The sequence below is a fragment of the Coffea arabica genome, chromosome 11e (genome assembly GCF_036785885.1).
Source record: "Coffea arabica cultivar ET-39 chromosome 11e, Coffea Arabica ET-39 HiFi, whole genome shotgun sequence".
Taxonomy (NCBI): Eukaryota; Viridiplantae; Streptophyta; class Magnoliopsida; order Gentianales; family Rubiaceae; genus Coffea; species Coffea arabica.
Window position 1 is genome coordinate 61,214,393 of NC_092331.1, and position 216,472 is coordinate 61,430,864.

General features: G+C 37.7%; 30 protein-coding genes, 1 long non-coding RNA gene, 2 other non-coding genes and 1 pseudogene across 49 annotated transcripts; 15 read left to right on the forward strand and 19 right to left on the reverse strand.

Annotated features, from left to right (window-relative positions):
* Positions 1-1,655: 1,655 nt before the first annotated feature.
* Positions 1,656-4,886, forward strand: LOC113719091 (glycosyl hydrolase 5 family protein-like). The gene is made up of 4 exons (XM_027244116.2): positions 1,656-2,230; positions 3,002-3,249; positions 3,624-4,144; positions 4,222-4,886. The coding sequence occupies exons 1-4, from the start codon at positions 1,793-1,795 to the stop codon at positions 4,731-4,733; spliced, it is 1,719 nt and encodes a 572-aa protein (XP_027099917.1). The 5' UTR covers positions 1,656-1,792; the 3' UTR covers positions 4,734-4,886.
* Positions 4,887-5,854: 968 nt separating this feature from the next.
* On the reverse strand, positions 5,855-9,082 carry LOC113719092 (proteasome subunit beta type-7-B). Its single transcript, XM_027244117.2, has 9 exons — positions 8,942-9,082; positions 8,600-8,769; positions 7,313-7,454; positions 6,879-6,975; positions 6,723-6,792; positions 6,532-6,636; positions 6,349-6,447; positions 6,158-6,245; positions 5,855-6,032 (listed from the first exon to the last, which is right to left on the reverse strand). The coding sequence occupies exons 2-9, from the start codon at positions 8,741-8,743 to the stop codon at positions 5,956-5,958; spliced, it is 822 nt and encodes a 273-aa protein (XP_027099918.1). The 5' UTR covers positions 8,744-8,769; positions 8,942-9,082; the 3' UTR covers positions 5,855-5,955.
* Positions 9,083-12,526: 3,444 nt separating this feature from the next.
* On the forward strand, positions 12,527-15,981 carry LOC113719090 (protein SIEVE ELEMENT OCCLUSION C). 4 transcript variants are annotated; one of them, XR_011825086.1, is made up of 7 exons: positions 12,527-12,824; positions 13,336-13,428; positions 13,516-13,959; positions 14,129-14,241; positions 14,326-14,453; positions 14,654-15,142; positions 15,249-15,981. XR_011825086.1 is itself a non-coding variant. In XM_072071863.1 (5 exons), exons 2-5 carry the CDS (start codon positions 14,163-14,165, stop codon positions 15,861-15,863), a joined length of 1,314 nt encoding a protein of 437 aa, XP_071927964.1. In that variant the 5' UTR covers positions 13,838-13,959; positions 14,129-14,162; the 3' UTR covers positions 15,864-15,919. The 4 variants fall into 4 exon arrangements, 3 of the variants coding, with proteins under 3 accessions (XP_071927964.1, XP_071927963.1, XP_027099916.2); XM_072071863.1 differs by lacking the exons at positions 12,527-12,824; positions 13,336-13,428 and having other exon boundaries at positions 13,838-13,959; positions 15,246-15,919; XM_072071862.1 differs by lacking the exons at positions 12,527-12,824; positions 13,336-13,428; positions 13,516-13,959 and having other exon boundaries at positions 14,023-14,241; positions 15,246-15,919.
* A 2,770-nt stretch (positions 15,982-18,751) lies between these two features.
* Positions 18,752-22,636, forward strand: LOC113719044 (protein SIEVE ELEMENT OCCLUSION B). The gene is made up of 7 exons (XM_027244033.2): positions 18,752-19,360; positions 19,497-19,607; positions 19,863-20,311; positions 20,608-20,717; positions 20,845-20,987; positions 21,083-21,574; positions 21,732-22,636. Exons 1-7 carry the CDS (start codon positions 18,821-18,823, stop codon positions 22,350-22,352), a joined length of 2,466 nt encoding a protein of 821 aa, XP_027099834.1. The 5' UTR covers positions 18,752-18,820; the 3' UTR covers positions 22,353-22,636.
* Positions 22,637-23,396: 760 nt separating this feature from the next.
* Positions 23,397-23,539, reverse strand: LOC113719772 (small nucleolar RNA snoR137). Its single transcript, XR_003455025.1, has one exon. It is a non-coding gene; the product is annotated as a small nucleolar RNA snoR137 (small nucleolar RNA).
* Positions 23,540-25,067: 1,528 nt separating this feature from the next.
* Positions 25,068-29,257, forward strand: LOC113718011 (uncharacterized). Its single transcript, XR_003454582.2, has 2 exons — positions 25,068-25,739; positions 28,986-29,257. It is a non-coding gene; the product is annotated as an uncharacterized lncRNA (long non-coding RNA).
* TRNAT-UGU (transfer RNA threonine (anticodon UGU)) lies at positions 25,144-25,215 on the forward strand. The gene has a single exon. It is a non-coding gene; the product is annotated as a tRNA-Thr (tRNA).
* A 3,134-nt stretch (positions 29,258-32,391) lies between the features above and the next one.
* Positions 32,392-34,085, reverse strand: LOC113717896 (protein JINGUBANG-like). Its single transcript, XM_027242739.2, has one exon. The coding sequence runs from the start codon at positions 33,860-33,862 to the stop codon at positions 32,498-32,500; it is 1,365 nt and encodes a 454-aa protein (XP_027098540.1). The 5' UTR covers positions 33,863-34,085; the 3' UTR covers positions 32,392-32,497.
* A 2,903-nt stretch (positions 34,086-36,988) lies between these two features.
* LOC113718649 (putative multidrug resistance protein) lies at positions 36,989-42,890 on the reverse strand. The gene is made up of 7 exons (XM_027243538.2): positions 41,930-42,890; positions 41,714-41,768; positions 41,220-41,404; positions 40,622-41,079; positions 39,775-40,315; positions 37,737-39,694; positions 36,989-37,636 (listed from the first exon to the last, which is right to left on the reverse strand). The coding sequence occupies exons 1-7, from the start codon at positions 42,122-42,124 to the stop codon at positions 37,258-37,260; spliced, it is 3,771 nt and encodes a 1,256-aa protein (XP_027099339.2). The 5' UTR covers positions 42,125-42,890; the 3' UTR covers positions 36,989-37,257.
* A 358-nt stretch (positions 42,891-43,248) lies between these two features.
* On the forward strand, positions 43,249-44,543 carry LOC113717808 (uncharacterized). Its single transcript, XM_027242620.2, has 2 exons — positions 43,249-43,476; positions 44,138-44,543. The coding sequence occupies exons 1-2, from the start codon at positions 43,372-43,374 to the stop codon at positions 44,225-44,227; spliced, it is 195 nt and encodes a 64-aa protein (XP_027098421.2). The 5' UTR covers positions 43,249-43,371; the 3' UTR covers positions 44,228-44,543.
* A 1,912-nt stretch (positions 44,544-46,455) lies between these two features.
* On the forward strand, positions 46,456-48,403 carry LOC113718920 (vignain). The gene is made up of 4 exons (XM_027243850.2): positions 46,456-47,144; positions 47,275-47,507; positions 47,627-47,767; positions 47,976-48,403. Exons 1-4 carry the CDS (start codon positions 46,703-46,705, stop codon positions 48,237-48,239), a joined length of 1,080 nt encoding a protein of 359 aa, XP_027099651.1. The 5' UTR covers positions 46,456-46,702; the 3' UTR covers positions 48,240-48,403.
* An 8,239-nt stretch (positions 48,404-56,642) lies between these two features.
* On the reverse strand, positions 56,643-60,224 carry LOC113718650 (protein terminal ear1 homolog). The gene is made up of 5 exons (XM_027243540.2): positions 59,033-60,224; positions 57,926-58,688; positions 57,638-57,757; positions 57,381-57,522; positions 56,643-57,201 (listed from the first exon to the last, which is right to left on the reverse strand). Exons 1-5 carry the CDS (start codon positions 59,745-59,747, stop codon positions 56,764-56,766), a joined length of 2,178 nt encoding a protein of 725 aa, XP_027099341.1. The 5' UTR covers positions 59,748-60,224; the 3' UTR covers positions 56,643-56,763.
* Positions 60,225-68,075: 7,851 nt separating this feature from the next.
* LOC113718899 (D-cysteine desulfhydrase 2, mitochondrial) lies at positions 68,076-71,122 on the reverse strand. Of its 3 annotated transcripts, XR_011825037.1 has the most exons (8): positions 70,984-71,122; positions 70,395-70,718; positions 69,904-69,946; positions 69,425-69,766; positions 69,110-69,239; positions 68,764-68,940; positions 68,547-68,671; positions 68,199-68,414 (listed from the first exon to the last, which is right to left on the reverse strand). XR_011825037.1 is itself a non-coding variant. In XM_027243825.2 (7 exons), exons 1-7 carry the CDS (start codon positions 71,068-71,070, stop codon positions 68,183-68,185), a joined length of 1,335 nt encoding a protein of 444 aa, XP_027099626.2. In that variant the 5' UTR covers positions 71,071-71,122; the 3' UTR covers positions 68,076-68,182. The 3 variants fall into 3 exon arrangements, 2 of the variants coding, with proteins under 2 accessions (XP_027099626.2, XP_071927898.1); XM_027243825.2 differs by lacking the exon at positions 68,547-68,671 and having other exon boundaries at positions 68,076-68,414; XM_072071797.1 differs by lacking the exons at positions 68,547-68,671; positions 68,764-68,940 and having other exon boundaries at positions 68,076-68,414.
* Positions 71,123-71,345: 223 nt separating this feature from the next.
* On the forward strand, positions 71,346-77,521 carry LOC113718897 (uncharacterized). 3 transcript variants are annotated; one of them, XM_027243821.2, is made up of 15 exons: positions 71,346-71,765; positions 72,821-72,997; positions 73,086-73,210; positions 73,290-73,428; positions 73,859-74,008; positions 74,091-74,144; positions 74,248-74,343; positions 74,429-74,488; positions 74,583-74,657; positions 74,762-74,815; positions 74,999-75,100; positions 75,220-75,873; positions 76,051-76,149; positions 76,503-76,610; positions 77,030-77,521. In XM_027243821.2, the coding sequence occupies exons 1-15, from the start codon at positions 71,346-71,348 to the stop codon at positions 77,177-77,179; spliced, it is 2,463 nt and encodes an 820-aa protein (XP_027099622.2). In that variant the 3' UTR covers positions 77,180-77,521. The 3 variants fall into 3 exon arrangements, with proteins under 3 accessions (XP_027099622.2, XP_027099623.2, XP_071927897.1); XM_027243822.2 differs by having other exon boundaries at positions 71,625-71,765; positions 72,783-72,997; XM_072071796.1 differs by having other exon boundaries at positions 71,626-71,765; positions 72,788-72,997.
* A 549-nt stretch (positions 77,522-78,070) lies between these two features.
* LOC113718898 (oxysterol-binding protein-related protein 1D) lies at positions 78,071-84,016 on the reverse strand. Its single transcript, XM_027243823.2, has 8 exons — positions 83,056-84,016; positions 82,048-82,404; positions 81,558-81,642; positions 80,864-81,339; positions 80,392-80,547; positions 79,898-80,206; positions 79,106-79,450; positions 78,071-78,410 (listed from the first exon to the last, which is right to left on the reverse strand). The coding sequence occupies exons 1-8, from the start codon at positions 83,614-83,616 to the stop codon at positions 78,240-78,242; spliced, it is 2,460 nt and encodes an 819-aa protein (XP_027099624.1). The 5' UTR covers positions 83,617-84,016; the 3' UTR covers positions 78,071-78,239.
* Positions 84,017-87,886: 3,870 nt separating this feature from the next.
* Positions 87,887-93,752, forward strand: LOC113718971 (actin-related protein 3). Its single transcript, XM_027243916.2, has 9 exons — positions 87,887-88,287; positions 88,419-88,884; positions 90,066-90,212; positions 90,468-90,560; positions 90,682-90,801; positions 91,325-91,435; positions 92,057-92,182; positions 92,281-92,379; positions 93,095-93,752. The coding sequence occupies exons 1-9, from the start codon at positions 88,238-88,240 to the stop codon at positions 93,173-93,175; spliced, it is 1,293 nt and encodes a 430-aa protein (XP_027099717.1). The 5' UTR covers positions 87,887-88,237; the 3' UTR covers positions 93,176-93,752.
* Positions 93,753-94,903: 1,151 nt separating this feature from the next.
* On the forward strand, positions 94,904-100,507 carry LOC113718987 (uncharacterized). Of its 5 annotated transcripts, XR_003454694.2 has the most exons (3): positions 94,904-95,251; positions 96,134-98,291; positions 99,615-100,507. XR_003454694.2 is itself a non-coding variant. In XM_027243942.2 (2 exons), the coding sequence occupies exon 2, from the start codon at positions 96,172-96,174 to the stop codon at positions 98,137-98,139; it is 1,968 nt and encodes a 655-aa protein (XP_027099743.1). In that variant the 5' UTR covers positions 94,904-95,169; positions 96,134-96,171; the 3' UTR covers positions 98,140-98,602. The 5 variants fall into 5 exon arrangements, 4 of the variants coding, with proteins under 4 accessions (XP_027099743.1, XP_071927802.1, XP_071927803.1 ...); XM_027243942.2 differs by lacking the exon at positions 99,615-100,507 and having other exon boundaries at positions 94,904-95,169; positions 96,134-98,602; XM_072071701.1 differs by lacking the exon at positions 99,615-100,507 and having other exon boundaries at positions 94,908-95,069; positions 96,134-98,602.
* Positions 100,508-104,379: 3,872 nt separating this feature from the next.
* On the forward strand, positions 104,380-109,609 carry LOC113719013 (T-complex protein 1 subunit epsilon). Its single transcript, XM_027243988.2, has 9 exons — positions 104,380-104,734; positions 105,665-105,983; positions 106,553-106,901; positions 107,314-107,446; positions 107,548-107,600; positions 108,364-108,466; positions 108,655-108,821; positions 108,894-109,007; positions 109,109-109,609. The coding sequence occupies exons 1-9, from the start codon at positions 104,536-104,538 to the stop codon at positions 109,277-109,279; spliced, it is 1,608 nt and encodes a 535-aa protein (XP_027099789.1). The 5' UTR covers positions 104,380-104,535; the 3' UTR covers positions 109,280-109,609.
* Positions 109,610-111,959: 2,350 nt separating this feature from the next.
* Positions 111,960-114,224, reverse strand: LOC113719330 (probable pectate lyase 5). Its single transcript, XM_027244541.2, has 4 exons — positions 113,923-114,224; positions 112,988-113,725; positions 112,743-112,881; positions 111,960-112,480 (listed from the first exon to the last, which is right to left on the reverse strand). Exons 1-4 carry the CDS (start codon positions 114,024-114,026, stop codon positions 112,259-112,261), a joined length of 1,203 nt encoding a protein of 400 aa, XP_027100342.1. The 5' UTR covers positions 114,027-114,224; the 3' UTR covers positions 111,960-112,258.
* A 5,805-nt stretch (positions 114,225-120,029) lies between these two features.
* On the reverse strand, positions 120,030-124,816 carry LOC113717731 (ultraviolet-B receptor UVR8). Its single transcript, XM_027242528.2, has 7 exons — positions 124,434-124,816; positions 123,582-123,621; positions 123,182-123,491; positions 122,734-123,083; positions 122,228-122,629; positions 121,189-121,576; positions 120,030-120,581 (listed from the first exon to the last, which is right to left on the reverse strand). Exons 3-7 carry the CDS (start codon positions 123,449-123,451, stop codon positions 120,339-120,341), a joined length of 1,653 nt encoding a protein of 550 aa, XP_027098329.1. The 5' UTR covers positions 123,452-123,491; positions 123,582-123,621; positions 124,434-124,816; the 3' UTR covers positions 120,030-120,338.
* Positions 124,817-127,658: 2,842 nt separating this feature from the next.
* Positions 127,659-133,612, reverse strand: LOC113719361 (ALBINO3-like protein 1, chloroplastic). Its single transcript, XM_027244576.2, has 11 exons — positions 132,898-133,612; positions 132,682-132,792; positions 132,447-132,521; positions 132,018-132,078; positions 131,712-131,785; positions 131,516-131,620; positions 130,273-130,380; positions 129,498-129,601; positions 129,131-129,334; positions 128,741-129,044; positions 127,659-128,185 (listed from the first exon to the last, which is right to left on the reverse strand). Exons 1-11 carry the CDS (start codon positions 133,258-133,260, stop codon positions 128,108-128,110), a joined length of 1,587 nt encoding a protein of 528 aa, XP_027100377.1. The 5' UTR covers positions 133,261-133,612; the 3' UTR covers positions 127,659-128,107.
* Positions 133,613-135,889: 2,277 nt separating this feature from the next.
* On the forward strand, positions 135,890-136,668 carry LOC113719243 (photosystem II reaction center proteins PsbY, chloroplastic). The gene has a single exon (XM_027244404.2). The coding sequence runs from the start codon at positions 135,990-135,992 to the stop codon at positions 136,587-136,589; it is 600 nt and encodes a 199-aa protein (XP_027100205.1). The 5' UTR covers positions 135,890-135,989; the 3' UTR covers positions 136,590-136,668.
* A 4,356-nt stretch (positions 136,669-141,024) lies between these two features.
* LOC113717917 (uncharacterized) lies at positions 141,025-142,754 on the forward strand. Its single transcript, XM_027242762.2, has one exon. The coding sequence runs from the start codon at positions 141,888-141,890 to the stop codon at positions 142,626-142,628; it is 741 nt and encodes a 246-aa protein (XP_027098563.1). The 5' UTR covers positions 141,025-141,887; the 3' UTR covers positions 142,629-142,754.
* Positions 142,755-144,404: 1,650 nt separating this feature from the next.
* On the reverse strand, positions 144,405-150,797 carry LOC113719688 (uncharacterized). 2 transcript variants are annotated; one of them, XM_027244963.2, is made up of 6 exons: positions 150,515-150,797; positions 149,777-149,844; positions 148,792-149,695; positions 146,112-148,652; positions 145,423-145,459; positions 144,405-144,667 (listed from the first exon to the last, which is right to left on the reverse strand). In XM_027244963.2, exons 1-6 carry the CDS (start codon positions 150,654-150,656, stop codon positions 144,517-144,519), a joined length of 3,843 nt encoding a protein of 1,280 aa, XP_027100764.1. In that variant the 5' UTR covers positions 150,657-150,797; the 3' UTR covers positions 144,405-144,516. The 2 variants fall into 2 exon arrangements, with proteins under 2 accessions (XP_027100764.1, XP_027100763.1); XM_027244962.2 differs by having other exon boundaries at positions 145,423-145,477; positions 150,515-150,796.
* Positions 150,798-152,369: 1,572 nt separating this feature from the next.
* Positions 152,370-153,945, reverse strand: LOC113719714 (very-long-chain 3-oxoacyl-CoA reductase 1). Its single transcript, XM_027245003.2, has 3 exons — positions 153,068-153,945; positions 152,903-152,972; positions 152,370-152,791 (listed from the first exon to the last, which is right to left on the reverse strand). Exons 1-3 carry the CDS (start codon positions 153,703-153,705, stop codon positions 152,537-152,539), a joined length of 963 nt encoding a protein of 320 aa, XP_027100804.1. The 5' UTR covers positions 153,706-153,945; the 3' UTR covers positions 152,370-152,536.
* A 1,705-nt stretch (positions 153,946-155,650) lies between these two features.
* LOC113717679 (very-long-chain 3-oxoacyl-CoA reductase-like protein At1g24470) lies at positions 155,651-159,459 on the reverse strand. Its single transcript, XM_027242461.2, has 3 exons — positions 158,779-159,459; positions 156,206-156,275; positions 155,651-156,064 (listed from the first exon to the last, which is right to left on the reverse strand). The coding sequence occupies exons 1-3, from the start codon at positions 159,447-159,449 to the stop codon at positions 155,816-155,818; spliced, it is 990 nt and encodes a 329-aa protein (XP_027098262.1). The 5' UTR covers positions 159,450-159,459; the 3' UTR covers positions 155,651-155,815.
* A 773-nt stretch (positions 159,460-160,232) lies between these two features.
* Positions 160,233-166,949, reverse strand: LOC113719059 (regulator of G-protein signaling 1-like; annotated as a pseudogene).
* Positions 166,950-167,097: 148 nt separating this feature from the next.
* Positions 167,098-170,654, reverse strand: LOC113719060 (uncharacterized). Of its 5 annotated transcripts, none has more exons than XM_072072554.1 (9): positions 170,466-170,654; positions 170,258-170,392; positions 169,858-169,916; positions 169,455-169,754; positions 168,945-169,005; positions 168,063-168,187; positions 167,872-167,934; positions 167,631-167,795; positions 167,098-167,395 (listed from the first exon to the last, which is right to left on the reverse strand). In XM_072072554.1, exons 2-9 carry the CDS (start codon positions 170,331-170,333, stop codon positions 167,180-167,182), a joined length of 1,065 nt encoding a protein of 354 aa, XP_071928655.1. In that variant the 5' UTR covers positions 170,334-170,392; positions 170,466-170,654; the 3' UTR covers positions 167,098-167,179. The 5 variants fall into 5 exon arrangements, with proteins under 5 accessions (XP_071928655.1, XP_071928654.1, XP_071928653.1 ...); XM_072072553.1 differs by having other exon boundaries at positions 170,460-170,654; XM_072072552.1 differs by having other exon boundaries at positions 170,495-170,653.
* A 749-nt stretch (positions 170,655-171,403) lies between these two features.
* Positions 171,404-179,639, reverse strand: LOC113719106 (trans-Golgi network-localized SYP41-interacting protein 1-like). Its single transcript, XM_027244146.2, has 9 exons — positions 179,467-179,639; positions 179,202-179,379; positions 178,264-178,536; positions 174,975-178,142; positions 173,694-174,546; positions 172,937-173,580; positions 172,260-172,407; positions 172,079-172,160; positions 171,404-171,796 (listed from the first exon to the last, which is right to left on the reverse strand). The coding sequence occupies exons 2-9, from the start codon at positions 179,316-179,318 to the stop codon at positions 171,694-171,696; spliced, it is 5,388 nt and encodes a 1,795-aa protein (XP_027099947.1). The 5' UTR covers positions 179,319-179,379; positions 179,467-179,639; the 3' UTR covers positions 171,404-171,693.
* A 1,434-nt stretch (positions 179,640-181,073) lies between these two features.
* Positions 181,074-183,975, reverse strand: LOC113717845 (E3 ubiquitin-protein ligase AIRP2). The gene is made up of 5 exons (XM_027242661.2): positions 183,419-183,975; positions 182,315-182,477; positions 181,964-182,030; positions 181,631-181,865; positions 181,074-181,502 (listed from the first exon to the last, which is right to left on the reverse strand). The coding sequence occupies exons 1-5, from the start codon at positions 183,505-183,507 to the stop codon at positions 181,292-181,294; spliced, it is 765 nt and encodes a 254-aa protein (XP_027098462.1). The 5' UTR covers positions 183,508-183,975; the 3' UTR covers positions 181,074-181,291.
* A 2,971-nt stretch (positions 183,976-186,946) lies between these two features.
* Positions 186,947-193,805, reverse strand: LOC113719177 (probable LRR receptor-like serine/threonine-protein kinase At1g67720). The gene is made up of 15 exons (XM_027244286.2): positions 193,403-193,805; positions 192,656-193,193; positions 192,006-192,514; positions 191,761-191,893; positions 191,247-191,318; positions 191,103-191,171; positions 190,932-191,003; positions 190,683-190,751; positions 190,376-190,548; positions 190,034-190,287; positions 189,372-189,498; positions 189,214-189,279; positions 188,955-189,141; positions 188,731-188,863; positions 186,947-187,611 (listed from the first exon to the last, which is right to left on the reverse strand). The coding sequence occupies exons 1-15, from the start codon at positions 193,470-193,472 to the stop codon at positions 187,294-187,296; spliced, it is 2,790 nt and encodes a 929-aa protein (XP_027100087.1). The 5' UTR covers positions 193,473-193,805; the 3' UTR covers positions 186,947-187,293.
* A 2,152-nt stretch (positions 193,806-195,957) lies between these two features.
* LOC113718754 (E3 ubiquitin-protein ligase AIRP2) lies at positions 195,958-198,838 on the forward strand. Its single transcript, XM_027243666.2, has 5 exons — positions 195,958-196,330; positions 197,157-197,304; positions 197,454-197,520; positions 197,617-197,835; positions 197,904-198,838. The coding sequence occupies exons 1-5, from the start codon at positions 196,248-196,250 to the stop codon at positions 198,116-198,118; spliced, it is 732 nt and encodes a 243-aa protein (XP_027099467.1). The 5' UTR covers positions 195,958-196,247; the 3' UTR covers positions 198,119-198,838.
* Positions 198,839-205,510: 6,672 nt separating this feature from the next.
* Positions 205,511-210,475, forward strand: LOC113719248 (two-component response regulator ARR11). The gene is made up of 5 exons (XM_027244411.2): positions 205,511-205,895; positions 208,190-208,342; positions 208,437-208,820; positions 208,944-209,020; positions 209,324-210,475. Exons 1-5 carry the CDS (start codon positions 205,757-205,759, stop codon positions 210,347-210,349), a joined length of 1,779 nt encoding a protein of 592 aa, XP_027100212.2. The 5' UTR covers positions 205,511-205,756; the 3' UTR covers positions 210,350-210,475.
* Positions 210,476-211,230: 755 nt separating this feature from the next.
* On the reverse strand, positions 211,231-215,496 carry LOC140021758 (uncharacterized). Its single transcript, XM_072073051.1, has 9 exons — positions 215,287-215,496; positions 213,887-214,441; positions 213,447-213,803; positions 213,289-213,347; positions 213,103-213,177; positions 212,389-212,491; positions 212,206-212,277; positions 211,859-211,969; positions 211,231-211,706 (listed from the first exon to the last, which is right to left on the reverse strand). Exons 1-9 carry the CDS (start codon positions 215,356-215,358, stop codon positions 211,494-211,496), a joined length of 1,617 nt encoding a protein of 538 aa, XP_071929152.1. The 5' UTR covers positions 215,359-215,496; the 3' UTR covers positions 211,231-211,493.
* Positions 215,497-216,472: the final 976 nt, after the last annotated feature.

A 216,472-nucleotide genomic window follows, 5' to 3' on the forward strand; every position in this document is an offset into this window, starting at 1 on the left:
TTTAAACATTCCATGTTTAGCTGAACGCCATGAAATGAAAGCAAAACCAGTTGTAAGCAAGAGAACTTGCATGGATTGGCTTGAAAGAAACCACCGGGCCAATGGCTTAGTGGTCACCAGGGAGGGGTTTAAGTCCCTCCTTGGCCCGTAGGAGCACTCTGTTAGTCTAGTTGGATCTGTATATCCACTAACCCCCTATCACAGCCTCCTTAAGCTCCTCCTTCCCCTAAATTAGATTAGAATAGAATATGTTATACAAATGTATCGTTGTTGCTGACAAAAAAAAAGAAAAAAGGATTGGCTTGTAAGAATTCCAAATCTAAAAGCTTGTCCCGAAAGCATTAACAAATTATTATTGTGTTTATTAATTTTCTGGACCTCACTTTCACCGGCTATGGCGGCTAGCGATGCGTGACCTTCGACACCTCTCCATTTCTTAATGCTTAAAGACTGCTAATTCCAACACCAATTCTTAGACACAAAACTTTTCCTCCCATCCCCAGTTTAGCATGGTATATAGTTTCTTGCATTGAAGTTCTGGCTTGCCATAATTAGCATTATATGGATAAGAACGCTGCATGAAGGCTTGTTTCCCGGCATAATGATTTCTAGTTTTTACTACATGGTCGGGAAAAAGTACTTTAACGTCCAAACAAATTCTATTTTATCTTGACAAGCGACCATAAGCATTTCGGTATGGATCCTTCTTACACTAAATCTTTTACATGTAGAGGTAAGCCTTTAATTATAGGGTTTTTTTTAGAGGATGTCGAGATCATCCGTTGCCACACCTAAATAACATATAATCATGTAAATGTATATACGAATAATTATTATTTTCTATTATATTTATATTTTTTTAATTAATTTTACTTTTTTTTAAAAAAAATATAACATCTAAATTACATTTTAACGAGCTGGCACTTGTTAAATGGATTCTTAATAAAATTACATCCAAAATTCAGTTAACTTAAACCCCAAAAGATCTAACAGCCATTTCGAATAACATTTTTGACCAGTTGCTCGTTGCAAACGTACTTAAATCAAGATAATACTGCTCGTGGTGATGGTGTGATTAAAAAATTTAATTAAATCAATTACAAAAGTTTTTTACTGTGTCTTATATGATGCACAAGTTTATTGTTCACACTACTCTTTGAAGTGACAAGAATATATCTCGGACTCCTTTATTAAATGATCGATCTTTAAACTTTTAACACATGGTAGAGAAAAAGTTTCAAAACTATGCAGTTGTAGTTTTCCAAACGCTTTTAACAGGCCAGATTTACTTGAGGATGAATAATTTGAAAATAAGTAATCCACTTTCATCCAATCTAAGCATTAATTCGTGCTTGCTCACAACATTAAAATCATATATATATATATATATATATATATATATATATATAGAAATATTATTATTTGTCCTTTTTTATTTTCTATTCCTTTTTGTAATCTAGCTAATTGAGACTTAAAAGGCTGGAGTCTTTGACCTTTGGAGATAGAAGAGCCAACGCCAAGTTTGCCTTATTCTAAACTCCACGTTAAACTGCTGTTCTCACAGATTTTACTTCCACGAAACAGAAACGTGAACAAAGAAGAAACATAAATCGCAATCATCATATATAGAAACAAATCTAATAAGTATTCAATCTCCACATCGCTTCTTGACCAAACCATCTTTGTAACTTGCCCTTGTTGTTTCTGGACCATAGCATATAAACCACAGATCATTCTATTCCTTTTCATGTATGCTTTGCCATAATAAACCACAGATCAAGTCCTGAAAAGGATGAAAACCATGAAAGGGTTCAGTTTTTGGCAACATGCTCTTTCTTTCACCTTTTTAGTTTTTCTTTTCTTCCCTAGTCTGGGTATCTTTTCGCAGAAAGCTGTGATGGGGCAACCGCTTTACACCAATTCCCGGTGGATTGTTAACGGATCAGGGCAACGAGTCAAACTGGCTTGTGTGAACTGGGTAACACACCTTGAAGTTGTTGTGGCTGAAGGCCTGAGCAAGCAGCCGGTGGATGTAATTTCCAGGAGTATTGTAGATATGGGATTCAACTGTGTCAGGCTAACTTGGCCACTTTTCTTGTTCACCAATGATACCTTGGCTTCCCTCTCCGTCAGGCAGTCTTTTCAGAAGCTTGGACTGACCGAGTCCATTGCTGGATTTCAAGCCAACAACCCCTCCATAATTGATCTTAGCCTCATCAATGCTTATCAGGTATATAAATGATTTAAAAATTCTTAGTTTGACTGAGGACTTCATATGTCCAACTATCAAAAACGAAGGCCGGAGTTAAGGGTGCAGGTTTTACTAATGAAGTTTGTAATTATGCATGAGAAACAAGAATTTGGGAGATGAAGATATCAATATTACAGGTCCTATTAGCTTATGGAGACTGATCAAGGCACTTGTGTCGATCGGTTAGAAAAGTTGGAAAGAAATATTTGCCACACAAATACACAGTGACGTGTGTATGCTAAATAGTAGGAGTACAAGATAATATAAAGTTTTACCGGCCGAAGAATTGCCCCAAGAAGCCTAACGTTGTATCCAAATATATACGATGATCTCATGCAATTTGTAGCGTAGGTAATGAATATGTTATAGTGACACAACAACATTCAAGTCAAATTGTTAGCTACAATTTATTTGCACCATCCAAAACCTTATCTGCAAGACTTTTCCTTTCTGATAAGCGCGCACACACACATACGTACCGTTGTATTGACTTCAAAAACAACAGTTGAGAGTGACTTGGATGACAATGAAACAGAAGTTATCATCTGTTGTCGGCTTTTTTCTTATTGGCATGGTATAATGATAATTAATAATCGAACTTCACACATGATGCCACAACATGTACCAACTATCACACATATATATATATCTGCGACTTAATTATAAACCCACGTCTTTGATTTGCTGAGGAAAGAATAAAATCAAAATCCTCTTTCTTACGAGATGATGATGAAATTTGCGTAATTACAGGCAGTGGTGGCTAGTCTTGCAAGCAACAATGTGATGATCATCCTGGATAACCATATAAGCAAACCAGGCTGGTGCTGTAGCAACTTTGACGGCAATGGCTTCTTTGGAGATCGGTACTTCAACCCTGACCTGTGGATCAAAGGCCTGACTGAGGTTGCCGCCATGTTCTGTGGAATCAACAACGTGGTTGGCATCAGCTTAAGAAATGAACTCCGAGGACCCAAACAAAATGTAAACGATTGGTACAGGTACAAAACGTAACATAACATCATGGTCAATACTAATAATTAGGCACTAGAAATTAATCAGTTGACAAAACCTCTAATAACTCGCGCTAATTAAGTTTTAATAAAAATAACTTAATTTTTTTCGTTATTTGCATGCTCATAGGATGTGCTTTTCCCACTAATAGTTACAATTCCAACTCAAAAGCCATTGATTGCAATTGAATTAACATAATTTCTTGTAGCGGAACAATAAAATTACAATAGCAACAATAATCCATCTCTTATACTATTCCTTTTTTTTAAAAAATAAAAATTTAATTTCATGGAATTAATTGAGGTTGATCTCATATGAAAGGTCTCATGATCCACCAACAAATGCTTGTGAAATGGAACAGGTACATGCAGAAAGGAGCAGAAGCAGTGCACGCAGCAAACCCAGATGTTCTGATAATTCTTTCTGGTCTGAACTACGATAAAGATTTCTCTTTCCTCCTCCAAAAGCCGGTCAACTTAACGTTCTCCGGCAAGCTGGTGTACGAGGTGCACTGGTATGGTTTCTCAGATGGAAAGGCTTGGGAAACGGGCAACCCGAACCAAGTTTGTGGACGATTGGTGAACGACATGATGCGGAAATCGGGTTTCTTGTTGGATCAAGGGTACCCGCTGTTCGTGAGCGAATTTGGTGTGGATCTAAGGGGAACTAATGTGAATGATAACAGGTTCTTGAATTGCTTCTTGGGCTGGGCCGCTGAACTGGACTTGGACTGGGCGCTTTGGACACTCGTTGGAAGCTATTACTTGCGAGAAGGGGTGGCTGGAAAGGATGAGAGTTATGGGATTTACAATTGGAATTGGTGCGAGACCAGGAATTCAAGCTTCATTCAAAGGATTTCTGCCCTTCAATCCCCTTTCCGAGGTATTCCTATCTCTCTTCGTATCTCGAAACTTCGAAACGAATGATCTGGAAAATAAAGGGTTTTTTATGCAATGCAGGACCGGGTGTCTCGGAAAGCCGTCCACACAAAATAATATTCCATCCGGCAACGGGGCTTTGTGTGCAAAGAAAATCATTGTTAAAACCATTGGAACTAGGACCCTGCTCTGAGGCGGAGGCATGGGGCTATAGCCCTCAGAAAACACTAACTATAAAAGGAACGTACTATTGCCTGCAGGCAGATGCACTCGGGCAGCCAGCAAAACTTGGTATAATTTGCACTGATAAAAGTTCAAAATGGGAAGCCATCTCAGACTCCAAGATGCACTTATCTTCCAAGCTTTGCGATGGAAGTGAAGTTTGCTTGGACGTAGACTCCAACAACGTTGTTGTCACGAACAACTGCAAGTGTTTGAGTAGAGACAGTTCCTGTGACCCTGGGAGCCAGTGGTTCAAACTGGTTGACAGTAGCAGGCATGGAACCAGCTCCACAAAATCCTTTTCCCAGATGGATGACTCAATCCTCTTTAATCTTGCAAAGACGCTGGCTGAAAGCTTGAGAAGTTGGTAATGTGGACGACAAAAAGGGAGGGGGACCGGCCTTTTGAGCCTCTGCTTATGCCATTGCAAATTTACACAAAATTGTGAACAAACTTACATGAACACTATAACGTAATGCAAATATACATGCTTCCATGTACAAAGCACGCCAATTTCCGCTTGATTGGATTTCTAATTTTCTGTTCTGAATTTTCCCATCATTGATCACAAGAAAGGCAAATTGTGTAATAGGTCATCTGATGAATCGCCAGAAGCTAGATAAAAATAAAAATAAAAATAAAAAGATAAAGCGAGATGGTGGTAGAGAGTGAATGCTATTAGTTGGGGAAAGAGCTAGGATTGGCAGATTGATGTTTTTGTGAGGCTCCTAAACAAGAAGCATCATATGCCGAACTATTTTTAGCATTCAAGTTTTTTGAAAACTGATTCTTTTTTTTTTTTTACCTTAATAGTTTTTGTGGAAAAATAATTTTTCCACAGTATCAGCCGAAAAAACCACCTCCCATTGTTTATTATTTTTTTTGGATAAATAAAAAATTTTAAATCTAAAATCTCTCACTTAAACTTCCTATTCGTTCCTACGAGTGGTTGAGAGTCGAGACTTGTGGGTGGGGGTTCAGTCCAGGCGCTGTTGCACGCACTGGACCGTGAGATGGTTTTGTTGAAGTTGAACAATGACGACTTGGTTTGCGATGAGGGCCCAAAATGGTCACCCAGATTTGATGGACGGTCCACAGGTTGGTTTAGGGTAGATGGCTATAGCGGTCGTAGATTGCGCGATTTAGTTAGGCTTAAATAGCAAAGAGTAACAGGCGCATAGTGACACTACAGGTGCGAGGGCTAAAATGGCAGTTGACAAGAAGCAAGTTAAGCACTGAGCAGTAAGAGAACATAACGATGTAAAAAGGTAGCCTGGAAGGTTAGGAGTACTACTAAGATGTGTTCGTTGACGACAAGGCAGAAAATATGGAGCCCGTCCAGCTCTCAGGAATGATAAAATATTTTTTTGTGGTGTGGGTGTTGGAGGAGGAGGAGGAGGAAGAGGGGGAGGGAGGGTGAGAGAACATTATGTAAGAAGGCATTAGAAGAGTAGTACTTTAGTCCCAAAAAATTTCATGTTAATACGCAATATGAAAAGCAGTCGACTTTTCTATTAAGAAAATGCAGCAAATCCTTTTAAAGAAATTCCAATTCAAGCTTAAAATTCAGCTATCAGACAAATCCGAAAAGGCCTACTCCTCCATTTCATCTCCTCCTTCAATAATGTGTACGGAGTCTCTTAATGGCGTGATCTTTGTCAGCAGAACTTCTGCAAGTGGAATGAATACACGAATAAACAAGGGGACACTCCAAAATGAAGCAAAAGCATTCAGAATAAAACATACTTGTGGTTCTAGCCATCTCCAAATAAGAAAATTCTATGCAACTACTTACCAGTCTTCTTCGAGAAGGAGTAACCCTTCTCACTGATATAGGTCCGAGGATTAGGCTGAAGATGGTTTCTCAGGTACTCCTTGTGGCCCTGCAAAGTTTCCACCAGACACCAGAGTTATCAAGCCATTCAATAGCTTACAATTCATTTCTTAATATTGGTTTGATAAATGACAAAAAGATTAAATATGCACCTTTGTCAAAACACAGATATCAACATTGCTACCACTCCCCAAGTCGTTGAAAATGCCAGAGCTGATGGCTTCTGCAACTAGTTGAACCCCTTCATCTCTCTATAATACACCAATATTAACCAATTCCTAGTCTCCAAGCAATTAACAAATTCAATGCTCAAACAAAACAGCATACAAACTTACAGTTAGACCTTCACGGTATTTAGACTCGAAGACAGCCATGGCAGCAAGGGAACCAGAACCCATGGTTGCAAAGGGAAGTGTGTCCGTTGATCCATGTGGATAAATCTGTGGCACAATATAAATATAATAACTGTTACATTCAAATATAGCGGCGGAATTTGAATTGAATTTAACAAGCCAAATTAACACACCGTGTGGAGGTGTGGGCCTGTAAAATCTACCCCGCCAAGGACTAATGCCGCTGACACATAACCTTGGTAGCTGCAATATCACAAGAAAAATTAAATCTGCTTAGAAAGAGAAATTACAAATCATGCTTATAGCAGCTACCATAAAATGAAACTCACCTAAAAAGATGAGACTTCAAAAGTGTAAGAGCTGTGACAACCCTGGACTCGCGACCAGTATGATGGCGGTGTAGTGTTAGCTGTGAACTCACCATGTCTAGACAACAAAAGCAGAAATTTAAATATCAGAAATAAATAGATTTTCAGAATTTTATAGCAACACAGATAAGCAGAAGTAAACACTGACATTAAGTCATGAAAAGATAATGCCAGCCTATCCCAAAAAGAGAAAAAAAGAAAAGGGGGGGAAGGGTGGGGGAGGGTTGGGGGAAGGGTGGAGACCAGATGATCTTACAATATAAGTTAGCCACAACAGATTCTCTAACATCCTAAAAGTTGGCTGCCACAGAATTGAAGACAAACCTATTTCTACCTCATCAATATCATAATGACTGCTTTGTCCACTTTTTTGCAGAAGAATGATCTTAAATTACCTGTCACTGCCTCTGTATCAGCAGCAGTACCAGCTCCACAACAGTAAATATTAGGGGCAATATAATGGATTTTCTCACAGTTCTTATCAGCAACAATGGGTCCCTCTGTTGCTCTAGTATCTGCCCCAAGAATAACACCATCCTGAAGAAACAAAATAACAGTTAAAAGTACCAGAAAGTAAAGCATTTCTTGCGTAATCCAGCAATTTTTAATGGAACAGGAAGCATCTATCAATAGTCATGAAAGACAACAACTAAACCAACTACGAGCACAAAGCTATCAACATTTAAAAGGCTCAAACTGCACTTATCTCTACATCTCATCATGAAACATTTTTCTCCCATAGGTTCTCCGGTTTCTCACACCAAACAATGAGATTTCATGACCAAGAAGATGTCGCAAAATAGTCCCAAAATATTAGTGCAAATAAGCATAGCACATCGACCAATGCCTTTTGCCTAAGTTATCTGTATCTAACTGTTTCTCAATGATACAAGATTCTAGATTCCAAATAAAAGGTAGAAAGAAGAACAGCAAGTTATTGAACTGGCTCATCTACCAAAAGTACCAAAAATCAGTCTTTTGACACTTAAGAAGTCTGGTTCACCGTATTAAACACCACTTAGGTATAGACCAACACCAAGCAAGAAATTTTTTTTTTAAAAGGTTTGGAAGCAGGGGTGGGAGGGGAAAATTATAGGTCATTATGGCACACATGCACAACATATCCATCAATCCACTGACTAACATTATATTACATATAGCTATAGAAACAGTTTTCAGGCCGAACCCACTTAAAACATCAACTAGGCGATTCATCAAATTGGAAGGCAGTGACCAGACAGAAAATAGTGTCTAATGACTATAATCACAAAAGGCAGTTCTCTTAGCTATCTTCCTATTTCGAAACTCCTCTAAGCCAACATACAGTTGCCTTAATCTGCCAAGAAGTTGGAATCGATTAACAATATACTCTAGTATCAACATTTTTGAGCATTAAAACAACTTATAACAGACAATGCTTTATTATTTCGTTACTAATTCAAAAACCGAGTACATCCAGGCATTCATTTGTAAGTAGATACATAATCACATATAAAAACAAGGAGCTTTCTTCAATCATCCACAATCAAACAATAACACTCATCCTATAGCCAAAACTAAAAAATTACAAGTGTTCGGTGATAGGTGTTCATATGAAACCCACGAAAATCTAATTAGCCCAAAAAAAAAAAACTATAAAGAACATAGAAAGATGAATTCATTAAAAAAAATTGCACAGAAACCTGAAAAACTAAGCCCACAATTGTTGTTCCAGTCTTGAGAAAAGAAGGGGCATTTAGACCCTTTTTCACCAGCATCTCATTCCTTCTGCACAAATCGAAGCTGAACCCGCCTTTTGGAGGGACCTCAATTGCTGCCTTCGACATCTTTGACTGCTAAGCTTCAAATTAACCTAATTCAAGTATAAAAATAGAGGAAGTTTACCAGACCCGAAGTTTAATCCCGTGAACCAAGCTGATTTACTATCATAAAACGTCAATTTAGGGTTTATATTATGGTAATATGTATTTTGATATCATCCTACACACATATACTTATTTAACGTAACTGAGTTCTATACTTACCAGAATTGAAACTGAAAATTCCGGCTATGACAGAAAGATCTATGGAGATCTCTAAACGAATGATTTTAGAGAGAGAGAGAGAGAGCAACAGACCAGTGTGTTTGGAAGGAGTTAATAAGTATATTTTTTCTTCGGGAAAGCTTGGGGAATAAGAAAAGGAAAAGATGACGGGCCTTTTCATAATTATGTTAATTGTTGGGGCCTAGAGAAAGGTAAAATAGTTCAGAGGGGAATTGTATAGAAAAGTCTAGTCTTGGGTGGCACAGAAGAAAAAAGTACAAATGAAAGCTTTGATTAAAGGCCTCTCACTTATATTTTAAAAAAAAAAAAAAAAAATCTTTCATGAGGAGGAGAAGGGGACAAAAATGAGAGAGTATCCCAATTTGCAAATAAAAAAATGAGAGACTATCCCAATTCCTAAATATAAGCTCAAATAGTATGCCAAACATCCTGTTTGGATAGAGCTTTGTTTGCAAAATTTTTTTTGATTACGACGTTCATTTTTTTTGATCTTTTCAATCATTTCTTTATCTTAAATATATTACATTGCAAAAATACTACTATAGAGTTTTATTAAAATATTATCACAAATAATCTCCTATTCAAATACAAACACACAAGATCTTTGAAAAAATAGAGCTACGTGGTTCTTTTTCCACTTGGGATCCTCGGTGACATGTTTTCTATGCCAACCCAATGCCACCAATAGTGTTGCGCCAAGTGTCATGTTATTATTTACACTTGTGTTAAATCAAGTCAAGTTGAATTATTAGAAAATTAAAGTGTAAATAATAACATGACACTTGGTGCAACACTATTGGTGGCATTGAGTTGGCATAAAAAACATGTCACCGAGCATCCCAAGTGTCTTTTTTCCGACTTCCCTCTCATGATCCCTTGACTTCGAGACAGGTATCTTTTAACTCTCCAAATCGTGAGTGGATGTCTTACATCAAATTCTCAACTTCAAAAGAACTCGACCTCAAGTAAACATCCACCGAAACATTCCTGCAGGATTCTTGGAAAATTTTCAAAACGTGCACTCAATTTGGTTAGCATTTTAATTCAATGCGTTAGGCAGGCATACTCCTTTAGTTTCTACGATGATTACATTGGTGTTGCTTAACGGATTCTTTAGAGATTGCCACCTTTTACCTTTTCCATTATTTTTCAACAGCTGCTGGTGCACCAAGTCTTCCACAGTCTGCCTCGAGTATGCAACGAAGTGACCAGAATGCAGCTCTGAAATTGCTGCTCTCCTTTGTTGCTTCCACATATCATCATCAGCATTGAAAATTCCTTCACCAAGCAAGTCAGAAGTCTTTCTCTGTAGTAGCTTCCTCTTGGGAAGTTCTTTTGATTTCAGCATGTATTCGATCTTAGAAGGATCAGCTGTTATGATACCTAACGGTCCTCTCCACATTCCTCTGAAGTGAAATGTGCAACCAGATTTGATCAAAGCTTCTGTAATCCAGTCATAGACGTCATTGGTACGGAGAATAAGAGATGGTACTATCCCCATTACCGGCCATAGCATGGGACCCTTGTTGGTGAGTCTCTCAGGCAGTGAAGTAATGAGAAATGGCCCAACAAGTGTCATGGCCATGTCAGAAAACCAAAAATATGCACGTAACTATTCCATTAAAGAAGAAAGCCTCCCACGAACATATCCATATAGTAGTAATCATCTTTCTGTGATCCTAAGAGTCCTACACTTCAGTTAAATAGGGTGAGCTTTATCACAGGCAAATCAAACTGGGATGCTTATTAGTTGCACTTTAGGAATCATTGTTAATCCCCAGAAGGGAAATGGAGTTTCTTTGAGATTCTATTTTCATTTAGTCTGCACATCTCAAGCAGGGGACCTGCATCGAATATTAGAGTAGTGTTTTGTCCGCCAATGCACAGTTATACACGAAGTTATTGCGTTCAAGATTGAAGCGAAGCGACGGAGCTTTGGAATTCATTGGGAGATGAGTTTGAATACTTGCAGAGTGGTTTTTTCAACTGAAAATGGAAAATATTGGACCAATTCAATTCGAGGTAATCACACATGCAGATGCAGGTCATATTCCCCATGGCTCGTGACTTACAGTTCATTAGGAAGTAAGTGCACGAAATTACCACCGGCATTTTCTAGACAACAATCAAGATCCTTACGAGGCAACAACCACCAGCATTGTCAAAGCGATTGATGCAATCAAGCTTCCAGCTCTCTCAAAAGTCAAGGGTCATTGACTCATTGGATAATGATGAATAGGACGGGAATAAGTTGCTACAGCACTAAATACTTGTAACAAGAATTCGAAGGTTGGATGCCAGATTGCAATGACCTTGTTAGGTTTACCTACAAATTAGTAAATGGATTTTCTTTATTTAGTAAATAGATTTACTAATTCTAGTCTAGGAAACCGGAATTACTCGGAGATCAACTCTTAATAAGTGATTCTTTAATACATTGTCAAATTACAAACTATGTTTCTGCTATGCTCAGCTTGCTGAAATGATGTATGAACCAGTGAACCGATGCAACGGTTCTGATTTTCATTTTAAAACTAGTTTCTTTGCTAAATCAAAGTTTTCTTCTCTATTTCGTTTTTCGCTTTTCTTTTCTTTTTTTTTTTTTGGGTTATTTGTTACAGGGCACTAATTTTTCGAAGGGGAAAAGAAAATATTTGAACGCAATTTTTTGGCCAAAACTCGCATCTTTACTTCTGAAAGTAAATCCCATTGCGCTTTTCATGTCAGTGAACCAGATTTTCGCTGCTCTTTCAAATTTTAATTACATACTGATACAAGTAGTTGGAGCGTTAACCATGATAAAAAAAAAAAAAAAAACCTTCTTTGATTCTTTTTCTCCTCCAGAAGCTTTGCAGTACTTTTAAGGAACTTGGCCACATTAAGCATAGTCATCAACAGGGACATTTCCGTGCTTTTCATATGGTATGTGAATCTTGAATTTCTTGCCAATCGAGTTTAGCTTTACTCACCCGTCTCTTCACCGGTAGTTTATAAGCCGTTTCTGTCAATACTCTGTTATCTTTAGTGTTTTATCTTCTTCGACGCTAACGCTTAGAAGGTGGTGGACTCTGCATACTCAGCTTCTCTTTTGCTTTTCCTTACTTTTTTTCCCAATAAGTCGAAAAGTAGAAGGTGCGAAGGGCCAGAAGAATGAGAAGGAATATTTAAAGCTTTATTAGTGAAGATTTGCTAGCTTTAGTGTTTCAGTGCTTTACACTGACCTTGAAAAGCATTAAATTGATGCGCTTTTCTTGATCACCGACTTATTAGTGCAAAATTGTTTGTAGTGAAACATCTAATGGTAAACAATCTTTTCTTTATTGATACGGAAAAAAGGTACCTAAAGGGATGTCTCAGCAATGGTGCATCAAAAATTACCGTATGGCTATCAGTACGCAACCTAAGACTATTTTATGTATTTCTCACCTCTGTTGGAAAAGTTTCGATATTTCAATTTCTCAACTCTCACTAAGAACTTTGCTCACACACTTGCACTAAAGCACATTAGTATACCAGAAGGAGCAAGTAATGCTGTTTGTCTTACTTTTCTTGTCTGCTCACAAGTATAAAAGAGCAGTCGTTTCAGGGATCATCAGCATTTCGAATACATCGTCTTCAGATGCCAATTTTCTTTTGTTTCTCAATTCAGAAAGGCACCTGATCAGGCTCCCCCTTCACTTTTGCCATGAGCTTAACCGGGTTTGAAAAGCGCTATATACATTTACCAGTGTCTACCGAAGAAGATTTTCTAATAAGAAAGATCCTTATGACCCATGACCCTGATGGTCGTCAGCTGGATGCTCAGCAATTGCTTCGTGCTGTGAAGAATATTATCCATCGTGCTAGTCCTGTATCAGAAGCTGTATGTATACATTCCCCCATAAATCTTGTCCTTTCTTCACATATATTGTGTCTGTTTCAGTGGCCCTCTAGAATTTGATGTCGTATGTTAGAATTTCTTAATCATGGACTGTAATTCGAAAATCTCGGAGTTAAAAAAGATGAAGCGAATCCCCGTAACAATGATTTTATCGTCGTGGCCTTCTCTTGAAGTCTAGCATATCAGACGTGTTGGGAGTTTTGACTAATTTGGAGGCATGGAAATTTCGTTTTTGGTAAATTTTGACAATGAAATTCAGTGTTCTAGTTCAAATACGCTCCAATTGCCAGCAAACTGTCATGCTTTGCAGTGGGAGTCAATTGATCTTGATACCTTAATGATGGTCTGAAAAATTAATTGCCAAGAGATCCATCAGAATTCATGGAATAACATTCCGTATTTGCTACGTCGACATCAGCAGATAAAGATTATTATATCTTGATTCATATATACGAGATACTGCATTGCTAGAATTTGAAAGTTCTTGATTCAGGATTGTCATCAAGAAAATGTGGCCGTATGGGATGCTGATGCAATTGGATTACATGATTCGCTGGGATACACCATCTTTAAAATCTCACATGAGGTCATAACTATATGTTTCTTGATTCAACTTCCAGTCTTGCTATCCTTTTATAAGAGTCTACCTAACATATAATAGCTCTACTTACAGGTACTGAGCAGATGCTTTGAAGGAGGGGATATACACACAAAGACAATGTCCTTATTTGACATGTTAGGGAAATTTAGATGGGATGCAAAAGTAGTTCTAGTTGTTGCAGCATTCTTCACAAATTATGGTGTATGGCAGCTCCAAGTGCAGCTTCAATCCCGTAATCCCTTGGCAGCGCTAGTTGCGTTACTTAGACAAGTGCCATCAGACTTGAGTGGGTTCAGGGCGCAATTTAAGGCATTTACCCTGTTAGTAAAGACCGTCATGGAGTTGACAGAAGTTATCATTGAATTTGAAAGCCTGCCTTTGCAACAAGAACTTTTGGAGTACAAGGTCATATCTGCTGTGAAGTCAAAAATCTACTTGGGCAGCTACTGGATTTTTAGGAGTTCATTGGCATGTTTTTCTCTCATTGCAGACTTGAGAACCAGAAAGCAGGACCAAGTGCATGTTCTTTCCCTTCATTTACCTCTTTTTTATTGTTCTTTTCCCCATGTTAATGATTATATGGTAATAGTATACACTTCGCATGTTACTTGCGTCATGTATAACCATTGCCAGCATCTCTAAGTCTCTTACAAGTATGCAAGTAAGTTGCGGATTCTTTCTTCAGGAATTCAAATTCTATAGCAATTGCAGCATGGACTATGCGCAATTTAGTCTACAAATTGAGCGCATTGTGCTGCGACTTGAGAGAGCAGGTCAAACTGTGCCATCAGCAAATAGGTTGGTCTCTTTGTCAAGCTTTAATTGAAGCTTTCACTGTGCAAAGTCACTTTTTATTAAGTTGTCTCCTCGCACGATTTGCAGATTCAAGGTTGTATGAGAAACTACCAAATCTATTCAATCAGATTCATGTCGATAACCAAGAAAAGCTGAAGATGCTAATTGCTTCTGGGGATAACTTCCCATTGATGGATTGTTTATCAAAAGAAAAGGTATTTTCTTTTGCCAATTCGTTATCTGGGGATATACACATGGGGATAAATATTGCTGATCAGATTATTTGTAGTAAATTTTACTTGATTGATTTTCTCTTCCTGCTGGCATATTGATCTCTGGACTTCTGAGAAGTTTATCTAACCATGGCATTCTTGAAACCTGCGAGACTCCTCACTACTGATCTCATGTTCCACAGCATAGCCTCTCTGAACTGAAAAATAAGGTGGTCATCCTTCTAATATCAAAGCCTGAGCTCCTCCCTATTGAGAAAATCTTCCTGCTGGTGCATCAGACATACGATCATCCCCACCAGGAGAAAATTGGAGGGAGCTATGTTGTTTTATGGGTTCCACTCTCATCTTCACATGGTTGGAGTCACGCAGATAAAATCAGTTTTCAATTTCTATCAGGTTCCTTGCCATTTTGGTCATTAAAGCAGCCAGGGTTACTAAATTCAGCAGTTGTCAACTTCATCATACAAGAATGGAACTTCAAAGAGGAGGCCATGATGGTTGTATTGGATACTAATGGCATGATCACAAATTCAAATGCAATGGACATGATATGGATCTGGGGTGCCAAAGCATTTCCATTTTCAATTTCTAGAGAGAAAGAGCTCTGGGAAGTGGAGAAGTGGACACTACAGCTCATGATTGATGGTATTGATCCTTTATTGACCAATTGGGTAAGAATTCCTACTCATAGATAGCTCAAAATTTTGAAGATATTTATGTTCCCAAGAAAAAAAAAAGACCTCTATGCTTCAGCTCACAATTTCTTTCTAATAGCAGATCGAGGAAGGTAAAAATTTCTGCATTTTTGGAAGTGGGAACGCAGATTGGATCAGAAATTTCAGTTCCAAAATCAAGGAAGTTAGTAACACAGAACTTCAGCTGGAGGTGATTTATGTTGGCTGGAGGAGTCCAACTGAAAAATTACAAAGCATTTTACGTATAATCGAACAAGAAAACTTGTGTACATATCTCACATTCACAAAGATTCGTTTCTTTTGGCTGCGATTGGAGAGTATGAAAAGTTTGACTAGTCGCCAAGAAAACAATGATGATGATATGTCGAAAGAGATACTGGGATTGTTGGAAGTTGACGACAGTGACGATGGATGGGTGCTCATTGGGACAGGATCTTTGCCAGGCCTGATAAAGCTTCAAGGACAGAAAGTTACAGAATTCTTTGATCTTTTCCCCGTCTGGGCTGAAAATTTAGGGACTATGGGAATAGTGGGTGCTATTAAAAGTGCCCTTGAGCCTACCCTTTCCACAGGACCTTGCGATCATGCTGAAATTCTTGCATTCAATGAGGGATTGTTAAAGGGGCCTGTGTTCTGTGCAGTATGTAAACGCCTGAAGGAGAAGTATGTACTCTACAAATGTGATGCAACTGAATAGAAAGTTGCAAAATTTCCAGTCATTTAACCATATAAAATAGGATGATCAGCATGTCAGGGGGATAAGCAAGTAGCAACCAAAGAAAATGAACTGTCCATGCTAATATTACTACTAATAACTTATCCTTGTTATGGTCTATATCCTTGCTTTTCTGGTAAAACACATTCAGATTTTTGGGAAGACTGCTTCTGCTGCGCAGACAGAGACACGCTAACAGACAACAATAAAAAGGGAAAAAAAATTGGAAGAATAAGAAGGAAGTAAACCTATTTTCTTACCTGTACCATATTGTATTCGGATGTTTCAGGCTGTTAACAATCATCCATCCAATCTTCCTATAGCATTACCTGAAAAAGGAATTTACTCAAGTGAATAGACAGACAGGAGTACAAATTTATTCTTGGTAGTTCCAATTTTATCGCGTGTCCCTGAAGGGAAAAAAAAAATTTTACAAAAATTTTTTAAAATGTTTCTCACATTTTGCTAAATGAATTTTTCGTCTTTCACTCTTAGAAGGTTAATTTTATGTTCTTTACAAATTCAAAGTCAGCAAAATTTGATCATAACCTAAGTTGCTAGCCATTTTTTAGTCTAAAATCATTAAGCAACTCACATGTGATCATTTTTTAGGTATAAAAAAGTTTAGATTCCACTTGTTTAGGGATAAAAATGAATATGAATCGGGTTATATCTCACTTTTTTTGGAAGAAAAAATGAATATAATTCAATTCAGATTATATTTTTTTTAGAGGCAAACATAAAAATGTATCGGGTTATTTGTTTAACTACAAATTGTATCTAATTTTTACTCCTAATAAATGATCACGTGTGAGTCACATAATGTATTTAGATAAAAGGTGGACAAAAATTTAAATTAGATATTAACTTGAATTTATAAAAGACGTGAAAAACAAAAAAGTTCATTTATCGAAATGTGCTTCTAAGCAACACAGGAAGACATCATCATTGTCTTTCAGACTTATGGTCTCTTTTCAACAGAGAGGGAAAAAAAAAAAAACAATCCAACGCTAGAATACCGTCTGCAAGACATTGGGTTGTAACCATGGTTCGAAGACTCGACTCGGCCTAGTCCGAGACGAGATCGCAACGAAACGATACCGAGATACGTGACTCGTCGAGACGACACCGTGAAGGGTTGAAACAGCCGAGTCATCCCGAGTCAACTCGAATTTTTATTATTTTTACTAATTTTTTAATTATTTTTGTTTATCATTTTTTTTATAATTTTTAAAATATTAAATATTTCAAAAATTCGCGTCTCGTCGAGACCGCGACCAATATGTTGAGATCGATGTGGAACGGTCCAGGCCGCGACCGCGACTTTGAACCATGGTTGTAACGAAGCCTCCATTGGCAAGAAAGAACACATTCACTGCCTACACCAGCAATTCCATTTTTTACAAGAAATAGTACTTACAGTTTCGAATAAATCGTATTGAGCTTGGACCAGTTCGATAACAGCAATGTTCTCCTATACGTAGAAATCAGACATGTTATGATCACCAAATCACAAGGGGATTTTCATGTTAATATCTTCCCGAGTAAATATTTACCTTCTCTTTCACCTTTCTCTCGACAAAACTTTTCTCAATTGATTACTTCCAACTGCGTTATGGTATGAAATTCCATAAGTAGGCGGCAATCAAATGCAAGGATGAAAGCTCAACATTATAAAAATGAAAAGCAAAAAAAAAAAAAAAAAAAAAAAAACAAGAAATAGGCTAAAGGACAGAACAGAGCTTGGAAAAGGTTGGACTTGATTCTGTCTGCTAGCATTCTCAAGACATTCCATTATTCATAGCTTTTTCTTATTCCTTCTCAAACTTTGCTTTATTCAGTTACTTATGCTTGTGATTGGCTACTTGGAATTCCTTAAGGGCAAGGCCTCGTCTGTTGGGTCCCCAAAATCAAGATTCCAATATTTTCAGAGAGATTTAGAGTCCCCTTTGACACTTTTCTTTACGCGATAGATTTATAACTTAACCTGCATTTGGCTAGCATGATAGAATCTACATTTACCAACTAATTACGTTAATTACATAACTTATTCCAGCAAAAGGGTCCTCTTTATTGATGACGCTGCAGTGCATAATGCGATAGGTGTTTTTGTCCTCCATTCTCGCAATGCAAATTTTTACGCAAATATAAGATCCTGTATCAAAGTGAGCAAGCTTTACGGTGAAAGAAAGAATTAGAGAAACTTAAAAGTCACACCGTCTATGGTGGGTTTGCAGTGCGTGGAAATGTGCTTTCCTGGACTTCTTTCCTTTTAGGCTTCTTGTACTATAATAGACCCAAGTATCAAGCAAAGAAAAAGAGAAGTATCCCTCCATTGCTAAAGTAGCCAAGTCATCTGCTGCAACTAATTCACCTCTGCTCACGCCAAGAATGGTACATGACGACCATGGATGGCTCCACCATCCTTGGAACAGGAGCAACAGAAGAAATTTTTGGTTAACATGTTGTCATTAATCAGGTAGGAATTGATAATTGAGTTGCCTAACTTATTCAGACCATTTACATGATTCAACCAGATTCAGACCATATGTAGAGAGATTTAACGAGATATGCAAACCTAATAAAAGCATTACAATTTAGCTGCTTGTGCAAGCCTGATCAGCTCAGGTACAGATCACTTTTGAAATATCGTACATAACTCAGTCCGAGAACTCTCGACATTTGACAGTACCGACAGGCGTCGTGAAAATACACTGAAGGCGAAATCCTTAGATTATTACTTCATCAGGCGATGGGAATTTCCGACCTCTCACAAACTTCATTGGTTAAAACCATAGTCGAAGCAAGGAACATGATTCATTCTGCCTTTATTCCATGACAAGAAGCTATATAAGGCCCCTTGAGAAAGCAGAACAAACCAAGCTAAGCCATTCTTCCGCCACCACATCTCTCATCAAAGACCTCAACCTATTCCCGCAATGGCTAGTGAAATGGTGCCAACTACAAGGGGCCAGCAATTGCAGCCCATACAGCCAATTCAGCAATTGCAGCCTGTGTCTCGCCCAATGATTGAAAATGTACCCACCACTAGGGGCCACCCAATGACTCAAGCAACCCACGAAATAGCTCCCAGTACCAGGGGTCAGCCATCGACTACAGCTCGCCCTTACCTCGGTGAATCACGCCCCCACTTTGGTGAAGGGCAGGCTCACCTTGGAGAAGGGCAGGCTCACCTTGGCGAAGCGCAGGCTCACCTTGGTGAAGTGCCTGCTGCTGTTAGGGGTCATCCCCCCACAAATGTGCCTGGTATTTTGAAGACTCAACCAAAAACTGCAATTGCACCTGCCGGCAGGAGCGGCCATTTGACGAGGGAACGTCATCTGTTCTCAAGTTCAGATGATAATGCCATGATGAAGCAAATTCTAGCCGCACATGCTCCAGATGGCCGTGAATTTGATGTAAAAGCTCTCGTCTTCATCGTTGAGGATATCATGCGCCGTGCTACATTTCTTGGCGAAGTATGTTATTGTCTCTTATTTATCGCCCTCGTTTCAGGATATGTACATAATGGAGTATATGTCCTCGTCCATGAATTTATTATTTAGTCGTATCACATATTCTAACATAAAATTGTATCTCTTTTGATCATTTTAGGGAGCACAAAGTCAAGCTCCTGCTGATACGTGGGAGGATAGGGCTATTCACAGCGGTTACACTGACATGCTAGAACTTTTAGCATATCCTATCAACAAAACAAATTCTGAGGTATGCATTCCGTATATATGCCTATCAAAGCTCCAGTGGACATAGGGCATTCATGAAGCACTGTCACTATATACAATTTCAGTGAATTCAACCATGTTTGAAATAATTTAAAAAAAAAAAAAAAAAAAGATGTTGCACCTAAGACGCACACACGCACAAAAAGAGGACATTGCAGAGACAGATCTCTACCCGAAGGAATATATTATGCTATACTGACATTGTTACTAAAAATGTTGTAAACGCGATATATGGCAGCTAATCTGCAAGTGCAGTTCGGGAGGAGATGCACATTCAATAACTATGGCACTCTTCCAGACACTGTCAAGCTATACTTGGGAGGCCAAGGTGGCAATAGCCTTTGCGGCTTTTGCTGTGAGTTATGGTGAGTTCTGGCTGGTTGCTCAGCTTTACACCACAAATCCACTAGCCAAGTCAGTTGCAGTTCTTAAGGAACTTCCAGAAATAATGGCGCATACTGAAGCCTTGAAGCAAAAGTTTGAGGCAGTTAATAACCTCATTAACGCAATGCTGAATGTGACTCATTGCATTGTTAAGTTCAAGGAGCTCCCTACACAGTACATTAACCCTGAATCACCTGAAATGATGTCTGCTGCTGCCCATATCCCCACAGCAGTTTACTGGACCGTTCGTAGCATTGTTGCTTGTTCGTTTATACTGCTGAACCTTATAGCCCTTGGACACGAGTATGTTTCCAATTTTCACTTCTTGTCAAGCCATATTCTTGGTTTCTCTGACTACTTGGTTTAATGATAGAAAATGTCCTACACTCCTAGTAGCTAAACATGCTAGCATGTGCAACAAGAAGATACCATCTGCACTATTTCTTACAATGTTTTTAGCAGTACTCAACCAGAAGGTTACGCTTGCCTAGCTATTTGCAATTTTAATCACTGTAATGAGGGTATGACTAAGCACTTAGACCGACAGTTGCAAACTTATTATTGTGATTGCTGAATTATAATTTTTGTCTTTTTAACAGATATGTCGCCTCAGCTGCAGAGGCGTGGGAATTGAATAGCTTGGCTCATAAGCTTGCCAGCATAAAAGAGCACCTGGAAAGGCAAATGGATATTATAAACCGGAGAATAGGTAATTACCTGCATATTGAACTTGTTCAGAACAGTTATGTAATATACATACTACTTCAGAAAATAGGTAAATCAGAATTACGCATCCTACTTCACCATTTAATGACACAAGTCTTCCCATGTTGCAGAGGAGAGGAGAGAAAATGACGCATTTCTAGCACTTGTTCGACTCTTTGAGACAACCCACATTGACAACATGAAGATTCTTAAGGCTTTGATATATGCCAAGGAGGACCAGCTGCCCCTCTTTGATGGAACTCACAAGAGAAGAGTTTGTTCTCAGATCTTCACCACAACCTAGCTTGCCTCCTTTTGCATGTCGACTATCATGTACGTGACGTCTTTTTGTCTTTTGAATGATGGCAGGCTAGCCTTGATGTATTGAGGAGGAAACATGTATTGCTACTCATTTCAGACCTTGACATGTCCCATGAAGAGCTCTCAGTCCTCCATCAGATGTACTCTGAATCAAGGCAACAGCCAACTAGGCCAGAGAGTCAGTACGAGGTTGTTTGGCTTCCAGTTATTGACAGATTATTACCGTGGCATGATGCAACTGATAAGCAGTTTCAGCTTGTCCAAAACTCAATGCCATGGTACTCAGTGGCTCACCCAATGATGCTTGACCCTGCTGTCATCAGATTCATCAAGGAGATCTGGGGCTTTAACAAGAAACCTCAGCTTGTTGTCCTGGATCCACAGGGAAAAGACTCAAATCGCAATGCTTTGCACATGATGTGGATTTGGGGTAGTTTAGCTTTCCCTTTCACTAAAGCAAAAGAAGAAGCACTGTGGAGGGAAGAAACCTGGAGGATTGAATTGTTGGCTGACTCCATTGATCCAAACCTTTTCCTTTGGGTATCGACATCTTTTCTCATCTCAGGAATCAATTACTTGCTAATTTGGGTCAAGAAATAGTAAAAAAGCCAAACTTGAAATTATGCGGAGTGGTTTCATATTGCATCTTGATACCAAGTATATAAACTAGTACTGAACATGTTTCATGTTAACACAGGTAAATGAAAACAGATACATATGCTTGTATGGTGGAGAGGACATCGAATGGATCAGGAAATTCACAAATACTGTGCGGGGTGCTGCAAATGCTGCAGGTATCCGACTGGAGATGCTCTATGTAGGGAAAAGCAACCCCAAGGAAAGGGTGAGGAGAAACAATTCCATCATCCAGTCTGAGAACCTGAGCCACATTCTGCCTGACCTGACTCTGATCTGGTTTTTCTGGGTGAGGCTGGAGAGCATGTGGCACTCCAAGAATCAACATGGGATGACAGTGGAGAATGATCCGATAATGCAAGAGATTGTGACCATGCTTAGCTTTGACGGAAGTGACCAGGGATGGGCTGTCTTCAGCAGAGGTTCGCATGAGATGGCTAAAGGAAAAGCCGAAACAATTTATGAATGCATGAGCCAGTTTGATCGGTGGAAGGACAAAGTTGTTTACCCCGATGGCTTTGTGATTGCGATGAATGACCATCTTCGTGAGCTCCACACCCCCCATCATTGCAACCGCCTGATATTGCCCGGAACTACTGGGCAAATTCCTGAGAGGGTGGTTTGTGCTGAATGCGGCCGTCCCATGGAGAGGTTCATCATGTACCGTTGCTGCATCGATTAAATTCAGCATTTGAGCTGAACCCAGGTCACGTTAGCTTTGGAGAACCAACATTGAATAATAATAACAATAATAAGCAAGCAGCTCTGCTTCTCCAAAGTCCAAACTAAACTACTACTACCATATATTCAAAGAGTTTGCTATTATGCCGTGGTACTCCTAAGAATAAAGCTGCTGTACTTTTTGCTTCCATGGCTTTTCTGCCTCCTACGATGACACTAATAGTGCTGTGTGCTGTAAAAATATGAAATATTCCCAGTCGTGAATAAACGAAACTTTTCGCTTAACCTTCTCATTGTCTCATCTTCCTTTCATTATTTTTTTTGGGTTTGTTTTTCTGCCTCCGCATCTTCAGAATGCAGAACTAGTACTAGTACGTGATGATTGATTACCAATATATGCAACTTTTTTACTCTTTATGATTACTTGATGTTTCCCTCTGCATTCTACTACCAAGTTCAATCAATGACGTCTAAGGGATGCGAAGTTGGGCTTTTCTGGGCATGATCCATGCAAGTATGGTTGAGAAGAAGACAGTTAACTGTTTTCATTAGAACTCATTCGTTTTTGGAGTAATTCATTCTTCATCTTTAACTTCCTCTTCTTTTACCATATATAAAAAGAAGATTGTTCTTTGGTATTTTCCTGGATTCTTCTTACTCATGAATTCCACTCCTGGCCTGGGAGGACCAATAAAATACTTAATCCATACACCTTTTTACTCGAAACAACACTCTGATAATGGGGTTTCAACCTCGACAAATAAGAGGTCATTGCTCCAGATCTCCTTTCCTTCCTCTGCACTTTCTTTAAATCCCATCTCTCTCCTACTTGTACATATATACTATATTAGAAAAAAAAAAAAAAAAAAAGACTGTTAGAATCTAAATTCACCGATTTAAGTTTTGAAATGAAAATCTTACCAACATTGCTTGACCATGCAGAGAAAATCAATACTGATTATCACGGTTGTAGATACAGTAATAGGGAAAATCATTATTTCATACGGGTGTAAATCAACCATTGCAAATTGGGAAAAGAAAAAAACACTGTAGCAGGAGACAGGTAGCACGATGCAACAGAGATTTACACCGCGCTGTTTAATACTGACGAAATTGATTTATGCTTCGGGAAACTTGAACTCCCTCACTTGGAACTTTTCCAGAGAGAGTTCACCATTGAGAAGCAACTTTCGTTTATTTACCAAAAAAAATTCAAGGAAATAAACCATACCAAGCAAAAGCATATGCAAGTAGTAATTACTGATAATAAGACTAATATGTAACAATCCGACTTAATTGAACAACTACATCAACGTGAGAACTAGTGGCTTTCAAGGTATATAATGGTCGGATTGCATTTTTGAGTATTGATTTATGCTTCCGTTGACGCGTCCGTTGTGAGCCAACGAACGCAACGCCTCACTGAAGCAAAACCCCTAAAAGTGAACATGATCCCAATGATTTTGAGGGTGAGAGATGTATGTAGAAGTAATTATCCAGGGAATAAAAATCAAACATACAAACTTTACAGAAATTTTTGTTTAAAACAAAAAAAAAATAAAAAAGGAAGTTGTCGTTCTGCAGTTTCCGATTATGCCGGAGCAAGAATCAGGCGGCCATCATAAATCCCAGGGGCTGTCGGCTGTCGAGCGGCGGAAGGGTTCAGCTAGGCCCTAGTGCGCAGTGGAGGGTTTCAACTTTCAATTTATAAACGACGGGGCCTCCAATATATTTGCCACGGAGAGGATAATAAGATGCTTAAATTACACTTTCTTCCCCTGTATTTTGAGATCCTGCTTTTTGTTCTTAAAGTTGTAATATTATTTTTGTTTATTATTCTTTGCTTATCCTTTATTCATTTTTTATTTTTGAATACATATGAGAGAAAATCTCCTCACTAAGTAGTATAAATTAGAGCATGGTATCTAAAAAGCAAACCAACTAGTACATCTAATAGCACTAATGGCTTACACGATATGTTTCCCTTTAATATGAAAGCATGATGTATTGATATTTTTTTTCTCTATAAAATAATAAATGAGTATTTTCATTTAAGATTCTTATGGTGATTGTACGCATTCCTTATAAATGCAATATTATTGTAGCCTATTTATTCTTGTTTCATTTTCTAACACTTGGTAGAATTTTAGAGATCCAAACCTCAAGTTTAACATTTTAAAATTTCATACAATTTGTTGTACCAAAAATAATTGAGCATAGACTCTCAATTCATAAATTATAGATTTCTCTTTGAGATACGTATTGTATGTTTAGCATGTCACTCGCAATTTACCATACAAACCTTACAGTGAATGAAGATCTCAAATAAAGTTGATTTAAATCTTAATATCTTTGACATATAGTAGTACACCACTCATGATTTGCCACATAAATTCTTAGTTTCTAATCATCTTTACTCTTGTTCTACTTCATGTCTTATACCTGCTAAATATCATATAATATGATGATTACTATAGAAATATTGTACTAATAGATTAATCGTTATACAAGCACAATCTCCATTGTAATGTTACACTATATATTTGACATGACACTACATAAAATTGCCCCTCGCTCATAAGTAATAGGGTGCACATAAAAATCTCCATTGTAATGCTATACAAATATATTTGAAGTTCCAAATTTCTTATGAATCCTACCAAAGGAAGAGGTTAATAAGTTAAAACTAAAGGGAAACTGATGGGATATACTCAATGTCATGTTAAACTCAGAGAAATGTATGGTTCTATATTTGTCATAATTAAATTGTAGTTAGCCCTAAGGGCAAACATGCCCCTATAGCTCAGTGGTAGAGCGTCAGTCTTGTAAACTGAAGGTCCGTAGTTCGATCCTGCGTGGGGGCACTCATCAGTTTTGCCGCCTTCATTCTTTTATTTCAGTTCCCTTTCGGTAGCCCTCGAGTTTATCAGTTCACAAATCAACCTCTTTTGCCCCGCAGACCGCAATTTTTCATTATGGCCGGAGTCGTGAAGAAGCTGCTTCAGAAGCTACCAGATCAAAGAATCATCACATGTCTCAACCATCAAAAGCCGTTAACTCCTTTGTTTCCAACAACTATCCAGCAAACCTTACTCGACCCTCATTCTTTCGTACAAAATCCCAGTTCAAATTGTTCAGCCGTGGAGAAATTTGCCCACAAAAATGACTTTCACATTTATCCCAGTTTTTCATTTGGGTATTTTTTGTATCCAATCTTCTCATCTGGGCTAAAGTTAGATCAGTCTCAATCACTTGAAGCAAAAAATTTGGACTTGGATGAGTCAAGACTCATGTGGGCTGACAGTGTCAAGAAGAAGAGAAAGAGGAAGATGAACAAGCATAAGTTGAGGAAACTTCGCAAACGCCTTCGAGGCTATTCATGAACAAGGTCCACTCGATAAAGATTCAATCTTTTTGTTTCCCCATTTTTATGATACAATTTCTCTACGTTTTTTTTAAAAAAAATTGAGGACATTATAGTCTAGGTATTACTGAATTTTGATCTTGGAATATGGTGTATTTTCTCTTAATAATATCGGTGGATTATAATTCTTGAAAGTTCTCTGGCTTCATTAGTTTTAGCAAAAATGTATACGTTTTAGGTGGTAGCATTTAATACCGGTGTTAGGCTTGTGTTGATCTGCCCTAGTAAGCACAACTTAATGATTTATGCTTGTAGTAAGCTCTTAAAAGAGAATATAGAACTAATTTAAACAGATAAACGTGAAAAAATATGCTTGCTTTGCTATAGTTGAACTTGAATAAGTACCGAGAGCAGAATTAGGAACCTTTCTAGGTGAAGCTGTACTTAGATCAATTCCAGCAATGGTGGCAAATTATCATCTCCTACTGCTGTGCATTTTGTCTGGAATTATTTTTCCTTCCTTGCTTTTAGCTTTGTTGCTAGACTTCAGATAACAACACTAGTATCTCTTAACCATTAATTTTGGTCGTATTTGTTTCACAGCCTAGTTGGAGCATTTAAGCCCTTAAGCTACTAAATGGCCTCTTAGGTCTGTTATCCCGTGAGGTATTAAGGTGGAATATCAGATTCTATTATTGGTTACAGGCAAATAGTTGTTTAAAATAACTCAGAATTCCCTTATGAGTAGGAAATCGAATATGAGCTCATTAGTTTGAGGTTTGGTGTTTGGAAAATTGTTGAAATTCTTTATCTAGAAATCTTATGGTCATAAATGCTCAACTTCCTTTTTTGCAATAAGGTAAAACGATTGAATTTGAAAAACATCGGATACCAAATTTTATACCTAAGACCTGTTTATGACACGGTATCTACGAACTATTGTTGCTTTCTCATGGATAAACTGTAAATCAGATTGACAAGATTCAGGTTAAATATATGTGGTGTTTAGTAATTTCTCTTTGGAGTCTCATCAGCGTCGTAATACTTTGAGGCTTTGGAGTTAATGTATTCCAAAGAGATGTGAAGGTTCTTATCAACTATGTATCATTGACTGCTACTGTCACTACTAACTCCATGTCTTATCTGCTAGACCATGGTCAGATGTAGTTTAGCAAGTTTTAAAACCTTGTCTGCTCAGAACCAATACCCTGTAATCTTAATCTTGTAATGCCACGAGTGAAGAAAGTTAGTAGTTCAATCTAAATAAAATTGAATTTCTTGCTAAGATAAGAGGAAAAATGAAAAAGTTATGAGCATCGTTACAGCTCATGACTACTTACTGAAAAGAGGGTTACATGATTGATGAAATTTGACTTGTAAGTTTTGCACTCAGTGTTTGATTATCTTCTTTTGAACATTGGACTTCATTATTTAAATGTCTATGATTGAGTACAGAGAGAATTTTAATTCTAATTGCAGAAGTAAGATATATCAGATTAATAATAGGAAGAAGATTTAGAATTTTCAGATGTTTCATAATTTTTGTGAGAATAGATTGAAGTCAAAACAATCCAGAAGTTATAAGCGTATAACTCTTTTAGTCATTCTTTTCTTTTGGAAGTATGGGGATTTACTTGGTCGACTGGAATCAATGACAAATGAAGTTATAACATACCGTGCAGCACTCAAAAACTAATGGGTTTGCCTGCATATTAGTGGAATCCATCAGGTTTAACATGTTTCTCTTCTTGTCTCTGCATTTAGTTGTAGATTATAGTTTTGATCTAATTGTCTTAGGTGATTTCTGACACCATGTAGAGGATATGCTTTTTTTTGCATTTGCATCATCCACGGCGGTAATCATAAAGTGCCATTTCATGATGCTAGTTGACTACAATTACAAAGAAACAATGTTCAACACAATGAACTTGATAATAGGAAGCACACAAATGAAGAAGCATGTTATACATATCACATGGGGAAGACTTTCTTTTCACTTCTTTCTTTTTTTTTTAAAAAAAAAAAAAAATCTTCAAACAAATAGTGGCAAAAATGTATATGCAGAACCGAGAGCAAGACAGTTTGAAAGAAAAGATTAGAAGTTTCGTTGAGGGAAAGGAAATTTTTACAGGGATACTTACATGAATCCCATGTTTGATTTTTACTACAATTTTCTCTTGTACATTGCGGACATGCACTTTAAGTGTGGACTTACAAACAAGTTCATGTTTATCACACACGCTTCAAGTGAAAATATTTTGCTGGAAAAAATTGACAAGGGCGTGCAAGAAACTAAAAAGGGTGTGAACATCATTTCTCTTTAGAACGGGCCGTGGCTTTGCACTATCTAGTAGTGTTGGCCCAATAGAATCTCAATAACATTAGAAGGTGAATATGTGATGTCGTATCGAGCAAATTATGCAGAATCTTTACCCCAAAATAAATTAAATTGAAATGCTTTTTTTTTTTGGTTGGGGGGGGGGGGGGGGTCTACACTAGATTTGCACTTTAATTTTTTTACCTCTGTTTTTATTCTGGTAGACAATAATGTGTGGTTTTGATTCAGTCCCAGTTTTTGGCACAGTCTAGAGAATACTACAGTGAGCGAAAATAGCTGAACAAGAGAATAGGAAGGAGAAGAATAAGAACATTCAAATGTTTCATGATTTTGTCAAGGTTGTTTGAAGTCAAGACAATCAATAATTAATTGAACTTTGACCAGTATTTTCTGTCTGTTGAGTTGAAGAAATATTTAGATCACTTGATTTTTTTTTGTTCCCGCTAGGCAGCCTCTCTATTTCAAGAACTTGGGAAGGATACATTAAACTCGTATATGAAGGTACTTAGCCTGAGTTCCTTTTTAATGGCCTTAGTTAACAAAGACTCCAAGCGACAGATAATAGGTTCAGATTCTTGTTGAGCAAGATTATTCAACAGACAAGAACAAATATTCTGCCGTTATTGAGATGGGTAAGAATGAATGGTGTACCATTTGATTATGTCGCGTCTGATTGACTCGAACTTCCACCCCTCCCGGTTCAGGATGACACAGCACCCTTACTGGTTCTTGTTTTTTCTCATTTTAGTCCAGTTTCTAGATCAATTAGCTGAACAGTCATAGCAACTTAAAAGGATCCTGGGACCAAAATAAGATTACGAGTATAAAATAAAAAGCATTCTCTTCTTTCTTTCATATTTCTCTCTCTCTCTCTCTGGTGAATGCTTTTTCTTCATAAATATCTTCTGGTCTAACCGTGCTTCCTTATCCAGGTTGCTTTCAGAATTGGGATGAGGAGCCTCAGACGAGTAGTGAAGTGCTTCTCCCCTCCCCTTCCCCCTCCCCCACAAGAATATATACTCTTAGCAATTAGAAACTTTTAAAAGGCTTGTGCACTTTGTGGCTGTTATGATTGTCCTCTTGTTCCCAGGCAAGAAAACAATTCTAGGCAGCAAGTTGTGCAAGAGCAAGTTGGCAACTTGGAAGCGTGCAGCTGCAAAACAAAGCAATTTTTTTAATCGTAAGGGGCTGAAACTTTTCTTTTTTTTTTTTTTTTTTTTTTTTGAATCTTGATTTGGCATGCATGGTCAATAATTACTTGTTACAACGACTTCCAAGTTTCGACCACCAATACATCCATTGGATGTACTATATTTTTATATATTACTATAATGTTACCATCATATCTTTTGGGCACTGCCCTGCCCATCACTCAAATTCAGTATTGCCACGTAAATTAGCGTATGAAATTATTGCAAAGCTCAGGGTCTGGTAATCATGCAGAATTTTCTACATCAACTTGCGACAGGGCATCAACTATTTTTCTTGATGATCCATTTTAAAACAAGAGTGAGGTGGATGTTTGAATTTTTCGACGCATCTTGCGAGTGTCCAACAACTCCCTCTGAAAATATTCAGAAATTCTTCTGCATCACCGTTCACGCTCCAAGCCACCTCGAGTAATTCACCATAACTATAATGGCTGCTTCGATTTCCCACATTTTGCAACTTGCCAAGTTGCATTATCCAAAACGGATGACTTTTCCACTCTCCCCCACCCACACAACAGAACGCCTTCTCCTTCTTTTATTCAAAAGAAAAAAATGGTTGTTTACTTTTCTTTTGCCGTCAGAAGAAGAGTACAAAGAGGCTAGAGCTTTATCTGAAGTGCTTGTTGTATAGCAAATCTGAAATCTTGACGTAGCATACCATACCTTCTTCCGTTGCAATGTGTAAGCAAGTTAACACAGACAAAGGGCCTGTTTGGAAGTGAGTTTTTTGGTCAAGTTTTTCAGCTATAAGTATTTTAACAACTTTAGCTATAGGAATCCAAAAAAATTTATCAAATTTTTTAACTTACACACTTCAAAATATATAATACACAAAAAACTTCTATCTTTCTTCTTCTTTCTCCCCCACCTCATCCACCGTACCTTCATCGCTGGCCACCACCTCCGCCGCCGTTTTCGGCGCCGGCCACCTATTCCGGCGCCGGCGTTCCCAAATTTTTTTTTTCCTTCCTTTCTCCCTCCCTCTCTCCTTCCCTCTCCTCTCCCCCTCCCCTCCCTAGCCAAACTCCCCCAACCTATGCGGCAGCAGCAGTTACTTTCCTCCTGCTCTGGTTTTTCTTTCTCCCTCCAATCATGCCAACGCTACGGCTGACGGGGGAACAGGGGAACAGGGAAGGGGAGTGGCGGGGCAGAGGGGGTGGCGTGCAGAGGGGAGGGGGAAGGGGCAGAGGAGGTGGCGGGGGGAGGGGGTTGCAGGGCAGCGGGGGAAGGGGAAGGGGGTGGCGGGGGAAATGCAGAGGAGAGGAGAAGGGGAAAGGGAGGGGTGGCGGGAGGGGGAAGGAAGAAGAAGAAGAAGAAGAAAGAGAGGAAAGAAAAGAAAAAGGAAAAAAAGAAAGGGAAAGAGAAAGAAAGAAAGAAAAAAAAAAATTCACCTTACAAAAACTTTTACAAAATTTTTTATCTTACAAAAAATTCTACAAAAAAGTTTTTCACCTTACAAAAACTTCTACAAAATTTTTTCAAAAACTCCTACAGTGCACTACAATAAAGTTTTAGATAAATTCCTAAAAAACTCAGGTTCCAAACAGGTCCAAAATTCAAATAATCATTTGATTGGCAAACAATACCCGAGTGACATTAGCCAAATAAAAAAAAAAGAAGCAGGCGAAGTTAGTTGTAAAGCAAATAAATGTTATCAAAATGCAATAAAGCAATCAGCTTTTCATTTCTTTACATACCAAATGGATGGATGTGGATCAAATCAAGTGTGTACTTCTCAATTGCCTCACATTCATTTTGTCCACCTCTTTTCTGGGCACCGCAAGATGTGATCATATGAGGCTCAAAAAGTTCAAAGCTCTCGTCGTTTCTCATCCAAGCATTTGGATTTTCTTTTTCACAAAAAAAAAAAAAAAAAAAGCATTTGGATTTTGGACCTGCAGTTTTCTTTGGTGATCTGTACGGCACTTTGCAAATCGCTGTACACCACAAACACACCCGAGAGATTTTTTTTGTTTTTTTGGGCAGGTTCATTGCTGCTTAAATGGGAAGGCGGCGTGGGAATAGGAGAAGGGGGGACTATACTCTCAACTCTCTACCCTGATCTCAATCAGTTGTTTCAAATCGGCTGGACTGGACACCTTTAGGCTTTAGATACACTACCAACAACATTCGTGCAGGTTTTTGGGAAAATTTTCTTCTCCGAATCCTTAATCGTCGCAAGTTACTAAAGTAGTTCGAAATTTTTTTTTTTACTTTAGTTCACCAACTTTGGTAAACAATGCTTAATTCATGCTAAAAAAAGAAAAAGAAAAAGAAAAAAAGAGGATGAAACAAACCTGCATTTTCCATGTTTTATGGCAGGCTGAACCGATTACTTATGAAAAAACCCAGATCAAAGCGCTATAAAATTTGCTATTATTAGGTGTCGCTGTCTCTCCCTTTCTGTGTATTCTCAAATCTCTCACTTTTTCAACCAAACCGCCATAATTAACAATTGTTGTCTGAGCAATGCAATAATAGTTACTATATAATTAACATTATCCTAAACCAAAGCGTTATGATGATGCACTGCTTTTCCAGCAATGCAATATTTTGTCAAAAATGTCATTGATCATCTTCTCGTACTTGTACAGCCGCCTTGCGATTCTTGACACAATGCTTGCTCAACGATAATGTGGATGTATCCTCCAAAAAAAAAAAAATATATAGCATATACATAGACATATATATATAAATCTTCTTATTACCGTTTTAAAGTTGGCATAAGCGATGAACAGACCGAGTTAATCACGTATTTTCACGTGATGACCGTAGATTTGGTTCTTGATTTTGGCATAATCATTAGCTAACTACTTAATCTAATACCGTTGATTAGTTGGAGCTGCACTTTGATCGGCCATGCATCCATCCATCCCAGGTTTTACTACAATTTGTCATCTTTCTCATTTAAGTACTCGGAACTAGTTTTTATCGCTTCAAGCTGTCTCATGCAACCGAACCGCAGGAGGCCAGCCAAGTTGCTCCACTTTCCAATTCAACATACATTATTGTTGTTTGAAAGTTTTATCATTATTATATATGAATGTGTGTGTGTGTGTGTGGTTTGAAAGTTTTTATCAACATTGTTGTTGTTTGTGAATTTCCATGACCGATACAATAGGGTGGGTCTGAGAAGTATTGAGATCAACCAAAAAATTAATATAAATGTTATTTTTTAAAAAAAAAAAAAACAAATTTTCCTAGCTAACTACTATATCGTGAATTTCAGTGTTTCAATCTTCATCCACATTGGAAGGAGGACATGGGATGGGAGTCTTAACACTACTTGAGGAAATCATAACCTTCCAAACCTTAATCTCACCATCAAAACTTCCACTAAACACCTTAACGGCACCACCAGAATCCTCCTCCGCCACCCCCACCAACGACCTCACCGGCTTAGCATGTCCGTCCAAGACCGTCAAGCAACAGTACCGTCCATCATGGCCCCGATGCCAAATCCTCACCGTCCTATCAGCCGACCCGCTCAACAACAAATCGCACACGTTAATCAAACACAATATAGCCTTCGAATGGCCCCTCAATGCTCCCGTCACCACCATATGATTAGCACTCTCCTCCCTCTCCCACACCAATATCGACCGGTCACAGGCTCCGGAAAACAAAACCGAGCCATCAAAGTTCAATGCCAATGCATTAACAGCTGACTTATGCTTCTCAAGAGTAGCCATTAAAACATGTTTCTTCTCACCAAATGCTCTTCCCCAGACTCTAATCCGCTTATCAGCCGAGCCCGTGTAAATGAGACCGCCTGGTGATGCTGCTACCGCGTTAATCGCATCATCATGGGCTTTGATTGATTCTGTGCATCGAAAATCCTTAGCCCGCCAAATCTTTAGATATTTATCCCACGAGACCGAGTGTAACAAATTTTCTGCCGCGGCTAGACTTGATACTGCATCATAATGTTCGACCCATAGTTTCTTCCTGTGACGTCGAACTTTGACGTAGTTTTTGGGTAATATGAAGTTTCTCAACCGATCCTCGACCGTGGGAAGCGTGGCGATGAGCTTATGTTGTCCAACCGAGGATGACGTTAATTTCCAAACTCGGATTCTGCAATCTTGGTGAGCCGTGAAAATCTTTCCGTCACAAAAGGCTAAGGATTTGATGGAGCCGGATGAGGAGGAATCATTATTGACGTGGAAGGAATCGAAAAGCGTGAAGTTAGTGGTGTTGAAAACGTTGACTTGGCTGCCTGAGACGGCGTAGAGGAGATTATTGTTTAGTGCGAGGAAGTTGACGTGGGCGGGTTGTTGGGGTTTAAGGGAGGTGATGCAAAGGGTTGTGATGGAGAGGTTTAAGGCTTCGGGGGAGAGTTTTTGGAGAGAGGGGACGGATGGGAGAGTTAAGATGGAGAGGTTGCTTTCGAGGCTGGTATGACTACGAGTAGTATAGGTGGAATCTTGAGAAGTTAAGGATGATGCACTACTACTTGCTTGAGCGTCGACTGAGCAGCTGCTTGAATCAGAAATGACAAGTTGGTTTGGCGTTGGTGGAGGGACGATGGCGTCTTTGGCGGTGGAGATGCAGGTTGAGGAGGAGCATGTTGACCTTAGCCATGATCTCACCTTCATTGTAGAGAGAGGCCTAGAGATGTTACAGGAAAAGGTTTGTTTTTAAAAAAAAATTTTCTTTTGGTTTTTGTTCAAATAGAGACTTCAAGTGTGCGGGAGGAACAAGGAGGAAGGTGGTGGTGGATTTTTTTTTATTTTTTATTTTTTGTGTTTTGGAGTGGGGGTGGATGGGGAGGGGAGAAAGGGAAGAGGAGGGTGTTTTCTTTGGATCCTCAATGGAATAGTTGGAGTATGCAGATGTCTATATATGCATATTTTGAGTTTAGGTAGCCAATGCAAGTATTATAATTTTATGATGGTCAAATAGACAAAGAAAAAGGAAAAAAAAAATAGGGCGGCACCAATCAATCAATTTGATTAGAGAGGAAAAGAAAACGGAGTGAGGTGATTCGTGATTGTGAAACGTTAACATTTCAATACTTTTTGTGTATAACAAAGAAAATGAGAATCTATTTCTATGTAAATTTGAGAAGAGTTTTTAGTATGAAGGTTTCATAGACCTCCAAATTCACCATATATTCTTTTTTGTAAATTTCTAATTTATTTAAATTCACAAAATCTATTTATTCCATTCAAATGCATTTGATTTCAAAATTTTTTAAAAACATTTCATTTCAAATTTTTAATTACTTCAAAAGCTTCCACAGTATAGCAAACCAAATTTTGCAGACCTCAACATTTTCAGCGGATTGGCATTGCATGTTTTGGTTTTACAATTTGAATAGGTTACAGGGCTAGATGGGAGAGAAAACTATTAGTCCATCAAGAACAAGAAACATAGGACCCGCGAGAAGGAAAGGGTTACCATAAGGAAGGTGGAGCTGCCGGACAAAGGGAGGATGGTGTGGGAGGCGATCGGAAGGAGTATCATAGGGTGGGGAAAGTGGTGAAAAGAGATGGTGATTATATATTTGTTTAGTATGCCTTTAACTTTGGGTAATTTTTAAGTTACTTTTGTACATTTTTTAGGATCCATTTTGAATTTTTAATATAAGATATTCTGATAGAAATTTATACAAATACGAAAGTCTTTTATTCATTTTAAAATTTTCTTTTCATATAAATTATTTTTATAAAATAATAATATTATTAGTTTACTTTCAATATGTGAATCTGTGCATAGCACGGACCAAAATGTTAGTAGAGAAGAATTTTGTAACTCGATTTTGATTTTATTGCTTTTCTAATTTTTTCTTGAGGATGAATGGTGACGGAGGAATATGAGTTGCAAGGCTTCTGGTAAATATCGCCCCCTGACAATAAACAAAGCCCAGTGGCGGCAACCAAGAAAGAATCAAGATTCATAAAATTGTGCTCATCCATCAATGATTTGGTATCAAAAGGCATCTCTTTCCTTTCGTAATTAATGTCAATTTGGTCTATAATATATTTACCAAAAAAAATTTTGGTCTATAGTACTATGCTATTTGCCTATATAAAAAAAAAAGTGTTTGGATTGTCGTCTTGGAAAACTGCGTCTTGCTCTAATTCTCTATTCATTTGATTGGGAAATTGGACAGAGTGCTGTTTCTTTCTTTTGATTCCTTGTCGTTTGGTTTATCTGGATTTAGTAAAGCCTTCAAAGTTTTTTCTTTTCTTTGCTTGTTTTTCTTGGAGCAAATTTTGACCGAGTGTCAGATGCGGCATGGATGGATGGCGTATTGCTTCCGGTTATTTATTTGACTCAAAAAAATGAAATACTTGCTAAGGTACCAAAGAAAATAAAAGCCAAACAAACCTAAAATAAAAAAGTTTTAAGATCACGATAAACTACAATGATGAATCAATACAAGCATATTAAATTTCAGCAATATAAGAACTAACATATAAACGGTGGGAGGCTGAATATTACAATAATTCATCAACGGTGGAACAGATACTGACACACAGTCACGTTCAATACACTCAACGAAATTTGAAATTAAACCATGCAATTTTGAAGAAAAATTCTATACTAAGTGACGAAAATAAACTAAGTTACTGGTTTGTTTGGATTGTAAATTATTTGAAATATTTTTACTGTAGCACTTTTTGTGATGTGATGTATGTGAGATAAAAAGATAATTGGGAAGATAAAAAAGTGTATTGGAAATTATAATGATGATGTAAGCAAATATATTTGTTGGACATTTTTTTTTATTAAGCATGGGTTTGGGGCTTGGGACGACCAAATCCAAATCCAAATCCTTCTTTGCTTTGCTTTAAATTGTCCACTTAAAGCATTTTAAATTAGTTCTTAGTGTGTGAAATGGAACTAACCTTGTCATTGGACTAATTAATTATGTGGCACTTTTCGTCTGTTTGAAAGTTTAACCTTGTTTTCAAGTGAAATGGGGCACATCAAAGCTGAGGAGGCCATCATCAATTCTTGGTCAAAATGCAAAGCAGAGTCCGTCCTTTTTTTTTAAATATATATATATATATATATATATATATATATATATATATATGATAAAAAAACACACAAATTAAAGCCAACGCCCTGGTGAATAAGTAAAAACAAAAAGTGGCATTTGCAAACATCAATCGTCCACGGCAAGAATAAGCATAATCTCACCATCACCAGATATTTAGCAGATCTTAACACAAATTGATTATGCAGGCATTGGTGTTCATATTTGTTGACAGGTGACTTCTAACTTACTTTAAAAAAAAAAGCAACTTGTTGTTTGTGTGTTCATTATTGACGATGATTGCATTTCACATAGTAATAAAATGCAAGAAATTAAGGAAAAACTGGAGAGAAAGGCTATTGTCTAGTTTTAACTGCTCGTGATTGCAACAGCTACGACATCAAATTGACACATTTGTTGGATAAATCCCCAAAAATGTCGAAGTCATTTTCTTTTTCTTTTTTTTCCTTTTGTTGGTGGAGACAGTGCAAGTTTTTTGTTTTTTTTTTTTTTTTTGGGTGGCTGTTGTTTAATATTAGCCTTGAATTAAAAAGAAAAAATAATCTTTTTGTTTTTTGTTCTTTTTTGGCTTTCTGAGAATTCGTTTGAGAACCCAGATTAAAATAAATACTAACAACAATCAGTGTAAAAGGCCTACACTCTCCACTCTAGTGTGGCGGCCCTGCTTGATGGCTGGATAATGACCAACACGAAAGTTTGCAAGTGGTAACGGTGAAAAAAAAGTAAGCAGCAGCAGTAGTAGTATTTCATAACCACAAGATGGCCTCCGGGTAAAACATTTGCACCTGTCTTGATGATCTGATGATACTAGAAATTTACTTGAGCGGATTTAGATTTATTTTAGTAGTACATAACATTGGTACTGTCTGAGATGTTTTGTTTTGAAACATAGTAGTAACTTTAACTCCAAGAGAAAATCTTGGACGATATTAATGTAAATTCCGAGACAGTAGCAGCTCTTGCGCATGACCTTCTCCAGGATCACTGCCTGTAAGGAGATTGGCCATGTTGTAACTTCATCAGGGAATGATAAGCCCCCCGGTGTCCAACAGCAAGTAAATCAAAATGTGATCCTTGCTCCACCACTTCTCCATTCTTTAACACAGCTATGAAATCTGACTTCTGTATTGTGGATAGCCGATGGGCTACGATTACACAGGTTCTACCAACCATCATTTTCTCCAATGCTTCTTGGACTAAATTCTCTGACACACTGTCCAGCGCACTGGTTGCCTCATCCAGGAGCAGGATTGCTGGATTTTTCAGAATTGCTCGAGCCAGTGCTATCCTCTGCTTTTGTCCTCCCGATAGCTGAACCCCTCTTTCTCCACAGTATGTCTCGTACCCATCTTTCATAGAGCTGCATTGCGAAAAAAGTCTTTCATTCAATGAATCGCTGTTGAAGATGTTTTAATTACTAATTTCCACCTTTATAAATAGTGGGGTGAGTTCTTTAGTACCTGACAAATTCATCAGCATTAGCCAGCATTGCAGCTCTCCTGATCTCAGCTTCCGTTGCATCCTCCTTGCCATAAACAATGTTTTCGCGGATGGTTGCAGCAAATAAGGTGGGTTCCTGACTCACTAGTGCAATGTGTGATCTCAGGCTTCTTAAGTGATAAGTTTTGATATCACGATCATCTATTAGCACCGATCCTTTTATTGGATCATAGAATCTTTCTATTAGCCCAATGATCGTGGATTTGCCTGTACCACTTTGTCCAACTAGTGCCACTGTCTTTCCAGGTTCAATTTTGAGGCTCAGGTTTTGAAAAATCATTTGCTCAGGTCTGGATGGGTAGGAGAAGGAAACATGTTTTAGCTCTATTTTGGCATTCAGTGTTCCTCCGGCCTTGACCCCTTGAGGATCTTCTGGCTCAATCTCACTTTTTCTGTCTAAAATTGCAAAGACACGTCTGATTGCATTGCCACCCCTTGCTATATCTGCAGTCATGCTTCCGGCATCTGCAATACTCTTACCTGTGCTCATTAAGATGAAGAATGCTTGAAATAGATGCTTTGAGGTGACCAAGCCTTGGTTCATAAGCCTGCCTCCATACCAATATGTCATGGCCATGGTAGCTACAGATAAAAATTGGGAGATGAATAAGGCTACAGCAGAAACCCAAGATTGTTTAATGCTCTCTTTTCTGGGGCCTTTTAGTGTGGCTATAAATAGGCTCAGAATTCTATCTTGAGAAGAGAAGGCTGTGATGGTCTTGTGGTTGACCACAGCCTCACTCGCAAGTTGGCTTCCTTCATTTTGTGCTTTCTGACCACTTTCAGACGTATTTTTCATCAAAACACTCCTTGAATAGAAGCTTGCAATAATTAAAGGCTGCATTGCTATCATCACTAATGCAACTCTCCAAGTGAGGATCAATCCAAGGGCAAAGGCAAGTGAAGCACCTGCAAAAACCTGAACCAGTAATGCTATCCGATCCCCAACAAGGGATCTAACCATGTTGGCCTCAGTGGCTAGCCGTGCACAAATTGCTGCACTAGTGTTCTCATCTTGATCAAACCAACCAATTTCAAATGTAAGCACAGCTCGGAGGATTTCCTCTCGCACCCTTTTTATTACGCGTTCTCCCATAATTGCAAAATTATAATGTTGAAGTAAATTCGCGAAGAAAGTGACAATGCCAAGGATCAGAAATATGATGCAGTAAAATCTGGTCTCCGACTTTAATCTTGACCTGTCGTCCAGAAAGTACACTGAAACAATTGACCCCAAGCAATAGGCATGAATAGGATGAACTGCACCAAATCCTGCAGCTCCTATGCAGCCAAGCAAAGCTCTTTTCCACTCTGGAGTATTCAGTTTAAACAATCGCCACTGCAGAGGACTAGGATAAGCAGGATAATCACCACCCTCATTATCACTTGCATTGTAGGAGTACATTTGAATTGAGGGCGTCGGACTCATTGGTAATGCTGGACTGAAAGGAGAAGCGGGGCTGTTTTGCCAGCTTGATCCTGCAGTGTAAGGAGATTTGGGAGTCAAGGCATAAGTAGCTCTTCTATTGTTCCATCTCTCTGTTGCACGATAAGGGCTGCTGATATTTTCATCTGATTTTATTGACTGCTGCATTTGCACCATTTTGAAGTAAACCCCACCTTCTTCGTGGTCATTTTGCATTAGTTCTTCATGTGAACCTGATTCAACAACTCTGCCTGATTGGAGAACCACTATCTTATCAGCTTTACGAATTGTGGCAAGTCGATGAGCAATAATGATTGTTGTCCTTCCTAATGAAGCTTCGTCAAGGGCCTCCTGAACTATTCTTTCAGACTCTGCATCTAAAGCACTGGTTGCTTCATCAAGCAACAGGATTTTCGGATCTTTCAGTAAAGCCCTTGCAATAGCGATTCTTTGCTTTTGCCCTCCAGAAAGCTGGACCCCAGACTGCCCAACCTGAAAAGTCATCCCCAACTAGAGCTCTTAACCAAAAACTAACAAGAGGTATTAATAAGAAGTACGAGAATATGGCTTACTTGAGTTTCATATCCATTTGGCAATTTGGAAATGAAGTCATGAGCATTTGCTGCCTTAGAAGCATTTATCACCATTTCCATTGCAGCTCCCTCCTTTCCAAACAGGATGTTTTCTTTAATTGATGTTGCAAACAGAATTGGCTCCTGATTCACTAATCCTATCTGAGATCTCAACCAATTTAGCTGAAGTCTCTTTATTTTGTATCCATCAAGTAAAATATCTCCTTTGATTGGGTCATAAAATCTTTCAAGCAAAGATATGATTGTGGATTTTCCAGAACCACTGCCTCCTACAAGGCCAACTGTTTTGCCTGCCTTTACTTTGAAGCTTAATCCCTGAAGAACAGGGGTGTTTGGCCTAGATGGATATCGAAAATCAACCTCTTTAAACTCAATATGTCCTTTTACATAAGCGACAACTTTGCCTCTAACATTTTGAGTGTCTATCTCAGGAATACGGTCAATCATATTGAAAATTCGTGCAGCTGCCGCAGTTCCTTCTGAGATGAATGATAGATTAGGAAGAGCACCCATACAGCCGCTGGAACCACGAGGTGGACTCCGTTACATATGTAAAACTAGTAGCATAGAATATAAGTACCCCTTTAGTTAGTTAGTTTTGCATTTCACACTTCTAATTCCCTTAAAAAGTGCCCTTACAAATGTTTATTTGCATTCTTATCTACGTGCCTTTCTCAAGTTTTGTTGGAGAACATCATAAAAAAGAAATACCTTTGTTACCAAAGAAAACCACTACATAGTTGATGAAAGGTTTTACAAATGCTCAGTTTTGGTTTCTTTACACGATAGATGAAATGAAATAATATTGTATGGGAATAGGACTTACAGGCCAGCGAGGGTAACACAGCAAATTGCCATGAAAACACGCGGACCGCTTTCTCCTTTGTTGATAACAAGAATACTCCCTACCCATGCAAGAAATGACCATGAAGCAAACATTGTTCCGATGCTTCCTATCATCAAACCCTTGATGATACCTAGCTTGATTCCGAGCTTCACACTTTCCTGAAGCGCTTGCCTGAACCCATCAAGTGTATGGTGTTCCCCCACATAGGAATAAACAGTTCGGATGGATGACATTGCCTGTTCTGCAATATTACCTGCAATCGCATAAGCATCCTTGATTTTCATCTGGAGGTCCATAAGTACCTTCCCAAATTCCACAGATGGAAGGACAAATCCAATAACAAACGGGATAGAAGCCAGTGTGAGTCGCCATGAAAGAAGGAAGCCAATTAAGGAGCCAGCTATGAACTCTGAAAAGCGAGCCAAGCAGTTTGGTATCTGCAGCAGAATAGGGGGAAAAAGGATTTCATTAGTATTGTTGATCAGGTGAGTAACATATGAATCAGAAAGCCTGGAGTTAATCAGAAAACAAACTGTGACTTGTTGGAACTGAGAAGTATTTTAAAGTTGAAACGCACCTTTTCAGCGATGACATCTTGTATTGAGAGGGCATCAGTAGATATGGATGAGATAACCTGAAAGGTGGTGGATGAAGCATCTTGGTTGTCAAAGAAACCAACTTCTTGCCTGAGGACTGATTTCAAGAATTCTGTGCGAATTGTAGATGTCTGTCTCTCTGCAGTTCTTGTCCAACAAAAACCTTCTGTAAAATGGAAGCCAAGGGCAAGTCAATGACAATAAAAAAAAAAAAACTATTACAACTACCAGTACTGACTACTGAAGTTACAAACTCCACTAAACTCCTTTACCAGTAAAGGTTTATGTCTCGTAGATCATTGAGTTGAAAGCTATTAATATTCTCTGATTTTCTCAGTGCACGAAGAACATCATGAGAAATTTGACATTACGCCTTTTTAAGTTTATTTCAAAAGAGAAACAGCAATCTGAAAAGCAGCCAAACCCTGCCCTCCCATACATGTGAAAGAGATCTTTAGGCAATTGTATGACGTACCAATAAAAGCTGCAATTCCAACTCCAATACCAACGTAGAGCAGCCTGAGCGAAAACTGTACATCACATAGTCACTCAGCTACTAGTTTGACTTTATGTAATAGTAGAAAAGTTGTTGTTGAAGTAATGATCCGGATTATTATTGAACAACCATGTTATACTGAGATTTTTCCCAATAAGCCATGTAAATTTACCAACATTTAGAAAAGATGGATACCTTGTCCACGACTTTATTGGAGAAGGAAACATCACCACCTCCATACTCATTGATCAGCCCGCTAAGAACCCACAAGACAAGTGGAGTCATTATCCCATCTCCTATGCTTCCAAGTGCACCAAAGAACATAAGTAACCTGTCCAGGCGATCAGCATACCGGAAAAGGCCACCACCACCTCCTCCTTTGCTTCCCATTTCACTAGAAGCATGCACATACACAGCGAAAGGCTGACGGAATGCTGTATTTACCTGCTAATGAGGACTTGGATTCTTGATATACATTTGTCGCACACCAAAATTAGAGCCCGTTGGTGGAGTCAGCATCATTTGCTTCGATCCTCATGTTAAATACTACTAGTATTAAAGCAACACTAGATGAGATTAGATGGCCGGCAACATTGTAATATGTTGGTTTGAATAGCTCCAAGCCTCCAACAATTGAGTCCGGCTTTCATCTTTTCTTTGTTTTATATGAGTGTTGGGAATGTTGGGAACGTATCATACTAACATATTCTATTCTCGTAGTTCTTTGTCCTCCTTTGAAAGAGGCTATAATTTCTGAAATGTGACCTTCTTTTATTTCGTGCGACTCTTGAATTACTATCCTTTTCTTTTCTTTTTTTTGAATTACAAAATGGTGTATAATTACAGGGAAAATGCTAAGATTAGTTATTTCCTGGTATGATTGGAAGCATTTTGGCGTAGCCTATTCTGAAGAAGTTAATAGATTGACAGTGACTGATTTTAGACTTGGTTCTCCTATTACTGATCAAGAAAATCCACTTGTGGATTTGACAATCCTTAAAATAATGTGTTGGCTTGCCTTGTTATTATTAGCTTATAAGCTCATTTTATTTTCTAGTCAAATTTCAAATACCTTTACCTATACAAAAGCACAATACTCCATAAAAAAAAAAAAAAAAAAAAAAAAACAGCAACAGCTTAATCGACTGTTCATCCTTCCGCTGAGAAAAAGTTTCATATAAACATGTAAAATGTGTCTTATGGGGAGGGGGAAAAAAAGTCAATAAAAAGAACTTGTAAATCATACCTTGCATAATTGCATCATTATGCTTCTTTTGCCGTAATAGAATTTCAGGCTATGTTCTGCCGAGATATTCTTTTATTTTTTTCAATTGCTGAAAAAAAAAAAGAGACATTCTTTTCTTTTTTTATTTATTTTTTTTTTTTGTCAAATTTTGTAACCTTATATTTGATCCGAGTAAATTAGTGACTTTGCTTCGGTTAGTTAATGGCACCTGTAACGACGTCGTGTCTCAGCCCACGCTCAGCATAAGGTAGTATACATGGCTCTGAAATTCACCTGGACCCTGAAACCATTTTTATTTGGGGGGCTGAAGAGTCAAGAAAATCCCCTATTTCCAGAAGAAATTCAGCAGAGTCTAAAATTGGAAGTCTTAATTATCTCGGGTAAGAAGAAGATGGTAAGAGTAGCGTCGTTCTTCGGGATGGCATTCGGGGCCTTCATCTTCTGGCAAACTATGGACAAAGTCCACGTCTGGATTGCCCTCCACCAAGACGAAAAGGTATTACTAATTTTGCTTGCTAATCTCCAATTTTTTTCACTTTTCAATGGTAAATTTCTGGGTTTTCTTGCTTCCTTTTGGGGTATTACTACCTCCCGGTTTTCCCATTCATAGCTGAAGAAAGAAAGAATCGTGAGTTTGAAATCCTTAAATATTTCTACTTTTTTCAGTACATTTGATCTCGGAATCCTCATTTCGTAGTCGATCTGCTATTATTCACAAAGTTTTTGGAGAACCGTTTGAATATTTTTTATCTCTAGTTTTTGAGATTTTAGCGGCTTAGTGTTTAAGTTGTTATCTATCTAATTGGGTTTATGTTGGGGGAAAAAATGCTTGCTGTAGCTAATGAGCACCTCCAGAATTGGGATTTCGTCGATAAATATTGGAATTATGGTGAAAAGTTGGTTATTAGTGTTATTGTGAATTAATTTTCAATTGGGTACAAGTTTTGGCCCTGAACATTACGATTCAAAGCTCCATTCAGATGGATTCTTGCTAGTAATTGTGCTTGTTAATGTTATGGTGCTGGTTCCTTAAGTTCTAGGAATGTTGAGTTTTGGAAACTGATCATTAACATGCATTTTCTGGTTGTTTTAGCATCACTTTGTAGTTTGCTATTCTTTGAAATTTCTCTTTCTGAAAAGTTGTCTGCTTCATGCAGCAAGAGAGGATGGCAAAGGAAGCTGAGATCAAGAAGATGAGAGAGGAGCTGTTGCGACAGAACAGAGAAAGGGGTGATACTCTTCTCTGATGTCCTCAGTAGTTTGATTTTGGAGGCATCAGATTAAATGCCAAATTGATTCCCTGCTGTACCTTTCCTTTTCCTGGTTCAGCTTCAGATCATCCAGTTTACCTATTGCAGATTGATCATAAACTGAGGACTTTTCTGTTAAATTGTTTACTAGAATCAGCCATGAAGCCTACTTTGCTTCTCTCTCAACAATTGGCTGTGTATGTTGTTTTTTTTGTTTTTCTGGAAGTTTGATTGCAGTTACTCTGAATCCTTGATGCTTTAGCATTTTCCATGTTGAATAAGTTGTTCGTAGTGGTATTCACTTGTTGAGCTCTATAGCCGGGTTCATCTCTTACTGCATGCATCGGTTTTTTCCTTTGTGTTCAGCTTTGTACAGCGATTTGGAAGTGATGTCATTTGAGTTACCGAAGAACTTGGTTTTGCATTGATGCTAATAGGTTATGAGAGTTGTTAATGATGATCATATCTAACTGCTCTAGTTTACAAGTGTAAACTTGAGAAGTTTGCCTCAAGAGACTAAAGAGTGAAAAAAGAAACTTGTGTATTAGATAAGCAGCCTACGGTTGCATTGTGATCAGTGTTAATGAGGCCCTTGAGACTAGGGCTTGTGTAACAAGATAGTTAGAAGTTTGAGTGTAGTTTCTAGTGAGTTGTTGTCTTTCTGCAATTCTTGTTGTTGTGCTTGGTCAGAGTCAGATGCTTCCTGTGCCTTCTTGGGATGTTTTTGTTAGCTTATTAAACAGGCGGATGTGCATGCTGGTGACTTTTCTCCATCAATGTAGAGAAAACCATGTAGCTGCATATGCATTGTCAACATTCAACTTTGTTCACATAAATCTTGTCGAACTAACCACCATGAATGATTTTGTGAGTGATTATTTTGGAAATGTTGCTGAACCTGCTGTATTGAAGATGAAGAAAAAAAAAGTTCATTGCATTTGAAAAAGTCAGCATAGTATAGGAGTACTCTAAGAATCGAGCATAGTAAGTTCATATGAAGTGCATCTAGCTTGAGAGCAATGTCAAAGTTTGTAGAACTGTAAATTTTTGGAGTTCCGGCGTAGCAAAAAGTGAAGCGGATTACCTTAACTTTAAGAGTGGCATTAAGGATTAAGATTTTATTTTGTATGGAGTCGTTTAAGTTTTAGAAGTTTCAATTTCATCTATTGAGCATGGTCAAATAAGAGGAGTAAGATTCCTACACCCCGCACCAATCCCCCCCAAGAGAGAGAGAGAGAGAGAGAGCAGTTAGATATTACAACTTGGGAAGCTGTCTCCATTGATGATTGAACTTGTCATGGCAAATGCTTTTCGTAGCTGCAAGTTTGTAGCCGGCCCTGGTATACTAGTTTGACTTCTCACTGGAAATTGTAGGATAGTGTTCTTCTCAATAGCATGTTAGCAGATGCTACTGGGTTCTGGTGTTCCTTCCTTTACCAAATAGAAGTTGAGCATATTTCACGCCAAGCATACCAGAAAAAGAAAAAAAAATGGTTAAAAGAGATGGATTAAGCTAAATATGGTCCCCTTGATACACTTTCCATTCTGACGCGTAGCAGTAACAGGGTTCAATTGCAGATGGAGGCTCAAAAAATATAAACATTTTTGAAAGTTCTAAATATGCAAAAATGAAGCATCAATTCCTTTCCGTTTGTCTCGAGAAATCTTGCTGTATAATCTAGTTTCGAGTTTTCTTCAAGACGCAGCACTTCCCTTACAGCCCATATCGGATAACTGGGATAATCAAAGGTATTCTGCAGAAATCCATGGCAATATGGATAAACGAAGGAAGATGCGGATTATTAGATTCAGCTGTTATATACTAGCTAACATACTCTAAATATTAACTGACTATACATCAAGAACACGCAAAATTTTCATCATTCATTTCCACATCCAATATGGTTGGACAGGTGTGAAAGGCGAAAAGTTGTTACCATCTGCAACAAAGGCCATTCTAACAACTAAAGACCTCCGACTCCGGCAATCGGTTTAAAAGTTTCAACACTTCGTACAAAAAGAGGAGGGAAAGAGTTCTGACTTATGATCACTTTATCCCATACCCGCAAAGAAATCGTGTCCTAGAGCCTCCTCTGATATGAGCTTCTTCGTCCCTTTCTGCTAACAAACTAGCTAGAAACGTGACTAGCACACATAAACGAAGTATACCACCCACTGTAAAGAGTACAAAACCCCCCATCTAATAATAGCAGAATAAGCTTTGAAAAGTAGCAGCCTTTCTCCTTAATTTCTGATAAAGATTACGTCAAGAAAGTCTCGGCCATGACACAGTTTTCGTGCTATGCAAAGAGAACCTAGAATTTAGAAAGCGGCTATATAAACCAAACATAGTTGCACACTAGCCAAAATCGAGCGGTCTCTTACATCTTAAATCCTGATTTTTATAGATTCGCCTTTCGTGAAGTTCAATCTTCGCAGTCGCTCACTACATTTGGTAGACATACTGCGATTATGAAAATGGGGAAGGCTTTCCTTTTTGCTGTTGTATTGGCTGTGATCTTAGTGGCGGCTATGAGCATGGAGATCACAGAAAGAGATTTGGCGTCTGAGGAAAGCTTGTGGGACTTGTACGAAAGATGGAGGAGCCATCATACTGTTTCTCGAGACCTTTCTGAGAAACGAAAGCGCTTTAATGTTTTCAAGGCAAATGTCCATCATATTCACAAGGTGAACCAGAAGGACAAGCCTTACAAGCTGAAACTCAACAGTTTCGCTGATATGACCAACCACGAGTTCAGGGAATTCTACAGTTCTAAGGTGAAACATTACCGGATGCTCCATGGCAGCCGTGCTAATACTGGATTTATGCATGGGAAGACTGAAAGTTTGCCAGCCTCCGTTGATTGGAGAAAGCAAGGAGCCGTGACTAGCGTCAAGAATCAAGGCAAATGTGGTAAGTATTCTTTTCTAGGTGCAATTAGGCCTTGGAAAAATATCATCTTGTCGTATGATGTTTGAATATGACTGGAACACTCTTTTTTTTTTTTTTTTTTGTGGTTGATTTATTCGTCACACTTGCACAGGTAGCTGTTGGGCATTTTCAACTGTGGTTGGAGTCGAGGGAATCAACAAAATCAAAACTGGCCAATTAGTTTCCCTGTCCGAGCAAGAACTTGTTGACTGTGAAACGGACAATGAAGGATGCAACGGAGGACTCATGGAGAATGCATACGAGTTTATTAAGAAAAGTGGGGGAATAACAACTGAGAGGCTATATCCCTACAAGGGAAGAGATGGCAGCTGTGATTCATCAAAGGTTGAATTTTTCGTGATACTTTTAGCGTCATGAAGAATAAACTTGTGATGCTATGTTGACTGTTATTAAATTAATACACTCATCTTTCCTGTGCCCTTTTGATGAATGAACTTTGACAGATGAATGCCCCTGTTGTGACTATTGATGGGCATGAAATGGTACCCGCAAACGATGAGAATGCCTTGATGAAAGCTGTTGCTAACCAGCCTGTATCAGTAGCTATAGATGCGTCTGGCTCTGACATGCAATTTTATTCAGAGGTACCGTTTATGCAAGGCAACAGCACAACATATACTTTTCCCTTATTTGGTTTCCTTAGAAGCTGTTAGTTAGTGGTGCTGCTATGAACAATAAAATAGTAACAGGAACAGTCAAAACATTGGCTTAAGCTACTAACTAACCAGGCCATTTCAGCTTGTAGCAGTTGAGAGCCTATTGATGAACAATGGGATCTGCAATTAATTGCAGGGTGTATACACTGGAGACTCGTGTGGCAATGAGCTTGATCATGGCGTGGCGGTCGTCGGCTATGGAACTGCTCTTGACGGTACTAAATACTGGATAGTGAAGAACTCATGGGGAACAGGATGGGGAGAACAGGGCTATATTAGGATGCAACGTGGTGTTGATGATGCTGAAGGCGGAGTTTGTGGGATAGCAATGGAGGCCTCCTATCCACTTAAATTGTCCTCCCACAATCCAAAACCATCCCCACCTAAGGACGAGCTCTAGATTGATCCTCTTATATATATACATATATATATATATATTTCAGTAGATTCATTGAATTTTAGTTACAGACTACGTGCTTCTGAAGACTTAGGTCATCTCTAGGCATAGATTTACGTAATCCTGCTCCTGTGATGGTTTGAATAAATAATAAGTAGTACTAATAATGGTGGTGTTTGCTGCTCTTGATTCCAATGATCAAGTCTTTGCAATTTATCACTCCAACTAGCAGGATTTTATGGGCTGCCGAGCGCATGGCGTCTGCTCACCACTGCCTTGTGATAGTTGGGCCTCAAAATTGAAATGAGAAAGGAGAACAAAGTACCGGCAGTTGAAACCCACAAAAAAATTTAAAAAAAAAAAATAGAAAATTGAAGAACGCATCTGTTGTCTTGTTCAAAGTTGAACCTTCAGGATGAAAGTGGGCTCAGTAATAGGAGGAGTTGGCTGAAGACAACATTACGAGCCTAGAAGTTTAATTTAGAGAACATTAAGATTCTTCGCCTTAGAAACCCAAAACCAAGGCCCAATCTGCTGCACGTTACAAAGCCCCGGAAGAACCCATCCAGCGGATAACATTAAAGGATGAAACAAGACAAGAAGCCATACAAAGCATGAGTGCACCAAGGCAAGCCTTTAATAAGATTATTATCTTTGTAGCACTTCCAATAAGCAAGCAAGCAAATAAAACGATAAGTATTTAGGATTAAATTTGTATTTTTAGTACTTCTAATAAACAAACATACAATACATATTTAAGATTAATTTTATATACACTGACAGTAACATATACATATACACGAGTCCAACGAGGTAAATGCGTTAAAAAAGGACAAATTTTAGTTGACGTAACTGCTATGGTTGGTGGCAACCTTATTTTGGGAAAAAAACATATGAGTAAATTTTATATACACTATCAGTGTATATACTACACTGTTATGATTGAATGGATGACACGAGTAAATTTTAAATTCAAAATTTACTCGTGTAACATATATCTAATGATGATGATAGTGTATATAAGATTAATTCAAAACATATTAATAGCTTGCATGCCATGAGAAGGTTACAAAGGATAAATATTTAATACTACAATGACTAACATTCTATATGCATATCTGCCATAGCGTGGTGTGTACACTACGAGTGTATACGGTATTAACTACTAGTAAAATGGTTATTACCACAAATTAATGAAAGATTACTTAGGTGTAGGGGTAGATGAGTCCGGATTAGGATTAGAAAGCGCTGAGGGCGGGGAACCGGTGGCCAACCGTGTGGTCTTGATCAACTCAAAAAGGGCGGGCACGCACGCCTTGGATTTAGGCAGCCAGAAAAAGGCCAGAGTTTTATTTGTGCAAGTACAACGCAAGTTTAATCTGGTAGCGGACAATCTGTTTTCTCTCTCCTCCTTTTGCCTCTACTAAAATCTCTTTGACCCATGCCGGTTTTTACCCTGTTCCGGTCAAAACCCCACTAGCCAGCAAAAAGCTTCTTACTGCATTACACAATGTGTACAATAACAAGACAAATTCCCCATAATCTCATAGTACATACGAGTAGTAAAAAAATCTAAAGACACATCAATTATTATTATTATTATTATTATTAGATTTTAAAAAGATTAAAAAAAAAAAAAACAACGTCCTCGAAGTTTTCAACGTCCCACTTGGGAAAAGACAAAAGAATCCAGTTAAACTATGAAAGGCTTGTAAAAGTTGACCATGATGGGCTTTACAGAAAAGGGTCGGGGTTTACACTTTTCAGGTGACTGTAATAAAGTAGGTGGGACTACACTAGTGTTTTTAATTGACTTGTAATCCCACTTATTTGTCGGGTTTGTTGGTGCTTTAACCCCCGATTTATGGTCCTTTTTTTGTTGCCTTTCTTCTATTTTTACAAGGGACAACATCTTTTTATTCTGTTTGTTTTGCGGCTCTGGCCCCAAAACAACCAGAATAATTATTTGTTTTTTCTTTCATTGATGGAGCTAAACTCATTTACCAACCTTTGCAGCAAGCACTTAAAAGCAATGTTTTCAGAATCGGACCGGACCGGCCGGTTCGACCGGTTGGATCGCGAACCGGCCATGTCACCGGTCCGGTTTAATGTTAAAGTCGGAAGTTCATGGAGAACCGTTGAAACCCGGACGAACCGTGCGAACCGTTAAGAACCGTGAACCGGCGGTTTTTTAAATCTTTCAACAAAATATCAAGAATGGTGTAGCTAAGATTCGAACCTGGGTCTCCAAGTTTAAATATGACAATCTTACCGCTAGACTGTACTTAAGTTTGTTGAGAATTCTACTTGACTAAAAAATATATTAAAACATCAAGTTCTTCTCTTATTTTTTTTTTCAATTTTTTCTTCTTAACCATTTTTAACCCAAATATCCACAACAAGATTTTCTCAAGTCTTCACCATTATTATCAGGATATTATCTTTAGCAGATTGTAAACAAGTTGAAAATTTCAACTTTTCTTGTTTTCCAACATTTTAGTAAGTTTAATTTTTTTCTTTTCAAGGTTTTTTTCTATATTATTATCTTTAGTTGATTTTTTGCATTTTCTTCTTTTTCCCCTCAATTTTCATATGTTTCCCTCATTTTTGTTTTATTTTTATTCGATTAATTAAGGATGAAATTTTTGCAAAAGTAGTGCACATCCGTGTAGGAATTGGGTAGGAATTACAAATAATAACATTGGGTTGGTCAAAAATATGGTAGTTGGCACATAATCGAAGCTATTGATAATTGAATTTAAAATAATTAATGGTACAGGATCATTGAATTTAATATAACATGTTAATTAGTAATGTTTAGTAGCAATTAATTTTTTATGAGTTTAACTGTATATTTGTTTTTAAAAAAATTTTAATTTTTTTTAGTTTGAGCAATTAGATTTATATTTTTATAATAAAATTTTAACTTTTTCAGCTTAAGTTGATGAAATTGTGAAGGTGGTGTGGTTGCTTATCATGCCACTGATAAAAGTTTGCTATTCAAATAGTTTGTTTTAACTTGAACTCTTTTATAGATTTTTTTAAGGGTTGTAAAAGAATTTCAATATTTAATTTATTTATTTTTTGTGTTTTTATTTGTGATAATTGGTGCACATTTGGATTGTATCTATTTATGTTTATAATGAATTTATGAAAACTTGTGGTGAATTATGATATTTTAATTATATTTATCATTCCATGTTTTGTGTATAACTTTTAGAAAATTTATTATTATCATAACTTAAATTAAGTTATGTTGGTAAAGTTCAAGTGTAGAATGAAACCTGCTTAGTACTTAACACTAAAAAAAAAAAAAAAAAAAAACAGTGAACCTTTGAACCGGCCGGTTGGACCGGTCGGACCGGTCGAACCGCGAACCGGCCACCTCTCCGGTTCACTGACCGGTCCGAGTTTAAAAACATTGCTTAAAAGAGTCTCCTTCCCGGATTCAAGATCTAACACTACTATAACCATAAGATCATTAGTGAATAATCGTCATATATAGTAATTAATGCCAACTCCTCCCAAGGGTTGGTTTATAGTAAGAAAACAGCAACCACCAGCGAAGTACTTCTCTAGACAATAATCAAATCAAATCATATAATATGATGCCTGCCACCACTCTCTTCATAATTCCTCGTTCGATCAGTGAAGAGTTTTGCGTTCAATAAAATGAACAGGAGGAGGATGTTCCAGCTGAAGTAGTTATGAGTACCGACGTAGCCTGCTGTTTCGAAACAGGAAATTAGGTGGATGCGTCTAGATAGGCGTTTACTTGCATTGCATGTCATTCATTATGAATAAGCTTTCTTCATTCCTGCAATGTTCAGTCAATAGTGATGAGCACTACCCTCACTTTCTCCAAGTAATAGTTGTAGTTCAGCAGCAGCCTTGTTTTAAGGAGGAGAAGTTGGTTGGGCGGCTTGGGGAAGAGAGAAAAATGACAGGAAATTAACGTAGGAAGCTGCATGGCGTGATCTTTTTCTTGTAGGATAAGAATACATTTGGTAGTAGTGGCTGCAGCAACCAAATGGGCATATCGCCGTCAAAGTGTCTAGTCGATAAATGGCAAAGAAGTGTTAACAGGGGAGGCCATGATGATGCTTCGTGACCCTCATTTTGTTCTGTGCGGCTGAGGCTCGCTGCTCAATCTCCAACTCCAAATCTACAAGCAAAGCCCAAATCTCATCATTATTGTAGCTACTCCAATTTCTGAATTCCCACTATGATAACACTAGTACTGTACCCCCTCCAAGTTTGGAAATCTGTCTTGTGCGCAAGAAATGAGCAGGCAATGTCGTCGTCTACGTATTCAAGCGCTAGTGTTTTGAGAATTCACGGATTACTTTTCTGAAAACCTTGACGTTGATGAGGCCAACCTATTTATCTCGGATATATCAAATTGCTATAGTATTTTTTTTTTAATAAAAAACTTCAAAAATAGTGTAGTAATCCAAACCGGCCTAAAGTGTTTTTGGCTTTTTTTTTTTTTTGGTCTTAATTTGAATAAGCTCAATTTATCCGGGTCCATTACGAGACGGATCAAAAGAAAAGCGCTGAATCTTGACGGACATCGGGGGTCCACGTGTCAAAGCCCCAGAACATCAGCAGATAAGTGAAAGGACAAAGGGTACAGGACGACAGGGAAAGAGGAGCTGCAGGCTAGAGAAGCAACGGGAGGAGCATTCAAAGTAAATTAAATTAAATTAAAATGGGTTTCACGATCGGGACCGGAAGTGCTTTGCTGTGCTGTTGGCATGCGACTGTTAAGGTCGTCAGTGAAAGCTGTTTCCTCGCTTGGGACGGTCTCGAGTGGGTTAATGTCGTAATTGTACATGAGCCTTCAATGACCGCTGTCGCCTAGCTGCCATCATCCATTTTGGTGTAAAAGCCTCAAAAAATGTTCAGCAAATCTCTCTCTGCAGGGACGGGTCCCAAACAAATTCCCATCTTCCCCCCCACCCCCCCCCCCCCCCACACAAAAATACCTTACGTTGAGCAATTATAAAATATGATTATGAGTAGCATATTAAGAACCCCCCCCCCCCCACCCCCCCAAAAACCAAAAAAAAAAAAAAAAAAAATCAGTGTGTGACGAGTTGTCTAAGTTAAAAGTGAGATCAAGCCGTACAGAATTTATAAGTTGAAATTATTTACAGAAAGGAAAATAAGAATGTTAAGTACGCTTTGAACGTTACAGAAAATTTTCAACTACTTTGTTTTTTTTTTTTTTGGAATCTATCATTGTATTATCTTTTCATTTTCATAGTTTAAGTATTTTTGCTTATATTTTTTAGATAATTTCGCGAATCTTTAAATTTTCAAGCATTGCAAACTAACAACTAATGAAATAAGGGATACACGCATCAATAGATTTGTTAATTAAGAACCCATTTGAATTGTTAATTTTTAGAATTTTTATAAATAATATGTTGTAATAATTTGATGTATATAAGATAAAAAAATATTTGAATTGCTATTTTTTGAAATTTTGATTAAAATATACGATAATAGTTTATTTTGATATATATAAAATAAAAAATAAATAACTATAAAATAAGTTCATAAAAAAGGTTTAAAAAAATTTTTTTTAAAAAAATGATAATCCAAACTTCGGGAGATATTACACGGTCAGCCACCTCAGCATTATCTAATCCTAGGCGAGTTTCACAACCGTGAATAACCGAGCCTTCCCAATGATTCACTTCTCCATATGCAGAACATCCATTGACCCATCGGACATTCATTTGCATTTATATTTGCATTTGCTTGCTTTTATACTATACTATAACCCTCCCTCTGAAGATGTCTGTCTGAACCCTAGCTACGCTGCTGCTGCTGGCTGGCTGGCCGGCCTGGGCTTCTCTCTTTTCTTTCTTGCTTTTCCTCTGCCCTTCTGAATATTTTCCAGGAAAGAACGCTACATGCTGCATAACTTTCAGGTGCTACGTTATAGGCCTTTCATTTTGGAAGAGTTTATCTGTCCCTCCCTTTTTTTTTTTTAAAAAAAAAAAATGCTTTATTTGATGAGACCATTCGACCATATGAAGAATATAACCAACTGGTACTTACGAGTCAAGTGTACTGCGATAAAATTCGCTGGACTTGTTGTTGGTATTGCCTGAAATAGTAGTGCACAACGAAGAATCAGACGTTCAGCACATCAACGGTAATATTCAGGACATGAATGGAAAATGGAATCTTAGTACAAGCGTATGAGAGGGGCACGACGAAGCTATCGTTGACAATAGTGAAAGATGCAAAGGAAAAAGAGAAGGATGCAAGAGATCGATCGCTTTAAACAAGAAGGAAAGATAAAGATAAAGAGTGGGAGGGATTAGATGGGATTACTGGTCCAATCCTTGCAAATGGAAGAAGAATTTGATGGGGTAAAAAACAAAGTACTTGAGTGGCGCTAGTATATTAGCAGTTTGTGAAATGAGAAAATTAGTAGCGCCCATGGAAAAGATTAAAAAGAAAAGTTTCTGTGCATTTATTAACTAACGAGCGTCTTAGAGCACCCGTTAGCTAAAACTCGTAGCGTGATGCTGTCGTTGCTGCGCATTTACAAGATGATTGAAAGATTGAGATTGAGAACACCTATTCTTTGACATATCTACTTCAATTTTCTAGTAGGTTATTTATGACTAATAGTTGACTGATTCTTACTTATTAAAGCTCAAAGTTATACTATTACAATAGAATGAAATCGACTACTTGGAAGCATTTCTTGGAGGTGGTTTTGGGAACGACCCTCTGGTCTTTAACTTTTGTTTTATTTTTTGTTTATAATATCGTTGCATTTAAATAAATAAAGCACGCTGTTGAGCAAACTTTATTTACTAATGAATTTTTTCTATACTGACAGTGTATATACACTATCAACGTTTGATGAATTATAACTATGTAACATTTGAATTTGAGTTGTCATTCATCTAACGTTGATAGTGTATGAAATTCAAATTTTACATAGTTATCATCCATCTGACAAACGTTGATAGTGTATACACTGTGCCACTGTATATAAGATTTACTCTTTACTAATTAGATAACATAATCAGAAGTGACCAAGAAGGTTTATCTGTCTTGAAATGGCAATTGAGTTAAATAAGTTTACCAAAGTTACTTGTCTGTCCTTGTAAGCATGCTGTGCATCCTTGAATACAAAATATTTTAGAATGATGCCATACATACATTTTACCACATTTACTGCATCTTGTCAAACTTCAACTACAAAAGTACATAAATGTCATATAGAATGAACTACTGTTTGTGTCTTTAATCTTGGTTAACAGGTCAACATTTTACAAAAACTTTGCTTCTTTTCGGAAAATTCCAAGTTTGTATAACAGTTCGTATCAGTATATTATTTTTAAAAAGGTCATAAAATTACATTTGTGAATATGATATTCTAAGGATAAAGTTCCGGTAACCAAGACCGACAGTATGAGACGGAGCTGTACCCCTATAACTTAAATCATCGGCGAGAACAGTTAACACAAGTAAAAGAAGATTAAGAAACAGGAAAAAAAAAAAAAGAGAGAGAGAAAACTCCTAAACCCTCTCCTCCCACGCTGCCCGATATCACTTAATTATAATTAGCACGGAGAGACGTTAAATTATTTCAAATAGTGGTAGTTTTGAGCTGGCCTAAACTTTCCTTCTCTCCCTCTTATTATGGCACTTTCTCTTCTCTTCTTTCAACTTCACTCTCACACGCACAATAAAGTCTGAACGTTTAAAGTGCCGGTTAACAAGAAGCCCTTCAGTGTTTCCAATGCAAATATTTTGCGCTCCTTGCTTGAAAGCACAAGAAATTTTATACTACATCTCCAAAAAATAAAAAAACCCATCATTCACATCCTCGAAAAAAGAAGAAACAAATCCAACATGTCATTTTAACGCCCATTCAATTCTATATATGTTTCCAATAAAAGCTACGACAAGTGACAACAAATGTTCCACCTCCTAGACAAAGTTCTTCTTTTCTTTTTTTGTTTGAGCCACCTAGCCAGAGATGCATGGAAATAGCACCTAATCATCATACTAACGGAGCCAAGTCCAGCAAAAAGCTAGCGTAACCTGGACAACAATAACTAGCAGGTATGAATGACACAATATTTAGGTATGGCATTTAACAAAAAAAAAAAAAAGGGGAATGAATGGCAGGAGTTTTGTGAACGTAAGAAACGTTAAAGTCTGGGGTTTCTGAGAGACTATGGGGGCTCGGAGCTCAACGACAACAATCACCCCACCGCCCCCATTGGCTGCTGCAACCTATTCTTGGCAGTCACTATAGCCAGTAATGGTAGTAGTAGCTGCCTTTCTAGTTCTACACAGATGAAATGGATAACTGATGAGATATCAACAAACAACGAAAATCAAGAAAAAATAAAAAATAAAAAAGAGGGCAAAGAGGCATTGGTAGTAGTGAATAGCCTGAGAGTTGAAGAAAATCTTCTCTACTGTTTATAACTAGTAACAATAAAAACTGCAAAATCCAAAGTTAACTCTATAGCCACCGCTTCTACTGTTTTTGTCTTCCACCGTAAACGTCATCGCTATCATCACACGGATCTCCACTATCGCCGCCGTTTGAGCTGCTGCTGCTGCTACACCCATTCCTACTAGTACTACTTTTGCCACCGCAGCTGTACATTTCTTGATCCTCATCATTCCCGTCAACATCATCATCATTAATAACATCGCCATTTACTCCATTGACCTGCGAATCTCCACCGTCTATCTCGTCGTAATCTTCCGAATGGTAGTCTTCCTTGGAACTTGCTGCTGGAGAAGAAGATAGAAGAAGAGGTGGGGTAGACGCGGTGGAATGGCCGGTTATCGGGACCGGCTCCGTCAATCTCCGCCCGTCTCGTGACGGTGAGAAGACTACTGGCATGTACTCGTCCACATCACATGGGAACTTTGAGTTCTTGAAATGCTCTTTCAATGCTTCCACTCCCTTTTCACAACATCAATTCTTAATTCGCGAGTACCAAAGTTCGGATATGTCGTACGCTACTTAATTAAACAACTACCAAATATCTCCTTTCAAACTTGTAGGCTAGCTGGAATTTATTAATAAAGTACCATCCAAGATAATACATGCATAAACGTGACAATCCATGCATTATTTTTTACCTGTAATCTGGCATAGGTAACTTCACAAATTTTGCGGGAGTTGAAGACTTCCCAGCTTTGACGGTGGAATGCCTTGTATAGTCTCAAGGTTGCCTCTGGGGAGGTCATGTTCACGAAGCCGTATCCCACATTGCACTTGTTTCTGCATTTTTCAAGTACGCTGTATATTTTAGGCCCAAAATCACTGCGTTCTATGCAATTAAGCCAAAAGAAATACAGGAGAAACAAAAATCTTCACGAAAATGAACAAAATTTACATGAAATCAATAGGAAGGTAGACAAAGTCGTAGGAAGACAAGGGCTGATCATCGCCGTCGTCAATCTGCTCGTTGCAGTGGATGCAGTGGTTGTCTAGCATGTTCAGCAGTAGCTTCTGACTGCACCATGCCCAAAAATTGAACCGAAGAAAAAAAGGAAGAGAAGAAGTCCAATATTCTCATCACAACTAACCAAAATCGGTTAAAGTGTCGAGTGTTCGGAATAAAAATGGTTCTAATCGCACAATTAATTAGATTTTGACCTTATAAACAAGGCATCAAACGAACCTGTACTTGTTGGGAATGTTTTTAATCATGACAGTGGTTCTGGAATCTGGGCAATTTGATTCTATAATCGCATCTTCGTTTATCAAGAAACGCGGATCGTATTCCTTTGACTGTCTAGATGAACCTTTCCAGGGTCGACTACCCTTGGTCTGTTGTTGTTGATGCTTGGAAGTACTACTACTAGTAGCCGTCCCACTACTACCACTTGCAATATTTGTACCATTTCCTCCTCTCTTCTTGCAATTCTTCTTTGAACTCGAAGGCCTAAAGTTCCATGATTCTTCCTGTACTCCTACATTTCGACTTCCATTTTGGCCAACAAGTCTCAGAGAAGCCATTGAATTTTGAACCGAGGCATTACTCGAACTAGAGCTCCGGTTATCACCATTTCCATTAGGGTTTCCCTTGGAATAAAAACTCGCCGCTTTCATGTCATGAGATTTACAAAGCGGCCGACCAGGTATTTTACGAGACATGGGAGGTGGTGGAGATGGTGGCAAGTTACGTGAAGGCCTTGCTTGATAATTTGTCAAAGAATATTCAAGTCCGCTGAAAGTGGCCATAGTATTGCCTCGGCTGGCTCTTGATGATGAACTTTTCTTGCTATGACCACCAGGCCTGCTAAATTCAATCACAACTTGCCTACCTTGAATTTCCTTCCCGTTCATTTCCGACAAGGCCTTGGCTGCATCTCTAGTATCGTGAAACTCCACAAACCTTTGATGCCTCTTCATTGGTGTCTCTCTCAATTCCTTAACAGGCCCTGCACAGGCAACATAATGCCTCAGATGGATGCGGTCCCAAGAGCATGACCACAATTATACATAATACCCCCACCCCCGCCGGGCCCGCCCCCGCCTCAAAAAAAAAAAAAAAAAGATTACCGAGGCTTTTTTTTTTTGTTGACATGGATAGATGCCTATTATCAAGAATACTTAATGCTAGGAAATAAAACAAAAATTTCCCCGTAAAAACATAAAATAAAAACATGCAACCACAATCCAATTAAAGACAAAAGGGGGAAAAATCAATCAAAATTCGAAGAAGGGAAAAAAATTCTGGTATTGAGCTCAGAAGATTTATCCTGAATACAAGATCGTTTCGTACCAAAGGCTTCAAAAATTTGCTTGAGGTAAGTTGGGGTGACCTCGGGCTCCAAATTGAATATCACAAGAGTCCCTTGGTTATTCCCATCCGGAAGCGTAGAAGCCACGGGGACTGTATATTGAGCCCAGACAGCCCTCCCGGCTATGAGCCCTCGTGCTGGCGGCGGCAACGGCGGCAGCAGAAGCTGTGAAGGAGGAGGCAGTAAATTAAGACCCACGGAATTCTGCGCAAAGACGGCATCGTAATGCCTCCTTAATCTGAACTGCTGCTGCATGTGCTGCTCTTGAATTGCCGCCAACGCCTCCTGCGCTTGCCTCAAGTCGTAGAAATGAACCGTGACGATCCCGTCTCGAACTCGCTCCATCTGAACTGCCCTGACGTCACCAAACACCTCCAGCTCTCTCCTCACCGTCGACTCGCTGACGTCAGCGGGGACCATGCTCAAGAGTAAGGCCCGTGACGGCATGTTACAAGAAGGTGGCAAAGAGGTACTGCCAGGAGGACTTAATAGAGAGGGGTGGTCACTGCTAACGAACGCCGGCGGTGGAGGAGCAGGAGGAGAGAACTGGTGGTAAGGCGGTGGAGAAGCGTAAGGAACGTAAAGATGCGGAAAGAGTAAAGGTGGTAAATGATGATGGGTGGTTGGAATGAATTCTTGAGCTCTTGGGTCGAGGTTTCCTGGGAAACGGGAAGCAAAACCAGTAGTGTCACCCATGATTTTTTTTGGTGTGGTTGGGGGGGGCGGGGGGGGGGGAATTGGTTGCCGGAAACAAGCGGAAGGGTGGTTTTCTGGCGGGTTGGCTAGCCTTTTTAGTTAGTAGAAATTTCCATCAGCAGTTTCTTGAACTACATATGTATCTGGTAATGCTAGCGATTTGGAACCCAACCATACCATACTCTGGCCCATGGGTTTGTTCTCTCTCTAGGCATCTTCTGCTCTACACTACATAGTATTGTAGTTGGAGAATTTGCTTCTATCTACATCTCTCTCTCTCTCTCTCTCTCCCCCAGACTACGTTAATCCGGCAGCAAAGATTAGTTTGTGTGTGTGTGTGTGTGAGAGAGAGAGAGAGAGAGAGAGAGGGGGATGAGTTTGAGTCTTTGAGAATGTTTGTTTGAAAAGAACAATAAACTAACGAGTCACCACGACCTCACATTACCTCGCAACGCTACTTTCTTTTCTTTTCGGACCGAAGCTTGCTGGAATTATAAATGCGCCTATGTATTGTACTGTTGCTAGTCTTAAGCTCAGGTTACGAAATTACCCTCAAGGACAGCCGACAGCCTTAGAATTACTATATTGTAGTACGTGTTTTGCGATGTGTAATTGTGATTATAGTTTGCCCTTTTTGGTTACTGAAACTAATTTTGAGTTTTTTGGATAAATTTGCAAGTGGCTCAATCGTAATCGGAGAAATGCAGTACTGTCGCTGTCATTTGCAATAATGGAAATTTCGATTCATCATTTATTAATTTTAAGTTACAAATCATTTGTTTGAACCAACGATTTTCTGTTTCCTACATGCATGTTAAACTATTTCACTACCTAATTAGTAGTTCATTTAGGAGTTGCCTCTTCAAGTCAACTATACCGGCTACAGTTATTTTTGTTTGAACTATAAATTATTTGAGATATTTTTACTGTAGCACTTGTTGTGATGTGATGTATATGAGATAAAAAGGTAATTGAGAAGATAAAAAGGTGTATTGAAAATTATAATGATGATGTAAGTAAATATATTTGGTCAAATAATCTGCTGTCGAAACAAACCTATATTGTTATCTTCCTCACCAGTCAACAACCTTCAAAATCTTGAAGCCAATCCAGCACACACATTCTGGCATTGCCATTGCTAAAATTAATGACCTAACCTATACATGTTTAATGTTTGACACACACAAATGTTTGTGTAGAATACGAAAAATGTACAAAAGGCCGGACGGGGGCAGAGGGTTAATTAATTGTCAAAAATAATTACTATAATAGAGTAATTGCGGGTGTTGCGTTGGTACTTCTTCATGTTGATGTTGTGGCTGCTTTGACTACTGGTGGTGCTGAGTGCTGGCATGGCTGGGTGGTGTGCAGTCTGCTTTATTTGGTCTGCATATTAACTCTTGTGAGGTGAGCAAGAGCCAAGAGGTCTGACTTCTCCTCATACTAGTACTCTATTTCTGTGTCTTTTGTATGCTTTTCTTCTTTTCTTTTTCTTTACTAGAACTCGGCATAATTTTCAAGCACTTGTCTCTACACGTATGTGATGCAAGAAACACTACTACGACTCTCTGTTGCTGCTGTTACCGCTATTATGTTCTTTGTCTTCTTCGGTTCAGGAGAAAAGCCAGAAGGCTGAGACCCCTCCTGAGAGTGAGAGAGAGAGAGAGAGAGACTCCATCCACTCTTCTGAGTTTTCAGAATTAGCACTACTTTTGCTTTCTATTCAAACTTCTATCTCACATTATACCCGTATGATTTTGGCTTTTCTTTTGTTTTTCTTCTGCCCGAAAAGGATGTTTGATACATGATCTTGGCCTTGGACAGGATTTAAAGTCTCTTGGTACTTTTTCATTAATGTCGTCATCTTGAGATTAAATCTATGTCCCTAGTTCCATCTTAAATTCACACCACCTACAAATTTCGTTGCTAATGATACGAGGCAATGCATTAATAAATGCATAGATAGGTTTTTATGAAGTATGAACAGAGTGGTGTAAATTTATTTCTCCTTCTTAAATGGAGTATCCAACATGGCATGCAAAGACTCCAATTTATTGGTAAAGTCCCATGAGTATTTGCATATAAATAATTGAACATGTTTTAGATGGAAAATGTACCCATTTTATTAGTAAAATGTAGTATATGAGGAAGCTTAAAGTATACACATGTTTATTTTACATTTTTAATCATCCCATATATCACATCATAAAAATGCCATAGTAATATCCCGAATAAATTTCAAATAATCTCTCTCCCAAACACACAATATATAGTTATCCATGAATGGTGGATTAAGTGGTTTAGACATTACCGTACAATTTTAATTCTTGCAGACTTTATTCTTTTATATTCTTTTATATGTAGAAAGAAGAGAAGGACATGTATGGAAAAATTGCTACGTTTTCCGTGAATGTATATTTTCAATCACTTTTTTTACCTCACATATATCAAATTGCTACAGTAAATTTTCTATAAAAAATCCAGAAAAATGGAATCCAAACATAACCTAACATATGTTTAATGAGTGACAATGACATGTAAATTCACTCCTCAGGAAAGAGCTCTAGATCTCTTATCTTTCCCATTTGGTCATCATTTACTAATTTATTTTGTTTGTTTGGGATAAAGATTGTGGCTATTGTTCTGCAGTAAAATTATACATGACGGGTTGTTTTAATCCTTGAATTTTATATTTGCTTATTATCGGAATGTATTACCATTATTCACCTCTTGTGCTCCAGAGTTCAATCCAGCATTCCAGTTACAGGAGGCGAAGCAAGAACCTGATGGGACTTTTGGGGCCAAGATAAGTAGGGCCAGGATCACCGTTTAGGATCTACTGGGGTCTCCTGGCAGCATTTATGACAGGACAACACATATGTAAAAATGATTGAATTTCCTTTTCGGCACTTAAGTTTGAACTTTGATATCATGATATGTCCTCACTCTCCTTTTAGCCTGGACCAGGACTGAGTTCCTCCAGGTTTTAGGGTTTCGTAGATGCGTGAACAATGGAACGAAAAGAGATCACTTTAAGAAAAGCTTTTACAATCACTTGTTGGGATCTTTCGGTTCCAACAAAAGAAGAAAACAAGAAGGCAGTCTGTAACATTTTTTTTTTATAATGTGATATATATAAGGTAAAAAAAATGTGATTAAAAAATATGTATGAAAATATTCATAAAAAATTGAATTGTAATTTTTTGAAGTTTTTGTAAAAAATATATTGTAACAATTTGATATATGTGAAATCAAAAGGTGATTTAAAAATGTGATGACGAAAAACGTAGAATTTTTTTAATAAAAAATTCCTTTTCATACAATTCTTCAAAAAAAAAAAAAAACAATTCAAATAGGGTAGAGTGCTCGATTTTTTTTCCCCTTTTTTTTCCTCAATTCATAAACGAAGGGAAGAAAACTTTTCTGCTCGGATTAGATCAAACAGCTCTACCTTACAAAAGATAAGCCAACGAAAAGATGGACAAGTGTAGGTACGTAGAATAATTAAAAATTACTTTCATACTTCATATAATAATAATTAAAACAAAACTCTATCTTACGCTCAAAAACCACCGAGTCCTAGAAAAAATAGAAATGTAGGATTAAGGTGGCATTATTGCTTATTGGATTTGGGTTAACGTGACAATTTGCAGCACCATCAGAAGAAAAAGAAAAATGGACAAATAAAATAGGCTGGGCTGCCCTGTCGGATAAACATGCACAATGAATGATTGAACAATAATTGGTTCATTCCGTCATTTTCGAGTCGATTTAGAGCACCCCAAAAAAAAAAAAAAAAAATTTGTTATGCCACTTTGATTAGATTACGATTTATAGTGTGATCCTGTTAAAAATAAATTAAAAAATCTACTGAAGAAAGAAAAAAAGAAAAAGAAAAGGGAAATTATGGGATTGTTCACTAAAGATAGAGCAGTCGTTTGCATAAGAAATCAAGAGCGGCACACGTGTACCATAGATTAATATTGACTCGAGCCCGACACGAGATTTCCGATGCCTACCTGAACCACTACAAAGGCAATTAGAAATTACCAAAATTATACAGATGTTTGGATTGTCATTTTCTCCTAAATTTTTTTTAGGAATTACCAAAATTGCATAGATGTTTGGATTGCCCTATTTTCCTAAATCGCTGTAATATATTTTCTATAAAAAATTTAAAATAATAATAATAATCCAAATGGAAAGCATGAATACCCGTTTCGATTGTTGTTTTCTATAAATTTTTTTAAAAAGAATTATTGTAACGATTCGATATATATAAGGTATAGGGAATTAGATGATTTAGAAGACGAAATATAGGTCAGAGATTTTGAATTCGAACCTTATCATTTACACTAAAAATGGATATATATATATATATATATATATATATATATATATATATATATATATATATATATAAGGTAAAAAGATGATTGAAAAATGAATTCACAAAAAACATAAAAATTTTGTAACAAAAATAGCAAAAGATATATATGCAAGGTAAAAAAGTGTTTGAAAAATAAATTCATAGAAAATATTTAAAAAATAGGAAAAAATGCAATCCAAACACTTGAGGTCTTTCAACTATATATTATATATATATATTGCTTGGCACCAATTGAAGTGGTAATGGTTCGTACGTTCTAAAAATTTTATCAAGATGGTCATAAGAATGGCAGCGGTGCTATATAAGTATCGTAAGGAACATCGTAGACTATTGTCTATTCGATGCGCTGTCTGCTTTTTAACACATTTCTGGGAGAGAGAGATGAAAAAAGACGAGTTCAATTAAGAGGAAAGAAAATAGACAAAAGAAACATAGGGCAGAGAGAATTAAATGCTCCTTTAATACAACTACTGTTTGTATGAGTTAGAATAAATAGGAAGAAAAGAATAGTAAGTTAGTGCAATTATATACTCTCTTTATCCCAAAAAAATGGACTCACTTTTTTTTTTGTGTTTGTTCTAAATCATAGATTCATTTATTCTTTAAAAGGGTACTTAGTTATCAATTTACTATATATGTCCATATTTAATATGCATGTTTATCAATAAGTATGCTATTTCATTAGTCAGACATTTTTGTCAGAAAAATAAATAAAACACTAAAACTGGTATTAATGGAGAGGTATATCAAAAAAAAAAAAAACAACAATGAATACTTTAACTACTTCAACTTGCATTTCTTAAGTTGTATGAAAATAAACATAGTCCTATATTTTGTGGGAATGATAAAGTTTTTTTTTTCTTACTGGCGGAGGAAATCAAATTTATATGTTTTCGTCTAAACAAGTTTTATAACATTAGAGTGACTTTGAGAGAGAGTGTGAGGATAGAAGAGAGTGGCATATCACATAAATTTATAGTATTAACATGCGCTTGGATAACAAATTATTTAAAAAATTTTAAATAATATTGCAATACTTTTTGTGATGTCATGCAGGTATAATAACAAAATGTGGTTGAAAAGATAAAATACAGATTTAAAAAATGTTTATGGTGCAATTAAATAAATTTTTTTACAAATAATTCATTATCCAAACATTTTTTATTCTTTAAAGTTTTTCTTTGCCTCAATGACGCCTTGCAGGTTCTACAAACAATTCTGTCTTGCCAAAAAAACAGACAGAATCGCTAGTGCTAGTGTTACTGACTAGCTTATTTTTCTCTCTTTTTATTGGTTTGAGGCCTTCCGCTGCACTTTTTTCATTGTTACATATAATTTTTAAAATGACAAGTGTTCCACGAAGAAGAAGAAGAAAGGGATTTCAAAGTTTAGATTGTTATTTATTATTGTATGAGACATATGTTATTCAAATAGATAGTAGTGTAACAAGAAAAGTTATATATTCCCTTTTGTTTTGTTTTTGGAATGAATCGTTAAGGTGAAAGCACAATAGTTTTTCACTTTGGTTCGCATGATTACTGTCCCACAGTTACCACCAAACTCAAATAGTTAAAAAAAAAAAAAAAAGAAAAAAAAAGAAACCCGAAACGAGTTGAAGATGCTTTACTGCTAGTAATGGTTAAAACCTACATCCTTACTTTGGGGAAGTAGTTGTCCTTTGTGTATGGCCAAAAGTTGCTTTTTACTTTGTTTGATCTTTTATAGGAGGACAAGGTTGATAATCTGTTCCATATCCAGCCATCCTTTTCTTTTTCTTTTTCTTTTTTTTAACCTTATATCTTGTGGCTTGCAAAGAAAAGGTGAACTTAATAAGCAGGACTATTATAATGCTCTGCCTAAGCACTCTCTGTCCTTCAATCTTCGTATGTGTCTCCTTCAACCCAAAAAAAAAAAACACCTTCGTATGTGTCTAGTCCAGATTAAACATTCTATTGCATAGGACACTAGCTTATGTTCCCCATCCCATCTGCACGCAGGGTGATGGGCCACAGCTATATTCTGTTCCTGAAGAAGCCTAATCTAATCTTGCTTCCTTTTTGTGACATCAAAAAAAAAAAGTATGCGACAGTGATGTCTCTCCCTCCATTTTCCTCCCGCCCGCGCCCTCCCCCCTCTCTCTCTCTCTCTCTTGCTCAGGACATCCATCCAGGTTCCTGTGTCAGTCAGGGTCCAACAACACACAACCACCAGCTCCTTGTCCCAGCAGTGGAGACTGGAGAGTGGTGGCTGATGAACTCACACTACCCTTTCCTACTACTACTATATGCTATGGATTATCCTCCCAGGCAATAATCATGCTATGGATTATACAGACATTCATCCACATCTTACTAGGAAATTGTTACATCAGCAAGTTTTTCACAATTATAGCTAAATATAAACTAGGATTCCTTTTTTCTTTTTTTTTTTTTCAACGCTCTGGTGTGTAATGCTAGATTCTTCACGCCAACTTTTTCATATTTCGAAAATTGATAATATAATAGTAACTTGTTTTACTTTTGTGTTAATGAAAAACTTTTAGAAATGTACCAAGAAGTGGAAGGTGATGTTATTAAGCTCCATGGATACGTGGGGGAAATATATAGAACACTCAAATGAGACAAGAATGGAGTGGGGTCCAGCTCCGACGGACCTTCCTGGTTTGCTGGCTTCCCCCCACCCTTGTTACCAGGAATTCTGTTGCCTGTTGCCTGTTGGCGGCGGCAGCTGCTGCTGCTTAAACAGACTAATACTTGGTGGTGGCAAGTTCAAAAGCTTACGAGAAGCTGCTGCCGCCAACCACCGCCACCGCCACCGCCACCGCCACCATATGCATGCTTAGTTGCTGCATTAAGCATTGGAGAAGTTTCCAATTCCCAAGTCCCTGGAAATGAAAGGCTTCTTCCAATGTTCCAAGTCCATTATTACTAGCTTATAGTTACATGTTCTAACAATAGACTACTACAGTAGCTTAGTTATGTTCACTTTGGGGATGGCGTTGATAATAGCACCATTTTCAAATTTTGGAAAGATCAATTATTGAATCGACTGCGTGGAGCAAGACAAAATCTAAACCCACCCACATATTTAGAGCATGTGTTGTTATGGACTACGCATATTATGTTTTCTAAACCCAGCCAAGTGATGAGATTTAGCTGTGGAAAGGAGGAAGAGGCTATGAACCCAAAACTTTTTTAAGTTTTGAGATCTCAATTTTAACTCCTAAATTAATCAAGGGTTTCTCAAGTAATTTATTATGATTCTTTGATTTTCGTTTTAAAGGTTTTAATGTGTTAGGATTGCCTATTTCTTAGGGAAAAAATGGTTATATCATAAACGCAATTTTGAATCTTTATTTTTTTATCTTATCAACTATTTTTATATCTGGCCTAAATTTTTTTTTTTTTTTTAACCAAACATACTCGTTTGTGTTTTGTGTGTGTGTGTGTGTTTCCCCTTCTCTTTTAACTTCATTTTGAACTCAAAAAGGGTTAGCAATTTTCCACAGCAAACCAGAACTTGAGATGGAAAAGGGATTGGGTTTTGGCAAGGAGGACTTTCTTCAGTTTCTTGTGCTTGCAAACACAAATTTTTTTTTATTTTTTTTGAAGTGAAATAATAATAATAATGTCCTCTACTACTATAAACCAGTATTCCACTAACTTCGGGCAAACGGAACGTGTTCCGTGGCCCAGATGACACATAGTTTAGAATGGGCCTCGACCTACAGATCCAAGACCCACGGATGGATCTCACGTCACGTTACCTAGAAGTTATGCGTCATGAAACTTTACCCACACATTCCAAATTTCACAATTTCTGTTTGCTGCTTTGGGCTTGAGCAATATATGAGAAAGAAAAAAAGGATCCGATCGAACAACTCCCTCCACCCTCCCAAATTATATGGAAAAAGAAAAAAAATCCTGAAGATATTAGAATGCCGTAATTCTACAATTTTTCCCAATAAAACCAAACAGCAGAGCATGTTACAGAAAAATATCCAGTCTAATCAGACCTACGAAAGAGTTACAAATCCATTGCCATCCTAATGAGCTTTCAGATTTTGGAAGTGAGGTTTATACCTCTGTGCCAGCCCAAATATTCCTAGCGTGCCTCCTGTGTGAAGCATCGCCACGCCTGCACTCGCTCCTTGCTCCTGACTCAGTTGGGCGGCTAGTTCCCAAGCAGCTAATGTGTAGATGGGATCAACTAAAATTCCAGTTTGTTGGGCAATTCTTTGGCATTCTTCAACTTCTCCTTTCAATACATTGCCAAATCTAAGAGCAAAAAATTTAGGGATTGCGAGTCAAATATCTCTAGTTTCTAAGGTCTCAGTCATAAGCAAGCAAAATATGTGTAGCTATCCCACAAAATTCACAGATTATCAAATCAAAACATTCTGGATGTACATGATTAGGTCTCTAATCAGCTGGCTAAGTACTCCATTAAAACATTTAAAATTGAATAAATGTGGACGTTCTAGTTCGAAAGAGACATGTAGCATGGTTGCCAACCCCATCCCGGAGAAGTATAACTGTGATAGAAAATGGCAATCAGAACAGAAGGACCAACGCCATAAAAAAAAAAAAAAAAAATTATATATATACAAGTATGAGATGAGATTACTTTCTTGGACGATTGCGTTCAACCCAATGCACGACTTCATACTTTGCTCCGTTCAATCTAAGGTCAATTTCTGGGGATTCACACATTTTACGAAATTCAGAAATCAAACTTTGCTCTTTTTTTCTGTATCCTTCAACACTATCCGCAAGCATCACGGCATGCACTTCCCATGGGAGCCTGACATAAAAGATCATGTGGTATATTTTAATGTACGATCCATGTGGGCTATAAATTGTGTGGAACCAAGTTCTTGACCATCTCAATGAATACAAGAGCTAATACAACCAAAGCCAAGGGAGATATGCTCATATGAGAAGTAGAAAGAATGAAAGAAGGTGGCCCATACCCTAAACACAAAGCTCCCAGTCCCAGGCCAACTGCAGTCGTCCCTGTTCCTGCATCTACAATAATCTTGACAGCCTGAACTTTTCCAAATAAATGACCCTGGGATAAATACTGCACGAGCCGTATGACACCTTACAAGGAACTATATGCGTTAATACCACTGCAACTAAATTAAACAGTTTGCATTTCACTCGACGTGAAAAGGACACGTCTAGAGGAAAAGGAATAGTAAGGCAACATTAACTCCATAAATTTATGAAGACAACTGTGTCTGAAAGTGCAGCATTAGCTGCAAAGAAATACACTGGACAAGTACCTAACAAGGCTACAGCATCGCCCGCACCTTCGTTGATGATGATAACCTTCTTATTCATGGTGTTGCTAGAGCCATCTAGTTGAGAAACGATCTGCTTCGGAGGCACATGATAGACGGAGGCAGGCTCCAGCAAATCACTAAGCCACTGGACAGATCCATTACTGCCAGCTATCATATTAGCGTGCCTTGAAAGAATTTCATCCCTTCTGGCATATAAAGATCTTTCAACGTAATTTATGTTTCCATGAAGTGTGGAAATCAGAGTATAACCGGTTAGAATTTCAGGCTGTTCCCCTCGAAGAAGCAGATGCGTCTTCAGTCCCCGTTCGGCACATGAAACAGCTGTATAATATGGATCAATTTATTACAGCATTAGGTTTTTATTCAAAACAAAAGACTAGACAAACATCTCCATATCAATCCATGGGATAATTAATATGACAAGGGAAATGTCCCATTTTAAATGTGACATTACATACCAACAGCTGCAGCATGCGCACTTTGACAGCCTCCACAAGTAACCTAGAACGGTCCATTGGATATCATTTGACATTTTAATTCTGCTTTCAATATACTGTATTACACGAGATAGCCAACGAGTTCCAAAGGCAAAAGGAGGTGACAAACATACGAGTACATTTCTCTTCCCCTCCACCCAATTGGATGTGCAAGGAAAACCAAAAGTGGTGGATCTCAGTAATATTCCCTCTTGCTTAAAAAATTGTAACGAGTCGTACAAGTGTAACAAGAATACAGAAGTTAATGTTACTGGGCAGGCAGTTTGCTGCCTCGATGGTACTCTGAAAAACCAATCGATATGCATCCTCTCCTCAGTATGAAACTAATGACCAAGAAAGGTCAAGAAATGTCGGATCAAAAACATTTAGGAAAATCAGTAGTAACCAAGGAGCTCAGATAGAGATCTTCAAAACACTACTAAATATGCCCTGAAAAAGGAAAAAGATCTTACCACATCAGTCACCGAGTTATCCTCCAGCAAAGGAAGCAAAGCATCCAACTTGCGAGCCTTGTTACCATTCACCAAAGGATGCAGCAAATCATCCCTCACAACATAAAATACTGGCTGCCTGAGGTTCCTCGCCGCCATACTATCCCCCAGAGACGGTCCTGAATTATTTCTAAACTCCAATACTTCACTGCCCTGCTGTTTAAATCTTCCACTCCCACATACCATAACTTGGTGAATTTGAGCGTCTGGGATCCTCAACGCCCATCTTCGGTCAAGCAACTTTGACACAAACTCGACAGTAGATAACTTCAATACGGAATTCTCCTAAAACAGAAGAACATTAACTAGTATAAACCAAGCTTAATTTCTCGTTGCAGGAAAGTTATATCAAAGTCACTCCGTAATTCGGTCTAAAAAACAACCAAATATATCATATTTCTAAAGAATCAATATTTAGGCGAAAACTATTACTGTTTAGGCGAAATCCACTAATTTGTCTACCACCCCCCAAAGCTTATTAAAGTTCTCAAGTCATATAAAAATATGCTGAAGCAGAATTCCATGGGAGGAATCAAGAAACATAGATTACCTTAGCATTAGCTGCCACCAAACAAGAATGAACATCCCTTTTCGCCGCGGAAACCACAGCACTTCTAGGCAGCAACTTCACTAGCATATTACTATAGAAGAGAATGAATCAAAATAACATGATAGTAAAATAAAATAAGGTAGTCTACCAGAACGGGCGGGCAGCCAGGGCCGTTTATCCCCGCGTGCTTTAACTACTTGTATTTTTAAGACCAAATTACCCCTACTCCCCCAAAACCCAACCTAGTAAACAGCACCTAACGTACAACTCTAATTATAAAAGGAAATCCTGCAGTAATGCGCTCTTTAGGGTTTTAGTTGGGTTTGGCTGAAGTCTCCATCTTTTCCGGACGATTATAGCATATGGCGTCAGCACCGGCTTCGTTGTTGCCGGACTTGAATCCGGAGGCTATAACAGCATCGGGAAAGGATGCAGAGAAGCTTAACTTGCCTGCTTTACAGTCCAAAATGAAGTCCGACCCAGAAGGCTACGAAATGGAGCTCCATTTGATCTACAATCAGTTCAAATCGTCCATGGAGCTTTTCCAGCAGCAGGCTGCTATGAGCTTTACCTCCGTAAGTGGTATCGCCGCCGACCCCACCGTCGCCAAGGATTTGGGCGACCGGGCATTGTTCTTGGCCCATGTCACACCCTTTTATCCAAAACACTCGGCCCAATTTCCCAGGGAGCTTGCGCAGTTTCTTCGGTCGTCGGCCCGGACTCTTCCGTCAGGTCTTCGAGTTCATGTCACCCAGGCCCTGATTCTCTTGATTAACAGAAAGGTTATTATTCTGGGATGGTTAGCTGCTCTTTTTTTTTTTTTTTTTTTTTTCGAATTAAGGTGTTTTTACCTTTTTAGTAGATATCAAAGGTTTTCATTAATTGGTTTTTCGTTTAACAGATTGAGGAAATATGTGGTCGGTTAAGAAAGGAATTGGGTTGTTAAAAGATTAACAACCCAATTAATTGGTTTTTCATTCGTTTTTGTATGTAGTTGTAAAGCTTTTGTTGTTAAAAGATTAAGCTTGCCTCTGCTGAGGATTTCTTTCCTGTTTTCTCTTTAGACGGGGTAATAAGAGAGGGGAGGGGGGGGGGGAGATTTCGAATAAATATTGCTCGCTTTGGTTGCCAAGGAATACATATATTTTAGTAATTTTGTCATGCTGACTAGCTTATGGAGATTATGGAGGGATTGAATTGATTATAAAGAATTACACTCCAAATGCTTTTCTTTGTTCAATTTCTCCTTTCTGGAGAGACTTATGGATCAGTCGTTTGATTGAGTGAAATGAAGAGTTGAAGCGTCTAACCATAATTCCTACTTGGTCATTTGCTGGTGATTTAGAAAAGCTGAAGTGGGGAGTGCCTTGTTTTAGCTTCTTACAGCCGGAGGGCTCAGTTAACTAATGGCGCCTATGGAAAAGATATTCCTGAGTGTCTAAAGTGTAATTTTTGGTTTTCTGGTGACACATGAAATTACATATTTACTTATCATACTCTTTTCTCTGCTTGGCTGTAGAGTTGCAGGTTTTTTCGGACATTGTGTAGTGCTTACCATTCTTTGTCCTGAGAAATGGAATAATTTTTTTATTTTTAAAATTTTAATCCTTCCCCTCCTGCAGCATTTTTTAATGGAAGGATTGAATCCGCTTCCTTATTTTCTTAGTACTTAGTGATCCGGCTTTCATGCATAATTGAAGTTGACACTTGAATAAAAAGAAAGAACTGTGCAAGGACGTCAACCTGTATTTACAACAAAAATATTTATATCCTGGTAATCTCTTCAATTTCCTCTGCAGTTCAGTTCGAGTATTAATGGGAATTTCATACTTGTTAGATGGTTGACATTGTGGACATACTGGAACTATTCATGGAGCTTCAGACTCTAGGCGACAGGACTCTGAGGACATTGGCATTTTCACACATTATTCATAACATTAGGCGTATGAATCAAAAGCACAAGAATGATCCAAAGAATCGTGGACTTCAGAATATTTTGTTTTCTATGCTTCAGGTTTGTTCATGTCTTTCTTCTTTACTGTCATTCTAGGTCTGTTTATTATGGTTATGTTCGGTATCTAAATTTTGGCTCAATGTGAAAGCAAGAGGATGAAACAAAAGCAAAGAGATCACTCATTACACTTTGTGATCTTCACCGGAGGAAGGTGTGGTTTGATGACAGGACTGCTAATGCTATTTGTACTGCATGCTTTCATACATCACCGAGGTGAGTGTTGATGATAGATACTAGACTGCTGATTCACCTAATTGCATTGAGGTACTTCTTCATGTATTTGATTATTCAGGATCATGATTGCTACCCTCTCATTCCTTCTTGATTATGAGAAGATTGAAGATGATGATAATAGTGATGATTCAGGCAGTGAAGATGAGCAGGCAACCCAACAGCCTCAGATAGTGCTTAGTAAAGAGGTCGTCTACAAGGTCGGTTGCTCTATTTAGGCTTTCTGATCTTTTCCTGGTCAATTTCCTTAAGAAACTCCCATCGTATACTGTTAGTTGCTGATGCTGCCTTTTCCATACCATAGGATTTACTAAACTTACAAATTCTGTTCCCTTGATCAAGATTGATATAACTTTGTATGCCATCTGGATTAGAGATGCAGAAAAATGGCTGTTGTTGCTTCTAGGAGAGGAAGTGTAGTTAATTATTAAAGTGGAGTACTACAAAAGTTCTTGCAGGGATCTTTAAAGCCTTCTGTAGGGAACACTTTTGGCTTCATGTTCTTGGTTTCCTGTGTTCTATCTAGTGAAGAAAGAATTGTGATACTGTTTCCTTGAGAGTTTCAGCAACTTGTGCTAATGAATTTCACCAAAATCAAGAGCATCTTTTTCTTCTACTTTGTTTGTTTAGGCAAAACATAAAGGTACCTCATCCAGCAAAAAGAAAAAGCAAGCAAAATTGCAGCGTGCCATCCGTAGCATGAAGAAGCAGCAACGCATGTCATCAGAGAAGAACAATTCAAGTTACTATTCACCACTAAACCACTTGAAAGATGCACAGGTTGGTAGGCTATTCTGTTTCTTCCCTAAACCACTCATTCCCATTATCGTATAAACTAAGGTATCTATAAAAATTATTACAGGGATTTGCTGAGAAGCTGTTCTCACGCCTTCAAACTACTAATGAAAGGTTTGAGGTTGTTTTCTTTGTCCCTAGTTCTCCAGATCATCTTCTTGTCAAAGCATATCATCATGCAGAACTCTACTATTTTTTACTTTTTGGGCTTTTCAATGCTACAGGTGAAAATGATGATGCTGAAAGTCATTGCACGAACTGTTGGTCTTCATCGCTTAATTCTGCTGAACCTATATCCTTACTTTCAAAAATATGTGCAGGTTTTTTGTCATTTTTTTCCTTCAGCTTTTAAGATTTCTTTTAGTTCTCTTTGAATGATCATGCATCTGCTCTTGCTGTTTTCAGTCCCATCAACGTGATGTAACAAGTTTACTTGCAGCAGCTGTTCAGGCTTGCCATGACATGGTATGTGATCTTATTTCTGTCCACTTGTTCATTACCATGCTCTATAGTTTTTATCAATTTAGTTTTGCCGCAGCTAATAGATTTTCTTGACTAGGTTCCACCTGATGCAGTTGAACCATTGTTCAAACAAATAGTGAATCAGTTTGTGCATGATCGATCTCGCTCTGAGGTGATTCCTGCTTTATAAAATCATCAGTTTTCTTTGATGACTTACCCCAAATGGATATGTTTGTTCTGTGTCAAGCTGATCTTACCTTTTGCCTCTCATGTTAGGCCATTTCTGTTGGACTGAATGTTGTACGGGAAATATGTCTGCGCATGCCTCTGGTACAATTTATTAATGATGTCAAAGAAATATTAGCATCATTCTGCGTTTTATGGTATTTAGTTTGACTCCAAAGTTGATGTCATGCCTCAACTTTTTTATGCCAAGCTAAGATAACGTCCTATCTCTTATTCAAGTTGATGCCCATTTTTCTGGAACTTTTATCCCTTTTATTTTATTTGTAGTTGATGACGGAAGATTTGCTGCAAGACCTTGTGTTATATAGGAAATCACATGAGAAAGCAGTTTCTTCGGCTGCTCGATCACTTCTTACTTTGTTTAGAGAGGTATTATTTCTCTCTCTCTCTCAAGCACATAGATACACGCACATGCATTTAAAATTGTATTCTTGTACTTCTCTTCCTGGTACTTATTTTCTATGGGAATGTTGACGGTATCACTGCAGGTTTGCCCATCACTTTTGGTCAAGAAGGATAGAGGGCGACCTGCTGATCCCAAGGCCAGGCCTAAAGCATATGGTGAAGTCAAGGTCGCTTCCAATGTCCCTGGATTTGAGCTATTGAAAGATGACAATACTGAATCTGAGGCTGATACTGATGATGGATATACTAGCTCTTCAGATATAGATGATGATGTTGGTCCCAGTGAAGTGGAGGTTGCTGGTCATAGTGGTTCTTCTGATGATGGTGATGACGACGACAATGATGATCAAGATATTGATGACCAGGGTACCACCAGTGAAGATGATAGTATGCAAGAAGAGAATAAAGATTCTGAAGATGATGATGCTAATTTTAGTTCTGATAATACTGATGTTATCAGTGATGGCGATGAAAGTGGCAAGGCTGATGGGCATGACCCTGCAGCATCTAGTGGTCCCTTGAGTATTGGTAGTGAAACTTTTAGGACTGATAGTGGTGGTGAAAGGGGATATAAGGCAGGTAAAAGGAAGTTTTCTGATTTCAATGAACAACTGAATGCTGCCAGTCAAAGTCTTCGAGCCTTAAAGAAACTGGCAGGAGCTAGAGAGGGCAGCACCTCAGAGACAAATGATGGTATTCTATCTAATGAGGACTTCCAGAGAATAAAAGAGCTACAGGTTTAGTGGTTCTCTTCATCCTTAAGCAAGCCTGTCTTAATACTCAAATTTTCATTATAGATTTTGATTTTGTACAGAAAGTAGCTATTCTCTAGTGTTTTTTTTAATTAATAGTTAGAAATGAATTGTCTCAATTAATTTTTGTAATTGCATATATGTATTTGTCTAAATCATCAGGCCAAAAAGGAGGCAAGTATTGCATTAGCTCAACATGGATTTAAGATTCCAAGCACAGACCAACTTAGTGCTAAAAGAGTTGATGCTGCCAAACTCGAGGTAAGTTTTGGATTTCTGTTTCTTCTCATTGGTAGTTTGTATAGGATGGTTTTGGCTCTAGTTGCTGTCTTTAGTTACCTGCAAGTTTCTCAAACCTCAGTTTTTATTCAGCTGTACTCGCTAAGCTGAACAAAGTGGAGGCAGTGCTAAGCCTGGTTGCCACTTGCAACTTCTGTAGTGAAGATCTGTTGAATGCTTAGTTTGTCACATATACTTCTGCATCTTCGTTTATCTGGCACCTAAAAACTGAGAAGTTATCAGCATGCTTGGGAAAAATAGTTTCCGATTTTCCTGTCTGTTAATTTTCCATGGTACTGACTACTTGTCTGATGCAATGTGGCTGACTATTTTAGGCTAATATCCGAAAAAAGATGACCAAGGAAGAAAGGCTAGCACTGATAAGGGCTGGGAGGGAGGAGAGGGGGAAGTACCAAGCTCGAACAGCTATCAAACAGAAAAAGGTACTTCTTGGTTTTTAGATTTCTTTCATCGTACTAGTTTTTATCTGGGCTAGTTTGTTTACTTAGTTAATTATGCCTGTGCTTATGTCACTGGAAATACATTGAATTTTGTCTGTGAGCATACCGCAGGTGCTCTATAAGTATACCATGAAACAAAGGGACAACATTGTGCCATTTTTTCTGAATGAAAATCATAGCCAGGAGATTTTTGCCTCTTTTTTTTTGCTCTCCCTAGAAAGTCAACCGGTGAATTAAGATGCCTTTTCTGCCTAGATTTATAAAGTTTTTTGGTACTAAAGTTATTAAAGCTTTCGCCAAAATTCCCTCGTATGCCTTCTGCTGTTTCGGTATTTGCTTATGGGGTGAGATTTTCGAGTTTTGCTTCTATATTCACATTTCATCTTTCATTTTTTGGATAGACTGGTGGTTTAAGCAATCGGCAAAAAGAACACAAAAAGGCCATGCCTCTTGCTGCCAAGAGAGCAAAGGTATCGAGATCAAGACAAGAGAAAAAGAGAAAACAGCAGCGTTCTGGTAAACAATTTCGTGGGAGGAAAGCTTGGAAGTGACCGACTTTATAGTTTTGCACTTTGTTGGGACAGTATCCTTGATTGTTATGTTTGCTAACAGAAGAAGAGCGAGCAGAAATCGAGGGTGGTTTTATAATTTATTTTGGAAGGTTTTTTCTTATCCAGCGCAGCGTTCTAGTTTGTTGATTCTTTGTAATAGGATAAAAAAATGCGAGTTCTGCATGCGCAGTCAGGTAGTAACTCATGCTAGTCAGTTTTGACTTTGAGAGTGTTAGCTATACAGTTCATTTAGGGTCAATTGGTTGATCTTGGGTATTGAACAATAATTGTTACAAATTGTACTTTTTTTTTTTAATTCAAAGTGAATTTATCGTTTTGATACTCAATTGTTTTAGATTTAACTAGTCAAAGGAATGAAGAGTGATGTACCTTATGGTAACTCATTATTAATTATACTAAGAGAAAATGAGGAGACCTTGATCTAGTGAGTAGGGTCGTGATTTTAAGAATTAATGTTGCTGAGTTTAAATTCTTCTTTACCCTTCTTGATTCTTGAATTTCATGTCTCTCCTGCTAAAAGAAAATAAAAAAGAAAAACTCTCATGGCAACTCTTTTGAATGTTGTTTCCAACACAGATATTAATGTAATCATGCGGACTTGGATCCTTTGAAATATTTAGTGCATTCTACTCTTGAATCTCTGTTTGTTCTCGTCTATAGCTACAGGGAGGGCTGATATCAAAAGCATTTAAGGCATCATATCAGAAAGAGGGAGCACCTAATGAGCCCAATTCACAAAATGTTTTTTTTGAAGGGAATTATTGTAACTGGGGCACAAGTGGGATACTGTAAATTTCAACTAGAGCAAAAAGGCCGATATCCCGTGCCTCCTAGCTTTTTTGAGAGAACATACCAAGATTCAGCACCCAATGATAGGAAACATGAGCTGAAACATTCATATGCATCATCTCGCCGTGAGAAGAGAGCACAACATTAGCGTTTCTGTCAGTTGATTGCAAAACTTGTGCTTCCAGTTTCAACAAGGCCACAGGGAAAATACAAATGTGGGAAGACATCGGATGTCCAACATTACAGCTGCTTACTCTATTACATGAGGGGACAAATCATTTCTCTGTCCAAATATATTGGGGATCCCTTCCCAATTTCGTTTCTCCCTTGCTTCCCAATATCCACCAACATAGTGGTAACAACCGTCCTCATCCTTCTGGAACCATCTTGGCTGCCAACCTCTCTCCTGCAGCTTTCTTGCCTGCAGAAATTTAACATAGGATTCAACCAACACTCTTTCCACTCATCGAAACACCATGTGTAGGTCTGGCATTAACTTAGTCACAAGAATAGGTAATAAAATACTGCCTATGAGTCTTAAGAGTATGAAACAAGTTGTCCAAGCCTAAAGCAACAAAAATGGAGCTCAAACATTTGATGATATTAAGTTCATTATTGTACAGAAATGGAGCTCTTATAGAAGGTCATCCTGAAAGTGGCTGACCAGAAAAGAAAATAAGGCAGTAGATATACTACTAGTTTAACGATGATAGTAGGATTTGATGTGCTGATCCAACACTTTTTTAGAGAAGGAAACAAGTGTGCTGACTTTCTTACAAACTTGGGAGTTAAATCCAACCAAGGTTTGATTGTTTGTAATCAGCTACCTGTTGCATAATCTCATCTTTTAGGTGGTAGTGTAGGTGTTAACTGGGAACGTCCAGGTCAATTTTTTGTTTTTATCGTAAATATTTTATTCCCTTTCTACCCAGGAAAAAAAAAAGAAAGAGATAATAGTAGGATAAGTGCATCATTGGAGATTTTTTAGGGGGCTGGGAATAATAAATAAGCAGTAAGGGGACTCAACAAATACTCGCTGATGGGGTTGAGATGAATATGGGAAGAATATAAACTTGTTTTGATGAGCGTGCAACTAGAACAACATTTTGAGCATACCTGTCTTTGTAGTTGTTCAAGTCTTAGCTTCTCAGAATTTGCCAGCTCATACTCTCCATTCTCTAAATGCCGTTGATCTGGCCTCAGCCTCGAATCAGTTGGAGGAAGCTTCTCTGGTAAGCCAGGTGTCAATTCATTTAAGGATATGGCAAAAGGTGTAAGATTGTATCTTGTCTTGGTAACAGATTTGTTCCTCTCCCACAGCAATATGGCTTCTGTCATGGGATCATATCCCTTAGGCTTTGTAGTGGGGTCTCCCAAGACATAGTACATCGCTTCATCCCACTTCCCCAATAACATTGCCACCTTCTCTCCTGTTTTGTTGTCTTGCACGAATCCATGAACCTAGAATTTGATGGCATTGAATACAACAAATTCTGTAATAAATTCAGTGGTTCTTTTGATTAAACAGGGAAGTTGGACAGAACAGCAGAGAGAAATTTGAACATATGATGAATACTTTCTTTTACATTTGTCTATCGAAATTTACAAGTATAGATTACTACATGTATACAAACAAAAAAGAAAAATAAGAAAAAGGGAGTCATATGTGATAGGATGAAAAGAAAGCAAAGTTTTTATTTACCAAGTCCCTTCAAATGATTGCATGACAGTTTACACTACTGTATCCATAGCCATCTTTTTTCTTTTCTGTATGCAGGTGGTGGTGGTGGTGGTGGGGGGGGGGGGACTAAAAGATAAACAACTAACTGACTTGGTAGGTAGAGGAATAGAATGGCATCCACTTCATCACACACACAGAGAGAGAGAGAGAGAGGGGGGGGGGCACACCTGATGTGGATTACGGTCTATGATAGACTGCTCCTTGAATTTGAGCTTGCAAGAATATTTACCGCTACCCCTGATGCGCATGGTACCATAGTGATCACAATAGATTGTACCAATTATGATATTGTATATGGAAGTGGTGATCTTGCTCCATTGAAATGTCTCGCCATCTTCAAACTGCAAGCTAAGAATCCCCACAGGATCAAGCTGAATCGAGCGTCCCCAAAACTTGCCTTTTAGATTGGAATCTGCCCAGAATTTCCATCCTCTGCCCTCACAGTGGCAAGCAACAACCATTGGATGATGACTAACCTGAGATGAGGCCCGTCCATGAGGACTCAATTGCAAATCTCATTGAGTGCCAAGACATTACAGTAATGGAAGTCCACTTTGCATGGAACAATCAAGATCCTCCATTGTAGAAGGCAGAGGAAAAGATACATTCCAGACGGTCAAAGATGATATTTATCAAATTCTTTGGGAGAGAAAAGCGCTACCTTTTCCGAGAAGAAACGTAGACCTTTATCTGGGTAGTCAGCCTCGTATGTCTCCCCGAGTAAAGGATTGAAAGGTTTGCATTGCCTACCCTCTGTTGAAGCATAGCCAGAAACAGCAAAAGCTGCTATATTCAATATTCTCATCAAATCATTCCCCTGTAGAAGTTAAAATTGTCATATGCAATTTAAACTAGCAATCAAATCAGTCATATTATGTGAACAAGGTTCAAGAAAATAAAAATGATGCAGCAAAACCATCTACTATTATATAGAGGAAGACCAGACCAAGGAAACAGCACTATCTATTTCTTCATAGATTTTGATGCTCAAGAATGGAATACAGTCAGGAGAGCTATGTAAAAGACAACATTTGAGTTTCAAGAAGCAAAGCCAGTAAGTTAACTACCGGATTTCTGCAATGCAAGAAACTAATTTTTCAGGGGAATAAAATACAAGTAAGCTGAAGAGTTACCTGCTTTCCCCATTGCAATGCACGGTCAACCAAGTATGAGTACTCCAAATCTTCAAAGCATTTTTGCAATGAAGATAGTGGCTCATTGAAGTAAACTGGAAGGCAGACTCCAGACAGATCCTTTCCAATATTATCCTTGATTATTGACCATAACCCAACTGGCTTTTCTCTCTCCTTAGGTTCTGGCAAATTATTCCGTCTTCTGACATATGGATATTCTATTGCCTTAATTTCTATCTCAACTCCCCTCAGACGATCAGAAAAGAATGAGCCTTTTTCATTTGTAAAAGAGCTACATGCATTTTCTGTATTCTCTCTACTTCGATAAGAAGCACTTCTCAAAGAATCAGCAGGCATAAAATCATTTGTGTCAAAATACATGCCTTCTTCATCTGTTTCAATATCTCCTCCACCTCGGCTTTCGTTATCGGCATCAGAATCACTTGCACTCCCCTCCGACAAGATGGAATAAAAATCTGCAAAATCTCCAAAGATGATGATACGTTTTTCAACACAGATAATTTTTAATTTTGAGACTCAAAAGAATGAGCTGCAAAGTGGTACAATTTTATCATTCAATGGAGACTTCCCACAAAAATTTCAATGATACAATTGTGAGTCGTAAAAAAAAAAAAAAAAAAAAGAAGCCTTCTTTCAAATTTGAATAAGATGGGTTGTACAAGTGTTAACTAACCACTGAATCTTCTGTTCCCTCCACAACATGAATCCCTCTCCTTGGTTTCATCAACCACAGTTGTTTCCAACTCAATCTTTTCAGTCTGCCAAAAATAGTTAGAGAAGAAGTTTCTCAATTCTCATGGTCTCCACATGAAGATGAGAATAGCTTGAAGTGAGTCTTGTAATGCAAAGACAGCAAGACCAGAAGCAGAACTACAAATTAGTAAGATGTAACAACTCAAGATTTAGAAAACAGTAGAGTTAACACAAGGAATGTTGCATTCACTTGGCTTAGCCCGGCTTACCAGATATCGGATGAGAAGCTTACAAAGGATAATGTCATGGAAAGCACGCAATAGACCGTACAATGCCATAATGAAAGAAAGATATAAAGTAAAGACTGGTCATTTTTGTTCAATATACATATTTAACAAGGGGGAGAGGACATGGAAAACTTTCCCAGTCTTGCAAATTAGGAACCCCTTAATGACGAAGTAGTAAAGTACCTCAAGCTGTCTCAACCTGTCCACCAGCAAAATATGTTTAAGTTGAAGAGCCTTCGACTGATTCTGCAGCTCACTAAATTCATGAAGCATAATAGACTCACAATCCTTAACAACTGCCTCACCAAGACCCTCTTGTAGTAATCGTGATCGTAGCTTCTCTGTTGAGACAACAAACTCTTCAGAAGTTTCCAAATCGCTACTTGACAACATTCTTGGGAATTGATCTTTAGCAACCAGAAGTGCCTCGATCCATGCAGTTCGGTCTTCTCTAGACTGGCAACGCAAGTGGAGAGTTTTTGTTCCAGTGAATATTGAAAGCCTTTTGTCATCTGACTTGCTTGCTCGAACAGAAGACACCTGTACACATGATATTTAGTTTCAATGGATGATGGCAATGCAGCCCATTTCAAAGTGCACATTGATTGCTGGTCAAGCTTCCTGAGTTATAATTGTAATCGGCATACAAAACTTGAAAAGGAGAAAGCTAAAACAAATACAAATAGGACAAATTTTCCGAGTCAAGCGAACTTTCCTTTCAAGTTTTTTAATTTATTACAATACACAAAACTTCTTTGATCCAGATTTTGCTTTAGTATGTGAGAAACCACGTACACCAAATTTTGTTAAGGAAGGACACGGCCAACAGTAATAATGTTCGCTCATATTTTGTTTTTAAAGCTGAACTCTACCAAAGGTTAAACTGCAAAGCCATCAGATGCGTACATCGAGGATACGACCTTGTTATAAGTCTGCAGCTGGTTCTCTTCAAACATTACGACAACCAAATTCTTTTCCAGTACATGGATCAAACAAAAATGCACAGTCATCAACGTAAAATCCTGAGTCCCAAACAGGGCTACATCCAGATAATTTTCGAAGGCTAGAATGTTATATTTGTAATGTACCATCTCATCCACACATATGAATCACCGTGAATGGGGAAACAAACACACTTCAGTAAGAATGCTAATGATACCCATTAAACAAATAAGCCAAAGAAAAGCAAACCTTCAAATGCACTTCACCAAAGGGTTTCCACTGTTTAACAGTCCCGTTAACTCGATGCTGATAACCCCCAATACAACTTGCTTTCCTCATATACCTCCAGGATTCCTCCCCAATAACCTTCGCGCCCTTCTCTCTCCCAGGATTGATCACGATCTTATCCGGCCCGTGAACTTTATAGTACGACAGCACGCCATCTTCCAGCACAAACCACCTAGCTCTCCACCCCTTCCCATAGTTCACCCACTTGTACAACACCCCAGCCACGTTCACATTCCCACTGTACACTGCCTTTGCCTCCTTTCCTTCGCCCACATTTTGATCAACAAGACCGTCGGAGTTATTATTACTGCTGACATTATTATTACAGTTTGCAGGTAAATCGGAATCCCCATTCACCGACGAAATCCGAGCAGTAGAAAAACTCTGCCTCGAGTTAAAACCCAGGGGTTTTGCAGCCACAGCATTCCCCACCCCTAACGAGTCGCTCTGCGACTTCACCACGGTCGGATTAGCCCGATCTCGATCGACTGAAACCGGAGCAATGCAGCACAGGGGATTCATATTCCTTTTCCCCGTTTCTCTCAACAAAGAATATCAGTGATCTGCTACCCTAATTGAAGCACATTTGTCCGGCCGAAGGGGAATAGTAGCTCCGATCTCTGAAACGGCAGCGTTTCGCGGAAAGAAGTAGTTCTTCTAGAAAGCGACACCCGATCGGAGATCGATTGGGCGATACTTCCGAAACGTTTGGGATATGACATAAGATCACAATATATGACGATGAGTAAGAGAGAGGGAAAAGGGGCGAGTAAAGCTTTACTTTTATGTTTATGGAATTGGATTGAGAGAGAGAGAGAGAGACGGAGGGATAGTGGTGAATGCTGATTAGGTGTTTGTCAGAATGCTGAGCTGAGCGAGAGAGTTTACAGATCCATCATCATCATTTATTTCAGTGGTCAGTGATAGAGTACTGCTGCTCCTACTACTATTACTACTGAAATTCGTGGTAGACTCAGGATGGGGGATGCGTAGATTAGCCGGAGCCAGGAAATAATAATGCGGTGAAAATTTTTACTATTTTATGATATTCTGTATGCAGTGCAAGAGGAAAGACTATCTGATAGAGTTTATATATGGTACAGTGTTAGAAGTCTTTATAGTCTACAGTGAATTATCTATTCTTTTTTTTTTTTTTTTGTGTATATGCTTATTTTGTAATTTTGAAGCAAAAATGAAAACAAAATCTTCAGAATAATAAACCTTAAAAGTGTAGTAATTGAGTTTCAATTATACTTTTTTACACGAGCTCAATCTATCTTTAACAGCTGAGTCAATTTTATGTTTGTCCAAATTTTCTAAGGTATCAATCAAGTTAAAGGCTGAGTATAAATTCTGCAAGAACACAGGAACACAGCACCACGCCTTGGTTAAATTTATTAGTTTTTGATCGGTCGATTAATGAACATTGGATTGGAGGACCCTCTTATCCGAGCAAACGCGGATTTCATGGTTGGACTAGGATGAGCAAATTTTGGCCTTTCTGGTTGGCTCCTGTGTTGGATTTTGGCTGCTGGTAAAGGTAATTGACCAAAAGCGGACAGCTAACGTGCGCAGTTGTGTGTGTCGAAACTAAAGAGGAAAAGAACTGCAGTGAAGTTATATGAGCGAAATTGACAGAGTTGGCCTTGCAGACAAGTCGTTTTGTGAAAGTTCACCTTTGATTTGGACTACTGGTTTTTTGGGAAATTAAAGTACTATCATTCAAGCTTGGCCCGAAATTCAAGTTCTCCATCTAGGATGTCAAAGGGGCGGGATGCCCTCTCTCCATGTCAAAGGGATATTGGAAGAGAGGATAATGTGGGATTGTAGTCTAAAGTAAACGCATTAAATGAAAGTATACTAGAAGGAAGATGCTTTTACTAAAGCTTGAAGGTAAATGAATTTCGACTAGTATTTTTTCATTGTAACAAGCTGACGGGGCTATCATTCGTTCATTCTTTTTTTTTTTTTTTTAAAGTATTGATTTTTCAATTGACAAATCACCCCCTAGATAATTGATAAAGCTCGTTCACAAATTAATGTGGTTGGGCAGGCAGACACAATCATTTTCTATCAGCATTATTGGTCCATCCACTTGTGTATTGTCCACATGGGCGCTTTTTTTTTTTTTTTTTCCCTACCGACTACACTTTCCCAAATCGATTTCTCTTGGCCCGTTGTTGTTGGATTCTTACTGTGCAATAACTCCGTCGAAGAAAGAAGGAAGAGAAACAGAATCAAATGATGAGAGGAAAAAAGGGCAAACAGAAATTACAAAATGTCGGGACACCACAGGCCAATTAGTACTTCTTTCACACAATGAATGTCATTGGTTTGGTGGTTGTGACTTGCATCAAGTGTTTGTTGTAATAGTAGCTTCTTTTTTTCTTTTCTTTTTTTTTTTTTTTTTTTGGGCTTAGGGTCTTTTTTCCAGCTTTTCGACAAGGACAAGCTTCTAAACATGCAGATGGAGATGTGTCTTCTTGACGTGTTCGTACTACAGCATATTGTACACAATTCGTTTGATGAAGTTTTTTTGGCTTACATATCTTTTTCTTGTTAAGTGAAATGTTTTAAATTCAAAATTTCTACTTTTAATCCCTCTCACCTTACCATCGAATTCAATTCTCTTCAATTCCCTCAAATTTGATCGAGTTTTACAATATATTAAACGATAAAAGTGATAAAATATCATGTCACGAGTATAATATCTAGTAAAGTTTACACGTGCCTATGAACATTTTCATTTTATGACGACGAATTCTTTCTCTATTTCCTTTGGAAATGCTGGCGACATAACCAAGTAAATAGTAATGCTAGCAGAATTTGATGCTGCATTGGTCTTGAATTGTCTTGGGATATCCGCTGAAGGCTCTCCTATTTTAGATTGAGCAATCGTTAAGAAAACGGCAGCACTTGGTCCTCATAATCTCTGTTTCTACTTCGCTTCACATGTTTGATCTATGCCTATTGCAGATGCAGATGGGAACCAATGTTTTGAAAATCGGATCGGGCCGGTCGGTTCAACCGGTTGAACCGCGAACCGGTCATGGTATCGGTCCGGTTCAATGTCATAGTTGACTTTGTCAGAAAATCGGTCAAAAACCGGTCGAAACCGTAAAAACCGCTATTGAACCGGTTTTCAACCTTTCTTTTTCTTCTTTTTTTTTTTTTTTTTGCAAAATGTAGCTATCAAGATTCGAACTCAAGACCTTTGTAATAGAAGACCAATGTTTGATCTATGCCTATTGCAGATGCAGATGGAGCCTGTCTGTCAAAAATCTGCAGAATTTCGCTTGGTTTTGTCAAAACTTGGGCCATTCACTTTGATATAAAGGCCACGCTCACTTAGATAAAAAGCTGCCCGTGGAACCTTATAAGTCGTTGTTGGTGACCCTGAGCCCATTCAGAGTTAGATTTGGATAGAAGTTGTATTGAAGTGACGCACACAAATTTGCTGGTTTCTTGTGGGCTGATAACTTTACTGTACAGCTTTCAACAGATTTTGGGCTTTAATGGTTACGGGTTTAACTCCGCGGCGAGCCCCCGATCTAAAGCGCGCCTTCATTCAGTCGGCCCAAATTAGATTGCACCATTTGTCTTATGCGCTGTATTGTGCCCTTTGACCTACTGCAAACTTGAAATTGTACAATTCCAAAGCTAGCACAAAAAATTAGAGCCGTTTGGATTGTTATTTTTTAAAAATTTTATAGAAAAATATATAGTATATTAATTTAATATACGTGAGATAAAAATATAATAAAAAAATACTTTCACAAAAAAATGAAAAAAATTTTCTGAGAAAAACTGGCAATCAAAGCAAGATACTAATTTGTTCTCTAATGCAAACTTCAACAACCTCGTTTGACCTTCAATTTGTATAATTGGACAACTATCTAAATTGGTTCTCGTCTTAGCGTCAAAGGTGGCGTATAACTGGCACCATAAATACATGCAAACTTTAATTTGACTCAACTAAGAGATTGATTTGACTTGGGTTCGAACTAATCTCGGCTTGAGACTTAACAATCTATTCAACAGCCCATGGAGGGTAGTTACTTCTTAGCAGTAATAGCCCATGGAGGCTTGGCCCTTGTCGGAGTTTCAATCCCACATCGGTACTGGGGGGTCTGGGTTTGGGTAGATAAGTCCTCTGGGCGCCTTCAAAAGTTGCTGGCTTTTGAAGGTTGCTCGGAGATCTAGATTTATTTGTCAAAATTCTTACTTTCGTAAGAAAATATCAGGGAGACTTGATAATCTATTCGTTGAACTGAACCTTACATTTTTTGGGTCTTTTAATTTCTTTCAGGGAAAAATGCATATATTTCTATGTATTACTACTACTTTCTGGTGGAGTGTAATACATAGAATAGAGAGTTGCGACTTGTATTTGTATTTGTATTTGTATTGTATGAGCTTGGAGAGGAATAGAACTCGAAGTCAAGCTTGTCAAGGAGGCACCAAAAAGTGAACCAGACAAGGCAGCCCCCCAAAGAGTTGACGTGGGTCATCATGCCAATAGCCGACACCGCCGACCAGGTCCCAAGGTCCCGACTTAGAATCCAACGCACTCATTCCCAAATCCAACGGTCCGCGACAAAAACAACAAAAATAGAACTCTTCCCCGCAGAAGGATGGTCGTTGCGTTGTTTGATTGCTAAGAAAAGTACCCTATCAAACATCATCCATCCCACTCTAAGAAAAGCAAAAGGAACCAAAAAAAGGAAAAAAAGAAAAAAGGCAAAAAACGGGGGGGAAAGAAAAAGAAACACGCACAAAACACACTAAAACGAAGGGAGGAGTCTGCGCTTGCTCACTGACTCCTGGTTCCGACTGAAATGATGATGATGAGGATGATCCACAATCCTAGCTGCCATTTTCGATGAAATGGAACAAAATGAATGCCACCACCATCGCCATTTTCAACTTCTCCAACAACCCACTCTTCTCCTCCTCCCCCTTCTTCTTGTTGAGTAATCACCACTCTTTCCTAAATCAAACGTTGTCGTTTGGTTTACCCACCGCACCCTTTCCTTTTCAACGACCATGATCAGCTCCCTTAAACCCCTCCTTGGATCTCAGCCGCAGATCCACCACCGTCTTAGCTCTCTCTCTCCTCCCGCTCTCTCTTCTTCTCTCTCTCATGGACCCTGCTACCTCTCGCCCTGCTGTCGTCATCGACAACGGCACCGGGTACTCCTTCCCTTCTTTAACCTTTATTCCGATTAAACAAACGACCCCTAACTATTTGATGAAATTTCTGAATGAAAATTTAGCTAATCTCTTCATTGTTTTTTTTTTTTGGGTTTTCTTTTTTTCCTTAGGTATACTAAAATGGGCTTTGCTGGAAATGTAGAGCCGTGTTTCATAGTGCCAACAGTAGTAGCAGTGAATGATTCGTTTGTGAACCAGTCTCGGGCGGCTTCCACAAAGAGCAATAATTGGTTAGCCCAGTATAGCGCTGGGGTGATGGCGGATCTGGATTTTTGTATAGGGGAAGAAGCGCTATCTAGATCTAAATCTAATACTACTTATAACCTTAGTTATCCAATTAAGCGCGGCCAAGTTGATAATTGGGATGCAATGGAAAGGTTTTGGCAACAGTGTATATTCAATTACCTAAGATGCGATCCTGAAGATCATTACTTTTTGTTGACTGAAAGTCCATTGACTGCGCCTGAGAGCCGGGAATATACTGGTGAGATTATGTTTGAAACGTTCAACGTTCCGGGGCTTTACATTGCGGTGCAGCCGGTGCTGGCTTTAGCTGCAGGGTACACCACATCCAAGGTTGGTTTTCAATCTTATTGAGTTTTTAAGTGTTGCAATTCTTGAGGAGAGTATACTTGTTCTCATTGAGATAAATAAGGGTGACTTGTGGTTCATCAAAGAATAAACGAAGGAGAATGATAGTTCCTATTTACCGCTTGTGATCATATGTTTGCTTGTGAACAATCTTAGATTTGTGAAAGCTATGACTTTGACGCATATTTGAGAAATAAGGTCTCTTTTGAAGTGTTACAAAATCTTGATACTCAATGGCATCTTTGGGGCATTTTGGAAAATGGATAACTGCTATGCTTTTACTGAAGCATAAATTATGTGATTCGGGTAACACTTTTAATTGAATTACATATGAATATGGCGTCATAATCTCAAAGTGTTATTTGGATTGGAAATAATGAAATTTTAATGCACTTGGAGGAATTTGTTCTTTGTCAGATGTTAAAATCTTTAACTTTGAAGATTAGCTTGAGCTTGGCTAAAGACTTGCAAAAATATCATTTGTAGCTTGACTGAATACGTCAGTTCCTTGTGTGTATGACTGACAATATTTGGACCTCATAAATTGTATTTAGCTGACGGCTGTTTCTTTTTGCTTTGTACTTGTTTACTCAAATTCCAAACAAGGCTTTCGCCATCCCAGCATCACTCATTAGTTACATGTCCAAGATTTTGTCAAAGAACAGCAGCTACTTGCTTATGCCTTGTACATTTAGTCATGGATTGAGTCTAATATCTTGGGTCAAGTATCCTAATTTTTCATCTATCTTGGAAACGGTGGAAAGGTATCACGCTTTTAAACATATCTTTTTGCCTTTTGCCATTTGAAGGTTCTTTTAAGCTGCTGTTTTTGAGAAAGTAATAGAGCTATTATACTGTCTGAGTTACATGGCCACTTACTTCACATGTGCACATTTTTACCATCAGTTTTTTATTTCTTTTCTTTTAGTTCAAAATCTGTAGCTTGTTGTATTGCATGGTGAGCTTGAGCTGGGTATATTTGTTGAGTTCAAATTTTGGAAGCATTCCGCAAGGTGTTTAGATAAACTACTCTGAAAATTTGATGTATTCTGGTTTTCATATTTAAGAAACATCCATGATATGCCCTATATAAGCATATGTTTGCGTATAACCATGTATATCTCGTACCAATCCTCTTATCATCTACGATTCTAAGCTTCCTTTAGTGTGAGATGACTGGTGTTGTAGTGGATGTTGGCGATGGGGCTACTCATGTTGTTCCTGTTGCTGAGGGTTATGTGATTGGGAGCAGCATTAAGTCAATTCCTGTCTCAGGGAGAGATGTCACTCTCTTCATTCAACAGCTCATGCGGGTATGTTGCCATTGATTGTCCTGCTATGTGTGTTTTCTCATCAGGATATAGATTTTTCATCTGTTAGACGTATGTTAGTCTCTTACTTCCTCAATTGACCCTTGTCACTTGTTTGCTGTTCTAACTTTGTGAACTCTGTAGTGCTTTGTGGCTAATTTCTACAGAGCACACATGACATAATGTATGTAATGTAAGATATGCGACCAAGGATTCATCCAATAGTTCAAGTTTCTGGTTCTTATGTGCCATGTGTAGGAAAGAGGAGAGCATGTTCCTCCAGAGGATTCCTTTGAAGTAGCGCGAAAAGTGAAGGAAGCATATTGTTATACTTGTTCAGATATTGTCAAGGTAGGATCTGTGCACTGAGCTAGTTTAAACAGGTCAACTTGAAACCCTTTTTTAGGTTATTACCAATTATACACATCCTTGGGAATTGGATTTGATAGTATTCATCTTTTAATGGCTTCAGGAGTATAATAAACATGACAAGGAGCCAGCAAAGTACATCAAACAGTGGAGAGGTATCAAACCAAAGACTGGGGCACCTTACTCATGCGACATTGGTTATGAAAGATTTCTTGGCCCTGAGGTTTGCTTTGTCCTGGCATCGATTTCTTGATTATTCGAAGTATTAGCATGATGTTGTAACATGCAAAATGATCAAATTGATATGCTGTTTGGCCATGTTTATGCATCATACTGCATTTCTATGTCCTATAAGTTCCTCCATTAACAGAAAATGTAAGTTGCATGCTGGAAATATGCTTTCCCTGGTCTCAGGGAGGATTCCTGTATGTATAAAAAGCAGTCACCGAATTGTCCCTTTATCACTTAAATGAATAAATATGGGATATTTCCTGCACCATCCCATTGTTATTGTTTTACACTTGCTAGTTCATATGCAAAAGTTTTCTAGCTGCTTTTTACACTCTTTGAGGTTACCTTGTCCTGAACTTCCAGATGCATTTTTGTTGTAAGATTTTACACACAATTAAACATCTCAAAGAAGCAAACCATCATGATGAGTCATGCCAATGGTTGAATTAGGACAAGCCATTTGTGATAAGGTTGACTGAAAACGTTGCTTATGACTGATTTGTTTTCTTACGCAGGTCTTCTTTAACCCTGAGATTTACAGCAGTGATTTTACAACCCCTTTGCCGGATGTCATTGACAAATGTATCCAGTCTGCTCCAATAGACACAAGGAGGGCTTTGTACAAGGTAAAATGAACTACAAGCCCATGAAAAAACTTCTTTCCTGGTTGATGTTTTAATAGGTTGGAAGATTACCTGTGTCTGGCACACAATAAGCAGTTTGAGTGCTAATGTCTAATATCAAGTGGTTTCCACTTTTTGACACCTTCCGGGAATGGACACCACTGTTTCACACCTTCCTGGAATTGATAGGACTCATGTTGTGGGTTGTTGAAAATGTGAAGCATGTTGCTTGCAACTGTTCAGATCCCCGACCATATTGAGATTGATATTCTGTTTTGCTTTGACCTATATTTCTTACATTTTGAATTGGAATTGTTTGAGCAAGTTTTATCCAGCCTGTCTCTGAGTTGTCTAGCCTTTGTTCACTATTGATATTAAATTAGAGATGGGAGCAAAAAAAAGAATTTATAACATACTTTGGCTAAACCAGGTGATAGATTTTTATTGCACGTGAAGATAACGAGACGGATCGAAATACCGTGACTTGTTTGAGATAATTGTGGAGTTCAAGAACCTGGTTGATGTTTTGATGCTGCTTTATGGTGCAAATGTTTTCCTCTTAGTTCATTTCATGCCCCTATGAACTTTGCTAATCATATGCATTTGTAAATTTTTACATGTCAGAACATTGTTTTGTCTGGAGGATCAACCATGTTCAAGGACTTCAATCGAAGGTTGCAACGAGATCTAAAGAAAATTGTTGATGCCCGTCTGCTCTCATCAGATGCTCGCCTAGGTGGAGAAGTCAGAGTGAGCAGTCATGCTTTGTGTTCTCATTGCGCTTCTGTACATATTACCTCCTTTTCATTTGTTTCGGAAGCTTGACTTTATTCACTTTTTCCTATCAGGCACAACCAGTGGAAGTCAATGTTGTCAGCCATCCAATCCAGAGATATGCCGTCTGGTTTGGAGGCTCTGTACTTGCCTCTACCCCTGAATTTTTTGCAGTATGTATTTGTTCTGGATGTCCTGTTGTCCTGGTGTCAGTTTTATACAAGTTTTAAGCTGCTTAGGATCTATATAGCCTCTGAGGACTAAGGTTTACAACTTCCGAAGCTGTGACCCCATCTTCTTAACTTAAAACGGAAAACTGAAACCTGTTTGGTACATAAGAAGCCCCACATTTGCTACTATTGGAAGTCATTAATTTGATTATCAAATGTACTTGAACTACCAAAAAGGCGCTTTAAATTCACATATAGTATATTCAAGAAAATCAAATTAGAAGATTCACGATGCCAAAAACTTTAAAATGAAGGTTCAATTTCAGATTTATACAATTTTTTTTTTGGTTGCCCTTTGTGAACCATGGCTTCCTATGCGTAGACTTTGAACCTCATTCATAACCCATTAAATTTTCTATCTTCTCCTTGTTGTGCAATGGTGTCAGTGTGTGGTGGGAGGCAATATTAGTTTATAGGGGGAGAGAGAGATAAAATGAAAGTTCTGGGGTGCCGGAAAGAGGGAATGGGGAGGCAATTATAAGTTTAAGCATATATGGATGCAGTCCATACGGAAATTACATGTATTAGGATTATCTTTCTTGCCTATTTCAAGATTTTTAGAGTTGGTCACTCCTGCCTCGTTTCTTTTTCCTTACCTATTATATGGTCCGAATCTTGTTTAACTATTTCGATATCAACCAATGTACTTCTGCCACAGGCTTGTCATACAAAGGCTGAGTATGAAGAGTGTGGGGCAAGCATATGCAGAACGAATCCTGTTTTCAAGGGGATGTATTGATATGAACACCATGGGTCCAATTATGTTGATGGCATTTCCTGGTCCAGGTATTTCAAGCAAAAGGCTTTTTGAAATTTGAACCTTGTGTATTTCTGGGTTTTCCCTCTGGAAATTCACAAGTCAAAGTGCCTTTTGACGTGTGCTTGACTGATCCGGTTGCCGGAGGCAGTGTACAATAGACTTTCGGTCAGAATTGTAACAAAAGTACGAGGTTCTTGTATTCTTTCAAACAGTTTCTGGGAGCCAGTAGAAAGCACTGGTTGTCTGTTATTGGTGGGCCTAAGCTGGCAATTATGCATTGGACTGGTTCCTGAATTGTTCGGACACCAATAACTGAGGTGGATTCTACTCTGAGAGTGCTGGTTAGCTGAGTTCTATAGGAAGTATATCATCTTGTTTTAGAAGGACAATAATTCATATGTTTTGGTGTAGGTTTTTTTTTTTTTTTTTTTTTTTTAAATTCATTTCAATTGTTTAGAACTCACTCTATAGGGTCACCGGTTGTATTAGAATTTTGGTTTGAAATTGTCTTCCATACTTGTAAATTCAGGGTTGAGATTTTAAAAGTTTTCCGTAACCTTGTACACTTTAATCACTGATGACATTTTAATACTACTGTACTACAAGGCCTGAGCAAAATATCTCTGTGTCCTGTAGAAGTAGTAGTGATTTTGGATTCGTACATTGTGAAGGTATTAAACAGCAGGATTATCATTATGGTGGGAGTTCAAGAATAAACCTGACAGGCGGTGTTACGGCAAACCCTTAGTTTGCTTTTGTTCGCTACGTTCGTGAGGGAGAGCTAAAGTTAATTAAAGCCCGCGCAACATGATGCTTTACGACAAGTTTTATATTGAATTTTTTTTTTTATAATTCCCATACTAACTATTAAGTATTTGTAATTAACACTTAGGGTGTGTCTGGATTGCAATTTTTTTTTTTTTGTTATATTTTTTATGGATATATTTTTAAATCATCTTTTGGTCTCACATATATCAAAATGTTACAGTAATTTTTCTACAAAAAATTCAGAAAAATGCAATTCAAACAAAGCCTTAGTATTTTTCTACAAAAAGACTTTGAAATCAACTCAAAAAATTTCCTTATGATAGCATAGCAGGAGGACAGTTGACATATAGGGTTTTGATTGGCTCTTTTAAGTTTTCTAATGGAGTATATTTCCAAATTCTTCATTTCCTCGTATTTTTGTGAATAAATAACCAAAAAGGGAAAAAAATCAATTCTTTTTTCCCTCCCAAATTGTGCGGTTACTGTTTTTATGCTACAAGTAGAACATTTTGAAAAAACCAAACAGACTGACGAATTGGTCCGAATATCGTGGTAGTGAGTAGTTCTACTAAAAAAAAAAAAGAGTAGTTCTACTAAATTCTTGACTTTTAACGACTTTTGTTATTACTGGGATGGGTCTTAAGGACTATAAATTACTGCACATAACATAACATACACAACTTTTAAACGTAGCATAAATATTCGAAGAAAGAAATAAAAATGGGGAAGGACTAAGGAGTAGCAGTTGTAGCGTAGGAGTTTCTTGCCAAGGAAAGCTAAAACAGTAGTATATTCACTTGAGGGGGGTCCAATGCAATTTACAGAACCCCAGTGGAATTTCCATAATTATGAGAAGTTTTCTTCTCTTCTTGAAAAAAAAAAAAATTTCATACCACACTATTAGGCCTAGCTTTTAAATTGGAATACTACTATACAGTATGGGACCATATGTGTACTAGCAGTAATTGGTCGAGGACTCCGTATCAAAGGGGAGGGAAGCCACAGGCAGATACAGAGAGAGAGAGAGAGAGAGAGGAAAAGGGATGGCTACCTGCACCATACATGACTGAGTGAGGGTTGGTAGCTAAGACAAAAAAAAGAAACAGTAAGAAAATCCTTTTACCCCAAATTCCCATCTGTCTCGAGTTTAAGCAAATCCCATCATCATCATCATCATCATCACCATCGTCGTCGTCGTCATTCTTGTAATTCGTGCTTACTAGTGACTGCTGAATGCTTTGCCCTTTTACTCCTTTCTTCTTCTAACTTTTTGGGTCTTTTGATTAGGTAACTATCATGCTACTTAAATCATCCATGAGCTTCTCTATTAGTTAATCATCCTAATTTGTTCATTTTTCCTTCTCATCTAAAATATTTTAATCACTCCCTACATATTTTTTGCTTTGACTTTCCTCCGTTTGCTTTGCCTAGCACGTGAACATATTTTGGAAAATTTTGGTTTAAGTTGTTTGTTATCACTTGTTGGTGATAATCAAGTGGGTCTTTGCGATTTTTGTTTTTGTTTTTTTTTCGGGTTGATTTTAGGATGTGGGTTTGTGATCCTTTTGGTTGCATATCAGAAGTATTACTACTGCTCTTATTATATAGGATTAATATTAGATGTTATTGTAGTTTGTCCTAAAAAAAAAAAGGTAAGAAGATGTTATCCTAGTTGGTGATACTCATGATCTAAGGGCCAATTCCCCCCCCCCCCCCCCCCCCCCCGGTTTTGGGGTGACTGACTTTAGTACACAGTTCTCAAATACTTACATAGGAGTAAGGTTTAACCGTAGTTGTAGATGCTTTGCTTAGATGGCTTGTGGAGGAGATCTACAACTTTGTTCTTACAATTTTGATTTTGTGGGTGTTGGATCTCTTGTATCATTGCTGCAACGATGCGGACTTGGCAAATCATTGCTCGTCTTTTGGGTATTGTGTTGAATTGAAGATATGCACGCATATGTCTAGTGTTCATTTATGTTAGTTATTAATGTAAGACTTTAGTTCTGAGATGCTCTGCGTATTTTAGATATGTGAATTTATTAATTCTATAGCTGTGCTTTCTCAACACTTGTCATATGCCTCAAATAAATGTGTTCCTCCAATTCCATCTACTGCAGTAATTTCAGTACAGGAAAATAGTAATCCGTGGACTTTTTTTTTTCCCAGTTAGGAGGAGTTAAATAGTGGGTTTCAGGTTAGATTTGATGGATCCAGGGGGTGATGAGCAATTAGACTTTGGAGATGAAGAATACGGAGGGAGTCAAAAGATGCAGTATCATAGAGGTGGAGCAATACCTGCACTTGCAGAGGACGAGATGATCAATGAGGATGATGAATATGATGATCTCTACAATGATGTTAACGTTGGGGAGGGATTCCTGCAGATGCAGCAGCAGCAGCGGTCTGAGACACCACGGGCTCCTCTTGGTGTGGGCAATGGGGGATTCCCAGCTCCTAGAGCAAGTGTTCAGGATCCGAGAGCAGAAACTGTGGTAACGCAAGGTGTAAACATCCCTCGATCTGCAACTGAAGGAAAGTATACCAACTCTGGTGTTCGATTTCCTGATCAGAAGAGTGGACTGGCATCTGATGTAGGTGCCCTCCCTGGCACTGATGCTTCTCAGAAAGGAAGAGCTCCAGAGATTATTCATAACTCTCAAGCAGGAAATTTGGGATATCAAGGGTCCATGGCTGTTGCTATGTCACAAAAAGTTGGAGTAGAGTCACTTGATATGTCAGGAAAAGTTACAGGGGAGCCTGGGCCATTGCTAAAACCAGTTGCGGGTGCCCCCAGAGTCATTCCGCAGGTGCCAGCTAATCATATGAGTTCAAGTTCGAATGTTAATAGTATTCGCCCAGTTGTTACTGAAAACCAGGTAAGACCAGCTGTAGAGAATGGGAATACAATGCTCTTTGTTGGAGAGCTGCATTGGTGGACTACTGACGCAGAGCTTGAGAGTGTTTTGACCCAGTATGGGAAGGTCAAGGAGATTAAATTCTTTGATGAGAGAGCTAGTGGAAAATCTAAAGGCTATTGCCAAGTTGAATTCTCTGATCCTGCTGCAGCGACTGCATGTAAAGAAGGCATGAATGGTCATGTCTTTAATGGGCGAGCGTGTGTGGTGGCGTTGGCTACTCCACAAACCATTAAACAGATGGCTGCTTCTTATATGAACAAGACACAAGTCCAGTCTCAGTCCCAGTCCCAGCCACAGGGTAGGAGACCAATGAACGATGGTGCAGGTAGGGGCAATGGAACTAATTATCCCAGTGGAGATGCTGGGAGAAACTTTGGGCGTGGAGGATGGGCTGGACGAGGAGGTCAGGGGATGCCCAATAAGGCTCCAGTAGGTGTACCTGGAAGAGGGAGAGGAACTGTTGGAGCGAAGAATATGATGGGGAATGCTCCAGGTGGTGGAAATGGTGTCACTGGAGGAGCTTATGGTCAGGGCCTTGCAGGTCCTGCTTTTGGTGGCCCTCCTACTGGCTTAATGCATCCTCAGGCAATGATGGGTCCCGGATTTGATCCGACATATATGGGTCGAGGAGCTGGGTATGGAGGCTTTTCGGGTCCTGCTTTCCCTGGGATGATCCCTCCATTTCCAGCTGTTAATCACATGGGTCTTGCTGGGGTGGCTCCTCATGTCAACCCTGCCTTTTTTGGGCGAGGAATGGCTGCTAACGGTATGGGTATGATGGGGACGGGAGGAATGGATGGACCTCACGCAGGAATGTGGACCGACGCAAGCATGGGATGGGGCGGAGAAGAACATGGTCGAAGGACAAGGGAGTCAAGTTATGGTGGTGAAGACAATGCCTCTGAGTATGGGTATGGAGAGGCAAGCCATGATAAGGGTGTGCGGTCAAGTGCTGCTTCGCGGGAGAAGGAACGAGGTTCTGAGCGTGACTGGTCAGGGAGTTCGGATAGAAGGCATCGTGATGAGAGAGAGCATGATAGGGACAGGTATGACAGGGATCACAGGTACAGGGAAGAAAAGGATAGTTATAGGGAATATCGTCACAAGGAGCGGGACCCAGGTTATGAAGATGATTATGACAGGGGACAACCTTCGAGATCCCGGAGCAGGTCACGAGCAGTTCCAGAAGAACATCACAGGTCTCGATCAAGGGATGCAGATTATGGGAAGCGGAGGCGCCTGCCATCAGAGTGATGTTATCAGGTGGTTTTTATTCTTATAATGGCCCTTTGTGCATGAAAGCACCAACCTTATCGGCTCTCAGTAGCATTTGCCAGACTGCAGCGAAGCACCGTCAATCTGATTTCTGTTTATGCTGCACACGAAGTGGCTTCTGGTCTAAAGAAGTAAGTCATTTCTGTGAGGATGCAGGCAGAACAGATTTCGTTTGCTTTATTCTTCACTGCAGAACATAACATGGTGCAAGACTTAATATTCGTACTACAAACTTTAAATTTTTTTTTTTACTAGGATATTTTTGTGGATTAGCTTTGTGGAGTGATACTGTGTTAACCCTGCTGTGAGCCACTATGTCTGCCCTGCTTATTTCGCTTTTTGGAGTGAATTGACATCTAGCGGGATAAGACTTAAGATACTCATATTTGGAGTCACTTGACGTCTTGGACCTATATATTTAAGTATATGTGTGACTTAACTATGCTTATGCTTTATTTGTAAGCACCATTCTGCATTTTTTTGGTCTGAAGTTGGAAGTTTGAGGTTAAAATTGAATCCTTGCTGATTTTGTGTGAGTTTGTTTTGCAAGTTTCATGTGTATCCTTAGATGACGTGCATTGCGGAGTGTTGGCAAATAGCTGAGCAGTTGATGTCTCTTTTATTGTTTCACATGTTTGGAAGAGATGCTTTATCCTCTAAAGGGTCTGTCTTGTCATAAGATGTATTGGCTATGTATGCATAGCATATATATCCTAAGATATCCTCTAAATGTTGTGGTACTGGATTTTCCTATGTAGAGCTACTTCATGCATACCTTGAATACATGTATCTTGCATACCTTGAGCATCCTTTAACTGCCTTTGCAAGTCAATGTTATAGGTAATGTGCTCAAATTGCTTTTATAGGGTAAGAATGATATGTAACATAATTATCAAGTTTCTTGATGAGCAAGAGACGTGCGTTTGCAAGTTGTTTCTAACTGTTGATTCTTTGCCCATTTATTGCATAAGAGCCTTCCTTATGAAACGTCATCTGGTGATTTTTTGGTCATGAGCTCTGATCAATCGGAGTACATCTATATGGATCATATATACCTGATATTTTATAAATCAGCCGAAATAGTGCTAGCAATATCTTTTAACCACAGGCTGCACTTTTAACATCTTCATCAGAGGCTACAAAGTTAACCTGAATAGCTAAATTTATGTACTTTGTGTAAATTTTTTTCAAAGTGCAAAATACTGTGCCTTTTGAGTGTTGCTCCAGCTACCTTTGTCCGTGTATAGCAAGTAATAATCATCTTATGACTGAGAATGGTTTGTGTTGTATGAAAGGAAATAAGAGAATGACTGCACACCCTTTTGTTTTGTTTGTTGGAGATTTTTTTTTTTTCTGTCCATATCATATGCAGTTAATATATATATATCATGATTTGGCTTTTTGATAGTCCCCTTTTAATAAGTATTGACATGGGCTCTAATAATCATATTCAGGGAGCAGAGAGACAACTCTTTGTTTTGTGACTAAATCAGCTGAATTGGTTACTTGAAGGAAGATAAGATAAATTGGTCGCTATTCTTGGATTTCTTTGAAAACATTAGTCATCTACCTAATGTGCCAAAGAAGCCTTAATCATACTGGCTGCATTTCGTTTTCCTCAAGAACTTAGTGAAATGTTCATAAGTGATGCCTCTGCAAGAAAATGTCTAAACAGTCAAATTCGCCAAACTGTAACATTCAGGGCCATTATAGTTAATTCTTCATGTAGCTACCATATTTACGTGTCCACTTTTGTTGTTTTTTTTTTTTTAAATCATAGATCCCATGTTCTAGGTTTCACGTGTAATAGTGCTTCAATGTCGCTGTCTAATTTGTGAGGTATGTAGCCAATTCTTTTGTACATGATGTATTGTATATGGTAGCACTGGTCCTGTTCATGTGAGGGTTTTTTTTGTTTCAAATTGTACTGTATCTTGGAGTTGGGTTGCTACAATATCTCAAGGGGATTTCATTTGGTTGATGGTGCTTGTACCGGTCTGAGCTTATGAAGCATGAGATGTATTCTCACGGTTCTTTGCAAATTGTAGATCTTGTTTGTCAGAATTGTACTCTTGTATATGGTGGAATTGGTGGCAAAAGTGTCTGATTTTGTAGTTGTATAGGATAGCATAAGTAGGGTGCCAACCATAGGAAGTTAACTGTAACATTCTCAAGGATTTGATCTGGCATATTTCTTCACGAGCTTGAAGGTCCCGCTTTCCAACCTTACAATGTAATCTAAAAATTTCTTTGATTTTTCTAGTTCTTGGAATGTAAATGTTTCGCACTAGATGGGGTTGGGACCGGTGGTCTCTCTTCTTATTGGAGTCGTACTCTTTTTGCTGTATCTGTTCCATGCTTTTCTAATCTCGTGCGTCTGTTCGTCTAGAGTTGATTTATGCATAGAAGCGTTTTTTTTTTTTTTTTTTTTTTTGGTTTAGGAAAATAAGAAGTGAGATATGGAGATAGTAACTGTGTTTGTTATTCTCCTGCCGGATAAACTTACAAGTTGCAGGACCATAATCTTTTCTCCCACTTCCATTTGTCATTGGAGACGTAGCTCTGTTGTTATAGCCTGCTAAGTTCTCTGCGGCAACTGGAGTATGTTACCTTAGTTTGCCATCAAATGTCACCCCTTCTATCCCCGCTTGTGTATGTATTTTTGCAGCCAGTAGTTCCATCCTAAATCCTTGATGCTCTAACTTGCAATCCTTGAAAACCAAGATGACAGAGATAAGACGAATGAGATTATTAGTAGTATTTGGCCATTACTTTCCTGGTGTTTGGTCCAGAACTCGTGGATGCTAGCTGGGAACACGATTGTCTCCGATTATATGAGAGGGAGATATACCCGTCATTTGTGGGGCGGGCGATTTATACCCTTGTGGACATGGTAATATGAAGTATGCGGTCGACGACTCCTGCATTTCGTTTGCTGCCTGCCTGCCTGCTCATGAAACGGTCCTATTAATTGAATAGGTGGCATCACCCTCGACGGTTAATTACGCATTCATACTTTGCGCGTATGTAAAAATTATTAGTGCCAATCATGGTGAGGACCGCTGTGATGTGCATCTTGCACTTACCTATTGATATTGTTGGTATCAATAGGTAAGTGTTTGGATTGCATGTTTCTAGATTTTTTGTAGAAAAATTACTGTAGTGATTTGATATATGTGAAGTAAAAAGGTGATTAATTAGAAAATGTGTTCACGGGAAACGTAGAGAAAATTGCTGTCCAAACAAGGCCTAATAATTAGCTAGGAAAACCTCCATTTTACTTGAGGTTTCTTTTTAATTGCCGTTCAAAATTCCTCTTTTCCCTCAGATTGCCCCCCCTAAGAAATCTACAATACAAAATTGTAACATAACGAAGTATGTGGGATTGGACAACATGGTCAAGCATTTGGGAATCGCTGGCTATGATATTTTTCACAATTAATTTTTTTTTTTTAAAAAAAAGTAAAGGAAATTTACTATTGCATCTTCATATATTAATATTATGCTTGATCATTGATGTGATGTTTGGCTTACCATTCATTCAAAAACACTAGCTCAGGGTCTTGGATCCATCACTCGCGAATAATTGGCATGGTCTAGTTTGATTACGGGCTAGGCGCTCTGTGTCCTCCTTTTAAGTATGATTATCGGCCAGGAGCTTGGTAAGGTGAAACGAGGTTTCAGCACCAATAGTACATCAATTTTACTGCAATCTCTACCTAAAAATTTTCATCATACATTGGTTTCTACAAAATTGGTGGACCGCAACAACTTAATGATAACTCATGGTTCCATAATAAAACCATTGCTGAAAATGTGCAGGGCCTTTCAGGGGCACCGTCAAATTCAAGGACTCGGGAAAACTTAGCCCCGAAATCCGCGTTACTGGAGACATCCATTCCCCCATTTCCCCATCCTGGCTGACATTATAAGTACCCCTCCATTCACCACAATCTGCTTCATTGCAGTGCTTCTCTGTTGCATCAAGAGAAATTGCTGCATACTTTAAAGAGTAAGAGAGAAAAAAAAAAAGAAAAAAGAAAAAAAACTACGAGAAGCTTTGTGCAACAATGGCTCGTCAAATTGTTGTCCTTGCTCTTATCTTCTTTGCCATTGTTGGCATGGCTTCTGCAACCGCCCAAGCTCCAGCTGCTAGTTCCGAGTCAGAAGCAGGTATGGGCCCGGCGCCCGATAACCACGACATTGGCCTCGTTGGTGGTTCTAGTGCTGACTACGGCGCTGCACCTATTGGTGGACCTGTGACACCAGGAACTTTCTCCCCTGGCAGCCCTGCTGAAGCACCAAATGGCAGCGGTGCAACCATTCTTGAAGCATCTGCCGTTGCCGGTCTCGTCGTCTCCGCCATCGCGGGTTCATTTTTCTTCTAAATCCTAGTCCACTCAGATGTGTGACAATTACTTGTATTACTCGTCCTTGTGATCATTGAGCCTGTATTTTCTGTAAAATTGAAGTACATTGAGGCACGCCAGAAAATGCAGAACAATTATTGGACGACAGAGTTTTACTGTTTTTCTGGTGTTTAAGGCTCCCTTTTGTTTGTTTCTTCTTTCTTTCCTTTTTCCCCCGGGTCCTCCTTCAATACTCGAAGATTTTCTACTTCCCAATTTTTGTGTATTAACCAACAATACTAGAAGAGTTAATAAAGAGCGTCTGTTTACCACAATTGTGAACCTGCCGCAATGCCACCATTGCTACTTTTGTTGTTGAGACATCCGGAAAATAATAATATTCAAATGAAATTTTATGAATGGTGGTGAGAGCGTAGAAAAATCAAGAACACAAATACTCTTTTCCCAGTGGATGATTTGATCACATTTCAGCGCTGGAGGGGGCAACGAACGAACTCCTATTTCATATCACTTGCGGCTTTTGCCCTTTTCGGGGTATAAACCATGGTGCGGGGGTTCGTAAGTAAGGGCCAATGTCTCTTTAAAAATCACACTATTCAGGTGAAGGCGTGACCCGAAGCACAGACAATAACCCACGCCTCTTCTTAAGACTTACAATGTGTTTGAAAATGTGTTTGAAAGACGTGATATTTCCAATACAATGGTCCAGCTATCTCCGCTTATCGTCTGATTTCCAAAGGACTGTGTACATCATTAATTGAAGCAGAAGAAAAAGCTTATAGAAAATTTTTGCAAATGACTTTTTTTTTCAGAAGTTGGATTAGCGTAGAAATAAAAATAAAATAAAAAGGTTGTGAAAGTTATGAGAAAATTCTGACATTCAAAAAAGTGTCGGCCCTGTAAGAATTAACCCGGACACCCCCTGTGTCTCGACAAAAAAAAAAAAAAAAAAAGTGTCCACACTCTTAATAGGACACCTCATAACTTAAATAAGTGGACAACCACCTTTTAAGCCTCGTTTGAAGTTGCGGTGGTTTATTATAAAAAAAAAAAAAACACTTCTAACATCATAAGTATTTTTAACAAGAGTGTTTTTAAATTATCAAAAGTTGGGCTATTTAAATTAGAAAAAATTAATTCCTAAACACCCTACAAGTACTTTTAATACTTAAAAACGCTGCCCTTTTTTTTTTGTGTGTAAACACACCGTAGCCCCCAAACAGGACCTTACTCTTAAGAACATCAAAGGAATGCGTTATATATAAATATAATTTGGGAACACGAAGAATTAAGTGAATAACCCTTTCCATAAGCATTTTTCATGTCAATTTATATGATACACTCCATATCCAAATTGAGTTCAACTTAGTAAAAGTTGATGCAAAATTGACTCATGAATCAATCAAATTAACACGAACAAATGTCAGTCTTTGTTATTATCTTCATAAGTTTGAATTGGATTTGATCACACAATAAAATAAATAAAAATTCATCTATGCAGTTTGATTAGTAAGTCAAACACTATACAAGAACCTTTTTTTTTTTTTTTTTAGTGTAACACTATACAAGAATTTGATAGCAGTTTGATTAGATAAAAATCATCTGTGCTTATTAGATTCAATGGAGCTTAAATAATGCTTAAACATAATTGTAAAATAATTATTAAAGTCAAATTAAAATCAGAATAAAAAAAGAGTCAAATTAAACCTGAACCCAACAAAAAGTTCGGTTCGATTCGGTTTGTTCTACGGTCATACCTTGATGTTAACCCGACCACCGGTTCGGTCCAAAGCGAAGGAAGAAAGAAAAGAAGCGGGAGCATAATATAAGGGAGGGTTTTAGCACAAATGGAAACGAGTTGCCGAGTTAGGGCAAAGCCAAACTTCTGAAAGCTTCCGGAGTGGGACTGCAAGCAGTACTCAATACTCATAGAACACTCATTTTCACTTGTATTCTCTCTCTTTTTCGGAATCTCTGGTGGTCTTTCAGATCGGATCCCCGATAAATGGCGTTGGCGTTCGATGAGTTTGGTCGGCCGTTCATTATAATTAAAGAGCAAGAGTCGAAGACTCGATTGCGAGGCCTTGATGCTCAGAAAGCTAACATTGCTGCCGGAAAGGCCGTCGCTCGTATTCTCCGCACCTCACTTGGCCCTAAAGGCATGGATAAGATGCTTCAGAGCCCCGACGGCGACATCACTATCAGTAATCTACTAATCTCTTCTTACTCTTCCCTTCCTCTACGTTATCAAATTGTAGAATTATGTTGGTTTTGTGAGGTTTATTAGTGAGTTGTGACTGTTAAAGTATCTGTGTGATAAAGCTCGGGTTTTTGGAGCTTCATTGCTGGATTTAAAAATTTTTTATTTAATTTTAATTAGTAATTGTAATTAGTAGATTTCTAGGTAAAGTCTGATAAAAGGTTGCTACTTGGACTTGTGTAGTGGTATTTGAGAGTGGAACGCACCTAATTTAGGTGAAAGTGGATGATGGTCTTTACTGAACGTTACAAAAAATAAATAAATCCTTGATTAGATTGGCAAATTGACAAGTGTAGGAAAATTTGCTGGAGATGTAAGATGATTAAAATTTGGATGACGAGCTTGCAGTTTTTTTTATAATTCCATCCCTACATTGTGCTGGTAGTTGATTTACTGCACTAAATAGGTGCTTGTTCTTTCCTTTTTTGTCCCCCCCTCTCTGTTATCTCATTTGTTGTGACTATGTAATCAAGTTTGGAAGTGTCTGTGATCCAGAAGAGTTTGATTAACATTTGAATCGCGGTGTTTGAACTTTTGGTGTTTAGCTGTTTGAAAGAAGATGTCATTAGGTTATCTGGAATTGAATATACTTGTTTTATGTTTGAAATTTAGGACTGATGGAGAATGCATGCTGCCTGTGGTGTCTGTGTCGACTTTTTCTTGTACCCTTTTTAGAATTGATATGCCACCTTTCCGGTTGTCATACTTGGATGCATGCCACATTTTTCATAGAGCATATGCTGTTCTCGGTGATGTGGATTAAAAAAAATAAGGAATGAACAAAAATTAAATGGAAGAAAAGGAAGAGTTGTCATCTATCTTAACTTTCTTTTCTGTTCTGAGGTTTTCTAATACTTGACACCATGATTTGCAGCAAATGATGGTGCAACAATCTTGGAGCAGATGGATGTCGACAATCAAATTGCAAAGCTGATGGTTGAATTATCTCGTAGTCAAGATTATGAAATTGGTGATGGAACAACTGGTGTTGTTGTCATGGCTGGTGCTCTCCTTGAACAAGCTGAGCGGTTACTTGAACGCGGTATTCATCCTATCCGGATAGCAGAAGGATATGAAATGGCTTCAAGGATAGCTTATGAACATTTGGAACGTATAGCACAGAAGTTTGAGTTCGATGCCACAAACACAGAGCCTTTGATTCAGACTTGTATGACTACTTTATCTTCCAAGATGTAAGTACCAGGTTACTTCAATCTTTGATGTATTTTTGCATGTCTTCAAATGGTTGTTCTGTATGGTAATTGGCATTATAGGATATTTGTAATGATTAGTTTTAATCCAATGAGAAAAGTAAGATAGGCTGTGTATCGTTATATTGCTCTGGTATGTCATTTTGTTAAAGGACTGACGTACTTCCTGCTGTTGTGGATGATAGTCAGTTTCCTGCATGGAAGTTAAGCTTTCTGGTGATTGGTTAAGATGACCTTGCTACACATTTTTGTCTGTTTGGCATCATAGGTAGATGTTGCTGTTATAAGTTACAGATACCAAACTTGGTTATATATTGCTGGATATCTTTATAATTTTGGATAAGAAATCATCGAAGTTCTCTCCTCTCTCTCTCTCTCTGTGTCTCTGTTAACAAATGAACTTGAGTAGAGAGAATGAAAGTGGTCAGATGCACAGTTCTTAATTGAAAAGTATGACCTGTTTGCTTGCTTTTAAGTCATTTTTAAAGTTCCATAAACCTCTTAAGTTGTTTCATCTTCTGAATTTTAGTGCCTTTAAAATTTTACTGCAGTGTGAATAGATGCAAACGCAGTTTGGCTGAGATTGCTGTCAAAGCAGTTCTGGCAGTTGCAGATCTAGAGAGGAGGGATGTGAACCTGGATCTGATCAAGGTAGAAGGAAAAGTAGGTGGAAAGCTGGAGGATACTGAGCTAATATATGGAATCATTGTTGACAAAGACATGAGTCACCCGCAGATGCCCAAGGAGATACAAGATGCAAAAATTGCTATTTTGACTTGCCCCTTTGAGCCACCTAAGCCAAAGACCAAGCATAAGGTTGATATTGACACTGTGGAAAAATTCCAAACATTGCGTCAACAAGAGCAGAAGTACTTTGACGACATGGTACAGAAGTGCAAGGTAAGATTGCATGAAGGGCTACAAGTGTGGAGAGGAATCATAGAAGTAACCTAGTCTGGCCCCTGTTTTAGTCCAAAATGCAAATTGGGAAAAAGAGATGGATACTTAATGTGTGTATCCAGTTTTGCTTTACTTTTATGAGCAAAAAGAGGAATGGAAACACCTAAGTTTTTCTTATGACTTTATGGTTCCCTTTCCTCCTCATATATTGAGAGATATTTTTGTACTAGTGAGGAATGCTGCAAACTTCTTCCCCTCCCGGTTGGTTTTAGAATTTCTAAACAATTGATACATGTAATTGAATTATAGAAATCATTATTCTAATTTCTAGAAGGCTCAGTTTTTTGGATGTTGAGTAGCGTCATAAATTTTTTTTTTTTTTAAACTAATCTCAACATAACCTGAGTTTCAGGATGTTGGTGCTACCTTGGTAATCTGTCAATGGGGTTTTGATGATGAAGCAAATCACTTGTTAATGCACAGAAACCTGCCTGCTGTACGTTGGGTTGGTGGTGTTGAGTTAGAGCTGATAGCGATTGCCACAGGTTTTTGTTTTAGTTGCCTCTCAGAGTATTACTTTTTTGCCTGCTGTTTCTGCATGGTCATGTTAAATCTATATGTTTATCTTGCTCTATTGGTTGCTTAGGTGGAAGAATTGTGCCAAGGTTTCAAGAGTTGACACCAGAAAAGCTAGGCAGAGTATTTCCCATTTCCTTCTAGTTGCTCTTCGTATATTATACAGATAAATGTTTCCATCCCTGCAATTATATTTGCAAATGATATTTCTTGTGGTCAGATTATGTAGGTTAGGGCACTACTTCTTTGACTGCTATAAGCAGTGATTCTGTTCGTGAGTCTGCCATAACATCATCAATATTTCTGCAAATGACAACTTTGTCATTATTAACAACAAAGAACTGGAGAGCCCTAATAAGATTTTTAAAGCTTGTATGTATTCAAATTTAGTCCTATTATTAATTGAGCAAACAAGTGTCTTGGACACTTTTAACCATACTGGGGCAGATTTTCCATTATTTTTAGGTAATTTCCGCGTAGATCTCAATAATGATGAGAATGTTGGTTAATTATGTTATATTTTAAAAGTCATTTGACTTTAGATGTGCATTGTTACCGAGTCTCTAATATCCTCCCCTTCTCTTCTTTAAGTTTTATTTTTATCTCTGCTGCAATTCAAATAAAGTTCATTGCTCGAATTTATTATAGGTTAAACTTAGAATCAAGCTATATTAAAGGTAATTAAAAACTTAGTTCTCCTTATGTTGAAATTGTGTGTACATAAAGTTCGTGAGATGGCAAGTTTGGTGCACCTCATGAGAAATAAGACATTGAGCTTATCTTTATTGCCCGGAGACATTGTTATGATCAAACTTTTATCGTTTATTTAGGGTTTTTGATTTCTTCTGCAAATGTGTTTGATTCAATGCTTGCTTTGCATATCCAGGCGGGTTTGGTTCGTGAAAAAGCATTTGGTACCACGAAAGATCGCATGATTTACATTGAGCATTGTGCAAATTCAAGAGCTGTTACAATTTTCATTCGTGGTGGTAGGTTGCTCCCTCCCTCCAGACTCCCGCTCTTGCTTATTTTATTGCAGCATGGTTCACATAAACAAATTAAATGTCAGTGTATGCTAAATAGAGTTCACAATTTTTAACTAAGTTTTCTGTTGAAAGTGCAAATCATCACAACCAAATTAACATGCATTTTTTGCTTTATTATTATATTGCTTTAGGTAACAAGATGATGATAGAGGAGACAAAGCGTAGCATCCATGATGCTTTATGTGTAGCTAGAAATCTTATCCGCAACAACTCTATAGTATATGGTGGTGGTGCTGCTGAGATTTCTTGCTCAATTGCTGTGGAGGCAGCTGCTGATAAGTATCCTGGAGTTGAGCAGGTAAGGTGCTTTTTGTGTTGTTTTGACTATTTAAGTGGCCAATATGATACTAAGGTTTTTCTACTTCTGCAGTATGCCATTCGGGCATTTGCTGATGCTCTGGATTCTGTCCCCATGGCACTTGCTGAGAACAGTGGGCTCCAACCCATCGAGACTCTATCTGCTGTAAAATCGCAGCAAATTAAGGTAAGCTGGAGTTGAGTTACACATAATTTCTTGCTCGAGTTTGGCTTCTTTGATTTAGTTCGAGTGAAATGATTTTGTTTTGTTGCCATATTTGTATGCAGGAGAATAACCCCTGGTGTGGGATAGACTGCAATGATGTTGGTACAAATGACATGCGTGAGCAAAATGTATTTGAAACTTTAATCGGGAAGCAGCAGCAGATGTTGCTTGCAACTCAAGTTGTTAAGATGATCCTTAAGATTGATGATGTCATCTCTCCATCTGATTATTGATTTTGAGTTACAAGAGACTGTTTGTTTGTCTGCAAGAGTGCTGACAACTTCAACGAGTGATCTCCTTTGGTTGGATGAATAGCATTTATGTTTTGACATATTTGCTTTATAATTGTTAGACTTTATGTGATTTATGGATTTGTAATCCTTCGGAAGGTGCATGATTCTCTTCATGATCGTTAGACTAGTATTGACACCAATACTTAGCTGAGAATATCCAAGACGGTTTTTGTTTGTAAACTAAAATGGTGCCTATTGTTTTCTGTGACTGGTTACATGATGCCCCTTGTAATCTGAAGTTGCAGAACCTATGCATCTTGCACTTAGATCCTTGGAATGTCTCCTCAAAAAAAAGAAAAAAAAAAACTTGGAATGTATGTGGGACTAGCGGGTCTGTAGTGCCAAAAAATAGCTAGCATGTTTGTGTAGACAACCCAGGGATTTCACCCTATATTGATCTTCTTGGCCATTGTCTGCTGCTTCATTCTATCTCAGGAAAGTCAATAGAAACGATGATTAGTCTTCCATATGGTGACATAATGGCACTAAAAGAGTTTATCATCTGATGTGGTAAGTTGTAATCGTTGGCTATCTCAAATTTCGTAGAGTTTAGGCAATCAAGGCCAGTTTGAACAGCGAATCAATTTAAGCTGCCACATTGAGTGTTTGATTTTTACGAGGCACAGCTTCAGACAACCGTAGTTGCACCTTGAAAAATTCTGTGGCTTGACAAAAAATAGCAGAGAATATACTGCTCTTGAGTTGCGGGGAACTTCGGGCAGGGAATGCAGCAGGTCCCAATAACGACTTTAAGGTAACGGGAAATGTTGTGTCATCCTCGAGACAACCCTTAGAAAGGGAGTTAGGATTAGTGTCTCGTAGGACTGAAATTTAGTGCTTTAGTACAACGTTGGGCAAAAACAAAAAATGTAAGATTCAAATCCTGTGGTGTATATCATGTTTTAACGCTGTGCATGAGAATAAAAAAAATGTACTAATATATTTGCATTGTATTGAAAATGATTTACATTCTGAACCAATGAATTTATATTCTGTTGAATTTAGCAAAACCGTTACTAGAGGGTTGCGCACTCGCACGGTAACCGTCCATGCCCGAGGTTTCAAAAAAGAAGAAAAAGAGGAGGGTTCTTGGTTCTGACAACCAAGGGATAGGTTGAAGTGTTATTGTAACTCTGCTTTCTGCAAACAACATCTGGGCATTCATATCGATGCAGCTTTTTTCATTTCAAAGGATAGGTTGAATTTATTGTTGTTGTCAATTCTGGCAACTGAACATGGTTAATCGATTTGTCGGCCTCAAGAGCAACCTATCCATTGAGTATTGAGTAGGCCTCCCATGTTTGGGAAGCTATCCTGAAGTATTAGATTAATATGTTTTATGTACTAACACTAAATTTTTTTTTACACGAACAATCTTGGATGTATGTCACATGTGCCTAATTTTAATTTTAAATTTAAATTTATGCTATATGGCATGATCTAAAACTATTTGTGTAAAAAAATCTTCCCAATGACAGTGTATGAAAAAAGTTATCCTAAAGTATTTAGGCCTAATTTGTGTACAAGTAACACTTTAGATTAAAACTTGGGTTAATTAAAAAAAACTCCTCTTAAGATATATCTATTAATGCACATTGCCTTTTAATGTTAATTTTTTCTCACTTTATCCCCTAAACCATTAGTTGGTTCTAATGTTGTGTAATGGTAGTGTCAAAAATATATTTATACCCTTAATAGTTAAATGCAACAATTTACCTAGCTTATTTTACACTTTATTCCCTAACATTATTTTTTCCCAATTTGTCTGTTTGTCATTGAAATAGTTAGTCAACTCAATAGTTTATAATGCTCAGGAGAAATAATGTCTAAAAAATAATATCCTTAGCATAGTAATGAAAAAATAATATATGTATATATATGGTCCTAATTAAATTTCATCCCCTAATTATAATTTTTTTAGATTGGGAGAAATATCTTGCTAATTTCACCAATAATGGCAAAAAATAACAGAAAATATTCTTGAAAAATTAATATGTAAAATTAATATTAAAAGTCTAAAAATGCTCGAATATTTTCAATTTCTCTTTGTGAACGTGCGTATGGTTGCACTTTTCCTTTAATAGCTAGATATTTTTTTTATATGGGAATATACATTTTTTTGTTGATAATACTTAAAAAAGAGAGAAATATGATTGATTTGGGTTTCACAGTTTTTGGGTCGATTTTTTTAATATAGCATGATTAGATGCTATTAAAAATTGTTTGGATTACTAAATTTTTCTAAAAAAAGATCTTTTTCTCACATCATAATTATATTTCTCAATGATCTTTTTAATTTTTTCTACCATTTTTTATTTCATAAACATCAAATCACAAAAAGTATTTTTTTAAAAAAAAATTCAAATAATCTTTAATCCAAACAAACCCAATCTATAGACTTTTAATATATTTTTATAGTTTATTTTTCACTAATAATATTTGTTTTTTCCCCGTATCATGTAACACGAGTGCGATAAAGTGCAAAATTGGTTGAACCTTGAGGATAGTTAAAAACTTTTGTAGGTTTGTAGAGCTTACATGAACACAAGATGTCAGTCATACTCTGAAATTCGATTTAGTCTACAAACGATTGACATTTGAAGGAGAAAAAGAAGAATGATTAGACCAAGTAAACCTATCAACTTTTAAAATATTCGTATTATGGGGACTAGTGACATGATACAATTGGCTTCACTGAATTATATACGCTACTCATCAGCCCCTCGAATTCTTTATCTGGGAGCGGAGCCGAGGCTGTGAGACCAAATGATGAAAAAGGTGATAATTATTACCATTAGTTTACATCCACCAAAATCACAAGTAAAAGACACTTGGCGTCCACTTATTGTCGCCTGATATATGATTAGAAGTAATTGCAGCAACGATCCTTGAGTTTTGGAAATTGGAAATGTCGTTGGATCAGCAGCGTGAGCCTTTCCTGCAGATTAATGAGCCAGCTCCAGAAGTGAGGGAGGCAACCAGGGAAGATGGTCTGGCGCCCAAGCTGTATGCCTTCGAGTAGCTAGAAGAGGCTCCCGCCCCGGACGTAGTGAAGAAGGCACCGTTCAGCATCAAGTCCCCTTCAGACCTCCAGTTCCAGCTCTTCCATTCACTCTCTGGTGCAACCTCGTGTTTCGTAACCTTTACCAATTCAGGCAACAATAGAACAATTAACATCCACTCAGGCTATAATTGGTTGTTGCAAACGTAAAAAGAATTTAATGCTACTTTTAATGCTTTAAATGTCAATCCCACTTCTTAAAGAGGTGTTTTGATTAATGTGGTCAATCCCACTTTTAATGCTACTTTTATGATGTGATCCAAAAGCGAGAAACAAATGAAGAACAGGGGGAAAAATAAATTCTAAAAAGAGTAAGAGTTAAGGATAGCAATGGATTATCACCTCTTTGTTGAAAATATCATTTGGTGCAAGAAATCGGTTGCCTTGGCTATTGATGGTGGGAGCAGCACTGCCACCAATTGCATACATTTCCCAATGGGTGTAGTCATTGTTCACCACATGGAAGTATCCGTGTCTACATCTGCAACAAAATATTGAGTTAGAGCACATCAAAGATCATCCTCGGAAGGATGACCCCTTCAAATTCAATTGATTATTGAGGTTCTGCATCTGGCTACTGTTTTTACCTAGGCATCCTCTGTACTAACCCTTCACCAAAATGGTTGAAAGCTATAGTGACTTGCATATTCTTGTCCTGTAAGTATGTGTCACTATGGCCTAAAAGCATAACCTTGTTGTGATGCGTCAGGTAGTTGTTAGAAATGGTGATGGCTGTAGATCCATGGATTGCATCAATCAGACCATCACGGCAGTTGGACAAAGAGCAATGATCCACCCAAACATGGCTTCCACCAAAGATGGAAACTCCATCGCCATCTGAGAGCGTTCTCCATCCGAAATGTTCAGGCGAGTCTCTCACATACGCATTTCCACCTTGCTTGCAATCATGGATGTTTAGGCCATGAACGATGATATTAGTTACATATTGTATAGTAATGCATGGCCCTCCTGCAATGTGGACGTTAGCACCTCTACCATCAATCGTCTTGAATGAGTTCATTATCAGCTCTTCCTTGAGCTGGATCACCATATCACGAGCAAATATAATCCATAAAGGTTCATCTTGTATGACACCATATCTAAGAGTTCCAGGCTTAGGATTCACAGGATGATCTCCATTGTCCGTAACCACGTAGATTTCACCATCTCTTCCACCAACAGCATGCTTACCAAATCCAATAGCGCAATCAGCTAAGCTTTGGCGGTTCTTCTCCCAATTGGGGTCGCACCTCCAGCAATCATCAATAGGGTTGCCAGTGCCACAAGAAAGGAAGGCCAGATTTCTTCTCGATGCATTTATTTTCCTGCAAAAATTATTCATCCAAGAAGTAATGACATGACTGGTACTTCTGCTTTGTGAGTTGTGATCAATTATGGATGCTACAATATGCAATTAGTACTTATACTTCATAGTGAAGGAACAAAGTAGTGAGCACGAAACGTTGGAATGATATTACCACAATTCAAGGATGAAGAACTGCTAAGTATGAAATGTACATACTCGTTTACTTCTTGCACTACTGATTCGGGGTCTGGCACTGGTGAAGACAATGTGTTAGTTGAGGCCAATAACAGAAGCAGGAAAAACAGAATGGAATGTGGCATTGCAGCTGTCTGCTCTTCGACCTGGCTGGAAATGTGAGGTCCGGGTAGAGGAGAGACAACGGAAAGGTAGAAAATGGTACGTGTGAAGCTGAAAAAGGTTCAGGTTTATATACAGTATGAGGGTTGGACATAAAATTGATTGAAGAAAACAATGAGGGCCTACATGCTCCAGTTCTTCTAATTCTGTACCTTCACAATGTGGTTCTGTTACCAAGTCCTTTACACTTATTAATAGAGCCAGTACTAGTATTAGTAGTATAAATTTCCCCCCACTCACACAAATTTAAAGTTAAGGTCCATGCATGTGACTTGATATTGCTCTCAACGTAAGAGCTAGGCCCCCTCAAGCTTTTTTGCTTATCAGTCTCACATGGAGTATATTAAAGTTTCTCACATTTAGTCGTGGGGTTTGCTGAGGAAGACTAGTACTACTGAGCAGTGAGTACTGACCAGAAAAGAAAGGCAAGCACATTTGATGCACTTTTTTGTTCTCTCAGTTTCTCCTGTTTTATAGTCAGGATAGTGCTATATGCTTTAAATATTTCAGTTGTACTCGGGCCTTGCGTGGCCATCGAAGTAGTTTAATTCTCTGCTTTTGTTCTCAATATAAACAGTGACAAGGCCGTGAGGCGCCAAGGGGTCATCATTCAATCATCATTTGTCGCTATACTATACTCATGCATGCATAATGGCATCGCAAGCAAATTCTACCGACAGTTTTAAAATTATGCGTCCATCATAGTAACTGTCGGTGGTGTGGTTGATCAAATTAGAACATCCAAATTCAACAATAATTGGAGTCCAGTCCTTCTCTGTTTCCACTTTCCACTAAATATCCATTGATGCTTAAGCTAGAGATTTCCTATTGGAAACTCCATTACATTCATTTTTACGATTTCATGAAACTCGGGATCCCTTTTTTTTTTTTTTTTTTTTGGGCCAACTCGGAATTTTACAGCAATATTTTTGTCATCAAAATGAGGTCTTGCACAAGAGGAACATTTGATTAGGACAAAAAAGTGCAGACTTTAGAAGATGCTGACACTTTTTGAATCTGATGATAAACTTCCAGCCTAATTCTGGCTCTGATTTTTTCCTCTGAAGTAGAAACAGAAACATTTTGATCATGGCTCTCAGAAAATGGATTAACTTTTCTTCATGGCCAGTTTCTTTGAGACCTATGGATCTGCTGTGATCTCATGGATCACATATTTTATTCGGTAGGATGATAAGCACGGGTGTGTGATTGTGTCCTCCAGACTAGAGTAATACCAAGACAAGATATCGAGTTACCCTGCAGGGATGTTCATGTTCTTCGAAATCCAATAAATTAATCTTCTGCTCATTCCCTTGAAAAAAAAAAAAAAGGCTTCCCCCCAGGATATTCAGGCTCGATTGAGTTAGATTGCCCACCCCTTTGTGCGGGTAAAGAAAGAAATCCAGCTTTTAATACTCCAACAATAAACCATGGAGCCCGCCGGAATTTCAAGAAAGCAGATTTCCGTTGTCCATCCTGAATAATGGTGGTGGCGACAATTGAAAGTCATTGGCTTCTTAGAGCTTCCACATGTCAGGTAGTTAATTGTACCCCACGTGGGGACACCGTAGAGTCCGTACCATCCATCTCTTTCGGGAATGAAGGTGGACATTGTTTTCTGGGGAAGGGCACGCACGTTCTTCCATGTGAGTTTTGTTCGCCTCCCTCTCCTTCTAAGTTCTAATCTTGTTTCTATCCCACGTAGGACGTTAGGGAGCTTAGGCCCCTCGGTTGAACATGGCTTTTCTCATTTTGTCAAATCCCAACTTGGATCAGTGTGGATACTCCTAGTTTCTCCTCTAATTTGGTGGGATCAGGATTCAGGAGGAGTTTGAACTGTTGCTTCATCTAGTCTTAAGTTTATTCGCCACCTTGACTGTGAATCTCTGTTAAGGTTGCACTTGATATTATCTCCAATTAACGTTTGCTTTTGACGTGTTTAGATTCCGAAAGCATTCTCCAATTAACGTTTGCAAACATACTAAGCAAGCTTGAGCGTGGACTAGACTCTTTTCCTGTAGTCTTACTTTAATGGAAAATGATTAGGCCACAGCCTCGGCATTTACTATATATGGAAGGAAATCAACATGTTCAATTTCAACACAGAGAGAATTCATGCATATATATATATATATATATATGTTCGTGGATATACTCCAGCCACATATACCATCCTTTATAGCCATTGAAATACAGAGAGAGAATTCATGCATGTTTACATGGTAATGCTGCTGCTCAATGATTTAGTGCAACTACAAGCACAGCTTGCTCATCCTCATCTGCGAAACTGAGTGGACACACTCATCTTCTTGATTATCATTATTATAGCAGCACATTTTCTTGCTCCTGACAAATCCCAGCATATGTATGAGATTAATATTACGCTCTACTGTGCCTGATAAGTATCACCAGTCCCATTTTAGCGAGGACAATTAGTTTAGATTGACATGCGATAATTTATCGGGAAATCAAACAATATTGTTAAATACTGTTTTGGAGGCGTTAAAAGTACTTGGTAATAGTCTTGTATGTCAATTGAGTTAGCAGCCAATCAATAAACCACGAATGTAATGGTCTTTGCCTGCTTCTTATACCATGCAACATGGTTCGTAATATTGGCCGAGTCGTAACTCGTAAGTGGAACGGAGGAGATCGGTACGATACGGATCCCCAAATCGCAGATATGGTAATATCTGCGACGACTTGTTTTGACTCGATTGATATTGGCTGATTCGAATCCATAATGCATAATATCGGTCGATATATCCGAATCAACTCGGAGTCGATTCAGATATTTTTTTAAATTGTGCCTTTTGATATTTTCTAATTTTAGTAATTTTTTCAAAATTTTTGGAAACTTTTATGTGCTATAATATGCATATCACCCGATATTCAATCGATATGCTGCGACGAATGTGGAACAACCGAGACCGCGATGTAACCGCGACCCGCGATGGTGAACCATGCATGCAAGTGCTTCCAGATATGTCGGACAAAGGAAAATGTGAGATGTCAAAACCATTGAACAAAGATGATGGATACAATATTGGTTATGTGCAAAATGTAAGTGGCACTGTGGAAGAACTCTTAGTTGCTTCCTCTAATCAGGGGCAAGTGTGTGAGTGTGACAGAATGCTCATACATATTATGCTGCAAACAATTGTTGCCGACAACTTTGAAGGTAGAAAGAAGGGTCTCAAAGCTAAATGTAAGATCTTACACCATTTTTTATTTATCCCTACTAGTCCATTATGCGTATTACTTGCACAGTTTGCCCAAGAGCTGACAGTGTAGTTGATTTTATGGTGTCCTGGTCAGTGGTGGATGAAAATTACTGTCACTAATTTAAGACTCAAAACAGTCGCAATTTTCAATACTTTCGACCACTAACTAGATCGACTAGATCGATTTATTTATGTACTCCTTGTTCAGAACGTTAAAATGCTGTTCGTTTTCTGCACTGATTAGCACTGTAGTCTTAGGTACATGATACCTTTATTACCAGGCTAACATGTTGGTCGCTAGGGTATTCTTCTTTTTTTTTTTTTTCTTCTTTTTGAATAAATTACCTTTTATCCTCCTGCAATTTAGAGTTTTACCACATAACTCTCCTATAATTTAAAAATCTATATATAACCCTTTCCAATTAACAAATTGACAAATTAATTCTTTCACTATTTCCTTTTCTTCCCTCCCAAATACAAAAAGGAAGAAAGGAAAATAGTAAATTGATGAATAAAAATAGAAAGTACTAAATCTTTAATGATTGCAAAATGCTAAATATTAGATCCCCTCATATTTCTTATTTATTTATTTTTTGTTTCCCTTTCTTCTTGTTTGTATTTGGAAAAAATTTAAGATTTATTAAGATTTAATACGTTAAAACACAATTTTAAAAAATTATCTCCTCTCTTCCTAGAGGAAAAAGAATAAGAGAAAGAAAGGAAAAAAGGAATTTTTTTTAAAAAAAGACTAATGGTTAAAGGGTGAATTTGTCAAAAACACTCATAAATTTTACGTTGACTTTTTAATAGTCACCGTTAGTTTGAATGAAATAACTGATAATGACATTCTAGTTTAATCCATATGTGGGTGACGATTAATTTTTTAAAATATAGAAACTTATGTGGTAAAGTACCGAATAGACGGAAGGAGATTAAACTAAGCAAACGGCCTGGATCTCTTTAGACGACCAAGTGTTACGATGATGTTACGTTTAGCCGTACATAAATATCAACAATCTGTACCTGTGATATGAAGGAGCATTTGACAAGTTCAGAATAGGGGCGGGGATTGGAACGGGGGACCCCTCCCCCATCCCCCGCCCCGATACCTACAAACTACCCCCGCCCCATCCCCCATCCCCCGCTCCCCCAGTCCCGTCCCTCTTTATCCGCGAGGTTAATAAAAAATTATTATATAATTTTATTATGGTTAAATTTTAGTAAATAATCAAGTACTAAAATATCAACACATCATTAAATTATTATTCATTGTAATTTTACAATTGAAATTTATAAAAACAATCAAATAAAAATTATTTGAATACAATCCAACATGATGAAATAAATAAAACTAAAGTAGTCAAGTTTTCACTTTTAGCACAAATACAATCACTAATTCATTATTGTGCTTGTGTTTTTTTTAAGAAAAAAATGTTATTGTATTAAGTGTAATTAGGGATTTAGTATAAATGTATTAGTAAATTTAGTATAATCAATTAATAATTTGTATTAGTACACATATATAATTATTAGTATAATTAATAATATCAATTATATTATATATACTAATAGACATTATATAATACATATAACTAATAATATTATTATCATAAATTTGTAACTAATTAAATTATATATTATATATATAATTATATACATATATTTTTTTAAAGCGGGTGGCGGGAAGGGGGGATGGGGCGGGGGTACACTCCCCCCACTCCCCGCCCCGTTTCTAAGCGGGGGGAAAAAAATCCCTCCGTCCCCATCCCCGTCCCCGTCCCCGTCCCACCCCCCGCCCCAACCCCCTCCTCATTAGCTCCCGGCGGGGCGGGTGCCACCTATTGCCATCCCTAGTTCAGAATTTCGGGTTTTGCAATGTAAGTCGTGGAATTAAATTCAATTACAGTCAAAAACCTAATGCTGATTTTGGTTCATTAAGGTTTTAGAACCGGTCCGTTCCAACCAACACTGGAGAGTTGGGCTTTGGGCTACTTTGTGTTAGACTATCAAATTTGCCCTATGGATCCATGAAGAGTACTCATTGGGTCAGCCCACGGAACTAGATCGGCCATTCAGTCTATCCCACCAGTTTTCTGCCCAAGGCCTGAAACCTCGACTGTCTATCAGGAAAAGGACACAAGGTATTGCCCTTAGCCCCAACCCATAAAGTTAGGGGGGCCACACTTTAGTCAGACATGGACAACCGAATAAACTGCCACTTCCAGTCTAGGATCACCACGAATATTTTATCCTTGCTACTCTCTGTACCATTTTTTATTATATTACTATTTCTCTTACATAAATATCATGTTTTAGTATTTTTTTATTACCTAAAGATCCAATAACTATTAATTAAATAAAAGATCAATACAACAGTTTTAAAAAAGTAATATATAATAAAAAATTAAAAAATACAACATAAAATTCATAAAAAATCTCATTTTTTATGCATTTTGATATTTGGTCAGATATTCCATTTATAGACCACCCTTTCGTACCAATCGTTCATCAACTACCGCCTGTTCTCATTGGTACGAGGAGGAGAGGGGCGCTACCCTGCCATTAATCAGCATTATCTCACTTTAACAGAGAAAGAGAGAGAGAGGAGTGAAATTTAAAAAGCAAAATTAGATGCAGAAAATTTGAAATTAAGACCTCTAATTTCTTGGGCCTCGAGAACGAGACCTCCTCGGTGTGATTAATCAACGTTAACTTGCGAATATTGCCAAGGAATGCCAGCACTAACAGCAAATTTACACCCCTTATTAATATGGTAATGAGGGGATCTAACATTTCATTGGGAACACAGATCGCTTGTGGCTTCAAATTAAACAAATCTAAGTTAATATTCAAATTTAACACATCTATCACCTATTTACCGCTTAAGGCGCGCATGAACCTAAGCAAATCTTCTTGAGAGGTTAATCCTGCAGTCACTACTTCCTAGCTTCTTCACAAATTGTCTTGATGTCTATTTACAGAAGGGACGATCGATATAAAACAGATTTAGAAGCACGGATGCTTCCAATGGAGATGTAATTAAATGGGCTTTTAACTAAGATCAATATCGACCCGCTCAGGTTTTGCCCTTTCGGTTTGGTTGGAAACCAGCTCGATTCCAAGCTGTCCTTTATCACCAGCTCCAAATGCATACAGCTTACCAGAGTCTGTGAGGGCAAACGTGTGGGCGTTCCAATATATGGAATTGGTAAGGCTAATCTGTACCACCCTCTCATTCACCTGCTTCAGGGACGTCACGATTTCTGGGCTCAGAACATTAGTGTGCCTGTTTACCTGTAAAACAAGACAACAGTAATGCACATCAGCAAATCACTTTATAAAGAAAGATGTCCGTGTAGGAAGGAACGAACCCGCTCTTGAATATAGAGACTTTGAGGAATGGATGTTTTCACTTTGCGTTTCGCAATGGCAAACAGCTGAGCTTAACCCTTCTAATTTTAGCACCATCATGTTTCAGGTGTATTTCAGTTTCTTGTAAGCTCCTTACTCGGTTCTAACCTGACACCCTATCTGATTTCCTCAAGCCGCGGGCGTTGAATAAAGTAAATAGAAGAAATAAAGATGGGAATTTCATTCGTTTCGATGCTCTGTGTGTATCTGCTAACCTATCATGACTGGCCTCTATCCTGTGAAAGTTGATATAATGGCGGCTACTAACAAATGAACCAGATCAGGGTGACAAGGACTATCTCGAAAGAATATCAAATTGAAAATTCATAACCATCTGTAGAAAGTGAAAATGAATATAATAGCAAACAGATCTTGCAAGGTACACATATAACATTCTATACTAAACAGAACTAAACAATTCAGCCGGATTCTGAAGATAAAGAAGACAACTTGACCAAGATAAAATAGACAGGAAAAGAGAAGATCAAACCTGTCCGTCAACAGCACCAGTATTATGTCCCAAACTAGATGATTCCCCACAGCCAAAAGAATATACATCACCCGCATCAGAAACTACAAAAGTTGTATAGTCCCCTGTAGCAACATTAACCGCTTTGACATTGCTTAGTGCTTCAACCACCTTAGGAATCGATTCACAATCTTCGTTCCCATGACCTAAGCAACCATAACGTCCCCAACCCCACGTGCAAACTCTCCCATCTTTCCCAACAACTGCAGCATGCCATGCTCCTGCTGCCACGACTACTGGTTGAAGATTCAAATTCTGAAACTGTTCAATCAACCTTGGATACTTTTCATCAGTTCTTGTACCATGTCCAAGCTTTCCACCCAATCCACAACCAACAGAGTATACTGACCTGATGAGTCACCAAAAAGAGCAAAATATAAGAATCATTTACCTATAAAAAATTTGTTGCCAAGTAATATTGGAGCGCGATGGAACTATGAGCGGCAAACCATGGTAATCTAGACAGAGACTCTGAAATCATTTTGAAGTAATGCAGGTGATTAGGAGAGACAACTTGACTAGAAAAATAGAGATTAGAAGCTGAGATAATATTGAAGATGAGATTTTGTTGTTAATACAGAACTCAACATAGTTTGTAGTTCATGCAATTGAATTCTGTTGCTTGAACAATACCTCACCAAAGCAACAAATAAAGATGCAACAGAACCACAGGCAATATCCTATCAATAACTGCCATTCTGCATATCATAATTATTTTCAAGTAACAATATTGGGTTTGTTTGGATAGAGTATTATTTGAAATATTATTTGGAATAATATTGTAACACTATTTGTGATGTGATGTATGTGAGATAAAAAGGTGATTAAGAATATAAAAAAGTGGGTTGGGAAATGTATTTATGATGCAAGCAAAATATTATTTGGAATAATTTGCTAACCAACCAAGCGAGAAAGAATATTTTTCTTGAAAGTTCAACCAAAACCCATCCATGAAGATACAAGTTTAATCTCACTACTCTAACAAATTAAAGGGACTCACATGCCAGTAGGCTGGCAAGCCAAAGCAAGAAGGTAGCAGTATCCAGCTGCAATTTGCACAACAGGAATGTTCTCAAGTGCCCCTAGTAATGGGCGAGGTTCTAGGTCATTTGGCTCTGTTTGGTGACCAAGTTTTGTTTCATTCCCCCAAGAAAAAGTATAAACTCTTCCTTCTCTAGACAACACAGCTGTGAAGAAATTTCCAATTGCAGCCTGCACAACAAAGACATCTTTCAATGATTCCACAAGTTGCGGAGTAGTTACAAGTCTACTTCCTTGAGCCCCATATTCAGCATCTCCAAAGGAATCCTTTCCAAAGGCATACACCCGACCAGCATCACTAATCAACATTGTCCGGCCAGCCCCAGCAGCTGCTTGAATAATTCGAACTCCTTCCAAGGATCTGCAACATAATTAAAGTTTCACCGAAACTTTACACTAAAAAATTCTGCATCTAGACTCCAGCTTTTAAAGCAGCATATGACAAAATCAACATATAATAACAACCTAATTGGGCGAGGCCCCCAGTCTTCCTCAGTGGTGCCCTGTCCAAGCTGTCCAGAGCTATTAGAACCAAATGAGTAGACAACTCCTTTTGATGTTACAGCAATGCTGTGACCAGGACCTGCTATGGCCTGTGACTTCTCCCTCCTGGAACAGACTTCACCAGCAAGCAGATATCTGAGGACCAGTTTCCAGGAGCCCCCACATCTTTGCTTCAAGTCTTGACGTTCTTCATCTGTCATTGGCTTAAATATGGCTCTCTTTTGGCACATATCAAGCGCTGCAAGCTCTGCCATAGAGAGCTCATAATCAGGGGCAAAATGTGCAGGCTGCCTGAAGAAAGAACAGGTTGCCTGCAAAACCAGCCCAAAAATTCACAATACAATCAGCAGCATCATCAATTCAACAAAGATAATTACCATTGGAATCCAAACAAAAAAGATACACTTGCCTCTAGCTTTGCAAGATCTTGGGGATCCAAATTGCATCCAGTAAGGACATGAAGAACAATCGAGGGATTTGCAGACAATGGGAATTCTCCAGGACTGACGTTGCCATAGCAATGCCGTTGCTGTCGCTCAAATGTAGGCAAGGGCGAAGTAGTAAGAGCCACAATTGGTTGATCAGGAATGACGAGAGCAGCAATTGGTTGTTCAGCAATATTATGGCATTGAACACCCGACGTTCCACTAGCCGTGGCATCCATGGGCACCACTGTCATATGCAGTGCCCAAACTGAGCAGAGAGAGAGATTTCAACAACTGAAGAAAATGCCGCAACACGAGTTCATTAGCACAATGTTACTTCACCAGAAAGTCGATCACTCTAACAAGCAGAAACCAAGTATGTACCTCAAATTACAAGCTGATCAGCAACCTTTAACTTCCAAACCTACAAGCATAACAAAAAAGCACATTATTGAAGCACATTTGAGACAATAAATAAGAACTAAAGAACAAAATCAAATCCAAGCAGATAAACGCCATCTAACTGCAAAGATGCTGTGTTTATCCGAAATTCCCATATCAAACAAGAAGATGAAGTAGAAATGAACAGATCGCCGTAGCAAAGGAAGTTCAATTCTGTTATAAGCGAGGAAGACGGGACAATAAAGTCCGATCATCCATCAAACAGAGCTTGATTGAACGATACCCAAAATGAACTGAATAGTATAAAGCATTCTCGGTGAGAAAGTAATAAAAGCAATCAAACAAGTAACTCAAACCAGAGATCATATGCACACCACAAGCAAAAGAAAACTGTTACACAAAGAATTCCATTCTTTCCCCCAAGGATATTCCAAAAGCCAAAAAAAAGAAACTAAGAAAGGAACAGAATTTCAGCAACCAAAAGATAACACTTTCAATTCACTTGCACCATCAAGAAAAACATCATATTGAGATAAAATTCTTGCAGAGTCATAAAACGGCGAATCGGTAACGATCCCAGAAAATTGATCACAGTAATCAACAGTCGTGCAAATGAACTAGCCATAAAAGTCTCATCTTTGATGCTTACAAGGCCAAAAGATCATCCGATGATCAACAAAATAAGTACAATTCATCACAGAGGAAAACAAAACTCAAAGTGGAATTACACAAAACCGTCCAAACTCAACATCTGATACAAGGACAACTCTTCATTCTGTACATTTGAATTGTTACAGATCGAGAAACAAAAAAAAAAATTAGAACAAATATTACACGTGAGATAGGCACAAGATTCTTCAAAACCCATCAAACTTTTGCTGGAGTATATACATATCAGAAGAGTGTGAAAATGGTGGGTTTATCTGATCAAGATATTATCTTTCCTTATTTTAAGGCAATGTTTTGTCCAGATGATGATTCTAAAGAAAAAAGGGATGGACAATCGGTACTTTGTGGGATTATTTTTTATTTCTTGAAGATAAAATTTAGAGAGATAGAGAAAGAAAAATAGAGGAGAGGAGAGTTTGATTGTGAAAGTGAAAAATGGTAAGAAGATGATGGTAGTTTATAAGAGAAGGAGCTTTTTGGGTTGCTTTATTTTCTCAATTGGATGGATGGTTTTCTCCTGTACGTTTTCCAAAGGGCAACCGAAATGGGTGTGATGAGGTGTCAATGCTTAGGCGAGGGATTAAAGTGGTCATATTCGCTCGTGGCCTCAGCTAAAACCCACTGCCTCCTTCCGCACACAAACAAATAGTAGCACCAAAGTATATTCCACTTAATTTACATATTCTTTCTTTGCATAGATATTTTTGTCCAATTATTTTTCACTATAGATGCATTTTGTAATTACCTTTTTAACCCATACAGTACATCAAGTCCCAAATAATGGAATGCTAGTGTTTTTATTTATTTATTTTTTGTTAAAAAAAAAAATCTTCAACCCAAAACAGATCTGCTCCAGCAATTATGAAAGGTGGTGACATTTACACGACATCTCGCTCCCACCGTCTACCATGTGACGTGGTAGAACATAAAAATATGAGAGTGGAAAATGTGCAAGACTTGTTAGGTGTAAAGTTGAAGTTAATTTTTTCTTTTTGTGTACGTATCGATTGGAGAAATGTTATAGGGCCGCTCGATGATTACTGCATAGGTTAGGATAGTTTAGTCACGTCTGCATACCTACGAACTTCTAATTTATAAGTCATTTTAGACTCCCCTCTCCAGTAAATTAGAATAGAATAGGTTATACAACTGTTATTGTTACCAGAAAAAAAAAAAATTACTGCACTGCACTCTGAACTTGGACTAAAACTGAGCGAGTACTTTTAACCCCCAAGGACAATGCGTAGCCCAAGAAGGTAGGTGATGGTAAATGTTGCGAAGACAAGGAGTCAAAATGTGAATGAATGGATCTACAATTTTTTTTCTTTGTTTTTTTTTTTTTTTTGTCAATCAGTAACTCTTACTCAGTTACTCCTACCCTTTATTGGATCAAGGGGAGCTAAAAATCCTAAGTTACAGTTAGGCTTACACTTCATGTTTCATCATCTGATGGCCAACGTACTCATCTGAGAAGAGTCGATTGATTGAATGAATGGATCTAAGTACTAGAATATAAGTAGACCTGATAGGTGACTCATGTGAGCAGAGTTAATCCATCGAATGAATGGATCTACCCGAAAACAAGTAGTATTATTGGGAATATGGACTCGACAGCTCCTGAAATAAAGGAATTTGCCGCCTGGTCCGTCACGGCAACACCATCTTTGAGTTTAGAGTACAAGATGGGGGCTAAAGCTAAACCAACTGCGGTACTACAAATTACAAACTTCTTTCTTGGCCACTAAAACTCTTCCAGGTTTCAGAATCGGTACGCAAGGATTTCTTATTTCAGTTTGATTATCATTGGTTTAGTGGTTTTAGTCAACTTGTTAGATTAGATCAACTTTAGTGGAACTGGAATTAGAAAAATTGTTAAGAGCAGTACGTGTTTGAATCTTGCAAGAGTTATAGGTCAATCTGATGCATGGGATTATATAAGCAGAATATACAAATCTCCAAGCTATAGGCTTAGTGACTGGGTTTAGTTTCTTAGAGAACTCTAGGCACCGTGTGGTCTGAGGTGCGGAAGTCTGCCAATACCATAACCAGACGAGCAAGACCGGCAGCATGGTAGAATTATGCTTCTTGGAAAGTTCAATTGGACTGTATTTAGTTTGTGAACTTCCTGAATGAGCAAAGATTGATGCTGCAATTGTAATCTTTCTTTAAAGAACATTTGCACCCCCCCACCCCAAAACATGTCATAATAATTATTATGATTCTTAAAATTAATTTTCCGGTCAGCCCACCGGAACTGAAATCGCGCAAATTTAACACATGTTTCACACCATAAGTACCTGCAAATGCTAAAGCAAGTCACTTCTATCCATCTACCGGAAAAGTAGTCACAAATTCTCAGTTTTTACTGCAACCTCAATAATTGCAAACTTTGCTGACCAAAAAAAATAAAAATAATTACAATAATAAGCAACGCAATTACACATTATTGACTATATATGATAAATCGATCAGAACTGATCAGTGGTCTAAATAATGGTATCCCAAGTCACTTTTACACAAATTGATGCTTAATTCCTTGACTTTGAGAGAGACTATCTGAAAATTTTATGAAGGAAATCATACTACATATAGAGCAGACATCAGTTCACTCAGCTGAGCCTTAATCAACCATATGTTATCTGAATTTTCCTTCAGAAGATTCCAAAAAGAACCGATTCCTAGCCACGAAATTCCAAAAAAAAAAAAAACCTTTGGACAGGGATTCACGAAGACTCTATATATTAATGAAATTCATACATACTTCTAGTTTGGGCAAGAGATTATGATGCATTCTAATTGATACGTACATGCTAAAACAATTGAACCAAACATGCAGCTGCAGGACGGTGCTTTCTTGCTCAGGATTCATTCATTTGGAGTATTTTAGCTAGTAATGACAAGTTTACAAGAAATGAGTTTGATTGTACTTCCTACCTATCCCTTTGGCGTAAACCCCCAAATTTTTGACTTGAATAAAAAAAAAAAAAATTTTGGCAAATCATCCTTTATTGTTTAGCATATGGAAGACAATATAAGGCATGTTCTGCGTCCAAGCAGTTACTGCTACTCAGAAGCAATCATGAAAGCACAAGCAATATATTTAATACTTTACAGAAGTGGCAAGAATGCGTACTTCTCTAATACTGGAATATGCTGTCAAACTGGCAAACTACGCAGGAAAAGAGTAATGCCTGCCTTCATTAATATACCTTACCACAAATACGCAGGATTTCCCAACTTACTTTCTTTTCAAAATATTTACAAATTAAATTCGCCAATCATCATCCTTCATGTTTTTATTGACAAAGGCAAGAATTAAGACTCAACCTATGATTAACTTTCCTCCCTGCATTTTCAAATTGCAAGAGAAACGGTACAGCAAAAAAATCATTTTGCAATTCCATCTAAACATATTTATATGTGTAACTGAAGCATCATATCATATTTGGTTCTAACTTGACAACAAAAATCATCCATGAAGACAAACTAACCAGAGCATGAAACAAACGCTTTCCTCTAACATCCAATCCCACGTACAAAGAAAGAAGATTTGTTAAAGCCAATGATGCCTACATTGTATAACTCTTCTTCTAGCTACTCCTACAATCACCCCTTAATCAAGCTACCATCTAACTACATGCCACACCCTTCTCCCTTGTCAGACAAACTGATTCGTGCACTCTCAACCAAGACAAGCTTTACCTTTTCGTGTCGGCAATTTATGTGCGAAAAGGCATCAATTTCTCCACCCAGGATCAGCCAACATCAAGTGTGACAATATGCCTAATGACTCCTGATAATCCCTAAATCCACGTATATTAATTGCTTCATTTTGAGGCTTACACACTTTTGTTCTCGTTTTCATCTTTGCCGGTACATCTGTTATCTCCACCTATCATGCTAGAAGCAACTTCTTCCTGGAATTACACAACATATATTTAGTTTGATAACCAACGTAAAGATTCATAATAGTTTATCATATTCGGATGTAAGCATTGATATACATATATCTTCAGCTATCTAAGGAGTCTGGTGGATACATGCACCCTATGCATTCATACATTCATGTATGTACATGAACACAATATACATGTATGAACAGATCCAATCATGAAACTGGAAGACAGTGAAAATCCAAACCCAATCATTTGATGAATAAAGTCCATCAAGATGAGCAACATAGCAGAGCTACGGCAGAAGAGGAACACAAGTAATATTTATTCAAAAACAAAATTTTATGTTTTGTTAACAATATGATGAACAGGGTAACCTGAAGCCATTATGATGTCTTAGAATCTAATACATACATTCTCCCAGTTATCTGAAGTTCATAATAAAATGTCACCATATGGCTCAAAATTTTAAGAAAAGAAGGCAGGGGAAAAGAGAATAAAATGAGGAGTTGAATGCTGAATAACAGATTCACACCAAGCGACAAAAAGATATTGAAAACTCATTCCAAATATTTTTACCTTTTCTGTAGTCCCATAAGGCTCCTGACCAATTGTTTCATCTTCATGACTACCAGAACCATCTGTAGTCCTTGTATCATCCTTGGTTCTTGGAGAAGTAGTGCCATTTACAACCCGATGTTCATTGTTAAAAGTGTTGCATGTGTCAGTCACAGTGTTCTCAGCTTCAAGTCCAGGTTCAACCAGATTTACTTCATTCTTTAACTCTCCATTTTCCTGTTGAAGTGCAGCCTCTTCAGCTTTCCTTTTCTCTCCCTCTCGTTGCTGCCGCCTTCTTGCTTCTTGCTCCTTTAGTTGTTTAAACCTGAAAATCAATACTTTATAAGACTTGAAGCACTCCTAGTTTAGGTTACATTGGTTGTAGGTACATGAACAATTGTCTGGTTTAACCTTTCTCCAGGACGGAGCCCTTCTGAAGTCAGCTTTTCTCCTTTATCTGTCATTTTTTCTGAAGTTGCTTCAGAGACAGACTTCTGCATTTGGGATAGCTCTTTCCTAACAATATCATCATTGAACTGCTTCAAATGATTTCGTGCGCCTCCTAATTTCTGAAGCCATACTTGTTGAGCTGTGCTTAGTATGTTGTTCGTGAACCTAAGAGAAACATGCAAAATACTATTTCAGACCAATGATTTCATTCAATTTTTTAAAGTAACAACTGGCTCTTAAATCTATTGTGATAAACTAAGAGAATAACGATGACATTCCAACTCAGAATAGCATAACATCGACAAATCTTAAAGTCAGAGATACTTACCAATAGAGGCTTAGACCGGAAGGAACGGAAAGAGCAAAATAACCAATCATTAAGGGCAGCAATTTGGTAATGGCTTGAGAACTCTTTAAGTTTGGGTCATTGCTCTGACAGTTAAGTGGGAAAAGGTGTCAGCCAACAGAAGTATGGCAGGAGCCTGGTCTACAATCAGCCATTTACAAGTGACAAAAATCAAATGCATCAAAGTTGTCCAAAAAAGTATCGGAAGGAAAGGTACAGTTTCACATGAGTACCATTATCAGTTTAGCCATATATTGTCGACAATACTTAAACAGCAAAGAAAAGATGGCCCTCCTGTTATTCTTGTAAAGGCCTCAAATCATACTAGAATAAGAGAAAAGTTACTTTTCTAAAACAATAACCAATCATTAAGGCCTCAAAGGCATTTGTCGGCAGTCCCTTTCCTCAAATGCTAGCTGTTTCTCTTAGAAAACTATTCATTTTATATCTTCCGCTCACCTGCTCTCTGGATTCCTGTCTGCTGTACTCAACATTTCACTTTACACCACCCATTTCTCCATCATGCAGCAAAGAGAAAGCATTGAAAACTAAAAAACAAGGACACTGAAACAGGATACACCAACAGTGTACACATTCAACAAATTAACATATGAATGCAACATACATACCAAAAAACAAAAACTGAGAGAGAGAGAGAGAGAGAGAGAGAGAGAGAGAAGATTCAATGTAATTAACGCATGACAAAAAGCCTAGCTTTGATTAGAGTATACCAACGGATGAAAAATTGACCTCTAACCTGTGATGGTTGCATAATTTGGACAGAAACGTACTGAGTAGTAATCAGCAGAACTGGCAAGACTAGATACGCAAATGTATCCGACCATCCAAGAGGAGGATGGCCATCCTGAGAAAAAAGAAACAACCTAAGAGTGAAAATAGATTTCACTACAGTTTCAATAGGAAAAATCTAAACACTATAGCAATGAAAAGCAATACGAAATAGTCTAGGTTACTGAATTCTAGGAAGAAAATTAGACATAATTAATGATGGGGATAATTTCAGAAACCTCCCCTGAGGTTTCTGACAGTTTCACTTGGCACCTTCAAATTTCGAAAAATCTCACTTGGCTCCCCTATTTTAAATTTTTTGTAACATTTGAAACCCATTTCAAAATATAATATTAAAAAACTCATTTTGGGAGAGGGAGTACAATTTCATTCCAAATTTTCCCTTTTGTTGTGATTTTTTAATTATCATAACACACTAAATTTATCTCTTAATTTTTGTTGATTGATCAATATAGTTCTTTAATGAAATTTTAAAAGTTGATAACAATATTGAAAAACTCTCTAATAGTTTTTGTGTCATTGGTTAAAATAAGAAATGTTAAATTACTTGAAATTATGAATGATTTGCAATACTCTTAAAAATAGCTGGCAATAATTTGCAACCCTAAGAATACCTTTTTGCTCCAGCTTATAAACAATAGAAACAAGTTATTTTGTCCAATTAGAATAAACCTTCATACCTTTTGTTTTTGTTTTTCATTTTTTATTAATATACTCACCGTTTTGGTAATAAAAAGTAAGACAACAAAAGGAGAAATTTGGAATGAGATTATATTTACTCTTCCAAAATGAATTTTTTAATATTATACTTAAAATGGGTTGTAAATGATACAAAAAGCCTAAAGTAAGGGAGGCAAGTGAGATTTTTTAAAGTTTGATGGTGCCAACTGCCAAGTGAAACTGTCAAAAACCTCAGGGGTGGTAATTCTTTCTAACAGTCCAAATCTCTAACTTTGAAGCGAAGAAGAGAGCCATGTCAGTAACATCTAAATAGGAAAAAAAATTATTAAAAAAATAACTGAGAAGTAATAAATGTAACTAAACAGTGAACTCAAAGTTGTTTTGAAGCCCAAGTTTTATCACAGGATCAATTAAATACATCAGTATCCACAAAAAGTAACAGGTTGATCAGGCACTCAAAAGCCAGAACATTCATAACCAGAAGAAGCTATTATATGCAGCAGTCTTACAATGAAAGGGAACAGCCAAGAGGTACCACTGCCAGTTTGTCGAGCAGCAACTGTTGTGGGACCAGCCAATGAGGGTATCCAAAAGAATCCTTCTGTCAGAAGTCCCTTAAAATTGGAAGGAATGGTTTTAACCCAATATAGAAGTACAACTTGGAAAATAATCCATCAAAAAGTGAAAATGAAACTAGCATGTTACCTCATTTGCCACATTAGAAAGTGCTCTATAAAGACCAATCCATATGGGAATGGTAGCTAGAGTTGGCAGACATCCTTAAAAATGACCAACAAAGTATGATAAGAAAACCAAATTGTAGGGACAGCCTGTGCATAGATATCCACTTCAAGGGACCGTAATCATTAAACAATTCAAATGATTAACTTTCAACCTCGCCCGTCACCTCTTTAAGGGTGCCGCTGTTTTTTTTCCCTACTATTCAAGCACACAAATCCTTGATCTATAAGAAAAGTTTACAATCCGGTAAAGAAAGAATAAGTTAACTACCTGCTAATGGATTTATGCCAGCTAGTTTGTACAAGCGAGCAGTTTCAAGTTGAATTCTCTCCTGCAAGAACATGAATAATAAAAAATGACAACTGCAGAAAAAAGGAAGTTGTGGATGAAAATCTATCAATCTTCAGCAAATTCTACCGGACAAATGAAAATTAGCATACAAACCCAAGGTTAACAATAAAGCTATAGTCTGTATTGACCACATTATTAGGAACTGGCCTGATTATAATCTCAGCTGAAAGCAATAAGCGTGGACCTGAAGTTCTCAATTTTGTGAAGCCCAACCAAGGATTAAATTACCCTATGTTAATATTCCACGTAATTATTCACTTAACTAGTTTTGCTGCCTCCATTTCTTATCATGCATTATCAAATTCACTTGCGGTTAAAACAAAAATTAAAGGAAGGGTAAACAGTAACCTGATCTCCAGCATAACGTTCCTGAATAGCCTTTATTTGAGGTGCCAATGAGCGCATGGCCATCGCAGATTCCACCTGAAAATAACAGTTTTAAATTGCAGTTAGTTAAATCCTTATCAAAAACTTCAAATATTTGAGATGTAAAAGAATCTAATGGCCTTAAGTATACCCTGTCTGCATATACTGGAGAAGAAACAAGAATTGGAGTTGAAGAAGTTCATCGGTAGTGACTGACCTGCTTCTTTGTTAGAGGAAAAGTGGCAGCCTTTACTAGTATAGTCAGGAGAATAATTGCAAAACCGCAAGAATAGGGAACATGTAAGGTAGAGAGCCCGTCCTTCAAAACCTGATAACAAAACAACCAAACTGTGCTTAAACTAAGTTGTATGTTATTTGCAAAACTAATTGAAAAAAACTATGAAATCGCATAAAAACTGGAGCTTTGATAAACCTTCAACACAGCTTCCATCCCATTAGTGATCCCAGAAAGCCAATCACTCTGGTTAGTTGTGGTAGCATCAGTAAGCGGGTCCGGGGAGCCAGAAACAGCAGCATCAGCAACGGTATACAAGAACATTTCAACTCTGCCAAACAGGTCCTTAATCAATCCATCGGCACTATCCGGGTCAGGAAATGGAACCTGACCCAATCCATACCGGGTCACCCCAAGCGTACCCCGCATAAAGGGTCCATAATTTGAAGAAAATCCCAATTGGTTTCTCCTAAAACTAGGGTTTAGGGTTTTACTACGGTCTGCAAATGGGGATAGGATTGAATTGGGTCCAATCCCAACTGGGACTGATGAAGTTGACATTTTTATCTGAAAACTTCGTTGGGTTCCCTAATCTTTAACACAAATTTCCAGCTACAACTTTTCTGTTTAACAAATAAAACTTCAATGATATGGCATATAGAGAACGATTAGAACTGGGTTAAGGTTTAGGTTCGGTGACCAAGATTTATGCAGATAATGATGTTGGGAGTTAAGAAAATATCCAGTTTCAGTTAGTTTTAAGGTTTAACATCCGGAGAATTGGAAGACAAATGAATAGAGAAATGTTGGTAGATCAAACTTGTTGCTTGTTTAATAGAACTCGGAAGAGTGGGGTTTGGAGATTTGGACGTATGGAAAAGAATCTTTACCTGTGGAGGGATTATTCAACTCTATAATGTAGATTCTGTAGAAGGCAAGAACTTATATATCCTTAAGTTATTTCCCTTGAAAATTTGTTTTAAAATAATGGTTCACAAACTGAAAAGGAGTGTACTTTTTTTCCCCCTTTTTTTGTCGTTGAAACTGAGAAGAGGAAGGGAAATACTCACAAAGACAGTAGCGTGTGACAGATTATTAGTTTCTATTTTAATGATTTTCTTTTTCTGTTTTAATTTAGGAAATGCATGCGGTGATACTAATGGATTCAGAGTTAACATGTAGCATTAAATTTTCACAACAAAAATACTCTAAAATTAAGTGATAAGTTATTCTCTTATCACTCAATATGATGTAATATACAATTAATATATTAAATTTAGCACTTAACAATTCAATAGTTTAATAGATTTAGGTTTCAATTTCATTTTTTGAATTTCAGTTTTATCAAACTAACTCCTAAACTTTATTTGATAACCCAACCCACCACTTAATTTTATAGATTCAGATCCTAACATGTTCAGACACGTTTGATAACAAAAACTAGAACATCTGAATTAATAAAGCGGCACTGAATTTTCTAAACAAAATTTGCTCCAGTTCGATTATTACTTAATGTGATATGTATTTAATACTAAAGTTGAAATTTGAAAATCCGAATCCATTAAGTTCCTAAATTGTTAAGGAATAAATTTGATACATTAAGCGATAAAGTGAATAATTTATAACTTATTTCTTTTAGCAAATTTTTCCTAAAAAATTTAGTGCCACTTAATTAATTCATATGTTTTAGTTTTGGTTATCAAACGCGTCCGAATATGTTAAGATTCGAACTCATTAAATTTAAGTGCTGAGTTGAATTATCAAACATGCTTGCTACTTTACAAAGATAGGCTACAGTAAACAGTTAATTATTGATTTTGGGGAATTGTATGGTAGAAGCCCAGAATCACAGTAAGGGCACTGCATTTTCGTCTTTGTGCTGGTTGACTCATTGTATACCAATATTACAATGGGCCAGAAGACCCTGAAAAGTGTGTATTAGACTGTTAAATTGCATGTTTATGTCGTCTGGATTCTGGAATTTGGGTTCAAGCATGTGGATATTAACTTGGACTTGACAGCTAGGCCTAAGCCTTGTTCAACAAGCCTTGGCCGATCATGGGAATTGGGAATACTCTCTTGCAAGTTTATTGCGGCGCAAAGAGAAATCATTAGCAAATGTTCATGCAGTTGCTAAGATGAGTCTGAATTTGCAATCAGACATCACTTCTCCTGATCCTTCCAACCTTAGTTAAACCTTTATTGGCAACATATATAGTGGTGTAGTCCAGCCCGCTTTGACTATCAAACGAAAAACAATGGCAGGACAAGATGAAATTTATTTAAAGTTTATTGAAATTAGCTTTTAGAATGTTGGATTGTCACGAAGGTTTTGATTTAGTGACTAAAATTGAAATATTAAGATTTAAAGACAATGTCTTAAAATTCGGACCGGCAAGTGTATCGGATTAATTTTCGGTTTACAGTTCAACTAATTCGATTGGTTCAATGAGTTTTAAAATATTTTAATTATTTTAATATTAAATTATTTGGATAAATTCATATATAAAAAAATAAAATAAATATTTAGTGAGAAAATCAGTTCAAAGGTCAATTTTTTTGACCAATTCATCCGTTTTTTACCTGTTTTGATTGATTCATTTGACTTATTGAGTTAAATATAGACCTGAATTGAACAGTAACTAGTTACGATTCGACCAATCGAACTCGTTAGTCCGATTCCATTTTCAATACACCGCTTAAAGTTTCTAGGTTCCAATTTCCTTTCTCTCTCCCTACTTCTTATATCTCCCCCTCCCTTGCTAGGAAAAAAAAAATATTTAAAAAGCTTTTAGAATGTTGGGTTCACCATTGGTTAAACATGGCTTTTATTGTTTAATTTGTTCATACCAAAGTGACGTGCAACCACTAAAACAAGAGTAGTCTTATCGAGTTTATAAGCACGAGGATTGGGGTCTAAGTCCGAATCCTTTTGTATGTTCTCATGAATGATATACCATGGTGTTGGTCTTGATCGATAGCCTGTGTCGTACAAATACACTAATATTTTGCCACCATAAACAGGGACTTGATTCTGAAGAAGTGATAAGAAACCAAAGTGGGGCAAGGCGTGTGAGGTCTATATTTCACCAGTCAGAGTCTCTGGATAAGAGAACAATCTAGGAATCGCAATCTTATTGGATCTCATTTTCCTACTTGGCATTGTTTCTAAATTCCAATTCATATCATCACAACAAGCAAATAACTTGAATAGAAGCCTAAGCCACACTAATTCTCTCTGAATTCTTGAAGATTTGACCTGCATATATTCACCAACTCCCAGGATTCGAATGGCAGCAACTATGGCAACAATGGCCACCCTTAATGCCAACTGCTTGAGCACCAACACCCACAGAGTTATCAACACTTTGAAACCAAAGCCGGTATCCCTTCTGTCCATGCAAAACCTCCCAAAAGGCCTCCTCACAACATCAAGAAAAGCACAAGACTCAATCTTGTCCAATCCGCTAACCGGAACAGCCCTTGCTGGCGCAATTTTCTCAACCTTGAGCTCATGTGATGCTGCCTTTGCAGCTCAACAAATCGCCGAAATTGCAGAAGGCGATAACCGTGGTCTAGCACTTCTCCTCCCAATCCTGCCAGCCATAGCTTGGGTGCTCTACAACATCCTCCAACCAGCACTCAATCAGTTCAACCAAATGAGGAGTTCAAAAGGGGTCATCATAGGCCTTGGCCTGGGAGGTTTGGCTGCATCAGGGTTCATCCACACACCTCAGGCATCAGCTGCTAGTGAGATTGCAGCCATAGCTGAAGCAACCGGTGACAACAGGGGTCAGCTTTTGCTGTTTGTTATTGCTCCTGCAATTATTTGGGTGCTCTACAACATCTTGCAGCCAGCTTTGAATCAGATCGACAGGATGAGATCTTAGTATTCCCGTTGGGGTGCAGTAATGAATTGTGTTCACATGTAATTGCACCTTTGTATCAATGAAACTTTTCTTGAACAAATTTTGGGGACTGCCTCTAATTACCATCATCAGGATAAATCCTCTGCAACTGTACATCGGTTTCAAAACATGGTTCCAGCACATAAATATATAATATGCCAGCGTCCCTGCCTAATAACTCTCTACTGATTAATCGCATGATTTTCCGAACTGATTTAATTAATTGGCTTGACGTGTACATGTATGATTTTCAAGTGTGAGGCACTGGGTTTTTCTGGGATTCATTAGATTTTCAAACAGAAATGAACTCCACCTCTATAACTTGCAAGTACGACGAGAACACTGAATTCTACCAATCCACCAAAATATATGACTTTCAACTATTCCAAACTTATACGACTCAATGATTGATCACTCAGCTAGACGACCATTTCTTGTTAGTTCACAAGATAGCAACATTCACTGATCAAACTAAGTTCGAACGTGTTTTAGTGTTGTTGGCTCTGATGTCAAACTCAGCTTGATATTGATTTGGGGAGCAAACAAAATATTTATCACGATTCATTGAACATCAGATATACGAATTTGTTTAAGATGGACATGAATAATGGATTAAACGGACTAGGTTTCAACTCAAATTTTAACATTAGTTAAGAACTGAACGAAGCTTAGTTACCCTCCAAAAATAAATAAATAAATAAATCCAAGCTTAGTTATCATAGAGATTGTGGCCCTGAGTGCTGCCATGTTAGGGGGTTCATGTTTCCAAGAAATGACACCACAGATTTCCCAGTTTCGAAAGCGCAACTGGGAAGCCGGAATACGTGAAGATCTTTATCCTTCGGGCTTGTTTCATCAACACCTTGGTTTCTGATTTTTGCTATTGGAAAGCCTGACATGTTTAATGGACATGAGATACGGGCTTGAACATTGAGCCATTCAGTTAGTTTGAGGCTTTCAACCCAAGCCCAGTCGATGTAGTTCTTCTAAATGTTGATCCATAAGAATGAAGATTCTAGAAAGCTGAAATTATAAACGGATCAAATTTTCATATTTTGTCAGCGAAAAACTAAAATTTTTCTAAGTGTAAAAATTGTTTTGTTATAGACTAGGGCTTCGTTTGATAAAACTGAATTCTAAATTCTGAATATTGAAACGATTAATTTGCTGAATATTAAGCACTGAAAAGAGATATATGAATATCTGAATCTTAGGTTCCGTTTGATAAAACTGAATCTGAATTCTGAAATCTGAATTCTAAAATCTGAATACTGAAACAATTAATTTGCTGAATTTTAAACACTGAAAAAAATATATGAATGTTTGAATTTTAATGCTAAACCTATTTATACTGTTTGATAAATATTTATAGCTGAATGCTTAATAAGTTTAATTTGATAATTTTGCCCTTATATCCTTTCATTCAAAAAAGAAATAGAATCTATGATTTAATTAGTTTAAAATTGTAAGGTATGAAAATGACAATATTTATTTTTAAATCAAATTAATATAAAAGATGAAATATATTATATGATGAGTATGGAGAATATGTGAAAGTCATTAAAAAGGGAGAAAAGAGAAACTAAAAATCGTTAGATAGAGAATATTAGGTTGTTTAATTAAATAAGAATTTTGAACATAATTAACAAATAAGGGTAGATTTGGTAGATAAGATAAGAGAGTTGAAGTAATTCTATTGATTCTTATCAGAATTAAGCATTCAGTTAGGATTCTTGTGCTGAAAAAAATACACACAGGTTCAGCACTGCTTAACAAGTTCAGCAGATATATTTTCATTTATCAAACACTCAAAACATCTGAATGTCTGAAAAAATTCAGATTCAGCACTTTTTTATGTTATCAAACAGGCCCTTAATGCTGAACATATTTATACTGTTTGATAAACATTTATAACTTAATGCTTAATAAGCTAAATTGTACAATTTTGCCCTTCTATGTTTTAATCCAAAAAGGAAATAGAACCTATGATTTAATTAGTTTAAAATTGTTAGGTATGAAAATGACAATATTTATGTTTAAATCAAAGTAATATAAAAGAAGAAATATATTATGGAAAAGTCCAAATATCGGTGCAACTATATTTTTAAATAAGAGTTTGATAAGAAAAATCCAAATATAAGCAAAAGGAAGTTGCAATAAATAAGTTTTAAATTCACACCAAATTATATAGGAATTTAATTACTTCAATGGAAAAATGTTGACGCAGAACAACAAATAAACTACCTTGGAAATAATGAATTTGAGATCAGTGAGTACGGTAGCAATAAAAAATTTTGGGAGGAAAAAAATGACAAAATTATGCAAGAGTAGAAAAATGGAAAAAGATAAGGAGTTGACAGATGTGAGTAGCATGGAGAAATTGTAAAAAAATCATTAAATAGGGAGAAAATAGAAGTAGAAAGCCATTAGACAGAGAATGTCAGGTTGTTTAATTAGATAAGGATTTTGAATGTAATTAACAAACAATGATAGATTTGGTAGATAAGATAAAGTAGTTGAAGTAAATCTCTTGATTCTTATCAAATTAAGCATTCAGTTACAATTCTTGTGCTGAAAAAAATACATACAAATTCAGCACCACTTAATAAGTTCAGCAGAAAAATTTTTATTTATCAAACACCCAAAACATCTAAATGTCTGAATGAATTCAATTTCAGCACTTTTTTATGTTATCAAACAGACACTAGGTAGTGTGACTACATGACAAATAATACTTGTTTAAATTTTAAATTCTTCTTTTGTTTGTAGATTTGATATGCATTTTAGCTTGCTATGCTCCTTTTTTTTTTTCTTTTTTGTTTTAAAAAATCAGGGATCTCACGAGTTGAAATCTCTCTAATTTAAATACATTTGTATAATTCCTACGATTTCTGATTTAAACTCGTACACTTTTAATGTAAAAAAATAAATAAATTTTATCAACTTATACAACTAAATTAGCGACGATACTAAAATGATATAAATTTATATCAAATATAATAAGAATTATATCAACCAGATTTACAAATTGCAATGGACAATATTCAACAGGTGAAATCCTTGATCTGTTATTAAAAAAAAAAAAAAAAAAAAAATTTGTAGTCCTTCGGCACAGGTCGGCTGCCGCTTTGCTTTTGAGAATGTATTATTAATGGCTGATAATGATATCCTCGCATTTATTCCGCGCTTGCGGCGCGATTACGGCAACTTCTTTTTGAGAAAGCGCGATTATGGCACCTTAGAAGTTACTTGCTAGATTGAGGTTGGTAATAGCGAAACGCCACTTGATGGATGTGGATTTACTAGTACTAAATTATCTTGAACTTTTTTTTTTTTTAAAGTAAGATTCTTATTACATTAAAAAAAAAAAATGGACAAAGCCTTTAGGAGAACATTTCTTACGTATGGCATAAAATTTTCTAACAATTTTGAGGGGACGAACCTTTTAATTTTATTTACCAGTATAATTTTTGTAAAGAAAAGTGAAATTTAAAAAGAAAAACGGAATCGCTGGGGGTCTATGTTCATCAAGTTGGACTTCTTGGACACTGGGCAAATCCGTTCTAGAAGTGTTTTTTTTTTTTTTTCCTTTTTAGGGAAAAAGAAGAGGAAAAAAGAAACCAGAAGGTTGCTTCGCAAATGTAATAGTTTAGGCCGAATAAACCAGCAGGCAGGAGAAGTGGTCTATAATTTCTTGGACCACACCGTATCAATTAGGCTACCAAACACGAAGCTTGAACTTCACTTTATTAGGCAAATTGAGCCCACTAAGCGTATCTTTTTCTTTTGCTCCCTCTTTCGTTTATGATTCCACCAAGTCTTTATTCCTTCTTATCCGTCAAATCATTAGAGAGCTGCAATTGCCTCGCCTCATTTATTAGGTTTCTTGTGATATAGTAGCAATTTATTAGTTTTTTTTTTTTTTTTGGCTTATGATTATGATTCGAATTTTATGCTCTTCCGTTCAGGCAAATAATGCATTTGGATTTGGTGAATGTTAGAAATTGAAATCCCTTAAACTTGGTAAGGGAATGCATTCATTAAGTTTCCTAAAAAAAAAAAAAAAAAAGTACGCCACGACAGCACTAAATAGTACTCTACTAAGTAGTAAAAAGTATTCACAAGAAGAAATAGAACGAGGGAGCTTAGCTAAGCTAGCTGCCAGTAGTTATAGCTGTCGACATGGACTTGTGGAAAGTGATAGCGGAGGACAGAAAATGCCAAGCAGATCTTCTTTTCTGCACTTCTGGCTTCTTCCCTTCGCCAGCTCACTCTTCAATTATTATCCACCTTACTTTTCAATTCTTTTTTTTTTTTCCTTCTAATTAATAGACTCACAATTCCTTCATGTTCCCGTTATATCTATATATATATATATGTATGTATATGTATGCACACACACACATGACACACCAAACAAAAGTGCAAACAGAACACAACAACAAAACCGACCGCCGCTTTGACCTGTGCATGCCCCCGCTCTTGGGCCTCGTTAGCCACCTTCTGCTCAACTTTGTTTCATATTTGATCTAACAGCCAATTAGACAGAGCATCCCCTGTCCCTCTCAAACTCTACCTCATCTTCTCTTCTTCCCACCCCACCCAACCCAACCCCCACCATATTCAGGACTCCCAATCACCAAATTCCGCTTTAACCCAATCATAACACTAACAGGGATATATTCCTCCATCCTCGTCAATACTCTCGTCTACACGCAAGGCAAAATCCAATATCGGTCGAGAGAGTACCCTCTCCCGTTGGTCCAAGCAGGCTTGTCCCCCCTATTTAGTAAGGCGCCCTCTCGTTACGTGGTGGAGGTTAGTTTTTAGTGCATATTAATTCACCATATTTTAGACTTTTATTAGTCTCTCTCTCTTTTTACATTTTTTTTTTAAACAAAAAGATGAAAGCTAGGAGTTTCCACATCAAATGGGCCAACTGCCATCCGATTCCCCCACCCCCAGCCAAGCCTGTTTTCATAATTATATTTGCTTAGACGGTCCAACTCCAAATGAAACTCCTCTCATACGATTCCCACGTCATGACTTGTATTCAGTTTCCACTCTAATTCCATGATCTCATGCAAATGCCCAAATACACATCTACCCTTCTAGTTTCTACTTTCTAGTCTAGTCTTCTACTGCTAATTGGGAACTTTTCCTTAAACCTCTCCTTCTCGTCCCCCAACCCTCCCCCAGCACAAAAACACCACATATATGTAGATATATATATATATATATATATATATATATATATAACTTCTTCACGCATATTCAGAAATGAAAGAAACCTCAATCATAGCATTTGTCCCCAGATACTTCTTTCTCACTCTCCTCCTTTCCATACCTTTCCTTCTTTTTCTCTCTTATCGTTCTTCCACCACCACCAAACACTCAGAACGATTCTCCTCAGAAACGAGCTCGGGCCTAAAAATCCGACCCGGATACAAGACGTACGAGTCCTACATCCAGCGCCAGCTCAACAAGACCCTCAATCCGAAGCTTCGAGAAATATGGAGTACCCGGGACTGGGACAGGAAAATCCAAGTCTTTACCCGTTTCTTCGGCGAGCTGAAGCAGAGGAAGTTGCTTTCTAATGATTCCAAAGCGCTGAGCATCGGGGCCCGGATGGGTCAAGAAGTGGAGGCGTTGAGACGGGTAGGAGTATCCGACTCGCTAGGGATGGACCTGGTCCCAGCTCCACCGCTAGTTGTGGAGGGTGACTTTCATAACCAGCCGTTTGAGGATGGGACTTTTGACTTTGAGTTCTCCAACGTGTTTGATCACGCGCTTTATCCGGAGAAGTTCGTGAGGGAGATCGAACGGACGCTGAAGCCCGGCGGAGTTTGTGTTTTACACGTGTCGGTAAATAAAAGGGCTGATAAGTACTCGGCTAATGATTTGTACAGCGTGGAGCCGTTGAAGAAACTGTTCAAACGCTCCGATTTGGTTCACGTTCGGACTGTTGACGGATTCGGATTGGACACAGAGGTGGCCTTCAGGAAAAAGAAGGCCATCTAAGAGTCTTGAATTTTCTTAAAGGATTTTTTTTTCTTTTTCGTTTTATTGTTATTATTATTATTTTTTTTTTTTGGCATTGCCTCCATAATTTGATACGCAAATATATTTTTTAAAAGTTGTAATGGACGTCCAAACTCCAAACAAATTTTACTGGAACTTAAAACACCCATAAACAATAATGGAACCATTCATTTATTGTTTCGAGTTTGTATTTCAAATGTTTAATTTGTGCATAAAGAATAAGAAGAAATGGAGTTCAATTGTAGCTTTTGTTGGATATTATCTTTGTTTTTTTTTTTTTTTGATAATAGGAATAGTCTTTGTTTTAAAGACCATTCAGGAATTTTCTTTATTGAGTTTTAATGTGGAAGATAAAACTACTTCTGAGTTCAACTGGCATTACACCATGTTTCCACTAGTTTTTAAGATACGGGAGCTCATTCATTATATCTGGCATTGACTTGGCCATAAATGTAGTGAAAATGAGAATGAATGCCTTGTTTCACAAAATTCATGCTAAGTTCTCAGTATCGGGCGGTGGTTCATGGCGTATAAAGCAAACGGTGATTTTAATTAGTATCTACTAAACGGATGCATTTGATTTGAGAAGTGCATTAAACGAGCATTTAGCATTTAATACTGAGTGCTAATACGGTGGTACAACGAACTCTATAATGGGATTCAATATGTATTTCAGCAATTTGCCTGTCATTTTAAGCTAGTCAACTCCTTGGAGTGTTGACTTTCTTGAATTTATTATTGCCCCCTTCTATTTTGATAGTCTTGATTTTTTTTCTTATAAGATTTAAAAAATATTAGTTAATTTTTACTTTGATAATTTTGATTTTTTTCTCACATAGTTTAAGAAAAATTACTTAATTTGGTTGAAAAAGTAAATTTAGCCTCATATTTTTCTAAAATATCATTACATGAATATTAAGAGTATTACCAATCATTATCCCTTTACATTAATTATAACAACAATAATGATGGTACATTACACCATTCAACACATATATTAAAGCAATTATTGGTAGAAAAAAGAGGACTATATTAAATAAGGTAAACGGAGAAAATATTTACTAAGCAAACTTACTTATTACTGTCTTAATTACATAGTAGTATCCTGAGACATATTTGCTTTTCGAACTTCCTAGCCTCGTCGAGAAGTTATATCCGCGTTTAGTTATATTACTGAGAAATTGAAATTGAGGTTCACCGCACCAGGGGCCCAAGGCTTTTACATTTGTCCTCTGTTGTTTGTATTAGGCGGTGAGGGTTGAAAGCAAAAATACGAAGAAAGACAGTTGGTCAGCTCTCAGGGAATGGTGCAATTCCAATATTTTACGCACCCCAAGACATGCTTTCGCCAATGATAAATGATTATTAGGAACCAAGTTGATTACAGCCGCCAAGGCTGGGAACAAATAATAGGTCCCAAATCGACGTCTTATATGTGGATTATTTATTACTACTATTATCTTTAGCATACCAAGTTACATTTGCTTGGTAATAACGAATAAGAACTTCACCGAGTACATGAAAATGAGGAGGAGAGAGACGAGCAGACCCACCGTACCTTCCTCTTTTTCTGGCGGATTATTTGTTAGCATTACTAGCAATTTACAAGTATGGAAGAGTAAGCTCTTCATAGATTATTTGGAGATCATGACGTTGAAAGTGGCAAGATGAAAATGTGGTTTCGGGGCTCAACCTTCTGGACTTGCGCAACAATTTTAAAAATAAGTTTTTTTTTTAATGCTTAAAAGTTTGGAATTGACAAAAAAGGGGGGCGGGGGAACGCTTCTATTAATTCCTGAAAGGTGGGCATAAACCATGACCTTGGCATGATTGAATACACAAAAGTAGCAAGCAAGGCAGAGCAAAGTCACTGCTTTGCTTGACTGTCTGGGACAAAATCAACCGGCTGACTTCCAGTATCTCCAGCTTGAGACTGCGAAGCTGCAATCTTAGCTTTCTTGAAGCGGCTAGAACTTCTAAGAACCATGTCCATGCTCATTTGTTGAGGGCCAGAAAACCTGTTTCATAACCAGCAAGTAATTTGATGACAAGCACTAAATATTTGGAAAGAATCAGATGCAACGGTACAGCGCAATGTAAGTTCTGGCAGAATTTCTCAACTAACAACCTGCTGCACTACTTTTCTATGCTTGAGTAACAATGGCAATGATATCATTGGCCCTCGTCTAGCCTGGAACAAATCTCAGTTACTCAGACAACTAGATTGTTATTATACCTTCCTTTTCGGGTGGAGGTCAAACAGGTGGTTAAGATTCCATGTATAAGCCGTGAAAGAACAAAAATTTTATTGCGAGTGTTAAAAAGAGGCAACAAAGGACAATCAATAATCAAAAAGTGGTGCAAAACAAGCTGCTTCGATAGCAGAAAAATGCAACCTAATGAGCGATGCTTAAGCTCTGTGTTTGACTACATAATAACCACCTCAACTCCCTCTTGACATTAATTGTGACAAATCTTTGTCAGTTATATTATCAGCCATAAGAAGTAGGTAGGTGACACAAGCATGCTGTCCTGAATTCTAACAATCAATTTACGAGAACTCAGTTGTCAATTGTGTTAGTGGCAAATTCCTGGCCAGAATACTATCAGTAACTATACAACTGCACAAGCAGAATACTAAAATTTAAAGTTGAGATTGCATATAGGGCTTTGAATCAATAGATATGTTCCAATATTAATTCATAATCCAGCAAGCCACTCATTAGGCAACATTCATGTGAATTAACCCCAACAAAGTGCATGGTTGACTTACTTTGTGTCTAAGATGTTTCCAACAGCACCACCTTGTCCTGTTGCATTAACAGATCCTGTCAGAAAAATAGAATGGAATAATCAACTAGCTGCCCATTCAAAATACATGAGCAGACACATATGTGATAGATTAGAAGGGATCTTTGAAGAATCATGATCTCCAACAAATGCATTAAGACATGACCAAAAAAAGGGCCCTGCAAGGTGGTGGGGAAGAGGAGTGAAGGAAGATCCTTGATTAAGTCCATTGCAAGATAAAATTGCATGTTGTAACTTGCAAATTGCCCACGGTAAACTCATGATAAGAAAGAAGGAAGGAGATAGAAACGATAAGAACATGCTAGAATGTTGGGTTGGAGGCTTGTAACTATGTCCATTTCCAAGAAGGCCTCTCACTATGTCCATTTCCAAGAAGGCCTCTCACTGTGTCCATTTCCAAGTAGCAACTGGAATGAAGCAGCAAGTTCTGCACAACCCGGGTAAGGGGACAAACTGAAGGGAAAAAAGATGAACGAGATGGAAATGATAACAGGGAATTCATATGTTGACTACGTTCTTAACATAGCAATGAACCTTCACTATTTGTACCAACTTTTCATAGAGCATCCATTATGCGATAAATTAGCAAGTGATTTGTCCCATTGAATAAAAACAACAGGAAGATTCAAGAGATTGCAGAACTTCAATTACCATTTCTCTTTGAGTCAGGGCGTAGCTCACTTTCCCCAACTGAGTAACCTGACGAAGATGAACTATCAGATGGGGCACGGGTACTCGCATCTGAATTTACAATCTGATTTTCATTACTTGAACTCTCACTGCTGTTTAGCCTAAAAACTAGCCGTGGTGTAAACAATGAACTCTTCTTTTGTCCAGAACTGTTTAGAACATGCCCAGCATTTTTACTAGAACTGTTTCTCTTAGGTATGCTGTTGGGACTAAACCCTGATTGTTGATTCCTTTTGCTTGTTTTTGTACTGGTCCCAGCACCATCCACCACAACTGGTTTTAAGGCCTTTTTGAGGGTTTTATCTTCCTTAGCTTCATGAGAACTTGGAGCTTTTATTCCATGTTCAGGAGCTTTTAAAGTATTTTTGTTGCCACAAAACAAAGCTTTGTTATTCTCACCACTTGAAGCAGATTCTTCAACTCGATTGTCATCAATATTTCTGCCATCAGATTTATATTGAAGTCCATGATTTTCAGATGACTCCAGTTTGTTTTCAGCAACAACATTATGCTTCTCTTGTTTACTCGTTGGCTTCGTCAATTTTTGTTTCACCTTGGCAGATGAAGAAACTTTATCCTGGTGCTGTCCAGTCACAAAGTAATGCCTGAAGTTGATCCCTTCATCTTTGCACTTGGCAGTTTTAATGTTATCAACCTCACTTTCAGGTCTCCCCTTGGACGGCACTTGAGAGGGATTTGCATCTTCTGGAGCACATTCATGATTTGGAGAAGACTCAGTACCAAGATTCTTCTCCAGTTCCAAAACAGGAGGAGTTGATTGAATTACAGTTCTTTTTTTAGCCAATCGATTTGTCTTTGCTGCACTAGATGGAATGTCCTTCACTTTCGTTTTATTACCAGAAACTGCTAATTCTTCAGCAACATTAGATTGCTCTTTGATTTCTGAAGTAGAGAGATTCTCTGATGCAGAGAACTGATTCTTTTTCTTTTTCTTCTTTGTTTTCCCGTCCAAATTGCAGTCATTCTCTTTAGGTTTGCCTGATTGATTCTGTTGCAAACGTTGAACCTCATTAGTTTGATTTTCCACAGGCAGATCATTGATGCCATTATCAACTGAATTTATACTATTGCTGTGAACTTGCCTCCCATTTTTACCATTGTCCCCTCTGTCATCATGAGATAAATCAACTTCAGTGCGTGCTTCGTAATGAATAACTTTATCACCTTCGCTATGAGCACCTAAGACACAGGTATCCATTGATTCATCTTTTGATGCATCTTTCCACACATTTTGAGACAGAATACTAAGAGAGTTCTTAGTTTCATCAGCAACATTATTAGCAGGTGAATCAGAGAAAGCTGAACGGCCATTTAATGTGTCAACAAGCTCCTTTCCTGAATCATCTGGATTAATTGTGGCAGACTTTACCGTCCTTTTTTTCTTCCTTCGGTTACCAGATTTCACATCTTGTGCCTTTGACAAGATGGATGCAGTCGTAGATTGGTTGATGTTAATGTCTGTCTCACCCATATGTTGAGGTTCTGATCCTGAAGGCAATGACATCATGTTTTCCTGTTCCATAGACATCTGTTTGTCTCCCAAAATTGCAGTGTTCTGATCAGATCCCATGCCTGGCATTTGACTTTCACTCTTGTTATCACAATCAGTCATCTGATCACTAAAATTCACGTCTTGTACAGAGAGAGAAATACCACTAACATTATTGAGATCATACTCCACCTCTGATATACCCTGAACTTTTGCAGCAGATTTTTCCGTCTTCCGTTTCTTCTTTTTGCCAGTAGAATTACCAACATCCATTGCCTCATTGAATCTCAATATATTAGATGAAAGAACAGCTGTTTCAGTAGGCACTTCCGCTTCAGCACAATCTCTAGGTTTAAGGCATTCAGATGTCTTCTCCAGAGTATCCACATTACCTGACAAGCCTCTTTCCTCTTCAACTCTATTAGTTTGATCACTTTCTGCTGTTCGAAGCGTGCACTCATCCTTATCAGTCTTGTCAATAATATGATCCGCAACATCTAAATTTGGCCCATCTGACGGATTGGCACCTGCCATGTTAGTTTGCTCCGCAACAGAATCAGTCTGCATAGCTGCAGCTTTCTTTTTGGCCCTCTTCTTCTTATTTCTCTTAGTGCCATCAGAGGTTACTGTTCCCACTGGCTCACTAGTTGCAGTCAGTTTAGGCATAAGAGTCGATGCTTCATTTGTTCTGTCAGCATCACCCTCATCCAAAGCCTTGCAACTTTCAGATGGCATAACTTCACGATCCTGGTTCAGTTTAATATCCTCTTGTCCTTGTCCATCTGTCAGAGGAGCGACAGAATCCCAACTACCAAGATGAATGTTTTCATCATGCACCTGAGAGCTGACCTTGTTCATGTCATTGAGCCCTATAATTGCAGGTGAAGCAGAGTCTTCCATAACAGCAGCCTGAAGCTGCATTGAAGATGTTTTACTATCTGCTCCAAGTTCAGCAGTTTGATCAACATTACTGATTTTACCATCCACATTGCCTGCACCAGATTCATGATCAGAAGGTCCGCAACTGAGTCAGTAAAATAAGTAGGCTATTCCTAAATTTTAGAGGACCACTGAGACACCGTACATTTTAAAACAGAAAAAGATCATCTTAATTTCATATTTAGGACTAACCTTCAAGTGAACAGGCGCTCTTGCTTACTTCCAGCACTTTATCTATAATATCAGAACTGCTTCCTTTCTGAGAGAGAATAGAAGGTCTGTGAAAGGTCTCAGGCTGAACTCCCTCTCCGGGAACTATCATCAAATCACATAACTTATCCACATTCTTGCAGCCAGTTTCCAAATTTCCCTTGAAAATTTTCTGTTTCTCAATGTCCTGTATGGGAGTAGACTCAGGAATAGCAGCTTCATCAGAAGGTACTAATGAAGTCCTTTCTCGCCTTTTCTTCCGTTTCTTACTACACAGACTGGTGACCGGTTGGTCATCCTTGAGTTGTTCAGATGCAGCATTTGTGACGGATATGTTTTCCTGTTTGTCTGTCGTACAGGATGCCAGCTTGGTAACCTTTTTCCTTTTACTAGAATGTGAACGATCTCTGACATTTTCTTCCATTCCTAAGTTGAGGCTTTTCTCTACAGCAGGCTCAGATTGTGATGTTTTAAGAGCTGCCACTATGTCACTCCTGTACAAATCTGAAGTCTTACAAAGTCCCCCATCAACATCTTTGTCTCTTATCTCCATCATAATTGGAATGCTTTTGCCAGCATCAACTACAGCAGTTTCTATCTGATGACCGAGGTTACTTGTCTTCAAACATCTAGAGTCACTTACTTCATTTTCATTGTGTTCAGTTTTTCGCTTTTTAGCAGCAAGCCCAGATTCTGGAGACAACTCATCTGAATTTTCTAACTGAATATGTTTAATATTGTCAGGCTCACTGGATATTTGTTCTCTGTCATGCTCCTTTGGACTAGATGCATCAACAAAAATATTTTTATGGCGCTTAGACCCTTCATATGCACTAAATACTAGCATAGAATCTGGTAGGTGATAGAAGTGGCCCTGACGTTTTACCTACAGAGAAATAATAGCATTATTAACAAAAAATTCAAAATAAAGTTTGACGCTTTGCACTGTACGTGTAAGCCAATTTACCTGCAAAGAAAGGATTTCAATCTCCCCAATTCCAGGAAACAACTGGAAATGTTCCTGCACTATCTTCTCTGCAAGCCACAAACACTATAATTAGGAATTCAACCCGAGTAGATCAGGCTCTTAGCTTAACAACAGGTAATCCTAATAGACAAACAGTAAGAGAAAAGGAACAAATAACAAATTCAAATATTCAAGCGTCACATATTAACAGAATGAAAGAACTTCGCAATTGCATAGCAAAGCATCCCTTAAACTGATCCCGCTCTAAGTTGTCATCAGCTGCCCATGTGAAACTCACTGTCACTTCATAATCCGAGTTATTTTACTTTTTCAATGAAGAAATTACAGATTATATCCAATTTATTTACATGTTAAAAGTCAACATGGCACCTAGACAAGCTGATCCGGAAACGGACAACAGTGGCTCATATTTGCAATTGTGCCTTGAAAAGTTTTCAGCTTCAAAGACCATACTGAATGAGAATACCAGAAAAACCCAGTTCCATAATTCCGTCTATTAGCTGAAAAACGCTATCAAAATTGGATTTTTACCACAAATCTATTTTGTCAGCAGAAATTTGCCATGACCCAAAAATCCATTCTTTTTTACTTTCTCTTTAACATAAAAACAAAAAAGTATCCATCATTTTCAAATTCGAGTTAATATTTACTCATCAAAGTATCGATAACCTGTTTAAATATAATGTCGAATTAAAAAAAGAAAAGAAAAGAAGTTACTTTTGAGATCGGAGACGGTATCGGAGGAAGAGATCATCATAGCAAGGTGGGTGTCGAGGCTGGTGTCTACAAATGCCGTATAGAAATCTTCTGCCGTTAATGTAAAATCCTCGGATACCTTCTCACGACGCCGTTTCGCCATTGATCATTAGAGGCTATGCTCCTGAAGGGGAGGTTGAGACTTCAGACTATGGCAACTCGGGTGTGGAAGTGACGCGGCTTTTGAGGGTTTTGCAGTGGTTTTAGCCTTTCAAAGACAGGTTGCCTAATTACGCTGCTATATCAGCAATTCCTTTTTCTTTTTTCTTTTTTTTTTACAATACCTTTTCCAATTTTTAACTGTACTCACAAACTATGGGAAAATAGCCAATTTCATCCCTAAGCTTTTCACTAGTGTTGATTTAGTCCCTAACTTTTATTCCTAACCAATTTGATATGTGAACTTATTTTGCAGTTCCAATTATTCCGTGGTGGCTTCACCACCTAAAACTAATCTGAATCTTAATTGACTAACTAAACAAAAGTATTTTAGGAACATCACTTATGGGGCTATACTAAATCAAGTAAATTGTATAAAAAATCACAATATTAAACTTTATAAAAAAATTTCCCGGTGATTTTTTACACTATTTAAAAGTATTATTTGGTGTTTTTTTATAAGATTTACTTATTTTATTATAGTCTCGTGATAATACCCATGTTTAATTAGTCAATTAGGAGTCAGATTAGTTTAGATAGTGGTACCACCATGAACGTCCTTAATTGGAACTGCGAAATAAGTTCAAGTATCAAATTAGTCAGAAATAAAAATTAGGGACTAAATCAACACTAATAAAAAATTTAGGGATGAAATTGGCCATTTATCCCACAAAAACTATCGAAGTGGTACTAAAATTTTCAAGATATATATATATATATATTCTTTGAAATTTTGGGTTCTAGGATTCAGGCTTTCGGGTTTATAATGCAGTAGCGTTCTGGATATGGGTTTTGGGTTCAAAATTGGATTTGGGTTACACTGTTTTTTTTTTTGGTGAAAATAGGGATTAAATATTAATAAACAACAGAGTTTTGCCCTATCTATTACAAAGCAAAGGAGATAGTGCGGGGAAAACAGATCCCTTTCAAGTCCTCATCATAGACAAAAGCGAGTTCTTGAGGACAATTAGCAAAAGTTACAAAGTTGGATTGTAATCTGCCTCCCATTCTTGCGAGTGCGTCCGCGCATCTATTTGCCTCCCGGTAAATGTGGGATATTTTAACATGCCGCAGCTGCGAAAGGAGGGATCTGCAATCCGAAATGATAGAGTTCAAAAGGTGATTAGGATTGGCAACAGCTGTTAACAAAGTAATAATAGCTTCGTAGTCAACTTCAACTTCAAGTTGAGAAATTTTTAAGGAAAGGGCTATTTCTAGTCCATCTCGGATACCCCAACATTCCGCCAGCATGCTGTTTGTAGAACCTAAGTTTCTGCAGTATCCTTTAATCCAACATCCGGAGGCGTCTCTGATAACACCTCCAGCTCCCGCTGGACCTGGGTTACACTGTAGGTTTAGGTTGCTGGGGACAAAAGAATTCACATGTCTTCAGATTTTGTTCACTAGAAATATGGGGAAAAAAAAAGGGTGAATACTAGTCTGCTGCTTGATTCCGCAGGATTGAGGGATGTACTTTTTGAACTTGCAAAAAATTCGATTTGTTTCAATTGAAATTTCATAATTCATTCAAGAAATTAAGTAAAGCAGGCCTATCTCATTTGCATTGTTGTAATTCTAAAGAAAGCAATAACAAATTATTGCAGTTTTGAGTTGGTAAAGCTGTACAATGATGGATTTATTATTGTCTTACAAAAAGTTTTGAACTGTTGAATACAAATATATATATGCATTTCGACTCATGGAAATTCACACAGAAAATAAGAAACAATATAATGTAGTAGGGGAATTCATCGTGGAGAAAAGAACTGCGGTACAATTTCAAGCTTAAAATATATGACCAAAAGAGCTGCATGATTAATTCTACTATTGATTCTTCCTAGAATCTTTAAGTTGTCCCCTCTTTCTAACACCAAGGCAAAACTTGAAACGATATGCATCTACAGCAAATTCTGGCAACAAGTATATGAGATTCCAGATTAGCGAATGTGGCCAGTAAGGTGTACAGCGGGGTTCATAGCCGATGCAGCGCAGAGCTGCTCGTGCATAACCATTTGAGGACGGAACAAAGAAGGAAGATCTTTTAATTGATGCCATCTTCGTTGCAACATACAGTGGAACCTGCAAATTAACAATCAAGCTGGTGATTTCAACAAACACACCCTGCTTCATGGATAAGATTTTAACTTTTTAATATCAAGAGGCCAACTACTAGATTACAAGATGGAGTACCTGGCATTGGACGTCAATTCCTTTACTCCTGTATTCCAAGTGAAGACACTTGGAAAATTGGTCAATGTATCTGAAGAAAGATGAAACCAGTTATCGCCCCGCCCAACAAGCAAATCTCCAAAATCAGTAAAAATAGGTGAGAAGTGCTCCATTTAGTGCACTTACGCCTTAGAAGCAGCATAAACGGCATAGAGAGGATCTGATGGAATAACGGTTGCGGCACCAGAGCCAATGTTGATAATTGCACCTCTTTTTCTCCCGATCATCCCAGGTAAAACAACTTGAGTGACTTTTGTAGTGCCTTCCACATTGACCTTAATCAAATTCTTCAGCAATTCATCGTCCACCTCATGGAAATATCTTGCATAAGGATATGAAACTCCCACGTTATTTATCAGGATTCCAACATCCAATGCTTCAATTGCCTCTCCAATCTTCTTGACACCCTCACTCAGATCACCGCTAAAATCAACAACCACAGTCTTGGTCTCGATTTTAGCATTTTTTAATCGTATCTCTCTGGAAATGTCATCTAACTTGTCCACGTTTCGACCGACTAGTACTAAATTTAGGCCTTCTCGAGCCAATTCGAAGGCAAAGGCCTTACCTATGCCGTCAGTTGGTCCAGTCACCAGCGCCCAAGCTCCATATTTCTTGAGATTCTTGCGGGGTCTGAGGAAACTAACGTAAACCCATCTGAGAAGAGCGATGCAGGTCTTAAAGAAGGATAGAAATCCCAAAAGAAAGAGCCCAACAGCCCAAAACGGCTGGTTCTTGAGAGCGTCCAAGAAACAGAGGATCATTTCTCAGACAGTAGCAATTTCTTTGAATTTAGAAGAAAGAATTGTATCTGAGAGTTGGGTTTTGTATGAAGATGAAGATTGAAGAGGTATATAATGTATAAGGCGAATCCTGAAGAATCCGGAAGGTTGTCTGTGATTGGATTGGTATGGTTGGTTAAGGTTGTTGGACGCGAAGTGTCCGAGTAATCGAGGCAAACGAGAAGCCTCTTCAAGAAGACTCTGCAATTTTTGTTCGTATTTGTGTTGGGAACAGTGCGTTGCCGTAACTGGAGAGAAAAAATTTCGGGAATTCGGATATTATGGAAGATAAATTGGATATTGGATTTTAGTTGGAAAATCGATAAAATAGTTTAATTTTCTCTAATAAAATAATTCGATAATTCAGTTGAATACTGTACAAGGCTATTAGCTACTAGTAGCGACTAATTAATGTATTTCTAATATTCATTTTCAAACTGTTTTATTAAATATTATAGTAGGATATATTTCTATTTTATCGAATTTTGATTTTATTCCAAATTGGATGGATTGAGATTTTGGTTTGGTTGAAGTTTGAACACCCATAAATAGGATGGATGGAGGGAACCAAGTAGGCGCCACGTGTGTGGGACCAAAATAGTTGGGTGAAACAGACAAACAGCGGGGAAACAGTTGAGCAGGAATCGGTTGCATTTGGCGAACTACGATGGCTGGATTAATACTGAAAGCGTTTTGTGTTTGAATTGCATTTTCTAAGATTTTTTTTAGAAAAAATACTATAGCGATTTGATTTATGTGAGAAAAAAAAGATAATAAAAAAATTTGATTACGAAAAATGATATAATTTTCCTGCAGAAAATGACTGTCCAAACAAGGCTTTAGTTTTAGTGGCCACCCCTCTTAACGGCCCCAGCATCTTAAAAGGTGACTTCATCAGTTCATTGGTCGATCACCTCACAATTCTTGAAACTATGCACCGTTGGTAGATCACCGCACAATTCATGGACTTAAGGCTGCAAACGAATTGAACCGCTTGATACGAGCTCAAGTTGAACTCGATCAATATCGAGTTCGAGTTATTCAAGTCGAATTCGAGTTTAAAAATATTAAATTCATTAGTTCGAGAGCTCAATTTTATATATATATATTTTTTATTTTTTTATTTTAATAATAAAATTACATACATATTCCTAATATTTTATTATTTGTTAAGAAAAATTATTTTTTATTCATTTTTAAAAATAAAATAATTATTATTTTATTTTTTAAACTCGAACTCGTGCTCGATCGAGTTTCGTAAAATTAACTTGAGACTCAACTCGATTAGACAAAAATTCGACTCGACTCGGTTGCACTCCTAGTTGGACGGTGTAGATTATATATTCTCTAATTCGGTTGCCACCTCTAATAACTATTAAGTTGTAACGTCCGATAAGAAAATCAACGGGATTGTCCAGTAAAGAATAAATATGGTAGTTGAAAATGGTAATCGAGTTATAGGCGCAAGCTTCTAGAAATCAATAAAAAAAATTTTCTTTTGAGTTTGTCATCCCAAAATTTTTTTTTCTTTTGTCAAAAGTTTGTCATCCCAATTGGAAAACAGCATTGGGGGCCTCAATGCTTTAACAGTAGTGAATTTGATCGTTCTTCCCGTTAGTTTTAGACTCTCAAATGTAGCCAAAAGAAATCATGCATTGATCCTTACTCAGAGCATAATGCATGATGCATAAAAGCATAGAACAGAACAGCCGATGGTGACAATGGTAGCCCTAACAGGTACACCATCTTTTCTGTCAATGGCATCCCGCGAGGAGAAAACCAATCCAGCCATGCATCTGTTCCTCGTATCCTAAAGCTACTGGACAATGTATTACAGTTCGTCACATTTCTCAAGCAAAAATATAAGACAGGAAGACTTCAAAATCACCACAGAAAAGAGGGGACAGATTTGACAAGAAAGTTCCACCATATAAAGTTAATTCAAATTGATGCACAGGGAGCGAGTACTTGGCTCTTCTGGATGGATGACCGAATGAAAATATACTGAGTCAGTATTAAGCAACTTTCACGTTCAGAGGCTAACAGGTTAAAATCATGTAGATAATGAATCGTAGAAATTAATATTGAACTGCTACAGGTCCTGATTAATTTCCCTTCTACGAGTTCCAATGGATAAACGCCATCGATCAAGAACAGCTTCAGGCAAAAAGGAGGCAAGACTCCATTGAAGGGAGTGTGTCCACCAAGGTGTGCACCTAGCTTCGTACCCTATTCGACCAAGTGCAGCTGAAACGTAATCCTCAGCTGTGGGTACAAAAAACGATGATTTCTCGATCTCTGCAACTCTCGATGCCATTTTCGTCGAAACATACAATGGTACCTGGCGAGGTTAAAACTTTTTTCACCGTCATATTAATTACCAGCAGAAACTGATACTCCTAGATAATACATTTAGTAATTGTCTGATAATTAGCAACATTTTTTTTCGTCTAAGAAAGACGTAATTCTACGTAGTGTATACCTGGCATTGCACATCAACGCCCCAGCCTTTGTATTCGACATGTAAACTTCTTGAAAACTGATCAATATACCTGCAATGGTCAAATCACTCACGGACACAATAAGCAAATCCAATTAAGTTTGATAATGACATGCAACATTTTACTTCCTTTTCTATCTCCGTTTCCCCTCTAGAAAATAGTAACAACCTGAAGAAAACAGCCTATCTTAATTTATGATAATAATTTGTGGTCAAAAGCTAAATATTTTAGGTATCATACTTTTTTTTTTTTTTTCCTGTTTTTGGATATAAAAGAAGAATAAAAAACATGACAAATAAATAGGCGACATGGACAATAAAATGTGATAGGAGGAAGTAATTGGATATGGATTTATAGTGCTTAAATAGTTCAATAACGAACCCCAAGTGACAAATGCCGGACTCCATTAATTTGCATTAACTTCTGGTTTCACAACTTCGTCGAAGTCGCTTATTTCGATGAAAAGACATACTGACTAAATAGATTTTGAAACACCACTTCAGAGAAAAGCAATATGTAAGCCATATAATTAATAGTCAGGCGTTATTATGTCCCATGACACGCCACTTTAGTTTTTAGCTAGTTTATGTCCCATGATCAATAGTCAGGCGTTACTATCATGAAATTGATGTTCCAAGCATCCAATATTCATTCTCATCTCATTTAATTTGACTCACTTGGTTGTCCACCATCCTAGCACCTACGATCAATGACCTCCTTGAAGGTGAAAGGTGGGAGAGCAACTAACTCTCTAAAATTTGCATTTGAGACCCAAAAATAAAAAATACTCTCCCCGTCCCACTTTGATAGTTCTATTTTTTTCACACAGTTTAAGAAAAAATAGTTAATTTTATTGGAACAATCAATTTAGGTAGCTATTTTTCTAAAATACCCTCACATTAATTAGAGTACAACTTTATGGAAACTTGAATTGATGGTAAAAAAAGAATCAACTCTCATTAAATGGGGTAGGTTTATAGTAACAGCAACTTACATTGAATAAGGGTATTTTAGGAAAATTAAAATGCAACTACATTCTTCAATTGAAAAGTGGACTACAATTTGGAACAGACGAAAAAGGAAAACAGGACTATTAAAGTGGGACGGAGGGAGTAAAAAAGAAAGAAAGAATGTTGGGGACAATGCCAAACATGAAGTGGTTAGCATGTATTAGGAATCACATCTCATAAAAAAATGTGACTTTCTTGTAGATACTGGATTTTTATGTATCACCTAGATTACTTGCCTTGCAAATTTACATTTTAGAGTATGACATGTTTGTTTTTAGGAATTTTTGTAGAAAAATGTACTGTAGCGATTTAATGTATATGAGATAAAACGGTGATTGTTGCAGAAAAACATAAAAACTTTTGTGCCAAGAACTGGAATCCAATCAGGCAGTCAAGACTCTTTAGTCGCTCCATATTCTCGTACATTATTTGATTCTTTAAAGGAGCCAACCAACTTCCGGGGAGCTATCTTATGGAACTGTAAGTCACATCTGAACATTTAAGATACACTGTTGAGTCATAATCAATGGAGCTATCTTATGGACCTGGACCAGCCAGGTACGCAGGTGGTGTCTAAAATAGCAGAAGTTTGGTACTAAAATAGCAGAAGTTTGGTACTCAAAGGCAACAGGCAGCTAAGACTCCTTGGCCGTTCCATATCCCTGAACAGAAGTTGCAACACTTTGATTCTTTGAAAGCAGCCAACCAACTTGACCTTCATAAGTGTACAGTTTAATTTCAACTTGCCAATATTCCCCCATAAAGCAAAAAGTAATGAATGCTTTTCAGGTTTTAAGTGACTAGCATGCAGTTCCAATTTCACGGGAAAAACACAAATTAAAATTAGTACTAGTTGAGAAAAGCACAACCTAACATTACTCTAGAGAAGCCTTAAGGCTCCTGACACCTCCTCCATATCTTTTATTTATTTTAATATAACGACAGCAGCACCACCATTGAAGTTTAAACTTGACCTTCTATCTGTACTTCTTTATTTATATATATATTTTTTAAAGAAAGACTCCAAATCCTACCAAGAAAAAGAAGAAATTTCATGATAACAGCCAAAGCTTGAACGCATTCATTGAAATTACGATAATGGCCAAAATGGGTACACGGGTTCATGGCTCATGAATTTTTATGCATTGCTGATGAATACGATATTACATCTCAAATAATCTAATTATTACTTTTTCGTTTCTGTTTCATGATATGACTGTGATAGGAGGAGGGAGGAGGCTGAGTTGGGGCAATACTTGGGCATGTTGTAAGTTGCTAACCGATATCATACAGTCAGAATTTAAGTCAAGAATTAATAACCGGATTATATATCCCATGCAAGAAAACAAGAAAATTGCATGTTATGCGATGACTTAATTTTCATCTGTATATTCTAGAATGGATACGTGGAGAGGTTCTAATCAAGAATTTTCTGGGGAGGATAATTGTGTGTGTGTGTGTGTGTGTTTTTGGGGAGGAGAATGTTGGGGGGAGGAAAGGGAATGGGATATGGAAGAGCCAATCAATTAATTTAAGTAGCTTACGCTTTTGTAGCAGCATAGATGGCATAGAGCGGATGAGAAGGTACGATAATGGCAGCACCAGAACCTATATTCACAATTGCACCTCTCTTCTTTTTCAGCATTCCAGGCAGAACTGCTTTCGTGACCAAAGTGGTACCCTTTAAGTTCACCCTCACAACATTCATCCACACTTCCTCGTCCACCTCATGGAAGAATCTTGCTCCGGGATACGTGACTCCAACGTTGTTGATCAACACACCAATATCTAACCCCTCGATGGCCTTCTCTACTTCTTGCAGTACCGAAGAACTTGCACCATCACGGGAGAAGTCTAGGGCAATGGTTTTTATTCTCGTAGTAGGAAATCCAGCTTGAATCTCTGTCGAGACTTGTTTGAGTTTTTCCATGTTTCTGCTCACAAGAACCAAGTTGAGACCTTTCTTGGCCAGATCAAGAGCGAAGGCCTTGCCTATACCATCTGTTGATCCTGTAATGAGCGCCCATGAACCGTAGAAAGTCAGCTTCTTTGGAGGCCTGAAAAATGTAATTAAACTCCATTTGAAGACAAGCATGCAGTTCCTTGAGAGGGAGAGGAAACCAACAGAGAAGAGACATAGTATCCAGAAGGGTTGTGCCTTAAGGTGATCAATGCAAGTTGAAAGCATCTTGATTAGAATGCAAGTTGAAAGCATCTTGATTAGAATGACTGTGGACGCGCGATTTAAAAAAAATGAGAATGTAAATACCATTCCTAGAATTTTGTCTGGATTGTTTCCATTTAAAGTTAGGCCATGTCCATCAATTATTCACATGCGTTGTTACTATTGAGAAAAGTATGCACTTGCACGTCTTTTTCGTAATTGGAATGGTCGGTCTTGATTACCTTAGGATAAAAAATGCACCGCGTAAAAGTTTAGTAGGGTACAAATCGGAGATTGATAAAAGTTCTCCATAGGTTAAAGGGTCACTCGTAGTCGTCGGTTGTGATGTTCCTACTTTTCTGCTTTCTGGCAAGGCCATTCACTGCAACCCCCCATTGTCACCTCGTTTCACTATCCAAACCAAATGGTTTCAAAACTCTCCTCCACCACCGCACTTTGCAGTTACTTCCATTAATGGTCAACAAAATGCAACAGATCGCAGGTGTCGACCAACCAACGTATTTTACAGTAGCATGTTGAAGCTCATCATGCTGCTACCATTCCTCGTAAACGCATGAAGACCATAATTTATTAGCTAGAAGACGAGTTCCATTTACAAAGTGAAAGAAACCAGCCCACAACCACCTTTTGACTGAACATTCCGTTTAACACCTTGTTTCCAGTCTTCCCTAGAAATTCCCGAACATTCAATTCATAACTGTGGTCCTACAAGATTGCAGCAACTTTAAGACCGTAGTTAATGGCAAACCTAACGAGTTCTGTACACAAGATACGGAAAAGAAACCAAACAATGCTAAGTAAGTAGGTGATTGATTCGAGTCTGAAAGATCCTACGTCTCAGTAGTCTCATCATTCATCATCACTCATCAAGAACAGAAAGTCACAACTTAAAAAAGAGAGTAACAATAAGAACCATTCGAGAATGATATATACACAGTTGCATCATCGGGCTAATTTGCTCTGTAGGCCCACAAAGTCAGTACACTATTATTATAGACTAGCGTTGCTAACTTGCTGGTGATTCATCGTCTCATAAATGACTTGCCCAACCAGTGACAGCTCAAATCCGTTGCTGACCTACCCCTAGCTTCAGCTTATCATCTTAGCAATCTCCCATTACCACAGAACAATACCCCTTGATGCTAAAACAGGAGAAGCTCCACATGGAAGGATGCAGAAATTTCAGCTGCAGCTACACAAAGTTGCTGTACGTGTAGAGGTCTAATAACATTTATACGGGATTTCCTTGATCCTAAGTTTGGTCTGAGAGCAAGACCTATCTCAAAATGAGGATTGTGTTGGAACACACAATAGGTATTATAACCCTACAGTATCGATCACATCTGAGGGTTCAATCAGCCTCATCTTTTCTCTTCTCCTGAGGGGGCGTTTCCAGAGCAAGCCAACCGGGGGCAGGTGCAGCTCGAGGAACTAACCAAAGCAGTCCCTTTGAAGATTTATACCATTAAGAGCATTTTGAGCCTCTAAATAATCATTTCATGTCGAGGTCGTGATTTCGACACTCAGAGCTACTCGGACTATGTTCCTCATGAAACGGGTCATCAGCACAATGGACAGAGCTTAACCTGGGAGAGAAATTCCAACCATTGACTTGTTCTGATTCACGACTGACTGTCCTCATAGCCACCTGTTCTCTCAGCTTTAAGAAGGATGTAGATGACCAGTAATCCTTTGCCAAGTTCTTCAATTTGAAATACAGAATATTAGTCAAACAAAGTGGCAAAATCACAAACAGAATGCATTTGTTTATTGCGTTAACCAATAGCATAATCAGCTAGCCTAGTATCCAGGCAGGAAAGGAATCAATTTAAAACTCTAGGTTAAACACCAACCATTTTCATTAAAAGCATCAGCTCATTTACTGCATTTTGAAAAAGAGTTGGTTGTGCTAAATCAAGCGTAGCCAAAATTTCTTGTCTGCTTCTGTGAGATATATTCACCTCCATTGTTGCACCTGCAGCAAACATGTTCATTCAGGATAAATATTCAATAAGCACCACAAGTACCATACATTTGTAGCACAATGTAGAAAAAAACCGCTTGTTAATCTACACAAAATCGTAAAGATAATTGGTTGCAGCATCTGATTCATTGGCATAGGCTTTCAAACTTCATACTTTTCAACTTTTACAAACAATCATTCTAGTATGATGTCATATGCTATTTGCAGAGATTTGTCCTAGACAAAATTCTTATAAAAAGGGGGAATCGTGCGGGTCAACTCATTAGGATGTCATACCTGAAACTATGTACGTCTCAATAATGTGTCGAGCCATGTAAATTCTTCTTGTGGGATCATTCAAAGGAATTTTGTCAAGCTGTTGCACGTCATCATAAAAATGGACGCTCTCCCCAGCTAAGCAACTACATAAGAACAGAAGCAAATATAATGCACATATTGTGGAGCAGGTGCATGCCAAAAATATTTCTAATGCAGAGCAGATACCTGTCTGCAAATTCCATGAATGATTGGCGGAATCTTCTGTTAAGAAGAAGCTTATCCAGAGGCTCATTAGGAGATATCGGCTGTGTTTGCTCTCCTTGTAATAGAAGCCCACTATCTAGTACGCCCAATGCGCTACTCATTGTATCACTTTTTTGGGGGTCTTTTTTCCTCAAGCTTATGAGTGAGACTAGTGGTTGAGAGATTGAAAGAGAAAAGAATGCCAGAACAAGGATGCTTGTCTGAGTACATGAAAAAACAAGAGAATTGCAAGTCAATACAGACAAAAATATCAATACGAGAAAGCAATTCCAATCCAAGAAGTTGCATTGATGCGGGTCTCTGGTAAATGAAAGATTGGACAGGTCGATTTCATAAAATAAATAAGATTGATTAACCTTACCGCAAATAATAACATAAATCTTGAGACAACTTGAAGCCATGCAATATCTTCATGGATCTCATTCAAAACATAAGACACCACCCATATTCCTTTAAAAAAAGAAACCCCATATGTTACAACTTGTATGACTTGGAAAAGATAAGGAATACCATCAAGCATCTAAAGCATGCATCAAAATGCTTTAAGAAATATCAGCACAAATTCTTTACTAATGCAAATAAAAGCAGGTAAAGAACTGCTTTTTTCAGTATAATAGCAGACTCTAGCTTCAAGAATGAACTGGTTTCCTATCAAGATATTTGAGCTAATTTTATTGTTTTCTGCAAACAGCAATTTCTTCCTCTTTAGTATTTTTTTTTTCCCTTCCTAGTGTCTTTTCCCTGGAAAAAGGGAAGGTACAATCTTTTTGCTTCTTCTGTTTTTGGTTCTGTGGAATATTCCAAGTTCCACATTGAGAATAAGAATAGTAATCCAAAAAATATGAACAATCACGATTGGTTATGTTGCCAACACTCAGAAAATGCACCATTTACATTTCCATATAGCAATTCTTGATGCATTGGGTCCACAAAAATGTCATCCAGTGCAAACTAAATCAAGTGAATAATATGAAAAATATGAAGAAGGAAAGCAAAAGCAGATAAAAGTGTACCGATGCAAGAAGTGGCTACAAGTATTCCCCGCCAGAGGTCTTTGACTTCACTGAATCTAAACTCTATATGATGAAGAGCTCTTGTAAAACCCACCAAAGCAACAACATATGATGCATGAAGGCAAATAACTGGGATGATCCACTGGCTTCCCATGTGGCAATGGTAATTCAGAGGCTTTTTCATGTGAATAACTGGACAACGAAAGTTTTTACATTAACAACACATGAGGTTACAAATGCAGGTGAACATGTTACTTAAGCAACAATATGCGAATAAAAGGTCAAATGCTGAACACTACTGACTACTGATGTTTGATGAAGAGCCTACCAACACACCTTTTAAGTGTGAACTGGCATACTCAGGCAGGTTCAATAAATAAGTTCATCAAATCAAGATCATTGCATGATATCATTAATCATATCTGGTGTTTAGCAGTATGTCATTGGAGCTTATGAGATTGAAAGAGGATTCCCAAAATGCTACTCTGGTCCTATTTGAAGACATAGTTGTTTTTCCCATCTCTGCCTGATGGTACTTGAAAAGGAAATTAACAGTCACCTAGGGAAGGGACAATTTTTTGAACTTCTAGTATCAATGCAATGCTTTAACACTCACTCTGTTCACTCAATAATAAACTCACAAGTAGAGTTTTTGATGTCTCTATGATCATATTGTAGAAACTGTATAAACTAGTTTCACTAAAATGTCTACCTTTTTTTTTTTTTTAAACTAAGACGTCTACTTGAGTTATGCATTCACTATTTAGAATTGTTAAAGTAACAGATAAAAAAAATTTTGGTGTAATGCTGTATGGATATCATTAATAAAAAGGCAGACTCCCCCCCCCCCCCCCCAAAAAAAAGAGGAAAAAGATGCCTAATGCCATCTAGAAATTCAAATCAAAGTTCAAAAGCAAAGGAAAGCACTTAAATTAGCCAATTGTACCTCCAGAACCAATAGTCCATGGCAACAGAATTAACGGAAGAAAAATATGACCTAATTGGTGGCATTCGTCTCCTGGTACATAAAATTGGAAACAGGTAAACAACATTTTTCTTCAAAAGGATGGAATCATATAAGTCTCATATAAGTGCAGTGTCAAACTGAATGATATGCTATCCTGATATGCCGAAAATAAGTCAAGATTAAAACAATGTTTCTTTTACAGCTTCTAAAATTCAATTGCTGAACCATTGGAATGACAAAATTTAACAATGCATTTTCACATTTTGGCAGGGTGATTCTTCCCATGGTTAGATCTGCTGCGATGCATGATTTTCCATGTGTCCACATGGCATGTTTTCTACATGAGTTTCACTTTTCTGTTTCTTCATAGCCACAGTTTTGTTCTCCTAGATCTCTATTCCAGGATTTTCTAGATAAAGTGAGCCATAGTGTAGAAGAAGTTATTGCGAACCACATTTGATCATTTCAACAAGTGAGTGAAATGCGTAAAGCCTAACTGTATGGGAAGTAGCCAATAAGAACCAGACTCACTTTACAAATATGTAGTATAACTGAAATGCCTGTACAATGCGACAGCTCAACAGTAGACCAAATCCCAGAGGCCCTTCAATCCACACTGAAAGAACACCAAACTATCAATCCTCTCAACAGATAAAAAGTTGAAAGAGAACCCAGAGCTAAGAGTCAAAATATCAAATGTCAATTGATGGAAAAAAGTACCTGCCCAAATGTAGCAAGATCTCCACCAATGTCTTTTAAACTTTACAAAATTAAAGGACATCTACAAATTGAGAGGACAAAATCAAGTAAGCAAACATCACAAAGAAACATTCAACCAAAAAACTAATAAATAAATAAATAAAGAAAAGATCTTCAAATGACACAAACAAACAAAATAGACACATTACACTCCATGGAGACGGTCATTTCTTACCACAATTGACAACAGAAGGTTGAAGCTGGCCATAACTTGAATTGCTACAAGCCAAAAGCTGCTGCCGTTGGGTCTTGGAACTTTGTGAATTATATAGGGCAACGTCCACTTTACAACAAGCCTGTAATGACAAGGCAATATGGCATGTAAGTGCAAAGAGATGATGATTAACAAATAACAAGCACGCAAGAACATCAATCACAAATCAAACCTAAAGGTGCAGGATCCAACAGCAAAGTCGATCTTACCCCATTTCATACTTTAAACTTGGGTAATGTTTACAAGATATGATGCCAGTATAGCAGAAAGAGGATAGAAAGGGGTTGAAAAAAAACAAGGGATGTTCTTCCACCTATATGCGTAAGACAAGTCATTTTTGCGCAGACTTGAAAGTACATCTCCATCTAAACAAACACTGACAAGCCTTCTAGAAAAGTCGGGAAAATAGCAAAGACCTTAAAACGATGCACCTTGAACAAAAGACTAGCATTCAAGATAGAGCTAATTTTTCCAGACTAGACAGTTTAGATTAACAAAAGGATACAGAAAAGAAATAGTTTGTTGTTTTTCACTTCCTTCGCCTGTGACTATACTTTGTTAACCCAATGGTACAGAGTTGAAGAGCATTCAACAATCAACCAAAAGCCCCTTGCCTTCTGCAACAATTTTAGTTCGACAAGTTTACCCGTTTCCTGTGTTCCCTTAACTCGATTCATTCTTTTACATGTCTTCTCATACCAAGAATTAACTCCTTTTATTTATCAACAATAAAGTACTAAAATTTAAGTTTAAAGACCAGGCTTACTAATACTCCTCTCTTGCATGTTCATATTACACTGCCCACCAGCACTTATGCCAAGAAAGTTATCAGCTTTCATCACTCCAAAACGATTCCAAATTCAAAATTAAGAAGCTAATATGTTTTGACAACTTCGGGTAAAAAGTCACGAGCTTTAACCTCTAAAAAGATACTACTACTAGCTTACATCCAGAAAAGTCAGAACCTTACAGTAATAATTGAGCAACCCACCAATATTTTGCTCTACAAAATCCATTATCCACCAAAAACAAGCTTCATTTCCCCCAAACTAGTAATATGCAATATCCCAGTTAACATGAATCCGAGATAAACTCAAGATGCACATTTTATGATGCATCGAGAAAATTAAGTCAATTTGAAGTAGGAACTCACAAGAAAATAGAGAGAATTGAGATGGAGACAGCTACATAGTCGCTGGGACAGCCACCCTCGAGGGCACAACTGGTCATCTTTCACGATGAGGTGGAGAATTACTTGGAGCTGCAGATGGCCATTAAACTGTTGGTGAAATTGCCTTACAGAAGTGGGTGTGCGATTTACGAAGACAAAGCACCGTAATTTCCAAGTGCATTGGAGCCCCCATTTCCACGTGCTTGGTGTTTGTTCGACCCTAAAGCAAGATGGGTACGATAAGTTTGCGTTAGTCTGCTGGTGTTTAAGCTTTATGAGTCAGAAATTATTCAACTACTTTTAAGTAAAAGTGGAAATCTTCCCGTCCATGGCAAATGAAGTAGAAAAATAAACATGCTGATGTTTTGGATTTAACGTTTACTAGCCTCTTCAAATGATTCATTAGTCAATCAGAGCCATCTGTTTTCTCGTTTTCAAGTGAAAAAAAAAAAAAAAATTGACCTGAATTAAATATGCATCGAGTTTGAATCTCATTAGATTCAACTTCGATATAGATTCGACCCTTCAATTACTTATATATATATATATATTTTTTTTGATATTATATATTCAAATATATTATTACTAAACACTAAATATATACAAATTACAAATTACAAAATACATTTGATATATTAGTTTGCAAGTGATTCCAATATATCTGCAGGCTTATGGCACTTCACAAGAGAGTGGAGGCAGCATTTTTACGTTGCAACCAAACAGCCTTTGCATTTTGCTGGTGCATGCAGCCCATTCAGATGACCCTGATATTGTCAAGTCAATTTAGAAAGAACCATCATGAAACACATCAAGATAAGGGATGAACTAAAGATAACGCTGAGAAGCAAGAATTAAGCAAGACTTTTTTAAGACTTGATTCCATCAAACATCGCATCCTGGAAATGCTCGACTACGTTATCAGAATAGTTCAGTAACACCATATGACCTATGCAGCTGCAGTTTCTCCACAAACGGATCTGTCATTTTCATCACCCGTCAAACCATTGAAACTATCTTCAATAGGCTTATTTTTTCCAAGTTCCAGTAATGACCAGTCAAAGCAGATTTTTCCATAAAGCATTAAACATTTAATTGGATAATCATCCATATCATATTCATTACTCTAACTTCTAAATGTACCAAAGCAAATTTAAACCAGATAATAAGTACAAACTGACAAACTGGCGCATCCCGGCACCTTGTGCCAAATCTATTTTGATGACTTTGATGTGTATCGCCCCATGATGCCACCAACTAAATTGTTCATTGCATGAGAAGCCATTGGCACGATGATACTTGAGGACACAACTGTGGCATAACCGTAAGCAAGCCCGACAAACATTGCCCTGACAAGAGAACCAAATGTTATTCAAAAAAATCAACCAGAGTTCAACAGATAATGCATTAGGTAGTCCGTCAATGAGACACTGCAGGAGCATCATCAGAAGGACCAAAGACTTATTTTCGTCATTTGGCCACCATGACAAATGAACTTAAGACTAGATGGAAGAGACTTGCAACGAACAGCCAGGGTCTTCTGAAGGGAATAGAAAGCGTCTTTCAATTATTTGTTAAATTTACCAGACAGCAAAAGAATACTTCCGACCACTTCCCAAATGCAGTATCCCAAATAAAGCAGCAACCGCAAAGACACTCTTCCAGTCCATGCCAAAAAGGGGCAGTAATGCACCACGAAACAGAAGTTCCTGCTCTAGCAATAGAGGTATTGAAGATCATGATGTCATCCTTGAACAAAAGCAGAACTTCAAATCTTTGGTTCAAATCTACATATACAACTGTAGTATGCTATCCTCTTTTGTACCTCACTAATTCCTGGTAGAAATGCTACAACAATGTAGTCTGAAGGTTCTAGCGAGCTAAGGACCTGCAAATCAAATCAAGTCTGAATAAGGCCACATATAATGCAACAAACAAACTAGCATTGGCTCAGGATCATGGTTATTGAATGACGTACAAGATCAACTAGAAACTGTAGAGGACTAATGCAGACACCTGCTTATTAGCCGCTTCACTAGACTCAGCAAAATCCAGCCAGATATTCAAAAGTAGGTACCTGCAAGATGATATTAGGATAACTAGTCCCACTATCAACTCAAGATGCCATGTCTCGAAGTTTACTGCAAAGAGTAGATCTGATATTAGCAAATTTCGTAAAAAAATTGAATACAAAGAAAAGTTTTAAGAAAAAAAAATCAGTAGAAGCACAATTGTGATTTTAATATTAACCTTAACCATGGACCCATCCCATCAACTCAACAAGAAGCAGCATTACAGAAAGTCCAAAAATCTAATTTACTCATCTGCACCACCCTCAAAATTTCAAACCATGATAAACATTTAGATTGTAAAACTTTGTCCCAACACGACATTATATCTTACCAAGACCTCACTTCGTTATGATTCATCAATGACAAAGTTTACAGTAATATCAACTTTGTAACAAAACAATATTATGTCTTCGACACACCTCACTTTTTTACATTCATTATTGTCCATAGTTGCTAAATCCAGGCACAGAAGGAAAAGAAGAAAACGGGGACAAAATCCTGCATGTATTATTCATTTGTTCAAAAATTCTATGAAAATGGCAAGTAAGGGCACCTTGAAATTAGCAAAGATTTAACATCGAAGTGAAAGTTAGGACAGTGGAGTTTCATGGATCATTCTCGAGTGCTACAGGATATTCCAATGTTATGGACCCTACAGCGAAGTTGGAAAAGGTGGACAAACATTGATAATAACAAGAGATGTTTTCCTTCAAATGAACAATGGGTGGAAAGTATGAACAGTCACATGGTAATTAAGCAAGATAGCAGTCCTGCTTTTGTGCTAATTAATATAAAGCAGAGGAAAAAGATTGATCCTTCATCATACATGAAATTTCTGACGATGCATCAATGACAGGCCATCCCTTTGTGGATGCAAAATGAGAAACCTGCAAGTCCAATCATAACATTGGCACCTCACAAGGATAAAATGTATCAATTCAAACAGGTTGACAGCAGCAAACTAGGCAGCGTAAACGAGAAACAAAGAAAGAATGAAAAATAATAAAAGGAAGAAGAAACCACCCACCTTGTAGCAGATGTGTGGCAGAGTTGGTGCTCAGAAGAGATACAATATAATGTGGAACAATTGACTTGAAATGCAACTGAATGTCTTTGTTTGACATGCTACTAGGATTGCAACAAAATTTAAAGAAACAAAAAAGACATATACATTCTGAGCACCCATCCAAAGAATCTTTAATCAGCAGCATTACTTTTGATAACAACTTTTAGAGAAAGGAAAGGGATGTCTAGAACAAACGACGACTAGTTGTCCAATTTAATTACCCCCCCCCCCTCTCTCTCTTCTGGTGAAAGCTGGAAAAAGAACATTTACCTGCCTGATAACAACACCTAAAGTTCCAATTAAACAGGAAGTGATCGTGCATGCCCGAAGAACTGCACCTCTGGACGGAATTAGAAGTGTACTTTGCCCCTCTGAGTGGTTAAAGGAGGATGTGTTGCTATTTTCTTGAATGTAATTATCTGCGAGAGGTGGTGTATTTGATACTGCATCATTTTCTTCCAAGACAGCCTTATTTGATGGTGAAGTATCATACTTCTGTGATTTTTCCTTTTTCCTGGACTTCTTGACTGAATTCCGACTAGCAAAAACTCTTAAACCAACTCTAAATCCCTGCAAAATTTAAGACAGAGAAGAAGCTTGTTAACATACAGAACACATGGAACTGAAAGAGTTATTCATTTCAAGGATAAAAACAACAAAATCGAATACCCACACTGAAAAATCGAGCAGGCGACATCTCTGCTGAATTACGAGGGCCAACAAATTCCATACCTGAAGCATGTATTTAGGCAATCAAACCCCACTGTAAATACGAGTAGAATACTACAAAGCATGATATGATGTTGGCCGGGGAACGAATCATGAGAGTCACAAAAAAAAAAAAAAAGCCAACTTTTATGGACAGGAAGGTACAAATAAGCAGACACATTAGCTCAAAACATAGATATATTCCACGTCCCATGAATGTTTATCAGGATGAAGAATTAACGAAATAAACAAACCCCAGCATGAAAATTTGAGGGACTGCAGTTAGTGCTCGGTCGCTTCATCTACTAGGAAATGACAGAATATAGGTGAAATGAAAATTAGAGAACGTAGGAATCTAGAGCCACCTAGAGGTTGAAAGACGGATGCAGATAAATTGTATGGTCTTGACTTCCAACAACAGTTCAGAGTGACAACTTCCATCACTTCTGTAGCTTGAAATCAACGGCCGCCTCTTGCAATAAAACTCTTCCTCTTCTTATCTGTTAAGCAATTCAGTCTCAGCATTAAAAGGTTGCCTACAAATACACAAGAGTCTGCAGTTTTTACCAGTACTTTTTAGAGAAGCCATCATGAACGCTTACTATTATTCCTTCAACTTCTTCAGCATCAAAGCAGTTGAAAAGAGACTCTTGCTCGAGCTGAGAAATATGGTCCAACGTTGTTGCCGAAGAAATTCGTTTGAGGATTTTTAGTGGTGGACATTGTAAAACCGCATTGAAAGCTCTGGGCCCAACCCAGGAGTGAGACGGTTTATTATGGTTATCTGATTTTACCACAGAATTTACACTACAATTTTGGTTTTACTATATGTAACGAATTATATATAATTCTGATTGAAATTAACCATATTTTGGTAAAATCACCCTATCACCATATTCTTTTTATTTTTTTTGGTTTCTTTTTTCTTTGTCCCTTTGTGGGGTACGCTATCCATTTGCCACTTCCATAGAAATCACTCGGTCAAATCTGTTCTGCAATCTTTTTCAAATTTTCCACTAAATTTCCATTTGATCAAGACTCTCTCATATTCTTCTCCAACCCGAAAACTAATATTTGATACCGAAGAAAACGCTTTCCGAGTACTAGCGATTTTGCTGAACTTGATTCAAGCCCTTAACTGGGAGGTTGGATTGGAACTGCTAACGCGAACATTTTGCTCCTCCACCTAAAATAAGTAGTTTTGGTTTTCATTCCTTAATCTTTTTTCGCCTTCGGTTGAATGAAAAGAGATCCAGAAAATATAAATTATGTATCTCTAGGCTGCTTAAGCAGCATACACTGCTGGCATCTGTTTTTTTTTTTTTTTTGGTTTATTGTCACTATCTACACCTACACCTACTCTAACCTATACTTTCGAGATGACCAAACAAGATTACGACAATCGACGGAAACTAAATCACCATCGGACCATACCGCGCTACTGCTGGCATCTGGCTGATTGCTCCCAAGTATAACCCGAAACTGTATAAAATGACCGAGAGTCGCTCAACTAAGAGAAGATTTTGTGCTAAAAATGAAAAAACAACACAAGTAATCCCCCAAAAGGCACCTTTTACAACGACCTTATGGTAATGAACAGCTACGTCTAAACAAGGTGAAAAATAATGGGACTTGGATCCTCTGAATACCTAAAAATGTGATTGCAGAGAATCCAAATGGGAATATTGCTATGTACATTTGCATCTTAAGTGTACTATAAATGGGAGGAACACTGTAAATGATTCATATCTACTTTACAGGTCAACAGAATATGTCGTTTGAGGATTCATCCCAAGTAGCGCTACAAAATTGAGCCCAGTAACCAAATATGCAACAAGAGCCAATAAGCAATAAGACCTAGCCTCGCCCTCGGATGACTCATTAAAGCTCTACCACCAGACACCCTGGACAAAATGGAAATTCAGGTGTTAGATAAACCCAAATAAGAGGTAGATTAGCACATCAACCAAAATATACAACTCAAATACTAGTTACAAAAGTAAAAATTTGTTTAAATTGACCGGATGATAGGCTGAAAGAGTTGAGAAATGCAAAATGACCACACGCAAGCATAGAGTAAGAGTGCCATGGATTGAAGCCCCTCAAGTAGGTTTTGCAAGTCAGATAAGTAGAATAAACTATTGAAGAAGCAATAATTAACTGCCAAGCAAGTCCAAGTAATATACCAAATTCCATCAATTCTATCTCCAATCATCTTCCCTTGTCTAGGAATGAGACCTGATGTATTAAGCGACTTGAACACATGGCCTGCGTTTTGAGAGTCCACCAAAAGTTAACAGACACTCAATATCTTGAGGCATTCATGGTAACCAATCAGAAGTTTACAGTGTAAAAAAGAAAAGAAACCTTTATCTTCATCAGCTTGTTCATTGTTTGCCAATCTTTCAGATTCAGGATCTATACTGATTGCAAGGTGATCGCCTGAGCCCTTTCGTAATGTTCGCACATGAGCAGCTGATGGGACAGATGATACAGCCACATTTTTACCTTGCCCCTGCAGTAATGGATCGTAATGAATTACAACTCAACTCATAAATCTCAGAATCTGAGGAACAAACAACTTATTCCTGCAAGAGGACCAAAATAAAAAATGTTGAACATTCCTTGTAGTACGCCATTATTCTAAAGCATAGAACTGACGATCATGTGACTAACATCAATTTAAGCAAGCACATTCAGCTGAACAGCTATAAGAACAAGAAGAAAAGTGAAACACAAAAAGCGAAGAGGGGCAAATGGAGGAACACCATAAACTCCAGGCATGTAATGCTAACCAAGTCCACGTATAGAAAAGAACTCATGGCTCTACAAGAGGCATGCCCCACAGGGGTAGAAGAGATCGTTAGCACTACAATCAATCACCGAAGTTCTCCAGGACAACCAAAGAGAAGAAAGAAAGAGTCTCGAGATAATAGAATCCCCAACATGCATCCCTCCAAAGCCATTAATATTAGAAGGTGGGAGGGGAATATTGAAGGAAGATGTATGAAATAAAATGTGAAATTTGGGCAACAAAGAGTTACCAGCTCCTGGATTTCTGATATTTCTGGCTGAGAATTAGAGGAAGACAGTTCTGAAATGCCTTTCTCCTTGATAGTCTCTGGGAAAGCCACCCCACCATGACTAGAACCTTCCAGTAACTTCACCTTGCTGGACAATTCATCCACAAACTTTTCCGTACTAAGCAATTTGGTACTCAGTTCATCCGTTTTTGACTTTAGATTTTCTGACTCGGCCTTTGTAGCCATGACCATCATATCTAGTGCTGACAGTAATCCGGTCACATGAGCAATTTTCTCACCGCCAACCAACTTATCACCTCCCAATTTCTGAATAATACTCTCCAAACCCAGGGCAAGCTCATTCCTCATCCTTTCAGATTCTTGCTTCTCTCTAACATAACCTTTAACTTCTTCATTTAGATGCTCAACAGCAGTAACTTGCTTTTCAAGCATTGACTGCAGATTTTCTTTTTCTTGTGCCTCTGAGTTTATCTTGTCCTTTAATCCATTAAAATTATCAATAATGTAAAAGAGCTTTTGTACATCAGTAGAATAAGTGGTCTCCAAGTCTTCAACTTCAGACTCAGGGAGTGAGATGCCAATAGCACTTATCTTGTTAAAGAGGGATTTGATTTGAGATGCTGACAAGGAAAACTCTTGAGCCTCTGAAACAAAAAAATGTGTAAAATTTGAATTATAAAAGAAAATGGATAAGAATTAAAATTAAAAAAAGTTGGCACGTTGAATAAATCTAACAAAATTTAGCAAATGAATTTACCATGAACATTTTTTGGTGAAGTTGAATGCGCTACTAAAAGTTCCGTTTCTCTCTCCTTCAACATAGGCTGTCTAGCCTCATGATCCTCTATCTTAAGCTTCATTTCTCTACACAAGTTTTCTGCTACTTCTAAATCAGTCTCTAGCTTAGAGATTTTCTTTTGGTTTAGATCCCTTTCTTCTAAAAGGCTCCCACATGTTGTCTTGGTTTCAATCAATTGATTCCGCAAGTCTTCAACTGTAGAAACCATCATATGTTTCATACCATGAAAATGCTTATTAAAATTTCGACAATGTCTAGTAGCAAGCAACAGCTTCTCAGCTATATGTACATACTTGTTGCCTTCACTCTTTAGGTCATGGTCAATTAGTGCATCTTGACCAAATGCTTCAAGTTCTGTGGAAGAATTTTCCAGTATAGAGACAGAACTTAGTTCCGATAAGTTATTTTCAACTTCTAGCTCCAACTCTTCAGTAGCCTTAGTACAGGCAGACAGAAGAATTTCCATATCACTTTCTAACATGGCCACTGTGTTCTCTTGTGCTTGCCTATCCATTTCAACATCATTCGCTCTTTGCTTCAAAGATCTAACGAGCTCGCGTGCAACAATTACACCATCCTTGGCTACCTGCAATCTTTTCAAAAGAGCCAAAATGAAGTCATCCAAAATCCCGGAGCAGCTACCAATTTTCTCAGCAAGATTCTTATCTCTTAAACGCAATCCTTCAAGAGTTTTCTCAAAATTCAAAGTAACATTCTCATCATCTACTGCATTTAGCTGTACATTAACCATTTCCATCTCCAAAGCGTTGTCAAGGCCATCTGGTGAAAGAGTCGAGACAGAATAATCATCCTATAGAAAAGAACAAAGAATCCATACATCTTGTTAAACAACAATCAGATGTGAAAAGAACCACGCTAAGGGCTTATTCAGTATAAACAAACAAGTAATTCAGAAACCAAAAGATCTGCCTAACAATTAAAAGCAAGCATGAGAGGTAAGGAGCACAAACAGCTCAGAAACTTGACTAGAAGGCCCAACTATGTAATTTCATTGAAAGCCCCAAAACATCCAGATACATGAAAAGTTGAAGAATTAGTTCCTTTATATCTATTCAATGATCGAGAAATTTGCAAAACAGAAGAAAAATTTCAGACAAAACACAAGATCTGAAGTACATGCTCTGTTGGTTTAGTAAGGCTCAAATATTGAGTCGGATAATGCTAGCATGTAGACACAGTAATAAGTAATCTAAATTCAACCCAAAAGGAAAAGATTACCTCCATGACAGGGCAACTTTGTAGCATGTCAGGACCAATCATATCGAAGAAGCAATCCCTCATTTCTTTAAGGATATTATTCATATCCCCTAGGCTCTCAATTTTGTCCTCAAAACTCTTTTTCAGTAAAGATAACAAACTATCATCCCTTAGAATCATCTGAATACTGGTAAGATAACCAGAGATTTCCCTAGAACTATTTGCAATGCCGCCATGGGATCCCTCCAACTCCTGCAAACAAGCCTGTAACTTGGAGTTAAGGGCCGAAATCTCATGTTCTGCATTTTTGTTCTCTTTAACGAGATCGGATATTTTATTTTCTGCACCCAATCTTGCATCATCCAGTGACTTTATAGTCATTGCAGCATCAGCAAGTTTGTTAGCCTGTGAATCAGCTTCAGCTTTCAGCTTCTTCATATCCTCCTCCAAATCACTTCTTCCAATTTGTGTCTTATTATTTTCCTCGGCAAGCACTGATAAATTTTTCTGTGCTTCAGATAATGCATCTTCTAGGGATTGTATGGTAACTTCAGCATCAGTAAGCCGGCTAGCCTGGATGGAATTCTCCTCCTTCAATTTCTGAAGCTCCATTTCTATGGCTGCTCTACTAACCAGAGCGTCTTCTTTTTCCTTTGCAAGGTTAGAGATATTATCCTCGGCCACTGTCAAAGCATCTTCAAATGATCTTATAGTAGCAGAAACCTCTGCAAATTTACTCTTTTGGGAAGCAACTTCCATCAGAGATTTCTGCAATTCCTCCTCACTTTGAATTTTAGCAACTTCTAGTTCTCTCTTTTCTTCAAGGACCTGCGAGATACTGTTTTGTGCATCTAACAAAGCATCCTTGAGTGACTTCATGGATGTCTCAGCTTCCACCAACTTGCTTATTAAAGTGATGGTTTCTTCTTTCAGTTTCTCCAACTCTTCTTGTGAATTTTGGCATTCGTTCAAGTATCCTGAAAGCCATTGTACCTTCTCAACTGGCTCTTTAAAAACTAAATTAGAAGGGTGGTCAATGCTATCAATAGACTCTATGACTTTCTGCAACATGTTGTTACTCTCCACCAAGAACTGCTCAAGTTGATTCCTTTGTTCCTTAGTAGCAACAAGATCAGTTTCCAACTTCGGAATGCAATCCATATCAGCTTCTAGCTTATTAATCTGATCCCTGCAGTCACTGCATGCAGAAATTTGATCTTGCAACTCAGATGTTAACCTCTCTACTTCAGTATTCTTCTCATCCAAAAGTCTTCTCAAATTCTCTCTTTCTTGAACAAGACCCTTGCCCTTTTTAACTGCCATAGATAACTTTTCCCTTATTAAAGCAGCTTTTTCCTCAGCTCTTATAAGCTCCTTCTCTAAAGACACCTTCTCATCTTTCAGTGCATGAAGTTCTTGAGTCACAACACGCAACTTTTCTGAAACCTGCTTCATTTGTGCGCTATTAAGCATTTCTTCCTCCAATAGATGCTCATATAGCATCACCTCCTGAGTCCTAACGTAGAGAAGGCTCTGAAGTCTTTCTAAGATTTTTACTTGACTATATGAAGATTCAACAGATGCCTCACCTTCTTCTTTGATCTTTGCTATCATCTTGGCTATATCACGCTGTGAAATATTAACCTTTTCCAGAGAATTTGTCATCCCAGAAGCCTCAAGCAGCATACTAACCATTTGATCCCTTTCACATGCAACTTGATGCTCTTTTTTGAATACCCCGTCGTATTTGCTTCTCAAGTCCTCCAATTCCTCCTGCAGGTAACTCTTTTCCTGTGTTTCTGCCAAAACTGATTGAACTAGGCGATCAACCTCTTTGCTTGAGGCTACTCTTATTTCAGCTATCTCTTCTTGCAACTTCATGGCTTCTTCTTTGGCTGTAGAGAATGACTCTACAAGCCATTTGAGCCTAGTTTCCATATCATTTGCTAACAAGTTTTCAGGAAAATTAATTGACGATAAGGCATCTGATACATTTTGGAACTCTATGGTCACACCCTTGAGTGCATTCCTCTCATCTACAATCCATCTGAGTTTTTCAACTAAGTCAAAAGACTGAATATCATCAGCTCCAGCAGCATGTGATAAAATTTCCCCACATTTTTGAAGCACTGAATCCTTTTGAGCAAGAGACTCCTGTAGGTGAATGGCCATACTTTCACTTTTTATCAACAAGTCCTTACTCTGTTCTGCAAAGCCCAGTGCATTTGACTTCTCTTGCAGTTCAATCAAACATTTCTCAAGTTCACTTGTTTTGTCTGCTAGCGCTTGTTTCAGTGAATCTCGCTGCTGCACCAGAGCCTTTCCCTTTGTCACAGCCAAGCTAAGCTTCTCTTTAGTGTTAGCATACCTTGTCTTCTCCTGCTCAATTTCCACATTAAGTTTTCCAATTTCTGCATTTGCACTCTCAATGACTGCTTTGTCCTTATCAAGTTGTTCTACCAACTTTGCATTTTCATTTTGGAAATGGATTACTTTTTCTTCCAAATCCACTTCTTTCATTTTAAGTTCATGCAGCTTAACACATGCACTCATGAATACTCCTACTTCATCCTCCATATGAGTATCTGGTGTCGTGTCACTCAAACACAGTTTAAGTCTGTCAATTCCTGAAAGAAATTGATTATGTTTTTCAATTAAAAGTGAGATGCTTTTCTCAATATGAGAAAATTTCTCCCCAGCAAAGTCATCCAAGAATCCTCCTACTTGGGAAACTGACACAGGAAGGGAAGCTAAAATTCTATTTGCAATCTCCTGAATCATGTGTTCTCTCTCAACCTGTGCTTCAGATGTCCGACAACCAGCTTCTTGCACTGAATTTAAGTACAAAACTGTCACCTCGCGCGAAATGGTGAACTCTGTAATCTTTGAATTAAGATCCTCAATTTCAGAATCCTTCATTTGTAAGGAAGCATGGAGTTCTTTGATGGAATTTTCAGTCTGAGAATAGAGACCCATGGCACTGTTAAGAAACTCTGAGCATTCAGTCACGATCTGATGCAGTGAGGCATCAGAGGCCAGACTCATCTCATCCCTATCTCCTAACCCTGGTCTATCATGATGATCAGGGTGCGCTACAGACACCTTCTCAAGGAATGGATTCTGATCATTCAGAGACTTGAGTTGATAATGAAGGTAACCAAGTTCTCCCTTTAAATTTTCTCTTTCTTCCTGCAAGAAAAGTTTTTATACTAAGGCCACTTCCAGATAACTGGGTCAAATAAATAATACATGCATGCATATGGTGAGCTTGGCTGCTTGAGTACATTATGAACACGTACAGCTATTATACCTCATATTTCTGTGCAAAGCTCTGTTTTTCTGAAACAGTTTTTTCGAGTTTATGTCGCAAGTCTGCTATTTCAGCAAGCAAGTCTTCAACTTGTGTTGTACCATGCAATTCCTCTGTTCGGTCGTCCCGTACATTATCTTTTTCCTCTGAATTTGTCTGGGTTTCTGAAATTTCTATCTCCTCTGAGCAATCAACAAACATGTCCTCCCTTCCCCCATCTTCAGTTACCTTTCCATCATTTAATGCATCTTGCATGGGTTGTGAACCATCCATCTGCAGGAAATCAAACAAGGAAACATCAAGACAGACCACAAAATCCAACTCTTACCCTGCATTTCTCTGATGTAAAATAGTCCATTAAGAAACTTTGCCACTAGGACAATAAAAATAAAAAAGAAAAAAATTATGTGTTACTCAAGCTAATTAATTCAGTTAAGTATAGTTCCAATCATAAATATGCCGCCCGCCAATCACTGAAGAGCAAGCAACAGCAAGGATTTGCTGAAAAACACTAAGATGATTTCTTAGATTGAACTTTAAAATGTCACAAATCCCGTAATACTCCCTAATCTTGTCAGCTCGAGAGCAATTCCGCATAGAACTCAATAGTACACATTTTTACTGTCCGATAGCCAGCACCTTTTCGAAGCCCATGTCCCCTAAAAACTAGTTTCTCCTAGTTCTCCGGAGAGGATAGACAAAGCTCATATCCTGTTCTGCCCATAATATGCTAGTCCAACTCTAAAAAAACAAGTTAAAACTATTAGGAACCTCAACAATTGTGCCCAATAATCCTAAACAAACTCTAATACAAGAGCATTTTCATTTTCAGCGTCGAATCTGATTTCATGCATTTCAAGCAGAATTGCAGAAAGCTCAGCCAACCCTTCTGCGATACACACAAAAAATGCACATTGGGATAGGAATTAGCAAGTCACCTGGTCATTCCCAGCTGAGTCCGAAGTGTATTCCACAGGAATAGAATGATTTGAGTCTCCAACTTCAGCAGCTGCAGACCCTTCTCTATACTCCTCTGAATCATGATTTTCTGCCATATCTCTCAATCACATATACCAATTCCTGCTTACCTACTTGCCTATATCCCTTCAATCAGATCTGAAAACAACAAAATGAAGCTCCAATTTTACATGTCGAATATTAACAAGATTTACATAAAAATATCATATGGGTCAACGGTAAAACCTTATGCATTGATTGAAAAGCAACACAAGGAAAATTTGGAAAAAGAATCCACCCCGGAAATTGGGATTTTATGGGTATTTTAAAATGTAATTGGGTTTTTTCCAGCTCGATTGCTTAAGATTTCTTCGCTGATTTCAAGGAAAAAAGGGATCTTGCCTGTATGATGAACCATTTTCCATCCATATCAACCCCTGCGATTTCATTGGCTCCCACTAGTCCAACGACGACGTTTTGCTCGTGGGCTGTTCTTAATATCATACCATTGTGGTCACTTGGGCCTGGCAAAGTGGGCCAATTCGGCCCACCAAACAAATTAGGTCCGACCGGTCGAGCTTTATACGAGTTTGACTTTGGATGAACTTTTTTTTTTTGGGGTACAAAAGGAGACTTTGGATGATAAATAAAAAGTAATAACTAATCCGTTGCTTCTTTAGTGGTGTGTAGGGTTGCGAACGAATCGATTCACTCACGAGTTCGGTTAATATCGAACTCGAGTCGAGTTCGAGCTAATCAAGTCAAATTCAAACTCGAACTCGAGGTCAAAAATACCAAGCGGGAGCTCGATTATATATATATATTTTTAATTTTATTAGTAAGATTACATATATATCTCTAATATTTTATTATTTGTCAAAAAAATATTATTTTATTTATTTTTGAAAATAAAATAATTATTTTTTTATCTTTTTAAAAATAAAATAATTTTTCTATTTTTTAAAGCTCGAGCTCGACAATTGGAGATTTCTTAATTGTTCCTCTATCTTTGGTTGCATCAAATTCTGCTTTTAGTTTTAAGGAAGAGCGGCCAGCTTACACATGATTAGGTTTCAACCAAGCACATTGGAAGCTTTTATTATATGTTCAGCAAATTGGTTTAGGAATCAACTTGGAGGTACAGTGCATTCAAACGTCCCTGTTTGGAAGCAGTTTTTCAAAGAAAAATTGCTACGTTTTTCGTGAACACATTTTCCTATCACTTTTTTACCTCACATATATCAAATCGTTACAGTAATTTTTCTACAAAAAATCTAGAAAAATGCAATCCAAACAAACAACTTTACTTCTTTTTAGTTGTAGTTTAGCTGTAGTACAAGTGTTTAATTACAATATTTTTTCTTTCTCTATTTTCATAGTATTTCTTATTCTCGAATTTTAATGGTGAGGAGGAGCCAGAAGTGAAACAATTGAGATTTATTTCGGTAGAAAACGATGATGACTAAATCATCAAGAAACAATATCATAACATTTCATGGAAAGATTGTACCATTTTATCTTTTAAAGGGAGTCTTGCATCCTTTTATTCTTATTTTGTTTTGACCGTTTGGGCACTATCTTTAAAGTTTTTTTTTCTTAAATTAAAAAAAAAAAAAGAAAAGAAAACTGCATATGCAGGATTGTCCCTTGTACACTTTTATTCTGGTGGAATGTCTTTTATTTTGATGGCGTACTAAATTTTGCATTTAACTAAGGTCGTTTCACCCCATAGACTCCTCGCATACCGATCAATCTATTCTCCCGTTCGGACTCCTGTTTTTTCTCCTTTAGATATCCTCTTCGAACTTCTGCACACCACACCACACTAGTCCTGAAGCTTCCAAACAGCTGACTAATAACAACCATAAAGGATATATGCTTTTAGGCCTTTGGCGACTCCAATACAAACAAACAAACGTTTAACGCATCCTACACAACACCACAACCAAAATAAAGTGGTGGTTATTTTGATGTGAAACTAAGAGAATTCCTGTTTCCAGACTCTATTTACAGTTTGATGGTCTGCCTATTCTACATGTACAGGGTTGCTCTCCAAGTTTGCTTCATCAAATCATATTAAATACTCGTAATACATCAAGAATAGAGCATCAGGGGAGTCCTTGGGCAGGCTGTTAATGTACAGATAGAAACGCAACAAGTCTTCTTTCGAGACGGTATCCGCGTCGACTACATCATCACTGCAGGTAAGAACCCATAAATCTCTCGACTTGACTCTCTTTATGCTACCACGACAAAACGGGCAAGATTCAGACCTAGTGTTCCTGCAAGTGGATAAACAAATTAACAACGGGGTGACTAGAATTTTCTTTTCAGTTGAGGGAATGCAGGGTGAAATGTACTAGCTTTCAAGGAGAAACAAGAGCATAATAGAAGAGAATGCTGTAATTACCAATCGCGGTAGCAATTGATGCACATAGCATGACAGCAGTTAGGCAACACCATTTTGGTACACGGCTCTAAGCAGATTCCACATTCATCTTCCCTCTCCAAGTCAAAGTTGGTAAATCCAGTACCGCCTTCCAGTCGTTTCTTGCCAATGTTTTTAAGGGCACAATTCCTTTCTGTTGCATCATCAACCTCTACTAAGTCTCCATGAAGTCGCTGCAGTGATGGTAGTATAATTGCTGATATAAAAACACAACAGGTAAGGAAAACATAAGATATTAACCCAATAAATTTCTCTCTTGTGAGAATAATAAAACAAATAGTTGAACCAACAAACCGTAGAAGTCATTAACAGTTGCTTTCCTTCCATGTCTAGATATTCTTGGTCTCCCATCTGTGTAAACCTAAAAAAGAAGGGAAGGGAAAACTGAATAAAGGAGCCCATGATTTCATTACATCACAATTGTTGAAAGGAATAGGATCCTATGGTATACTAATTAACAATTTTCAATTCAATTAAGCAACTGCTACATTATATAATGCCTTTTGGTGATAGAAAGAAAGGAATACATGAAAGAATGAAACTCTGAAGGCAAATGCTAGCATTTCTTACCATATTCCCAAGACATATCAAAGCCAAAAAAAAAAAAGGACAAAAGAAGAAGAAGAAGAAGAAGAAGGTCCTAACCTTATAGATAAGTACATGGAAAAGATTTAGATATCTTGGAAGCAGACATGTGCAGGAACAATCCATCCATTGAAGTAAGAACAGAAAGAGAGGTGCTAAGTGATTGTAAACTAACTTCATTTGAAGGCGCGCTCCGCCTTTTGCTCTAGGAATTTCAGCAGCCCTAGAAATCCAGAATTCAAAAGGAGAATCACATTTCAAGCTAAACGTTTCAATTTACTGCTCCAGGATAATCAAACAAGAGCATGGCTGGTGCTTATATCTAACTTTCTAAAGCAAGCACAGAAAATAAATGGAGCCTAGTCACATAAAACCTCTGCTCCAACCAAAAACCAAGCTCAGACAAATGAACAAAATCGAAAAACAAAATGAAAAAAAAAAAATCACATTTAGACAGTCAAATTTATATTTAATGAGATTAGCAATATTAGTGTGAACATGCCCTTCAAAACTTCATAACTCAATTGATTTAAACAGCTCTTGAGAACCTCAATTTCCTTATAAAATACGCTAACCATCATCAAATAACCAAAAGAAACCTACAAATTATGAAATCAGGACAAAAACACACAAGGAAGACCTACAAATTCTTAAAACACAAACAAAGCAGGACAACAAATTGAAACATACAAGGACTCCAGCAACTCCCTAATAATTACTTCCAAAATCCTAGCTATAGGTATCGTCTACCATATCTGCATATGGGCCAAAACCTATTTAACAAGCTACCCAAGTAGGTACATACTTAACGTACAAAACAAATATCATCAATCAAAAGGAACGATTATGCATTCCTTTTCTTATTATTACCAAAAAAAAAAAGGAAAAACCAATTGAACAAATAGCACCAGACCTTCAAGTTTTCAACTTTTTCACTAAATTTATGCATAGACAGATGAATTGAACGATGGCTCCAGCCAAACTAGCATAATAGTTCAACAAAAGTTCAAAGGGAAAGGAAAGCAGTAAAAGGCATATTTGTCTGATATCCAATATTACTATATGAATAATAGGCAAAATTTCCTACCTTTACACTAAGGGCACAACAAAAATGATAAAAAGAAAACCAAAACCCAAAGAAAATAAGGTTAAGAGAGAGCTTACAGAGCATTAGCGTGCTGTATATCAGCCTCCAGAACTTTAAGGGAATCATGATATGAAGACCTCCCCAGCTGATAATACATCATCTCCATACTTATCTGCTTCTATCTCCGTATTTAATCAAGAAATGGCCTCTCTCTTAATGAGGAAGTTAGGAGTAAAAGACAGGAGGAGGGAACTCTTACTGTCACGAAAATTAAAGAGCTTGCGAAAACCACAAGGTTTAGTCTTAAGGTAAGGACAAGAGAAGAATATAAAAGAATGGGAAGCAACAGAAATTCTTTTAATCTCTCTCTCTTTCCCTATTTCAAACCCCTCCGAATAACTTTCTCGAAGTAGTACAGTACATCTTTTCTTGAGATAAAGGGAAGGGGCGGCTCTGAGGATGACAGGTTTTGGTTTTGTTGGTCAGACAGAAAATGATGATTATGTTGCTAAGAAATTCTTTAGTGTTCCGAAGACGAAGAGAAGTTTGGGCACTTGGGCTGGCTTTGGGTTTGTTGTGATGCCTTTATTTTGTTGTCGTCTCTATGCTGTTCCACCATTATGCAGTTGCCTTCCAACAAAGGGCCCTTAACCAATGGACAAGAACATGGAATATAAAAATACCAAACACTAATTGAAAAAAAAAAAAAAAAAAGAACACAGCCAACTTATAAAGTTTAAAAAAATCATCATATTATCTCATCATATTAATGGCTCGGTCAATGTGGACTTATTATAATTTTTTTTTTTTTTTTGGAACTATGGTGTAATTGGTCTGATGTGCATCTAACCCAAGTCTAAAAACGAATTTAAGGAAGTAATATTCGGCTGCGCATTCAAGAAGTCAGAATTATGGAGTGGTTGATGAGGTAATTAAAGAATATATATACACAGGGGCAGGGGTGGTTGTAGATAATTGGTTATTTGCCTCAGCATAAATTGGTTATAATTGAGGTTAGGTGTTCCCATTTTTATGTTGTCAAAGTCAATAGTTAATTTGTCAAGTGAACTAGTTGTTTATGTTGGTTAAGTTACAAGTCACAATTATTATTCTTTATACCATATTCGACTTTGGAGGCGTGCGGATATATGCAAATTTTATTGGATCAGATTTGTCTAATATAAGTGTCAATTTGACATCATTAATTTGTTGTTTGGCGATCAAGCCCTTAGACCTCAATTACACGTGGAAACGCCCAAGTGCATTATTCAATGTATCCATATCTTATTTTGCCTTGGCAAAGAAGGCAGGCGAAGGGATTGATTTTGCATAGTTTCTGATTTTGAAGGGATGAGTTAATGAGCTTTTTCTCTTTTTTTTTTTCTATTTAACCAAAGGATAACAGTAATTCATTGACATTAAAAAATTGAGAAATTATAAAAATTGAGCAACTACTTTTTTTTTTTTTTATCAATTATCATCATCTACAGATTCTACACCTACTCCTGCTCCTATTCTGGTGTCAAGTTTTCTTTGGCTAAGCCTTTGGCCCGATTGCTTAGCCAAAGAGGGAATGAGTCCTTCCACACAATTTGATCACGCAAGTTAATGGCAAATTTAGGAAGTTTGTGACTCACAAGGTGGCCATCCCTTCTGGCGAAGGAGAGGGAACATTTACAAAACCAATCTCTCATGTGCTGGAAATCCTCTAAGATTACACCTATGCTTGGGACCCCATTAATTTTGTCAATGATCCCCCTTGCAATCTGACTGCACTTCGATATTCTTCCAAATCTGTTCTTTAGCCTTGATAAGTGCTGCCATTCTGATTGCTTTCGTCTCTTCCATCTTTGTGTCCCCTGTTTCTAGATTCTGGGCCCTTTCCATGCTGCTATTAGTTTACCTTCATGCTCCCTAGCTACTATGCCCCATCCCACTTTGCTCTGCTTCTGTTAATGTGCTTATTTGGAGCCTACCAATGATGTGGGACTTTAGTGAGATCGGGCAGCTTCGTTGGATCATCGTTTAGCATATACTACCAAATATGTAGGCATCATCGGCTGCCAAAAAAAACACAAAGAAAAAGGATTCTTGATCAGCTTTCTGGTGCCGGGGGTTGGTCATGGTTGGCAATTTGGGAGTCTTGAGCACTCTGGAAGGAAGGGAATTTTGAGAAATTGGAGGTGATGGGCATTTCGATTGGAAGTCGATTTCTTTACATCCATTTCACTGTTTATGGGATCATCAAGAAAGTAGTCGAAGGATGAATATTTGTTTAATTTTGAATAAAATAATAGACAATAGTAAATAATCAGCCACGAAAGAGGTTAAAGAGTAGATATTACAATTGAGTCGAATCGAGTTCGAATAATATATTATTTGAACTCGATTCGAGTTAAAAATTTTGGATTTGAATTTGATTTCCTTTATATTACTTGAGTCCAAACTCATGCTCAACGAGTCCAATCGAGTCTAATCGAACTCAACTTGTCAAATAGTTTGAACTGTTCAAACTAAAACTCGAATTCGATCAATGCGAGTTCGATATTGAACTTTGTCCAAATAAACATGCGAGTTATTCAATTAAGCTCGACTCATTTACACTAAAACTCGAATTCGATCAATGCGAGTTCGATATTGAACTTTGTCCAAATAAACATGCGAGTTATTCAATTAAGCTCGACTCATTTACACCGCCGTTAAAAGAGAATATGTGAAAAAACCTATTATTAATTCGAAGAAACATATATTATTTATGATATCTTTTTTTTGACTCAGCACCCACTGAAATTATCATCCATGAACATGTACACGCGTGAAGAAGTTACTTTTTCCCATCCTACCACCAAACCAGCCGAGCGAGAAATGGCGGAAATGGCAAATCAAGGAAGAGTTTGTCCTAAAAAAGAATTTGATGAAACTGTAGCTGGAGCAGATTGACGGGGTCCACAATCCACAACGGGGTACAAAGCTCTAGGTAGAGTGGTTGGCTCTGTCTCCCGCATTTTTTGCTATTATGATTTCCTATTTTCCATGCCATGCGCCCCTGCCCTTGCCCAGATGAACTTATCCTAGGACCCCTATTTGGCCATTTTTAGTTTTTTTAATCCAGCATCACATAAAATCCTCACTGGCTTTTTCTGGCCGCTTTAATTAATGGAAGAGGGATAAAGGTCGAACCTGGTTTTCTTGAACAGAGCAACATTACGTATACAATTGTGCCTCGGTTCCATATGTCATATTTAAGAAATTGAAAGCCTGCAATTATATGCTTTTAACTACTAAACGTAGAGAAATCATAATTCGGGTGGCTGTCCCGAAAAACAAAAAAAAATGGGAAGACTTCATAAGGGGAATCGAAACTGTTAGGTGTAATCATGTTCGAGTTTTATATTTGGTACATGTTTCAGGTTACACTTACGTTGTTTTGTTATACTCGTGAATTTGGGTTTCTTTGTTGGTTAAAAGTAGTGTGTCAATTTCATCCGTATATACCAAATTGTGTAAAAAGTATAGCAACTTATGTATTCAACAAATATACCTGCGTCCCTCGAGAAGAAACCTGACAATGCTGCTCATATTTCTTGAAAGCCACCTACCAGATGTTCAGAACAAAAGCTTAAAAGGACTGCTTGATCATATTGATGCCCGTGGAAGGTGTTTCGCCATCTTGTGAAGTTCAAGAAGATGTTAGTTAAGCTTATGCTATAACACATCATCCACGGTCATAAATTAGCTTTACAACAAGACCTTAAGTTCCAATGAAGATGGAAACGTGTATTCTATTCTTCTGTTACTCTTAACCTAAACCTGTCAGCTATAGAAAGCTCAGTAATACAGACGCATCTTTGATTTACTTTTGACAGGAGAAAAGGGGGAACAAAGAAAAAACACAATGAACTCTATACCAGTCTAAATACAGATAGTTAAGTGTGTTGAGACTGTCACTATTCTATCTAGCAGATGGGACAAGGGAATCCTTAGAAAGGTCTGGGCTTTCGATATCAAGAAAGCTTGTTAACAGTGTTTTCCTTGAAGATTGTCCTTTTGAACTTCCTGCTGAAGATAGTTTATCAGTTCCTTTTTCAATCTTGATTGCGTCTTGTATGGCCAATATGATTTCCTGCATTCTTGGCCGTGAAGAACCATGCTGTTCCACACACTGGATTGCAACTTCTGCTATTCTCCACACAGATTCCATTTTTACCATTCCTAATAATGTAGAATCTACAATGCTAATCACATCTCCTTTTCGAACCAACGACCTTGCCTGCAAAAGAACAATGTAAATTGTAAAATGATCAACATAGAGTCCATAAGCAGTATTTTAGCCTCTTTTATTGTAACAATGGATCTTTCTTTGAAGTGATTAATAAGATGGCGATACTAAAAATACGGCTTTGAATGTAGGCAGATCGTGAAAAGCAAGATTAGGCCATCTTGTTCATCAAGTGGTCCTCGGAAATCTACCACGCTCGAACCAAATTATTAAAGGAACCGCCTAGGGAAAAGTTGCTGTCTGTTTGCTAGGGAGGTATCAACATACCAGCTTTGCCTAAGACTGGTCCTATGACAATAGAATAACTCACATTTTGTCTAGTTGGTTGATATCACTAGATCTCCTAGTCTGTAGCAGTTCTATTTATGTTTGTAGAGGTGCCTCCGGTTGAAAACAAAATGAATACATGGAAATCTAATGCCTGATCAACTTCGTTTAGAGCAAGAAGAATTTTCCAATAAAATTTGAGTGGACAAAATGATATTTTTATCTCAGTATCTTCATTTAAATCCTTTCCCTTCTGTTTTTAATTCATCAGACTTTTGGAATGCCAGCTCTGACTTGTCTAAACCTTTTAGGCCTTTGGTTGATAAAGATGTTCTGTTTCCCTGCCCCGATTTCTAAGTTTTGTGAGCACCAGAGAACATTTGTTCTATTGCCTTTGATCACATAATCTACACGAAAGGAAAAAAAAAATGGTGTCAACTCACCATCTTCCCGTCATAGACCGTATTTTAACATCTGAAGCCCTTGATATGCAGTATTCTAGAGCAAATGTTTGGAAAAGCAAAAGCAAAAGCTGGCACATCTTTTTGTACTTGGATGTTGCATTATCCTCATTGTTTACTGCATATTATGTTAACACTTTAAAAACATTCCTATTAGAGAATACTCACTCTTTATAATGAATGGACAGAAGTTTTTACAGATTGTTACAAGAGATGCACCGTTTATTCTTTATATTCCACATTTGCAGCAAATATGTTTTAGGGAAGATTTAGTGTCAACTTTAATACTATGACACAAAGGTCTCAATACTGCAGTATAACAGATAAAATTAACAAAAGAAAAAGATAGTTTCTGGTAAAAGAAATTGTAGGAAAACCGTACCCAGTGGACAATGCTCCATTCAGTTCCATATTCCTCGAATGAAACGGGCTTCCTTCCAGAGATGAGTTCCAAAAGAACAACACCAAAACTGTAAACATCACTTTTTTCTGTTAATTGCTGATTTGCATAGTACCTGTATCGTGTAGATGAGAAAAATTTTCAGTGATTACTGAGACAACGGAAGCTCTTAATTAAGATGCAAACTCATGATAAGGACGGCTTACTCAGGATCAAGGTACCCTACTGTTCCTCGTGCCACACTGGATATATGTGTTAAATCTTCTTCAGCTTGCCTTGAAAGTCCAAAGTCAGATACTTTAGCTCTCATATTGTTGTCTAGAAGAATATTGCTTGTTTTCACATCCCGATGAATAATTGTGGGGTTGCATCCAGTGTGTAAATACTCAAGTCCTACAGAAAGCTGAATTAGAGTCACCATGCACCCCCAAATCAACTGCAGATAAACAAGAGAGAGGTTACCACCTTTAGCTGCATCTTCTGCAATCTGAAGACGTGCTAACCAGTCTAAATGCTTCTCGTGGTCAGAACCTGTCAGCAGGTTATTCTCTGGCATTGGTAATTGTTTCAAGAGATGAAGTGATGAAAGAAAGACTAAATATTATACAGGTGTAGTTGAAGACCATTTATATGATCCCGCAAGGTTCCATTGTGCATGTATTCATAGACAAGCATGCGCTGGTGTTCTTCCTCACAGTATCCTATTAATGGAACCAAGTTTCGATGATGGATCCTTGACAAGAGGGCAACCTGTAATTACATTATCTAGTTAGTTGTTGGACTGATATAAATCATTCAAATAATTTTGAGTTTATGAAGAAACATATAACTAGAATCTAGTTGCATACGGCAATGACACAAATTGCTTCATTACTCTCAATTATCTATATAGAGTGGAAGAGCTGTTACATTACCCTAAATATGAATCCATCTAATAACCTGAGAATGATTTTTCCTGCATAGAGTTGTGGTCCTCTTTTAACAGGGTCAGAAGACAAAATTTTACTAGGATATGGATTTACAAAGAGTTGGATTATGTTACAAGTGCAGAAGAGAGAGCTCAACCACTATAACAAATCATGCCCCAACTTAATACTGTGAAGATGGCTCATTATTCAAGTGGGAAAAAATTGAGTCATCTTACGATAGGATTCAAATGTGGTGCGAGCAAGAAAAATATAACTTCTAATTGGCTTAGCTTGTAAACTATGTGCAACTTCTTAAATCATATAACATTGGCATTAGATTATTCTGTCAGTTTATGCCAATTGGATTTGCGAACTACCTCGGTAACAAATTGTCTGGTCCCATGACTTGACGAATCAGCCATGATCTTGACTGCTACCTCCTTTCCATCCTTCAGTTTCCCATAATATACTGGTCCAAAACTTCCTTTTCCAATTTTCCTTGAGAACCTATCGGTTGCTTCTTCAATTTCAGTTGAGGAAAAATAGCACGCCACCCTTTCATCCATTAGAGACCCACCCCGTGTAATTGAGTAGTGAGTCGATGGCTTGGTGCTATTTCGCAAAGAATTACCTGGCCCGAAAAAAAATTTCAGCATTATGTCAAAATCATGATTAGCTATCTCAAGAACTGTGATTAACAAAACTGTAAGGCCACATACCTTTATCGTCAAATTTGTGATAAGATCTTTTTACTCTAATGTAACGTAGTAGAAGTAAGCTTCCCATGAAAAGGACAAAAAGAATTGCTAGCAACCCAACTGAAATTCCAAGCACCAATTTGTAATGCCTCTTGCTCTTTTCCCCCCGTCTTAAATGAGCATTGCCTTCGTATCTGTGAGAAAGAAGCACATATTTTGAGTAGGGAATTGAGCTACAAACTAATAATCTTTTCAGTTTTCATAATCTGCAATAGCCTAATTTGTTTGCCTTCATATTTCCTACATTGTTAGTTATAAGTATACTCACCTAAAAATTTGTTTTCCTGTCAACAATGATGCAGGTATTTCCCCACTCAAGGAGTTGTTCTGGACATATCTGCCACGTACAGGCACAAAATTGTTTCAAATTTACTATGTTAGTCTGCATACAGTTCATCTTTTGAAAAACAGAATATATATTTAAAGAAAGTCTATGGATCCTCTATACTAGATGTTAATACGCTTATGTTGCATAATTGGAGACAGTAAAAATAAAGTTATCCATATCACGACCTACATTTCTTTCAAACTTGGCAAACTTCCAATATAAGAAGGTACTGGACCTGTCAGCTTGTTGTTCTCAAGATGCCTGCAAATATTGTCCAAAAGGCGATGGTGGTCATGCATGGTTGGGATTAAACACTGTTTTTTAAATACTGGTCAATGAGAGAGGCAGCGTTGAGCTTACAGAATTTTAAGATTGACAAGGTTACTCAGATCAGGGATAGGACCAGTGAAAAAGTTGCCATCCAGCCATCTTCAGGAGTAAAAAAGAAACCATTTTAACTGAAGTACAAGCAGATACTAAGTTAAGTGTTTTTGTTATACTTACAACTCTGTCAGGCCTTCCATGTTCTTGAGGTCTGACGGAATTTCACCTTTAACATTCTTACCTGAAAGGAAGCTGTTCAGAAGATGAGTTACATAAGATCCTGCATCACATGCATTCATTCACGAATACAAACCAGTATGTTTTTTTGAATATTAATGGAGTCAAATATCAAAAGAAATGCCCATACTGCCTACAAAAATTTCCTGTCCTGTATTTCATCGAGCCTTATTATTGAGTTTTAGATCTGGGTTTCACCAGTGATTTGGATATGCTTATAAACTTTTGAACGCTGAGACTTGAGCTGATAACTAGGCAAATCATTATCCAATCTAAGAAAGTCCATTGGGGTTGCGTTGAACTTATTGTGCTTAGATATCCTTCTTATTGTTTGCATTAAAATCTAGTCTGTGTTTTTTTCCAGAATGTAATGAGTTATGATCCTGGATTTTGTTTTTCCAGAGAATTGTTTTAACTAAACTAAGAAGATATCTTCCCCCAAGTTCAGTGGACTCACATTATTGTAATTCTTGGTGGTACAGTATCACTGCAATTCACCCATTCCCATGGCGTTGGAATACAAGGATCGCCTTGTTCATCTGTCCAATCACTTTCTGTGGACATTGATCGAATGACGTTGAGAGTGCTCACTTCCATCATAAAGCAACAAAGTCATGAGTTGAATTGAGTAACAATGAAACTTGTAGGTACAAAGCAATCTAAAACTATACAAATTTATAACTGGAGCGACTGCAATCTTACCATCTTTGTCATCCGTCTTTGCAGCTATCTGTACATATCTGCTTATTTCGATGGCATTAAGTAGTGGTCCCCGAGAGGAATCCCTGGTTTCAACAAAGGAGAATGACAACACAAAATCCAGTGTGACATTCATGTAACTTGGCTCGTAAAGCGTGTAACTGCCATTTGCATTTTCTGCTATATTCACAATTGCATTACTGTAATCAGTATAAGGTTGCTCCATTCGAAATTTTCGAGTTTCATTTTCTGCCAAGTCTTGGATTTCAGCAAAATAGGCGTAAGCTCGGGCGTTAGCTGGGAAATCTTCTAGATTTAATCTGTAACTAAGCCTCCCCATTGTGCCAACAACTGCAGTTTGCATCACTTTTACAGGCGGGTATTCCCTTGTGTTGGTGTCAACGTACTTCGCCGTGCTGATTCTTTCTGTGCCAGGAGCTACCCCTACGAGATAGTTTTGCCTCTTTGCCAGATCAGATTCCCATATGCGGTCATAAGGATCATCTGGATACCTGAGACAATCATACATCTGCTGTCATCCGGAATTTAGCCAGAAATGAAGGACTAGTTCTAGTTCAGGTACCTATCCTATCCAATTCTCTCGAATCCTGAAAGCTGAAAAGGTATGCATGCTAACAGCAGAGAATGCTTACCTTATGTCATCCTTGCTCAAAGCCCCAAAATTGACTCTTGCTGCCACTTTTAAGTAGAAATCATCTTCATAGTCTGTGGCATACATCGATAGATTCAGCGGCCTCAGCTCAATAGTGGAGATGAATGGAAATCCCGTGGTTGCACAGCACAAGCATACATCAATGGAATACGAAGGTGCCCGTACGATCATTTCCTTAACATATACTCGAGAGTCGTCAGCCACTGATACAGTTGACCACTTTGTCGCATCCAAGAAAAGCTGAAATTTGGGGTATGGTTCCTCAGTTTCAGAGCTGCCATACAGAAATGTTGCTCGAACAATATATCGCCTTCTTTCTTCAGTTTTTAAAGTGTAGCAATACTTCTTGTTGTCTATAGGAAACTCTCTCCTTGTGCTGTACTGGAGCGGGTTTCCATTTGTGTTTTTCACTTCCACCGATTTTCCATGAGCCATAATTCCAGTATCCGAGTTCCATACTAAGCCTGTACTGGGATCAGTGAAACTTTTGTCGCCTCCACAATCTATACTAATGAATTCTGCATGTTGAATTTGCTAATCGATAAGTTAAGCTTCCTAGAATCCTTATTTCTTTATCTGATAAAGTCTTGTTCTCGAATCTATCTACGTAGTATGATGCTACTTTTTTATTACAAATGGAGTAACTTATATTTCTGGGATTCATTCTCCGAGACATATCACGTATAAAATTAATCTGAGTAATATATAGACGCAAAGGAGGGCATACCTGTAACCTGGCACACGATTGCTGGAGTTAAGCAAACAAAGAAAAGAATGAATTGTGAAGCAGATCCCATTGAAGATCAAGAAGAAGAGAGACTACTGACTGCTGGAAGCATTTAGCACTTAGTGCTGCTTGTGTATCCAAGAAAGACACTACTGTCTACTTACTTCAGCATAAACTCGCTTTACCCAAAATTTTACTTCACTTCAGCATAAAATTTTCTTTTTTTTTTTTAATCATTTCTGATTAGTGAGCTTGGGCAATGTTGAGCCACGTTCGGATGTTCTGTTTGATTTGAGATGTCTGCTTTTTCCCTAGGAAAAGAATTCTAGCTTCATTTTAAAGCTCGCTCACCTTTTCTTGCTTTGGAAAAGAAGCTTAGATTATTAGTGTCCAAGTCCCACCATAAAGCATGAAAGCAAGAAAATATCCTTCATTTCTTTGTGTTTCCTTTGCCTGGGTTGAGTGTGAATGGCAACGAGGACATAAATTTGACAAACCAACCATCAGTGGGTCCTGACAAGCGGCTGTTCACTTCTATCTATGTATTGGACGATGCATGTGAATTATTCTACTGCTCGGTCTTTGCATGTGGGGGGTAGCAGGTCATTACTGCGTTTGGCAGAATTATAGAACTGTACTTTTTGATTGGAGTATTTTGTTATTATATCTGGGTAAAAGAAAGTAGGTCCAATTGATTATTTTGCTATTATTATATCTGGAAAAAGGAAAGTAACTCCAAGGCAAGGCATGCAGAGAATCTCAAAAGCAAGGAAAAGAAAACTTCTTGCTTTATCCTTTTGCTTTTCGATGACAACAAAATCTCTTTTCTTGTCACTTTAGACCCAACTTGTCTTCAACCTTTGTAGGGTTAGGATTTAGGAAGAGCGAGATGCTGCCCCTCCTGTTTAGGAACAATAATGTGGGATTCGTGATTGCCAATTGGATCCCAACTCCATCAGAACAATGTGGATTCTATCGTGCGTTCAATGTCTACATCATAAAAATACAACTAGAATGTGTTTTATTAGCGTTTGTTTTCTTATCAAAAGGATCAGATGACAATTCCTAAGCCGTGGAAGAATTTCATGGTAGAATTATACAGGGCCCAAGGATTTTCAGGGTGCAATGCGGTAAATTGTCAAAGAAAAGGTTGTTCTAGCATTAAGAAAATGTTCGAATGGATTAGGAGACGGATTAAAATTGACAGTAATTGAGTATCAATTCGAATCTGAGCCCGGTGCCTTCTGCAACCTGTTTGGCCCATAGAAAGAATAAAGGGCCTAACAACGTCCACCACAATTCCATCTCTTTTATCAAACGTGGCCTGCCCACAGAAAGATTAAAAGGCTTAACAATATCCACCATTATCGCACGGCAAATGGGCCTGTTGCACTACCTACGTCAAGAAGTGAACCAATGGAGAGTATAGGTAGTTTGGGAGTTTAGAATAGAAAAGAAAAGAAACAAAGGTGAAGTTAGAAAAGAGAAAAAGAATGGGAAAGGATTAAGTTTCTATCTAAGTTGTTGGGAGCTTTAAGAAAGAAAAGGTCATAAGTGATATTTTTTGTTTGAGAGTTGAAGACAATGAAAAGAAAAGATACTCAAATAAGTTACTTTACAAATTTGCCCTTTTTGTAAACAAATGTGAATTAAGTAATGAGAGACTCATTAATTAGAAATTAAATTTTTTTGTATCATGATTTTAAGGGCAATATTGTTATATTAAAAAATTCACTTGAAGCTCCGTGTCTTCCTTCCTTCCCCGCCCAACTTTGGACAGAAAGTTTTTCGAGACACATGGAGAAGTGAAATCTTTCCAAATCTTTTCTTTTACTTCTCATTTTTGCTTTCAAACGATGGAAAAAGTTTATTACCCTTTCAAAACCTTTCTTTTCTATTCATTTCCTTCCTCCCAAACTAGCTATAAAGGTTCCAAACGAGAAAGCACTACACTTGAGCAGAACCAACTAAAAAGCACGATAAGATGTACCAGCAGATTGATTAATATTGCAATTGTATCTCTTTTCTGTTTTGTTTTGTAAACCTCTATGTCCGCATTGAATCCCCCGTTAATCCGGAGTCATACGCTGTTTAAGGGGATGACCCTCCCAACATTATTTGGAACTCGAAACTTTACTTAAAAGTATATATCTAGTTCCTTGGTTAAGGGGTGAATTAATATTGTGGTTGTATCGTTGTAGATTATAGGCATTAAGCCTTCAACGTGTTTTTTTTTAACTCCATAATAAAACTTGACCTGGGACTTGCAGTAGAATTTGATGATATAAGAGAATTTCAAATGCGGAGCTCCCCCAATATGATTGTCTGATCTATATAAGGTCTAGTTGAACGGCATACGAAATCAAGAACCCCTTGACCTTTTCTTATTCATCGAATTTATTTTGTATTTTGGTTTTAGAATCATGTGGGATTGTCTTTGACCACATTATTACCACAACCAAGCCATTAATTTAGTCCGCATTAGCAAGAACCATGATTTACCACCGCAAAATCTTAAGATGATCAAAATTGCAAGAAAAATCAGGCTTGGAAACAAGGAATAATTGCACTGCCGAAAGCACAATTAGCATCCGAGAGTAACTGAAGAAGCAGCAAACCAAGGCAACGTTGGAGACGCAACTTAGAATAGAATATATCCTTTCCTTTTCTTGGAGAAGAAAAGGTTACGCAACTAAGCAGCAAACCTTTTGTGGGCTCTTTATAAAAGGCTCTTCAGAAAAAGCTCCTTTTTTTGGTAGTATTTTGGTTCTCTTCTTCTTCTTCTTCTTCTTCTTTTTCTTTTTTTTTCCCCATCAAAAAGCTCAAAAGGTTAGGATCAAGTGGAATGTGGCAAAATAAGCCTCAGAAATCTTCTTTCGGAGATTCCATCAAAGCCCTTGAAGCTGACATCCAACATGCCAATTATCTGTAAGCCTTTCTAGTTAGAAGATTGTCCCTTCATTTATAAAGCAAGTTCTTTTGTCCGTTTTCTTTTATGATACTCGGTAACTTTTGGGATAGATAATGTCATATAGTTTTTCCTGGAGCTTTAATATTTTGATGTTCACTTGCATTTTCCACCATGATATGTTCAGATGATCAATTATAATCTCTTGTAAAATTCAACTCCTTATAGTTAAAGCTGGGTGGCGGCAGTTGGATGAACATGATCATAGACTTTTACTGGCTGGTTGGTCTGAGCTTGTACGTTTGAGAATCTAAAGTCGGTAAATTAAAAATGTGCATTTGTGTTAATAGCATTTTATCTGGAAGAAAATGGTAAGTAATGCTAATTGAGATCAATTTCTATAGCGTGGTGTGTGGACCATTTTAGCTAAAATGGGAAGGTGTCTCGCTCCCGGGTTAACTAATCTCAAAAGATTATTGGGTCAGGATGTATGTGGTGTTTCCACCCTTCACTGTACACCAAAAAAAAAAAAAGGATCAACGTTTTTTGCCCCTCCTTTTTGCATTTTTCTTTGTCTTCGTCAATAAAGAAATTGATAATTATGTTTTCATGCCTAGCACATGTCCATAAACGAAGTTAAAAGATTCTGAATGATATTACTTCGTAATCATTATGTTATTCATGTGCTTAATCATATTCAACTTTGCTCCAATACTATGTTCTTGAATGCTGAACTTTTGTTCTTTTCTTTTTCCTGACCATTACATGTTGTAATGATCTTTTCTAAACGCATGCAACTAGAATAGCATTTGATTAATAATGGGTTGGATTTCTATCCATTTGCAGGGCAGCTGCTCTCCCACGAGATTCAGGTCAGGGATGTTTTCAGATGAAAGTCTCGTACAGCCCTCTTGCTGCGTTGCTGCTTTTTCTGACAGAGTGGATGGACTGCCTACCAAGGTGTTTAGGCCTCTTTCACATACTTGTGTATAAGGTGAGGTTCATATTCTTAATTAATTACGGTTACCTCTAAATGTCATTGACAAGTTCTCTGTTTCCCGGATAATCTTCAAGCTCATTTTCTCACGCTCTTCAATCTCACCATAAGAATCTGAAAAATATCCTCTGTAATTTGATGTTCAGGTATATGTGGATGGTATGCCAAAGATATCCTCACAAGAGAGGAGAGCCAGCTTGAGAGAATTCTATGGTCTTTATTCTTTCATTTCTTCCACAATTCATATCTTACTTGACTACCCCTCAAATTCATCTAATACAACCTAACCCGCATTGCAAATTGTTCCAGCTGTTATTTATCCCTCCTTGAAGCAACTTGAGGGAGCTTTGAAGGAATTGATGGAGGACAGGTACAAAAGAGCGCAATGCTCTGACGTCTTAAGCGATGAGGAGACGGAAGCAACTCATAAAGGTCCACAAAGAGACGATGAATGTGGCATATGCTTGGAAACAGGTTCCCAGGTTGTCTTGCCCTATTGTGGCCACTCCATGTGTCTATCGTACGATTCTCAAATTTCCATTATGCTTTGGAAAAGAAATTGCCGACAAAATTCACTCATTTCTATTCTCGACTTAGGTTGGTTCGATCTCCATCCTGCCCTTTTTGCCGGGGCAGCTTGAAGAGAGTGAGCTCTGGAGACTTGTGGATTCTGATGGGCAACTGTGATGTTGTGGATACCATTACCCTTGCAAAAGAGAATTTGAGGCAGTTCTACCTTTACATGGAGAAACTGCCACTCCCGGTGACGGTGCCGGACAACGGTTATCTGTCTTTTGATTACATGGTTTAACTCACAGAGAAGCGGACTTCATCTCCTGATGAATGCGCAGTTTGAATTTACTGCCGCTTGCTATATTGAGTTTGGAGCATCTCAGCTCAAAGCCTGAGGCCTTGCACCATAGACTAATTGACAGCCAAAAACATGAAAAGATACTACTGTGAGTCAGCAATGAATTAGTTGACCTCAATTGGTTTGTGGTGCTATGACCTGTTGCAGTTGACGTGTGGCACTCGAAAACATATGTTTGGAAGAATGAACGAGTAGACAATAAATCATCCTTGTTGTCTCATCCCCGTAATCATTTTACCTGATTCTGGAAAGTGAATGATACATATTGGGAAATGCATTCGCTTTGCTCGGCATGTGGACCTGACAAAACAGTATAAGAATTGAAAGATCATGCGTTAGTGCTACTTTGGTCAAGGAATATTGTGGCTGCTGCTGCTGCTGCATGGATACAATGAAAAACTTTTTGACATTAAATTCTGAAACAAGCGCTCAGTAGTGCTAATTTTACTACTATCATCATCATCTTCAGTGAGAAGCGTGCGGCTGGTAGAGAATAGAGATGGACTTGTGACCGTGCCAAAAACATCCTCCGTTTCTCTGCCAGTAGTGTTATAGACTTGTAAGTAGTGTCTTCGCCTTTTTTTGGCCTTTTTCTTGTTGGATGGTCGATTTATGGAAGACCCAAAAAAAAAAAAAAAGGATGCAGTCATATCAGGCTCAGTCAGATCTGTATGTGGCTTTGGTCCATATATATATATATATGTATCCCTATCTATGGGAGTATTGCATCAAGAGCACATATAGACCGCCGAATTTGTGAAACGAGATGAAACCATAACTAAAGGGCCAAAATGGAGGGAAGTATCTATCTACCTATCTATCTGTAGCCCGTTTAAGTGAACACTGTGAAAAGATCCACACGAGGCCAATGATTATTTTGGGTTTGAATGCTCACTTTCTTCTCCTTCTTCTTCTTTTTCTTTTCTTTTTTATTTTATTTTTTTTCTTCTTTCTCTCTACGACTTTTTTTTTATTTGTACACGAGAAGTTTTAAACTCAAATCTTTTACTTACAATTCTTTCCACCTTAACATCCAACCCAATCCTCCCCTCTCTCTATAACTTAATTACTCCAAGGGCAACATGGTATCGTTAATTTATCATCTATGCTTAAATAAGTAAAAGGTCCAATTCATCTATAGGTTTGGCTAATTGAGAGGGGTTTTTGGTGCTAGTTTTTTTTGCAAAAGTACTATTTATTTATATTAATAATTATTATCTTCTCTTATATATATATTTTTTATTTAATATTATCTTTTTTTTATATTTATTTATTTTTTAAATTAATTTTTATATATTTAAAAAGGGTAAAAAATCTCAGCGGCCACTAAACTATTGGTCGGATCATGTTTTGGCCATCAAACTATTTTTCGTCAGTAATTGGCCACTAAACAACTTAATCAGTAAACTTGTGACCATTTAGTCGATAATTGCTCTTAATCTATAAAATTAGCAATTAATCTATGAAATAGGGTCGCTTAATTGTTGGACAAAATTACCCTGAATTTTGCCACATGTATAGCTAATTTCACAAATTAAAAGCAATTATCGACTAAATGGTCACGGATTTACTGATTAAGTTGTTTAGTGGCCAATTACTAACGAAAAATAGTTTGATGGGTAAAACATGATCTAACCAATAGTTTAGTGGCCGTTGAGATTTTTTGCCCATTTAAAAATATAACATCTGAAATGTATTTTAATGGTGGCTGACGGGAATGTGTGGAATTATGTAGTGTAATAATTTAGCATGAAGTAGGTGTACGGACGACGACAGGAAAAGACTAACATTTTGCATCCATCAACTCCTCAAATTTGGCCAGCTGTATAAGACGACGAAAATGGAAAGTTAGTAACAGTTGTAATTGGAGGAAACGGGGCAGGAACTGTTGTCAGATTACAGAGACAACCGTTCCTCCTGAAGCTTCACGGTCACCATGTGGCCTCAAAAATTTGTGCGATTCAGATTACAGCATGTAACTCGATTTTCACGCTATGTGTGGGATTCACAAAAATTTATTCTAAAGTTATTCCGTGTGTAAAAAAAGTTACGCGACATGCAACAAATGTTACGCGCTGTTGGAAAATGTACAAACTGCCACAAACGGTTGCATCTGAAACCATTTGTGCCCCTTGTCCGTAATTGGCCGTAATTGGAGATGACAGTTGACATACGGCTCAAAAAATAGAACACAAAGTGGATACATGAGAAAACCCGCATTAAAAATTTAACCCCAACCTTTTTGAAAATAAATTTTAAAAAAAAATTTTGAAAATTTTCTTGTTATGAATTCAAAAAAATTTAATTTCCAACATACTACAGGAGTTTAGAACCCATCCTAAATTAATCCACTCCAGTCCATGGTTGGTTGGTTGGTTTGGTTTGGTTCTTCTTTGAACCGTCAACGTCTGCAGGTAAAATAAAGGGCAAAAAAAAGACAGCAGCGGGGCCGAGATGCACGTAATGATGCTTTGAAAGACGTCGCTCTCGCACTGCCGCATACCCCTCCAACTCCAATAGTCTTTGTTTGATGACACTTAAATATAAATACATATAATAGAAGAAGAAGAGGAGTCCCTTTCGAACCTCCACATCGATGTTTTTCTTTTTTTAAAAAAAATTGGCAATTTCGATTTTGATGAAGAGCCGAAGAACCAAACGCAGCCAAGAGAAGAGCAGAAAGTTTCACTTTGGAGAGAGACCGCATCTCTCACTCTTCATTCCGTCGCATATTCTTGTGTTGGAATAAATAGTGATGGTGTTGCCATTGAGAATCAAATTATGTGCTTGCGGTAACTAGGGACTAAAAAGCCCCCCCCCCCCCCCCCCCCCTTAGGGAAGGATTGAGAAGAATAAATAGGCAAGGAAAATAACACGAGCGAGCGTCGCAAGAGCGAGAGGAAGGAAGATTAGAAAAAAAGGCCTAAGACCTAAGTTTGGGGATGCAAAAATTCTTGCTTTTGATAAAATTAAAGAAAAGGAGGAGTCCACTTGAAAGGAGTTCATCCTCCCAAATTGTTAATAACCAATCATGCTCATCGTCTCATCTTCATTTTCTTCTTCTTCTTCTTTCTTTTTTTTGGGTTCACCAAATAGTTGTCTTTTTTTAACGTAAAGGGGCACTTGTTAGTGGGCATTTCCCTTTTATAGCCATTAACAAGTGGCTTTTCAGATCACAGCTCCCCCTTCTGCCCCACTCTCAAAACGTAAAAACTGAAAACTCCACGTTGAAATTTTCTCATAAGTCTGGGACCTAATTCATACGGGTACAAAAGTTGACTCAAGACCAGTCTCTCCTACTTTTTTTTTTTTTTGTTTTTTTGTCACAATAGTAATATATTTTCTTATAAGCTAATCTATCATAATCTAGAGGGAAGTGGAGTAGATGGGAATAGAAACTCCATCAAAAAAAATCACATATAACGGCAATTTGGTGGCAAACACCACCAAGATTTAAAGTGCTTTGTAGTGACCACCAAGCCAAAGGACTAGTAACACAAATAATCTCTCCCACGCCGCTGGTCCTGTATCTAAGCCATCTTTTTTTTTTTTTGTGGTTGCACTGTGGATTTATTTTATTTTTTGCGATGCAGATTAGGACGCATCAGGGTGCAGAACATCAACTCACGAGTCACAACAGTTGAGAATGCATTAGTTAATCGCCTGGCATGTCCACTAATGAACAAAACAAATTCAGCTCTACTTACTTAATTAGTGTTAAATCGTGTCATAATCGGTCCCACCATGCGTGGTACCGCTACTCCAAAAATTAAAGTGGATTACTACTTTACAACTGCAAGCATATTGGAGGCAGCCCCTGCTAAAGGCTTTTTTCCCTCCCCTCCCTTTCGTTTTGTTGAAAAGATTGAAAAGAAAAGTAAATGTTTCGAGGAGATGACACCTTGCCTCCGAGGCCCTCTCAGTCTCCTCTCTCTTTCTCTCTGTCTCTGCACTGCACATCATCATGGTGGACTCAACTCAACTCAATCAACTGTGTCAGTCCGTGTTGAGTCCCTGACACCCTTTATCGTGACCCAACTCAGTATCCAATTGGTTGTTGCCCCCATGAATTTTACCACCGTTCCATGATTGATAATCAAGAAATTTCTGGCCACCAAGTAACTAAACAGCTTGCATGTACAGCATATGCATGGGCACTGAATGAATTATGATATGCTCAAATAATAATGAATGAGGTTTCGATGCCACTGCTAATAGCTATATGTGTCTGACGACCTTTAAAGATGCAAAGGAAACGCATTGAAATGGATGGATGAATAAGTTAATTAAGGAATCTCTCGATTACTTTCAAGTTGGCCAAAAAAAGGATAATTGTTAAACAAAAAAAAAAAGAGGTTTCCAGATTGTGAAAGTCGCGCTCCGGGAATATGGAGACAGCAACACAAAGAAAGTAAGGAAGGTCTCTAAAGTAACCGGCCAGGGATCAGGGATGCGTTGTGCTCGGCTGCTGCTGCTTACATTGAAATAGGAAAGTAGGAAAATCTTTAAACTCCGTTTTTTGATTTGTCAGGGTGAATGCGGTAAGGTGGGGGCTCCGTCTCGTGATTGCATGTGTTGCCATACTTAGCACGGAAGCACATAACGCATAAAACAAAGAATATTTGAGTGAATGAGCCTGGCCTCAATTACAAGTACACCAGTACAAGGCGCTTTCAACCCATACAATCATGATTGAGGGGATCTAGCCAATTAAGTTACTGTGTGTTTTTTTTTCTTTTCTTTCTTGGCTCTACCCATGAAAGCTTTGAAGTGATTGAGGTTTACAACTGGTAATCAATAATTGGCTCGTTAAAAAAAGAAGTCAAGGAATTTGGTGAAATGTAAAGGGACGACGAAAAGGGCTTTTCTTTTCTTTCTCATGAACCATTCGTTCTTCAAAACCCTTTCTCCGGCCAAAAAGTACGATAGCTCTGCGGCCACCTGGGCTCTAGGCGGCCTCCTCTACCCTTGCCAAAGCAACTTTTTGGTTAAATGATTATTATCTAGAAGAAGCATGCATAATTTGGGTAAAACGGCTTTAATAGCCGGGTAAGGTATGCGAGATTCATCCACCACTAGCATGTGATCTCGATTTCCTTGATCAAATTAATGTATTTGAACTTTAATCAAGCAAGCATAATTTTCTCAAAAGCATGTACAAAAAGGAAGTCTCTAGTTTGACCGACCATCTTCTCAAGTTAGTCTATGGATGTTTGTGGTTTTGCACCAAAGCAAAGAAAGGATCTTTATGGTTTGACTTAACTAAGCAGCAGCAGCAGCAGCAGTTTGTTTGAGACTTGAGAGTAGAAAAAGCTTAACTCGGATTGGATGCTGATGAATACTTGTCTCGATATCTTCATGGTCAAGGTTAAATCTACAGGGGATTATAATAACTTCATCTCTTTTGGACTGTCACCTTTCCGGTTAACAATTGGATAAAATGTCTGGGATATGAATTACTACTAAAAACGGGCGCTTGTCTTCTTGTTAATACACTTTTCCGGAGTGCTTTTTCCGACATGAAAGTATGAAACCAACTAACATAATAACTTCTTAAATTTACACTCTTAAAACTTCTAAACATAAATAGCATGGCATGCAATTTCTCTTGCGAAGCTGTATCAATGATTTTGAATTTTCTCATGAGAAATTGCTTGATGATTGTAGCTTGAGGTTGAACATCTTTGTCGCTTATATGAGATTTAGCACTTTATCTTGCCAGCTTCTTTCGTCTTGGCCAATGCTATGTCCACAAGGCATTAATTAACACAACATTTTTTTTGCCGTGAACTTTCTTGCTAAGACGTGGATAAAATGACTAGGATACGAATTGCTAGCTCGAGATGGATGCTTGTCTTCTTGTTACTACACCTTTTGAGGGGATGTTTTTTCTTGAAAAAAAATACTAAATTTAGGCCCACATGCCATTTAATCCCCTTAATCTTGATCATAATTTTCTGTCTTATACTGATAGATCAAGGCATAAGCATGTAGGAGTTTTGAGTGCGGGGCCATCGACGGATAGTGGGGAACATAATTCCAAACATAATAGTTTTATGACTCTGATTACTAACATAGTTTTATGCGAGGTTAATGTTGACGATGAGGATTCAGAAGGAGATGGTGGTGTTTCACAGTTCATATGTTCAAGAAATGCACTAAGTTAGGCCTCCTAGCTCAGAATAAACCTCTCTCACCTATTGGGAGGAATAAATCATCACATATATATATATATTCTTACAATTCATGCACGACGTGATAATGTGGATTTCCAATTGATTAATTCCAGGACAAGGAAATGTAATTGTTCTATATATTTTCATTTATGGTCTGTCTAGTGGGTGCCCTATTGACACTCCTTAAGATGTATTTTAGGTGTTAGATCTTTAAAAATATAAAATTAGTTGGAAAAAGCGTATAAATGCAAAGGGAATAATTAGGGAAAGTGTATAAACGCTTTTATACAAAAGGAATAATAAGAAAAAGCAATAATTATTATTAGTGTGTGTATATACGTGATAGGTCGGATGAAATATAATGTATTAACGAATACTCACACGGCACTCATTAGAAAAACCCTTTCATTTAACCTTAAAACTCTATAAGATTTTAGCTTCTTGATGGTTTATGTCAGCTCAAACTCCGCCTTTTAAGTCCTAGTAGAATCAAACGCGTATCCTCATTGCCTATCAGATGCGATATGGCATTAAATTTATTCCTTTATCAAACTCTTGGTGCAATGCCATAAACGGCATTCTTATATTAGGTAACCTTTAAAACTTAATTGTCATATCCTCGTTTATTTTGTCCCTTCATTAATTTCGATCCAAAATGCATTAATTTTTTACTTACGGAATAAAGAGAGACAGAGAGAGAAGGAAATACATTGCCTTACATTCCGTCCCCTTAACTGAGTATTATGAGAGATTCATACACTAATAAAATAATATGTACACTAGCGAGATTAGATGCATCACATATATATAAATATTAATCTTATGTTTTAGATCAAAAAGTTACTACACCCTAGAGGAAATCATTACATTTTAGTACCCTCCTAAATCCTCCCCTCCCCATTCTCCACCTCACACCCCCAAAGAACCAAAGTTAGAAAACAAAGAAATTTGTTGGTCATTGAAAGATGTTCTAATGGAGCTTTTATTAAATAGCAGACCATTTCCAGGAAGTAGTTTTTAACCGCGTTTGTATCTCACAAATATGCAATGCTTATGAAAGAACAAAAAAAAAACAATGCAGCTAAAAATATTCATAAAAACACACTTAACTAAAAATAACCAGTGAAACAAAAAAAAATTGTGGTGTCCACTCCACTGGGAAGTACTCTGGGACCGTTGGCAGCAAGCAATAGCCGGCGCCAATATTCGTTGTGTTCTCTTCTTCCCTTGAGAGAACCACATCATTCTTTCCATTTTAATCTCTCTCACTTCCACCTATTTATAACAATTATCTAGCCGATAATACATCCACTTTCGTTAAATTCCCATGATTCCCCCCTCCTAGCTTTTAAGCCTTGCGTTTCCACTGAAATTTTTGAACATCCGGAGGAGCCAATTCTTGATGATGATTACCGAGAATACCGGGTTTTCCTCTCCAAGAAGTGATGCCTTTCCTGCAGGTCTGCGGGTTCTCGTGGTCGATGATGATCCTACTTGGCTCAAAATTCTTGAGAAAATGCTCAAGAAGTGTTCCTACGAAGGTTTTGGTTTCGTTTAACCATTACCCTCGAGTTTACTTTGACTTATTGTCTGTGATTTTGTAAAATCATACTCTATATCATCTCATTTTCCTCATTTCTGGTCTCATGAGCTGTTGTTTTTAAGCATGATTTTTTATGTTTTGGGCTGATAGCAGTCTGTTCCTTGGACATTTCTGTGTTAGAGCTGATTTAAAAGCACGTGTATGTAGGATCTATCTATATTGTGTCCTTTCTTGGTACTAAAGTGTTTTATGGGATTATTTGATGATAGTCTCTCTGCTTTGTGTAACTAACCATTATAACTATCGAACTACTAAACGTATAGCCTATTGAGGTTTATACTTCAAAAGCTGGTTTATCTCTTTCTCAGTTTATGTGACTTCTATAATTCTTCCTCTGAAAGTAACAGCGATTAAGGTACTTCTTGATCTGGAATTTCGTATCATGATCGGAAGAAATATGAAATATATAATCTTTATTCTTGATTCCTCCTTCATTTGCTACGCTACAGAGAGTTTTTTTGTTCTTCTGACTTCATGAATAACTGCTATTTACTTATTTATTTGGTGAAAAGACACTAGACCCGCAAATTTAGTTTTCTGGTTGAGTCACTTAAATGCTTCAATTTGATAACAAGATAAATCATTTCTAGACTTTCCCTGTGAAGTAGTCCTCTATATGGGAGTTAAAGTTTAAAGCTAAATTTATTAACAGAAGTTCTTGTGATGTATTAATTGAAGTGAAATCCCAAGCTGCAAATAGATACCGTTCATGAAATAGTGATTGATGGTTTTCAGACCAGAAGATGCTAAGCATATATGTAGTATTATTCCTTTACAAGCTAGTGGTATTTAAGCTTTGAATTTTAGATACGTGTATATTACAATCATTTGTTGGTGGAAAAGCTGAGAGAGATGATTGATGTTGAGGTTCAAAGTGTCTTATGAAGATCTTGTTTAGCCTAGCACATAGTTCGATGATTTATCCGTAATAAAGATAATAATTTGCTATGTTCCAAGATAGGGATTTAAGCAACTTTTTGCCGTCAATAGAAGCCAACTTTACTTTGATGATAAGGAATCCCAGTGTCATTGTTTTAGTGCAATCTGACTAGCATCAGAAGGCTGCCTGGCTGAATATCAACAGATACTGCTGATTTATTGTCAATCATGCAGGGGACTGCAATGAGAGTCTGTATTCCTTCTGCACATATTGAAACTGTATTTAACTGAAGCCTTTGTGCTACTTTATACAATCCAAGCACTCATATAAACACATTCTTGTTTAAACAATGAGGAAGCCGAGACCTAGATCCTAGATCCAGATCCTCTGCCAAGTCAAGGTCGCATTCAAACTTCTCTATAGTTAGTTGTGATGCACAGCATATTTTCACATATTTGTCTTTCTTGTGAAGATTAAGATGTTTCATGGTGCCACTGGAGAAACCAACATCGGTTTTTGCCAACAGAAAACCTTAATGCAGATAGTATATTGCAATAATGCCTGACCACCAGATTCCTTTACTAAATTTGGGGAGTTTCAAATAACATACTTTATGGGTTCCCCTGCAGAGTCCTTTTCTTGCATTCAGCAGCATATTTTATAATCCATCACGCATTCACCAGAAAAATATCTTAAAAAATGTCAAAGATAGAAAAAGAATACAATAAGAGAAACAGTAATAATTGATAGGATAAATTTTGTGCTTAATTCAACTTCAATGTACCGGCAAACCAGGAATTCTGTCCTTTAATTCTTGTTCTGTTGAATTTTTATTTTAAACCAACTAGTGTGCCTCTTCTGTGACCAAATCTAAGCCTGCAATCCATAGCCTGCAATGGTTCTGAACGAGGTTTTGGAAATTGTTTAAGAGGTGCTTCTCCATTACAATTGGATTTGAGTTCTAGTGAGATTATTCTGCATCATATTTCTATTCCGATGAGTGTCTCTATATCAGTTAGTGCACAATGGAAAGTATATTGTCTTTGGAAGTTGATTTCCTTATGTGCAGCATTTTGGGGGAGCCCTTTTAACTGGTGATAGAATCATTACCGAGATCAAGATCTAAACCTTATGTTTTAGCATGGAAATGCTTAGGCGGCCTAAATATGATTTTCAATTGCTTTATTCCTCTTTCTTCTGCAGTAATCAGACTATTGCTGTTGAGGTTCTTGGATTATGCCATCTTACACCTCATTCCTTGTGATTGTATAAACAACTAAATTTTGTAATTTTGCATGAAGAATACTGCAATTACTTTGTAATTCCTGGTCCACTATCTGCTTGTGTTTCAGTGACAACATGTGGGCTAGCAAGAGATGCCTTGAACCTGCTTCGAGAAAGAAAAGATGGATTCGACATTGTTATCAGTGATGTTAACATGCCTGACATGGATGGTTTTAAGCTTCTGGAGCATGTTGGACTGGAAATGGATCTTCCTGTCATAAGTCAATTTTCTGTCATTGATATTTGGAACTTTGTTCTATTTATATGTTGTCGATTTAAAATGCTAATACTTATACTGTTTTATGGAATTCACAGTGATGTCTGTTGATGGAGAAACAAGCAGGGTGATGAAAGGTGTCCAACATGGTGCATGTGATTATCTTCTTAAGCCAATAAGAATGAAAGAACTTCGAAACATATGGCAGCATGTCTTCAGAAAAAGGATACACGAGGTCAGAGATATTGAATTTCATGAAGGCATTGACGAAATCCATTTGATGAAAAATGGCTCTGATCTGTCTGAGGACAGACACTTGCCTTCTGGAATTGATTCATTTTCAGGGAAAAAAAGAAAAGAAGCTGAAAAGCATGACGACAGAGAATGCAATGATCCTTCATCTGTTAAGAAAGCTAGAGTAGTTTGGACGGTAGACCTTCATCAGAAATTTGTCAAAGCTGTGAATCAGATTGGTTTTGATAGTAAGTTAGCAACACTTCTATTTTTCCAAGAAAGTCATAGCCCATTTATACATTAGCCTAATCTTTTGTGATGACTTCTGCTTGACTGCATTAGGAACAATGATTTTGGTTTGTGTTTTACAGAAGTTGGTCCCAAGAAAATACTAGACTTAATGGGTGTTCCATGGTTAACAAGAGAAAATGTAGCCAGCCACTTACAGGTAAACAGTCTCAAAGCTGCTACTAATGGTAGTGAAGAATATGGTTCCCTTGGCCACGTTTTCCATGTTTCACAAGAGAGAACCTTTTCATGCCATCTACAAATTAGCATTAGTTTTTCTCTCCACAACATTTGACCTTTATCTCATCCTGGATGCATCATGTAAAAGGTTTTTATCTGCATTATTTGTCTGTTCTATGTGAGTTGCCTTCTGGTAGTTATTTGAAATGAAAACTTGAAGTGGATATTTAAGTTGCACAGCCATGTTAAAAATGTTCTCATGGAGATACTCATCATTGTTCAGAAGTATCGGCTTTACCTTGGAAGATTGCAGAAAGAGAAAGAGCTAACAACCTCCTTTGGAGGGATGAAAGACTCAGATATCTCTGCAAAGGAACCTAACGGCAATCACTGCCTTCATGATTTAGTCAATAAGCAACAGTGTGATCTTGCAAGTGGCAGTTATAATATTCAGGGAAACAAGAACATGATTCAAAATGTTGATTTGAAAATGCACGAGGCAGATCTGAAGTGTACGGTTCCAAAGCCAATGGAAGAGCCCAAGAAAGCTATAGATGGAGAGAGTTCTTATCCTCAAAAGAGCAGCAGTAAAAAGATGAGCCTCAATCACTCTTTTGGCCAATTTGATTCAGATTTGGAATTTGCTGCTGTGATCCCCAAACAGTATCCCTGGAATGAAGAAACCTCACAAGCTCAATTCAGTCGAGAACGCAAGCCACATTTCCAGCCAAAGAGGGGGTTTAATACTTTGCCACCGACTTGTCTTCCCGAAAATATCCAACTCGATTGTGTACAACCCAGTTCCTCTCCAAATTCTAGACCTTCTAGCATCGATAGAGATAAACTAGCAGAGGCTGAAATGAAGCCTGCCTACGTGAAGAATAGAAGCCAGGGAATTGAACAGTTGTCTCCTGCAGGATGCGATGCTGACCTTTTCTCTGCTCAACCGGGGAGCAAATTAACAAACAATCAAGCTTTTAAGCCAACGCAAAGTGCTGTGTGGAGCATGAACAACCATAGCTTGGATGAGATTCTTGAAGGTGGCATGGAATCTGCAGGGAGAAGCCTAAATTTTGCTAGTGGAACAGATTATACATCTTGGGATGAGAATGTCCATAGTGGCTCCCTTCAAGGTGATTTTCAACCGGTGAGTACTGGTCCTCAGGGTATAGAATTTCTTAACTACAGTGAACCAGAGCTCACTATTGAAGTTCCAACCTTCTTGTACGATTCACTGAAGTTTGACTCTGAGTATCCTTTTGATTCAATGGAATATCCAGTCATAGATCAAGGACTATTCATAGTGTGATCTGAACTCAAGGCACCTCATCTTGTAAGAAGAATGCTGTATTGCTCTTGCCGATCTAGTGCACTGGCGTGTAAAGCGCCTTGAAATTTAACTGGAGTGTAAAAGCCTCCTGCCCAATTTGATGAACATGATGTCGATCCATCGTATTATGATATTGGTAGTATATCATGCATAACAAAGCTTACGCTTCTTTCAATTTTAGGGAAACACTTGAGCATCTTTCATTGCTCGTAAACCCGCAATTCTTACTTGGTTAGCATGCGTATAATTCAGCACAACAATTTCTTGGTCACGGAGGGGAAGAGGAGAGATTTCAAAATCTATCCTAAGGACTTTCAAATCCAAACTAGGACTCCACCTCTCTGCCTGCCCCAAAACCAGCTTGATATAATTAGTGTAATCCTGTCGCACCATATGTTTGATTTTCAACTTTGGTAACAGAGGGGAAGAGGAGAGATTGCAAAATCTATCTTAAGGACTTCCAAATCCAAATTAGGACTCCACCTCTCTACTGGCCCCAAAACCAGCTTCCTCTTCCTCTAATTAGTGTAATGCTTCAGTGACCATATGCTTGACTTTTAACTTGGCTGATCCCCTCGAATTATTGACAGAATTCAGCTTCCATACGGTTAATTTTGCTCTATTGATGCCTTAAAAGGGGGAGGGGGGGGGGGGGACAGTTTAAAAAAGCAAAAGGACTTCTGAGGAAAAAGGGACAGTTTACAAAAAGCAAAAGGACTTCTGAACTAACTTCAGAAGTAGATTTCTGTTCCTGCCCTAAGGGCAAGCATAATTGTAGGAACCTCCCATCCGGTGTCAAAATAAAACAAGACAGGGAAAGAGGACTGTGAGTCGCCCAATGCGAAGAAGAAGAGAGGCAATTTGTCTGGCAATTTATCTCGTATTATAAACATCTACGTAATACTAGAGTTTTAGTATTGTTCACGGCTAACATCCCCAGAAAAATGCCACATTTCCACAAATTGAACATCTTATGTCGAATGCAACCACTTAATATTGTACAAGCAACAGATTACTCGCAATTGCCTTTGGTTTAGAAAAAAGAAAAGTGTAGCTCCAGGGTGCAAACTATGCTCCGCTAATCAATCTTCAAGATGCACAAGTATTGGAGCCGCTTTTGCAGTTAAAGCTGGATATTTGGAGAAGTATTCTCATGCATAGTCTTTTTTGTAACAGATTTTGCAGAATACGCTAGAGGCCAGGGGTTCTTTATTGCAGCATCTCTGAAGCCACCAGTCTTCGTTGAGAGTCTCCAAGGTGGTCTAGAACTGTTATTGTGCGCTTCAAATGATGCTTGCTTCCTTTCAATTTTTGGTGAGCATGACAAGATTGATTTCTGCAAAGATAATAATGGTCACCAATCACCTATTTCTCACTCACAAAGCACAAACAAAGTGGGAGGTTCTAGTTCTCAGGATGAGATAATTCGTAACAACTTTCCACCTAGACTACATGCAACAACTGCCGTCACATATAGAACATAAATACCTTGTTCATGGCAATACCAGCTGATTTTTTCCCCAAAGGCAAGTTGGCATTTGCATCCATTTTAGAGGAAATAGACCAGCACATGTTGATGGTATCATTGACTATTTTCCCCTGCAAAGGTAAAACAAGGTAATTCCAATGTCCTTTGAACTAATCATATTACTCTCTCAAATTTGGCTAATAAGCTAGACAATTTATCAAGCCAAAAGCTCTATTTCTGATGATTAGCCATATATATGATTCTTGGCATCATCAGGAAATAATTGACAGATTTGCATCTAAATCCTCAAAGCATCCTATGTTACTGTTGTATATTATTGGAACAACCAGATAGATCAGCATAAAACCTTATGTTTCGATTGGTGTCGTTCCTCTTTGGCTTCCGTCATATTCAGTTTCAGCTCTAGCTTCTGGAAGAACTGAAGTAGCGAGTGAGCAAATGAACAAGTAATCAGAAAAAATAGAACAATTAAAGAAACTAAATTAAAGGAGAAGAAAAGATTCGATTGAAACTGAGTCTTAGACTTTGCCTCTTTACGTTTAGAAGCCCTTTCTTCACTCCTTAAGCTGAAGGAAGAAGATGCAGCAGGAGGTTGCGCTTTGCTTTCAGGTGTAAGCTTAGATTTTGAAATGCTGTGAACAGTTCAATAAAGAACATAAAAGCTCTTACCAAGGTAAACTAGTGACACTGTAGTTGCAAATTCATTAAACTTGAACATGTCTTGTGGCTTATCAGCATATAAAAACAACAAAATAGGATGGATACTTGAGATCAGAAAAGTTATCGCTTAAAAATGTAGAAAGATAAAGTTTTCTGAAATCAGCATGAATGCAGAGTAGAAAAGGTACAGCAGGGTTCATAATTGATACTAAACATTATAGGATGCATGATATGTAGCCTTAAATCCAAATATAGACCTTGTTCTCATTTACTTTATTAGATTTTGCAAAATTTAATTACGGAAAGTAATTACAGAGAATAATTAGAATCAACAAAAATTTACTCTTTGGGTGATTACGGATTTTGGATTTTTTGGTTATTAAAAAATCTATTATCTGAATACAAAAGCAAATGAAAACATCTTAAAAACAGATTTTTCAAAATCAGAATCTATAATCAAGTAAAATAATCAACTGAGAACAATCCTGTATTCATCTCGTAGATATCCCCTACTCTTCACCCAGTCTAAATATACACAGCATTAAATATTAGAAAAAGGGAACAACTAGCAAATAATACTTACTGCACCAATGGTGATTTTGGTATCCTGTCTCTTGAAGTGCTACAAGAGACTGACTGATCCAGTAGAGCATTAGTCCTGTTAAGAGTAAATTACAGACGGCACACAATAATCTAAGCAAACAGAGTAGGACCTCTTATATATTTTTTGAATTATACTTGATTTTATGGAAACTATGCAGGCTATTACCTTTCCTTGTTTAACTGAGGAACAGCTGATAGACGCTTAGAAATTCCACTGACAGACGCCTGCACTTGGAAGAAAATAAAAGAAGACAATATCATGGACTATCGAAACTAACAATCATAGTAAGAAATGTCATTAGAAGACTGGCAAAACTTAGGCACCCTGGTTGATGTTCGTTGATTTGAGCTCTCTTTGGATGTCTGGGCAACACCTTTGAATAGCCTTGAGTCAACATTCTTCTTCGATGCTGGAGATGATATTTTATTGAGATCATAAGCATGAGAAGTAAAGTTTATTGACATGTGAAGTGATTTCGGAGTTGATCTCTTCCTCTCCAAAGATTGATTTTCTGTCTTTTTAGAGGTACTGAGATACCCATCTTTTGTTGGATAAATTGGTATTTTTGACTTGGTGAATGATTGAGTCTTTGATTTTTTATCATGTTTTGACAACTTTCCAGAAGAAAGTGCAGCTTCCTTCTTCTCTGACGAAGCTGAATCTCCCATAATACAAGCATCCTAAAAGATTAATATTAGATATGGAAGAAGGAAAAGAGCTAATTCAGTATGTAACCGGAAGCTAGTAAGTTTAGTACAATTACCTCGGAGTGTGTCTTCACCTCTATGTTATCATGACTGTTCATGGAAACTTGAAATTGGTTTGATGTCTCGACTTCATTTTCTACAAAAATAGGATGTTCTGTTGCTAGTTCAACTTCCTTACTTTGGGTACTTTCTATAGTCCTTTCTTTAGGAAGAGTTTGCTGATTTGCATCGACAGGGAAGACAACAGATGTTTTGATTGTATCTTCTGCCAGTACCTCCTCAATTTTGGCATGCTCATGTTCTTGTGCTGGCTCCATCTCTGTAGGAGGAGAATCATCATGATCCCCATTAAGCATATTTACCACAGCAGTATTGTCAACAGCTGCGCTTTGTTGCTCAAGTAATGGAGCAGCTTTCCTGGCTGCAATTTTCTTGTAGTGGGCTTCAAAGTAAGCTTTCTTCTCAGCAACAGAACCAGGTTTTGAGTACTTCTCAGCTTCTTCCAAGTAGCGATTTTGATTGAAAGATGACCATTTTTCCCAGACCAATGATTCAGAGACGAATCTCCCAAATGAAACTGATGATGTGAGGGCACGGCGAAGAGGATCTCCCTGCAACCAGGTACACGCATTTCATCTTTTTAAGTAATAAACTTCCAAAGTCATAATCAAATCCATTTCAAGAACTCGTGTCCAGGCATTACAATCTACCCAATTTCTATTGCACTATCCAGAAATTTGAGAATAAGGAATTCTAGAGTTCAATTTATCGGTGGTGAAATGAATTAAGACTGAGATTAAACGGAATATGTAAAATGGAAGAAAAGTCATATACTAACACAAAATTTCAAAATACCTCCCCTAAGTGCTAATGTAACATTCAGCTAGATAACTGCCACAACCGCACTTGACCAAATCATAGGAACGGTAATCTTCCAGTACAACAGAAGTTTACAAAACAGGTCCAGATTGTGCATGAGAAGCTGCTTTCTGAATTCAATACTAGTGATAAAAAATTTATTAATCTGAAGGAGAGAGCAGCTTTGCTAATTTAATAATGAACAAATATTTTCTCTCCAAACATTTAACTTTTAGGCGTATCGACCCCTACTTTTCACAAAATTTACACAGTACGCTGTAAGTTGATGGATTAGAGTGACCATTTGAGGCGTTCTGGATTTGGACTGTGTAGTTAGGACTCGTTATTTACCCCGTGAGCAGAAGAATTAATCGACCAGCAATACGCAGCAAAAAACGATTAGAAAAATATTAGACCCAATGATTGCCAAATTCAAGCGGCAGCGGAACAAAATTAGCAATTCTATCATAACTCCATGGCACTATTAACACGGAACCGGAAAATACAGGCCCTAACCAAAACCACACGAATTTATCTAACGATTCATGATAGAAAAACAAGTAAAATAAATAAACAAAGACGGTTTCTTGAACTAAACCTCAGGAGATTCTTGGGAAGTTTGAGATGGTTGAGAAAACGATCTGAGAAGGCAAGCTGAAGATTCACCCATGGCACATTTGCAGTAAAGTAGGAGGAGAAAAACCCAGGAGAATCTCACTTTTCAGTTCCTTTTCTCTTGACACTTGTGTGCTGCACTTGCCATTCCTCCTCTGATCTTTCTCCCCTTTATCTTGAAATCGCGGGGATACAGGGTTGATTGGACACTTTAAATCTTGAATCCCAAAACCTTGAATCCACCTAAAGCAGGCTTGTTAGACGCCTAAACAGAGCAGAAATGAGGACAAAAAGGCTCTGAATTCTGCTTCTTTGCCCCCTCAATTCTCACCGTTTGTGAGTGTGTCCTGCGTGTCTTTGCTCTCTGCGTGAGGCTATTTGTGATGGTTACTTCAGTTTATCAATCAAGGGGCATGGAGCTGAGGCGAGAGCGAGGCATTAACGGCTAGTTTTCCTTTCGTAATCTTGATTTTAATTCTGTCAATTTTCTTATTCTTACACTGTATAACAATGAGTTGTGATTTTGAATTTCAACCACATGAATAGGTGTATTTTGGGAATGTGAAATGATGTGTAGTTTTTTAAAAACTTTTGATACAACTAATGCCAGCATGTTTTTGAATATGTTTATGAAAATGTCCTCGTGTTTGTACATTTAAAACTTTTATTTATAGAGATATTTGGATATTTTTAGAATGTGAAATTATTGTACAATCTTTTGCATCGAGTACAACTCATATAAATTTATGTATTTGTGTAATTATTGAAATGGTGTTATAAATACATTTAATTGAAGTGTGATTTTTGTTGTGCAATTAATTCCTTATAATATAATCCTCACTACCTGGGACCTAATCAATAAACTTCAACTAATTAAAATTCTTTCTTTTGAACTCCCATAACCTACAAACAATTGAATTAATTACTGTCTAAATAACAGCTATTTCTAATTATTCACACATTCATCTATTTGGTTCTTGCTCTTCCATTTTTTTCCAACATTTATGAATGTAGGATCCTTCTTCTTTCTAATTTTAAATTGTGCCAGTTACGTATATCACTTTATAAAACTTTTTTTTTATTCCTACCACCCTATAAAACTAAGATCAGTTCCTGCCTTTTCCAATTTTGTTCTAAAGTCATATATTTCTTTGTGTTTCTTACAAGGG

Bases quoted from the DNA above. Each gene is read 5' to 3' on its own strand.
- LOC140021758 (XM_072073051.1), bottom strand. From the start codon at position 215,358: ATGGGTGAATCTTCAGCTTGCCTTCTCAGATCGTTTTCTCAACCATCT. The intron at 214,442-215,286 runs GTTTAGTTCAAG...ACCTGGTTGCAG, and splicing joins CTTCCCAAGAATCTCCTGAG to GGAGATCCTCTTCGCCGTGC. The intron at 211,970-212,205 runs GTTTTATGCTGA...TTACCTTTGCAG, and splicing joins GACACCAATCGAAACATAAG to GGGAAAATAGTCAATGATAC.
- LOC113717679 (XM_027242461.2), bottom strand. From the start codon at position 159,449: ATGCTTTCAACTTGCATTCTAATCAAGATGCTTTCAACTTGCATTGAT. The intron at 156,276-158,778 runs GTAAGCTACTTA...TGACCATTGCAG, and splicing joins ATCTATGCTGCTACAAAAGC to GTATATTGATCAGTTTTCAA. The intron at 156,065-156,205 runs GTATACACTACG...TAACCTCGCCAG, and splicing joins GCGTTGATGTGCAATGCCAG to GTACCATTGTATGTTTCGAC.
- LOC113717896 (XM_027242739.2), bottom strand. From the start codon at position 33,862: ATGAAGGTGAGATCATGGCTAAGGTCAACATGCTCCTCCTCAACCTGC.
- LOC113719044 (XM_027244033.2), top strand. From the start codon at position 18,821: ATGGCTAGTGAAATGGTGCCAACTACAAGGGGCCAGCAATTGCAGCCC. The intron at 20,988-21,082 runs GTTTGTTCTCAG...GAATGATGGCAG, and splicing joins ATGGAACTCACAAGAGAAGA to GCTAGCCTTGATGTATTGAG. The intron at 21,575-21,731 runs GTATCGACATCT...ATGTTAACACAG, and splicing joins ATCCAAACCTTTTCCTTTGG to GTAAATGAAAACAGATACAT.
- LOC113718898 (XM_027243823.2), bottom strand. From the start codon at position 83,616: ATGAATCCCCTGTGCTGCATTGCTCCGGTTTCAGTCGATCGAGATCGG. The intron at 82,405-83,055 runs GTTTGCTTTTCT...TCATGTGTACAG, and splicing joins TTGGTGAAGTGCATTTGAAG to GTGTCTTCTGTTCGAGCAAG. The intron at 81,340-81,557 runs GTTAGTTAACAC...GAGATTTTGCAG, and splicing joins AGGGAACAGAAGATTCAGTG to ATTTTTATTCCATCTTGTCG.
- LOC113718649 (XM_027243538.2), bottom strand. From the start codon at position 42,124: ATGGGAAGCAAAGGAGGAGGTGGTGGTGGCCTTTTCCGGTATGCTGAT. The intron at 41,405-41,713 runs GTACGTCATACA...TCCATTTTACAG, and splicing joins TGGAATTGCAGCTTTTATTG to AAGGTTTTTGTTGGACAAGA. The intron at 39,695-39,774 runs GTAAGCCATATT...ATGACTTTTCAG, and splicing joins CAAATGGATATGAAACTCAA to GTTGGGCAGTCTGGGGTCCA.
- LOC113719688 (XM_027244962.2), bottom strand. From the start codon at position 150,656: ATGGCGAAACGGCGTCGTGAGAAGGTATCCGAGGATTTTACATTAACG. The intron at 145,478-146,111 runs GTAATTGAAGTT...TTTTTCTGACAG, and splicing joins CCCTGACTCAAAGAGAAATG to GATCTGTTAATGCAACAGGA. The intron at 144,668-145,422 runs GTAAGTCAACCA...GTTATGAAACAG, and splicing joins GGAAACATCTTAGACACAAA to GTTTTCTGGCCCTCAACAAA.
- LOC113719091 (XM_027244116.2), top strand. From the start codon at position 1,793: ATGAAAACCATGAAAGGGTTCAGTTTTTGGCAACATGCTCTTTCTTTC. The intron at 2,231-3,001 runs GTATATAAATGA...GCGTAATTACAG, and splicing joins GCCTCATCAATGCTTATCAG to GCAGTGGTGGCTAGTCTTGC. The intron at 4,145-4,221 runs GTATTCCTATCT...TATGCAATGCAG, and splicing joins CCTTCAATCCCCTTTCCGAG to GACCGGGTGTCTCGGAAAGC.
- LOC113719090 (XM_072071863.1), top strand. From the start codon at position 14,163: ATGCGCAATTTAGTCTACAAATTGAGCGCATTGTGCTGCGACTTGAGA. The intron at 14,242-14,325 runs GTTGGTCTCTTT...CACGATTTGCAG, and splicing joins ACTGTGCCATCAGCAAATAG to ATTCAAGGTTGTATGAGAAA. The intron at 15,143-15,245 runs GTAAGAATTCCT...TCTTTCTAATAG, and splicing joins ATCCTTTATTGACCAATTGG to CAGATCGAGGAAGGTAAAAA.
- LOC113718754 (XM_027243666.2), top strand. From the start codon at position 196,248: ATGTGGCAAAATAAGCCTCAGAAATCTTCTTTCGGAGATTCCATCAAA. The intron at 197,305-197,453 runs GTGAGGTTCATA...TTTGATGTTCAG, and splicing joins TTCACATACTTGTGTATAAG to GTATATGTGGATGGTATGCC. The intron at 197,836-197,903 runs CTCAAATTTCCA...ATTCTCGACTTA, and splicing joins CATGTGTCTATCGTACGATT to GGTTGGTTCGATCTCCATCC.
- LOC113717731 (XM_027242528.2), bottom strand. From the start codon at position 123,451: ATGACAGTGGTGCCCATGGATGCCACGGCTAGTGGAACGTCGGGTGTT. The intron at 123,084-123,181 runs GCAAGTGTATCT...CTGGTTTTGCAG, and splicing joins AAGATCTTGCAAAGCTAGAG to GCAACCTGTTCTTTCTTCAG. The intron at 122,630-122,733 runs GTTGTTATTATA...ATTATGTTGCAG, and splicing joins TGGGGGCCTCGCCCAATTAG to ATCCTTGGAAGGAGTTCGAA.
- LOC113719106 (XM_027244146.2), bottom strand. From the start codon at position 179,318: ATGGCAGAAAATCATGATTCAGAGGAGTATAGAGAAGGGTCTGCAGCT. The intron at 178,143-178,263 runs GTATAATAGCTG...CTTTTCTTGCAG, and splicing joins GCTTTGCACAGAAATATGAG to GAAGAAAGAGAAAATTTAAA. The intron at 171,797-172,078 runs GTATATTACTTG...CATTTTGTCCAG, and splicing joins GATAGAATTGATGGAATTTG to GGTGTCTGGTGGTAGAGCTT.
- LOC113718897 (XM_027243821.2), top strand. From the start codon at position 71,346: ATGGCGTCAGCACCGGCTTCGTTGTTGCCGGACTTGAATCCGGAGGCT. The intron at 73,211-73,289 runs GTGAGTGTTGAT...TTGATTATTCAG, and splicing joins TGCTTTCATACATCACCGAG to GATCATGATTGCTACCCTCT. The intron at 74,344-74,428 runs GTTTTTTGTCAT...TGCTGTTTTCAG, and splicing joins ACTTTCAAAAATATGTGCAG to TCCCATCAACGTGATGTAAC.
- LOC113719177 (XM_027244286.2), bottom strand. From the start codon at position 193,472: ATGGGATCTGCTTCACAATTCATTCTTTTCTTTGTTTGCTTAACTCCA. The intron at 189,280-189,371 runs GTCTTCAACTAC...ACCTGCTGACAG, and splicing joins CTTGCGGGATCATATAAATG to GTTCTGACCACGAGAAGCAT. The intron at 188,864-188,954 runs GTAAGCCGTCCT...TACACGATACAG, and splicing joins GTAGGGTACCTTGATCCTGA to GTACTATGCAAATCAGCAAT.
- LOC113718899 (XM_027243825.2), bottom strand. From the start codon at position 71,070: ATGCTAGTGAAGTTGCTGCCTAGAAGTGCTGTGGTTTCCGCGGCGAAA. The intron at 69,767-69,903 runs GTATGTAATGTC...CATATTATACAG, and splicing joins TGCGCATGCTGCAGCTGTTG to CTGTTTCATGTGCCGAACGG. The intron at 68,415-68,763 runs GTAATCTCATCT...TTTTGCTCTTAG, and splicing joins GAACGCAATCGTCCAAGAAA to ATTTGGCAATGTATTGAAAG.
- LOC113718971 (XM_027243916.2), top strand. From the start codon at position 88,238: ATGGACCCTGCTACCTCTCGCCCTGCTGTCGTCATCGACAACGGCACC. The intron at 90,561-90,681 runs GTAGGATCTGTG...TAATGGCTTCAG, and splicing joins CTTGTTCAGATATTGTCAAG to GAGTATAATAAACATGACAA. The intron at 92,183-92,280 runs GTGAGCAGTCAT...TTTTCCTATCAG, and splicing joins GCCTAGGTGGAGAAGTCAGA to GCACAACCAGTGGAAGTCAA.
- LOC113719361 (XM_027244576.2), bottom strand. From the start codon at position 133,260: ATGTCAACTTCATCAGTCCCAGTTGGGATTGGACCCAATTCAATCCTA. The intron at 129,602-130,272 runs GTTAGAGGTCAA...CTTAACTGTCAG, and splicing joins AAATTATGCAACCATCACAG to AGCAATGACCCAAACTTAAA. The intron at 129,045-129,130 runs GTTAAACCAGAC...ATTGATTTTCAG, and splicing joins GGGCTCCGTCCTGGAGAAAG to GTTTAAACAACTAAAGGAGC.
- LOC113717917 (XM_027242762.2), top strand. From the start codon at position 141,888: ATGAAAGAAACCTCAATCATAGCATTTGTCCCCAGATACTTCTTTCTC.
- LOC113718987 (XM_027243942.2), top strand. From the start codon at position 96,172: ATGGATCCAGGGGGTGATGAGCAATTAGACTTTGGAGATGAAGAATAC.
- LOC113719248 (XM_027244411.2), top strand. From the start codon at position 205,757: ATGATGATTACCGAGAATACCGGGTTTTCCTCTCCAAGAAGTGATGCC. The intron at 205,896-208,189 runs GTTTTGGTTTCG...CTTGTGTTTCAG, and splicing joins CAAGAAGTGTTCCTACGAAG to TGACAACATGTGGGCTAGCA. The intron at 209,021-209,323 runs GTAAACAGTCTC...ATCATTGTTCAG, and splicing joins ATGTAGCCAGCCACTTACAG to AAGTATCGGCTTTACCTTGG.
- LOC113719092 (XM_027244117.2), bottom strand. From the start codon at position 8,743: ATGTCGAAGGCAGCAATTGAGGTCCCTCCAAAAGGCGGGTTCAGCTTC. The intron at 7,455-8,599 runs GTTTCTGTGCAA...TTGTTTCTTCAG, and splicing joins TTGTGGGCTTAGTTTTTCAG to GATGGTGTTATTCTTGGGGC. The intron at 6,033-6,157 runs GTAAGTAGTTGC...TTCCACTTGCAG, and splicing joins CTCCTTCTCGAAGAAGACTG to AAGTTCTGCTGACAAAGATC.
- LOC113717845 (XM_027242661.2), bottom strand. From the start codon at position 183,507: ATGGAGATGATGTATTATCAGCTGGGGAGGTCTTCATATCATGATTCC. The intron at 181,866-181,963 runs GTTTGTTGGTTC...TTTTTATATCAG, and splicing joins AACTGTTAATGACTTCTACG to CAATTATACTACCATCACTG. The intron at 181,503-181,630 runs GTAATTACAGCA...ATCCACTTGCAG, and splicing joins ATCAATTGCTACCGCGATTG to GAACACTAGGTCTGAATCTT.
- LOC113719013 (XM_027243988.2), top strand. From the start codon at position 104,536: ATGGCGTTGGCGTTCGATGAGTTTGGTCGGCCGTTCATTATAATTAAA. The intron at 104,735-105,664 runs GTAATCTACTAA...CATGATTTGCAG, and splicing joins CGACGGCGACATCACTATCA to CAAATGATGGTGCAACAATC. The intron at 106,902-107,313 runs GTAAGATTGCAT...CCTGAGTTTCAG, and splicing joins ACATGGTACAGAAGTGCAAG to GATGTTGGTGCTACCTTGGT.
- LOC113718920 (XM_027243850.2), top strand. From the start codon at position 46,703: ATGAAAATGGGGAAGGCTTTCCTTTTTGCTGTTGTATTGGCTGTGATC. The intron at 47,145-47,274 runs GTAAGTATTCTT...ACACTTGCACAG, and splicing joins CAAGAATCAAGGCAAATGTG to GTAGCTGTTGGGCATTTTCA. The intron at 47,508-47,626 runs GTTGAATTTTTC...GAACTTTGACAG, and splicing joins GCAGCTGTGATTCATCAAAG to ATGAATGCCCCTGTTGTGAC.
- LOC113719243 (XM_027244404.2), top strand. From the start codon at position 135,990: ATGGCAGCAACTATGGCAACAATGGCCACCCTTAATGCCAACTGCTTG.
- LOC113718650 (XM_027243540.2), bottom strand. From the start codon at position 59,747: ATGGGTGACACTACTGGTTTTGCTTCCCGTTTCCCAGGAAACCTCGAC. The intron at 58,689-59,032 runs GTACGAAACGAT...TTGCCTGTGCAG, and splicing joins GCAAATTTTTGAAGCCTTTG to GGCCTGTTAAGGAATTGAGA. The intron at 57,758-57,925 runs GTTCGTTTGATG...GGCATGGTGCAG, and splicing joins AACATTCCCAACAAGTACAG to TCAGAAGCTACTGCTGAACA.
- LOC113717808 (XM_027242620.2), top strand. From the start codon at position 43,372: ATGGTAAGAGTAGCGTCGTTCTTCGGGATGGCATTCGGGGCCTTCATC. The intron at 43,477-44,137 runs GTATTACTAATT...TGCTTCATGCAG, and splicing joins CCCTCCACCAAGACGAAAAG to CAAGAGAGGATGGCAAAGGA.
- LOC113719714 (XM_027245003.2), bottom strand. From the start codon at position 153,705: ATGATCCTCTGTTTCTTGGACGCTCTCAAGAACCAGCCGTTTTGGGCT. The intron at 152,973-153,067 runs GTAAGTGCACTA...ATCTTTCTTCAG, and splicing joins GTTTATGCTGCTTCTAAGGC to ATACATTGACCAATTTTCCA. The intron at 152,792-152,902 runs GTACTCCATCTT...GTTAATTTGCAG, and splicing joins GAATTGACGTCCAATGCCAG to GTTCCACTGTATGTTGCAAC.
- LOC113719330 (XM_027244541.2), bottom strand. From the start codon at position 114,026: ATGCCACATTCCATTCTGTTTTTCCTGCTTCTGTTATTGGCCTCAACT. The intron at 112,882-112,987 runs GTAAAAACAGTA...ATTTTGTTGCAG, and splicing joins TTAGTACAGAGGATGCCTAG to ATGTAGACACGGATACTTCC. The intron at 112,481-112,742 runs GTGATAATCCAT...GAATTGGTAAAG, and splicing joins ATGATATTTTCAACAAAGAG to GTTACGAAACACGAGGTTGC.
- LOC113719060 (XM_072072554.1), bottom strand. From the start codon at position 170,333: ATGGAAGTTGTCACTCTGAACTGTTGTTGGAAGTCAAGACCATACAAT. The intron at 169,755-169,857 runs GTGGGTATTCGA...TAAATTTTGCAG, and splicing joins CGCCTGCTCGATTTTTCAGT to GGATTTAGAGTTGGTTTAAG. The intron at 167,396-167,630 runs GTAAATTTAACA...TTCTCTTGTCAG, and splicing joins AAGTATTCTTTTGCTGTCTG to GGCAATGTTTGTCGGGCTTG.